The sequence below is a fragment of the Phacochoerus africanus genome, chromosome 14, assembly GCF_016906955.1.
Source record: "Phacochoerus africanus isolate WHEZ1 chromosome 14, ROS_Pafr_v1, whole genome shotgun sequence".
Taxonomy (NCBI): Eukaryota; Metazoa; Chordata; class Mammalia; order Artiodactyla; family Suidae; genus Phacochoerus; species Phacochoerus africanus.
Genome location: NC_062557.1, coordinates 11199668 through 11488025, shown reverse-complemented (window position 1 = coordinate 11488025; position 288358 = coordinate 11199668). Strand labels below are relative to the sequence as shown.

Here is a 288358-nt window from a genome sequence, read left to right as displayed (position 1 = left end):
AAGTCTCCTACTCTGCTTATCAAAATACACTTCTTAGGGTCCAGGGAAGGGCTTTTGAAAAACTAAAACTCGAATCACTGGCTTCCTGTCTGTGATGATTCTATTGGAACCTGATGGGGACCCCAGTAGGACCTACTGGGAAATCAAGTAACTGGGCTCGCTGCCTCACTGGGCTGTGCCGTCTGGAACACAGCTGGCTTTCAAGGCTGAGAAAACGCAGCCTTGGGTCCTTGCCAGCTCAGGTTGGCTGGAGTCAGTGACCCGATCCTTTGGAGCCCTGCAGTTTGAGTGGAAGGGGAGGTGATGTTTCCATCCCAGGTGCCTGGAAGTTCAGCTGGGGAGTCCATTATCCCATCAACAGCCTGCCAAAGGGATGCTCTGCTGTTCCTTTCCCTCTCAGTATTTCCTGGCAGCAGCCTCCCCCTTTATTCCTGCCCCTCTCAGTCTAAACCCGGAACTTGGAAAGCACAGAGAGGAAGGCTGTGGATTCAGGGTCCGTGATATGAGAGAGGGGCTGGGACCAAGGTCTGACACATCTCTCCCTATTCGCCCCCAAGGGGTCGGACCTAGAAATGGAAGGGCTGTGATAAGGAGGTAATTTTTCTCATGATTCCTTTCTGATTGTTGGCAGCTTGGGTCTCAGGACAGCAAAACCAGCGCAGTTTTTCCAATTGCTTTGGGCAGCAGAGAGAGAGTCCCCAGGGTCACATGCTTGAGCGTTCCACTTCTAGAAATGAGGGCCAGCTGTGGGACAGCCAGCAGCTGTGGAAGGAGCGGAAGCCCCTTGGTGTGTGAGAAGTTGCAAACCCCACCAGCCTAGCTGACTTTCGCCTTGTGCTCCTTTGTGAAGGGAGAAAGGGAAGCACAATTTCTTTCTCGTCAAGGGGTTTCTCTCTAGGGAAGCGCTGTAACTGTCAGTGAGGATATGCTCGTTTATTTATTTATTTATTTTAAATTTTCTTTTTGACTTTAAGATTTTAATTTTTTTTCTATTACAGTTGATTTACTCTGTTCTGTCCATTTCTGCTGTACAGCAAAGTGACCCAGTCATTTTGGAATCCTATCTATATACATTCTTTTTCTCCCATCGTCCTCCATCATGTTCCATCACAAGAGACGAGGTATCATCGTTCCCTGTGCTCTACAGCAGGATCTCGTTGCGTCTCCGCTCCAAATGCAATCGTTTGCATCTGCTAACCCCACACTCTCAGTCCATCTCGCTCCCTCCCCTTCCCATTGGCAACCGTAAGTCTGTTCTCCAAGCCCATGAGGAGGAGGATCTTTTAAATATTGAGGATATCAGAAGCTCTAGATCCCAAGGAGGATTAAACATATGCAACTCTATCAGCGTAGTCATCCTGATTACATGCTTTTCTAAATCTTTGCTGGAGCGTGTCTCTTCTGTAGTTGCATCTGTGCCTTCAGAAGCCATGTGTAAGAGCCCAGGCTTTCATCCCGGGGGAAGCAAATGAAGAGTCATCTTATCCAGTGGGACGATAACTGTAAGTGGGCTCAATATCATCATTTCTAAAACAGGACAGGATTACAAAGCAAAACCAACTATAAAGTGGGAAAAGTAACACGCTTAAAGCAAAGTGACATGTAGAGGTTGAATACAGAGAATGAGAAAAGGCATGCCAGGCAAAGATACATTAAAATAAAATAAGGGAGTTCCCGTCGTGGTGCAGCAGAAACGAATCCGACTAGGAACCATGAGATTGCGGGTTCAATCCCTGGCCTCTGCTCAGTGGGTTGAGGGTCCGACATTGCCGTGAGCTGTGGTGTGGGTCGCAGACGCGGCTCAGATCCTGCATTGCTGTGTCTAACCCTATTAGACCCCTGGCCTGGGAACCTCCATGTGCCACGGGTGTGGCCTTAAAAAGCCAAAAGAAAAAAAAAGTCTTCATCTTGGTGTCTGACAAAGTGAAAGCCAAGGCAAAGAGCATTCAGTGAAACCAAGGTACTTTGCTATTTTAAAAAGGAACCACATTTAAATCTAACAAATATGTCCCGTGTCCATGGGGGCTGGAAGATTCTTCTTCTTTTCTTTTTTTTAATCCAATACTTTGGTAAAAAAAATAAATAAATAAAATAAAATTAGGATTTATCTAGAGACTTGAAAAATCAGGCAATTTCAAATTTTAAAAACACTCTACATTTCTAGTTTTTTCTTGTAAAATCAGAAAATCTGGCACTCCTGGGCCCTGCATTTTCAAGTAGTATCAATCGTCTATGTGGGAACTGCCAAGCTGTGTCCTGTGGGCCAAATCCAGTTCACCAGCCAAAGAAATCTACACCAGAGAAAATCTGTGCCAGGACCTATAACAATCGAACAGCAGAAAACTAAAGATGAAGAAAGAAAAGCTTGAAAGCAGCAAGCAAGATGTAACACTGTAACTAGAATTTCTTACTGGAAACCATGGAAGGTGGAAGGAAATGGAGTGATCTTTTTCATGTGCTGAGAGAAAAGAGCTATAAACTCACTATTCTGCATCCAGGGAAAATATCTTTCAGGAAGGAAAGGAAAAACAAGACATTTTCAGATGAAAGCAAATTAAGAGAATCTGTCACCAGACCTCCTATAAAGAGATCAAGAGAGTAGTTTAAAAAATATGATCCAAATCAAGTAAAGAGAAATGAAACAAAAATATGTTTGTTTGGAAAGATCAATACAATTGACAAATCTCTATCAAAATTTACAGAGAAAAAAAAAAGAGTGAATTAAAAAACTGCCAGTTACCAATACCAGAAATTAAATAGCAGATATTGATACAGAGTCTAAAGACATAAAAAAAAAAAAAAAGTAAGAGAATACTGTAAATATCTCCACACACACAAATTTGACAATTTAGGTGAAATGGACTGATTCCTCAAAAGGCACCAACTATCACAAAATATTAAACAGATAACTTGAGTAGCCCTGTAACTCTTAAATAAACTGAATTTGTAATTGGAGAATGCCATACAAAGAAACCCTCAATTCTAGATGATCTTGCTGGAGGTTAGTACCAAAGTTTCTAAATAAGAATTAATACTCATTCTAGGAGTTCCTGTTGTGGCTCAGTATTTAATGAATCTGACTAGCATCTATGAGGACACAGGTGGCTCGGATCTGGCATTGCTCTGACTATGGCGTAGGCGGCTACAGCTCCGATTGAACCCCTAGCCTGGGAACTCCTTATGCTGTGGGTATGGCCCTAAAAGACAAAAAGACCAAAAAAAAAAAATATATATATATATACCCATTCTACATTAATCATCTCTTCCCGAAAAAAATGAGGAAACACTTTTGATTTTTAGAAAATCTGAGATGATTCATCAGCTTTCATTTTATGAAACCATGATGCTGTAACTTGACCAAGTCATTACAAGAAGGGAAAATTAGGGCCATTATTATTATTATTATTATTATTTTGCAAACAGATATAAACAATTTAAAGAAAATATTAGCAAATCAAATCCGGTAAAACACAAGGATAACATGTCGTGCACATTATATCCAGGAATACGAATTTGTTTTAACATTTGGTTATCAAAGAATATAATCCTCCATTGTTAAAGAATAAAAAGCACATGGCCATTGGAATTGATGGAGAATAAACATCTGATAAAATTCAATCCCTATTTTTTGATGAGAACTCCATAAACACTAGGAAACAAAGAAAGTTCTTTAATCTTATGAAGGTTATCAGCGAAGAACTTATGGCAAGCATTCTACTTAATGGTTAATTATTGAAAGTTTTTCCCTGAGATCAGGAATGAGCCAGGGATGCTTTACTCTCACCATTTCCATAAAATACTCTTTTGGAGGTCAGTGCAATAAAGCAATGGGAAAAACCCATGAAAATTGATAACAAGTAAATAAAACTACTATTATTTCTAGAAGCCATACACACAATGCACAGGTATGCAGAAAATTCAAAAGAACCCATAAACAGTTTTAATTAATAAGTAAATTTATCAAGGTTGGATACAAGGTCAGTTTGGAAAATCAACTGCATTTCCATGTCGTACCAATAAACCATTAGCAAATGAAATTTTAAAAATGCTATCTTTTTGTTGGCATCAAAAACATTAAAAAAAAAATCTAGGGATATAGCTAACCAAGATTTTAATAGCTTTACGTGGAAAACTACAAAAACACAACTGTATTAGTTTTCTGGGTCTACTGTAACAAATTTCCCAAACTTGGGTTGCTTAAAATGTTTGCTAAGAAAAAAAAAAATCTAGTCTCCTAGGTGCAGACTTTTTCAGCCTCAGTTCTATGAAAGAATTAAGCCCTACAGAACATGGTTTAAGTAACTCTCTTCTCAGTCCTCCCAAGGGCAGTACAAAATTAGGACCCTCGGAGATGCAAAGGAGAGAAGTGAATTCCTTGCACATAGTGGGTGTTTTAGGGCTTAAGGCCCTGTAGGATCCCAGGTTGAGAAGGGCTGTAAGATCAGTCTCTCCCAGCGCTGTGCTGGGAGGTGGGGAGGGGGAAGATGGACAGCCTACCCAGCCCCCAGGCTGAGTCACTTATTTCCAGGTACTAGAGATTGCATTTCCAACATTAAAAAGTAACTGCGTCCCTAAGAGTTTCTTTTTTCCTTCTTTCTCAGAATAGACTCTTTGAGACACTGGCTGTATCTAGATTTCCCTTGATTGCCTCTCCTCCAGTTTGTAGCACTCACTTCTGTCACTGGATCGTGTTTCCCCCCCGTTTAGAAGTCACAACTGAAGGAGAGTTTGAGAGACTTCAGCTTCCAGGAACCATTGTCTGAGCACTTCAGATGAAGCCCTAAGCACTAAAATAATCCCCAGGGGCTCAAGGGTTTTGCCGAGCAGATCTGTACGGCAGGTCCCGTGTGTCTGGGTGTTTCTGGGCTCCTAGGAAGATCGTCTTACCCCTTCTCTCTTAGCACCCGCTTCCTTTGTTCCACTGCTGGGGTCAGTAGTGGCCAGTGTAACTGAAGAGCCGGCTGGAGACCAGATCTGCCCTTCGCCATCTCCTTGGCCTGGGCCATCAGCGTGGCCCTAGAACCTGAGCGCTTTCCCTCACTGTGTCTAACCTGGTTGTCCAAGCCTCACACCGTGTGGTCTCGGTGCAGCTCGGCTCGTTCGTGAACTTGAGCAGAAGGGACCAAGAAGCAGAGGACAGAGTGCTCTAGGGGGCGACCGCATGCGATGTGAGACTTCTTCGGCAGGAAGGTCTGCAGGCATGTGTCGGAGAGAATGTCCTAAACGTTCATCACCGATGAAAGAAGAAGAGCCTTCATTTCCACGGGGGTCTGGGCTGTGTCGGTGTGAAAACACACGCACCGCCGGTCGGTGACTGCTGTGCTGATCAGAATGTTCATATGTGTTCCTAGGCTAAGGCTCCCCCCCCCCCCCGTTTTTATTTTACTTTTATTTACTTTTATTTATTTATATATATTTTAATCTGAAGATCCTAACTCATCTCTAAGAGGCTTATGTACCCACGACATCCCCAACAGTAAATATACAGCCGTGCGTTACTGGTGATTCATTTCAATCCTTTTAATTTGATGACCAAGATAGATGAGTGGATCAGGGATAATGGTTTTGGAAACAGCCTTAGGCGGGTGTGACCTATGCGTGAAGGAAGACAGGTGCTTGTCTCTTGCAGTGCTTGGAGTCATGCATCACGAAAGGATTTTTATACTATCTTTGGCTCAATAGATATATATTGAGTACTCACTAGGCTCTGGGGAGTATGAAGAGAAATAAAACCTGAGCCTTGCCCTCCCAGAACACTGCATGTAGCTAAGAAGACAGACATGGCAACGAATAGTCAACTGTGATGTGACAGCGTTTAGGAAAGAAATGCAGACAGAAACTCCAAGGTCTGCTTATGGATCAAAGAAAGCGCCATGATTTCTTTGATCCAATGCAGAGATGTTTGAACCGAGTCCTGTAAGATAGTGAAGGGAACAGACTGCACAAAGAAATGATTAGAAAGGCTGAGATGTGTTTTAGAGAAGTCAAGTAATTAGGTAAGGCTGGGCAATATGAATGTTTGAGAGAGGGTACGAGAGAGGGATTATGAGCGCGAGAGGAGAAATAGCACATATGCATGTCTGGCTCAGGATGTTAAGAGTGAAAGAGTGGAGTGGATCTTAAAGCTGGAAAGATACACAGAAGGCGCTTAAAATCCCTACTATAGGATTTGGATGTCATCTGTTAAAGAGGTTTTAAGCATGGATATGATATAATCAGATTTGCTATCTAGAAAGATCCCTTGAGAAGCAACATGGACAGTGGATTTGAAAATCTTGGCTTGTGAACTAAGACCATGAAGATGAGAAGGCAAAACAAACTGACTTAACTTGGAGATGCGCTGAATCCGAGGAACATTCGAGGAAGGAATCTTGGGCCGGCTCCCAAGCTGAAGGCATGGGTGAGGGGGTGTATAATGAGAATATTCACCGAGTTGGAAAGACAGAAGGAGAAGGAGGGCTGGACCAAGCAGAGGAACAAGAGGGGGAATTCCTGGCCTGGACCATAGTGGAAGGTGGACTCTCATCTCCAACAGGTCTTCTCACCTACGTGGCTGCCGCTTCCCTGGTTCCTCTGTCTCACGATCTGGTTCTAGGTGATTCCATTCAGGAGTGACATTGTTTCCTTTCTGGCTTTACTCGCCTCTATTACAAATATACCCTAGTTGTAATTTGTGGTCCTTAACTCCACAAGGAAAGACATGCTTTGTCTTCTCTGCAGATGGACAGTCAGTAAACTCTGTCAGAAGTCTCTGTGCTCAGAAATTGGTGGTACCTCATTTCATTAGCTACCCTAATGTTGTAGAGGGAAGATGCCAGTTTTCCAGAATAGTAAATAAGTGAGCACACACACACACACACACACACAATTAGGCTTTAGAATCATCCATCGATCCATCCATTTGAACAAATATTTACGTTGTGCCTACAAGAAGCCGCTATGACAGACATTTGGGGGAGACAATACAAAAGTCAATGAATGAGGAAGTCCTGTACTTTCAGATCGTGATCAGAGCTTTAAGAATAAACCATGGGGAGTTTCCGATGTGGTGCAGTGGAAACAAATCTGACTGGTAACCATGAGGTCTCAGGTTTGATCCCTGGCTTTGCTCAGTGGGTTAAGGATCCGGCGTTGCTGTGAGCCATGGTGTAGGTTGCAGACATGGCTCAGATCCTGCCTGGCTGTGGCTGTGGTGTAGGCCGGCAGCTCTGATTCGACCCCTAGCCTGGGAACCTCCACATGCTGTGGGGTAGCCCTAAAAAGCGGAAAAAAAAAAAAGAATAAATCATGGCATAACGTAATATTGTAAGTCAAGTATACGGCAATAAAAAAATTTTCAAAGCATTAAGGTGGCCTTAAGTTTTAAAGTATGGTTGACTTTAAAAATAAAACACCTATCCTACCAAAAAAACCCTCAAAAATAAAAAACAACAACAACAACAACAACAAAAAACCATCATGGCAGTAGGACAGAGCAGTGGGGATGTGTTTTGTTTTGGTTTTTGGGTTTTTGTTTTTGTTTTTTGTCTTTTTGCCATTTCTAGGGCGCTTCCCATGGCATATGGAGGTTCCCAGGCTAGGAGTCTAATTGAGCTGTAGCCACCGGCCTACACCAGAGCCACAGCAACGTGGGATCCAAGCCATGTCTGCAACCTACACCACAGCTCGCGGCAACACCGGATCCTTAACCCACTGAGCAAGGCCAGGGATCGAACCCGCAACCTCATGGTTCCTAGTCGGATTCGTTAACCACTGCGCCACGACGGGAACTCCAGTGGGGGATGTGTTTTAGGCAGGTGGTAACTGATGAGAAGTAGCCACCCAAGCAAAGATTTGGGGAAAGAGCAGGCAGGTGTGCCTGGGAAACTGGTGTGTCCAAGGACCAGCCAAAGGTCAGCAGAATTGGAAGATGGTAAGCAGGAGAGAAAGAGAGAGAGAGCACGTGCACGCGAGAGAGCTGGAGGAGAAGGGGGAGATCCTGGGGACCATCAAAGGTCAAGAGAAAGAGCTGGATTTTATGCAAAATGTGAAAGGGAGCCAGCTGTTGGATTCCAGCGGGAAAGAAACGGAAGACCTCTTCTAGGAGTCAGAGAATGGGCCTGAGGTGACAAGGGTAACTTTTTGTTTGTTTGTTTTTGGCTTTTTAGGGCCTCACCCATGGCATGTGGAGGTTCCCAGGCTAGGGATCTAATCAGAGCTACAGCTGCCAGCCTACGCCTCAGCCACAGCAATGCCAGATCCTTAACCCACTGAGCGAGGCTAAGGATGGAACCAGCAACCTTGTGGTTCCTAGTCGTATTTGTTGTCACTGCACCACAACGGGAGCTCCGACCAGGGTAACGTTAGAGAAACCAGGCAGGGGACAAGTGGAAAGATGCAGCAGCTACTGTTTGAGTGTTCTTATTTACAGGCATACGGAGTGAGGTAATCAGCAGAGAGACCTGTGAGGACACCTGATGCGAGGGAAGTCGTGAGCATCCACACCAATCATTCTAGTCGTGAAAGGGACACGCGACGCTCACCCAGCGTGCTCCATGGGGCCTTATCCTTCTCTGCAACCCTGTGATGTAGCGGGTTAGGACTGTTCCGCGACTCCTAATGCTGCTCTCCCAGTTGGTGGCAGATCTAGAACTCGGAACTGAGCTTCCATGCTGTCAAAGCTGAGTTCCTACAGGCTCCATCTTACTAGCCAGTGAATTTAAATGCATTTTAAAGTAGCATTTAGGAGTTTTGTTGTTGTCATTTTGGTTTTTTTTTTTTTTTGGTCGTCAAAGTTCATTAACTGAGAAATCTCTTTCAACAGTGTATTTCTGTTTTCTGAGGACAGAGAAGGCAGGTTCTTTCCTGTGATGCTGGTTCATTCTCCATCATCATCATTCTTTTTTTTTTTTTTTTTTTTTTGGCCCATATGCAGTAATGGACTCAAGGATGCTCAACTCTTAAGGCTGGGAAGTGATCTTCAGCAGATGAATGCAAGTGCAGGGCTTGCAGGGGGGCTCTATGCTTGTGACATGTGATGATAGTACGTCTCTACTTGGGCATCGGCAGGATTTTGAGGGCTCTGATTGCCGGAAAGTAACCGTGTCTATACGTCAAATAAGAAGATGAGGTCACACTGTGAGAGTGGCTGAAGTCAGTTTAGGAGGAACAGAAGGCTGCTGAGCTTTTCTATTCTGCTTTTGTTCAGACCTCCTGTTGCTTCTCTGTTCTAAAGGAAGACTGTACCATCTTGGGAGGTGAGACGAGGAACCACCGTAAAACCACTTAGACCATATGTTGACTTTCAGAATTGGCTGATTACGTCAATCCATGCTTCAGCAAAAGTTAGTTGAAAGGGAAGATGGTTCAACCAGAAACTCCTAAAGGCGCCAAGGTCATACTCATTCAACCAGCCCATCACATGCTTCTGCTGCAAAGCCAATCCAAGAAATGTGTTTTTCTTTCCACTTCAAGGTTGCTAAAACTTGACTTTACCCAGATAACATAACTGTTTTTTGGAAATGAAGGCAGTCCAAAAACGAACTGTGTGCCCTCTGTAAGTTGTTGTTTTGTTTTGTTTTGTTTTGTTTTGTTTTTAGGGCCTCACTCACAGCATGTGGAAGTTCCCAGGCTACGGGTTGAATCAGAGCTGCAGCTGCCGGTCTACACCACAGCCACAGCAATGCAGGATCCAAGCCACATCTGCGACCTACACCACAGCTCATGGCAATGCTGAATCCTAACCTACTGAGGGAGGCCAGTGTTCGAACCCATGTTCTCATAGATCCTAGGTGGATTCAATACCGCTGAGCCACAATGAGAAGCTCCATCTCAGTTTTAATTGGGGATAATGATTGTACCCTCTCAAAGAGTTTTTGAGGGGATTTGAGGAGAAAACCCATTTAAGGCACTTAGTATAGTGCCGAGAACCCAGGAAAACCTTGATCAATGGTGAACTGGTATGGATAGTTCTACTTTCTTTAAAAAAATCTTTATCAATTGGTTGTCATTCTTTGCTCCTGTCCCCCTCTCAGTCTTCGAAATGTTCTATTAGCTTGATTTCATGATCAAACCTTTTTACTTCTCTTTAAGGGCATTTGAGTTGGAGAACGTGGTTAAGAAACTGAACCAGGATTCCTTCTTCACCGGAGCCACGTTCTAATTAACTAACTGTCCAACTGTACCGGTGGTAGAAGGATGATAAGCAATGAACTTGGGAATCCTGGCGCTAGATCTGTCCGAGCTCTGCTCCGCTTGGTGTAAATAGCGCTGGGTCTCCAGGGGAGGTGCTAGGGCACTGCACCCCTAAAGGAGGGAGTTGCAGGGTTTTCTCTGCGAAGGGAAAGTAGCCAAAAGAACATATCTTACTCTCCCTTCACTGTGGGAACAACACCAGGCACATTCCATGGATAACCAGAGCCAGTGAAAACGAAGCCCACTTGTGGCATCCCTGGAATGGCTGAGAATCTATCTGCCTTTGAACTTCATAGATGGTGATTCCCAGAATGACTGTGCAGTATCCTCATGATGTGAGCCACAGGGGAAGTCCATGCAATGTCCTTAAAGAATGGCTGCTGGGTGCTTGATAACATGGGGACAGCACAGCTGTCCAGAACCATCAGCCTCTCCCGGAGAAGCTCAGGTCTCCCTGTGGAGAGTAAACCGCAGTAACACAAAGATACATGAATGGACAACTGGGCTTTTAAGGGTCCCTGGGGGTGTATCGGACCTTTCTCTTATCCTTTCAATACTCCTTTTGTAATCTTTGTCCTTTGGTCAATGTCTACGATTACCATGGAGGTTGGTAGAATGAAAGGGTCTGGTTCTCTTGCATGTGCTGGATAGGAAAGTGGCTTCCAGGAGACTGGAGATGGAGAGTGAGCTCAGAAAGTGGCCTTGATTTTTATCTCCTGGGGGTGGGAGGAGAGGACGATGAAGAGTAAATACCACCTCTTATCGAGAGCTTGCTCTGTGTTAGGTATTGCACAAAGCACTGGGGATGCAGTTAGTTGCTCCTTTAGTCCTACGGCAAGACAGGGGCTAGGATCATGTCCATTTTTGGGGTGAGGAAACCAAAACCGAAAGAGGTTAGATAATTTACTCAGGTCTACACAGCTAGTGGAGAGTAGAACTGGGTCTAGAACAAGACCCTCTGATCCCAGAAGCTGTCCTCTTAAATGACTTTTAATGGGTCTCGGAGAAACCTTGAACCGAGCCTCTTTCTTCAAGAGCAGCCCCTACGTCTTTGATGATATTCTTGATGCTAAGTTCCCAAAGGAAAGGGTCCGTGTCTTCTTAGAATTTAGGATCCCTCCACCTGGATGTTGGCTCTCAAGAGATAACCAAAAAATGTTTATCTGTTGATCCGACTGAACTGCTCAGGTCTATGTGGCAGTTGCTAACAGTTAGACTGAAACTAGGCGCTGTGGCTGCCTTACATTCTTGCAAACAAAAATACCACACTTCTTTCAAGATTGGAATCAAATTCCATTCGATCAAACAGCAATCCTTCCCTCCCTCCCTTCCTTCCTTCTTTCCTTCCTTCCTGGCAAGATGTTGGCATTAGGAACATTGTCTTTCTCTCCATCTATTTGTCATTTACCAACATTCTGTGGTCACGAGCCCCTGACACGGTGCCTGGCACATGTTTGGACGAAGATCTAAAACCACAGCTTAAAAAAACTTGTCGCCACGGGAATGTACCCTTATCCCTTAAATATGTAAAGGGACAGCGTTACCAGCCCCCCATGTAATATGGAGGGAATGAGGCTGGTTAACGTAGGTGGTCACACTCAGGAAGTTATCCTGAATGTCTCTAGATACAGACGTTACTGGTCCTGTAAATGATATGGCTTTTTTGGGTGGGGAGGGGTGTGAGTGTGCGGAATTGATTGGTTCTTAAAAGAATATATCTGATCAACAGCAGAGGGGCTGATTCTATCAGGTCGCCTTGGCCGTTGAGGCTTGGCACTTGTTCTTTAAAGAAGAACGAAGATTATTATCCTGATATGAAGGTCTGCCAGAGGCCCAAAGCGAAGACACGTCTTGCTGACAGTCTCAAAGCCCATGAAGAGGCCTGAGAGACTTGCCCAGCACAGGACAAACACCCCAGCCCCGTAGTGTTATTCCAAGACAACGTATTTTTCTGAGATGGTCCAGGACATTTCTACAGAGTTTGAAAACTGTCACATACAATTGTCTTCAACAACAAATTGCTGCCACACAGGGTCCCTGATATAAGGCCCTTGTCTTCTCAACGACTTCACACTAAGTATGTCTTTTTTTCATGGCTCTTATGACTATGACAGTCTACCAGGGGTGGTGTAGGAACTTGAACTTGGGGGCAAAGCTGCTTGCTCTTTTGGACAAAGAAAAGGGGTGACACGTACATTCCTAGGAGAACGTTGGGGCTTTTATCATTAAAGAAAAAAAGCATTACTGCCCTAGGGTTATGGCTTTGGTTGGGAGGGAGCTGAAGAACGGAGCTTTTCTTTCTTTCTTTCTTTTAAATTTTTTGGTAATCCAGCTGTCTTTCAAAGGACTGAAGGTGGCTGAAGGACACTTTCAAACAATCGGGAATGGGAGGTATCCACTGATGCCAGTGGCGGAATAGCTGACAGGGCTCAAGGTGACCTTGAGTGGAGATGCCTGTGTGAACTGGAAAGGATGGGAAAGGGCCCATCAGAAGTAGGAAAGAGTGGGTGTTCCTACTGTGGTTTAGTAGGTTAAGAACTTGACATATTGTCCACGAGGCTTCAGGTTCAATCCCAGGCTTTGCTCAGTGGGTCAAGGATCTGGGGTTGCCGCAAGGTCACAGAGGCGGCTGGGATCCCGCGTTGCTATGGCTGTGGCATAGGCTAGCAGCTGCAGCTCCGATTTGATCGGCTAGCCTGGGAATTTCCAAATGCTGCAGGCATGGCCAAAAAAAAAAAAAAAAAAAAAAGAAGAAGAGAGCAGCTTTTAATCTACTCTTTGTTTTATAATCTCAGGCTCGGAAAACTGCCATGGGACTTGGCTTTTGTCAACTATCAGGATGCTGTGGGTGACCACAAAAATCCCACTCACTCTAAGACTAATGCTGTGAACTCTGGAATTCCCCAGCATGGCAAGGTGGACCACGAGTGGAGGTCTTCGCCTACACACCCAACCCTAGGCTACACAGAGGGATTATACTATTATTCAGCATTTCCAAAAGGCTCTTCCAAGGACGATGACCCCAATGATGCAAATCGAGAGATACTCCGGGAAAAAGTCATGTATGTTTCAGTAAGTTTGGAAAACATGTGGTTAAAGGAGTTAAACTATTTATTTCCTACAGGATGTCTCAGGGCTTCTCGTCTGCCGTGCCGAATTGTGTATCTCTAAGAAGGAGACGGTGTGTTTATTTCTACATCAGGATCCAATGTGAAAGGTAGGTGATTCTGCATACTCTTGGGTTATACCAGTAACTCTACATTGTCGCCTCTGCTTAAAACTACAGAATCCAACATGGATTTGCGTCCTTGTGGGACTGTGTATGCTCTAAGAATAAACCAAACCAATGCCATATCTACAAGGAAAGGATTGTTGGGGGGGGGGAGGGTTGGGTTGTAGGGAGGAAGAAGGCAGAGATTTGGAAAGTCAGCACCTCTGATTCAAGGTCAAGTGTCCATGATTCTAATTCTGAATCCTGGGATGACCTCTGCAGGGTCGCTCAACGTTTCTGGCCTGGTTTCCCCATACGCAAAGCAAAGCAGAAATCTGAAATGTAAGGGCATCAGAGACTTGGCGAAGATGACAAGGATTAAGCAAGCCCATGCCGTTAGAATGTTTTGAGCTCTGTGGTCAAGTACATGGCCTAATGACAGGGTATGGTCTTGGCCACCAGCAGGATTAACTGAGGGATTTGCCCAGCAGGCACAGACAGACTCTGTTCCCGCAGAGCTGCGGGCAGCTGAAGTCCTGTGCGATCCGTGTGAGTCACGCCCTGTATGCACAAACACGCAGGCTGGCACCAAGGCCCTGCCCTGGGGCTATCATGGCTCACCTCCCCAAAAGACAGCCCTGAAGACTTGAAAAGAAAGGAACCCTAAACCGTGAGAGGTGGCCTTTCTGCTGGAGCAGGCAGAAACAAGACAAAATGGTACCTTCAACCCATATGGTACCCTCTTAGGGCTTTTCCTACACACTGGCAGTTTTAGGGCACTGCTCCAGTGGTTATTTGCCTAGAGTGTGCTAAATTCCACCAAAAAGACGGGACGCCCAAGAAAGGATACATCAAAAAAGTAATTTTCGGTGTCGGTGGTGGTGATGGCAAGCTTGTGTACACTGGGCATTAGGCAGTATCCTTCGTCTATATTTTATGCTTCCTCCTCCCTTGGCTGAGTCACTGGGTTTCTTGGAATTAAAAAACCTGTGAGGCGTGGCCCGCAGCAGGGAAGCCTGGTTCCTTTGAGTAGAGCAGGAGCGCCACCTTAAGTTGCATTCGAGTACTGCAGCCTCTACTTGAAAAGCTGTTCTGAAATGGAGCCCACGGAGAGGCCTGATTCTCGTTTGCAACAAGAAGCAGTGCCATGGGAGTCTCAGGACTCGCTAGAAATCTTAAATTCTAACTCGCCATTTTGATTTCCATCATCATTTTGGGGTTCCTGGTTAATGACGTCCTCCCTCGAGACTTGAATTTAACCCCAAGTCCCAAAACAGATCAGATCCTTGAGCCGTTTCTACACAGCGGAGAAACAGGGTGAAACGATTTGAAGCTTTCTTTCCTGGGGCTTCTTGCCAGGTGGGCTGCGCTGGTGACTTGTCCCTGTCATGCCTCTTGCCTTCTCTCCACATTGTCCCCCAGCCCAGCCTCGGACTCTGCTTGCTTTACCATGGAGCAAACAAACGTTTACCTGTTTCTGTTCTCTGCCTCATACTATCCTAATATGAACCAGATGATACCGTCAAGAAATCAGTTGTGATGTCTAAGCGAAGACAGTCAGTGGATGGAGGATGCTCTTACCGAGGAATGCAGGCTTCGGGATGTTGGTTTCCAGTCTAGCGGTACGTCAGAGGGGCTGTGCGAGTCTCCTCTGTAGAGGGCGCCATAGTGATAGTTGCTAAGACCAGCCCGGATTGGACCTCAGCTCTGATGATTTATTTATTCATTCCGTATTAATTGAGCATCTGCTTCTGTTAAATACTGTTCTTGTGTGGGGGATTTATCAAGGAATAGGAAATATAAAAATCCTTGTCCTCATGGAACTTATGCTACAGCAGAAGGAGGCCAAGAGTAAGCATTATAAGCAAGGAAATCGGAGCTCCCCTTGTGGCTCAGCCAGTTAAGAACTCAACGTAGTCTTCATGAGAATGTGGGTTTGATCCCTGGTCTCGCTCAGGGGGTTAAGGGTCCAGCATGGCCACAAGATGCGGTGTAGGTGCAGATGCAGCTCAGATCTGGGGTTGCTGTGGCTGTGGCGAAGGCCGGCAGCAGCCGCTCCTGTTGGACCCCCAGCCTCCAGACGTCCACATGCCGCAGGCGTGGCCCTAAAAAGAAAATAAATAAATAAAAATTTAAAATGAGCCTAGATAAAGTTACCAAGGGAATGAGTATAAGGAGAAGCAACATAAGGAAGATCCTAAAACAGAGGTTCTCCGGCGGGGGGTCTGACTAGTGTCTTAAAGAGGAGCGTCAGGAGTTTACGCGAGAACTCGTGCATGGCAGGTCAGAGTCGATTGCAGTATTTGCGCCTTTAACTGCGAAGGCACTTCAATGGGTGTCTTAATTGTCTGTGACACTTTTTTGTCTGTGTGCAGCCTACTTCCCCAAGACTCAGTTTTCCTATCTACAAAATGGGTATAATTACAGCACCTCATAGGGTTATTGTGATCATTGAATGAGAAACTATAAGTAGGGTACTTAGCCCAGTTCCTGGCGCAAAGCATGTGCTCAAAAACCTTAGCTCATGGAGTTCCCGTCGTGGCGCAGTGGTTAACGAATCCGACTAGGAACCATGAGGTTGCGGGTTCGGTCCCTGCCCTTGCTCAGTGGGTTAACGATCCGGCGTTGCCGTGAGCTGTGGTGTAGGTCGCAGACGCGGCTCGGATCCCGCGTTGCTGTGGCTCTGGCGTAGGCCGGTGGCTACAGCTCCGATTCAACCCCTAGCCTGGGAACCTCCAAATGCCGCAGGAGCGGCCCAGGAAATAGCAACAACAACAACAAAAAGACAAAAAGAAAAAAAAGAAAAAAAAAAACCTTAGCTCAATACAAGCTTATAGTAGCATTTGAGTCAAGGTTCTGCTGCCCACAGTGGGAGAAACCAACTTTGCAGATTCTGTCTTATCCAGGCTTATTCTGTTTGAATTTCTACAGGATCTATAAAAACAGATACAATATTTTCTATGGGAGATAAAACAGAAACATAAAATATTGAAAAGAAACCCCACACAATGGAATAGACACATTTTCACCAAATACACTAAGGTCCTAAAAGATGCAAAGAAATTCTGAGCAGCAATTGATGATGAAGATGATGAAATTTTTGATAACAGTTAAATGTAGAGAGTGTCAGATACTGTTTTAAGTATCACGTAGTAATTTATTTCATTCTCACAACAACTCTTTGAGGCAGGTACTAATATCCTCATGTTATAGCTGAGGACAGTGAACCCCAGAGAGGTTATGTGATTTGTCCAGTGTCACCCAGCTGGTAGGTGGCAGAGCTGGGGTGAATGGAATCTGACTCCAGGGTTCCAGGGACCACAAGAATGGACCCTTGGTATCTGAAGTCATCCTGAAAAGAAACGGAAGGGAAGAGGACAAAGAAGAGGATACTTGGCATTTGCTCAAAGCCAGAAAGGTGTAACTGCACGCTTAGCCAATGGCAATATTCCCATTTGCCTTAGTGGTGGGGCTGGGAGTTTGGGAAGTGACGCCAGGAGTGTTAGGTTTATGCCAGAATGCAGAGGGTTTCATGATTTGAAGTCAAGCGGCTTGGCCTGAATTCTATGGCTTATGAGAAGCACAGACTTGTGTTGTAGCAAGATTCCTTGGAAAGGGCTTATCTGAATGGCTTGAAGGAGAGTAAGAGCAGAGGTAGAGAGACTTGTTATAGTGCAGTTTTTATCAACTGCCAATTATAGATCCTAATTTAGAAGCAGGGCTGCAAAAACACAGTGCTCCCCCCCCCGCCCCCAGTCACAGTGTGCCTCCTGCATGACTCTTTGTAGTGTCCACTTTGGAAGATGGAGTGAAAAAGCATGGGTTTGGGCCCAAAGAGACCTACTGTTCTTTGGAAATGATGGGCCAGGAGGCCCTGGCCAGTTCCTTAAGTGCCCGCTTCAATTTCCTTACAAGATTGTGATGAGGATTGAATGAAATGGGAGAAACAGTATTGCCCACCAGCAGCATTAACCTCAATATAAAAGAAGAAAAGGATGCCTGCTCCATTAAAAAAAAAAAAAAAAGACATTCTTTGCTTGGAAACAATCCTCTATAAAAGTCTGAGATTCATTTGCCCTGCAGAGGGCACTATTTCTCCTCGCCTAAACTTTTATTTTTATTTTGTAAATATTTCGAACACATCAATAAGGCAAAGAAGCTACATCCAAGGAGGGCAGAAACGAAGAAAACCTTAGGTTCTGTATTGACCATAAATGTCCGCTGGGAAGGAGAAATCATCAATGATACACTTGACTGTTGCTAGAATTTGTTTCCTTAGTTTGCCTGCGCTGGGGTTGGGGGTTGTGCATTAAGGGTCAGAAGTTCCCGCTGTGGCTCAGCAGCTCACAAACCCCCATCCGTAAGGGTGGGGGTTCAATCCCTGACCTCGCTCAGTGGGTTAAGGATCCAGCATTGCCGCAAGCTGCGGCATACGTCTTAGATTTGGCTCAGGTCTGGCATTGCTGTGGCTGTGGTGTAGGCTGGCAGCTGCAGCTCCGATTCCACCCTTAGCCTGAGAACTTTCATATGCTGCAGGTGCGGCCCTAAAAAGCAAAAAAAGGAAAAGATTGGGTCAGGAAATGAAAGCAGGCGGGTGGTGAGAAAAGACTGAAAGCTCTAAGATGAGCAGGAGGATCTTCATAGTGAGAGCTGGGAATTCAGATTCTCATAGGGCCCAGCAACCACCACGATTTTCATTTAGGGAAAGCGCTGCGGTGCCCTGTTCTTGGATGGGACTCCTCTTACCCTCTGTGCGATGCCTGACTCATCCCTGATGCCAGCCAAGTGTTAGAGTCCAAGTCTGAAGGAGAATAACTGGGCGAGAAGGAACTCTGGTGTCCCAGTATCAGGAACCATCTGGAACTCTTGGAGAGTCAGCACTTTAGGGGGAATGAAACGGAAAATTTATTCGTCCCAGAACATCCCCTCGGCTTTCCGATCCTGTGTTTTTGGTTTTTGGTTTGTTTCTTGTTTCTTCCAGAATCCTAAAGAGAAAAGCAGCAGGGCACCCCGAGCACTGCACATGCTTCGGGTCTAACTCCCTGGAGACGCTTCACTTCCCCTTAGGCACGGCCGGATAAAGAAAAAAGCCAGCAAGGCTGGCAAGGCCATCCTGGGTTTAATGAGCATATCTACCCTTTAGGGTGTTTGAAGTTGCCCACATTCCTGGAGACAGATGGGAACTCAGTCAGATTGGCAGGAACTTTTCCAGAAAAGCCTAAAAGTATCTTAAATACACAACATGGCAGGACTTCCTAAGTCACAGACCAGTGAGTCTTCCTCATGGGGAGTCCAAGATAAAGTTTTTGAATATCACCTTGGCCTCTTTACTTGCACCTGTCAAATTTCTGACTTGGTCATGCTGCATGCCAGTAGCAGCTCATGACCCGAAATCACCTGACCCCTTGGTCAGCGTGGGCATAAGCCGCCCTGGACCCCTCCTTGATTGCATATAGATTTTTCTATAGCGGCGTGGAAAAACATTGGGATGATCAGGTCCAGCATTCTTGCATGAAACCGAAAGTGCAATTTCTCTCTGAGTTTTATTGAAATGAGCACTTCCTTCTGGAAGATTAGATTGAGCTTCTTAGGAGAAAGGAGATGGACCCTCTGCTCCCAGTAGCATTTGACAAGTCTCCACCTCCAGGACCATTTTTGACTCAGTACAATTGTAACATGCTTAAAAAATCCAGAAAGAGGAGAATAGGTTTCTGGGGCATGGTGCGTAATCATTTTTTTCTTTGTAAAATTGTTTTTAATTTATTTTTAATTTTTTTAATTAAAGAATAGTTGATTTACAAGGCTGCCAATTTCTGCTGTACAGCAAAGTGACCCAGTCATATATATACATTGCCTTTCTTTTTTTTGGTCTTTTTGTCTATTCAGGGCTGCACCCTCGGCTTATGTAGGTTCCCAGCCTAGGGGTCTAATTGGAGCTGTAGCTGCCGGCCTACGCCAGAGCCACAGTCACGCTGGATCCGAGCCGCAACTGTGACCTACACCAAAGCTCACAGCAACGCCAGATTCTTAACCCACTGAGCGAGGCCAGGGGTCGAACACACAACCTCATGGTTCCTAGTCGGATTTGTTTCCCCTGTGCCATGACGGGAACTCCTACATTCCCTTTCTTATATTAACTGCCATCATGATCTATCCCAGACACTGGATATAGTTCCCTGTGTACACGGTAGGACCTCATTGCTTATCCATTCTAAAATAATAGTTTGCATTTGCCAACCCCAAACTCCTGGTCCATCCCACTCCCTCCCCCTCCTTTTTTTTTTTTTTTTTTTCTTAAAGTACCAAAATAAAAGGAACCAAATCCTTGTAGAAGAATTCTCTGTGAGGAGTTCCCATAGTGGCTCAGTGGTTAACGAACCTGACTAGCATCTATGAGAACTCAGGTTCGATCCCTGGCCTTGCTCAGCGGGTTAAGGATCTGGCATTGCCGTGAGCTGTGGGGTAGGCCACAGACACGGCTTGGATCCCGCGTGGCCATGGCTGTGGCATAGGCCGGCAGCAAAGGCTCTGTTTGGACCCCTAGCCTGGGAACCTCCATATGCTATGGGTGCGGCCCTAAAAATACAAAAAAAAAAAAAAAAAGAACTCTCTGTGAAAGATGACGGTCAAGTGCAAGGGGAAAGTGGCCAGTTTATAACTTCCTACTCTTGAAGGCAAAGCAAACTGCATTTCTTTGAGATTTGCATAACCCTCAACAAGATTCAGCCAAAGAACCCCATTTGCACATCCCCAGAATGGTACACAATATTCCCTTTTGCTCGCCCAAACCAGGAAACACAATATCCCTACAGTAGTGACCGAGAAATAAAAACTAGTTATGTTTTTATAACATAAAGTTCCTTACAAATTACTATTACACGTAGAATGGATAAGCCATGAGGTCCTCCTGTTACAGCACAGGGAACTACATCCAATCTCTTGAGATGGAACATGATGGACGATAATATGAGAATAAGAATGCATATATATATACATATATATGTATGACTAGGTCACAATGCTATATGGCAAAAATTGGCACAACATTGTAAATCAACTCTACCTTAACAAAAAAATATTTTAAAATATATTTTAAAAATTCTAGAAAGGCATCGAACCAGAGAACACAATGAGCGTCTCTTACTGTTTGGGAATGTTCCATAATTTCAAGGCTGGACGAGCCTGTAAAAGCCACTCCAGCCCATGCATTCGCCTTTTACAGAGAAGAAATATAGATCCAGTCCTTTCTGGAAGAGTGAAAGAGACAGCAAGAACTACCAGGGGCAGTGGAGACAGAATATTACAATGTCCATATGAGAATCCAGCTTCCAGATGCCACTTGGTTGATTCACTTCCGGAACGGTTTACGGGAAAGCTGCTTTCGTTATTGCTGTCGTCGTCATTACCACCGGCTGTGCTGTCCTTGCCTGGAACTCGGATGGTTATCATGGGCAAAGCTTAGGAGAAGGATAAAGATGGGTCCCCAGCACCTCCAGGACCAGCTGATGCTCTCAAGTCTCTCCTCTCTGCTCTCAAGTCATAGACTTGCTTCCATTGTCACAGACCAACCATGCACTGGTTCCATGTTGAAGCCCATCTTTCCAGGTTCTGGGACATCATCATCAATAAGAGCAGAAAACCTCGCATAGATGCTCGGGATGAGCAGAGCTTTCTGTGCCGTGTTCCTTAGAAAACTAGTTCCTAAGATCTTGGGAGACGGTCCTCTATGTAAATATTCTTTGGCTGATGAAGTTAGATAATTTTGATGTGAAGCAAAGTTAATCTAAAATTTTTCTCTACTTCCTTCATGAACTCGTATGCCGTGGGGCTCTCCTACAGGGCAAGGAGAACACGGAGTACTTCTCTAACTTGTTGGAGTGCAGATAACTTTTTCTGCCGAGGCTCTTCAGGGACTGGTGTCCCGAGGAACATATTTTGGGAGAGGCTGTGTTACTTTAGTCTGTACTTTAAGACCTAGTTCTCTCTATTCTTGGAAGAAAAAAAAAAAAACACCTTAAAATGAGGTTTTCCTGTAAAATTTTGTTAAATAGTAAATAGACGTAGTCCAAGGATCTACCTTGTGACAAATCAGGTACTTCTTTAAGCTTATGTATGAGTATAACTTGAAAATTTTTTTATTATGGTTGATTTACAATGTTCTGTCAATTCTGCTATATAGCAAAGTGATTTATTTTAAATGTATGACTATATCTTGATATCATTCTCCTTTTAAAAACATCTGTACATTGTTTGTTTCTTTTAAATCTTGTAGTTATTTTTTAAATTATTTTGGGGGGAGTTCCCATTGTGGCTCAGAGGAAACGAACCTGACTATTATCCATGAGGTTGCGGGTTCAATCCCTGGTCTTGCTCAGTGGGCTAAGGATCTGGTATTGCCTCGAGCTGTGGGGCAGGTCGCAGACATGGCTCGGATTTGGTGTTGGCCGGCAGCTATAGCTCCAATCCAGCCCCTAGCCTGGGAACTTCCATATGCCAAACATGTGGCCCTAAAAAGCAAAAAAAAAAAAAATTTTTAAATTTGTTTTGTCGGAGTATAGTTGATTTCCAATGTTGCGTTACTTTCTGTTGCACAGCAAATTGATTCAGTTATACATATATATGTATATATATAATTTTTCATAGTCATTTCCATTATGGTTTATCACAGGATATCGAAGAGAATTCCCTGTGCTGAACAGTAGGAACTTGTTGTTTATCCATCCTATATAAGTTTGCCTCTGCTAATCCCAAACTCCAATCCACCCCTCCTGCACTTCCTCCCCCTTGGCAACCACAAGTCTGTTCTTGATACCTGTGAGTCTGTTTCTGTTTTGTAGATAAGTTGATGTCATATTTTAGCTTCCATATGTAAATGATATCATATATGCTATTTGTCTTTCTCTTTTTGGTTTATTTCACTTAGTATGATAACCTCTTGGTCCATCCATAGTGCTGAGTGGCATTATTTCGTTCCTTTTTATGGCCGAGTAATATTCCACTGCATATATGTACCATATCTTTATCCATTCATCCGTTGATGGACTTTTAGGTTGTTTCCAAGTCTTGGGGATTGTAGATAGTGCTGCTATGAACATTAGGGTGCATGTATCTTTTCAAATTAGAATTTTCTCTGGATAGATCCCCAGGAGTGGGATTGCAGAATCATATGGCGATTCTAGTTTTACTTGAAAACATCTATATGGATGTTTTTCATGGAGAATACATAATTCATACTGTTGTTTTCATGGTATTATTTGAAATATTGGTATTTTTCTCAAAAAAAAAAAAAAAGAATTCTAGCCATGTTTGGAAGTATGTGTTTCCTACCAGCTCTCTGTGCTGAGACTGGAAGGCACCACATTGTGGGGTTTCAGCTATCCCAGCTATCCGCAAGACGTCCCTTTTCACCACAGCTGTTAAGTGTGCATTACAAGCCCAGCCTATTTCAGATTCAAAAGGGGCTGGTGAACTTTGTTCTGTGGAAGGTTGCTGGCCCCAAGAAAGAATGGAGAATGAGACATCCTGTTCTCCTTTGCTCTTTTATCAAGGGGGACACTGAACAGAGGGAGTTTGGGGGGCGTCCTAGCATCCAGAGCTGGGCTGAAATTGATGAAGACCCAAGCCTGGATACTGGAATCCTTTACATGGCATCTTAGGACTCAGGATCTTGGGCTCGCCTCCTTAAGATGCTGGTCTTCCATGAAGCTTAAGTATCTGGTAGACACTGGGGAGATCTTCCTCCTGAGTAAACCTTCCTTCTTCCTGCTCTATTCCACTTTGGGAAGGCTGGAAGGGAAGATCTAATCTAGATTTTTTGGGGACTCTAGGAAGAAACTGTTAGTGACTCTAACCTGGATTCATTTTTTTCTTGCCTCTTCTTTCCACCCAGATATTGGCTTAGATTAAGATGTGAGTCCAAGGAGGTCATTCAGTCTTCTGTCTTTTGGGCTCAGGACAGAGGCACAAATGGAGTCTTTTTTTTTTTTAATTTTAACAATGTATTTTCTTTAACCCAGTGTATGCAAAATATTATCCTTTCAACATACAATCAATGAAAGATATTTTGTATTTTTCTTGATGGCTCGATGGCATGGAACTCCTGTGTTCCACGCAGGGGTTTGGACCCAAATCTTGTGTTGGTGAAGGAGGAGGTTTCTCTCCAATGGTTCCTTCACACGTAACCTTGGTCAACCTTCAGTCAAAAAATAGATCGAGGATTTGAGATCCTGATTCTCCCTCCCCCTCTTTCTCTCAATCTCTGTCAGAGTCACAGAAGTATTTTTGAGAGTGTTTAGACAACTAAAAACCAAGTGGCTTGTACATCTGATGACAATGGCAACTAAGAGCACTTTAGAAAATTACTGATGTGCTTCCCTATTCCAGAGTGTGAGCCTCCATGAGAGCATAATGGGTCGTGGCTCATTCGTGGAAACAGGTGCTTCCAAATAAATAAGCATTGGACTTTCGAAACTGACTCATGGCTTAATTTGAATGTAGTTCAAGCTGCTGATCCCCAAAGGTCCAGATTAACTTCCAGGGAGATGGATGATTTCTCTCTCGCTACCCTGATGGCACAGACTCAGTGCCACAGTAAAGGCAAGAAAGGAGTCTGCCACGTTGGGGTCTTCCTATGGCCAGGAGATGGCGCAATCTGCAAGCCTATTTCTTCGTTTCAGTAGAAACAAGGCTGTTGCTGTTTTTCACAGTGAGGTCAAAGATCCAGAGCAGAACTGGAAAAAGACCAAATATTATAAAAGGCCATAATTCATATCCTGAAGATTCTTGCAGTCCTTGGGTGTGTTTCTTTGGGACAGCTTGGGGAAGAAAAACAGGCAAACGAAATCTCATATGTACATTCTGGGAATTTTAGAGACAATCTCCCATGTTCTTTTGGAGAAATGTACAGAAACAAAGCACTTTTATGTTGTAAATACCAACTTGGAATACAGATGGGGAGAAGGACTTTTCTTTCCTTGTCTTTTTTTTTTTTAACAAGGATGAAAACAATTTGTTTTTACTTCTTTATTTTTTAAAGTCTCATTGATTCACAATGTTGCACCAGTTTCTGCTGTATAGCATAGTGGTCCAGCCATGTGTGTGTATATATATATATATACACACACACACACACACACGTGTGTATGTATGTATATATATATATATATATACACATTCTTTTTCTCATACTATCTTCCATCATGGTCTATCCCAAGAGATTGGATATATCCAATCCCTGTGCTGTGCAGTAGGAACTTACTGCTTATCCATTCTAAATCTAATAGTTTGCATCTACCAACCCCAAACCCCCAGTCCATCTCACTCCCTCCCCCATTCCCCTTGGCAACCACAAGTCTGTTCTCTGTCTGTGAGTCTGTTACTGTTTTGTAAATAAGTTCATTTGTATAATTTTTTTTTTTTTAGAGTCCACATACAAGTGATATCCTATATCTGTCTCTTTCTTTCTGATTTACTTCACTTAGTATGATCATCTCCAGGTCCATCCATGTCACTGCAAATGGCATTATTTCATGCATTTTAATGGCTAAGTGGTATTCCATCGTGTATATACACCGCATCTTCTTTATCCATTCACCTGCTGATGGACATTGAGGTTGCTTCCATGTCTTGGCTACTGTAAACAGTGCTGCTGTGAACATCGAGGTGCATGCATCTTTTCAAATTAGAGTTTTCATCTTTTTTGAATATAGGACCAGGAGTGAGATTGCTGGATAATATGCTAACTCATTTTTTTTTTAAGCAACCTCCATACTCTTCTCCATCATGGCTGCATCAATTTGCATTCCCTCCAACAGTACAGGAAGGTTCCCTTTTCTCCGCATCCTCTCCAGTACTTATTATTTGTAGGCTTTGATGACAGACATTCTGACTGGTATGAGGTGAGAGATACTTCATTGTAGTTTTGATTCGCATTTCCCTAATAATTAGGGATACTGGGCACCCTTTCATGCGCCTGTTGGCCCATCTGTGTATCTTCTTTGAAGCAATGTCTGTTTAGATCTTCTGCCCATTTTAAAAATTGAGTTGTTTGTTTTTTTCATATTGAACCGTATGAGCTGTTTGTGTATTTTGGAAGTTAATCCCTCGTTGGCCACATCATTTGCAAATATTTTCTCCCATTCCGTAAGCTGCCTTTTCATTTTGTTTATGGTTTCTTTGCTGTACAAACACTGGATTCCAGTCTTGACTTTAGAACCCTTTGTTTATAGGACTCCTGTTTATCATCTTGTGAAATGCAAGTATGGAATGATTTCGGACAGATCCAGCTCTAGAAGCCAAGGGGTCCCACCCAAACTCCAGCGGTCTCTTCTTTCCAGACATTCTCCCTCATTCTTAGACATAGGCTATTTGCAAAATTCATTAGCCATTTCCATCCTGTAATTTGACTTTGGGATGCAAAGAGTCAATGAGGTTTCGGCATTCTCTATTACAACAATAATTAAAAAGGTCAGTGTAAGCCTTGACCACTCTCTGAAGATTATTATCAGTGCCTCAGATATCTAAAATATGTTTCGTGGAGTTCTCTCCCAGCCACAGAAGCTCTATCCTTTAAGCGTAGCCAACATAATCAAGAAAGCTGCCTCTTCGGAGAAAGCCAGGTGAACGGCGGGACGTGTTCCTTCCACCCCAGCCATTCTGCTTTGGTCCCTCCGCAGAAGGTGGGGCTCAACGCTCCACCCAAGCTCCAAGCCCTGGGGCTCTCACGCTACCCAACACGCATGACATTTTGAACTAGTGCACGTGGGTGCGCAGGGTCATGGCAAAGGAAACATGGAGTTCCCACGTGAGTCTGCATCACCTCCACTCCGGAGAATTCTGCGGTCTTAACTCTGTTCCTCCCTTGAGAGAGCCCATCAGGCAGGACCATGTGGTCCTGGGATCCATCTTACAGGAAGAAGAGACAGCCGGAGCAGTGCACGTTGGAGAACTTCGTCGAATTAGGGGGATCGCTCTGTTTCCCTGCTCTTTCCATCCCCATCCACTGGGTCAGAGTCCCAGGACCAGACTCCCTCCCTGACCCCTCCAGGACCAGAGCCCAGTTCTACCCATCTGCTGATACAAAAAGTCTTCTTCCCGAGTATTCCCAACGTGCTGCACCCGGGTCTCCCTGCTCCTCAGCCAAGGTTGGGGGTTCTATGCCAGCAACCCCGCTGGGCTGAGTCTAACCTCGAACTTAATGCTGCACTTCATAGAGAGGTGTTTCCAGTGGCCCTTTAGTCCCTCAATAGTGGGCATCCTGGTCCCCGAGTCTTCCCTGATCAATGTCAGTTTCTTGATCATGATCTTGCCTTATCTTTTACCCTAGAAGACAAGGACATACAATTGCACCCACAGAGCACACCCAGGATTTTATGAGATGGTAAAACATAGAGGTTTTATCCTTTTTTTTTTTTTTTAGGGTCTTACCTGTGGCACATGGAAGTTCCCAGGCTAGGGGTCAAATCAGAGCTGCAGCTGCTGGTCTACACCACAGCCACAGCAACAAAGGCTCTGAGCCACATCTGCAAACTGTGCCACAAGTTATGGCAATGCTGGATCCTTAACCTACAGAGCAAGACCAGGGATAGAACCCTCATTGTCATGGATACTAGTTGAGTTCTTCACCCGCTGAGCCACAACAGGAACTCTGGAGATATTTTTTAATTGCTGGACTCACAGTCTATGGAAGTTGCAGCTTCAACCTATGCCACAGCCGTGGCAACAGTGGATCCTTTAACCCACTGCACCCAGCCAGGTATTAAACCCACTGTAGGAACTGAAGCAGCTGCAGCCAGGTTCTTAACCCATTGTTCCACATTGGGAACTCCAAAACATGGAGATTTTTACACAGACTCTGGCATCAGACTGCTTTGGTTCTGATTCAGCCTCTGATGCTCAATACTTAGTGACCCCTGGCATGTTACCTAGGCTCCCCAAGTTTTGATGTCCTCATTAGGAATGTAAAACAGCAAACTTATACAATAGGGTAATCTTTAAAAGAGGCTAATTGTGAAGATTAAGTATTACACTTAAAGGGATTAACACAGTGCCTAGCACAAAATACGTCCTCAATAAAAATTTAAAAGGAGGCATCAAAGAACATCCCCTTCTCTTGCCTAGGGTCTGAGCTCACAGACGCCTGAAAACAGGTTTACTGTCAATAACATCAAATGCCAGCCTTCCTTTAGACCAGGGTTTCTCCAGCCTGGATGTGATGATATTTTGACCAGGCTAATTATTATTATTTTTTAAATTGGACATGGTTGCTTCCATGTCTTGGCTATTGTCATTAGTGCTGCTAAGAACATAGGGTGCTAGTATCTTTTTGAATTATAGTTTTGTCTGAATATATGCCCAGGAGTGGGACTGCTGGATCATATGGTAGCTCTTTATTTATTTGTCTTATTTATTGTCTTTTTAGGGCCACACCTGTGGCATATGGAGATTCCCAGGCTAGGGGCCAAATTGAGGCTGCGGCTGCTGCCCTCCACTACAGCCACGGCAATGCCAAATCTGAGGGGCATCTGTGACCTACGCCACAGCTCACGGCAACGCCAGATCCTTAACCCACTGAGTGAGGCCAGGGATTGAACTCACATCGTCATGGACACTAATCGGGTGCGTTACTGCTGAGCCACGGCAGAAACTCCATGGTTGCTCTATTCGTTGTTTTTGAGGAAGCTGCATACTGTTTTCCATAGAGGCTGCACCAGTTTACACCCTCACCCACAGTGTAGAAGGGCCCTCTTTTCTCCACACCCTTTCCAGCAATTACAGCTTGAAGACTTTTTGATAATAGCCGTTCTGACTGGTGTGAGGTGGCACCTAGTTTTGATTTGCATTTCTCTCATAATTAGTGATGCTGAGCATCTTTTTATGTGCTTTTTGGCCACCTGTACATCTTCTTTGGAGCTATGTCTGTTTAGGTCTTCGAGGTATTCTGCCCATTTTTTGAATTTTTTTTTTTTTTTTTTTTTGGTATAGAGCTGCATGAGCTGTTTGTATATTTTGGAGAGTAATCCCTTGTCACTGACCTGGCTAATTCTTTGATGTGGGTGGCTGTTCTGTTTAACAGTGTCACTGGCTCAGGGGAGTTCCCGTCGTGGCTCAGTGGTTAACGAATCCAACTAGGAACCATGAGGTTGCGGGTTCGATCCCTGGCCTTGCTCCGTGGGTTAAGGATCCGGCATTGCTGTGAGCCGTGATGAAGATTGCAGATTCGGCTCGGATCCCACGTTGCAGTGGCTGTGGTGGAGGCTGGCAGCTACAGCTCCGATTCAACCCCTGGCCTGGGAACCTCCATATGCCTCGGGAGTGGCCCTAGAAATGGCAAAAAGACAAAAAATAAAAAACTAAAAAACAGCGTCACTGGCCTCGGTGTACCAGACGTCAGGAGCACCACCCTTCCGCAAGTTGTGATAATAAAAAATATTTCCAGACATGTCCAAATGTTCCCCAGGGGACAAAACCCCTCCCAGTTGCGAGCTGCTTCGCTAGAGCAGAATCAGATTGCTGAAGCTCAGACAACTGGAACCCACACATTATGATATATCTTTATCATCTGGCCATGTGTTTATAGAACAACCCCGTTTTTTCAATCCGTTTTTTTTTTTGTCCCTTAACTGTCACAGTATTGAAAACACTCATAACATATCAGTATAGGAACCTGTATTTACTAAGAATATTACATGTTTAATAATAACAGTAAAAGTATATATTGAATGAGAATTTTTAAGATACTTGATATTGTGAATGGATCCTAGAATTATAAAATAGTTACAGTGATTTACGGAATACTGAATTTTTAAGAAATTTTGTCATTTGTTGTTTACATTGAAATCTTCAGTGTAACTAATTTTGTATCAAGTATTGGGATGTGGATTAGCCTTATTATTTTTTCAAGACGGATAAACAGATAAATTTTGCCCCAACACTATTTACTGAGTAATCTGTATTTTCTTTCCTGACCTGAAACGGTGTCGTCTCTGGTTTAAAAAAAAAAAAAAATGACCCCTTTTCACTGGTCTGTTTCTGGACTTTCTGGTCCATTCTGCTGCTGTCTCTTTATGGGCCATTTCAATTGGTGACCCCTGATTTGGAGGTTTATTGAGCACTCCTGTTCTATGTTTTAAAATTTTTTTGCAATTCAAGAAATTCAGATAGGTGTTCCCATTGTGGCTTGGCGGGTTAAGAACCCCGCCAAGTATTGCATAGTATTGGTGAGGATGTGGGTTGGATCCCTGGCCTCACTCAGTGGGTTAAGGATCCAGCATTGCTGTGGCTGTGGTGTTGACTAGTAGCTGCAGCTTCCACTGGATCCCTAGCCCCAGAACTTACCTATGCCACAGGTGCGGCTTTAAAATGAAAAAAAAAATTAAGGCATAATTCACGTAACACAACATTTCACCATTTGTAAGGACGCATTTTTAATGGGTTTTAGTAAACGCAGAATGTGCCATCGTCACCGTGTCCTTCCAGAACATTTCCATCACCCAAGAAGGAAACCTGTTGCGGCTCAGTGGTCGTAGACCTGAGCAGTATCCATGAGGACAAGGGTTCGATCCCTGGCCTCGCTCAGTGGGTTAAGGATCTGGCATTGCTGTGGCTGTGGTGTAGGCCAGCAGCTACAGCTCCAATTCGACAACTGGATTGGGAACTTCCATATGCCTTGGGTGCAGCCCTAAAAAAAAAAAAAAAAATTAATTAATTAAATAAAATAAATAAAATGAAAAGCATGGAGCGTTTTTATTCCTACTCAGCAATGGATACACTGGGATATTTTTTCCCCCCATTCCTATGAGAAGTCAGGTTCTGCACAGCTTTCAGGCAGTGACTCATTTTTGGGGCCAGCTTTCCACTTTTTGATTTGATTCACATTGTCTGAAGATTGAATTGGGATCAATATTTGTGACATCTCTCTCAGCAGAAGAATGGCCATTGGAGAGCATTTAAAATGTGAAGCCTCCTGGACCCTGGCGTTCAGGCCCAAAGGTTCCACACAAGACAGAGCTTTCGAATGAGGGGAAGGGGTTATTTGTTGCTCCGAGTTGCTGTGTTGCGTATGAAGCAAGCGAGACTCGTTCCAGGCCGTGTCGAGTCTGCTGTGGTAGCCTGTACCACCTCGGGGGGGAGAGGAGTTGGGCTTCCACGTGGGGAACTCTGCCCATCTGTCACCAAATGCCCGTCCTCAGACAGAACCACCTTAGAGAAGGGACTGCCTGTTCCCTGGGCATGAAGAAAGCCGGGGCTGTGTCTGTGTGGCCTTTTGTGCCCGTTCACGTGGCACTGTGGAGACTGGAGCATGCCACTGCAGGACTGCACCCAGGACACCAGTGGCCAGCCTGGGAGCACAATGGCTTGAAACTCCGGGTGGGGAGGGGGCAGCAGAATGAGGGGCCAGGGATCCCACAGAGCAAAGCAAGCCCTTGTCGCTCTGCGAACTTGCCCCTTTGGCTCAGAGACTTTTTCCCACTCTCTTTAGCTCACTCACTTATTTGTTCCCTCCGAGAAGTGGAAAGACCATGAACACTGGAGTGGAATTTATTCTGATTACATTTTTTATAGAAACGTGTAGAAAACATGGGTACAGCTTCAATAACCTCCTCCTGTGGAGTAAGTACCCATTATCTTTATTCAAGGTGCCGTAAACGCTGTCTTGTCCTGGGCGCCACCATGGAGGCCGGAAGTCACCCCTGCCATTTGAGGCTTAAAGCATCAGGAATAACATTCTTCTCCAGTTGACTATAAACAAAATAGCACTTTGGGGAGTTTCTGTCATGGCGCAGTGGTTAACGAATCCGACTAGGAGCCATGAGGTTGCCGGTTCGATCCCTGGCCTTGCTCAGTGGGTTGAGGATCCAGCATTGCATGAGCTGTGGTGTAGGTCGAAGACGCAGCTTGGATCCCGTGTTGCCATGGCTGTGGTGTAGACCAGCGGCTACAGCTCCGACTGGACCCCTAGCCTGGGAATTTCCGCATGCCTGGGGAGCAGCCCTAGAAAAGGCAAAAAGACAAAAAAAAAAAATAGCACTTTGGGCTAAAATGTTCATTCACCCCCAACCTTCATCCAATAAATGAGGTTACTAAAGTAAAAAACCAGGCTCTGAGCATGAAGCAATTATTGCGAAGTAGGAGGCTCATGATCAAAATTAAAAAAAAAAAAAAAAAGTGGAGACCCAGACTCCAGCAAAGGTGAAGCAAATTTAAATGTTCATCATGCAAATCAGCATTTCCTTCCCTGGGAACACGTGCAATATATCAAAATCTCCTTTCCAACCGTCCAAAAAACAAAGCCCAAGACCTATTCTATGCAGATCACATTAGACCTTTGAGTCCAACTACCATTTATTTATTTTTATTTATTTATTTATTTATTTTTGTCTTTTTTGCCATTTCTTGGGCCGCTCCCGTGGCACATGTAGGTTCCCAGGCTAGGGGTCCAATCCTACACCAGAGCCACAGCAACGCGGTATCCGAGCAGTGCCTGCGACCCACACCACAGCTCACGGCAATGCCGGATCCTTAACCCACTGAGCAAGGGCAGGGATCGAACCCGCAACCTCATGGTTCCTAGTCGGATTCATTAACCACTGCGCCACGACGGGAACTCCCATTTATTTTTAATATATGAACCAAGGGGAGTCAGCTTTTCTTTATGTAAGTTTCTCTTAGGCCTTACAATTTGATATTCTGTGCCGGAATTAACTGCTCTCAAGCCACATGTGGCTAAAGGTAATGTGTATTATTTATCCACTTTATTACATGCAGCTTGAAATGCTTCCCTCCCTTTCCTCCACTTAACTCCCATAGATTCATTAAATTAAATCTCAGCGAATGAAAAGCACCTGGCAGTGAAAAAAATCAACTTGGGACCGTTGGCCCGCAGTAACGTTTTTGTGCTGTGTTGTCATAATGATGTTTCCAGAGGAAAAACTTTAAGTGTCTGAATTGCCATGACTTGTTCAAATGTCAGGTGAAGCTCGTGGTCAGGCTTCTGCAGACATGTACTGAGGGCTTACCGGGAGCCAAGAATATGGTTAATAACAGGCTTTCAGGTTGTTATCCGACTTAATCATTGTGATTAGCAGGTAGGTGCTCTATTAGTCATCTATTACACACAAGGAAACAGGCTGGATGGCCTCAGGAACGTGACCCAAATTGCCCAGGGAGTCAATGATGGGGCCAGGTAGTCTCAAGTCAGGGCCCGACCATTGAACCACTGATTCCTTATGGATTCGACTCTCGAGTTTGTACAATGCTCTCTTCTTTCATTATGCACTTAACGAAGGACAATATTTGGCATTTTGTAAGCAAATAGTGGTGACCAGAAACCACATGAGCATTTACCAATCCAACTACTACAGAAAAGGAATCATTTCAGTAAGCCGTTAACTCTCTACTAGCTGAGCTTGATCTGTGTGGGACCAAGTATGGAGGTCCTGCCAACATCTAGCAGCTGCCTTTGCCAGGATGGCAGGAAACCAAACTGGACTGGAGCTGGAGAATGTCAGCGTGACATTGGCTTGTTAGCCACGTCTTGTAGAACTAGAAGTCATTCAACGGCGGTTGCGTTTGAGGGGAGGAGTGGGCTGACCAGGCTAGGCTAAGCTTTGGTTCCATGTTTAGAAGTATGTCCGGGTATCCGGAGGGAGCACTAGTACCAGGCTCATGGCTCTCATCCAATCCAGGCTTGAATGTGAGTGTGTGAGGAAGACACCTCCACAGCCCCGGAGACTGAGACTTCCAGGGATCGCCTGCAGAGCTCCAATGCTGCCAGCAGGTGGCGCTCCTTCCCAGTCCCCGGGGGTTATGGTCTCCAAAACCGAGCAGGGGCAAAACACACAGGTATATATCTTTTTCTCTTCTCCTCTCCTCTTTTCTTTTCCTCTCCCCTCCTTTCTCCCTCCCTCCCTCTTTCTTCTCTCCTTTCTTTCTTTTCTTTTGCTATTTCTTAGGCCGCTCCCGCGGCATATGGAGGTTCCCAGGCTAGGGGTCGAATTGGAGCCGTAGCTGCCAGCCTACACCAGAGCCACAGCAACGCAGGATCCGAGCCGCGTCTGCAACCTACACCACAGCTCACGGCAACGCCGGATCGTCAACCCACTGAGCAAGGGCAGGGACCGAACCCGCAACCTCATGGTTCCTAGTCGGATTCGTTAACCACTGCGCCACGACAGGAACTCCTCTCCTTTCTTTCTGTTCTCTCTCCCTCCCTCCCCTTATTTTTTCAGTCAAAGGATCCTAGACTTTGGAGCCAGACAGCTCTCCATTCGTCTCAGGCTCAGGCACTCGTGAACTACCTACTTTCCTTCTTTGAGCTTTAGTTTCCTTATTTGCAAAATGCGGAATTACTCCACTACCTCACTAAGCCGTCAAAGAACAGGACAGGACAGCTCTTGGTGCATCAGTTGCGTTTCTTACTTATGCTTTTCCTAAGAAAGACTTTATCCGTGATAAACCCTAAGCCAACAGCACAGGGAACTATCGTATAGGCACAGGGAACTCTATCCAATCTCCTGGCAGAGACCATGATGGAAAAGAATTTTATATTCTTTGTCATAAAGAATGTGTATATGACTGGGTCATTCTGCTCTACAGGAGAATTGGCCAACTATATTTTAATTAAAAAAAGGAGAAACTGGCCAACTATATTTTAACTAAAAAAAGGAGAAACTGGCCAACTATATTTTAATTAAAAAAAGGAAAGAAATCACGTTAATAGCAAACCCCTTTCTTTCCAATGAGGATCATTTGGTTAAACACTTACAGAGGTGTCCAAGAGTATGAGATGCCCTGCTACAGGCAGCAGATCATCCATGGAGAGGGACACGGGGACAGAGAGGATCTCAGATGACCAGCCCGGCGTGTGAGAGGCAGCGGGGCCCAGAGGCCTGAGCTGAAGCCCGTCTGAAGGATCAGGGATGCCTGCTGCGGTGTGAGGCGTGGAGGATGGGCTGGAATAGACGGAGAACGGGAAGAGCATGGGGAGAAGGAGGAGGAGGCAGCCAGGTGGAGGGAAGTGGCGGCAGGTGTGAAGCAGCGTGTTGCCAGCTGGGAATCGTGGTGAAAGTGCTACCCCAGAGCAAAATGCAGCCCAAGGGTGATCATACGGTACAGACAAAGGCGGCTTTCCAGCCGGAAGGGAGCTCATGAGCAATGAAGACAGGCCTCGTCAGAGAGAAATACGCAGAGGGTAGATGAAGCCAGATGCTGGGCTTGGGACAGGCAGCTATGCAGGCAAGGGCAGCTGGCAGCCGGCTGAAGAGCACCCTGCTATGGTAGCTCAATGGTACCGGGAAATTGGGGTTCATCATCCCGTGTTGCCTGTCCATCTAATGAAATGCTCCAACATGGGGTTTAGCTCTTCTTGGACCTAAAGTGTCGGCTGTGGAAGCCCCGGAACTTGGCACAAGAAGACAGATCAAAAGTCAACCCAGGAGTTCCCGTCGTGGCGCAGTGGTTAACGAATCCGACTAGGAACCATGAGGTTGCGGGTTCGGTCCCTGCCCTTGCTCAGTGGGTTAACGATCTGGCGTTGCCGTGAGCTGTGGTGTAGGTTGCAGACGTGGCTCGGATCCCGTGTTGCTGTGGCTCTGGCGTAGGCCAGTGGCTACAGCTCCGATTCAACCCCTAGCCTGGGAACCTCCATATGCCGCGGGAGTGGCCCAAGAAATAGCAACAACAACAACAACAACAAAAAAGACAAAAAAAAATGTTACATAAAAAGTCAACCCATAAATATCCTCAACTTCTGCTCTCAAGAGCCGAAACCCGTCGCAGAACCAGCCCTACCACCAGCCCCCCTCCCTCTAGGGCAGGAGGAGCTCTCCATCCATCCCGGGAGACGTGTCGGGTCTGTGATGAGGGCCTTCGCCTTTGCCCCTTCCCTCGTGAAAGCCGAGAGTGAAAGAGGATCTCGGAGAGACTCCTTAGGACAGACGAACGGGTGGGAGGGCGCGGGCCAGAAGGGAGCACTTGCCTTCCATTTCCCAGTTGGATTCCTGATCAGACACCGCACTTGCCGATCTGTTCAGAGGGGAGGAGAGAACGGGAGAGAGCTGGTGGCGGGGGATCGGGGAGGGGAGGGCAATGGGAGAGGCAGCCGCACTCACATCCATTTAGTGTCAGATAGGCACAGAGTTCCTGGGGTCAAGTGCTGGGCCGCCAAGGAAGGTGCCTGGGCTGGCGCCCTCTGGGATCCCAAAAGTGGCCCTCAGGATGAGGGGTCCCCAGAAGTACGAGGCTGTGGGCTACACCGCCAATGGCAGAAGTTGGATTGGACATTGTATCTTTTATGTCAAGGACCTGGACAATGGGGACGGCTCTATGGAATTTAGAGGTTTCAAAGACAGCCAGCTTTTCTAAACCTGCCTCTCAGACAGCAAGGAGGGACAACCAAAGAAGACGAAAGATGCATCGCCCACCACTGACGGAAGGAGAGCAGCTGGTTCAGTAGAGATGCTCATCCTCCCCCAGCTGCATCCGTCCCTTCCCCAGGAGTGTGGTTCGGAGGGAGAGGGGAGAGGAGGCATTTTAGAGCTGACTCCCGCTTTGAGCAGGCGAAACCCTCCTTCAGTCCTGGGTTTGGGGTGGGGGATCTTCAAGCTTATGGAAGAAACAGCGCAATGACTGGAGGCCTTCCTATTCAGAGCTGGAAATAGTTGGACAAGGACGACTGGTGGACAGGAAAGGGGACAGTTGGACTCCTGGGCACCCTCACAGGGTACAGACTGGGATACTCACTGGGCGTCGAGTTAGGACAGATATGTCCTCCTGCTGTGCTGGTCACGTTTCCATCTTCAAAACATAAAGTCCTGGGTCCTGGGAGTGCCTCCTGTTGGGGGCGATCCCAGCTGGTGGCTCACCCCGTCCGTCAGCCATCCTAGAGTGACCCTTGCCAAAGGGAGCTTTGGCCCTCGGCATGTGACATCTCCGAGGGGTCGAAATGGGCCAGAGACCTCAGCCGGTGGGGCAATCACACGTGGGCCCCTGAACGCCACACCGCGACGTGGCCAGCGAAGAGATGAGAGGAAACGCTGCTTTGGGGCTCTTTGTCGCCAAAGTTACAGATGTATCAACAGCGGCCGGAAATCAGCGAACACCACCAAACATCTACCTAAAAAGTCCAGGCTGGACAAAGTGTACAAAATACTCAATTTGAAGCTCAACAGAGAGATTCTAGCAAGCAGGTATAAAGAAAGTGGACTCATTAGCAATTGCTGGGCCATGTCGTGAACTTGTCTTCACTCGCCGATAAGTAGGAAATTCCATGTTATTCGTGATTGATATTTTGGGGGCTCAACTGAGGCATTGCACAATACAAGACATTTTATGGGGCAGTAGGGGAGCCAACGGCTTCTGCTGTATTTTCCTATCCTTTCTCCCTCATTTCAAGACAAGCATGTTAATATCACTCCAAGGGTCGTAGCAGCTGGTTGAGTAATGTGAGAGTCGAGTAATATTAGGAAAAAGTGGATCAGTAATGGCCAGACAAGGAGGGGCAGAGGGAGAGAGAGAATGAATAATGAAGCCTAGCTATGGGGGTGTTATAGAATTTACAGATATTGTTTCTATTTTTCTCCCACAGAGTTAGAAGGAGAAAGGGTAGAAAGGTGGGGGAAGAAAAGGTAAAAGCAGAGGGGAAGAGTCATCAACAGCCAAGCACCTCATCTACGTAGAATTTAAATATACGGCAGTTGGAACACTCAGAATACACATAAGAATAAGAAGCAAGCAAATACGCTTTCCCCCGTGCGCTACGTTGTTATAAATAAGAGCAAGTGGCAACTTTTGTATTGTAATTTCCATAAACTTGTCCGCAAAGGCTTTCACGTGTAATTAGAAACACACCAGAGGACTGGGTATTTCCCTTTTGTGGTTTACAGACCACTGGACAAATTTATCCTCATGATAAGTCTTGGAGGAAAACCAAAATTTTAACCATAACGTTTTGCCATTTTCTTCCCTCGCATAAATCAGAGTTGACACAAATAATTGACACTATACACGTTGTTAATTTCTCTGCATTCTTGGGTGTGGGGCAATTCTATGATGCAACCCTGGACAGTTCATTCGATTTTATAGTTCCTCCTCCCTCAAATTTTCCAGTAACAGCAAGAAAAGCATAATAAATCGAAGTCACAAAGGGCAGCTATTCTATGGACCTAGTCTCAGTACTGAGTAGATCATGCTCACTGGGAAAAACCATGTCTCAGTATCTTCACCGCTATTCGCCACAACCAAAGGTCAGGTAACGCTCTTCGAGCCCTAGAATCTCTTTTCTGGGTCCCGCTGCAGCTGGTGTTGACCACATGGTGCCCTCCTAGCACTGAGGGCATCGTTCTATGCTACAGCCACTGACTAATGCTAGATTTCAAGATGAAGCAAAAGTCAACCTTCAAATTACATGCTGAAGGAAGAAAGATTTAATTTCGGGCTGGAAATCAAGGCCCCCCCCCTTTTTTTTTTGCTTTTTAGGGCTGCACCCACTGCATATGGAGGTTCCCAGGTCAGGGGTTGAATCTGAGCTACAGCTGCCAGCCTCCACCACAGCTACAGCGATGCCAGACCCGAGCCACGTTTGCGACCTACACCACAGCTCATGGCAACGCCAGATCCTTAATCCACGAGGCCAGGGATCGAACCCACAACCCACAACCTCGTGGTTCCTAGTCAGATTCTGTTTCTGTTGTGCCATGATGGGAACCCTGGAAATCAAGCTTTTTTTTTTTTTTTTTACCCTTGACTTATCGCTGGGTTTTGGACAGTGATGACTGGAGTAAAACAGACAGCTGAATATTATTACTAACTGTAAGAATAAATGATAAAGTGAAAGTTTCTTTTTTTCTAAAATTAAAAGAAAGAAGGTAAATGTGTAACCTCTTGATGCCTTTCCACAGGAAGACACTGAAATATTGAGGGCTGTTTTTAAAACAAAACAAATTTCCCCCCTTGGGGCATGACATTCAAGCACATACAATACTGATGTTTTTTTTTGGTTGCACCCACGGAGTGCAGGAGTTCCTGGGCCAGGGGTCAAACTCAAGCCACAGCAGTGACAAGACTGGACCTTTAACTGCGAGGCCACCAGGGAATTCCCTGATTTATTTTCTAGGAGGTAGCAAAGGTCCATGCACCAGAGCTTCTTTGTCCTGCATGTAGAAATTTTTTTCTCCTGAGTATTTCTCAAGAGCAGTGTGGGTCGTTATGGATTCTGGCTGCAAAGGGTACAGAGCATCCAAGTAAGAACAGGTTTTTTAAAAAATGTACCAACACTGTAATAGTTCCCTGTCCCTCGGTCCCAAATCACTTAGGTTGACCAGAAGGCCAGAACATGGGCTCCACCTAAGTTACTGGATTCATATGTGAGATCTTCAGGTTGAAAGTTGGCCGTGCTGAGCTCAAAAGTGAAGACCCCAACGATGTGCTTGGAAATGTTTAGAAAGTGAAAATGGGGAGTTCCTGTTGTGATGGAGTGGAAACGAATCCGACTAGGAACCATGAGGTTGCAGGTTCTATCCCTGGCCTTGCTCAATGGGTGAAGGATCTGGCTTTGCCATGAGCTGTGGTCGCTGATGCGGCTCAGGTCTGACGTTGCTGTGGCTGTGGTGCAGGCCAGCAGCTACAGCTCCAATTAGACCCCTAGCCTGGGAACCCCCCTATGCCTCAGGGGTGTGGCCCTAAAAAGACCCCCCAAAAAAAAATTCAAAGGGGAATGCAACCGAAAAGCAGAAATATGAATAATACCATTCAAAGCGACTTGTGTTCTGGACAGTTTGGGTCCAGGTCATGGGGCCTGTGGACCTGGGTTGTTTGAGCAGTTTCAGGGCTTTGCACACAAGTCATTGCAGATCTCTGACTCAGAGCACACTGAATTATTTGAAGCCTACAGAACTAGAAACTAACTACCAGGAAACTGGCCACTTTTGTCACATCCCAACAACACTGAGCCCCAGCGGCCACCACCGCTGTGGACATTCCCTCTTAATGCAGGGGGTCACTACCTTTGAAAAGTCCCTGTATCTTTTCCCCAGGATTTCAGTAAATCAAGCTCCTATGAGTGATGAACTTTCTTCTGATTCGTTACTTCATTTAAATCGAGGATTTTTCTTGGATGTGCAGAGTGGCCAAAGAAAGAACACTTGCTTAAAGTTGACAGGAGAGGGAGCCATTGCGCCTTTGGCATAACAAAAACTGTAGTTCTCCCTTTATGTAACAGGGCTTTTTGTCTATTTTTTTGGTTTGGCTTGGTTTTTAAACAGCTCTTAAAAAAATTTTTTTTTATTAAAGTATAGTTGATTTAGAATGTGGTGCTAATTTCTGCTGTACAGCAAAATGACCCCGTCATTCCTACACACACACACACACACACACACACACACACGTATATACATATGTACATTCTTTATCTTCCATCATGGTCTGTCCCAGGAGACTGGCCAGAGTTCCCTGTGCTCTACAGTAGGCCCTCCTTGCTTCTCCATTCTAAATGTATGAGTTCGCCTCTACTGTCCCAAACTCCCAGTCCATCCCCCTGCCTCCCCCCCTCCCTTGGCAACCACAAGTCTGTTCTCTGTGAGTCTGTTTCTGAAAAAAACAGCTCTTTCTACAGCTGCGCGTAGAGTGGCAGATGTTCTCGCTGTGAGGTTTGGGCACAGAAAGCCCTCTGAGGCCCAAGCACGTCTTGTCTCCAAAATGCCCACCTACTCCATTTTTCCATATTAATTACACAGAACAATCCATGATTCTTATCACCAGGCACCCTGGAAGCCTGCATCATCCCTTAAGGGTAGAAAAGAGAAACACAGGCAAACTAGAAAGAACATCATGGAAATAAGGTCAAGAGCTGGTAAATCCAAAAGTTGGAAAGGAAGCAACCTGCGAAGAAGGTGGATACAGGGCGGAGGGAGGAAGATAATTGGCTGAAAAGTAAAAGAACAAACGAACCGATTTCCCCATATCCTAACGGTTCATGTACTCTCTTTCCATATGCAAAACATTAAGTCTGATGGGCTTTATTTTTTCCATCAAAACAACTTATTTACAGCTTACAGATGCAAGGCCAAAGGGAAAAGACCCCGGAAAGCACCTCACAGCTTTTGGGTATTTTCTTTTTCTTTCTTTCTTTTTTTCTTTTTTTTTTAGCACACATAAGTTTGCCTTAGGAGAAAAGCTGGATACACATGGAGCTCGCCTAGCGTGTGTCCTTTCTTTCAAGGGTCATCCTCTACCCAGTTTTTGTACGCTTTGGTTGTTCTTATAAATATTGTTATCAAGAGGGTTCCTCTGGCATAAAACTATGTTGTCATGATTAGATCTGGCCCACACTTGCATGGATTTAAGTTGTACACTGAACTCAGAAGAATAAGACAGGACTTTAAAATTGGCATAAATTATTTAGTGACAAATATAAAAGGACATCGCAATATTTTGTGTTGGAATAAGCCTCAGAGTCCAGGACTGATGCCGTTTTGCATATGCACGAGGAGATGCAAAGTGCATGGCGTGTGGACTTTTGGTTCCTTTGGCAGGAAAGAGCACCACGGGGCAGCAAATTGTCCCTAGTGTAGAGCCTACGTGTATTTGTAAGCCATAATGGTGACACTGTAAAGCGCCTTCAAAGCTGCAGTCATCACACTTTTGCAGTGCTCATGCGGTTGGAATGCACTTCCACCTCTGGCTTGTTGAGGAGCTTGGATCAGATTCTCAGAGAACTTGAGACATTTGCTGCCACCCAGGTGGCTGGAAATAGAAAGCAAATATTTCTGTATGAGTACAGGACCAGTGCATAGTAAGCTTCTAGAAGCATTCTAAATGGGACATCCATAAATATTTAAAAAACCAAACCAAGAGATGGCACCCTTTGAAAATTTAGCTTGGCAGACAAGAGGCAGGAACACAGAAAGTGCTCATTATTCAATTCCAAAATGCAATGCAAGCTGGGAAAAGAACCAGCATTTTACTAATGACCTTAAATGACATCTTAATGATGGTTCATGGGATTTTTCTTGTTAAATTGTTTTCAGTTTTGAAAAATTGGCAACAGAATCTCATGTGCTTTCTGGGAAAGTGGGAGACATTTGACAATGTTCTAAAGAAAGTTTTAAACGGAACTTTTTTGTTGATATAAAGAACATGATGGACTCGGAAGTGCTTTTTTAATTCTGTCTTTACTAGATTAAGAATGGCTACTGGCTAGAGAGGCAGGAAGTAAAATTAAGGCTGTAAGCCCTGAGACTTCCTGCGCCAGTATTACAGGTGGTGTAACTGACTTTCCAATACCTAGCATTAAGGTTAACGCCTTCTTCCCATCAGAACCAAGGGTGCCCGGTATGAGAACTTACTTAAAATCTTGCTATGTTTAGAAGCTGTAGCATGTGGACCTATCTTTTGCTATTACACAGATAATCTTCATATTTTGCATCCATATCTTGAAAACACAACAGGTCCCAAACACAGGCACACAACATTTTAACAGTTACTTGGGTTGTTGTTATAGAAAAGTGGGGAATTTTTTTCTCTTTTCCACATTTCCATATTCCTAGACTTAAGGGTGCTTTTCGTTGATTTGAGATGATTTTTTTTTTTTTTGTCTTTCTAGGGAGGCACATGAAAGTTCCCAGGCTAGGGGTCCAATCGGAGCTGTGGCCACCGACCTACACCACAGCCACAGCAGCACGGGATCTGAGCTGCATCTGCAACCTACACCACAGATCATGGCAATGCCAGATCCTTAACCCACTGAGTAGGGCCAGAGATTGAACCCGAAACCTCATGGTTAGGTTTGTTACCACTGAGCCACGACAGAACTCCAACCTGAGATCATTTCTAATGGAAGGGGTTCATCTTTTAGGGCACTCCGCCTCACTAACCATTCTCCTGGGACCTGTGAGAAAATTTTTAAAAGTAATGTGCTCTTCCCCAATTTTGGGAACCCACCACCTCAGCTTATCATCTTTAGATACCTGTCTTTGCTCCAGAAATCCCTCTGGCTTTACTTGGAATATTATTGGCGTATTGGGAAGGAGAATCTTGGCTTCATTATTATTCCTTCTCCAAATAAATTCATGTCCCTTTCACCCAAATAGCTACATTTGTTGGTTGCCCGGGAGCAAAGAGTTATTTGCTCATGGTCCATAGTATGGGTGTTGAGAAAGAAGGGAATAAATGTGAAGTGCCGCCCCTCCTCCCCATAAAACCCCCAAGTTAGCCAAACATCCTTTGAACATGTAACCAATATAAAAATTGAGATTTTTACATGCTTATTTTCTACTAAGCCTTCAAAATCTAGTATTTCATACTTATAAGCAAATCTTAAATTGTATCTTAAATTGTACTCAGGGTATCGTAAGAAGAAACCAAAATAGGAGTTCCCGTTGTGTCTCAGTGGGTTAAGAACCCAACAGAGTGTGGGTGAGGATGAAGGTTTTCTCTAAAGATAGCATTTGCTGGGAAGAGAGTGGGGAATACTTTTTTCTTTCCCATGCATCATCAGGCAATTTTCCCAGGCTCTGGTTACTGTGTCTTTCAAACTATTCTTGCTCAGATCTCAAAGGAGGAGTTCAGTTTTGCATCCTTGAGACTTTCCGTGTATTGTTCACACCCCAGTGTCAGTGCCAGCTTGCTGCATTAGGGCTTGGACGCTCCGGTGGTGCTGCATTCCATCCCGAGTCCAAGTCCAAGTGCTTACAGCCCGCCTCTCCTCCTGCAGCTTCTCTGACCTCAGCTCCTGCTTCTGTCTCCACTGCTCCCTCCGTTTCTGTCTCCCCTGGTTGTCTTTTTGTTCCTTGCATGAACCAGGCATGCTCCCGTGACAGCATCCTCCCCTGGGGCTCTTGTTTCTTCCGCCTGGGAGATTCCTGCGTGTGATCGACTTCCTCACCTTCATGATGCCTCGGCCAAGATCGCGCTGGATTCTCCACCACTCTGTTTAAAAACCGTGATTCCCTCTCTCTTTGCCCTTCGTTCTCAATCCCCCTTAACTCGGCTTCCTGTTTTCCCCTCACGCATATCACCAGCCAAGGTTCCCTTTCCTGATGACGCTTATTCAATTGACTGTCTGAAATAATTATAAAATGGTGGCAGTAATTATCCTTTTTTTAAAGTTTGATTGTAGTTGATGTATAATGTTGTGCTCATGCCTGCTGTGCAACAAAGTGATTGTTATACATGTACACACATCCTTTTGTGTGTGTGTGTGTGTGTCCTAGGACCCCTATCACTCAGTCAACCTGAATCAAGGCAAAGCCTGCTACAGATGTGCCCAAGGCAGTAAAGGGGGCCTCCTGCAAAGACTGGGACAGTCCAAATGCCAGGGCAGACACAGACACACACAGACGCACACACAGATCACAGCATACTGGTTAAACACCCAGAGCAAGTCCTCTAAACTTTCTATCCATCTTTGAGCCCAGCACTTAGTATCACATAACAAAGCATCCCTTTACACAAAACCAGTGGCACTGGTCCATTCTTCAAGCTGCTTCTCCTTCTCTTCTCCAATTGCCCAGGTTCTGACCTTCATGCTCTTTCTTCTATTTTATACTTTGGATTTAGAGCCCATCTGTCTTTTCCTATAACTTAGAAGTATATATATATATATATATATAAAATGATATATAATACACACTTTTATCATTATATTAAGTATATATATGTATCTGTATTTATATAATATAATATACAAATCATAATTATATAAAATTATAAATATATAACATACAAATATAGTATAAATTATATAAATTATGTTATTTGTAGTTATATGTGTATTATTATATTATATATATATATAATTCTAAATTATATAGGAAATATATACTAGGAAAAAAGAGATGGGTATCTAAGTCCGAAGAATAAAATATAATTTATACATTTTATATATAAGTATGTATATATAGACTCTTAACATAATGAGCATAAAACAAGGATAACCTTTATTTGTGTCTTATAGATTTATTATGATTTACCTCTAAAGGTATCTGGATCTGGGGATTTGGGGAGTGAAAGTTTTAATTATCATTTTAATATCATTAATTATTATTGTTCTATCCATTTGTTTTATTGATTTTTATGTGTGTCGATTTTGGTATTTTAGATAACTTAAAATTTATGTATTTAATCTAGAGTTTCATTCTTTTCTCTTTGCTAAGGAATTAGCAATAACTCAAGATGACTCATACCTATATTTATTTTTCACTAGAGTTAAGTTTAACATTTTTATGTTCTCTCCTAAAAAAAAAAAACCATCTTGACCTACTTGTACCTGGTCTCTCCTGCTCCTCCCCCTTCACTGGCGCCTTGCATTTACTTCTGCAGTCTTATGAATAAACCTGCTGGGGTGAGGGTGTCAGTGTGTATTTAAATTAAAATGTCACAACAATGTGTTTAAATGGGATCTCACTTTTCATCTATCTCCTGTTTAGTGCTTTATGCACTTTAATTTTGAATCTTACATCTTTCCTTAATTCTAGAAAATTTCATCTAGTATTTGCTCAAATATTTTCTCCCTTCTCTTTTCTTTTGTCCCCCCCCCCCCCCCGCCCCCCCGCCGGGCTGCACCTGCAGCATGTGGAAGTTCCCAGGCCAGGGATGGACCTTGCGCCACAGCAGACCTAAAAGCCTGGAAGTCTGAGGTCCCGGGTACCAGCATGGATGGCTCTGGTGAGGCTCTCTTCCTGGCTTGCAGAAAGCCGCCTTCCCTCTGTGGGTCTAGGTGACCTTTCCTTGGTGCCTCCCCCTTTCTCTCCTCATTAGACCACCGGTGCTATCTGATTAGGACCCCCCCCCCACCTTATGACCTCATCCAATCTTAGTTACCTCTTAAAAGCCCTGTCCTCAAATACATGGCATGGGGCGGGGGGAGGTTAGAGCTTTCACATAAGAATTTGGGGCAGGGGGACACAATTCAGCCCACAGCGCTACCTTCTATAACACATGCAACTGGAGCCAGTACGGACAGTAAATATCTTTACAAATCACACTATATTCATGCTGTTAACCGCTCTTAAGTGGTGGTATAGATCTGCCAAGTGTTATTAGTTCGAAAATTGACATATTTTGAATTGAGCTTTTTTTTTTTTTTCCACTTAAGATCACAACTTCATTTGTTCTTGATGTTACTTGGGATTTGGAACAGTAAAACTATGTCATTGGCAGAGAGAATCATGTTTATCTTCGTATTTGCTAGGGCAGGGTTCATGGTGTCCATGTTGCAACATCTGTGCAACATCTGTGAAGCTCAGGAAATGTGAAGGGATTTGAAACTAAACAACACCCAAGTGTGTGCCTCTGTCACTTGGCTTTTGACTACAGGGAAAACTTGAGTGAAAACTGGTTAAGCCGAGCCTTGGTTTACTCACTGATAAAGGAGAACTATTACTCTTGCTTATTAGGTAATGCTGGTGATCAAGTACTGTAAGATGTTCTTAATAAAATATAAGCTCTTTTACATTTCAGTTGATAGGAGTAGGGATCGTACTTCCTGTAACATGAGAAACGAAAGGCTTCTAGTTGTGTTGACTTCCTTCATTCTTAATCAGATGTTTGTCCCTTTCCAAATCCAAACAGAGGCTGTACGACCCCTTGCTAAAGTTTTGCCATGTAGTTTAAGCTGGATTGTAGGAACTGGGCTAATAGCCTAGGACAGCCTATTGCATCATTCTAGGTTTCTTATAAGCTTATTCCATTGTTGTGCAGCCACCACCACCAACCATTCCCTCGACTCTCTTCATCTTGTGAAACTGAAACTCTGCACCCATTAAACACGAATTCCCCATTTCTCTTCCCGAGTCTTGAAGCCCAGGGGATTCGGATCCTGGACCACCGGAGACTGGCTTCTTTTTAGCTTTGTGGTCCTGAGTAAATCCACAACGCTTGCCAAACCTCAGTTACCTCTCCCATTCTCCTCGCCTGCCTTCTGGTTGCTATGGGACCCATAGCGCTGCCTTAGGAGCTCTTGGGATCTCTAGCATTCTTCACACACAGTGCTTGTAGAAGCAGTGATGGAAATGGACTAAACAAAGACTCATAAAATCTAGACTTTACTGTCAATCAATCTATAGCTAAAAGTTTGAATGCCTACTGTGCAGATTTCAGACATGGACTGGTTGATTGATGGGCTGATGGATTGATTGATTCTTCCAGAAGAGTAAATCAATGTTCAAAGAAGATTACTAATGCAACCAAGTTCATACAACTACTAATTAGCCCAGCCAGGATTAAAACTCAGGTTGAGCCACTGCCCCCAAGCTTCCTGAGCACTCACGAAATACTGAATAAGAACACAGTGGACCTGACAACCCCTGTGGAAAGCAATACGAGGGTTCCCCAGAAAACTAAATATAGAACTACCATATGATCCAGCAATCCCACTCCTGGGCATATATCTGGACAAAACTACAATTTAAAAAGGTACCTGGGAGTTCCTGTCATGGCGCAGCAAAAACGAATCTGACTAGGAACCATGAGGTTGCAGGTGGGATCCCTGGCCTCGATCAGTGGGTTAAGGATTCAGCATCGCTGTGAGCTGTGGTGTAGGTTGCAGACGAGGCTCGGATCTGGTGTTGCTGTGACTGGGGTGTAGGCCGGCAGCTACAGCTCCGATTAGACCCCTAGCCTGGGAACCTTCAAATGCCGTGGGTGCAGGCAGCCCTAAAAGGACAAAAGACAAAAATAAAAATAAAGATAAAAGTAAAAAGGTGCCTGCACCCTATATTCACTGCAGCACTATTCACAATAGCCAAGACATGGAAACAACCTAAATGCGTATTAACAGAGGAATGAATGGATTAAGAAGACGTACATACAATGGAATTCTACTTGGCCATAAAAAAGAACGAAAAATGCCATTTGCAGCAACATGAATGCAGCTACAGATTATCATACTACGTGAAGTAAGTCGGAAAGAGAAAGACCAATACCATATGATATCACTTATATGTAGAATCTAAAACATGGCACAAATCAACCTAACTACAAAATAGAAACAGACTCAAAAGCATAGAGAACAGACTGGTGGTTGCCAAGGGGGAGAGGGGCTAGAGAGGGCTAGACTGGGAGTTTGAGGTAAGTAGATGCAGACTATTACATTTAGAATGGAGAGGCAGTGAGGTCCTGTCCTACAGCGCAGGGAATTTTACCCAGTCTCTTGGGATAGACCATGATAGAAGATAATATAAGAAAGGAAATGTGTATATATGCATGATTGGGACACTTTACAGCAGAAACTTGCACACTGTCAATCAACTATACTTTAATAAAAAATAAACAATGAGAGAACACAGGGGACCTAGAAAACCCAGCTCTTCTCCTCACTTTCCTCACGATGTTATCAAGAAGACAAACTCTAGATACTTAGTGTACATGAGGGAAGAGAGCAGGACGACATACCGTGAAATGCTTTACTGCCCACTCTCAACAAGCATGAAGTCAGCGAGAATCTAAGGAAGAAAATGCCATCATGATCCAAGCAGAACCGACAAAGCTCTGTGATAGCTAGTGAGACCTTTGAGCTGACTCTGAGGACGAGGCACAATGGGGTGGGGAAAAGAAAAAGATAATCTAGCTAAAGAGAAGCCCAAGAGCCCAAGAGCGCGTAGGAATTCCGCAGTAAGAGGAAGGAAGATTTTCTCTGAGTCGACAGCAAAGCCAAAACAGAAAACATGATTCTTAGGCTAATGAGGTTGTAATCCAGGTAAGAAAAAAGAAAAATGGTCTTTTCGGAGTAATTCTGGATCCCATTATATCCCTGAGCATATTTCTTAGATGAATGAGGTCCAGTTCCTGGTTGCACCTCTCAAAAAAAAAAAAAAAAAAAAAAAAAAAGAAGAGGCAGCTCCGGTCCTAGAACAACCTTCTAAAGATAATTGATAGAACATCTATGGAGACAATACAGTCTCAAAATCCTCCCTAAGGTAGTTGCCACCGCGCTCCCTCTTTCTTCCACTCTTTGACCACACCCATTCGGGAGAGGCTCCCGCTGCGAGGTCTAAAGAGGCTTGTTGTGCATGAGAAAAGAGCAGTCAGAGCTTGCGTGTGGGTCGGGGTGAGGCCCGGAGGGATGCGATGGGTGACAGAAAGCTGTCCTGGCGGGGGGGGGGGGGGGGGGGGGCGATGATATGATGAGTGAGAATCGGTCTCACATCAGATCCCTGTCAGCATCCCCTTCCCTTTTTTTCTTTTTTTAGGGCCACACCTGTGGCACATGGAAGTTCCCAGGCTAGGGGTCCAATCGGAGGTACAGCTGCAGGCCTACACCACAGCCACAGCCACGTGGGATCCCAGCCGTATCTGCAATCTGAGCTGCAGCTGTGGCAACGCCGGATCCTTAACCCACTGAGTGAGGCCAGGCGTCGAACTCGCAACCTCATGGTTGCTAGTCGGATTCGTTAACCGCTGAGCCATGATGGGAACTCTGCAAAACTTTCTTAATGTTAATTTTGAAGCAAAATGGGGCTGTCGTTTTGTTTCACTACCTTGTTTAATCAGAGTGACACAAATTTGGATCTGCAAACTTTCAAATGGCCAGGTCGGCTGCGAGGTTAAGTTTCCTTATTACTTTCCTGTAGCACCGAGATGCAAAATATCGAGGCCGGCCAGACCTCTGGTTATTTCTTGCCAGTGTCAATGAGAAATTTTTTCAACAGCTGCAGGAAGTCAACAACTTAATAAGAAACATCACAAATATTTAATCTGTCCAGGGTGACTGCAGCACTAAATTCCCACACCAGAAAGCGGACCAACAAAATGTTTTTTGACTCAAGCATCGTGAATCAAAGCAGATGCTGGCCTCTGCCTTTCAATTCATTCAGAGATTTAGGCCTCAGGGCCAAGCTGAGGCGACTCTTGGTTGTATATCCATCTCGTCAAGTGAGAGAGGCCAAGGAGTTCATTTTTTTCTTGCAAGATGGAAGCCAAATTTAACCCTAGCCAATTTCTGAATCTAATGAGCCATAGAATCTTGTGTTCCCTGTACTTCCTCCTCTTTCTCTCTCTCTCTTTTTTTAAGCTCTGCTGCCACGGCATGCGGTTCCCTGGCCAGGGATCGAACCTGAACCACAGCAGCAGCCTGGGCCACAGCAGGACAACACCAGTTCCTTAACCTGCTAGGCCAAGAGAGGAACTAGTCTTCCTTCTCTTAAGCAAATACTTCATCATATCCCAAAGCTCAACTATAACTGGATTCACATTTTATTTTTTCATTTTTATTTTTTTCATTTTTTATTTTTTTGGCTTTTGGGGCCGCACCCAAAGCATTATGGAGGTTCCCAGGCTAGGGGTCTAATCAGAGCTACACTACCAGCCTATGCCACAGCCACAGCAATGCCACATCCGAGCCAAGTCTGCGACCTACACTACAGCTCATGGCAACACCAGATCCTTAACCCCCGAGGCCTGGAAAGGAACCTGCATCCTCATGCTAGTCACATTCGTTTCTGCTGCGCCACGATGGGAACTCCCTGGATTCACATTTTAATAGAGAATATTCATTGTGGTTGGAGTGAGAGGAAGTATTTTCTGTGCAACAAAATATCAGGTAGCGTTAGCTTAGTGCTACAAAAGAGAAAGAATAAGTTAATAAGAAAGAATGAGTTAATAGGTGAATGAAAAATATTAACAAAATAGGAATTATTATAAAAGATAGCTTATAATAATTGAAGTAACTATATTTTATGGGAGCTGGTAGGTAACTTTTTAAGCAAAAGCTACAGGTAAAATTTAAGAATGATCATATCTGGTAGTAAAATTATTTTACCTATTTGCCCCAAATGATGTGGTGATTTAAAAAAAAAAAAAATCCTGAGTTCCTGTTGTGGCACAGCAGAAACGAATCCAACTAGGAACTATAAGGTTGTAGGTTCGATCCCTGGCCTTGCTCAGTGGGTTAAGGATCTGGCATTGCCATGAGCTGTGGTGTAGGTCGCAGATGTGGCCCGGATCTGGTGTTGCTGTGGCTGTGGTGTAGGCTGGCAGCTGTAGCTCCGGTTAGACCCCTAGCCTGGGAAGCTCCATATGCCATGGATGCGGCCCTAAAAGGACAAAAGACAAAACAAACAAACAAAACCTAGGTGAATAGTTCTCAAAAATATTTGCATAAATAAAAAGTAACCTTTGAATTCACCTTTTCTTTTACTTTGGATTATTATAAAATTGTATTTAAGAAGAGAACATGTAATCAGATTGACACTCTCCTTCGATACTGTGGCCACTTAGGGGAAAGAGAGGGTGGAGGGTGGAAGCGGACAGGCTCCCAGCAGGAATTACTGGCTTCTTCTCTGTGTTCACAACACACTAGATGCATGTTAATTATAGCATCTATTCTATTTTTCTGGAATCATCTAATTTGTTTCTGTCTCTCCCATTCCGCTGAGTTTCTTGAGGGAAGGTAGCATATTGTATTCATCTTTATGTCCCCAGAATAGTGACCCAGTAAAAATTAATTGAGCAGATGAAGGAAATGATTGAAACACTGAAGTAGAAATATTGGCAGATGTACTTATAAGCATAAGTAGAGAGAGCCGCAATAGAAAGAGAAGCTTTCATGGACTAAAAAAAGCATAAACATTTCTTGATATATAATACAGCAAGGCTTTTATTTTATTTTTGTCTTTTTAGGGCCACACTTGCAGCACATGGAGGTACCCAGGCTAGGGGTCTAATCAGAGCTACAGCTGCCAGTCTACACCACAGCCACAGCAACACCAGATCCGGGCCACATCTGCGACCTACACCACAGCTCATGGCAATGCCAGATCCTTAACCCACTGAGCAAGGCCAGGGATCGAACCCGCAACCTCATGGTTCCTAGTCAGATTCGTTTCCACTGAGCCACGACGGGAACTCCCCACCAAGGCTTTTAAAACCGTGCTCTGGTTTTGCAAAAGTAGGCATAGCTGATATTTATATACTGCACGAAGACTGAGGCTGCTTTATGTGGTGTGGTTTCCCTCTCCCAGATTTGTTAGGAAGCTTGTGAAAGTTAAGGCATCATGTGGACCCTCGGCACTGTCCCCAGTGCTGTCCAAGGTCCCCCAAGGATTGCTAATTCTCTGTCTTTCTGGGCCTCCATTTTTTATTTGGATACTGAAATAAAATCACTGCATGTACAATTGGACTATTAAAATTGGTAAATATTTTCAAATGACTATAATTATTTGATAAAGTTATTAAAAATTAAATTCTCTTTGCCACTGTCAAGAAAAAAAAATCTTTATTCATAGTCTAAAAGACAAAATGAGGATAATACTCTTTTAGGGAGGGACCCAGAAAACTTTTGGTGTGTTTTAAATACTTAACTAAACTACAGCACTGGATATTATAATATATAATTTATATTTTACTAAAACTAAAGTTCTTCTATAAACCACACACTAAGACAGCCTAAGAACATTTGGCCATGCTAAATGTGGTCACTTAATATTCCACAACCTAAATGGTTTCAAAACAAGTGAAGGGCTCAAATTCTTTTTTTTTTTTTTCAGGGCCACACACAGAACATATGGAAATTTCCAGGCTAGGGGTTGAATTGGAGCTACAGCTGCCAGCCTATGCCAGAGCCACAGCAACACAGGATCTGAGCTGCATCTGTGACCTCCACAGCTCATGGCAACACAGGATCCCTGACCCACTGAGCAAGGCCAGGGATTGAAACTGCATCCTCATGGATACTAATCAGATTCATTTGCACTGTGCCACAATGAGAACTCCCAAAGGGGCTCAAAATTCTTGATGAAGCTAAGATAATGCTTAGATTGTATCTGTGTAGACACAGAACACGAGTTTAATTTTTTTTTTTGTCTTTTTGTCGTTTTAGGGCTGTGCCCTCGGCATGTGGCAGTTCCCAGGCTTAGGGTCTAATCAGAGCTGCAGCTGCCAGCCTACCTCACAGCCACAGCCACACCAGATCTGAGCCGTATCTGCGACCTACACCACAGCTCACAGCAATGCCGGACCCTTAACCCATTGAGTGAGGCCAGGGATCGAACCCGCAACCTTGTGGTTCCTAGTTGGATTCGTTTCCTCTGCGCCACCACGAGAACTCCGAGTTTACTTTTTATAATTAAAAGAAAAACTACTCACCAAGTTCAGTTATGGTGCATGGGATCAGCAGTGTCTCTGAAGCACTGGGACCTAGGTTTGATCTCTGCCCGGTACTGGGGGTCACAGGGTCAGGCGCTGCTGCAGCTGTGTTGTAGGTCACAACCGTGGCTCAGATTTGATCTCTGGCAAGGGAGCTCCATATGCTGCTGGGCAGCCAAGAGGAAACAAAATAAAACAAAACCACCTCACAATTTAAGTCTAACAGCTCTCATCTCAGAAATCAGTTCCTCTTTGATCAGGATACTTTTTTACATCCTCAGGAAAACCAGCTTTTAAATTATTCTTCAACTGCGCAGGGTATGGATTACGTTTATTATGAACTCTAGATTGCCATAATTCTAACCTTTTTTTTTTTCTTTATCTTTTTTAGGGCTGCATCCGTGGCATATGGAAATTCCTAGGCTAGGGGTCCAATTGGAGCTATAGCTGCCGGCCTACACCACAGCCACAGCAACGCAGGATCCGAGCCGCATCTGCCACCTACACCACAGCTCATGGCAACACCGGATCCTTAACTCACTGAGCGAGGCCAGTGGCTTGTCCTCATGGCTGCTAGTTGGGTTTGTTTTTCACTGAGCCATGACGGGAACTCCTCTAATCTCTTTTTAAATGTCACAATTGATATACTAACTGAAGTGAATGCATTTGATTCAAGTACTGATTCTGCTATAAGTGATTTCTTTTTTTAGCATAGCTTTGAAATCACATCCAGTGCCACAGTTGACACTGGGTCTTTGCAGCTCATTCCTCTCCTCTCTGTATATCCCTATAGATACCATGTTTCAATCTGTACCCTTGTATTTCTTGAGTCTGTTAGGTATAAAGAATTCCAATCCCCGGGAATTAACTTCCTGGGAATTTGCACTGTTGAAATAGGAGGCTGAGATGCATGGCAGAGAGTGTGAGCCACTGGGGACAGCAAAGCCCGAGATCCTGGCAGGCAAAATGGTACTCCGTGAGGTCAACAAGTCCAGGGCAGGAAGTGGTGTGTCCTGAGTTGCCTCCTTAGAGAAATCCAAGGCTGGACCATCCCTGCTGAATCAAACATCCTTGATAAATCAGACCTGATCTAGCTAAAAGGAGAGAGAATTTGGCTGGGGAGAGAAGAATTAATGACAAAGCTTAATGACTTGCATGGGGAAGAAGTTATTGCTGACGTAGCATCAACGACCCACTGTTGTGAACAGATGTCGCTTCTTTTAAGCAAGTACCGAAGGAAGTGAGACGCTCTCAGGAAGATGTGTTCAGGACTAGTCTATTAGAAAGCAGTTCGGGTCCCAGTATATCCTTCCATTTCAGTCTTATTTTACTATCCGTTGCCTTTTTTTCTTGACTAGTCCCCAGCCATATTGGACAAACACTGTTGATCCAAACACAGGGTGTTATACAGGGTCACGGTTGCAGAAAATCATCTGTAATTTGGCCTCGGGCCCCTGTTACTCCCAATACTCACCCCCGCTAAGTGTGGCGTCTGTATGACTCCCACCTTTCTCATAGTCCTTTATCTGCACTTTGGGGTGAGTTTCATTTTTCAATGTGCTCTCGAGAGCTTTTGTGCCCCCCAGTCATTCTTCATAGTTTGGGATCCACCACATGCCTTTCTCTCTTTCATACGCCTTATGCATTTGTTTTTCTCATTTTTTCTCACAATCTCTTAAGTTCAGGAGTGAGAAGGATGTATTTATCTTGAAACAGAAACCTTCCATTTAAGGGTGAGATAGAAAATAACACGGAAACAAGCTTCCTTCCTTTCTCCCCTTCTCACTCACACAAGCATATTGGAGAAAGGATGGGTAGGTTGCTCTACCTAATGACGTCACTGACCATTGGGGCAGCCCGGGAGAGGAGAGTGGCACTGCCCCTGCCCTGTTGAAGCAAAGTCTTGAGTATGTGGGAAGAGTTCTTCGAGTCGGCATAGGGTGGGGTGGTGAAAACTGGATGTACTCGCACCAAAGTCTCAAAAACAAGCAAAAAGATACGATGCACTTTATCTTCATTGATCCTTTAAAAAAAGATAATTTATGTGAGAGTCCAAGTTGGTTTGTTTTCCTGCCAGCATGTATCAAAGATAAATAGGTTGAGAGATGAGCCGATTCTTCTGACTTGGAAAAGACACGAAATCAGTCATACTCAGTCCTTCGGGACGTGCCTCCTGACTTTCCCAGTCAGCAAGTTTAAAGCAAACGGTACTGTGAAGATTTCCTTTCATCAGTCTCTGATATGTTCCAAAGTTTGTGCAATTTTGAATTCCTCTCTTGACCTTGAATAGGTTCACTTGACAAACTGCCCAAACTGTAGAACACTCCTCGTTGAAGAAAACACTCATTAGTTGACTAAAAAATGGACAGACACTGCCAGTTTGGATTTGATAAGAGGGAAAAGCCCCGGGGTACATACAGCTTAAACAGAAAGTTGGAATCCAATAAAATTTTTGGTGGGTTCTGGAGAGTCTCAGCTCTGTCATTATTGTTTCAGGAAAGAGTGGCTCAGGAGCAGAACCAAGGGGTCATCAATCTTGTCGACATACAGGGAGTTATTTAAAATCTTTGGGATGCTTCAAAAGCAACTAGCAAAATGGTTTACAACTATTTAAAGCAGGTGTAACTATTGACGTGGGTCTTGTGGTCAGTGTTTCAGGAACTATCAATCAGCCCAAGGAGTCAACCACCGACATGATTTTGTAATTCTCGCCATCATTTTACATGTAGGTACAAACACACACACACACGTATGTATGTATATAGGTATTAAACTAGGAAGGTATCTGAGACTAAGAGACTATGTTTAGTAAGAATTTTGTCCAGGGTTTTTAACATTTATTTATTTTTCTTGCTTTTTAGGGCCACACCCTTGGCATATGGAGGTTCCCAGGCTAGGGATCTAATCGGAGTTCTACCTGCTGGCCTACACCACAGCCACAGAAACACCAGATCTGAGCCATGTCTGTGACCTACACCACAGCTCATGCAATGCTGGATCCTTAACCCACTGAGTGAGGCCAAGGATGGAACCTGCAGTCTCATGGTTACAAGTCAGATTCATCTCTGCTGAGCCATGATGGGAACTCCCAGGATATTTTATTTGGACATGGAAGTAAATCTCATATGGAGTCCAAATAGATATATATTTAGGGCTACACCTGTGGCATCTGGAAGTTCCCCGGCTAGGGAGTGAATCAGAGCTACACTGCTGGCCTCCACAGCTCGTGGTAACGCCAGATCCTTAACCCACTGAGCAGGGCCAGGGATCCAACCTGCATCCTCATGGATACTAGTTGGGTTCATTTCTGCTGAACCACAGCAGGAACTCCTGGAATCCAAATATTTAAAAGATTTAAATTTAAGATAGATAATGATTGATGAATATCAAGAAGCGTGTTCTTCTTGGTGCAGTGACAAAAAAACAACCCCAAAAACCCAACCCAATAAATCATCAACGAAAACACAACAAAGGATAGAATAAGAAAATCCTGTGATACATCTGATTTTGTTGGTGGGTCATTGAGTGATCTCTCTCCTCTTATACGTCCATGGCTCCCCATCTTCCTGATGTTCTCTCTGCGGAAGCTTTGTCTTTTTACGGGTACACGTGCTTTCCATGATGAGTCGGTGCTTTCCATTCCCCGGAGCATTGCTTGCTCAAACCAAGCCATTGTTCTGATCTTCATACAACCTTTCGCAGACTGAGTACAGCTCTTTCAAACACTAAATTGAGCAACTGATAAAGATTAGGCTTCGGTGGAAGGCCAAATTTGGCCGCCCACTATGGAGGCCAAATAGACCCATCTTCCCTCTCAGCCCATCCAGCTTGAGTCTTTGAGCCCAGAGGGAATAAAGATGAAGAGCCAGCAGAGACGTCCTCATGGGGGAAGTGCATGGAGTCCAGCAGGAGCGACAGTGACCTGGGACCACTGCTGCTGGCATCAACAATCTTGCAGTAATGGTGCTGGTAAGGTGACCCCAATCCCCAGATGGTTTCTGAGGTGTGACACCTACATTTTCCTGTTGCCTGGCTTCTTCTTGTTCCTGACCATTTCCTGGGACCAGGTCTTTAGCTTTTCCAGCATTTCTGTGAGTTCCCCAATCTCTTGACAATAGAGCCTTGTACAGTTGCCAGATTTGACCTCTGTTATTTCAAAGGCTGTTAGATTATCTTCAGAACAACTCCTTGAGGCTTTGGCTTGTGAGCGGGACCCTTCTTGAGTTTCTCATGGTGGCACAAAGCTGTGTATGTATTTATCCATGGGTCATCACAAAATAGGAGGTGGAAGAGAATAGAGAAAAGGAGATCAGATGTGTCCGTGTAATTGGTTGTCTCAGTTGAGGTCTTTTTTCTATGAATTTCAGTACTTTGGTTCAAGGGCATTTGGGAAGGCAGGCTTTTGCTGGTACCTGACTCCAACCAGGAACTCTTCAGGCTTAAAGAGTCCTCTGCCTTTTTCTTTCCAAATTCCTCAGCAGACACAGTTACACATTCCTCTCTGTAGGGTGAGAACTTATCTTGCTTTATTCTCTGTGGCGCCTACTGAATGCATTTTTTTCTGATGCATGTCCATCGTTACCCGATCCCCAGCTCCTGCTTAGGCTGTGGAGCTGTGGTTTATAATAAATGACGCTGTTCCTCGTCCCCGAGGGCCCCAAAGATAGCTGAAAACCAGTGGTGACCTAGGACGGAGGGAGCAGTGGGCCCCAGGACAGGGGAAAGCAGACGTGTAGACTATGACGGGCTTCTTAGGGGTCTCCTGGCTTCTTTGCACCGAGAGGTCAGATGATGACTCGGGCAGAGACTGTGCCCTAGACCCTCAGAGCCTGTAAGCTTTCCTCCTTCTGCCTGAGGGACGCAGAGTTGAAGAACTCATCCTGAGACCTAGCAAGTTCTCAAGTCTCCCTTAGCTTTCAAGTTTGGGCCAGGTTTTCATGACATTTGGAGGTCTGCAGACAGTCTTGCCCATCTGTGAGGCATTTGTTTTCTCGATATTTCTGAGACTTGCTAACTTCTAGGATCTCGCCATTAAATTTCTAGCTGCCCTGAACTGAGTTCTCTGCTCTTAACAGAGTTGCAGGTCTTTGCTGGCAACTCTGAACTGAGCTCACCACCTCCTTTCTCAGGAAATGTAGTGGGTTCTGCTGCCGGAGTGTGTGTGGAAGGGACAGAAACACTTCCAGGCAAGGATGCCACCCTGCGCATCACTGTTCTACCAGATACAGGAACACTTTTTTTGGTCTTTTTGTGGCTGATCCTGTGACACATGAAGAGTTCCTGGGTTAGGGGTCGAATCAGCCACAGCCACAGCCACAGCAACTTGGGGTCTGGGCCTCATGTATAACCTTCACTGAATCTGGTGGCAACACCAGAGCCTTAACCCACTGAACGAGACCAGGTATCGGAACCTGCATCCCCGCAGACACTATGCTGGGTTCTTAACCTGCTGAGCCACAAGGGGAACTCCCAGGAACAATTCTTAATGAGGAAAATCTTCACAATTTGTTGTTTTCTCTTGGCCATTTTTCAGCACCTTGAAATGGTTGTTTTTTGCAATTCTGTCCAGTTTTATACTTGTTTTCTATGAAGGTGAGACATCTGATTGCTCCATGATGTTTTTCCTGGAAGTCATCATCCAGTATCTCTTCGGTTCGTGAAACAAGACAGATGAATTCTTATGTGATTTCAGTTTTCGTACATGAGTGTTTATGCATTTTATAGATAAAAGTAAGTTTTTCTTAATAGAATGTCACCATTAAGGAGTTATTGTTTTATTACCTGTGGAGGCTATTTTTTTCTTTCTCCTTTGTTTTGTGAAATATTCCAAACTGATAGATAGCTCACTCTCTTTCCCAGAGGGCTTCTGCAGCTGCAGTATGGTCAAGTGTTCGTTTATTGTGAAATCTGGCTGGCCAGATTGGACTAATTCCTTTGAGATACAGCTGTGGTCATTTTAATCATGAAAAATAATTTCATTCTCTTTTAAAGTCATTCTCATAAATGGTGTATCATTTTACACGTCCCTAAATTTTTATCCATGTTTTTCCTCTTCTCGATCATGTGTCTTTTTGGTATTGTTTTTGTTTTCGTTCTTCTGTTCTTTCATCCATGTCCTAATAGTCTGGTTCTACTTTATTTTTATTGTAAAAAAAACCCCTTTAATCAAGATGAGATGGTATGAATAATAAATGAAAATATAATATGCATTAATTTAGCTATTTTCTTTTAAAATCCCTGTACATTTAAAGAGCACCCATTGTAGCTCAGAGGGTTAAAGACCCAATCTTGCTGCCATGAGGATGTGGGTTCAATCCCTAGCCTAGCACAGTGGGTTAAGGATTCAGTGTTACCACAAGCTGGGTGCAGAAGTGGCTTGGATCCGGTGTTGCCATGGCTGTGGCATAGGCTGCAGCTGCAGCTTGGATTCAGCCCCTAGCCCAGGAACTTCCATATGCTGCAGGTGCAACTGAAAAAAAAAATCCTTGTATGTTTAAGCTAAGAGGCATGTTCATTATATGGGGGAAGTGAAATCTAATGAATAACCCACGTTATGCTTTCTGCATCTGATTCTTACAAAAATCCCAGGAGAAGGAATGCATGGGAAGGAAGCCAGCCAGTAATCCCCTTGAAGGGGTTCAGGACAAAGCTCCCTGAAACATGCCTCCTTGGCACGCGGAATATCTTGAGCGGAAGGCAACCGAGACCCTGTGGTCTCAAGAGACATGTCTGCTCCTCCCTCAACTGCCTAGAAGAATTTAAAAAGAGAGTCTTTCCAGAATGAGAATAATTACCAGATACATTTTTTTCCGAGAAAGACCCTCCTGTGCGGCAGGGCAAACCTAATCATCCAACATCGGCTCTTCCTCAGTCGTCCTGAGCCTTGCCCTGCCCCCCTTCGAAGCCCCGCACCCCCCACGCCTTAGCTCTCCCTCCTTTTACCCTCTGTCTTTGAACCTCTCATGTATATGAAATTCTCATACGAATACAATTAAACTTGTTTTTCTCCTGTTGATCTGTCTCACGTCAATTTATCAGACCAGCTGAAAGACTTTGAAGGGTACAGGAGAATTCTTTCTCCCCAACAGCCCCACCCTTGTCATCACAGAACTCAGGTCCGCGTTCTCTCTGTCCTTTGCCCTGCGGGGATTTCTTAAAGGAGCCGCACTCTTCGACTTTGGGAAACACAGAGCATGTCTTGCTTCATAACGTCTCTCTCTCTCTCTCTCTCTCTCTTTTTTAATATAGTAGATATGCAGCATAGAGTGTCAGAAATCTGTGTTTATCTGGAAGTAGCAATCTCCCTGTATTTGTTTTTAAGGATCTCTGCTATTCAAAATCTGTTGTCAGAGGAAAGAAAGGAAATGGTCATTTATAAAGGAACCCACAGACTGTACAACAAGCAGGAACTGGATGTGACATTGCTTAGACAGCTGCAACTAAATGCTCAGCAGCTGCAGTTTGCATTTTGCAATAAGTTCAATAGCCTCTCACATTGAATGGCCACAAACCACGGCCATACGCATTATATAAAAGTGGTTCGGGTGACAGTTCTGAAAAGTAGGGGCTCTAGGGGCGCTTTTTTGGTGTCCACCTCCCCATCCCCCATCCTCTGATTCTCTAGGCAGTTTAAATAATGATCTTACAGTTTGTCGGTCTTGGACTTCTCCAAATTGGACTGGGAATTGGTTTAGGTGTTCTCATGCCTCCCCACCGCTCCACCTGCTTTTCATACTTTCCCCTTGGTGGCTTTTGCGTATTCCTACCCGTCCTGTGGGACCTACATTCAAGGAAACCGAATGCTGAAGTCTTTGCTTCAAACTTGACACTCACTACCAGAAAGAACCAAGAGTCAGTTACTCGAATCTGCTACCATTGGTGTATTATGTAATTATGCTTGCACTCAGTTTTCCTGGGTATCTCCCATGTACATATGCACTATTACACTTCTGATTGTTTTTCTCCTGTTAAATATGTCCTTTATTACTACAAGGGCAGAGAGAAAATTACTTTTCATCTCCTATACCTCAAGAAATGATAGTCTCAACAGAGAAAAAATATGACACAGTAATAAGTGTTAGAACAAAGAGAAGCAGGGGTTGTATTTAGTTAGTTAATTAATTCAGTAACTGTTAGCTGGTTGCCATTATGAGACAAAGACTGTTCCAGTCCAGGGGAAAACTATGGGTAACAAGATAGACAAGACCTCTGCTCTCAAGAAGACCGCCTTTAATTAGGGGGAGACGAGGCATGCACAAATAAAAGAATAAACTAGAAAACTTGAGAAGAATAGGCAGGGCAAAGAGAGGGATGGGGAGCTCCTTCTGACTGGGTGGTCACGGTGATATTTTTGAAGAGGAGACATTTAAGCCAAGACCTGAAGGATAATCGGGAGCCAAGCAGATGAACGTCCGGGGGAAGGAAGTTGTTGGCAGAGGGAATGCAGTGGAAAGATCCTGTGGTAGAAGCACTCTTAGTGTATTTAAGAAACAGAAAGAAGATCCACGTGGCTGGCGTCTCGAGAGATGGGCAGAGGCCGCATCATGTAAGGATCTGTGAGCCTGCACAGGGAGTTAGAATTTTCTTTTCATGCAATGGTAGGATTTGCAAAGGATGCTGGAGGACGTGATAGGACTGTGGCTGCCACACGGAGCATGAAACACAGGGTGTACGAGTGGTACAGGAGCAACCCAGGGGAGGCTGAGGCAGAAGTCTGGATGAGAGACAGTGGCAGGCTTGGGCTCTGGTGACATCTGTAGATGGAAAGAAGTGGATGGACTGGGGGTGTAATTTAGGAGTAGAGTCAATCAGCTGAGGGGAAGGAGGGAAGAGAGAAAGCAAGGCAGCCCATGGGCTGGCAACTGAGCTGGAGAAGGCTATGGGCAATATTAAGTGCTGATTTGAGACACGTTTTGTTTGAGATGCCAGTTAGGCATTGAACCAGAGAAATTAAGCAAGTGGTTGGATACGTGAGTGGAGCTCAGGGGGAAGCAGGGGCTGAAGATATTTGAAAGACTGGATTCCAACGTTTATTCCACCCTCTTTCCATATGCCCATCAGTATTGGAGAGGCTAGGAGTCTAAAACGCTACCTTCTCCTCTCCTTCATTTCAGAACCATCCCAACTGGACTGGCGAGCCGTATTTCAAATAACCAAGGTCAGAAGAACTCCTCGCACTTTTTAATGTTCTGATCTCATTGATTCGTTTGCAACAGCTCAGCAGCAACCTACTTAAAACCTGGAGACGGGCTCCCTCTCAATTCCAAATCTAAGACACACCCCTCAGGTTCCCAAAGGCTAAGATCTCACCTCTAGAATCTCCATTTAGTTAAGTCTTGTGGGTTTTGTTTGTTTGTTTGTTTTTTAGGGCCACACCTGTGGCATATGGAAGTTCCCAGACTAGAGGCTGAATTGGAGCTGCAGCTGCCAGTCTACACCACAGCCAGAGCAACACCAGATCTGAGCTGCATCTGCAACCTATGCTGCAGCTTGCGGCAAAGGCAATGCTGGATACTTAACCCACTGAGCAAGGCCAGGGATCGAACCCACATCCTCACAGATACTATATTGGGATCTTGACCTGCTGTGTCACAATGGGAACTCCAGGTTCACAGTTTTGTTTTGTTTTGTTTTTCTTGGATGTGAAGAGAAGAAGGAAGACCCAAATTCTAAATGACTACAAAAAAACAAGGAAATTCTGGGAGTTCCTATTGTGGCTCAGTGGTAACCAACCTGACTAGTGTCCATGAGGACACGGGTTTTATCCCTGGCTTCGCGCAGTGGGTGAAGGATCTGGAAGCCAGCTGCGGTGTAAGTCGCAGATGCTGCTGGGATCTGATGTTGCTGTGGCCATGACATAGGCCAACAGCTGCAGCTTGGATTCGACCCCTAGCCTGGGAACTTCCATATACCGCAGGTGTGGCCCTAAAAAGCAAATAAAATAAAATAAAACAAAATAACTTTTTTTAAAAAAGGAAAAAAAAGAAGAAATTCTAGAATTTATAAAAAGACTATTCTAAATATAACAATGTTCATAATGTGAATATTTACCCCCCTTCATAATGTGGCTGTTTGCTCCGTGTTCTGAGATGGGGAGGGTCTGACCTCTCCCTCGATTCTTCCACAGCTACAATGTTCTCCTGGTGTGGTGTAGATGCGGGATGTCTCTTGAGATACTCGGCTCCCGGCATGTTAAAGAGGTTTCATATTGTCCCTGGTCCCTTAGTCTCTTGTTCAATGTAACTTATTACTTAGCCTCTCTGGGGTCTTGGAGGACTGCACATTTTTTTTCTAAATTATGGGGGGAAATGTCCCCCATATATTAGTTCAACAAGGTCTTTGAAAAAGTTTTCAAAATGGCATGGGTCTAAAGAAGAGGAGAGATAACAAGCATGCGAGCAGAAAATGAATCAAAAGCCTAGAAACTGGAATATGAAGGGAACTGGGACGGGGTAAAGAGTCATGTTCCCCTGACACTGTAAATGGGGTTGAAAAATGAAGATGCTGGTCACTAATTAGTAGAGAAATGCAAATCAAAACTACAATGAGGTACCACCTCACACCAGTCAAAATGGCCAAATACAGATACCAAATACTGGAAAGGGTGTGGAGAAAAGGGAACCCCCCTCCTTCACTGTGGGTGGGAATGTAAATTGGTACAACCACTATGGAAAATAGGATGGAGCTTCCTCAGGAAATTAAAAATAGAACTACCATATGATCCAGCAATCCCACTCCTGGGCATATATCTGAACAAAACCGTAATTCAAAAAATACATGCATTTCTATGTTCATTGCAGTACTACTGACAATAGCCAAGACAAGGAAACAACCTAAAGGTCCACTGACAGATGAATGGATAAAGAAGATGTGGTACGTGTATACAATGGAATACTACTCAGCCATAAAAAGAATGAAATATAATGCCGTTTACAGCCACATGGTTGCAACTAGAGATCATCATACTAAGTGAAGTAAGTTCTGATTTAACTTTAGAGAAAGACAAATATCATGTGGTATCACTTACATGTGGAGTCTAAAATATGGCAGAAATGAACCTATCTATGAAATAGAAACAGACTCCAGATGTAGAGAACAGACATGTGACTCTCAAGGGGGAGGGAGAGTGGGGGAGGGATGCACTGGGAATTTGGGGTTCGTAGAAGCAGACCATTACATATAGAATGGACAAACAACAGGTGATACTGTATAAGACAGGGAACTATATTCAGTACCCTGGAATAAACTGTAATGGAAGAGAATATTAAAAGGAATGCATATGTGTGTATAATGGAGTCACTCTGCTGTACAGCAGAAATTAACACAATATTGTAAATCAACTAAACATCAATACAACATAAATCCAAAAAATCAAGATGCTGGTGCAACAGTCAGGAGGATGGTTTCTACTATGCCAACAAGTTTATTTAATGGAATGTCTTCCCTGAATACAATTTTGTCAGATCTCCATACAATGAGAGAAAAGGCAAAACAAAGGGGAGTTAGAAGAATATTATAGAACATAAGAGAGATGAAGAGAAAAGGAAGGATGGCTACAGTGAGATTGATCACAAGGAGCAAACGAATTACCTTTTGCACAGCAATAACATAGCTGACTGTGACATGCTCAGGGTAAAATCTGCAGAGCTGATCTATTCCTTTAGTCCCAGGTTTACTCACTGGCCTCAAAAATGCCACCATTTGCCAGCTGGTCATCAAACACACAGTTCCCTATGCTTTGTGTGTGGCGCAGGGTTTGTGATGTTCCTTTGCAGGTACTTCGGATGAAAGCAACACCAGACTGTGGTCCCACATGAAGCCGCATGAAGAGCTGGCCAAACTTTTCCTTGCAAAAGAGCAGGTGTAATTTTTTTTTCTTCCCATACCTGCAGCGTGCAGAAGTTCTGGGCCAGGGGTTGAACCTGCACCACTGCCGTGACAATGCTGGATCCTGAACCCCCTAGGCCACCAGGTAACTTTGAGAAGGAATAAAACTAAAGCCAGTTTTGACACAGTTGCCAGTTTAATTTTTTCCAAAGACCCAGTTGTCTATGATGTCAGAGCTGGTCTGATCCGTAGGCTGAGTAAAAAGCCACTTGGGTGCAAAAACTCTGCTTGCCCAAGACAGCTATCACACGGATCTGTCCTGTAACTTCAAATAAGAACTGACCTAGTTTGTATCAATCCTTTGGGTTACGATGGACGTCTTCTATTGAAATAAATACGTTCAGTGTATTATTTGCAGGCGCTTCAGCTGGTCCTTGAGAAATCTGGTAAAAACAGGTACCTTTTGATGTATCAGGGAGAAGTAAAAAGACACAAACAAGAAGGGAGCTGGCCAGGGTATGGGAGGTTCTTGGAGTCACTTGGCTCTGATAACAGCCAGGCAGCAGCTTGGTGTCCTTCAGTGCCTTTGTCACTTGCGGTTGCCATGGTAACTCTCTGACATGGGTACCAATATCTCCACTTTACAGACGAGGAAACAGGTTCTTCACTGACAGTAAATGGTAGGTCCAAGATTGAATTTAGGTCAAGCTCTGAATCACTGTGGGGGCACAGAAGTATTTGCTGAAGGTAGGAACAGAATTTCACTCATCTTTTTGTCTCCAGCAGATGAATGAATGGACCTCTGGACATCCTGGGCTGCAGAAGGGGGTCAGGGGAGGGATGCCCTCCAGAGCAGAATTTTCTGGGCCACTAAGAATGATTGGCGGCCGAGAAGGGCAGGGATTTCGAAAGAGAAGAAAGAATATGCAAAGCATTTTCAGGGAAAGCGCCGAGGATTATCTTCACAGCTCAGAAAACTCTAGTTTAACCTACAATATATTTTATTTTATTTTATTTTATTTTTTGTCTTTTCTAGGGCCACACCTGCAGCATATGGAGGTTCCCAGGCTAGGGGTCGAATTGGAGCTGTAGCCACCAGCCTACGCCAGAGCCACAGCAACACCAGATCCAAGCTGTGTCTGCGACCTACACCATAGCTCACAGCAACACTGGATCCTTAACCCACTGAGCAAGGCGAGGGATCAAACCTGCAACCTCATGGTTCCTAATTGGATTCATTAACCACTGAGCCACAATGGGAACTCAACCTACATTTTAGACATGATAAGCACAGCTGGTATTTCTAGAAGATTGTTCTAGGAAATATCTCTGCCAGCCCCCGCGTTTTCTTCCTTGATTATGGCATGGTGTTCTCTTTCTTGACATTTTGACATAAGGTCGATTAAAGCAGCAAACTAGCTCTCATTAGAAATTATTTCCCGGGGTCTGTTTGGCTCAGTAGTAATGAACCCAACTAGTATATATGAGGATGGGGGTTTGATCCCTGGCCTCGCTCAGGGTGTTAAGGATCTGGCATTGCCATCAGCCATGGTGTAGGTCGCAGACACGGCTTGGATCCTGCGTTGCTGCGGCTGTGGTGTGAGCCAGCTGCTGCAGCTCCAATGTGACCCCTAGCCTGGGAACTTCCACATGCTGTGGGTGCGGCCCTAAAAAGCAAAACATCTTTGAAAATTACACTGTAAGATTTATTTTATATTTTCCACCTCCTTGGTCACTGGACCTGTTATTACATTTATCTATTTTGAGACCAAGTGGCAAATATCCACAAAAGATCAGTTATAATACAGTCATCTCTAAAGCCTAAATTTAAAAATACAATGGTTATGGGACTCCATTGGTTTATAAATTTAAATAGTACAGTAAATTTCCTAATAGCAAGTTTTTACTTTTCATTCTCTGGTTATATTATTGAGGGTGTAACTAGTGGCTATATTGTCAAATATATTGATATCGGTATAATGGCCAATGGTATTTTGACTATTTTTAGCCATAAGAAAATACATTAAAATCTATTTCAAAAAGTATAACACTTCTTGATTTGGTCACTTAAATTCTTTTTTTTTTTTTTTATAGCTGCGCCTGCGGCATATGGAAGTTCCTGGGATAGGAGTCAAGCTGGAGCTGCAGCTGAGGCCTATGCCACAGCTTACGGCAACACTAGACTCCTAAGCTACTGAGTGAACCTGCATCCTCAGAGAGACAATGTTGGGTCCTTAACCCTTTGAGCCACAATGGAAACTCCACTGGGTACTTAAATTCTTACTAAAATATCAACTTTATAAATATATCAAACTCCCAGAAGAGTAACTCTATGGACTTTTCAGTCTAGGTTAGAAAAAAAGTGTTTCAAGGTTTTAATAAAAGAAAAAAAATTGAACAAAATTTATCATACTCAGAAACTGAGTTTTTGTTAAAGTACCTTTATTCAGTATTATACAGAAAAATGGAATCAGGATGCCCTGCAGAGACACAGAGGCTGTGCCTGGGACATGGGCTCAGCCACGTGCCTCTATCCACATTGTCACTGCACCTGCCCAACACTCGCACCTCCTCTCCACCAAGCTGAGAGCCACACCAGTGTTAACAATATACTCTTTAACGATATGACATCGATGCTATAAAAACAAACGTCTTGAAAAACAACAAGCGTGCATCGGAATGTAGGTTATTTGGGGCTTCACGGCTCTTCCTGAGGAAGGAGCTTCCACTTCACTGAGGGGTGAAGTTCCTCTTTTAAGTCATCCAGCTCCTGCTCCTTGGAAAGCTCCAGGAAAACCTGAAAGTGGGGCCGGAAATAAAGAGACAGGGCTGTCCCACTGCCTCCTCTGGCTCCAAGTGCATGCAAAGCGTAGGCACACATTGTACCTTTCTAGTCCCAGGATGCTAGAGAATCCCTAACGGACCCACCTGCTCCAGGGTGGACTGTGAGAGGCTGTACTCCTCCAGGTCGAAGCGCTGCTTAACTGCACAAGGACAGATGTATGTCAAGGGCTCATATATTTTTATATTCAGATGGCCTAAGTCAGTATACGATACAAATAAATTTTTTTAAAAAACAACTAAAAAGGTTAAGATAGACAATCATCCTTCATGGTTTAAGCACGGCGCTCAGTTAGAAATACACCAAATGCATTCGCTTAGGTTTGGGGCAAAAGCTAAGTGCTGGTGTTATGCTTGTATGTTGTGCAGTTACTGAGATGTGTGTTTAAGGGAGAAATGATGCTGAGAAGGCTTCCTTCCCTGCATGGGAGCCAGGAAGAAGGAGGTGGAAGCAAGTCACCTTTTGAATAGGGTCATATCAGAAGAATATAGAGAAAGATGTTTGTAGTTTTCTAGGGAATAGACATCCCTGCCCACTTCTTGCCAAAAACCATGGTGGCCCACCCCTGACTGGGTGGAAAACCCTTCTTGTTGGCCAGAGTAGACCTAGAAGGGTAGAGAGAGCTCTGATAGATGCCCAGCAGCCCAGCAGTATCTCACCAGCAACCCCAGGCCAGTACTGGCCACGGTGCCCAGCAGAGGAGAGCTGTGTGTGACCACAGCCCATAACACTGGGGTACACAGCTCAGAGAATGGAAAGCGAAGGCATCCCGGACCATGGATGCTGTGAACAGGAGGAAGAAGAGTCTTCCAGGACCTGGAGGGAGATTCAAATCTCTTCCTCCGGAAGGCTGAGAAGCAAGCGAAGATGATCTCGGAGCAGCGACAGTGAAGAGAGCACGAGAGGGACTCTGGCCAGTGCAGTTCAGAGCAGCAGCGTTAATGGGCTCGGATGAAAGGGAAGCCTGGGCCTGGGGGACCGCAGATGCAGTGTGGTCAGGTTTAAAGTGAGACGGATGAAAAAAGAAAAAAGGAGTTTCCGTCGTGGCTCAGCAGAAATGAATCTGACCAGTACCTGTGAGAACTGTGGGTTCAATGCCTGGCCTTGCTGAGTGGGTTAAGGATCCGGCATTGCCATAAGTTGTGGTGTAGGTCGCACACACAGCTTGGATCTGGCGTCAGCCGGTGGCTACAGCTCTGATTCAACCCCTAGCCTGGGAACCTCCATGTGCCATGGGTACCGCCCTAAAAGATAAAAAAAAAAAGAGTGTGATGGACAGATCGTCTTAGTGACCAGACAGGAGGTCAGTTCCTTAATATACAACCTAAGGCAATAAAATATTATGCAAATCCACCTAAAATTTAATGTGAAATCCATATGCATCCATGTTTCAAAAGGAAGCATTCTCCTTAAATGCATATATAACTCAGTTTTGACCTGGGTTGTATTATCTATCTATCTATCTATCTATCTATCTATCTATCTATCTATCTATCTATCTATCTGATACATGAAAAATCTCCACAAAGCAAAAAGTAAAACTCACTCCCATTGACCCCCAAAGACACACACAGCACCCCCAACCCTTGATTTTGTGCTCCTACAATTCGATTTGAGAGTTTAGCTTTTAAATTGATCGTGTTACCTCACATCGCATTTCTTGTCACGCTGATGGTTTATTTTATGATTTGGAAGACCTACTTTCTAGAATCTTATTTCAAAGCTTCAAGCGTTTACCATTCTCTAATTTGAAGAAAGCCTGGGCTAAAGGTCGCACATCTTCCACTGGCAACTTGTAGACCATCAGAGACGAGAACCTGAGAGGAGAGGAGGAGAGAGTGAAGCTGGTGCCCCTGTGGCAGATGGAAACCAAACTGCGACCATCATGCTGGTGTAGCTGAAATGAAGGAAGGAAGGAAGGAAGGAAGGAAGGTGAATCCACAGCAATAAAAAAGAGGCAGATTACAGGAGAAGCAGGGGACAGGAGAGTAGGACTCAGACCGTTTACTGTCCTTGTCTCCTTGGATGGAGAGCAGCAGGTGCAAAGGAAATGTTGAGATTTGTGCAAATCACCTCCCACCTACTTTTCTAAGCTGAGCACCTGCTCCTCAACTTCAGCTTCCAACCAGGCGCTGCCACCATATAGTTTCTTAAAGTTTCCCAAGTTGGGTGGAAATCTAGGTCTACTCTCCAGGGAATCCATGCCTCTCCCACCTTCCCCCACCCTTCTCAGGCGCCCTCCTAATTCAGGGTAATACAGTGGAGTCTCTGGCTGGGAGACCAGAAATCTCTAGGAACTCAAATAATATTCGGCAAGACTATTTTGAAAACATAATTTGTTTCTCGGGTAGATGTTTGTCTTTCCATCATTTGAAAATCAGGGAGATTTGGATTTCGACTATTTCCGGGGCTCCCACTCCCATCCAGCTTGCTCATTCCCTGTACCTTCATGAAATATCTGAACTGTTTGTAGTCAGCCATGGGCCGCACAGGGAGTCACAGCATTGGTTTGATATTTCCATTCCACTGTGGAAATATATTTTCCCGCCTCGTCATTATGACCCATTTCTCCTTACTATCTGCTTTCTCCCCTAAATCCTAAATCATTTGTCTTTTGCTGTAACTTCTAGGTGTTAAAAACGACCCTAAAGTTAATCTTTGATTTTTACGGCATTGCTTTCAGGAGAACTGTGCCATTTTCAGACTTTATGTAAAACTGGAAAAATTAATAGACTTAAAATAATCAGCTTCACATCCTACGTCTGCTGCTGGTTAGCTCCTCCACGGCATCTAACCTATCTATCAATTTCTTATTATTAAAAATAATCAATTCTATTTGTAGGGCTCTGGTAAAGGCCAGATTCTCACCGTGCTTTTTTTGCTATTTTATTTTTCACTGGCGTGATGGCAACTACTTTGGAAAGTCTTGGTGAGGATTAAATACGATGAGATGAAACAAGACCAGAACAGTCCCCAGCCCTTAGTAGGACCACAACACAGGCTATATCAGCTTTCGCATCAGCTCCCTCTCTTCTAGGTTACTGCCTGCTGCATAGCCGACAAATCCTGTCTTTCTTCGAGGTTTCCTTTGGGGCTAAAGATGGACTCAAATGACTACAAATCAGTGACGCTGTCGGGAAAAGAGACATTTGATTTCAGGTGAGAATCAGCAACCACCTTTACCTTTCCTGCCGAGCGGCCTGGGGGAAAAGCCTGAGAATTTCGCTGTGGAGAGTTTCTTCCTGTGTGGGGGCCTTCATCTTCATCTCCAGCAGGTAGTCCTTGCCAAACTTGTTCTTTAGGTGCTGGATGGCCCCAATACATCTGGGGGAGGTGGGGAGGGGGTGGTAAGAGGAAGGAGAAAAAGACTCCGGATGCGCTGTTGTTGCCTCCAGGGCCTCCCTGTTGGACTCAGATGCTTTCACAGCCATCGCTCTCTGCCCACAAACTCTGCCAGCTGTGCCCTGGGGGAACCAGCGTGGGCCTGGACGGGCACCCACCTCAGCCTTCCGGACACCATGATGGCCACGCGGTCACACACGGCCTCGGCCTCGGCCATGTAGTGCGTGGTCAGGAGGGCGCCCCTCTCCGTGTTTTTAAAGGAGGCCCGGATCGCCTGCCTAAAGTGTCAAGAGAATGTTTGCAATTGAAGGTGAATAAGTAGCAAAAAGAGACCAAGCAAGGGAGGACGCTTGAGAGGGCAGCGGGGTTAAGGAAGGGCAAGCCAGGTGAGAGCTGCGGGACAGGGGCAGGCATGGGAGGAGGGGCGGGTACAGGATGCGGGTGGTGACAAGGCTGTACTGAAGGAGAGGCTGATCGGGAGATAAGCTGTGGAAAGGCTGTGCGAAGGGGAACAGAATGACACAGGTTTCCACAACACAGGGGTCAGAGCCCTAAGAGGAAGATAAATCCATAAAAAACACTCAGGACATCCAGAATCCACCCCCCGCCCCACCTTTACTGCCTAATGAGAATTACCAGTCTCGTGGACACGATGGGGTCCGTCCAGACCCCTAAAAGATCACTCGAGCCATTAAGATCCTCAGTGAGTACATCTGGGCCCTGGCTATCCTTATTTTTTCCTTCCATGAGACATGGTTAGGAAATATTATCAGGGAATAATTTTCCTTTTCTGCAAAGTATTGGTTTTATTAATGATATTAAGAGTTTTTTTCGTTTCTACAGTTAAAAGCAGCTCAAGGGACAATTTTTTACAGAAGTTACACAAGTCACAGATTTCCTGCAAGCTTCTGCAGGGCCCTGACCAAGAGGCACCCCTCACCACATCTGCTGCTGCCCCTCGGGGTCCATCCCCGTGGACGGCTCTTCCAGAAGCACCACCGACGGGTTTCCCAGGAGGCTCAGCGCGAAGCACAACTGGAACGAGAGGAACCGCGTCGGGCACCGAGTTGTGGGGGTGCAGAGGAGCCCCAAGCCCCGCCCCTACCTTCCTCTTTATTCCCTCGGACAAGGCCTTCGTGGGGAGCTTCAGCTGGTCCTGCAGCTTGAGCGCATCCACCAACCTGAGGGATACACAATGGAGCCCTACAGGTTTCTAGAAGCAAGGAAAGCTGATGGGAAGAGCGGCCACGTGGGACAAGCCTGGGAACCGGAGCTCAGAGACGCGGTTCTAAAACAGGTGTCGGGCGGCCTTTAATTGGCCGAAAGATAATTTTTCCTCTTAATAGAACAGAAACACATTTCATGATACCTAAATAGTTGTCCTGTGATAGTTTATATTTAAATTTTAGTATTTTTATGTTTGCTTAATAAATCCTTTTTTTCCCTATATTTAATATGCAAAAAACCAACTCCTTGAAATCTGGGAAACTAGTTTCTAGTTGTAGGTCTACCCGACGTGGCCTGGGTTTGTATTCACAGCACTTCACCCGGAGTTTCCCAGGGGGCCTCACTCCCAGCCTCTCCCTGCCCCCTCAGGTAAGAACAGGTGCGGCTCCTCCACGTACCGCGCGATGGCCGCGGCGGCGGCCGCTTTCCTCAGCCCCTTCACGGCGGCGAACACCTCCAGATGCTCCTTCACCGTCAGGCTGGGCCACAGCGCGTTCTCCTGGGGACAGTACCCCAGGAAGCCCAGGGGGTCCCCTCCGCTGCTCCCTTTCAGGAGCACCTGCAAAAAAAAGTTGCCTCTCAGAGCCTTCGCTCTGGTTTTATTTTTATTCCCTGTGTCTTTCTCTTTACAAACCTACAAAAGCTACACAATCTCTAGTCCCTGATTGAGTGTAATAATCTGCACTCACTTTGCACTTGCAGAAAGGTCGTCAGAGAGTAGAAACATGAAAACTGTATGCACCACCAAAATCTAAGCTGAAAAATCAAATACCTCACAAATGTGGGGTCTTGCCATCGCAGCCAACAGTTTTTCTTTTTCTTTCTTTCTTTCTTTCTTTTTTTTTTAATCTTTTTGCCTATTTCTTGGGCCATTCCCACGGCACATGGAGGTTCCCAGGCTAGGGGTCCAATCAGAGCTGTAGCTGCCGGCCTCCGCCACAGCCACTGCAACGTGGGATCCGAGCCGAGTCTGCAGTCTTCATCACAGCTCACAGCAATGCCGGATCCTTAACCCATGGAGCAAGGCCAGGGATGGAACCCGCAACCTCATGGTTCCTAGTTGGATTCGTTAACCACTGAGCCACGACGGGAACTCCGAGGCCAACAGTTTCTATCCATTTTCCCCCAGTATTGTCAGAAAGAAGTATGTTAATTTAATTACTCTCTACTGAACTCCGCTGGTGGATCCAAAGTGTTTTGAGAGCTGCCTGCATAACAAAGGCGGCTCTGCCTGCTTTGAATACGAGGAGCAATGGATTAGCCAGCAGCCCTGTTAACCGGGAGTTTTCATTCCACTGAGTGGATCAGGTAACCAGCAAGCAGAGGACCGACTCAGGAGCATACAGACAGATCACACCTAAAATGGGGCCCTTGGGGGCTGGGCTGCAGAATACAGAACTCCACGTGGGGTGATTGGAGGAAATCTGTCTGCTGAGGGGCCCTTTCAGCAGAAGAGCAGGAGGGCACCTGCTGTGGCAGAACCCAGAGGAAAGGAATTTGGGGCAGAAAACCTGAGACAAGCCCCAGGGGAGGGACGAAGCCTCGCGGTTCTTGACCCAAGGCCAAGGCAGAGTGAGGAAGGAGAGCCAGTCGGTGATGGCAGAAGGGACTTGGAAATGAGCTCCCACAGCTGCCTGAGGGTGAGATGGGGAGGCCGCCTTCCAGTCACAGTGCAGTGAGAGGTCTTGAAAGGTTTTAAGCAGGAAAAGACATGGTTTATCAAGAGGAGTTCTTAGGCTTCCGATCTTCTGTCAAGCAATTTGGTGAAGAATGCTTTCTATTTCATGTCTCCTCTCTCTTGGTTAAGTCTGAACTCTTTTCTGTCGACCTAGCCACCTTGTACAATTAAATTGCATGTACTCAAGTGGTTCAGTTTTGAGCCATTCCTTGAAAACACTCCCAAGAAAGAGTATATCTGTACAAACAATATATGTCCCAGGAGCTAAGCATTTTGTGAAGGACAATCAATAAAATTGCTTAACAAAGATTTTTTTTTAAGAAACTGTTTTTCATTCAAGATCAAAGCATTATGTACTGAGCAGATAATGCTGATTCAAAGTGCAAATCCATGTGTTTCCAGCACTATAAATAAAATCTGTATGGAAGCTGATACTGATTTCTGATCTGACACCGAACAGTCCCTCTGAATGCTTTTAAAGGCATAAATAATTATCCCCTCTCAGTGACTCATTTTTGTGTGTATTAATGTATTCATTTGTGAAGGTATTACTCTGCCTCATTAATCATTTCAGTCACCTAATGACTGAACGGCATTTTGCTGTTTACAAAGTTTTGATGTCTTATAAACTTATTTTGAGCATCACTAGATAATGCATCTTTCACATAACTCACCTACCTGCCCAGCAGTTGGTTTTGTGTCCCCAGTTATCACTTTAATGGATGTACTTTTACCAGCTCCATTGTGTCCTAATAATCCTAAAACCTCACCTGAAAAAAAAAAGTTACTGTTACTTGATTTTTGTAGTAAAACTGAGAACAAAACCTAATCTGAAGTCTTGCTACATGACAAGCATTGTGCCATGTGCTTTATATATGGTATCTCATTTCATTGTCCCCGCCACACCTGCTCCCAAGGTTAGCATAATCCCTTCTTATGTGTCTGGGGACAGAAGCTTCCAGGGATGAGGTTAGTTGCCTACAGTCACATTGATGGGAAGGGGAAAAGCCACTTTTGGGACCCAGGTGCCTCAGCCTGTCTCCTGTGGTCCTAAGCCCTGCGTGACAATGACACAAAGTGAGGTCACCTTCACCTTGCCAGTCAAGCCTTGAGCTATGTACTGGCGCTTCCCCAGTTAGTTCTCTTGTGAAAAATGATGAACATTAGGCAATCCATCATCTTCATTAAGTAGAAATATCATGGTTTCACTAGTTCATTTTAAGAGAGGGCTTTGGCGTTCCCGTCGTGACACAGCAGAAACGAATCCGACTAGGAACCATGAGGGTGCGGGTTTGATCCTTGGTCTCACTCAGTGGGTTAAGGATCTGGCATTGCCATGAACTGTGGTGTAGGTTGCAAATGCGGCTGGGATCTGGTGTTGCTGTGGCTCTGGCGTAGGCTGACAGCTGTAGCTCCGATGAGACTCCCAGCCTGGGGTCCGTATGTCCACGGACCTCCACATGCCTCAAGTGCAGCCCTAAAAAGAAAATAATAATAATAATAATAATAATAATAATAATAAAATTTAAAAAAAATAAGAGAGGGCTTCTGGTTTCTGTGTAGTTGGGACCATGCGCCCATCCATGGGGCGAGTTGATGAATTTCATTAAGAAGTGAGACATGGAGACCGTCCCGGTCACCCTGCCGATGGGTCTGTGCAAACCCAAGGGCGGTGCCTCCAAGATGCTCCTCAAGAACCATGAGGCTTTGAGGGGGGCCCTGAATCGACAGAGGAAAAGCCACTGGGCCCAACCTTTCCTAACACAGAAAGAGACATGTCTTGTGGCTATTTTCTTCTTCTTCTTGGACAAGCAGCGTTTCCTTTTCCCTGCGTACTCCTTGCGTAGACAGCTGGCGATAATGACAGGTTTCTGTAAATGACAGATACATCATGTCGTCAGACCTTAGCTCACTCCATGAACTCTGCAAAGCTCTGTCCTCCCACTGGGCTGGCCCCTCCCTGCACGCGCCATGCATCGAAGAAGACCTTCGGCCAGGGGACACGTTTACCGTCCACTCTCCACCCCAGCACTTCGTCTTGGAGAGAAGAGACCGTCCTTTTCCTTCCCCTAAAGGCACTTGCTCGGGAGCCCGTTATTTTCTGCAACCAGCCCTTCTCTCAGAACAGGAGCAAAGAGACTTGAAGAAGCACTGAATCATCCTTAACAAGCTGGGGACCAGGCTTGGGCCTGACTCTTGTAGGCACTTTCCCCAAGAACAGGGATTTGCTTCACCACTTTGCTCTGTTTCTAAAATTCACAAGTTCTTTCTTGACGTTTGCAATTTCAAGTACACTCCACTTTTTTTTCCCTCTTCAAATAGACCACGTGAGGGAGTTCCCGTCATGGCTCAGTGGTGAATGAACCCATCTAGTATCCAGGAGGACGCAGGTTCAATTCCTGGCCTCACTCAGTGGGTTAAGGAGCCAGTGTTGCCGTGAGCTGTGGTGTAGGTCGCAGACTTGGCTTGGATCCTGTGTTGCTGTGGCTCTGGTGTAGGCCCACAGCTACAGCTCTGATTTGACCCCTGGCCTGGGAACCTCCATATGCTGCGGGTGAGGCCCTAAAAAGACAAAAGACAGAAATAAAAAAGAAAAATAACAGACACAGCAAATTAACATGACTTTTAATCCGTTCATTTCGATGTAAAAAAGACATTGAAATTTAGATCTAAATGACCTAAATTAGGTCTACCTGCTAAAATAGTGATCCTTATTCGTATGGACTAGAGAAGCGCAGAATCATTTAAGAATCAGACTTACAGCCTAGCCCCTTTCTTATGTGATAAAATTCCTACTTTGCGTGTTTTACCTCATCGAAATTCGTGGAATTCAGGGCATCTGCTGTTCTCCTTCTTTCCATCTGAACGTCTTCGTCTTCCCCTTCTGGCTCTTCTGGATTTGGACACACGTCACTCCTTCCTGGAGAGATTCTAGAGTCAAAGCCATCCATTAATAATTGACCGTGGGTTTTCATCCTTGGGTCAGAATACCGTACTCTGTAACTCTCACCCTTGAGCAGACTGGGTAATGAAGTCATGACAATCTCCCTCAGGGCAGCCAGACTTTCTCCCTTCCCAACCTCCTTGTGATATTTAGTGAGCTTTGCTTTTTATGTATCTTTTATTCTACTTACCTATAGAAACACTTTTTCAAGATCAGTAGGCAACTTAATACCATGTACCTAGAATCTTTATATCACAGCTTAACGAAGTCATTTTCCTGGGAATGCCAGCTTTAACACCAACACAGCATTATTAGATTTTTATATTTTTAAGGGGTGAAAGGGCCAGAATGTTTGGAAGCAGGATGGCCTCAGAAAATACAGGTTAGATGCTTGTTCTCCTATTAAGCCTGGCCATTTCTTTTCCATATGTATCATATTCACTCTTTCTCTTCTATTCTGAGTCTGGCCCTTGATACTTACAATATATCTCATTCTTTTCTTTTCTCTTGACCTTAGCCCCCACTACTGCTCTGAGATGACCTTTTTTTTTTTTGCTTCTTAGGGCTACACCTGCAGCATATGGAGGATCCCAGACTATGGGTCTCATCGGAGCTGCAGCCACCAGCCTACACCAGAGCCACAGCAACGCCAGATCCAAGCCGAGTCTGTGGCCTACACCACAGCTCACGGCAACGCTGGATCCTTAGTCCACTGAGCGAGGCCAGGGATCGAACCCGCAACCTCATGGTTCCTAGTCGGATTGGTTTCTGCTGCGCCACGATGGGAACTCCTTAGAGGATTTCTTAAAGGCCTTCTTTCATCTGAGAAGTCTCTAGCTACCTGTAATCACTAAAGATGGAGCTGGTGCGGAAGGGGAGACGATGCTTATGGTTGCATCCTCGTGTGGTGCAAAAAAAGGTCTCGGCTTTTACATCTCATTAAAAACTGAAACGGTCTGTGATCCCAGTTGGGCTTCTCACTACCACACACACACACACACACACACACACACACACACACCACACACAAAAAAACACAGTTATTACTATCTTTGGCCTCTTGATCATTTTATTCTTCCTCCTGGACCAGGGGCTTCCCTTCCACTGCCAACCTCTTCAAACTGATTGCTATTGAAACAGAACTAGCTGCACCTAACTTTCCCTAGTCCTCCCCTGCACATGGTGTCAGACAGCGCCCTTAATTTTCAATGTTTCAGGTCTGCTTCCCCCACCGTTCACAATCTTCTTTGATGTAGGCGCTTAGATCTCTATTATTTACATTGGCATATGGTTCCTACCCCAGCCTATCCTGGCACATGGTACCTCTCCATTAATAGATTAGTTTATGCATGAAAAACTATCTTACAATATTGATCACTGAAATAAAAAGAGAATCTGATTTCTCCCAACCTAAAGAAGGGATCCTTTCTCATGGACGTCTTCCCAAACTTCCATTCCAGACATCGAAGAATAAAAAGAAAGGTGATAAAATGAAGGAAAGGCTAGGGACAAAGAGAGAGATGTACCATTAGAAATGCCAAAAGAAAACCGTCCAACATCTGAAGTGAATTACAAGTAACTGGACTTTCACAAAGCTGTCTGTGGCAGAATCATCACAAAGTTCCAATAAGCTACTTGTCGCCTTACGAAAATATCAAATTCACTTTCAAATCCTGTTTAGAGAAACCTTGGAAACAAATATAATTATGTGATGCCATTCCTTTATGCCATGTCCCCTACCAGCTGTGCACTGTTCTTAACATTTGGGAAGCATATTATCGGATGAGTTGATCCTGACCAAAAAAAAAAAAAAAAAATCCTTATTTAACACGTAGTACAGCTCCCTGGGCTACAGAGATCCACATATTCACCGTAAGGAAAAGCATCACCAGTGTAAGGGATTAAAATGGTTGATTATACAGCCATAAAAAAAGGATGAAATGATGCCATTTGCAGCAATATGGATGGAGCCAGACATGACCAAAGTAAGTGAAGTCAGTCCGAGAAGGACAAATATCATATATCACTTACCTGTGGGATCTGAAAAAAAAGGTTCAAATGACGTTATTTACAAAACAGAAACAGACTTCGAAAAGAAACTTATGGTCGACAAAGTATGGTGGGGGGGGGGCGCCGAGGGGACTTTGGGATTGGTGTCTGCGCACCGCGGTGTATGGAATGGGTGGTCCTCGGAAACCTGCACAGGGAACATTACTCAGTGTTCTGGGATAACCTACGTGGGAAAGGATACGTATACAGGTCTGGCTGAATCACTATGAATCTGGCTGAATCACTTTGCTGTACAGCAGAAATGAACACAACAGTGTAAATCAACTATTCTTCAAGAAAGTTAAAGTAAAAATCATACAATGGTCGAGCATAGTAAGCGAGACAATTATGATTAAAGAAGAGTGTGTTCTTACGATCAGGGATACCAAAAATGGCTCAATGGTTCTTGATTCTTCATCAAGGTAATAAAACATGGAAAACTGCAAAAAGGAAAGACAATGGTTAAATAGAAAGCGATTTTGTTTCATAAATGTTAACCACATAAATGCGAACTGGCCCACCAAACAGCCCTTCTAACATGTCCCCTGAATTCCCTGTGAGTTGCAAGGGAATGTCCATTCCAAAATGTGTCGCAAGGGGCTGTCTTCCTTCCTTTAAGAGGCTACAAGCCACTGTGCTTTTATTTGAAGCCGCAGATTTTAGCAATTATTCATCTTCTGGTAGGAGATCTTGAGGACTGGTGCTAGCTTCCCCACATGATGAGAGAGAGAGAGAGACTGGGTTTATCCTTATTACACAGGGCTTTATACACCTTCCTGGGCCCATTATTTCTTTCAAAAGGCCCCTTTCTCCCTTTTCCCTTCTCATGGATACCTCTTCACCCATGTACTCTAGTTTCCTTCCTTTCATAGAAGTATAGGTATCAATTAGCTAGGAAAAAAGGGCTGTTCAATCCCACTCCTGGGCATGCATCTGGAGAAAACTCTAATTCAAATACATACACCCCCAATGTTCATTGCAGCACAACATACAATAGCCAAGACATGGAAACAATCTAAATGTCCACTGACAGAGGAATGGATTAAGAAGATGTGGTGCATATATACAATGGAATATTACTCGGCCATAAAAAAGAATGATATAATGCTGTTTGCAGCAACGTGGATGGACCTAGAGATTATCATCTAAATTGAAGTCAGTCAGACAGCGAAAGACAAACATCATATGGTATCACTTATATGTGGAATCTAAAAAAGTTATATAAATGAATTTATTTACAAAATAGAAACAGACTTATGGGCTTCCAAAATAAACTTAAGGTTACCAAAGGGAACAGGCTTGTGGCCGGAGGTGGGGGGGAAGATGCGTTGGGGGTTTGGAATTGGCATACACAAACTATTGCATATGGAATGGATGGTCAACAAGGACCTGCTATATAGCACTGGGAACTCTACCCAAAATTCTGTGATAACCTATAAGGGAAAAGAATTTGAAAAAGAATGGATATGCCTATAACAGAGTCATTGAAATGATCAGCAGGAATGACCATAAACCACCTATAAAACTTTAAAAAGTGAAAAAATGGCTGTTATTCATACCAAGAGCTTGTCTAAAACCCTGAAATCCTAAAGATGAGGGACATTTCACGAGTCTCCTTCCAAAGCTGAGCATGCCTAGGGGTATGTACAGGCTTCTCTAATTCTCCCCATCCATTACCCTTCCTTCCCACACATTAACCAAAACCAGAAAACCAAAGCCGGGTTTTCTCTTACACGTCATCTGTGTGTGTTGTCTTACTGGGGAGAAGTGCAACTGGAACCCACGAAGTAGAAATTTTCACGAGTCACGCACAGTCAACCTGATGCAGAGCCCCAACCCTACGCAAAGCTCTATTTCCAGGACACGGGACAGATGGTGGCACTACTTACATGGAAAACTAAGAACACGTAGCCAATTAATGTGGCCTGCGGTACTAAAAAGGCAACGGTGTACAAGGCACCGTGCTCACTGTCATCAAACAGAAGTCCAAGCACAGCGAGGACGGTGATCTAAAGAAAACACAAACATGCACATTAACCACTCCGCACTTCAGTCTGTGTTCAGTGGACACGGCTTGCCTTGGACAAGGTCCCAATTTCAACTCCAACCTCAGAAGCCAAGTGGAAATCAGCATCTCCGCTGACATTCTCTCTTAGTGATTTAGCCAAATTCCTAAGGCCTGGAGTAGACAGCACTTGATAGAATAATCTAGGATCCAATATATAGAATATTTTAATTTTGGAAAAGGAACAAAATTGGCACATATTGTTTTGGGGGGAGCAGTATTCAGAATAGTAGATAAGCAATAATCATAGGGAAAAATTAAAAATGACGTCTAATAGGAATCAAACAACAACTGCAATGTAAAGAAACTTCTGTTCATCACACCTATGGAGAAACAGAAGCATTTAACAGCCTGGAGTAACTTAAGCAGAAGTATTAAAATACAAAATTCAGGAATAAGACATAGATCTAGGTATACCTGAAACCCTCAGACTTTCTGTTTTAAACAAATGAAATGACTTCCTAAAAGGTGCATTTCTAATCTGCACTTCTAATTTCTCTGTATTACAAACCATCATTTTTGTTGCTTGCAGAACATTCTCCTAGAAATGTATCACTAATTATATTTCTCTTCGGCACTATAACATTCTATGGCTCCTTACATCCTATGGAATAAACTCTTAAGCACATCATTGAAAAGCAGCATGGTTCCAGCCATTTTTTTTTTTTTAACCTTATTAAATGGACATTGTTTTCCATCCATATCCATGCCGGACTGTTATCAGTTCCTAGGAGAAGGCTGGGCTTTCCCCACTCTGCATTTCTGTTTATCCATCATTTCTTATGTGCATCATCATTCTTCTCTAGCTTTTGAAATCTTTTTTTTTTTTTTTCCCTCTTTTGGCCATTTCTTGGGCCGCTCCCGTGGCATATGGAGGTTCCCAGGCTAGGGGTCCAATCGGAGCTGTAGCCACCGGCCTACGCCAGAGCCACAGCAACGTGGGATCCGAGCCACGTATGCAACCCACACCACAGCTCACGGCAACCGGATCCTTAACCCACTGAGCAAGGCCAGGGATCGAACCCGAAACCTAATGGTTCCTAGTCGGATTCGTTAACCACTGGGCCACGATGGGAACTCCTAGCTTTTGAAATCTTACTCTTCTTTATGTTTTCCTTCCTAGAGGAAATCTCTGCTTTCATTTTCATTTATGAATCTCTCCCTTCTCTGGTTTTCATACACGTTTTTATACCCAGTTTTATAATCGACTTTTTTTTAAAGATTTTTATTTTATCTATTATAGTTGATTTACAATGTTCTATCAATTTCTGCTGCACAGAAAAATGACCCAGCCGTGTGTGTGTGTGTGTATATATATATATATATACACACACACATTCTTCTTCTCACATTATCCTCTATCATGTTCCATCACAAGTGACTAGATATAATCGACTTTTAAAGATAGATGATTCCTCAACAATCTTTTCCATATCACTCTGTTTTAATAAGTAGTTGTTTTACTTATCTGTTTACCCTCTGGGCTGCCTTTCGAGGTTGAAACTGTTTCTCTCCACTGTCAATCTTAGTTTGTGACACATGGACGCCACCATGTTTGCTGAATTAATAATCTACCTTTTGGTATTTTGAAATGACAGTAACTTAGAATAGAATCACATAAATTGCACATATTTTCCCCTCTAATTTGTATAAGTATTGCTTTGTGGAAATAATTATCGGTAGAGTCTGGAGAAGTATCTTCTAATTTTAAGTATTAGAAACTATATTTGTCACCTTACATAACTTTGCGGAGGACTTTGAGCTAATTTCCTGCTCAGTAAAAAACAACAAAAAAAGATAAAGATGGTTTCTTTCTAGTAAATATTTTATGATTCTAGAAACAATTTGGCTACTTTTAAAGAAATGTAAAGGTAGGAACAGGAAGAGAAAAAGATGCAGATTTTGAAGTTTCCATATATAAGGCTAACGAAATATTTTAGGCTGTAATACTAATTTATTATTCTACCAAGGGCAAATTTTAAAATAGGAGCTCAGAATTGTATATTCAATATGTAAAACAAAGGTTCACAAGAAACAGACTTACAATATAGAAGCAAAAGGACCAAATGCCACTATTTTTTTTTCCCTTGCGAAAAATGAACGAAATCACGTATGTCAAAAAGATAAGTGAGGTGGCATAACCAAGAGTACACGGGATCTGAAATCAACAAGAAGGCTAAACTTAGTTAAAGACAAAAGCAAGCTGGGAAAACCTTCAGTCCAAAACATTGTCAGAGCACAGAGTTTTACATCATTTAATTTATGACAGTAAATAAGCTAAATCGAGGAAAACAATTCGCATCTTCAAAATTTTTAATTACATCGTACAATGATATTTGTTCTACGGATATCATCACTTACTTGTATAATCCAAATTATAACTCCGAATAAATCATAGATGTTTAAACCGTCTTGGAGGCTTAAACTGTAGCTCATTAAATACATAAAAACGAAGATGAGGCAGTACATCGGGACATCGACGAGCGCCTGCCCAAACCAGTAAGCAGAAGGCGAGAGTCCAGAAATCCGGAGCTGAGACCGAGCTTTGTTCTGAGTAAGAGAGGGCAAAGAGCCAAAGGGATATTTCAATGTGAGCTTTAAGGATGTGCGTGGATCGGGTAAGAAACCCTTCCAACGAAGTTCTTTATTTGTAATAACAAATGCTATCCGGACCAAGGAGGATGGATAGTTCCAACCACAAACAATCAATTTGCTGCCTTAATGAGCAACACGGACCTTCATCACACACCTGGCAGAAAGGAAGACAAAATAATCAAGGAAGCCATCCTGCAGTAAACAAAAGAGGGATTCGTGACTTTTGGGGGGGCTCGGGGGGAGTAGGGTGTGACGCAAAGTACCTACGCAACTACTTTCCCATCAGAATGATTCTGCTTTGACTCAATATGGAGCTCTGTCCCACTTTTCCAGGTTACATATATTACAGATTTTATATATACAAACTTGTGTATGTATTACACAGGTATAATGCATATGTAATTTACTAATCGCTATTTAATTTATATATCAGAATATATCTATATCTTAAAATACAGACTCTATGCATAAAATTACTTTATCCTTTCCCTCCAAGTACATGATGGATTAGAGGAGTTTTACAATGGTACACATTCAAATACCTATTACCCACCCAAATATTTAGGTACATGCACCTAAGTATAAATACATTTTAAAATATAGATGTGTTTTGTATTTCTTGTCATTTTCTAAATAAAAGTACTAAATTACTTTTGGAGGTGGGGTGCCTGTGCCCACGGTACACAGAAGTTCCCAGGTCAGGGATTGAACTCACGCCACAGTAGCAACCAGAACCATAGCAGTGTCAATGCTGGATCCTTAACCCACTGAGCCACTAGAGAATGCCCCATTTTACATAGTTAAAACTCCTTATCAAGTGATGTGGTTTTGGCACAAGCTATACATTAAACCACTCTGATAATTTTAAATATATGTATATTTTAAAATAAATTTAAATTCATTTGTTAAGAGTCTGTCTCTGTTCAACTAAAGATGCTCCTGCCTGAGATGTAATCTGACCTAAGGACTCATATTTAAAAATCTCCCAACACGGGTCCATTCAGGCAGTAGACTGACTAGATTGTAGGTGAAGCCATGAGAGGAAAGAAGGATGGTTTTAGTTCCTGACGGGATAACCAAGGGCCTCGCGCTGTCGCTGGTGCAGTCGGAAAGTATGAAAGGAGGAACGTATTTAAGAAAACCCTAAGTTCAATCTTGGAGGTACGGAGTTTGAGAGCCTGTGATGTCTACAGTAGAAATGCTGCGGAAGGAATCTGGATCAGCCTTGGAGATGAAACCAGAAATTAGACATCTGGGCTAGAGTCAGATCTGTGGGTGACCAGTAGGGGGAGCGGACTTAAAGCCCTAAGGCTAGATACGTTTGCCTGGGAGAGAATGACATCTAACACACAAAAAAGAAGTGGAGGGTTGAGATCCAGAATTTCTGAAATTCAGAGACCGCCTAGAGGAATAAGGAATTCCAAAGGGGACAGAGACACCCTGGCCAAAGTGCTGGGAGAAAGGTGGTGCCACGGGGGCATCACACAGGCCAAAAAAGAAAGTATTTGTGTTTCTCATGGGAGACGTTTTAAGCTCGGGCTATGCTAGCCAGAATGACTGGTGGTTACATCAGGCCCGTCAAGGCATTTCCCAAGATTCCTGGAGAGTCTACCCTCGAAAAGGAACATTCCGTGGATAGTCCTCTCTGCACCCGGGCAACAGAGTTATTTTTGGAGAGAGAGGAAGGAACACAAATGAAGATGGTACTGAGTAAAAAGAGATGCTTTTGTAGGGTTTCATAGATTTTGTGTGATAAAGCTACAAACATGGAGCCCGGAAAGGGTGTTCTATTGCAATTTGCAAGTAAAACTAATGCAGGTTGGCTTGGGTTGATTAGTCATCTAACTTCACCACCCTGCGGTTGCCACTGTCACCACTCCAGGCTCACTGAATCGGAAACTTCACTTTAACAAGATGCTCTGATAATCTGTAGACACATTACAGATTCATTTGGATTAATGGAAGAGCGTCTGTGAATGAAAATTTGTAGTCAGTTAAACGTTGGAATTTTTTTCTTTCTCCACATTCTCACATGCTAAAAATATCACTTCCCCTTATTTCAACAATCTTTTCAATTAACTTTTTTTAAACTGTAATTTTCAAACAATAAAAAGTACCCATATTAAATGCACAGTTGTATAAGAATCGATGAATGTATATATTTCTTACCACGATCATGATCAAAAAATTCCCGTGCTCCTTTGCAGTCAACAGCCTTTACCGTTGGTTCCGTGAAACCACAGGTAGGTGTGCCTTCTGTCACTATAGATTAGTTTTACCTTTCTGAGAATTTCATACAAATGAAATCATTCAGCATTTATTCCGTTGTGTCTGTTTTCAGCCTCTCAGTGTAATGGTTGTGTGTCTTATCCATGCTGATGCATTTATTGGTTATTCCCTCTTTTGTATTGCAGAGTAATATTCCATCTGCGGCTATTCCAGAATTTTTCCATTCACAGCTTGACGGATGCTTGGGGTAGTTTCAAGGTGTTGGCTATTAGGCCAAAGCTGCTTAAGCATAGGAATGTACAGTTCTGTATGTGGAGAGATGTTTTCTTTTCTCCTGGGTTAATACTTAAGAGGAATTTCTAGTTCACACAATAAATGTATTTTTAACTTTATAACAAAGAGCCAAGTAGTTTTGCAAAGTGATTGTGCAATTTATATTCCCACTAACAATGTATGAATGTTTAAGTTTTTCCACATCTTCATAAACTCTTGATATGGTCCGTCATTTTAACATTATTAATTTTAATTGCTATCTAGAGATATCTCACTGAGATTATTTTCCTGATTACTCATGACATTAACCATCTTTTCATAAGAGTATTTTCCTCCTACACAAAAATAAACTCCAAATGGATTAAAGACCTAGATATAAGACCAGACACTATCAAACTCCTAGAGGAAAACACAGGCCAAACACTCTCTGACATAAATGACAGCAACATCTTCTCAGATCCACCTATCAGAGTATTGACAACAAAAACAAAAATAAACAAATGGGACCTAATCAAACTTCAAAGTTTCTGCACAGCAAAGGAAACCCTAAACAAAATGAAAAGACAACCCACAGAATGGGAGAAAATCTTTGCAAGTGATTCAACTGACAAGGGATTCATCTCCAAAATTTATAAACACCTTCTGCAGCTCCATACCAAAAAAACAAACAACCCCATCAAAAAATGGGCAGAAGATCTAAACAGACAGTTCTCCAAAAAAGACAGACAGATGGCCAAGAAACACATGAAAAGATGTTCAACATTACTCATTCTTAGAGAAATGCAAATCAAAACCACTCTGAGGTACCACCTTACACCAGCCAGAGTGGCCATCATCCAAAAGTCTACAAACAATAAGTGCTGGAGGGGGTATGGAGAAAAAGGAACACTAACTAGTACACTGTTGGTGGGATTGTAAATTGGTGCAGCCACTGTGGAAAGCAGTATGGAGATTCCTCAGAAAACTAAACATAGAAGTACCATTTGATCCAGCAATCCCACTCCTGGGCATCTACCCAGAGAAAACCACGACTCGCAAAGACACATGTACTCTGATGTTCACTGCAGCACTATCTGCAAGAGCCAAGACATGGAAACAACCTAAATGTCCATCGACAGAGGAGTGGCTCAAGAAGATGTGGTACATATACACAATGGAATATTACTCAGCCATTAAAAGGAATGAAATACCAGCATTTTTTGCAACATGGATGGACCTAGAAACTATCATGCTAAGTGAAGTCAGCCATACAATGAGACACCAACATCCAGTGCCTTCACTGACATGTGGAATCTGAAAAAAGGACAGACTGAACTTCTTTGCAGAATAGATACTGCTCACAGACATTGAAAAACTTATGGTCTCCAGAGGAGACAGTTTGGGGGGTGGGGGGATGCGCTTGGGCTGTGGGATGGAAATCCTGAGAAATCAGATTGTTATGATCATTACATAACTACAGATGTGATAAATTCATTTGAGTAATAAAAATAAATAAATAAATACATAAATAAAAGAGTATTTTCCTCCTGTACTTCTTCTCTGGGGAAGTATCTGTGCTTCTTCTCTGGGGAAGTATCTCTTGTCCACCTTTAAAACTGGGCTCTTCTATTACTGAGGTATAAGCGTTTTTTTATACTCTTGAAACAAATCTTCTGTTAGATACATGTGTGTTGTGAATATTTTTCTCCCTGCCCATAGCTCTTTATTTTCTTATTGGTGTTTTACAAAGAGCAACAGGTATTAACTTTGGTGAAGTTCAAGTTAGCACTTTATTTTATGGTATACGCTTCTTCTGTTCCACCTAAGAAATGTTTGCTTATCATAAGATCTATGATTCCTTGAAAAATGACTTTGTGTACGGAGTGAGGTGAGTCTTAAAAACATTTTCCCCCCATACCACTATCATATTGTTCCAGGACAATCTGCTAAAAAGGTTCTTCTTACACTATTTGAACTCCCTGGCAGTTTTATTAAAAATCAACTGATGATATGCGTGTGTATTTATATCTCAGTATCTATTCCATTTCCTATATCCATATGATCATCCCTAATTAATACAACACATTTTTTAAAATTTCATGGCATATGGAATATGGAAGTTCCCAGGCTAGGGATTAAATCTGAGCAACATCTACAAGCTATACTGCAGCCACGGCAATGCTGGATTCTTTAACCCACTCTGCAGGGCCAGGGATCAAACCTGCGCCTCTGCAGCAAACCAAGCTGCTACAGTCAGATTCTTAACCCACTGTGCCACGGCGGGAATTGCAACACATTCTTAGTTGCTAAAACTTTGTAGTAAGCCTTGAAATCAGAAGCATATGTCTTCCAGCTTTTTCTTTTTCAAAGTGGCTTCATCTATTTTAGGTTCTTTGCATATCCACATACATTTGAGAATCATTCTCTACCCATATCCTATTTACTTATTTCTATATTTATATTTCCATTTATAAAACTTCCCTTTATTTGTATAACTTAGGATTCATGGCTGAGTGGGTTACAAGGTTAAGCATGTGCACAAAGCCTCATGAAAAATCTTGTAATTACATTCCCTTCAACCTCTAATCATACAAAGTAATGGAAGTTTCAGTTACTCACTCTTACCTTATAATCATCAATGCTGCTCATGGCAATATAAGGGGCACAACAGGATGACAAAGTCAACCAGAACATGGTATATCCCAGGTATTCAAACGAATTACCCTGATCCTCCTGAAAATGCAAAGAATGCAATGAGCCAAATGAACAAATTCGAAATACATTTTCAAAAATATTAAACAGATTATATATAACTTGCCTTTTGAGGTTCCCAAATATATCCATCCTGTTTGTTTGTTTATTTGTTTTAGGGCTACACCTGCAACATTTGGAAGTTCCCAGGCTAGGGGTTGAATTAGAATTGCAGCTGCTGGCCTATGCCATGGCCAAAGGCAACACCAAATCCGAGCTGCATCTACAACCTACACCGCAGCTTGCAGCAATTCCAGTTCCTTAACTCATTGAGAGAGGTCAAGGATCGAACCCACATCCTCCTGGATCCCAGTTGGGTTCTTATTCCACTGAGCCACAACGGGAACTCCCTATCCATCCAATTTTGAAGCTTGGAAAGTGATTCTAAGAAAGTGAATGAATTGCTAATACCACACAGCTGACAAGCCATAAACCAACATTTTTCATTTCCTTACTTGATGACTCTAAAATTTATTGGTGCTAAATCATAAATAATGACAATTCACAGTTGAAACATGCCATTTCCAAACTGGTCTTTAATTCTCTCAAATACGATAGCTTGACTCAAAGAACATATTAGATGTAACAGGCACAGTGACGTTATCTTTTTAGATACACCAGGAGACTAGGTAAATATTGGCTGAGAATTCAAAGGTAGAGATGAAATCCTAGGAGGGGAAATGAAGTCTCCAAGGCAAACCTCTGTCTTTAGTTACACAAAATTTGTAACAATTTTTAAGGACAGAAGATTCACAAACTGTCTTGAAAGCAGTGCTTGTGTTACTCTGATGATTTGCATTGTTGTTTGATGAAGCACTTTTACTGAAAAAAGTCATAAGCCAAGCCTGTTTTTTCCCAGCCTGCCTATCAGAGACACACTCTCTTTCTTTTTCTTTTAATATGAACACTATATTTGGATTTTTTTTTTTTTTTTTTTGTCTTTCTGCCATTTCTTGGGCCGCTTCCCATGGCATACGGAGGTTTCCAGGCTAGGGGTCGAAACCGAGCTGTAGCTGACGGCCTACGCCAGAGCCACAGCAATGCAGGATCTGAGCCGCGTCTGCGACTTATACCACACACAGCTCACGGCAACGCTGGATCGTCAACCCACTGAGCAAGGGCAGGGATCGAACCCGCAACCTCATGGTTCCTAGTCGGATTCGTTAACAACTGTGCCACGATGGGAACTCCAGAGACACACTTTCTACCACAGAAGCTTAGTGTTAGAATCTTTCCAGAACACCTGTATGCTGGGTGGATTACTCAGGGCAAATACATTGACTTTGGGCAAGATGGAAGTGAGGTCTGAAATTACAGAAAACTCTTCTTTGAGCAATGAGTATGTAAATTTAAATAGAATACAAAATGGGAATTCCGGCTGTGGCTCAGTGGTAATGAAACTGACTAGTATCCATGAGGATGTGGGTTTGATCCTGGCCTCACTGAGGGGGTTTGGGATCCAGTGTTGCTGCGAGCTGTGGTGTAGGATCTGGTGTTGCTGTGGCTGTGGCATAGGCTGGGTATAAGATAAGCTCAAGGATGTGTGGTACAAACAAGGAATATATCCAATACTTTATAATAACTGTAAATGGAAAGCAGTCTTTTTAAATTGTATTAAAAATTAAAAAAAAATACATGGTCCCTGTGCTCAAGGAATTCTCTATGAGGGAGCAATATACTTAGCACATAATCAAAAAGGAATAATTGCAAACTCTGATAGGCATTCTGGTTTCCAAGCTTAAAGGGCTGTATACATTCCAATCACCTAGAACTTTTTGTTTGTTTGTTTGTCCTTTTAGGGCTACACCCACAGCATATGGAGGTTCCAAGGCTAGGGGTCTAATAGAAGCTGTTGCTGCCGGCCTACGCCAGAACCACAGCAGCAGAGAATCCAAGCCGCGTCTGTGACCTACACTACAGCTCACAGCAATGCCGGATCCTTAACCTGCTGAGTGAGGCCAGGGATCGAACCCGCAACCTCATGGTTCCTAGTTGGATTTGTTTCCACTGCGCCACGGTGGGAACTCCTAGCACTTTTTTTGAGAGGATGGGGTTTTTTTTTGTTTATTTGTCTTGCTGCACATATGAAAAAGTTGGTTTGGTAGCTGTATGGCAGGCCCAAGGAATTAATATTTTGACAAGGAGCTGGAGCTGGAGTGATTCTAATGTAACTAGTCTGCCGGTCTAGCCTGAACTTTGTGCCCAATTTTTTTCTTTAGTAGCATTTCTACAAGTCACAATAAAGGTTTCTATTTCTTTCTTTCCCCCTTCCATCCTTCCTCCCTTCCTTCCTCTCTTTCTTTCATTCTTTCCTTCCTGCTTTCATTGTTTTTGTTCTGGTCACAGTCCTGCATGATTTCACTTTCACTGCCTCATCTTCTCTTTGGAAAAAATTTTGTGAATTATATTTTGCATTTAAAAAATTGAAGCTCTGGGAGTTCCCATTGTGGTTAAGAACCTGACCAGTATTCATGAGGATATAGGTTCGATCCCTGGCCCCACTCAGTGGATTAAGGATCCAGCATTGCTGCGAGCTGCGACACAGGTCACAGGTGTGGCTTGGACCTGACATCGATGTGGCTGTGGCATAGGCGGGTGGCTGCAGCTCTGATTTGACCCCTTCCATCTGCCACAGGTGCCGCCCTACAAAATTGAAGCTCTGAAAAGTGTATTGATTTCTCAAAGCTAGCATGAATCAAAATGTTAATTTATTATGCAGAGGTTTACTCAATAAGACTTCAGCACTCAAGAGAGTAACCTGGGAGATTCTTGATGGAGGAGAGTCCATAAGATTTTATACTTACCTCCAAAAAAGTACTTCTCTCAGTCTGGATATGTGCTGATGGCTCAGCCAATCCAAGTAGCCCATTACTCACAATATCCATAAGAACTGGGAAACAAGTCAGTCTTTTGGTATTGCATACTAATGAAAAGTTGTAATTCTAAAACATAGAAAGCAAGATCAGAAATTCTCAAAGATCGTATCTTTTCTTGTAAAGAGGCCCAAAGTCAATATTTTCATGAAAAAAAAATCACGTATTTAAAATGATGTCAACTAATTAAAACAAAAACAAAAACAAAAACACAAATACAGTGTAAATACGCCAAAATATGCATAGAGGCTCTATCTGAGTCTCAAGATACCAGCTGTCTGGCTTAAGGCTAGAATTAAGTATTGTTATTGTTTAAGAAGAAATCAAAGTTTCAGAATATATGTAGTATAAAATCCTTGAGCGCAAATATAGATTATTGGACTTAACTATGTACTTGACAGCTGAGTATTGTAGAGTATTATTTTGCTAAGGTACCCAGTGCATGTTGGTAGGCAATGATTTTAAGGATTGCATCATATTTGTGACTACAGTTGACTGAGCAATAAATGAAAGCAGTATTTGTTTTTCATTTTGTCTCCTAAATTGGAGACCTGAGCATATTGATACTGTATTAGCTTTCACACCTCTGGGAAACATTACTAAGTAGAGACCAGCATACCTTTTCACTACCAGACACTATAATGGCTCCATTATAAGATGGGTCATCCAGGCCATTTCTAGTTCCAGGTACATCCACTTCCAAAGCTATGTTCTGATTCTCCACAGAATGTATAAAGTCATCAATGCTGGCCCCTAAGATGCAGTGAAATATATTAGTTATCACAAAACTAAGAAAAGCAAAGGCAAGCTGTGCATGGAAATTATAATCAATGCCATTGTGTGATATTTACTGTAATATGATAATATACTTGCTATTGTGAATTTAAAATCTATTTACTTCTCCTGGTATTTACATGTTTATTTGCTTTTGATGTCTGTTTATGTGAAAAACATTTTGGCACCATATGGCATCTGGAATAGAATTTTGCCCCTCTAGAATTTTGCAATGAGTGACCATAACCAATAAGGTTTTAATGACATAGGTAATCCCTACTAATTAACCAGCAAACATGCTAAATCTCTCTTTACTTTCTAGATTCTTGATTTTCAAAATGTTTCTTGATACAGGAAGACAACCTCGAGAATGGCGATGTGATGAGCTCCAAGGACATTCTCCCCAGAAAACCAACCCACGACTTGTGAAAATTACCAAAAGAAGCAGTGAGTTAAAAAATCTCTTGACTATCTTAAGATTATAGAGAAAAGGAAAATAATTTTATTTAAGAAAATCTACTAAATCTGGATAAGAGAAACTGTGGCTTTTGAGATGGCTGGCCATCTCCAAAAGATTACTGGATATCCGTTGAAGCTGCCTCCCTTCCTCAGGCCATTACACAAAACTTAACTCGAAAACTGGATCACAGAGTTCGCACTGTCGCTCAGCGTGTTAAAAACCCAGCATAGTCTCTGTGAGGATTCAGTTTTGATCCCTGGCCTCACTCAGTGGGTTAAGGATCCAGTGTTGCTGTGAGCTGCAGTGGATCTGTGGTGTTGGCTGGTGGCTATGGCTCCCAGATTAGACCCCTAGCCTGGGAACCTTTTTTTTTTTTTTTTTGTCTTTTCTAGGGCCACACCTGCGGTATATGGAGGTTTCCAGGCTAGGGGTCGAATCAGAGCTGTCGCCACCAGCCTACGCCAGAGCCACGGCAACATGGGAGCTGAGCCTCATCTTCAACCTGCACCACAGCTCACGGCAACGCCAGATCCTTAACCCACTGATCGAGGCCAGGGATCGAACCCGCAACCTCATGGTTCCTAGTCGGATTTGTTAACCACTGAGCCATTACGGGAACTCCTGGAAACTTCTATATATAGCAGGTGCGGCCCTAAAAAGATCAAAAAAAAAAAAAAAGAAAAAAAAAGTCCCTGTCATGGCTCAGCAGGTCAAAATCCAACTAGTGGAGTTTCCGTTGTGGCTCAGTGATAATGAACATGACGAGGATCCATGAGGACAAGGGCAGCTCCAATTCCACCCCTAGCCTGGGAACTTCCGTGTGCTGCTAGTGCAGCCCTAAAAAACAATAAACAAACAAAGAATCCAACTAGTATCCACGAGGATTCAGGTGTGATCCTCGTCTGGCTCAGTGGGTTAAAGGATCTGGAGTTGCCGTGAGCTGTGATGTGACGCATGTCGCAGACACGGCTCGGATCTGGTGTCGCTGTGGCTGTGGCTGTGGCCGACAGCTGTAGCTATGATTCGACCCCTGGCTTGGGAACTTCCACATGCCACGGGTGCAGCCCTTAAAAAAAAAAAAAAAAAAAGCATTAGAAGGAAGTCGAGCAGTAAAACCCTATGATTGGGATTAGTCAGTAGCTCCTGAAACGTGACCCCGAAGCACAAACAAGGAAAAAAAAATTAGTTGCACTTGCTAAAAATGAAAACACTATGGCTTCGAAGGACACCAATGAGAAAGTGAAAAGACAATCCGTAGAATGAGATAAAATGTCTGTAAAACATTTACAGGGGATTCTTATTATGCAAGGTGGTGGGTTCTACAAATCACCACAAACACAGAACGAGTGAGCACTGACCCTCAGATCCGAAACGAAACACAGGGTTAGGTTTCTGTGAGCCGCTGGCCGCAGCATTTTCTTTGGCCATTCAATACTCACCTTGTTTTACACATATTTTTGAATATATGTTTTAATTCATTCGCATTGATCTCACAGTCAACAGCACTATGACTCATTCCTGAACAAAGCTTATCTAATACATATATTTTCTCTTCCAAACCTTCTTGACATAGAAACACTGGGTAGTACTTCAGCTCTACCCTTGGGGGCCATTTTAAACAGCAAAATTACCAACAAAAAGCATGGAAATGTGAAAAATATGGCACTCAGTACTGGTTTAGGAGTTCCCATTTTGTGGCTCTGTGGGTTAAGACTCCGACTAGTATCCATGAGGATACAGGTTTGATCCCTGGCCTTGCTGGGTGGGTTAAAGGATCTGGCGTTGCCAAGAGCTGAGGTGTAGGTTGCAGTCACGGCTCAGATCTGGCATTGCTGTGGCTGTGGTGTAGGCAGGCAGCTGCAGCTCCAATTCGACTCCTAGCCTGTGAACTTTCATATGCCGCAGGTGCGGCAGTAAAAATACAAAAAAAAAAAAATTAGTATACAGTATAAGAGCTGAAACAAGAAGCCAGAGTATTACCTTGTTCTACCCCATGTGAAAATGTGTGCATCAGATGACTCAAAATTTTCACTTCTCTAGGCATGTCTGTGAGTAACCACAAAAGTGCCCTGAGTATTGGTTTTGGGGTTACAAATAAATTTTAGTGAGTAGACAAGTTTGCAAATACAGTGATCTGTGAATTATGATATTATACTAGATATTATATCTAGACTATGTAAAGAACTCTTAGAATGCAATTTTTAAAAGACATAGGATCCATTTTTTAAATGGATGAAAAAAAATGACATTCTCCGAAGTAGACAGATGTACAAGGGGTTAGTAAGCACGTGAAAAGACGCTCTGCATCATTATTAGCCCTTAGCAAAATGCAACTCAAAGCACAGAACCCTACTTGACACACACTAGCATGAGTATGATAAAAAGGACAGAAAATAGTAAGTGTTGGCAAAGAGGTGTAGAAATTTGAACCTTCACAAGTTGCTAGCGTCTGTGTAAATTGGTGCAATCATTTTAAAAAACAGTTTTGGCTGTTCTTCAAAAGGTTAGTCACCATATGACCCAACAATTCTATTACTAGGCTTATACCCTCCAAAAAGAAAAACATTTATACAAAAACTTGTCCGTGGACATTTATAGCATTATTTATAATGGCCATTGGAAGAAACCAAAATATCCACCCTTTCATGAATAATAAATAAAATGTGGTCTATCCATACAATAAAATATTATTCAATAATTTTAAAAATGAAGTAGTGATACATACTACATACAGATGAAATGCAAAAGCATCATGCTAAGTGAAAGAAGCTAGTCATAGAAGATCATACACTGTATGATCATATTTATATTAAATATCCAGAGTAGCAAATCTATAGAATATAAAATGAATTTGTGATTGCTCAAAACTGGGGGTAGTGTGAATGGGAGTGAATACAAATGAGCATGGGATTTCTTTTTGAGATGAAAATATTTTAAAATGAACTGCAGTGAGAGTTACACAATTCTCTGCATACCCTGAAAAACCACTGAATTGTACACTTTAAAGGAATAAATTGTACGGCATGTGAATTACATCTCGAGCTCTTAAAAATGTTTTTTTTTTGGGAGGGGGGGTTGTTCCCGCCGTGGCACAGTGGGTTAAGGATCCAGCCTTGCCTCAACTGTGGCTCGCATTTGATCCCTGGCCCGGGAACTTCCATATGCCACAGGTGTGGCCAAAGAAACCCATGTCTTTTGGTACAAACTCATCTTGCAAACTGCCACCTGATAATTTACTTCTCCTTGACAAATACTTCCCCTAATTCCTGTTCTTTGGGGGGCTTGTATTCATCATCCCCAAGCTTCCTGAATTCTTTTTAACACAGGCTGAGAAAGTCAAAGGCTCATTTCCTCTCTCTCGTGTGTATGTTTTCTGAGCCACACCCTGAACAGCAAAGGCACCTGGAAACGACATATGCACCACATCGTTACCTGTTTTATTGATGATTAACAACTGAGTGAGAGGATCACGTGGTTGTTGTCCAGGAGCAAGGAAGTATAAATCAGGAGAAAGTTCCCAAGTGTAACTGTTTTGGTGTATTTTCATGATGATATACTCCAAAAGAAGAGGGCAAAATCCAACGACTAGAATCAACAGCCTGCAGGGAAGAAAACTGCTGTGGGGAATACAGTCATTTCCAAATCTTGTAGAACTGTCTGAGCCGCTCACAATGTAATGAGATCAAGGAATTAGGAAAGTTAAACATATAGCTCTGTGACTCATTTCTTGACTCTTTTGTCCTTTTCCCACCTCTAAATTAGAGATGATACGTGCAGATTTACCCATTGTTCATTTCTTTTGTTGCTCTCTGGCCATTGACTAGCCCACACAATTTCATGGGACACGGGTCCTTCAATGCTGTGTCCAGATTCTGTCTCCTGGGATGTCACTGTGATGCTCGCATTTTCCTGCTGCTTAATTCACCAACACCTTACACTCAATTTTAAGTCCACCCCTCTTCACGCAGTCCCGATTTCTGTTAGTGAGTGACTGCATGATTTCTTTAGTTCCCAGGCTCAAATTCTCAATGACGTTTTGTTCTTTATTCTTCTGTATTCCCCACTGCAGATAAGGTGACACTTTTAATATCTTCGGAAATTTTCTCCATTCTTAATTTCTAATTTTACGATATTACTTCTTACTGGAATTCTTGTAAATATCTGGCATCTCTCCAACATATATAGACTCTGCTCTATATGCTGTCAGATTACGATTAAAGGTGTTTTCTCAAATCATGCGGATCTTCTTGTCAAAGATTCTCAATGAATTCTCATTACTTATTTACTTAGCAAGTATTTATTGACATGCTATTATGCGCCAAGTTTCCTCTCTCTTAGATGTGTACTCAAAGTGTTCAGAGACAAGGCACTGATTGACGGCCGAAGTACTGTGGACACTAGGGTGCTAGTGAGAGGTGAGGCGTTTGAGATAATGCTCATTATGCACACAGTAGGGATGGCGAGTGAGCTACCATCACTTAAGAGGGCTGGAGGGAAGCTATGACATCTGGGTCAGAGCAAAGAGGATATAATGGGAGAGTCAGAAAGGACTCCAGGGAAGAGTGAGTAGCATCGCTACACAGCATCTAAAATAGGGCACCGGCATGTGGATCCTGGAAAAAAAGATCCAGACCCCAATGTTTCTGTCGCCTACCACCCTGGAACCTTTGAAGGAGAGGAGGTATTGCAGGAAAACTTATGTTGCTTTGACTTTTCCCATAAAATTGGCTTTGAAACATTATAACTTCCACCTGCTAGCTGGCTAATAGATAACTACCAGGCCCACTGACTAGAATGGGTACTCCACTCTGTCCAGTTCTGTACATGCAGACATTTATTTTTGTTTTCTCTTGTTTTTACATCTTAGTTTTTTTCTTAAAGCACCGACTGAAAAAAAAAAAATCTATGGCGCTCTGATACTCACAGTGACAAAAGAGCTTTCCTTTCATGCTTTAACTTTAATAAGCGGACCCTTCCGATTGCACGGATTTGCTGTCCCCAGAGAGCCAGGCCACCTATTGTTTGTCTCGGCTCATTAAGTGAAGAGAGAAATTGTTCCATCTCAACGAGCCTTTCTGTGTCTCCAGATCTTTCTGCTGGTACCTCTCCCAAATTGGCACTATCTGCAAAACACGCAAAAGAAGAAATTCATAATATCCCACTTCAAATGTACTTTATGGAGCTGACCGTAGGCGTTCGTTTTACCAAGAAGGTCAGTGTCTTCTGCGTAACTGAAGGCTTTATGTGGTGTTATTGGCTACTGCCATGAACTAGAAAAACAGATGAAAGATTCATTTCTTGGACAGAAGGAGTAGAAAGGAGATCTTAGATAATTCAGATACAGACAATACATTCAATAGGTTAAGATAAATACGCAAGATCATTATAGTACCTAGGTGTGTCTATGAAACTTGATAAAGGGAATAGTTATTTTAGGGGTTCACTTAGAGAAACAAGCTACAGATTGACATGCTACAAACTGATGGCTAACTGTACATTTTTATATCCCTTTCTAGTAATTTATAGAAAATGTAGGGTAAAAAAAAGTTAATAAAGTATTTAAACAACACTATCTTACTTCACCAAATTGACATCTATATAACTATTCATACAACCAAAGTTCTATAAATATATACTCTGCATGCACATAATTCCGTAAGTACACACAGATATGCATTTATGTGTATGTATACATATACACTTTTTTAAAATGGAAAGGAAATATTCATCAAAATAGACCGAATGTTGATTCGACAAGTCTCAATAAATTTAAAAGAAATAAAACCATAGGTTATGTTTTTATGGCACACTAAAAATGTTAATGTCAAGAATAATAATAATTTTATGAGCATAAATATTTGTACATTGAATAGCCAATGACAATGTCTCATCAAATTTGGCATATCATTAAAGATGCAAAAATTATTTAAAATAACCAAATAGAAATTTTGGAGTTGAGAAGTACAATAATTGAAAGAAAAAAAAAAAGAGTCATTGGAGAACAAAAACTCAACAGATTTTCCCAGGTAGAAGAAAAAATAAGAGAACATGACAAAAAATAAATTGAGATCATTAAATCTAAGGAACAGAAACAAGGAGTTCCTGTCGTTGCTCAGTGGAAACTAATCTGACTAGGATCCACGAGGACGCAGGTTTGATCCCTGGCCTTGCTCAGTGGGTTAAGGATCTGGCTTTTGCTGTGAGCTGTGGTGCAGGTAGCAGACATGGCTCGGATCTGGCGTTGCTGTGGCTGTGGTGTAGGAAGGCAGCTATGGCTCCAACAAAACCCCTGGGAATCCTCCATACCCCACAGGTGCGGCCCTAAAAAGACAAAAGCAAAAGAAATAAATGGAGAGAAAAAAGAACAAAGAAAAAGGAAGCCTCAGAGAAATATGAAATACTACTCAGCATACTAAAGTACACTATCACACATAATAATGGGAATTCCAGGAGCATACAGAAAGAAAGGGTCAGACACTATAGCTGAAAAATTATGGCTAAAAACTTTCCCAAAGTGATGAAAAATACTCATCTACACATGTAAGCAGCTTAACAAACTCCAGCAGGAAAATTCAAGGAGATCAACATCTAAAGACATCGCAGTCAAACTGTCAAAAGCCAAAGACAGAAAGAGAATCATGAAAAAAGCAGAAAGAGAAAAACAATTCATCATGCACAAGACATCCTCAGTAAGATCTTTAGATGACTTCTCATCAGAAACCATGGAAGCCAGCAGGCAGCGAGATGACATATTTGGAGGGGAGAGATTTAAAATAGCAGTTTTGTCTGAAATTACTCTTAGAAAATAGGATGAGTGCAGCCAGCCTTGGATAAAAGAAAATGGGCCATATTTAATAATGAGGCAATACTGGCAAGTAGAGGTAAGAAATGTGACAGAGCTACATTTCTCACACACACACACACACACACACACACACACGTATATATGCTTAGCTAAGAATGGCCCTAATCATGGAACCCCACGTTTTGTAATCACATCTTTGGGACAGTGTCTTATTGAATTACATATTCCACGAAGTACTGTGAATACATTTACATGGTAATTGACACGCATTTTACTTACCTGATTCATCAAGAGATGATTTTCCTTCTAGTTTCAGGAACACCTCATTCAAGGTTGTCATGGAAACACCATAATTCTCAATTCCCAGGCCAGGACATCTATCAAGATCCTCATAAAGTTCTAAAGAACACATACACAATAACAAATCAAAACAACAAAATCACGAGTGAATTTAAGACATCTTTTCAAGCTGAAAAACACAGATATCTGATGTGACACTTGCAATATGTTAGACATTTTAAATATGAAATTACACCTGCAATATGTCAGACATTTTAAATATGAAAAACCAACATTTCATAATAAGTAGGCTTATTCTTCAAATTCTGTATAGTATTTATTTAATTTTATACATTGTGTTACAGCCCCTACATTAACTTTTGTTCAAATATTAGTATATATTCATTTAGGTTTCTACTAAACTTCATTTCAGTTTTTTCTGATTTCCAGAAAAAGATACAAATGAGAGCCATTTGTACTTAACCAACAGAAGTGAAAGAACTAATTTTTTGAGACTCAAAAGTTGGATTGTGCAGAACTTTCTTCAGTTCAGAAAACATCTGTCAAGGGAAGTACATAGGACATAAATAACTTTTTAAAAATTTCTGCTTTTGACTAAGGAAGAAAAAAAAATCACAAGACTTCATAGAGAATGAGGAACTGACTCAGGGAATTTTCTTGGAATAATAGGAAACTGTGACCGTTAATACTTTCTCTAGCAATTCTGTATCCATTCATTCCTTAGTTCATTCATCAAAAATACATTTGTGTCAGACCTTGTTCTTGAAACAACAAATGATATCTTTGCTTGCTTGGATCTGAATTACAATGACTAATTAATTACACAAAACTTAAAAAACCTAATTTTAATTCCTAGTGTGATTATAAAAGCCCTGAGGCTACAACCTCTTTGGGCAAAAGGGTAAGTTGAAAGTTTTGTCTTGATTAGAGTACTATATCCAGAAAAGCAGAAAGAAAGTAACATTAACACTGCTAATAGGAGTTCCAGTCCTGGCTCAGCGGTTATGAACCCGACTAGTATCTGTGAGGTTGCGAGTTTGATCCCTGGCCTTGCTCAGTGGATTAAAGGATCCGGCATTGCCACGAGCTGTGGTGTATGTTGAGGACCTGGCTCAGATCCCGCATTGCCGGGGCTGTGGTGTAGGCCAGCAGAGGCAGCTCTGATTCAACACCTAGCTTGGCAACTTCCATATGCCGTAAGTACGGCCCTAAAAAGACAAAAAAAAAAAAAAGCTGCTAATAAGCATTATGTATTAGTCTTCATTTTACTGAAGATGTTACAAACCACCTCTAAATTATTACTATTAAAATACATTAATTCAGGTTCAGTTAACACTTTGCTGGATGATTCTAAAGAATCCCTGTAACCATAAAATGCATGTGTGAATGACTCTGGGGAGTAATCTAGGTGCCTTTATTAACCACATATCTGGCAAGGTTTAACTGCCTTCAACGTCTACGCAGGCCCTCATCGTGCCCCCATTACTCGAGGGCAAATTCTCGGAACGACAAACATCATTTGTAAGCTTATTTTTCTTTTTCGATTAAACTCTTCATTTGGAGATAATTTTAGATTCACATGCAGTTGTAAAAAGTAATAATAATATAGAGAGATCTCTACACCTTACTCGGTTTTCCCCGATGGCAGCAGTATCTTCAAAAGCCGCAGTTTACGCCATCACAACCGCTGTATTGTCCCTGATTCAATCCGTATATAGAACAGTTTCATCATCACAAAGATCAGGCTACCCATGTGCAGCCACACCCATACCTCTATGGATCTTGTCTTCTCCTAACCCATGACAACTATTAATCTGTTCCCCATTCCTACAATTTTGTTATTGCACGGATGTGATGTGATATAAATTGCGTCATAGAGTATGTAACCTGTGGGGACTGGCTTTTTCCACCTAGCATAGTTCTCCAGGTTTTTGTGTATACCAGTTGGTAGCTTGCTCCTTTTTATCGCTGGGTGGTACTGCATGTCTTAGGCGTGCCCCAGTTTATTTAAGCACTCGTTAAATGGAGTGCTTTCAGTTTTTGTCTATTCCAAATCAAGCTGAAATAAATACAGACAGGTTTTTGTATGACCATGTTTTCATATCTCGAGGATAAATGCCGAGGCGTGTAATTACTTGGTGGCATGGTAGTGGCAAATTTAGTTTTAAAGAAACTGCAAACTCTTTTCCAGAGGAACTGTACCGTGTTGCACTTGCACTAACAACGTGCAAGCGGTCCTTTCCTCCACATCCCATCCAGCCTTTAATGTTATCACTACTTAAGAAAAACCCCTTTTTTTAGTCATTTTGATAAGTACATAGTGACATCGCCTAGCGGTTTTAATTTGCATTTCCTTAACGGAAATTAAACACTGTTGAACATCTTTTCATATGCTTATTGGCCATCAGTAGATCGTCTTCAGGGAAAGGTCTCTCCCTATCTTTTGCCCATTTTCTGACTGGATTATTTGTTTTTCACAGTTGAGCTTTCAGTGGTTGTTATACTTCCTGAATACGAGTCCTTTGTGAGCCGATGTAGTTTGCAAATCCTTTCTGCCAACCTGCAGCTTTTTTTTTTTTTTTAACTTCTTAACAGGATCTTTCACAAAGCGAAATTTTAAAATTTTAATAATGTACAATTTATAATTTTTTTCTTTTAATGGATTGTGATTTTGGTGTCAGCTCTAAAAACTCTTTGCCTAGTCGTAGATCCTGAAGATTTTCTTCTATTTATTTTCAAAATTTTTAACGGTTTTCCATTTTCTATGGAAGTCTCTGACTACACTGAGTTAGTTTCTGTACGTGACATAAGGCTTAGGCAAAGCTTCGTTTTTAGGCCTGGGGATCCACCTGCTCTAAGACCATCTGATGAAAAGACCAGCTTTCATCCACCGAATTGCCTTTCCACCTTTGTCACAGATCCCTTAGGCATTTTGCACGGGTCTATTTCTAGATTCTTTATTTTATATTATGTGTCTGTCACTCTGCCAATAGCACGCAATCTTGACCATTACAGGTTACATAACCCCAGAGCTCAACTCCCTGGCTCACCACAGAGTGACCTGACAAAACCCACAGCCTCCTGCTTCTTCCTGGGGAGCTAAAGAGTTGATAGAGGCGTCTAGAATTGCTGACCCACAGATTGGTGGGTCTCCTGAACAAACCCAGCCTGTGAAGAATGAAAGAGCTTTATCGAATGTGAAGACATCAATGCAGAGAGTCAAGAAAAGTGAAAAATCAGTTGAGATGCCCTAAAGAAGAAACATGCTAAATTCCTGGACACAAACCCTCATGAAATGGAACTGTATATTTCACCTGATAGATAATTCAAAAGAGTTGTGACAGAGTACAATTTTACGTATTGGCCTGAAAAACCCACGGTGTTCACAGAAGTCTCATCAAGAGAAGAAAGAGCCATGCTGTGGGGATGTTTAACATGATGGTTAGGCCAAAGGTTTTCAATAGTTTGCATAGCTACCCAGTTTTGAATACTAGAATTTCTGCTACACCCTACAAAGGGAATGCATGACTGAAAAAGCTCCCTAAAATCCCCAAACATTAAAATGCAACTACTAAACTATTTCTCACTATAGATACAATAATGCAGTGATGGTACTATTCTTTTCATCATGCTTCAAATACCTGAACACATCATAAGCTCTTGATAAACATCAATTATAATAAATATGATTTTTTAAAAAAATCTTTTTAGGGCTGCACCCATGGCATATGGAAGTTTCCCAGGCTAAGGTCGAATTGGAGCTGTAGCTGCCAGCCTATACCACAGCCACAGCAACGTGGGATCCAAGTCACCTCTGCAACCTACACCACAGCTCACGGCAACGCTGGATCCTTAACCTGCTGAGCGAGGCCAGGTTTGTTACTAGTCAGGTTTGTTAATGCTGAGCCATGACGGGAACTTCAATAGTTATCATTATTATTATTAATACTATTATTTCTGCATTTCATTTCATTTCACAGTGTTCATATACTTTACCTGGAAATTGGTGTGTTCTTTCTAAGGGCAACGTATAGACAAGTTTCCCTTCACTTTCTGCTGACAGTTTGGCGTCAGGGATGTGCTGTTTTATAAGGGATGTTATTTTCTCCTGGACACACATTTCATTCAACTGCAAACTGGTGTTCAAAAAAAAAAAAAAAATACAGGTTATTTGCCGTTATATCTGATAGCATGAAAAAAAACTATTAGTCTCTATGGGACAATGAAAAAAATCCAATGCAAGAAACAGACCACCTAAAATGTGAAATAAGAGGACAAAAAAAAAAAATCAGATTGTATAAAAGTGAAAGGAGAAAGCAAAGAATGATCTAGTAAGAACTGCTGGTCCGGTTCCTCAGGGAAATGCCTAGAGAATGGATGTTGACTCAGGTCCTTAAGGAGAGAACAGTTACAGAGTAGAAACACATAGGGACATAGCATAGCAAAGATGAGGATTATTTAAAATGGAAAATGCTGAAGATTTTGCAAAGGGAGCTGAAGTTGGCTAAATAGAATTATTGCATTGGGCAAGAACAAGGCACTTTTTTTTTTTTTTGTCTTTTTGCCATTTCTTGGGCTGCTCCCTCGGCACATGGAGGTTGCCAGGCTAGGGGTTGAATTGGAGCTGTAGCCACCGGCCTATGCCAGAGCCCCAGTAACACGGTATCCAAGCCGCATCTGCAACCTACACCACAGTTCACGGCAACCCCGGATCCTCAACCCACTGAGCAAGGTCAGTGATCGAACCCGCAACCTCATGGCTCCTAGCCGGATTCATTATCCACTGAGCCACGACTGGAACTCCAAGAACAAGGGACTTCTGATAGGCATAGGCAAAAGAAAGTTTCAGCTATTCAATTTAATCATCTAATGCAAACTTATTAAGTTCTTAATATATGACAAAAATTAAACTGAGTGCCCATTGTACAATGATGAATAAAACAGCATAAGTCTGCTCTTATGGAGTTGACTGTCTAGTAGGAAAGGCATAAAACAAGTAAACAGATAAATAAAATAATTCCCAATAGTAGCAAATGCTATGAAGAAAACGGAGTAATGGGAGTTCCCGTTGTGGCTCGGTGGTAAGGAACTAGGATCCATGAGGATGTGGGTTCAATCCCTGGCCTTGATCAGTAGGTTAAGGATCTGGCCTTGGTGTGAGCTGTGGTGTAGGTCGCAGACACGTCTGTCTCAGATCTGGCATCATTGTGGCTGTGGTGTAGGCCAGCAACTACAGCTCTGATTCAACCCCTAGCCTGGGAACTCCCATATGCAGTGGGTGTGGCCATTAGAAAGAAAGAAAGAAAGAAAGAAAGAAAGAAAGAAAGAAAGAAAGAAAGAAAGAAAGAAAGAAAGAAAGAAAGAAAGAAAGAAAGAAAAGGAAAAAGAAAAGAATAAAAAAAGAAAGAAAATGGGGTTATAGATAGAAATTAATTATGGATGAATGTGGGTTTGAATTTCTGGGATCGCTGGTTTTTGCTTTCTTTGTAGTATTAATCCTAGAACTTTGAGAACGAAGGATCATTGAGAAAATCTGTCTATCTATTTAAAAACGGATATTTTCCAAATGCAGAAAAAATAATTTATTAATCCAGGTTATAAAGTACACAGTAGATAAAATATCAATAGTGACTTACCTTTGAAACTTGGTCTTGCCATTTGAAATGTGTTATTTTACCTACATGAATGGTTTCTTCATTAAATACTGTAATGATTCCTAATAGGTAGGGCTGTTCTCAGAACTAAATAATGGTGATGTCTGCACTTAGCTAGTCCTTAAGAAAAGGTAGATATTTTATCTAATCAAATGTTTATGTCGTAACTATTCTATTTACATATAAGATTATGAACAAGCAAGAAAGATGCTATTTTTAGAAGCAGGGAAGGAAGCAAAAAATCATAATTGTTGTTCGTAATGAGGCTTCCCTGGAAATAAAAACAATTCAGGGACTCTTTCTTGGCCACTTAGAAGAACTTGTACTGGATGCTACAGAGGACTGTCTGAGCAGGACATATGTCACCCTTGAGTTTAGGGTTTGGAAGTAAAGGTCAGCAAACTTTTTCTGCAAATGGCTAGACATGGACTATTTTACGCTATTCAGTCCAGCAGTTCTCTGCTGCAACTACTCAACACTACTGTGCTACTTGGTAGCAGCCACAGACAACACCTAAACGAATGGGAACAGCTGTGTTCCAATCAAACAATTTGCAAAAACAGGAAGTAGGTTGGGATTGGCTCAAGGGCCATAGTTTGGTGCATCAGACTGAGAATAAGAAAGACAATTATACACAGTGCTGTCCAGGAGCCCATGAGGAGATTCATGAATGGGGCAGCAATCTTGACCAGCATTTTTTAATTGTAAGACTATGCTTTATGGTCATGCAGTGGGCTAAGTGCCATCTCATTTATTTTTCTATCCTCTTTCCTTGAGATTAGGCATTATTATTCCCACTTTCCAGGTGAGAAAACTGAGTTTCAGAAAGTTGAATTCATTTCCAAGGAGAGATTCAAAGTGCCTTGAGAAATAAAAATATTAGAACAATACACAGAGCTGGAAACTTAATAAAGGCCTCATAAGGTAGCATTCAAATAACTCTTCAGGACTCAAGCAGGTGGAAATGGGCTCAAGAAAACTGCCAGCCTGAGGAAATAATCTCCAAAATGGGAAATGTGATGATGGTTGTACAACTATAAATATAATAAAGTTCACTGAAATTTTTTTTAAAAAAATGGGAAATGGGAGTTCGCTTTGTGGCTCAGTCGTTAATGAAACCAATTAGGATCCATGAGGATGTGGGTTCGATCCCAGGCCTTGCTCAGTGGGTTGAGGATCTGGTGTTGCCATGAGCTGTGGTGTAGGTCGAGGATGCAGCTTGGATCTGGCATTGCTGTGGCTATGCTGTAGGCTGGCAGCTGTAGCTCCTATTCAACCCCTGGCCTGGGAACTTCCATGTGCCATGGGTACAGCCCTGAAAAGCAAAAAAATAAAAAATAAAAAAGGGAAATGTAGGCCAAGATATGGCATGTGCAAGGAACAATGAATAATTCATTTTAACTAGAGGGTACTAAAGGCAGGTCATGTGGTATTCACGACTGGATGGGCTATACCAGCCTTACCTGGCTACACTATTTGGACTCTTTTGGTAAAATGGAATCGAGTTTTTATTTGTTTGTTTGCTTGCTTGCTTGTTTTGTCTTGTTATTGTCACATTTTTTTTTCTTTTTAAAGTTAGTACAAATCAGAACTGCACCTTAGACAAAATGAGTGATTCGTGCATAAATTAAAAAGTAATTTAAAATATGGATTGGGATACTAGACTTTGAAGTTAAAAATGTCCAGGTTCAATTTCTGGCTTTACTACTTATTAACTTAGGGAGCTTATAATTTCATTTTATGTAAAGTAAAAGTAACAACGGTTCCTACCAAAAAAAAAAAAAAGATTTAAATGAAATAATGCTAAATATCCTACCTCTTAATCACTCAGGAAATAACATCTAGAAAAATAAAATGAAGAGGATGGAAAGGAGAGGAAGACCAAGAAAGAAGAGGAGTAAGAGGTAGGCAAGGAGCCTACCTAAGACATTATGTTAACACCTGGGTGAGAGAGAGGAGGAGATGTGAAATATAACAGGTCAGTTGAGAAAGTTCCCTTAATACACCTTGTCCTTAACAAACAATATGTTGTGAGTTAGAGGCTCAGTTGCTAAAATCTACCAAATCAATATCTCTTATATATACATTTTCTTTCTCCATATAACATACATATATGGATATATACACACAAACATCTCAGTAAGAATATGTGGATGTGTACATACAAACATCTGTGTGCAATAGTAAAATATTTTCTCCCGTGTTGTAATGTTTTGCTTCAAGGATCATGCCTTACTGTAGCCAGTTTCTCCTTTCTCCCCAGCCTCCTCTGGTGTCTATACCTTAAGTGATATCCAATCCCCCATTTCTTCTTTAGAAACAGGGAAGAGCCTGCACACTTCAGCTTCCCTTTGGAGAGAAACACTTTCCTATCTGAAAAACAAGAAGCAAAGAAGAAGGTTACAATCTGCCCATTCTTTCCAGAGAAAAGACAGATAATCATCTACATTATCCAACTCTTTTTTTTTTTTTTGTCTTTTTAGGGCCGCACCTGTAGCATATGGAGGTTCCCAGGCTAGGGGTCTAATCAGAGCCACAGCTGCCGGCCACAGCCACAGCCATACCAGATCTGAGCCACAGCTCACGGCAACACCGGATCCTTAACCCACTGAGTGAGGACAGGCATTTAACTCGCAACCTCATGGTTCCTGGTTGGATTCCTTTTCGCTGCACCACAACGGGAACTCCCCACTACCCAACTCTAATTCAGAGCTCCTACATTTTCAAAGACAGGGCTTCCTTAAGACTCATTAGATCAGACACATTTTAATCTTATGTATATACTTTAGGCTACGGTGTTGCCATTCAACCAGGGCAGGAGATTAAACTAAGTGGTGTGGATATATCTTCTAATATAGAGAATCATTACATTATAAATCGTAAGGGATCAAACATCGAAATTACACGTCTACTTCAGATATACCTCAATTTTGAGTAGATTCATGTCTTAGAACACTGGCTCTCAACTTGCAATAACTGATTTTCACAGCAGATCATTGCTCCTGTGTAATTAAAGGATGCAAATTCTAGGCGATACATGGAAATGGTTGGGAGTAAGACTCTTTCAGCCCAGTTTTATCATGACCGGGGTTCAGATTACCAGATGCAGCTAGATGGCCAGATTACAAAATACGGCTGTTCGCAATGCCAATCCATATTTCTCAAACCTCATACAGCCCTCATCATGGTACTTAAAAGAAGCCAGCAATTACCAGCCAGGATGTCAGCCTCATCCATGAACTGGGTACTGAAGAGGATCACGCGGTCTGTTTTCCGCTCTTTCAGGATGTTCCACACTTGGTGCCTTGAAAAGGGATCCAATCCAGCAGTTGGTTCATCCAACAGGAAAATCTACAGGGCAGGGACGTGTATAAAGGGGTTTTCCAGTAAGGGTCAGTTCTTCCAGAAAACATGTAGAAACTATTTATTTATACTTCAAAGGATATGGTGATTCTGGTTCTTCCTTTATATTTAATGCTCTATCATAAATATTTTATCACAGATGTCCTTTGTGAAGAAATGTTTTAAACGACCACCAAAAGTTTCATTTTTAAAATTTTGAAATCATCTCTAAATTTAGTCTGACTCACCTGAGGATCTCCTAAAATGGCAATCCCAAAGGTTAGTTTTCTCTTCTGTCCACCACTTAAGTTTTGAGCAAGGATGTCCTGAATATTTTTCATTTCCAATTCCAGCAAAACTCTCTGAACCTAGCCAAATGACAACATTTATGTCACAAACCAATATGTCTTTCTTTTTTATTTTTAAATGTATAAATATGAGGCTGAAAAATGTAATGATTCAAAGCATGGATACTAAACCAGACTGCCTGGATTTGAATACCACTCCATATTAACTAGCTGCATAATCTTGATCAAGTTACTCGTTCTCTTGAACCTCAGTTTCCACATGTGTAAAATGGGTATAGTAGGGAGTTCCCGTCGTGGCGCAGTGGTTAACGAATCCGACTAGGAACCATGAGGTTGCGGGTTCGGTCCCTGCCCTTGCTCAGTGGGTTAACGATCCGGCGTTGCCGTGAGCTGTGGTGTAGGTTGCAGACGTGGCTCGGATCCCGCGTTGCTGTGGCTCTGGCGTAGGCCGGTGGCTACAGCTCCAATTCGACCCCTAGCCTGGGAACCTCCATATGCCGCGGGAGCGGCCCAAGAAATAGCAACAACAACAACAACGATAACAACAACAAAAGACAAAAAAAAATGGGTATAGTACCATCATCTTAGGGCTGTTTTGAGTAATAAATGAATTATTATTTTAGAGCTAAGAATGATGCTTCGCATGTTGTACGTTACACATAAATTATCTAAATTAGATTTTTTTGGGTCCAATGTATGTACAACGATTTGTACAGAGATAATTTAATGAAGTCATAAAAGCTCAGTGCAAATAGTTAATCTCATTTTGACGAACACATTATATCCAGCATATTTAGATACCTCTTTATCAATTTCATGTGGCTGAATTCCTTTTATTTTTGCAAAGAGCCTGAGATTTTCTCTCACAGTAAGGAAGTCAAACTGCACATTGATTTGTGGACAAACTCCAGTGAGCTTGCTGATGTTTTCTAGGTATGCCATTTGTGAGAGTTTATTATTATAGATGGTGACTGAACCTATAACAAAGATCTCAAGTTAATATCAGGATAATGCTTAAATTAAGATATTTCTAAATGAAAAACCACCATTTGTTAATAGGATATTAGATGATTTTTTATCTTCAAGTTGTATACAATTCAGGCATTATGAACTTCCATTTTAGTTGTGCGGGTATACGAAAAAGAAAAAAAGAGGTCCTATCTGCAACTCTTCCCATTAAGATGTAGTCTATTTTGTCCACTCCTCACATTTAGGCTTGGCTGTCTCACATATGGAATCTTAGCAAATGTGATACAAGAAGAGACCGTGAAATGCCTCTGCCCTGGGATTTACCCTGCCCTTGCTTCTGGGGTCATGAAGACCTCTGGGTGAAAAATCCAAGACCAGCCTCCTGGAATAGGGATGTCCACGTAGAAAGAGAAGTACAGCAGTCCAAGCTGAAGTCTACATATGTGAGTCAACCTGTGTTAAAATATCCAGCCCCAAACAGTTTTGTCCAGACAGAAAAACTGCCAGTTGACCCATAAAATCATGAGAAAAAATAATATATTTTTATTCTAAGCCATTGATATGGGGGATGCTTGTTGTGCAGCAAAAGTTAACAGATACACATTGGAATGTCAAATGACGATTAATGACTGAAAATAATTATGAAATACTCAAATTCCTTAAATATCAATTAAATACGACATACTTGAGAATAATGCCACAATTTAACTCGTTTTCTGCTACTTGCCTGTGTTTATGATTAATGATCAGAAGGAGTTTATATTAATAGCTAATTTATTTATCAATCTGACTTTGGGAAAAACCCTTTTACCTTTGGTGGGAACAGATAGCCCACTAAGAATGTTTAACAGTGTGGATTTTCCAGCTCCACTGTGACCAAGTATTGCAGTGATTTGGCCTTCATATATGTCAAATGCCAGATCTAGGAAGAAAAAGCAAAGAAAAGGATGGGCGAGAATAAGGAAGGAAAGGATGTAAAAAGGAAAACTATTAAAAGCATAAATAACATTATGGAGCTAATTAATTGTTTGGGGTTTTTTCCCCCCTTGAATGTCCATGCATTTTAAACATGAACATACTGGGTCGTTAAATTCAAAATAAAAATAATAAGATACTTTTCATAAATTTACTTTTTAATCCTACTTTTTTTTCTTTCTAGGGCCGTACCAGTGGTGTACAGAAGTTCCCAGGCTAGAGGTCAAGTTAGAGCTGCAGCTACAGGCCTACACCACAGCCACAGCAACTCGGGATCCAAGCCACATCTGCGACCTACACCACATCTGGTGGCCACACCGGATCCTTAACCCGCTGAGTGAGGCCAGAGATCAAACCCACATTCTCATGGACACTATGTTGGGTTCTTAACTTGCTGAGCCACAATGAGAACTCCTTTAATCCTATTTTGAAACATGAAAATTACTCAGTTTAAAGGAAACATGTGTTACACTCTTAGGCTCAGTGAAACTGCCTGGCATTTGGTAGATGGATGCCAATATTTATTGACTGGAAGAATAGATCAATAGTTTAGTAAATTACTATGTGGCTGGAACTCCTTTGAGGTAAATGACTTTTATGCACAGAAGAGAAACATATACTTATTTACAACAGCTTTGGAATTACAGAAGAGAAATTTAAGTTCACTGAAAAAAAACCCCAGGATATGTTTAGACTACATTGTAAATCTTTAAAATACATGTAATTCTAAAATATGCTCAATTTCTTCCAACTTTTATGCAACAGAAGTAATGCGTTGGAAGGAAATTTATCATGTGGTTCAAACAATTCATTTTAAATCCGAAATACAACCACTAATTGCTCACCAAGAACAAAACAAATTGAATTAAAATTGGGAAATCAATATCAATATAATAAGCAACTTTTTACCTTTCAAAGCTTCTATTTTATCAGGTTTTCCTTTATACTCTTTTGTAACATTTCGGATTCTGAAAAAAAAATTAAAAGTACTTGAAGTGGTGACAATTTTCTTTAGTTTGTAATCCTAGGTTTGGTTGACAATATTGGATGAATCTTATCTTCAGGGAACAGGAAGTTTGGGATTCCATTTGCATGCAGTTGTGTTTGATTTTTTATGTTTTTTTGTTGCTTTTTAGGGCTGTACCTGTGGCATATGGAAGTTCCCAGGTGAGTCATCGAACTGGAGCTGCACCTGCTGGCCTACGCCACAGCCACAGCAACACGGGATCCAAGCCATCTCTGTGACCTACACCACAGCTCACAGCAACAACAGATCCTTAACCCACTGATTAAGGCCAGGGATCAAACACACACCCCCATGGATATTAGTTGGGTTTGTTACTGTTGAGCCACAATGGGAGCTCTCAGTCGTGTTTGTTGAGAGAATCAACTGGAGTACTGCTTGCCAACCCTAGCTGCACCCTGGCATTACCTAAGGCGTGTTCAAAATGTACCTATGCTTGAAACCCATCACCTTCTGATTCTGGAAGCTTAGCATTAACACTAGGAACCAGAATCATCTCTGAATTGCAAAGTCAAGCAAATTAGACCAAGATGTAACAAAGGCATCTGATGCTAAAAGACTCATTGTGAACGACTAGAGTGGACTGGAGATATCTTTGAATATTTTGCATCAATATAAGAGGTTGCTTAAGATAGACGAGGTTGGGGTTAGGAAGAGAGGCAAAGAAAATAGCGAAGGCATTGGTTCCCCAGCCCTACCTGCCTGAGTTCATCCCATCTATACCACTTAGCAGCTCTGTGACCTAACTAACGTACTTGTTTTAGGTTTAAGCTTTCCAACCTGGAAACTCGGAGTGCTTTCGGGTTGTCTTGAAGGGCAAGTGAAATATTCCATCTTGCATTGTGCTTGGTTCATGATAAATATTCAATAAACATAAGATGATATTGGTTAGATGAGGATGATTATACAACTAGAAAGGAATAGAATTAACATATGCTGGTTGCTGTTATAGATCTAGAATCCTAGGCAGTTTATCTGTTTTATTCTACCAGGTAAATACATAATTCATCAACCGAATTGACTTCATGTTTCTTATTTTGTCATCTCCTAGTCAACAAATGATTCAGGCTCCATTCATAATGAACTCATATGATTTAATTAGATTTTTCCATCTGTATTTTAATCCCATTTTACCATCATTCCAGAGCACTTATAATTGGGTGAGGTGCTAAAGAGACAGAAGAAAAACAAAAGGAAGACGCAAACAGAGCAAATCGTGCCATTGCTCTGCCCCAGGCTGCCCTGATGGAGGCTAAACCTAGATTACATCACAAGACAAATACAAGTATGAAAGAGAAATGGAACAGGCTAAAATGAAAACATGAAATGGGCTCCAGAAGCTCCAGAGACTAGACTCGTCTGAGGCCATTCATGGAGGACTGACATGTGCTGTCACTGATGGACAAGTAAGACTTAAACAGGGCTCGAGGACTTCCTTCCTATTTTTTAATTTGGTAATAAAAGTTACCAGCACCAAACACGATGCCCACAGAATGAGGATATGTATGACTTTAAAGGGCACACCTTCCTCGAGTCCTTCTGAGTCTATCTTTAGGTCTTTCCTCCCTTGCCTTTCCGTGCTCTTTCATCCTCTTTGGAAAGGCAATAAATAGACGATGAATGAGAAGGCTAAAAAATTGAGAAGAAAAACATGGGATATGTAATGAATGAGATGTGGGCAAAGTGTGAAGAAATGAGACCCAACAAAGAAATGAGTGAGGGTAAGAATGGAGAAGAGAAACAATAGGTAAAAGATGGAGAATCCAGACAAGGTTTCCTTGAATGATCTTTGTTGGTGAAATCTAAATTTGTACTTATTGCGAAAGTCAACAATACAGGGCAGCAAAGGTTGAGGGCAGTTTTCTTTAAACTTGAAGTGGGAAGTGATGGATGCAGTGGGTGAGGTTGGGTGGGAGCCATCTGTGGAGCATAAAAGAGAACTCTGCTCCCTTCAGGTGCTCACTCCTAGCTTCTCAATTTTTGGCCTCTTCTCCATGTGCATCCTTGTTACCTGATGGCTTCTTTCCCATGGAACTCTGGAGACATTGGTTCAAAAGAGTCATTAGATGAAGGATTAGAATCCATTTCGTCTTCAAGGGCTATATGATCAGCCCTCTGTTGTTTTGACCAAAAGGAAGACTTCAGGAAAAACAAGGGTGAATATCGATGTCCATATTCATCTACAAGACAAATACCGGGTCAATCACCACCGGAAGGGAGAGAGCCACCCTCTTTCAGCACAGCAACGCGCACTCTTTGCCAGTAAACCGGAATGCAAATCAACACAAGGAAATGCACATGCTGTTTTTGATACGTGTACCTTCATAAGGGAAAACAATCACTAGCATACCTCTATTTCAGTAACTGCTCCTGCAGGAAGAAATAAACTTGTGATCAAAAAAAATCCAGCAGGGAACGTGGACATGCAGATGACCAAGAGGCATATGAAAAGATGTTCAATATCGCTTATCATCAGGGAGATGCGAATCAAAACCACAATGAGACATCACCTCACACTGGTCAAAATGGCTCTCATAAAAAGAACACAAACATCAAATGCTGGCAAGGATGGGGAGAAAAGGGAACCCTCAAACGCTGCTGGTAGAAATGTAAATTGCTGCAGCCACTGTGGAAAGCAGTATGGAGGTGTCTCAAGAAACTAAAAATAGAACAATCATATGACGCAGAAATTCCATTCTTGCATATATATGAGAAAAAAAAATCCACTAATGCAAAAACTACAGGCACCCCAGTGTTCATCACAGGATTATTTATAATTGCCAAAGCATGGAAGTAACCCAAATGTTCATCAACAGATGAATGGGTAAAGACTACTACTCAGCCATAAAAAAGAATGAAATTTTGCCATTTGCAGAAACATGGATGGACCTGGAGGGCCTTATGCCAAGTGAAATAAATCAGAAAGAAAAGAGAAATAATCTATGATATCACTTATAGGTAGAGTCTCAAAATATACAACAAACCATGAATATAACAAAAAACAATCAGATTCACAGATAGAGAGAACAGACTAGTGGTTACTTGTGGCAGGGGGCAATGTAGGAATGGGAATTATAAACTATTGGGTGTAAGACAGGCTCAGGGATGTATTGTACAAAAGGGGAATATAGAAAATATCTTGTAATAACTCTAAGTGGAAAGTATCCTTTAATAATTACATTATTATTTTTTTAATCTAGGAGGATCTTAAATGTTAAGACCTCTTAACTTCAAAAAAGACAGATATTGGAATACACTGAGCATGCTGCAGTCTACCTAGGAGTCCAGGTGTCATTACACTGGCAAAGGAAGAAGAAATTGAGAAGTTATTATTGTATATATAAAACAAATAGTCCAAGAAAAACAGAATAGGATTCAATAAAAATAAGTGTAGGAAAGGGAGAGAGTAGGGCAAAATAATTGAGTGCAACTTAACACAGAGTAGAATTTTAAAATGCTACTTTGTACTTATGCTTTATCTCATCCCCAAATGGTAACTTTCCCCTCAAGCAAATGTATTACTTGCTCTAAGAATATATTATTCATGAAGCTCCTTCCGGAAACTAATCCACAGTGTATCTGCATGCAGTAGTCACTTCTGTTTTCATGCGGGTTAGGAGATATGATGAACAGAATAATTCTATTATTCTAATATTTTGAAATTGACCCCTACTGTACAATTGATGGGTTTTCAAACTTATGTGTACTTTTCACATGTTAAGTCATTCACCCATAAAAAAATATTTGCTGAGTTCTCTTTATATACGTGGTATTGGTATATTATTAATTGGTACCCATTTCTTCCCTTTGATTAGGAAGTCTAACAAATAAAAGGGTGTAGCTATAATTGAAAACATTCCACCACTAAATTTAGTAAACATGATTTTGTCATTCTGTCTAGTTAACTTTCCTGTTATTTATATTTTTAATATTTTTAGAAGAATTTTGAACAGGTTGCCTCTGATCTTAAATTTAGGCTTCATGAATAGGTCCTACATTAGGAAGAAAATTAAGCAAATCAGTTTAGATTAAAGAAACTTTATAGTTATATTAATAAAACGAAATGGTTTTAAAACTAGAAAAATTATACATGCGAAAAATACCTTTGTGATTAGAATAAAATGTTGAATGAAAGAATAAAGTTAGAAAGGGGGTTCCCTGGTGGCTTAGCAGTTAAGGACTTGGCATTGTCACTGCTGTGGCTTGGGTTACTGCTGTCATGAGGGTTTGATCCTTGGCCTGGGAACTTCTGCATAATATGGGCATGGACAAAAATAAAATAAAATAAAGCAGAGGCATGAAAATGTAACAATATCTGATATAGGAAGAGACTGATGGGGTTCAGAGCAAGCCACCCCAAAATCCTTTACTATGGTGTATTGATTATTTTGAATTAAAGTTACTTAAGAAACAGGAGTTCCCATTGTGACTCCATGGTAATGAACCCAACTAATATCCACCAGCACTGGGCCTTGTCCAGTGGATTAAGGATCCAGCATTGCCCTGAGATGCGGTGTAGTTCTCTGACACAGCTTGGATCCTGAGCTGCTATGACTGTGGTGCAGGCCTGTAGCTGCAGCTCCGATTCAACCCCTGGCCTGGGAACTTCCATGGGCCAGGAGTGGGGCCCTAAAAAAATAAAAGCAAAAAAAAAAAAAAAAGTTACTTAAGAAACAGCCAGTGCAAGAACACTCTGACCCTGCTTTGTAACTGCTGAAAGCAGGAAATAAGCTCTCAATGTGAGGGGTCCCCTCACTGCAGAGTGAAAGGCATTCTCATCTCCAGATACAGGGATTCAGGGCCGAGAGGGCTTTGTAAATAAACTTCATTACTTCTGCACGGGTTTGCTAGGCCAAGCCCAAACCCCCAGGTCAGTATTTCACAAACAACTGTTTCTTTGTTCAAAAGGTCTAACACGGCCTACTTTGGACACTTCTTAGAATCTTACATATTTCTATGTGCTCCCATGCATATGACGTTTAATTTGTTCTTCTTCTGTTCATTTGTCCTTATGTCAATTTACTTCAGCCAACCAAAGATTCCAGAAGGGAAGAAGGGAGAAGTTTTCTTCCCCTACAAGATTAAAACATCATAAAACTAAAGTATTTAAAGTCTTAGTATCTGAATGTGTTTGAAACAAAGCCTGAAAAAAGGAGAAATACATCACATAACGCACATCAACAGGAAATTTAAATTGACGAAACACGTGCCTAAGAGGATCCTATGAAGCAATTGGAATATAGTGACCTCTGCTTGTGGATACACTGGGGATAAATACATTGGAAAAACAAACAAATACGGAAGAAAATATTAGAATCTTTTAAGAAGTAGGGGAGAAAAGAGAAGAATTAATGCTTATAGGGGTCACAGAAGTGGCCCGAACTAAAGTTCTCCAGGAGTAAAGACTCTATGATGTAAACACGAACAAAGATTGTTGGGATTTTGCCATGAATGCAAAACCACCAACGCAGAACAGAGGAGAAACTGATAAAATATAATTCATACAGAAACAGTATTAACATAGGGCGAAGAGCTTAGAATATTAATGGGTGAAACAAATTTTTCAATATAGCTGCATAATTTTTACATCTAATGGCAAAAATAAAATGAAAATGTAGTATATGTATTCAAATAATTATAATTGTATAATCAATATATTAGCCCAAAACAGTAGATCCTAACACCAGGCTTCTCTAAAAGGCAGAGACAGTTACGGTTCTAAGGCATTATCTAAAAAGAACATGGGAGTTCCCATCTTGGCGTAGTGGAAACAAATCCAACTAGGAACCATGAGGTCGCGGGTTCCATCCCTGGCCTTGCTCAGTAGGTTAAGGATCCGGCGTTGTTGCCATGAGCTGTGGTGTAGGTCACAGACGCAGCTTGGATCTGGCGTTGCTGTGGCTCTTGCAGCAACAGCTTCGATTAGACCCTGAGCCTGGGAACCTCCATATGCCATGGTTTTGGCCCTAAAAAGACAAAAGACAAAAAAATAAATGAAAAAATATAAAAAATAAAAAGAACATGATCAATTCACTGCTTCCAGACCTTGTCACTCTTTCTCTTTCCCCTTCTCCACTTTCTGCAAGTGCTGAGTCATTTTATTTAACCTACTCGGTGTGTGTATTTCATCAGTGATTTCCATAGCTTTTCCCAGTTTTACTGAATCACTGTTAACAAATAAAAATTATATACATTTAAGATACACAACGTCATGTTTTGATATGTGTTTACATTGTGAAATAATTACCACCATCAAGCTAACTGATGTATCTGTCACCTCACATAGTTACCATCAGCGTGTGTGTGTGTGTGTGTGTGTGTGTGTGTGTGTGTGTGCATGGTGAGAACACTTGAGACCTACTGTCTTAAATTACAAACATATGAGACATTATTATTAACTACAGGCACCATGCTATAATTAGGTCTCCAGAACTTATTCATCTTATAAATGAAAGTTTATACCCCTTTGCATTTCCTATTTTTTGTTTGTTTGTTTGTTTGTTTGGCATTTCCTGGACCGCTCCCGTGGCATATGGAGATTCCCAGGCTAGGGGTCCAATTGGAGCTGTGGCCTCTGGCCTACGCCAGAGCCACAGCAACGCAGGATCCAAGCCGTGTCTGCAACCTACACCACAGCTCATGGCAACACCGGATCCTCAACCCACTGAGCAAGGCCAGGGAACCCGAAACCTCATGGTTCCTAGTCGGATTCATTAACCACTAAGCCACGACGGGAACTCCTGCATTTCCTATTCTGTCCTCACCCCGGCCCCCAGTAACTACCATTCTATTCTCTGTTCATGTAAGTTCGACAGTTCCACATATAAGTCAGATCATGCAGTATTTGTTTTTCTGTGTCTGGCTTATTTCAGTTAGCATAGTATTCTCTGGGTTCTTTCACCCATGCTGTTGCAAATGGCAAGATTTCCTTCTTTCTTAAGGCTAAATAATATTTCATTGTGTACATACATACAATGGAATATATATATGTGTGTCTACACATACACAAACACACACACCCTCCCCCCACATATTCTTTCTTCCACCATCCCTTGATAGACTCTTGGGTTGTTTCCACATCTTGGCTGCTGTGAATAATGCTGCGATGAACAGATATCTCTTTGAGATAGTGACGTTATTTCCTCTGGGTATACACTCAAAAATGAGATTGCTGGATTATAGCATGTAATGAAGGGCACTTAGCATTCTGTGGGGTTGTTTTTTTTTTTTTTTTGTCTCTTTTGCTATTTCTTGGGCCGCTCCGCGGCATATGGAGGTTCCCAGGCTAGGGGTCGAATCGGAGCTGTAGCCACCGGCCTACGCCAGAGCCACAGCAACGCGGGATCCGAGCCGCGTCTGCAACCTACACCACAGCTCATGGCAACGCCGGATTGTTAACCCACTGAGCAAGGGTAGGGACCGAACCCGCAACCTCATGGTTCCTAGTCGGATTCATTAACCACTGCGCCACGATGGGAACTCCAGCATTCTGTTTTGAATGGGAAATGCAGACGTGGAGGACACAGACCCTGCCTTTGATTAAAAGAAGGAAGGGAAGAAAATGCACCAGCATTTTGGCCACAAGTATTCCCAGAGCCGCTAGTGTTCATTAGACACTGAGGTGTTAGTTGGGGTCCATTTATGAACAAAGCAGATCCTTGCCTTTATGGAACACAAATGCTTTTAAGTCGAAGAGTGTTAAAAATATAACCTATTGCCTCTGGGAGACTTTTAAAAATATAGATACCCTGGCCCCACTGCTGATTAACTGAATCAGAATCTCTCAGAGCTGAGCTGGGTTTGGTATCTCTTTTTTTTTTTTGGTCTTTTTTGTCCTTTTTAGGGCCGCACCCAAGGCACATGGAGGTTCCCAGGCCAGGGGTCCAATCTGAGCTGTTGCTGCCAGCCTACACCACGGCCACAGCAACACCAGATCCAAGCCGTGTCTGCAACCTACCCCACAGCTCATGGCAACGCCAGATCGTTAACCCAGTGAGCAAGGCCAGGGATGGAACCTACAACCTCATGGTTACTAGTCGGATTCATTTCTGCTGTGCCACGACGGGAACTCCAGGTTTGGTATCTCTTTAACGTTCCCTAAGTGGTTCTGGTGTACATCCAAGGCTTAGAACCACTGAGTAAAAACAGACAGGCAAAAGCAGCTGTACATTTCCATGATTAAGTACCAGGCCAGACCCATTCGGGAACTAGCTTTCTAAGCATCTCTCTCTTTTTTTTTTTTTTTTTTTTTGGCCACACCTGTGGCATGGAGAAGTTCCTGGGCCAGGGACTGAACTGCACCAGAGGAGTGACCTGAACCACTGCAGTGACAATTCCATATCCTTAACCCCCTGAGCTACATGGGAACTCCTGAGTATCTCTTTAAAAAGAAAGAAGCCAGACACTTGAAGTTAGTGATTCTATAAACCAAATTCAGCTTTAAATTCTGACCAATCCAGAGAAACGGAGAGAGCAAACTTGACCAGTGACAGTGACCTCCTCTATTTCCTTCCCAAGTGGGTTCTTAGAATATAAATAACGTGTGTTAGGAGATTTGCTTTCGGAAATAAAGGTATTAAAATGATATTCAATTTCAATCGCATCACTACTCACTCGATAAAATTCTGTCAAAATAAATCGCCAGGGCCAGATAGGAGAAAATATCAAAAGATAACACAAAGTTTGTTGCTATTATTAGATTCGAGCTGTCCGATGCGTCAAGAAGTGCATTTGAGTTCAAATCATAGTCCGAGTGTAAAAGCTGAAAACGAAAAAGCAGTTAAGTAAAGGCGTTCAGGTTTATGATGAATTTTGAACAGTTAGGTTTAGCATCAAAATAAAAAAGCTACCTTTTGTCTCATATTGGGAACACACATTTGAATGAGACTGCCTGCTTTACAATTCTTAAATCTAAAGAAAGGCATGAGCATGTGAACAACTATAATGCCATTTAGTAACTGCTCTGATAAAAATATGTTCCCCGCGAAACTGAAGCATTAGGAAGAGGAAAGGGAGTATAGGGGAAAATGCATTTTAGCTCAAACTTAGATACGTTTTTACCAAATATGATACAGGAAATGGTGTGATGTTCCTTAAAAGTGTCTGCATGAAAGAGCATTTATGCTCTTGGAAAAAAAAAACCACTGGTGTGCTTAAGGAGAGAACAGTGGAAAAAGTGGGCTTGTCTATCATGTTTAAGTTAATGAGTACTTTATAATTAATAATCCTTTTGTTAAGCACTAAATAATGGATACGTAATGATTGACATTACCTTTAGTTGGAGGGATGGCAAAGTAAATTCAATGGGAGACTCAGATAATAAGAAAAGACATTTTAGGAACAGAAACGTACTAATCAATTAACGTGTTTTTAAGGTGTTTTCAACCTTGAATTTTCTCTCCTTTGTGCTTTTTACAGTCGTGTGTGCTATTCAATTATTAAGTCAATATGTGCACTCGAATAGTAATTTATTTTTTTATTTTAATTTTTTGTCTTTTCTAGGGCCGCACCTGACGCATATGGAGGTTCCCAGGGTAGGGGTCTAATCGGAGCTGTACCTGCTGGCCTACACCACAGCCACAGCAAGGCCAGATCTGAGCCGCGTCTGCAACCTACACCACGGCTCATGGCAACGCCGGATCCTTAACCCACTGAGCAAGGCCAGGGACCGAATCCGAAACCTCGTGGTTCCTAGTTGGGTTCGTTAACCACTGCACCACAACAGGAACTCTTCAAATAGTTACTTAGAATTAGATTTTGACCTTAAGTCCATTATTTAATAGCCAAAGGAAAAACTTTCTGTCTCTAAAGATTTCTGTAATACTGATCCTCCATTTCCTCACATACCAAACGGCTTATTTTGCAGGGCTAAATACTTCTGAAGCTTTTAAAAGTGCATCTTTGCAATCTCCCAATAGTCTTCCCTAGGGCTTTAAGCCTTACAACCATGAGCTACAGATGACTGAACTCCAGAGGGGAAAGATGTTTCAGAAATGTCATTATAAACAATCTGATTGCTTCTCACCTGGGTCATTCCAAGCGTGAAGGCAAAGGGACTCAGAAAACTTAAAATCCACTCCAAGGACGCAGGGAGGTATCTGTACAAAGCCATGAATCCCAGACTCCCGCAAAAGACAGTGAGAAGGAACACTGTCAGGCCAGTGAGGAAAGACTTCTTTACCAAGACACTCATCAGAAAAGTCAAAGCAATCTAAAGCGAGAGAAGATTCAGTTGGCTTACAGTCCTCTGAGAGTTATTATTACCATAATAAAATAAAGGAGATAGTATACAAAAGCAATTACACTTTTTTTTTTTTTGCTTTTTTAGAACCACACCTGCAGGATATGAAAGTTCCCAGGCAAGGGATCGAATCAGAGCTGCAGCTGCCAACCTACACCACAGCCACAGCAACTAGGGATCCAAGCCATGTCTGTGACCTATGCGCCACAGCTTGTGGCAACACCAGATCCTTAACCCACGGAGTGAGGGGCCAGGGATTGAATCTGCATGCTCATGGATAATAGTCAGATTCTTAACCCGCTGAGCCACAACGAGAACTCCCCCCCCCCCCCCCCCGTTACACTATTATTTTGTTTTGCAAAATACAAAACTATGTTTTGCAAATTGCACTGCAAATTGGCATCACAAAACACTACAAATCAAATGCTACCAGCCTACAGATTTTTCTCATGCAAACAGAGCAGACAGAAGAGAAAAGGGCTATATGTAAAATTATAATCTAAATGGAAAAAAACACATGATCCTTAGGGTAGGAGCTGGATGGGAAGAAATTAAATTCATCCACTCACTAAAGACAATCCATAGAGGAGAAAGAGGGCGAAGATCACCACGAAGCCAGACAGGATGATAAACTGGGCAGATTTTACCATGAGCGTCAAGAAAAGGGCCATGATGAAGATGAAACCAGCATAGAGCAAACCCCAGGAGAGCCTAATGTGGAAACAGAGTGTTATTTTAATTTTTCATGTTCAACTGAACCTGACATCATTTGTTCATTCGTTTATTCATGCAGCAGCTATTTATGGTTTTAAGCATATGTGAATACAGGGAAGAATTCTTTAGGAATTAGGAACATTCTTTTTCCGGAAATTAATTCCAGAAACACACATATACACACACCATTGTGACAAAAAGGAAAAAAATAGGCTTCCAGTCTAATAGATTTTGTTACACACATTTTCTGCTGCATTCTTTTTTTTTTTTTTCTTTTCTTTTTAGGCCTGCACCTGTGACGCGTGGAGGTTCCCAGGCTAGGGGTCAAAATCGAGCTACAGCTGCCAGCCTACGCCACAGCCACAGCAACACTGGATCCAAGCTGCATCTGCGACCTGCACCACAGCTCACGACAACGTGAGATCCTTAACCCACTGAGGGGGGCCAGGGATTGAACCCACCTCCTCGTGGATACTAGTCGGGTTCATTACCTCTGAGCCACAACGGATAACTCCTCTGCTGCATTCTTAATCTGTGATCTTGGGCAAACTCTGTAACCCCTCCAAGTTCCTCCTGCTCTGGATGATAAGAATAATACTGCAGTGTGGACTGGATGAGGCCACGTCCACGGAGGATCTGTTCCTAGTACAAGGCAGCCCCTCGGTGACTCTCAGACCCTTTTCTATCTCTGAGGGCTCCGGGGTGGGGAGCTTCATGAACTTCCTTGGAGATAAGAAATTCCGTCATGTCTCCCTTTTTCCGGAAGCGGTTTTCGTGGTTCTCTGGATGCGTGTACCAAAGAGGTCACACGCTTGCCTTCCTCTGTTAAGAGAGAACAGCTCACTCGCTTCCACAATTCCCTTATTTTGTTCATTAATATTCTCTGAAGGGCATAAGGAAGTAATAATAAAAACAAACCCAAAACAGCTGCAGGAACCAACAAAGTAATAGGCACATAAAACAATTAGTATGTGCTACAGAATGTTTTAAGAATTTAGGAAATACGAAATCATTTTATTTTCACAATACGCTATACAAAAATGCCATTATTCTCCTCATTTTAGAGACAAAGGGCCTACTAAAGAGGACCTTGAGTGCTACTGTTCAAGTCCAGGCATTTTGGCTCTGGAGCCTTTAGCTTTCACTCTTTGGCTAGCTTCTCTCCACTATTAATTCAATAGAGATTTACGGGATTTGCTTCTGGACTCCTCAGCTGCTGTCCTATGTGGATTCCACCTGGCTCCTTCGCTTCTCTGTTGTTTTACTTCCTTCTCCCTATAAACATCACCTCCACACTTTTTCAGTTATTTACAAGTTTTCCCACAGGACTCTGTCCATACTTGGAGTCACTCAACCTCTGATATTTTAAATTCAAACTACCCAGCACCTATAGCCAATCTTGTTCTGCCAGCTTATTCCCTCAAATATATCCATCATACGTGCTCTTCAATCTCAAAAGCGTTCCTGATCCTTGACCTCTTTCTTTTTCCCTTTCAGTCCCATCTTGGCTTGAATTCCACTTCCATCTGCCTTAGACACCAAAGTCTATCATTTTTTCCACCCTCTTACCTGTGGACTCTATGGTCAGCCCCCAAAATCCATGCTTCACAATCACCCAGCAAATCACCCACTTCAGACGGAGAAGCACAGTAACACCTAGCCTGAGCCTGGCCAGAATGACACCAAGGATAATTTATTCCATTCATAGGGACAGAGGAAAAAGGTAGAAAATCAGCTGATCTTAATCACGATGTTTGGAATAAGCCCACTCTTCCTGGAGTCCTCCATTTCTTTACCAAGACTACACTTTACTCACCAGAATGCGGAGTCTCGAAGACCCATCATTGTCATCAGGCCCTTCATCTTCTTCCTCTCTCTTGTGACATTAATAGAAGCATAGTACGTGAATGGGGAAAAGGAAATAATACAGAAGAAAATGAAGACATCCGTGGTGATTCCCCCTTGGCTGATGAAGGGATGTATCTTCATATTTTTTCCGGTAACTGACATCAGCTGCTCCATCACTGACTGATTTGTTGTGAACTGAAGAGAAACATCAATAAACAAAATGTGTATCTTAATGAACCTCATGCTCTGTTTTCTTTCAGTTCCTCTCTCTTTTCCTGGGAACCCGGAGCAGCCTGACTGGGTCGGATGCTAGCCTACCTTTGCACTTCCGTGTCGGGCCGCTGGCCCACCTGGAGCCTCAACTCAAGACATTCCGAGCTACTCACGGTGTCTCAGCACCGCCTCACCTCCCTGGCCACCACTGCCTCGTGATGTGCTTGCGATGCCTTTACGACCTAACGTACGTAGCAAGCCCCTTACCTCAGGCTTCAGTTTCAAATGGGATCTCAGTTAGGAATTCTTCCACGGCATTCTCAGTCGAGAGCCGTTTTCTTATTTCCGTGTAAGGACTTTAGGGTGTGTCCTCTGATCCGTGTTTGGCTGCGTCTGTGGCTGTGGAACCTGCACATATGGAACCACAGGACCCGCAGGTATGGAGAGCCGAGTGTGAGGAACTTGGCATCGGCAGAGATTTCAGTGATCAATATCCCACAAACAACGAGGAACGTTATTTATTCCTCCATGGTGGCCTACTTCTACTTGAATCATTTTCTTATCATGGGTCTGGCTTCCTGGCAAGGTCGAGTCCTTGAAAGGGAAAATTTCTCTTCTGTCTGTGTCGATGTCTAGGGTGGCAGAGCGCAATTCAGTAAACTTTGTTTTAAGGAAACTAGTGAGTACCTGAGCAAACAAGGTTGTCAGTTCTTTTTTGGGGAAGGGGGGTGGACAGCAGGGCCTGCGGTTGGAAAAATGATTTTGTAGATTTTAATTATTTTGGTTTCTCGACTATAAAATGCCAGCACTAACGTAGCAAAAAATATATATATATATATATATATATATATATATTATTATGCATACCCAAATGTTTCCTAATAGAAAATAGAGACTGAACATTAAAGGCTGTCAGTTCTTTCAGGAAACTTTTGATGCCCCTAATATTGTGAATGTGCCTGGAACACGGGTTTGCCTTGGATGTTTTGTACTCACTTCTATAATAGCAGCGTTAATGGCAGCTTGAACAGCCACAAAACCTCTCTTCCAGAATTCTGACACTTCGCAATCAACAGCTTCGTTCATTTCATAACAGTGAGCTTGATGATAGGAAGCAAACCAGAATTATTTCGGTCCCAATTATAAGAAACAGTGGACTTCACAAGGGCCCCAAATTCCAAATGTTCTTACTTTGACACCCAGGCTATGAAAATACAAGTTCTAGTCACAAGTCTCAAAGTTGGGCAGGCAGAGCATGCCTAAGAGATGTTCTGCATAAAATTATAATACACGCTCTCAGCTTTCTCACCCTGTCTTCCGTGCTTCTTTTGCCAATTAAGAATTTGGTTGAGCTCTTCTCTTTTCTGATTTTTCTACTGTGAAAACAGTATCTTCTGTTTTTTAAGAGTTAGCAGGGCCTAGCATTGCTTGATTCACATGGAACTAAAGTTTTATCTAACATCAGATATAACACAGGCATAACAGGTGAACAAAGGTTAGGATGGCCTAACTCACTAGGTTAAATGATGTCAATTGAAACATATCTTTTGAAGAAAAAAAAATAATTTAAAAAAAGCCTAGCAATCTACTGAATATTAAACTACATTAAAGAGTTTTGTTTTTGTTTTTGTTTTGCTTTTGTGTTGCACTGTCTCTATGATGTCTTTTGATACAGAGAATTCCTTAATTTTGATCTAGTCAAATTTATCAATATTTTACAGTTTACATATTTTTGTTTTGTTTAGGAAATTATTTTCTATCCCTCAGTTATAAAGGTATTTTCCTACACTGACTTCTGAAAGGTGTATAGGCTTGTTTTCATCACTTAATTCTTTACCTGGAATTGGATGTTTCATATGAGATCATTTCATTTTATTCTTAGGGAAAGGAAATTTTCCCAGAACTGGTGTGTAATGTCTTCTCGGTCACTTGCTAGTTTTCACGTTTATATGAGAGCTTTCCAGGGCTTGTTCTTCTGCTTCATTTGTCAATCTGTGCATTTCTGTGTATTACTATGGCAACAGCATCTGTCTTAGGGACTTATAACACCATTCTTTTTAAAGAACACTTGGCTATCAAAGCTGTCAATTTGTCTGAAGATTTATTATGATTTTGATTGGAATTACATCAGGTCCCTGAGAAATTTGGGCAGAATTCACATCTGCAGCATGCAGATTTCTAAAAATAACCCCCACTGGCTACGTGTGTGGGTGGAATTTGTGAATATTATGATATGTCACTCCTGTGATTATATTTTAAAGCAGAGTTAACCTTACGTAGGGAGAATGTCCAAGTGGGCTAATCTAATCACCAAGCTTTTTAAAAGTAGAGTGCTCAGGAGTTCCTGTTGTGGCTCAGCAGGTAAGAACCCGACATAGTGTCTTTGAAGATGCAGGTTCGATCCCTGGCCTTGCTCAGTGGGTTAAAGAGCCATAGTTTGAAGACGCAGCTTGGATCCCATGTTGCCGGGGCTGTGGTGTAGGCAGGCAGCTGCATCTTCAATTTGACCCCTAGTCCGGAAACTTCCATATGTTGCAGATGCAGCCAAAAGAAAAGAAAAGAAAAGAAAAAAAAGGAGAGGTCTCTCCAGATGACAGCAGAAGGGGGAAGTCAGAGAGATCTGAAGGAAGAAATTCATTGCACTACCGCTGGCTTCGAAGATGGAGCAGTTTGCATGCAAAAACCAGAGAACTGCCTCCAAGTACTGAGAGTGAACGCCACCTGCTCGTCAAGAAAGACAGGAGGACCTCAGCTGTACGGCTGCAAGGACTGGATTCTGACAGCAACGTGAGTGAACTTGGAAACAGATTCTTCCCAAGAGGCTCAAGATAGGAACTCAGTGGTCAATCCCTTCATTTCAGTCTCGAGAGACCCTATGCAGAGACCCAGTCAAGCCTGCCCTCACTTTTCACTTGCAGAACTGAGAGCTGACCCCTGAGTCTTGTTTTAAGGCACTGCTTGTGATAACTTGTCCTGCAGCCATGGGGACTAGAGACAGAAGTTCCTAGGAATGTGGTATAGCCTTGCATTTATTTGGGTCTTTTATAGTTAAGTTTTACACTTTTTCCATAATAGTGATCTTTATCTTTCTTAGGATTTTTTTCCCTACAAAGTAGATCATTAGCTGCTCTTACCTATTTCTTATTTAGTCAGTTAGCTGACTGTATCTTGTAAAAATGATACTTTCCAAATTATTTCTTAAGGCATCTTTTTTCCTTTCTTGTGTTTTTGTTGTTGTTGTTTGTTTTTTGCCTTTTTGCCTTTTCTAGGGCTGTTCCTGTGGCATATGGAGGCTCCCAGATTAGCTGTCTAATCGGAGCTACAGCTGCCGGCCTACACCTCAGCCACAGTAATGCAGGATCTGAGCCATGTCTGCGACCTACACCACAGCTCATGGCAACACCAGATCCTTAACCCACTGAGCAAGGCCAGGGATGGAACCCACAACCTCATGGTTCCTAGTAGGATTCGTTAACCACTGAGCCATGATGGGAACTCCTTTTCTTGTGTTTTTGATTCTTTTATTCTTTAACCTTTTAGACAGGCTCATTTAATCTTCTCAGTTTTATAATTCCACTAGGAAAGATATATTCTGCTTTGTTCCTTCTCCTGATTCTTGCTAATGACCCCTTGGGTCTTCTCATGCTGGACTGTACATTTATATTCAGAGATATTTTATCTTTGTGGCCTGAGCTGAGGTTGCACTTTCCTATAGAGGATGTATAATTTCTTCTGCTAAGCACCTCAGTGCCTGACCGATCCAGGATCACTTTATTTATATTTATAGTTGGGGTTTCCATGAATATGAATAAGATTCGACATGAATAAGAATCCCAGGCCCCAGGGAAGGTGAGCTACAAATTCTCCAAGGGGAATTTTCTTGTTGTCATCCAGAGCCCACGGTGAGACACACAAGCCTCCTTCGGTTCTTCCTTTGCCGACAGGTGTTTTTTTCCTTGTCTGCTCTTTCACTGAGTACGCAGCCTCTCCAGGTTCCAAATTAATACAGGAAACGTCACCTTATGTAAACCTAAGATCTTCTCACCTGTCTTCATGCAGCTACTAAAACCCAAATCTCTTAGTTACTGAGACTGGTAAAATCATACAGTGCTGATAACAATTGAGCCCTTTGGATTCAGAGCCCTCTTCATTTTTGGGTCCTTGGGAATTTTTCTTTTCTTTTTTCTTTTCTCTTTTCTTTTCCTTTCCTTTCTTTCTCTCTCTCTTTCTCTCTTTCTCCCTTCTTCCCTTCCTTCCTTCCTTCCTTTCCTGCTACATCCTCGGCATATGGAAGTTCCCAGACTAGGGACTGAATCCAGGCTGTAGCTGTGACCCACGCCACTGACCAACACTGGATCCTTTAACCCACCATGCCAGGCCAGGGATAGAACCCACACCTCTGCAGCAAGAGGAGCCACCAGAATCAGATTCTTAACCCAGGAACTCCCCAGTTGCCCTTATTTTCATGTAAACTTAAACATTTAAAGGGAAGTTTGTTGTATTTTATCCATGAACAATTTTATTTTTAACAATAATGTCTCATAACCATGTATTGCATATAGTATGTATGTATATGTATACATGCATGTGTATAATACACATATGTATTTATATATATATATAAAACCATATAATGTATATATGTATATATTCCAATCATGTGTAACAACCACATGATAAATATGTTAATATACCCAAAAATCAATGTACGTTCTTAAAATGTATTGATTGGAGTGCCTGTTGTGGCTCAGAGGTAACGAACCTGACTAGTATCCATGAGGTTGCGGGTTTGATCCCTGGCCTTGCTCAGTGGGTTAAGGATCCAGTGTTGCCGGGAGCTGTCGGGTAGGTCGCAGACGAGGCTCAGATCCTGCATTGCTGTGGCTGTGGTGTAGCAGGGCAGCTGTAGCTCAGATTTGACCCTTAGCCTGGGAACGTCCATATGAGGGAGGTATGGTCTTGGAAAGCAAAAATAAATAAATAAATAAATAAATAAATAAAAATAAAATGTGTTGCTTGGCCTGTTGACACTGTAATGGAGCAGGACCCTGTGGGGCTCCTGGTCACAAAAGCCTTGCTGTGTCCCTCATTTCCTGTTTTTAGGAAATAGGCCTCATTCAGCCTCCACAGCCTTCCCTGAGTTCCAAGGGGCAGGTTCAGACAGTCGCTGGTCAGGGAAGAAAGGAGATGCAGAGACAAGGGAGCAACAGTCAAGCACCAATAGTACGTCCTTGGGGCAGGATCCCGGTTGCTCCTCAAGGGATACACATAATGACACAGGCACCGTATACAGCTAAGTGAAAAGTTATGCTTTAAACATAGTTTCCTTTATGCTGCTCTTAAAAATGAATACTTTAAAACGGAACCGCTTGGAGCCCTTCCTTGTAATTCTCTCTCATTTGATTGCATCCTAAACACGATCACCCATAAGCTAAAAATTATGCACCCTGAGCACAATTGCCTGTGGGTTAAAGATTATTAGCACATGATGTTTTTCCTTCCTAGTTTGTTCTAATCTCTGATCAATATGCCCCTTTTTTTCAAGTACTGGTATTCTAGGCAATAACCCAGAAAACCCCCACCAGGATCATGGCGCAATCTCCTGACGCCGCCTGCTTCGACAACCGAGATTCTCCCAAAGAAAGAAGAATGCAAGTTTGCCCCAATCCTGATGTTTTCCTCCTTTAGGCTATAGAACTCCCTGCAATCCCTCCCCAGAGGAGGGCGCAGACTTTACGGCATTAGAAAGCTGTGGCCTCCTTCGCCTGGCAAAGCAATAAAAACTACTTTTTTTTCTCCTTCACCCAAAACTGTCACCACATTTCTATGTGGCGCAGGTGGACAGAGGCTGAGTTTTGGCAACAACATCACCATTGCAAACAGGGATTTTAATAATTGCTGTACTAACATCTGTGCTCATACATGGCTTATGATACAATTGAAATAGAGCGGAAGTGTACATCTGGGGCCTTACCTGTGTGGTCCATGTGTTCCTTCCTTACTGGGATTCTGTGTCCCGGAGAGAATTTCAAATGATATGAGAATGTATCAGTAAAGATGACTCCTATGATTTCCTCAGGGTGATCTGCTGTTAGTTTTTTAATACTTTCTTCACTGGACAGTCCCAAGACTTCTGTATCTGTCATCATAAGAAGGGTATCTCATAGTCAGTAAACTACCAGGAGACCAGCATCAGGATGTCATGTTCCACTGCCTTTACTAGAGTTCTTTATGGAAAGACAATGAAATAAAGTATTAACTTCCAATATGTTAGGCTAGAGTATAGGTTAGGAAAGACATTTCTAAAGCGCCATCTGGATACAATCAGAAGTAATATCTGAAAATTATTTTGTTTTCATATGTTGTAAGTATTGAACCAATTTTAGTCACATATAATACTGCACAATATACCATTGAAACTATTTACAGAAGAAGTAGCATTGCAGTAAGTCTCCAAAGATAGTAAGAAAAAAATCATTAATAAGTAATAAAAATAAATATATTTAAATCACAGTCACTTGTTTCTTTCTATCAGGTGGAAATAACCATGTAACTTCATTTTCTTTCTTTTTTTTTTTCTTTTTGCCTTTTTCTAGCACCACGCCCGTGGCATATGGAGGTTCCCAGGCTAGGGGTCTAATCGGAGCTGCAGCTGCCAGCCTACGCCAGAGCCACAGCAACGCGGGATCCGAGCCACGTCTGTGACCTACACCACAGCTCACAGCAATGCCGGATCCTTAACCCACTGAGTGAGGCCAGGGATTGAACCCGAAACGTCACGGTTCCTAGTCGGATTCATTAACCACCGAGCCATGATGGGAACTCCATAACTTCATTTTCATTGAACAGTCATGACGGTGTGGTTAATATGTGAAAAAAGTGAAAAGTTTTAAAACATGTTGAGTGACTATATTGTCATCACTATAATAATCCCTCTTTTCTGGAGATATTGTGTAGATGTTTTATTAAGGCTGAAAAAAATGAGAAGGAATATGAGAAAAGTTCTGCACTTTGGTGGGAGCATTGGAGATGCAAGTGGAGGCAGCAGGCAGCACGTATTTTGATAGAATTAATTTTTTTTCTCGAATCTATTCTTTGAATCTTTGTGATCATGAGCAAGTCACATAACTTTTGCTACTCAACTTCCATATTTATAAAACAAACTTAGTAATATCTATTATTAGTAGTGTAGAATACTAATACAGAGTACAGAAAATTTTAATGCAGAATAATATTATTACAAAAATATTCTATTACCTCAGAGCATAGCTCCATAGAAATCTATCACATGGTAGCATTTAATAAATATTTATTATCACAATTGCAATAATTCGTAAAGATAATAACATGTTCATTGTGGGGAAAAAAGCTTGAGGTAAGACCTTGTACATGGTAGTCATTCAATGACTATTTATTATCACAATTGCATGCGATTTTGGATGAGGGTGTTGTTGAGAAGCACAAGTTCGTAACACTGTGGCACCCAGGAGGACGGCTGTGAAACAGACGGTGAGAGCAAACACATCTCAGCACAGATTGGGAGACGGGGCCTTAAGTGAACAGCTCAGATGCCGTTATGAGTATGAACCAGAAGTGGATTAAGGAGTTCCCACTGTGGCTCAGTGGTAACGCACCCGACTAATATCCCTTAGGACGTGGATTTGATCCCTGGCCTCGCTCAGTGGGCTAAGGATCTGGCATTGCCATGAGCTCTGGTGTAGGTTGCAGATGCAGCTCAGATCTGGTCTTGCTGTGGCTGTGTGTCATCAGCTGGCAGCTGCAGCTCCGATGTGACCCCTAGCCTAGGAAATTCCATATGTTGCAGGTGCAGCCCTAAAGAGACAGAAAAAAAGAAGAAGAAGAAAGAAGAGGCCGGAGTGGAGAAGGGGGAGGAGGGGCAGGTGGAGGAGAAGTGGATTTAGCCTCTGTAGGCGAGACGCACGGTGCAGACTTTCCGAGTCAGGTGGAAGCCGTGGTGTGGGGTGGGGGTGGAGGAGAGAGGTCCCACGGTAAAGTGAGTTTGGGTGGCTTACACCCACCTGGCTTGGCAGTGTGCTGTGAAGCACGGACAGGAAGGTAAAGTCCAACATAACCCGGGCACTGCGGCCACAAAGACTCCAAGTAGCAAGTGCCCACATACAGACTACGGAGAAGGTGGACCTCTGGATACTGGATTCAGTTAAGGGGTCAGAATCCAAGCACAAAATTAATAATTACCTAGGCTGGGTGGAATTATGGACAGAGGCTGACAAAGAGAAGGAAAAATTTCCAGTGACCGAGTGGAATAAGATCCATAGGGTTCCCTTACAATAAAACTCCTGGGAGGGAATTACGGTGCTTAAAATTAATGCTGAGTATCTTCAAAATCACATTTATATATCTTTTTAAAAAATGAGATATAACAATTTATTATAAAATTCATCCTTTTAAAAACTTTTTCCATGCCATTAAATATTCTTATAAAAAAAAATGTTATGTTTGTGCAGTTTTTGGTGATACCGACGTATTAAAACCTCCGATTGATGGACATTTTTCCAGTTTCATTGAGATATAATTGACATACAGCACTGTATAAGTTAAAAGTGCATGACACAATGATTTGACTTACATATTCATGAAATGATTTCCACAATAAGTTTAATTAGCATCCATCACCTCATATACACAGTGAGAAAAAAAAGAAAAGAATATTTTTCTCCTTATGACAGACTTGTTGAAAGCCTGTGTGCTCCAAGCGGCAATCTCTTGCAGGCAAGAAACAGATGCACAGGAGTTCCCATCGTGGCGCAGTGGTTACCGAATCCGACTAGGAACCATGAGGTTGCGGGTTCGATCCCTGGCCTTGCTCAGTGGCTTAAGGATCCGTCGTGAGCTGTGGTGTAGGTCACAGATGCGGCTTGGATCCTGCGTTGCTATGGCTCTGGCGTAGGCCGGCAGCTACAGCTCTGATTAGACCCCTAGCCTGGGAACCTCCACATACCTCGGGAGTGGCCCCAGAAAGGCAAAAAGACAAAAAAATAATAAATAAAATAAATAAAATTAAAAAAAAAAGAAACAGATGCACAGTGTTGGATTGGATAGCGAGTGACAACCTCTTACTTCCGAGGGAAAGTAGATTTACATTTCATGTAATCTAGACATATTGACAACTGACACAGTTTATCAACTGAAAAGCAAACATCTGCAGTCAAATGAACCAAATATTGACATCCAAAATTCTTAGGTTGCTAGAAAACTCACCTTTCATGAAGGAGGCTGAGGCTACTATATTCATTATCTGTAGGGTTGTATTGGTGACGGGTGTGTATGCAATTTCAGATTGAGATGCATTAAATGAATCTACCTGTCCCAGGTCCATGGGAGGCAGTGAAGAAAAATCATTAACTTCATGAACATGAGGATATAGATACAAAGCAAGTAGCAGGAACAATGCAATCAACCATTCCTATACAATCCAAGAGAAAGGATAAAGAAAATTAGGATTTCAAATTGGTCATCTGTAGTCATTTGGTCATACGGTTTGTCTCGTTGGGCACTTTTTATTTCAATGTATCTTGGAATGTATCATTATAACTTTAAAATATGTGAAGTACAAAATTCATCAGGTCTGAGTAATTCCAATGAACTTTTCGTTTTTGGCCACACAGTGGCACATGGAGTTCCCCGGCCAAGGATCAGATCCAAGCCGCAGTTGTGACTTATGCCGTAGCTGCAGCAATGCCAGATCCTATTAATCCACTGTGCCAGGCCGGGGATTGAACCTGCGTTCTTGGTGCTGCAGAGACGCCAAAATCCTGTTGCACTGCAGTGGGAACTCCTCCAATGAACTATTGATAAGAATTCAAATTTACTGGTCCACAGCACCAGCCTGAAGCACGCACTGATCATAAAACTATGAGAGGCAATAGTGGCAAGCTATAATAATTTATTATCAGCTGCTATTACCTGGTATTTGATTCTGCTGAAAGCCTATGTGTTACATGACATGATTCCAAGGCACTGTTCACTTAACAATATACTGGTTACATGCCAAGATTCTGGTATTGGAAATGAAATATAATGCAGGCCACCTGAGAAATGCGGTCTCGGTTATTTATCAATACTGGTCACTTGCAAACTTCTAAGAAGAAACCACTTTATTTCCTAAATGCATGATTGCAGGAAAAATTCACAATAGATATACAGCAAAAGTCCAATTTAGTTAAAAATGCTATTTTGCTATATCTCTGATTTTAAAATGGCATCAAAGTTCAGGACCAAGATTTTTGTTATATGCTAAAATCATAGGAACAAATGCTAATGTTTTTTCTTGGCACTGATTACATTTCTATTTTATATTTATTTTTACTATTTTGGAAGAAAATGGTTTTATTTTTAAAAAGAGGAAGAGATTTAAAAGAGAAAATGCCAGTTACCTATTTCTGCAGGTTGGTTTGTTGACTATACCTTCAGAAAACCAGCATCTTAACCTGAGTGGCCATGCGTGGGCACATTAGTAAAAGGCATGACCATTGGCTTTGAAAACATTCATTAGATACTCTCCTGCTGACCAGCCTCAGTGCTTTGAGACCTCAAGTTACGGGCCTGTGTCAGCGGAAACATCTTCAGATAGATTAATGATGCGAGGAATAGTTTCTTCTGTTGTATGAAGGTATTTTATTTGTCTGGAGGGGAGAGAAAGCATAGATGCCTCCCAAGGAATATGCATTTGTTATCACACACACGAAGCAACACAGATATTGAATCATACCATTAAGGGCTCTCTCTTCATTCTCCATTTTTTAAGAAAGTTCTTGCATAATAAGGCCCAAGTTTGCTGACACACACTCATCTCTCTCTTACTCATTTTGCCCTGTTTAATAAGGAAGAAAGGGAGAAGATAAAATAAAGACAAAGGTCTTAATGAGAAAAAATACTCTGCAAACCCCAAATACCTGAGTTCATAATAATAATAATAATAATAATAATAATAATAACACACTTTTCCATAGCCCTAAACAACCTGTACGACACAAATACGATTTGCTGAACCTCTCCTAAAAACCTTGAGACTTGAGAGTTCGCCAAAGGTCTTCACTGCAAGAAGAAACAGTGTGTCTCAGCTGAATTAGAGAAAGCAAAGAGATTCTGGAATAGTCATCAGTTTTCTGGGAAACACACTAAGGATGTAACTTGGAAGACTGGGTCAAGACTTTGGAGCACAAAGCCAGCAGCTCCATCCTGAATGTGGCCCTTAGGTTGAATTTGGACCAAGGGGTCTGCTACCTCTAGGCGTCTGTCACATTGGCCAGGCATAGAAACCGGATGGTTGCCACAAACTCATCCACAGCCCCTGCCTGAAGCTCTTACTCCATTCGTGGAGCAGGATGACACTTGGGGCTGTGCTATTTCCTCGAGACAAAGCTCAGGTAAGAAGTGCAGGAGCCAGTTGCATCAGGAGGCGTATTAATCACGACAGCCTCAGAGGAAGTACCTCCTGTGGCTGCTTCACGAGGCTGAGAGGCAAGTCTAGACAGAAGCAGACTGAGTAAAGAGCCTGGAAAGCCCATGCGGTGACAGCTGGAGGGAGGAAGCAAGTTCCCGGAAAAGAAGAAATAAGTCAAGAGTACAGTGAGAGGGAAGTGAGGAGCCTCAAGCTGGTCCTAATGCAGAGAATTCTGTGTAGACACGTCTGTGTGCAGGAGGCTGAGTTGGCTGAGAGGGGGATCTCCTCCCTGTGGAATCAGCCACAGCGCCCAACAAAGCACCGAAACTTCTATTTGGCTCCAAGCCCTTCGATTCTTCCCACTGTAAATTAATACTGCCTCCTTTATTTTTCCCCAATTCATGTATGCGCTGGAGTTTCTCCAAAGGCTAGCAACCACTGGATTTCCATGTTATATCATTCTTTCATTATATTGCAAAAGAGACGGTTTCAAATGGCAACGACTTATTTTTCATCTCTCACGTAGTTGTTAAATCAGAACAACATGTTTACGCTACAGGTGCCTGGAAGTTCTGTTTGTTGCAGATAATGTGCATTTGAAATAAGACTGTGATAAGGAAAAGCTACATAGTCCATGTTGTGATTCAACACATGGTGTGCACAGGATGAAAACATCCTGGAAAGCACCTTACATTTCTAAAACTATTAAAGCCTGAAAGTGAGAGATAGGGACAATAAAAATATTTCTGTAAATGCTTTTGGTAAACAGTCTCGAAGTCAGAAAAACGGTTTAACCAGAATGCCACTAAGTTATTGTGCAATAAAAGAAAATAACTCTAACTTCAAAAACAATCCACATTCTCAGTTCTCAAAATTCTTTGTTCTCCATTATCAATTTGTTAGCAAATTTCCACTCTCAGTTTCTGGCTTCAAACCAGCTTCATAACTTAAAAACAAACAAACAAACAAAACCCTTATGTTTTAACTCATTGGTTTCACCTTTATAACATCAAACACCAGATATCCAAACCCATCAAAAACAGCCCTTTAATTTTCAAATTAATTTCTCCATAGACATTGGCATTCATTTCTTAAAAAGTCTTACTTATCCTTTTGTGATAGGGAAAAAAAAAGAAAAAGAAAAACCTCAAAACAAAACATATAAAACAAAAACAGAAAAACTACGATGAACTTACTTCTGAGAAGTCTGAAGCAAGAAGGCTGCTAGAAGCCCAATGGATCCCCTGGTCTCCTTATTTAGAAGCAAAGGGTTCACACTCTTTTTCCTGGCTTCTACATCTCTAGAACTTGCTTTAACTGTGTGACTTCTGTGAAAAGTTCCTGTGAAGACCGCTGTCAGAAGAGAGTTAATGCTCTCGATTCTGTTGGCCCTGCTAAAACATCAGATGCACGTGATCTCTCTGAAACTGTTTGTCCTCTCTTTGATATCCAGCCAGTTCCTGCTGAGCAGTGGCATTTATACTCGGTTGCCAGGCTGTATTGTAACCTAAAGAGCAATCGCACAGGGGCAATCCAATATTCATGAGCTTTTCTCTGTTATGACCAAGATGATGTGGCTGATACCAACATTTAAAGCAGTGTCTTTAAACCACAAGAAAGTCAATGGGTTTAATCGGGGAAAAGCACTTTTCTCCACCTAGACCACTAGCCTGCCTGACTTCATCACTTGGATAAAAAGCATTTTCATTCCTTTCTCCTTTTCATTCAGCTCAGAATATTCTCTCATCTCCCTTGAGACTTACTCGATGACCCATGAACGCTTGAGCAGTGTGTTGTCTAATTTACAAGTGTTTGGAGATGTTCCTGTTATCTTTTGGTTATTGATTTCTAGTTTAATTCTGTTATGGGCAGAAATTTTATTTCGAATATCAAACGTGTAAAGACTTGTTTTATGACCTAGGATATGAACTATTTGGGTGAATATTCCACATGCACTTGAGAAGAGGTAAATTCTGCCACGGACTGAGTGGAGTGTTATATAAATATCTACTAGATCTAGTTGGTCGATGCTGTTATTTACTTTTCCTCCTTGCTAGTTCAGTTTAGTAGTCTGGAATTTTTTGTCTACTTGTACTCTTGATTATTGAGAGAGGAGTATTAAAGATTTTAATGAAAATTCTGGATTTTTCTCATTTTCCTTTCAGATAAAACAGATTTTGCCTCATGTAATTCGAAGTTGTGGTGTTCAGTCCTCTTGGTGAATTGGACTTTTTATTATTCTATAATGTCCATCTTTTTTTTTGGTTGTGCCCTTAGCATATGGAAGTTCCTGGGCCAGGGATAGAACCCATATCACAGCAGTGACCCAAGCTGCCTCAGCGACAACGCAGGATCTTCAACCTGCTGTGCCACAAGAGAACTCCTACAGTGTCCATCTTTGTCTTTGGTAAATTTCCATACCCTGATGACTACTTGTCTGATATTAATATAGTCATTCCTACTTTCCTTTGATTAGTATTTGCATGGTGCCCTTCTTCCACCCTTTCATTTTCAACTATACCAATGTACCTATACCATTCTATTTGAAATGCGTTTATTTTGCACAGCACGTAGTGGAACCGCGGGTTTTGCTGTTGTTACTGTTGTTATTTTACGTCTCGTCTGACAATACATGTCTTAGTATCACCACCCCAATGAAAAGGTATCCCTTGCTTAGTGCCCAGTCCTGAGCTAAATTTCAGATCCCAGTTTACTGTCTGAAGGAGTAGCCTGAAAGATGAAAGATCCTGCAGCATCTTGACAAGTACATACTCTGATTGTTTCCCCAAGTCCCTATGCAAAGGGACCGACAGCCTTTTATTTGGATGACCCTGCACTGGAGACATTTCAAGGGCTGTTAAGTGTAGGATCTAAATGTGCATTGACCCCTGGAAAACCAAGGTGTTCCTACGGCCCCCCTGTTAGAAAGGTAGCAGAGCCACGGTACTAAATGGAGCTCTGGTTAAGTTCAGCTGTACGTGGTCCTCCCGGTTCTCTAAGCACACCCAGTGGTCATTTCTCTATCTCCAAGCATAGTACTGGAATAGACAGACTCGGCAGTTGGGATAACCCCCATACTGGGTCCTTGCTGTGGGCTAAGAACTCTCATTACGGGGAAGGAAAAATGAACGCCTCTGACAAGTCCCTCTATCCCACCCCTAGCCAAGACACGCCATCAAGAGCAATACTGCGTCTCGAAGAGGGAAAAAGCAGAGACCATACACGACACCGAGAATACAAAGAGAGAGGTGTTGCATCTTCACTTAATTCGACGGCCCCATCCCTCCAGAAGCCAGATGGATCCTGGAGAATGACCAGGAGATGACAAGTGACAACAAGGAGCGGTTCCAGTCACAGCTGCTTTTCCGACATGACACCTATTCCCAGAGCACATTCATGCAGTGACAACGTTGAGTCCTTAGCCCGCTGCACCACAGGAGAACTCCTTGGGTTTGGTTCTGTTTTTATCACAAACCTATGAGGAGTCCAGGAAATAACTAGAATTAGCATTTAATTTTTGTCAGATAGTATACAACATCTAACATTGGCCTAAATGAGAGCTGTGACACTTTCAAAGTGCAGGACCTGTATATCTACCAGTTTGATGTGTTAGTGAAGAGAATTATCTCTCAGCCATCTAATGTCTATGTACCATCTATCTGTCTGTCTAACTATCTATCATCCATCTATCATTATTTACTATTATCTATTTAGCCAGCTCTTACCTACCTGGCTTTCTATCATGCCCATCCGTCCATCCATCCATACCTGTATCTCTCTCCATCACCTGTCTACCTCGGCTACGACTGGGTGATGGTCTCAGCCCACGCCATCGCTGACTTGACTTCAGCACATGCCCTCCATCTGGCACGAAGACTCACATCAGCACTTCCGGGTGATGTCGTCACATGAGGGCCGTGACAGTTTATGCCAAATGATTGATACCACCATTACACACTGCCAAAATAATTCTCTTACAAAACAGCAGAGGTTTAAACAGGATCATAGGGTCTCTGAGCGTTAAGGCGCTTCCTGCGGGAGCTTCCACTTCACTGAAGGATCAAGAGCCGCATCAAAACCATCCACGTCCTGCCCCTTGGAGAGCTCCAGGAAGACCTGAAAGGGGAAAGGAATAAAGAGAGAGGGTCGTCATGCAGCTCCAAGTGGATAAGATGTGTCATTAACCTATGATGTTCACTTGCTGATATCTAATTCTTAAAATACGACCTTCCTGTTCCAGGGTGGACTGCAAGAGGCTGCCCTCCTCCAGGTCAAAGGATGACATTATTTTAAGGGTTCATACATTTTTACATCCAGAGGTCTAAAAAACTGACATAAAGTGCAAGTACAAATATGAAAGTATCTTAAATGAATAAGATAATATACAGTTATGGACTGAGCTTGTCATAGGGTTAAAACACACCCCTGCGTTTGCTTATGTTTGAGAAAATAAAAAGTGCTTCCGTATGCATAGTTCATGACATCTGAACCCAAGAGGAAGGGAAACATGCTTAAAAGGGTCCTTCCCTGCATGGGAGCCAGCGTTTGGGCACCCTCAGTACGGCAGCAGAAAGCTGGAGGAGGAAGAGACGTGTGAAAAAGGAAGCATCAGATTTTAGAGCAAGGTGTTTGTAGTTTCCCAGGGAGCAGATACCTCCTGGGTCTCTTTCCAGAAACCACAGCAGCTGCACACCCTTCTTCTTGGCCAAAGCAGATTGAGGAGGGCAGTTAGAGTCTAAAGAGGGGTCCAGCAGACTGAAAATACACCAGCAGCAGCACCGAGTCAGCACAGCGCCAAGTTGGGGAGGGTGACAAATGACCATATGACCCCCACAGTCCGGGGGCTCCGTTTAATCAAAAAATGGAAAGAAGACGTGTCCCTGTGACCGGGAATGCTGTCTGTGGGACTGAGAAGAGCCGTCTGGAAGCAGGAGACCTGAGTCTTCCTTGGGGCAGGTGAGAAGCAAGCCAAGATGCCACGGAGCAGTGAGAAGGAAAATCCTGCAGGGAGGGAGTTCTGACCCGCGGGCTTCAAGGGCTAGAGGAGGAAGGAAAACAGACAGACGGAAAACATAAGGCTGCCCCGGAGCGCATCCTGGAGGAAGCTAGTTGTAAAGTGCAACCAACTAGTGGAGGATGTGCCACTCCTGCGGGTGAGTGGCCTGGGAAAAGGGTAAACTTTATGGTATAAACAATGCAATAATATCAAGTACAAAGAGATACATCTTATACTTAATGCATGTAACATGCATGGCTCTACATTCTAAAAGAAAGTCATTTCCCTTGAATACAGATACATATATATTCATATTTATCATATATATATGAGTATATAACTGAGTTTTGTCTTACTTTGTACTAACATGTATGTGAAACAAATGAAAAAAAAAAAAAGACTCTCAAAGCAAGAGAAAAAACCCACCCCAGTCTCCATGTATGCACATACGAACACAGGGCCTCACCTCCGTGGTTTCACGCTCTTGGACTGCAGCTGCAGGTCCTAACACTGACCACGTGATGTCCCAATTCAGGGGATTACAGTCATGGATTATTTACATATCTGCAATTATCTGCCTCCCAGAGTCTCATTTCAAAAATATATTTCCTCTACATCTTTAATCCGAAGAGAGTTTGGGCTGAATGTTGCCTTGTGTAGACCATGAGAGAAGAAGACCTGAGAGATACAAGTGAGGCTGGTCTCTGGGGCTGTCAGATTACACGTCCAGGAGTCCCACAGGGTCCTTGCTCAGTTTCATCAGCTTCCCAGACACCATGTGCCCTGCAGTCACACAGAGCTTCCGTCTCCACCATGTAATGAGGGGTCCACAGGCACCCCTCTCAGAGCTCCCATCGTGGCGCAGCGGAAACGAATCCAAGTAGGAACCATGAGGCTTCAGGGTTCGATCCCTGGCCTCGCTCAGTGGGTTAAGGATCCAGCGTTGCTGTGAGCTGCAGTGTAGGTGGCAGATGCAGCTCGGATCTGGCGTTGCTGTAGCTGTGGCATAGGCCAGCAGCTGTAGCTCCAATTGGACTCCTAGGCTCGGAACCTCCACGTGCTGCAGGTGCAGCCCTAAAAAGCAAAGAAAAGCAAAAAAAAAAAGAATTTTTTACGAGAGGACAGAAGGGAGGCAAACACAGAAACCACGATTGTTGGGACTAGCCCAGAAGAAAAGGAGTGCATAGCAAATGTACAGTTGACAGCATCCAGAAACCTTGAGCTTTACAGGCATGGTGAAATAGGTCTGCAAGCTAAGCATTGGAGCCGTGTGGGTCTGGCATTGACAGCAGACATTTGCACACCTACCAGGTCAACAAGCAGCTGAAATACTAAATGGATGTGGAGCTCTGAATGCTCCCCCCACCAGTGAAAACTGGATATAAAAATATGAGATAAAGTGTTATTTTATGAAATATTAGTTTCTAATGATAGGGACAGTGTTTGCTACATTTAAAAACTGTTTTAAGGGACAGTTCTGGTTTAACAGGAAAAAAAAAAAATTTACGGATTTCCCAAAAGGTTTCCATCTGCAAGGGCTGTGACCAAGCGGTGCCCCCCGGGGTCCATCCCTGGGTGGACGGCTCATCCAGAAGCACCACCGACGGGTTTCCCAGGACGCTCAGTACAAAGCACAGCTGGAACCACATCTATGACCCACCTGTGGGTGCACAGAGGAGTCCCGAGCCCCACCCCTTCCTTCTTTTTTCCCCTCAGATAAGGCGTTCCCGGGAAGCTTCAGCTGGTCCTGCAGCTTGAGTGCATCCACCAACCTGAAGGAGATAAAGGAATGTTACAGGCTTCTGGACAGGAGGAAAGTTGATGGGAGAAGCAGCCTCAGGGGACAAGCCTGGGGACCAGAACTCAGAAATGAGATGCTAAAAAACAAACAAAACAAAACAAAACAAAGCAAAACAAATGCTGGACCATCTTAAATTGGTCTGATCTTCCCCCAAAGATAACTTTTCCTTTTAAAACAATGTAAGCACATTATTAGGATATACACATAGTTGTCCTAGGATAAATGGTTTGTAGTTAAATTTTAGCCTTTTTGATTAATTTTATCAATGATTTTTTTTCCTTCTATGTTTAACATGCAGAGAGCAACAATAACTCTTTGAAATCCAAGAAACCAGTTTCTAGTTGCAAATCTATCCAGTGTGGTCTGGGTCTTCATTGAGATCCCCTGCCCTGAGCTTCCCAGAGGCCCCCTCTGCGCCCTGCCCACCCCCCTTAGGTAGAGAACAGGTGTGGCTTCTCTGCGGGTCAGAGGCCGCTTTCCTCGGCCCTTTCAGGTGCTCCTCCACCATCACTTTGGGCCACAGCATTACAGGAAGGCCAGGGGGGCCCCTCTGCTGCTCCCTTTCAGTAGCACCTGCAGAGAAATGTTCATTCTCAGAGCCTGCAGCCTCTGAATATTTCCACACCATCCTTCTCTTTATAGTAGGTTCGGTAATAACCTAGCAAAGGGGAAAGCATTCATTCTGAGCAGGAATACCCCAAATCAGGTTTATACAAAGGTAGGACATCTACTGTGTTGAAAAATGACATATCCCAGACTTGTTAGATCTTGCCTTTGTGGTTGAGATCTTATGATCAATTCCTTCATCTTTGTCAGAATAAAGCACCTTAATTGTTCAGCACGTGGCTTCATTCACACCGCGTTATTATTTTTTTATTCCTCCTATGTCACAGACATTGCATAAAGAGATTTTCCAGAGGGAGCAACAAGGTAACTAGAGTCCCTAGCCACATGGGACTTAACCTACATTTGCTGTTTAAATTTCTTAATCTTATCGTTATCTTTTCCTTTGTTGTATCGAAGTTTTAATGCTGTTATAATGAAACACCATAATTTTTGCTCTATGATTGTGTGTGTGTGTGTGTGTCCTGGTTTTGGGGGGCCTTGCCCTGTAGCACGCCGAAGTTCCCGGGCCAGGGATTGAACCCAGGCCACAGCAGTGACAACACCAAATCCTTAACCGATGGCCCACCAGGGAACTCCGCGGGTGTATCCTGTTTTAGAATCATTTTCCTTTCGGGACATCAAAATACATTCTCCTGTATTTTCCTCTATGACTCCTAAAGTATGTGTCACATTATTTCTTCAGCTCACCTACAGTTCCTTTTTGTGTAAGGCACAAAGCAGTGATCTAAATTTTTCCTTAACATTTGTCAAGCTAATTGTCACAACACCATTTACGTAATAGCTCTTTTCTCATGGATTCTTTCTCGGGGGCTTCATTCTCATTTTCTGGCTTTCTGTTCTTACTACTGGTTTCTTTGCATATCCCTTCCATACTGTCTTAATTACAGAACTTCATAAGACTTGGTAAATGATTCCTTTATCCTTTCCTTTAAGAATTATCCTGGCTCCTCTGCAACTTTACCCTCTGTGGTTGACATTATGAGCTCATCACTTAAAGGTATTTCTTCAGTGTTTATAGGTTTCTTTCCCCCCCATTTACTTTCCTAAGCACTTACCTACAGTCCATTTCCCAGTGTCTCTGCAGTCAGGTATGGCCATGAAACCAGGTATGGCCAGGGAATGTCGGCAGGAGTTTGTCCCTCTTCATCTCCCTCACCTCTTCCTTTCCTTCTCCCGCTCCTCCTTCCCACTGCCACCAAATGTTTGTTCTCTGCATCTGTGACTGTTTCTGTTTGTTCATTTGTCTTGTTTTTGAGATTCCAGATATAAGTGAAATTATACAGTATTTGTCTTTCTCTGACATTTCACTGAGCATAAGAGTCTCCAGACCCATTCATATTGTTACCAATGGCAAGATTTCATTGCTTTTTTAAGGCTGGGTAAGATTCCATTGGATATATGTACCACATCTCCTTTATCCACTCAGCTCATCTACGGATGGATACTTAGGTTGCTTCCACGTCTTGACTCTTGCAAATAATTCTTCAGTGAACATAGGGGTGCACATGTCTTTTCCAATTAATGTTTTTGTTTTCTTCAGACAAACACCCATCCGGGAAAGATGGATCAAAACCACAATGAGATATCATCTCGCTGCTGTCAGAATGGCTGGTATCCAAAAGACAACGAACAGCAAGTGTTTGCGAGAATGTGGAGAAAAGGGAATCCTTATGCCTGGTGGGAGGGAAAGTAAACTGGTGCAGCCATTGTGGAAAACAGTACAGAGATGCCGCCTCTTCCAAATCTTTGCATTTTAGAAACACTTTGATAAGAAACATCTAGAAACATTTCAGCCGTGAAATGTCAAATCCTTACATTTTGGACATTGCTTCATAGCTATAATTTATTCTATCAAAGCCTGACATGTTTTTTACTCTCGTCTCGGCTGATAAGAAAGAAACGTCAGCATACCTTAACTCTCCGTGGAATTCCCAATCCCTGTCATCCTGGTTATTACTGTATAAAATTTCAGTTCCACCTTCTCTGTTTGTAACACACACGAGCAGATGTTTTACTACAGTCATAAGCTGCCTGGATGCATGAGCGGACGGCACTGGTTACCGTGGGAAGGCCGCATATACGGATGGGATGGGAAGAACTTCCCTCTGAAACTGAGATGCGGATGGGCTTTAGCTGGTAAAAACTCAGGTTCTGCTGACCTGTCTTCTTTAGCTTCCTGTCATTGATGATCGAGGAGAATAAAGATGGTGTGAATTAGAAAATGAGTGATTAGGAGTTAGCAGAAACAAATCTGACTAGTATACATGAGGACTCGAGTTTGATCCCCAGCCTCATTCAGTGGTTAAGGATCCGGCGTTGCCAAGAGCTATGGTATAGGCCACAGATGCGGCTTGGATCCCACGTTGCTGTGTCTGTGGTGTAGGCCGGTGGCTACAGCTCTGATTCGACCCTTAGCTTGGGAACTTCCATATGCTGAGGGTGTGGCCCTAAAAAGACAAAAAAAAAAAAAAAGAAGAAGAAGAAAAAGAAGAAAGAAAAAAAATAATAATGTGAGTGATTATTTTAGAGGTATCCTGAAAAGTGGATGTGCTCGGGTGGGAGAAACTGGAGATGGGGAGAAACAGCATTTAATATTTTGGAAGCTTGTTTACTAGCAAGACCGGGGGTGGTGATGTAGGAGAGTATGAGCCAGACCAGGGTAAAGAGCCTCCTGCATAATCTTCCCTGGTGAGGAGTGTCTGTTGCCATAGACACCAACCTCAGCCACTGTGTGTCAGGCACTTAGGCAGAACTGCCCAAGGCATGGCTGGTTTCTGGCCAGTGAATACAGTTAAAAAAAAAAAAAAGTGAGCGCATGCTTTTATAACTATTCAACATTTCTGTGACCCTACAGTACACGTTTTTTTATTTTTTAAAAAATATTGGTCTGCAGATTAGAAACGAAATAGCCCCTTACCATGAACAGTTTGAGAGATATTACTGGATAATGTACTGGCAGAGTAAGATTTTTTTCCAGATGTTGACAGCCTGCTGGGCTGTGGTGGAGCTTGTTGACGCAGGGACTTAGATGTTATTGTGACAGGGGTGCAGGTGGAGCTGTGTGGATGCCCTTGGCATTTGGCAGGACTGTCACTCTGTCCCTAAGAGAGCAACAGCAGTAATTTCCAAGAATATGATACAAGTGCTACTTCTGCCTTTTACTGTTTGCTGCTATGCATGTGCGGATGCCTGTATGGTTTGTGTGTAGGTAAAGGGATGGGAGGCAGGTGGGATTGGGAGGGAGATAACAGCAGCAGTGAACCCCCGGGGAATTTAAGCCCTCAGTAATCAGAAGCAGACCAGATATACAGCAGCAGACCAGCTCCCTCCTCTGGCAGCAGCAGCAAATCACAGCCTTAGCACGTCCTACCTGTGGCAAAAGGAGTGTTTGCTGAGCTTGGCGAGGGTGGAGGTTCTTATACCTTTTTGGGTGTATTGGTCAGGGTTCTCCACGGAAACAGACCCAATGTTGGGGGGGGGGAGAGAGGAGAGTGAAAGAGAATTTGAGGAATTGGCTTACATGATTGTGAGGCTGACAATTTCTGAATCTGTAGAGCAGGTTGGCCAACTGGAAATTCAGGATGATGCAGACTTGAGTGAATTCTCAGGGCAACGGCTGGAAATGCAGGCAGTAGTTCTATGTACATTCTTAAAGAGAATTCCTTATTCTTTGGGAAACCTCAGTCTATATTTTCAAGGTCTTGACTGAATGAAGCCCGTCCTTGTAGAAAGCGTGTCTGTTTTACTTAAAGTCCAATGATTTATTTCAACGTTAATCACATCTAAAAATTACCTTCTCAACATCGAGATGGGTGTTTGATCAAACAACTGGGCACCAAAGCCTAGCCAAGTTGACTCATAAGATGAGCCATCGCAACAAGATGATCTACACGCACTTTCGTTGCAGCAGTAAATGTTTGTTCTGGTCACCAATTCCAAAGTGTAGGTGGGGAAGGGTTTCCCTCACCCCAAACCAAACAAGCAACACTCTGGACGCCAGCTGGATGTCCCACAATTTAACTCATTTCTGACACTGTCTACCCAGAGATGGAGCTAGATACCACAGGTTAAGGGTTCAGTCCCACAAGATCGCCAACCAGACCCTTCAGAGGCCAGTCTCAAGCCCAGAAACCCTGTGCTTCTGACCAACTGGCTATTAATTAGAGGTTCCCACAACCCCTTCTTCCTTGAGTTTGATCAGTTTGCTAGAGCAGCTCACAGAACTCAGAGAAACATTTTACTTACTAGATCACCAGTTTATTATAAGAGGATATAATCCAGGAACAGCCAGATGGAAAAGATCCATAGCACAAGGTATGTGAGAAAGGGCTCAGAGCTTTTATGTCCCCACCAGGAACACCATGCTTCCCAAATATCCCTGTGTTCATCAACCTGGAAGCTCTCTGAACCCCATCTTTGGGGTTTTATGGACACTTCCTAACAGGATCATGGCTGATGAAATCATTGACCACTGGCAACTGGTTAAGCCTCCAGCCCCCTCTCCCATCCCTGGAGGTCAAGGAGTGGTTCTAACAATTCCACCCCTTTAATCACTTGATTGGTTTCCTGATAACAAACCCCACAATCCGGCAGTTCTGTCCAAAGTTCATTAACATAACAAAGACACCAATACAGCTTTTCATCACTCAGGGAACTCCAAGGATTTTAAAAGCTCCATGCCAGAAAGGGGGTAAAAGCCAAGGACATATTTCTGATTATAAGTCACAGTATCACAGAAACCCAAAATATCTCTCAGGGGACACTTCATTGCATAGTCGAGTATCATATCTTCCCATAGCTTCAATCAAAAACCCCATACCAATATGATTTTCTGGGTCTTCTCCAAAAACCGTGGGAACTTAGTTGTTCACAAAAGATCTTCATTGCATAAGAAAATAATTTCTCAGTCTGAATTAGCAAAGAAAAAGTTATTTTAGAGGGAACATTAGTTTTGAGGAAAGAATGCCAAGGGCATAGAAGCGGATCAGGACTTTTAAGCACAAACAGCAGCTCAGCATATGGGAACTCTCAGGCTAGGGGTTGAATCAGAGCTGTAGCTGCCAGCCTACACCACAGACCCAGCAACCCAGACTCAAGCTGTGCCTGCAACCTACACCACAGCTCATAGCAATGCCAGATCCCTGAGCCACTGAGCAAGGCCACGGATTGAACCCGCATTCTCACGGATACTAGTCAAGATTCATTTCTGATGCACGACAATGGGAACTCCCTGTTTGGCAGTTGAAGGGATCTTCCCTTCCCAACTCCACTGGCCAAGAATGGTCCACACAGTGTCATGGAATATTGCAGGGAGCTAAGAAGAGCTAAGAAGCCTGTCGGAAGGCTTCTTCTTATTCATGGAGCAGGATGACACTCGGGTCTGTGCTGTTTCCTGGAGACAAAGCTCAGGTAAGAGGTGCAGGAGCCAGTTGCAACAGGAGGCACATTAACCAAGACAGCCTCAGAGGAAGAATTTCCACGTGGCTGCTTAATGACGCTGAGAGGCAAGTCTAGACAGAAGCAGACTGAATAAAGAGGTTGGAAAGGAAGTTGGAGGGAAGAAGCTAGGTCCAAGAAAAGAAGCGACAGGTCAGGGTGTCCAGGATCCCCCAGATTGCTCCCAGGTGTGTGGATGCTTTTAAAAGGATTGTGCAGGGCTGGGGCGGAGGGTCAGCTGGCCCAAAGATTCCTGCCATGTAATCAACCACAGTCCAGCATAGCTTAGAGAACTGAGTCTGACTCCAAACCCTTAGATTTTCCATTGTAAATCAGTCTTGCTTATAAACAAGTTCAGTATAGTCATTTTGACAATACTGATTCTTCCAATCCAAGAGCACAGTATATCTTTCCATCTCTTTGTGTCCTCTTTGATTTTTTTCGTCAGCATCTTATAGTTTTCAGAGCATAGGTCTTTTGTCTCTCTAGGTAGGTTTATTACGAGGTATTTTATTCTTTCTGATGTGATGGTAAATGGGATGGTGTCTCTGATTTCTCTTTCTGATCTTTCATTGTTAGTATATAAAAATGTATCTGATCTCTGTATTAATTTTGTAGCCTACAACTTTGCCAAATTCACTGATGAGTTCTAACAGTTTTCAGGTGTTGTCTGTAGAGTTTTCTAAACAATGAAGTACCACCTCACACCAGTCAGAATAGCCATTATTAACAAGTCAACAAATGCTGGAGAGGGTATGCAGAAAAGGGGACCCTTCTTCAGTGTTGGTGGGAATGTAAATTGGTACAACCACTATGGAGAACAGTATATTTACGTTCCTCAGAAAACTCAATATAGAACTACCATATGATCCAGCAATCCCACTCCTGGGCATATATCTGGACAAAACTTTCATTGAAAAAAATACATGTACCCCTCTGTTCATCACAGCCCACTGCTACTCACAATAGTCAAGACATGGAAATAACCAAAATGTCCATTGACAGATGAATGGATTAAGAAGATGTGGTACACATATACAATGGAATACTACTCAGCCATAAAAAAGATAAACTAATGCCATTTGCAGCAACATGGATGGAATTAGAGATTCTCAGACTAAGTGAAATAAGCCAGAAAGAAAAAGACAAACACCACATGATATCACTTATTTGTGGAATCTAAAATATGGCACAGATGATCTTATCTATAAAACAGAAACAGATCACGGCCAAGGAGAGCAGACTTGCAGTTCCCAGGGGGGAGGAGGGCAGGAGTGGGATAGACAGGCAGTTTTTGGATACAAATTGTTATATTTAGAACGGATGGGCAATGGGAACTGTATGTGATTGGGTCACTTTGCTGTACAACAGAAGTTGAAGAAACGCTGTAAATCAACTATACTTAAATTTAAAAAATAAAAATATAAGTCTGAGTGTGAGGCAGAGACAATGAAAACATTTTTCTAAATGTTACTGATGAAAAATTCTTGAGGTTAGAGTAATTATATCCAAAATGCCTATAAACCATCAGGCAATAAAATCATTTATAAGGAGTTCTGTCATAGTTCACTGGTAATGAACCCAGTTAGTATCCAATGAGATGCGGGTTCCATTCCTGACCTTGCTCAGCAGGTTAAGGATCCGGCATTGCCGTGAGCTATAGAGCAGGTCGCAGATGCAGCTCGGATCCAGTGTTGCTGTGGCTGTGGTGTAGGCCAGCAGGTGAAGCTCCTATTCAACCTGTAGCCTAGGAAACTCCATGTGCCACAAGTGTGGCCCTGAAAAGGAAAAAAAAAAAAAAAAAAAAAGCTGGAAGAAAGTGAAAAGCTTAGTCAGAGAAAATTCTGCTCAGAAGTTCTGGACCTTCTGAGTGACATGTTGACTTGGGTCATCTAGTCAGGTTCTGAACATTCTGAAAAGCAAATTCCTGAATCTTCTCTGCTCCCAAACCACCTCTTCCATTCCTATTTCCTTTATCTTAGGAAATAGCACCATCTTCTAGTTGCTCAAGAAAAAATACAGGAAGTCTCCTGAACTATTCTTTCCTCCGTCTCTCAACACTCGCTTCACACCCCATCCATCAGCAAGTCTTATCTGTCACCTTTAGTTCCCAAGCATATTCCACTCCATTCACCATCTCCATATCCCACTGGCACCACCGCCCTACTCCAACCATCCACCACTTCTCATCATTGCAACCGCCTCTAAATGAACCCTCCCCCCACACTGACCCCTGCACCAAACCCACTGTTGATATCACAGTCTCTTCTCCAGTCTGAGGTCAGCGTTATCCTTTTAAAAGTGTGTATCTGAGATGTAACACGGCCTCTTCACACCCTCCAGACTTCCCGTTGCACTTGGTTTAAATCCACATCCACGTCCTCATCTCACCAGGTCCCTCCCTGTGGCTCCCACATCATCTCTAAAGACTCAAACCCGTTCCTGACTTGAGGCCCCCGTAGGTGCTCTTCTCTTGGCCTGTCCCTCTCTCCCCTGTTTTCAATACCACTGCCTTCTTCTTGTCATTGAATCCTCAGTTTAATTGTCATCCACCAAAGAGTCTTTTCGAATGAACCTCCCCAGAGTTTCCCCTCCACCTCTTCTGTTATCCGATCACATTATTTTATTTTTTGCATAGCATTTACCTCTGTGTCAAGGTTTCTCTACCTCAACACTATTGACACTTGGGGCTAAATAATTCTTTGGTGAAGGAAGGAGCAGTGATGGAAGTGAAATAAAGGAAGGGCTCACTGGAAATGAGAAAGTTTAAATTATAGAAATGTATTTTCTCATGGTTCTGGAGGCTAAACGCCCGTGATCAGGGTGCCAGAAAATCTGGTTGCTGGAGAGGCCTCTCCTGGTTAACAGACAGCCACCTGCTCACTGAGCCCTCCCGTGATCTTTTCCCTGTGAGTGTGCAGGTAGGTGAGGTGTCTTTTCCTCTCATTAAAAACACAAGCGCTATCAGATTAAGGCCCCACCCTTATGACATCATTTAGCCTTAATTATCTCCTTAAAGGCCCCAACTCCAAACACAGCCACACTGGAGACTGGAGACGAGGGCTTCAGTATATGAATTGGTGAGCAACATAATTCACTGTATACCAGCTAACAAGAACAGCAGCAACAACAGCAATAAAAACTCACCCAAATAAGAATGTACAAGAATAGTGCATTGATTTTAAACTGTTTATAGGATCACCAGATGGATAGGTCATAGCATATACAGATATGGGAAAGTAATATCTATGACATTTTAGTGCTTTGCGTAAGAGTAGACCCTTACATTGTAAGAAAACATAAAATAAAACTATGCTTCAAAATTGTAAGATATATATTTTTAAACTTTTGTCCACTGATGAAATTCTTACTAGAGTTATTTTGACAGGTTTCAAAGTTTCCATATGGTCATGATAGACAAAATATGAGCTCTGCAACTCAAATCTGAAAAAATGACAGAAAAGGAAAATCAGTAAACTAAGAACAGGTGAAAAAGAAGTGAATTACAAAAAAGCAATACTGTGTTGCTGTGCAATCATTTGACTGCCCTTCCCTACAACCAACAGTCAGCACTGTCTCTCTACATACTTACCTACTCAAAAAGAACAAATATTATCATCATTCTTATTACTATTATTGGCCATGCCTGTGACTTGCATAAGATCCAAGGCCAAGGACTGAACACCTGCCACAGCAGGGGCCTGAGCTGCTGCAGTGACAGCGCCAGATCCTTAACCCATTGCGCCACAAGGAAACTCTGCCAAGAAAATATTTCACATTTTAAAGTTCAGAGCAAGAAAATTAATCTCTGTATCATCCTCAGAAATAGAAACAATTCTGTAATAAATGCATTTAGTTTGCTGCTGTATGAAACATGGGGTTTGGTTGCTGTTACGAAGGCTGCATTGTATCATCGCTCTCACTGACCTTAGTCCCATCACGCATAATAGTACAGGACAAAAACAAAGACGAGAATTTCAAAGGCATTGGGAAACTATATCTGAGATAAGGTATATTAAGATTGCAAAATATTCTCTTAAAAATAGGGTACTTGGGCTCTAAGGGTCTCCAGGCAGGAGTTTCCACTTCACGGAGAGATCAGCTTCCCCATCAAAATCATCCAGCTCCTGCTCCTTGGAGAGCTCCAAAAAAACCTGCAACAGGGGGAAAAAATAAAGAGGGTACTGTCATGCTGCCTCCTGAGTGCAACGCGGTATGCACACGTTGTACATTTGTAGCCCAAGGATGCTACAAAATCCCTGAAATGGACCCACCTGCTCCAGGGTGGACTGCGAGAGGCTGTACTCCTCCAGGTCGAAGCTCTGCTTAACTGCATGAGGACAGCCGTGTATTAGGAGTGCATACGGTTTTTCTTTCATTCATAGAGTTTTACCAAGTCATGTACAAAAAGCATGTACAAAAAGATCTTCAATATAAAAGATAAGGTAGTCAACATTCTTGGATTAAATATGGGAATGCAAATTCATCATATGGTTCTGTAACGGGATGGAAATACGCTCCCATTGTCATAGAGCTTGGCCGGAGGCTCCACAAGCTGGAAAATGTTGCAAGAGGTTCCAGACCCCCAGGCAGGTTAAGCTATGGGATGGACAACTCCCGTGTGCCCCTCTCCAGCCGCCCTCCCTCTCCTCTACCCTGCTCTCTGCTCCAGACTTCGGAGGCTCCTTCTGGTGAGTCCCATCCGTGGAGAGCTGAGCAGGAGGGACAGAGGACGGAAGAGATGATGACTTTTATTCCTTCTCTTCTTCCCTGACACCAAATGCGTCCCTTGATTCAAGGTCACGACTCCCCTCAAGGTGACAAATGCGACATGACTCTACTCCCGGGTTCTAGTCACTCCCTCCTCTCTTAGTCCCCTTGGACCTGGGAATGGGCGACACTTCTGCCATTTCCAGCCTTGGGTAACTGCACTGTTCCATGCACCTTGCCAAAGAATCCCTTTATAAACAAAACTTACTGGAATTATCCTGCTTTTGAGTTTACAATCTGTTACCCACGTGGACTGTGACTGAGCCCCCAAATGTGCAAATGCATAAGAGGGAAGGGCAATGCATGGGAAGGTGAGACTGGAAAGCAAAGATTTCCTCTGGACACATATCAGATGGCTGCGACATCTCCTTTCTCCTCTCCAGGGACGGAGGATGTGGTCGGATTGGCCTATAATTTGGGGACATGGGCACTTGTGTCTGGAAACATGCGAAGCAGAAGTATGGTAGCTGGCTGACTGCCCTGCACTTCCAGAACTTGGTGAAGTGAAGTGAAGGTGTGTATTTCTCCTGGACTTCAAAGGGGCGGTTCCCCAGAGTACCTCCTGGAAGGATAAAAAGATCCTAAGAAGGGGGCCTGGGGCTGCCAGGTGTTCACAAGAGGCCAAAAAAAGGAGGCAGCACCTGCTCCAGGAAGCCGTGGACAGAGATTACAGATGGGAGGGGAGAGGAGTCTTCAAGGGGCCCACGAAAGCATCCCACGAAAGCATCCCACGAAAGAAGGGCCAGCGATTGTTCAGATTGTTCATCTCTACGCGGGAGGCCCGGACGCCCTACTGCAGCTCAGATGGTCAAGTCAAGCTTTGCTGCTATGTTCGCGCTTCTCTCCTTAGGCTCCACCAGCACATCAGCTTATGAGTAGAGGGGGGAAGAGGGTAAGAAGAGAAAGAAAACTGAACATCCTACCCTCTTAGTTTCAGGTCTTCAAATCTGAGGCAAGTCTGACCTGGAGGGGGCAGGCGAGGCCCGCGCTTGGCTGGAGTGTGCGTTACCCAACAGTGCTCCGATGGTGCAGAGGGACAGGTCTAAGTATCGAGACCACGAAAGCGTGCCAGGCATGTGCGTTTTGTCTGCATGACCCCGGGCCCAGCTTACCCTGGGTTCTAGCTCATTCGATAAGTGTATTGAAGCTGAGAATATACTTGTGTGTAAACTAACATTTGGAGAAAAAATTGCCAGCCTACGTTTCCATAATGTGCACTCTGTGTAATCGTCACACAACGGGGCAGAAAACTGTCAGAAAAAGTTGTTTCTTCTCCCTAAATGAGAACATCAGTTTTAGTAAGTTAAGCACAGCAGGAGGAGTGAGAGGTGGGAGGGAACACTCTGAAAGCAGGAACATTGGAAGGCTCTTAAGAACAAGGCTCCATTGTATTCTAGGGAGGCAGCCTTCCTGGACCGGCTCCCTCTCTGCTCTGAGCACAGCATAAAACCCTTCTGTTGAGCGCAGTCGGCTGTGGGAACCCTCCCCAGTGGAAGGATGCAAAATCAGTCATTCGGCCACTTGGGCAGTGTGGAGAGCGGCCCCATGATGGGTGGCGTGAAGGTGGCCAGCAGAATGAGAAAGTGGCTAGAAACCCTCCCTGGGATGGCCACAACCTTGTCTCCAGGAGAAGAATCTCTTTAAGAACTCGGGTGCTGGGACTTCTCATGACAGGTCACAAGCAGGAAAGTCAAGATCACGAAGAGGGGAGGGTGTTCGGCTTGTTATCAGGTTTCATACACGGGTGTGACGGGCAAACCCGAGTCCACATAGACCCACGCAGTGAGTAAAGATCGAAAGCCCAGAGTCTAGAGCAGAGTTGTGCCCTAGCCCAGCTCCACAGAGAGGAACCACTGTCTCACCAACATCTAAAAGAGCATAAAAAAGGGAGTTCCCCCGTGAATCAGCAGGTTAAGGACCCAGTGTTGTCGATTCCTGGCCAAGGAACTTCTGCATGCCATGGGCACAGTCAAAAAATAAAATCAAGTAAAATCAAATAAAAAATAAATAAAATAAAATAAAAAGTAGAAAAGGCAGAGTTCTGGACACCTTAGCCCCAAATGCCCATGGTCTCTGCCGTCTAGAGTCTCATTCAATTAGGGTGGGGTTTTCAACCTTGGCACCACTGACATTTTGGTCGGATCTTCCTTTGCTATGGAGTGGAGGCTGACCTCAGCACCCCCAGCCTCTAGAAGACCTGCTAAATACCAATTGTACCTCCAACCCCACCCCGAGTCATGACAGCCAAAAGTGCATACCTCATTTTATTGCGCTCTGCTCTACTCTGCCGCATTTTTTTTTCATTAACAAATTGAAGGTTTGTGGCAAGCCTGCATCCATCAAGAGTACTGGTGCCACTTTCCCCACAACACTTGCTTACTTTGTGTTTGTGCCATATTTTGTTAATTCTCAAGCTATTTAAAAATTTTTGTTATTATAATATTTGTGGTGATAACCTGTGATCTAAGCTTTCCGATGTTCCTGTTGCAAAAAGATTATGACTTGCTGAAGGCTTAGATGAAAGCCTATCATTTTCAGCAAAAAAATATTTTACATTACGGTATGTACATTTTTTATACATGCTATTGCACGCTTAATAGATGACGGTGTAGAGTAAACATCACTTTTTTATGTACTAGGAAGCCAAAAAAATCCCTGTGACTCACTTTATTGTGATACTTGCTACACACTGTGTTGGTCTAGAACTGAACCCCCAATATCTCTGAAGTCTGCCTCTACTGTATCCCCAACATTGCCAAATCACCTCTGTCTGCGAACTACCGGATTAAACATCTTAATATTTATTTATGGTATAATATCATCATTGTATGTTCATTACTTATCATGCTGGTTTTATGCAAGATTTGGAAGTATGTTTCCCAGGGTCCCTCCTCCCAAGGCGCACTCTTACCTGTCTCTAATTTGAAGAAAGCCTGTGATAAAGGTCGCACATCCTCAACTGGCAGCTTGTAGACCATCAGGGAGGAGAACCTGCGAGGAGAAGACAGAGAGGCTGAACTCGAGTTGCAAAAGCACAGTCACCATGGATGCAGATCTAAAAAGGTCCATGTGCACGCAACTCGGCAGCCATGGTGTGAAGGTTCTCTGATCAACGCAAGAGGTCAACTGACGGGAGCAGAACCACTGCAAGGCTCTTGGGAAAAAGGCTCCGTTTCACTCCAGGCAGGAACGGGAGAAGAAAGGGAAGAAACTGACAGCATCGACTCCTCAAGGAGGGAAGAAGCAGGACTGCATCTCATCTCCCTTTCCTAGTGAGAACAGCACTCAAGGAAAAAGAGCCAGGTTCACCTTCTGGCTCCAGCACTAGTCACTGGGCATCCTCTCACCTCCCTAGCATCAAGTGCCATTACTGATACTGATAAAAATGTGAAGAGACGCCGTTCACTGAGCTTTGACTGATGCCTGGTCCTGGGCACAGGCTTTATGCAGGTGATCTCACTTAATTGGGATGGGTTTAGCCTCTAGAAAGAACTGCCGAGATGGCTTAGGTACCTGCCTGTGTTAGGATCTGGCACATTAAAGAGCCGCCAGAGATGCTCATTTCCTTCAAGAGCAGTTTCCGAATCAGACTTTGTTCTCTTATCTCCCTCCAGTGGTACCCCTTGGAGATGGGCCTTTCTGTAGTCATTAGAATACTCAAAAATACCATAAAGATTTTCTTAAAAAGAATGAGAAGATGCAGCTTTTCTCTTTTTATGATTTTTATTTTTTCCATTATAGCTGATTTACCGTGTTTCGTCAATGTCTACCGTACAGCGAAGTGACCCAGTCATAGATATATGTACATATTCTGTTCTTTCTCATTTGCCGTAACAGAGAAAAACAAAACAAAGACCAAGAGGAAACAAAACAATTCTTGTGTTTACCTTTCCTGCCGAGCCGCCTGGGGGAACATCCTCAGAATTTCGCGGTGGAGAGCCTCCACTTGGGCCAGGGTCTTCACCTTCATCTCCAGCAGGTAATCTTTGCCAAATTTGCTCTTCAGATGTTGGATGGAACCGATACACCTGGAGGCAAGAGGACGGTGAAGCCAAGCAAGAAAAGGGAGAGAGAAACCCCTTGCTGCTGATCTGGGGGCTTCTGGAGCCAGGGCAGGGCGGCGGGGAGCCAGGGCAGCCAACCGCACCAGGTCCTCACAGAGATACATGTGGGCGGGGAGATGGCCTTTGCTCTGAGCACACCTGGGGACCAGGTGTGGGCCTGGACGGGCACCCACCTCAGCCTTCCGGACACCATGATGGCCACGCGGTCACACACCGCCTCGGCCTCGGCCATGTAGTGCGTGGTCAGGAGGGCGCCCCTCTCCGTGTTTTTAAAGGAGGCCCGGATCGCCTGCCTAAAGTGAGGTTGAGGGAAAGTGTGAATTTGTGGAAATGCTCCAGGCAATGAGAAAATCAATGTTTAAATGTTCCTCCGGCACATACCAAACAAATAGTGAATTCAGATTAGATAAAGAAAGGGGCTTTGGAGAGACCAGAGGCGCAGGAATAACCAAACTATTTGAGTGTTTCATTCAGACCACGGCTTGAGCTGAACATAGAGAATGATATCGGGTACAAGGTTGTTTAGAAAGACGCTGCTGGGGAATTCCTGTCGTGGCGCAGTGGTTAACAAATACGACTAGGAACCATGAGGTTGCGGGTTTGATCCCTGCCCTTGCTCAGTGGGTTAACGATCCGGCGTTGCCGTGAGCTGTGGTGTAGGTTGCAGACGCGGCTCGGATCCCGCGTTGCTGTGGCTCTGGCGTAGGCTGGTGGCTGCAGCTCTGATTCGACCCCTAGCCTGGGAACCTCCTATATGCCACGGGAGCGGCCCTAGAAAAGGCAAAAAGACAAAAAAAAAGAAAGATGCTGGATTTTCAGAATACTTATGAGAAGGCAGTGGGAAGAAAGAGAATGAGAAGAACTTATTTAAAAGTATGACAATAATGATATTTTCCCTAAAGTACAAAATGACAGATTTCAGAATGTTCTTAGAGTAGTTAAAGAATAAATTAAAGAATACACTGAGTATAACCTATAAAAATTTTTGAATCACAATGTTGTATACCTGCAACTAGTACAATATTGTAAATCGACTATACTTCCATAAAAATTTTTTTAAAAATAAAATGAACATTTTTTATGGCAAAAAAACACAATATACTGGAATTTATTTTTCCCTCCATAAGAATTTGTGTATCAGGTGACACTGCAAAAATTTTAAACTTAATAATAGATTGATTTGATTGAACATAAAAATGAGCCTTGCATACTTGGGAGATCTAAGATGAAACTGAAATTCTTTTTTTTTTGTCTTTTTGCCTTTTCTAGGGCCGCTCCTGTGGCATATGGAGGTTCCCAGGCTAGGGGTCCCATCAGAACTGTAGCTGCTGGCCTAAACCAGAGCCACAGCAACGCCGGATCCAAGCCACATCTGCGACCTACACCACAGCTCATGGCAACGCCAGATCCTTAACCCACTGAGCAAGGCCAGGGATGGAACCCACAACCTCATGGTTCCTAGTCGTATTTGTTAACCACTGCGCCAGTACAGCAACTCTGAAACTGAAATTCTTAGAGTGAGTCTTGAACTGTTAGAATTATCTTTTGCTTTTTCTCCCCCATAGTGCTTTTTCTTTCACTAATCAGATATAAATGTGAATATCTTTCACTATATAAAAAATAATTTAAAAAGTTTTTGTTGTTGCATTAAGGACATTCCTAGTATTAAATTTCAGACTTTCCAATGATGACTGTGAAGCAGCTGCTTAGGTGTATTTATAAATTGAGTCAAAGGAGGGAAAACACCTTTCAGCACAAAAAAATTCACTGAATCTCACCATGGGATCTGTTACAAACAACAATTTTGAAGGTCAGTTGTTACAGGACTAATCGATTCCCTCAGGGGTACTCCTGACATTCCCCTCACCACATCTGCTGCTGCCCCTCGGGGTCCATCCCCGTGGACGGCTCGTCCAGAAGCACCACCGACGGGTTTCCCAGGATGCTCAGCGCGAAGCACAGCTGGAAGGAGAGGAACCGCGTCGGGCACCGAGTTGTGGGGGCGCAGAGGAGCCCCAAGCCCCGCCCCTACCTTCCTCTTTATTCCCTCGGACAAGGCCTTTGTGGGGAGCTTCAGCTGGTCCTGCAGCTTGAGCGCATCCACCAACCTGCAGGAAACAGAGTGAATTAACCCACATTATCTCGGCTCCGGGGAAATGGGTATGGGATAATGGGCAAACCAGAAAAACACTACAGCAGAGACATTTTTAAGAGCTTGCCCAGTGACCATAACATTGAAACTACCTAGGATACTTTAGGAACTTTTCATGGCAGCCAAACACATATTTTCAATGACTTCTTTCCGTATTGACATTAATCCTTAACCAAACAGTGTAGTTTCCTTTAAAAACTAAAAGCAGAGGGAGTTTCTGGCGCAGCACAGCAGAAACCAATCTGACTAGGAACTATGAGGTTGCAGGTTCAATCCCTCACCTCGCTTAGTGGGTTCAGGATCTTGCATTGCCGTGAGCTGTGGTGTAGGTCGCAGATGCAGCTTGGATCTGGTGTTGCTGTGGCTCTGGAGTAGGGTGGCAGCTGTAGCTCCAATTGGATCCCTAGCCTGGGAACCTCCATATGCCGAGGGTGCAGCCCTAAAAAGACAGAATAAAAATAAAATAAAATTAAATAAAAATAGAGCTGCCATATGACCTAGCAATCCCACTCCTGGGCATGTACCCAGAACAGAGGAAAACTCCAGTTTGAAAAGATACATGCATGCCTCTGTTCATAGCAGGATTATTTACAATAGCCAAGGCATGGAAACAACCCAAGTACCCATCAAGAGACAACTGGCTTAAGAAGAAGTGATACACTGGTACATGGAATATTACTCAACCATAATAAGAATGACATATTGCCATTTGCAACGACATGGATGGTCCTAGAGAATATTACACTTAGGGAAGTAAGCCAGATAAAGACAAATATTTTATGCTGTCACATACTTGGAATCTGAAAAAAATAATACAAATGAATCTACCCACAAAACAGAAACAGACTCGGACGTAAAAACAAACATATGGTTTCCAAAGGGGAAAGTGTTGGTGGGGGAAAAAATTAGGAGTATGGGATTAACAGATATAAACTACCATACCTAAAACAGATAAGCAACGAGGATTTACTGTGTAACACAGGGAACGACATTCAATATCTGGTAATAACCTAGAATGGAAAATAGTCTGAAAATACACATGTGTACATACACTGAATTTATGTGCAGTACATAAACGGAATCATTTTGCTGTACACCTGAAACGAACACTGTATGACAAGCCAACTATAGGTCAGAAAAAAAAAAAAATTCCGTAGCCTTTTCCTCTCCAGGCTTAAATGAGAGAAAACACTGCGTCGGGGTCTAGAGGATGAAATCTTCTCCCCCAAGAGTAGAGTTACCAGCTAGACTCTCCCGTCCTTATTATGTATGACAGGATCGCGTCCCCCTCAGGTAAGAACAGGTGCGGCTCCTCCACGTACCGCGCGATGGCCACGGCGGCGTCCGCTGTCCTCAGCCCCTTCACGGCGGCGAACACCTCCAGATGCTCCTTCACCGTCAGGCTGGGCCACAGTGCGTCCTCCTGGGGACAGTACCCCAGGAAGCCCAGGGGGTCCCCTCCGCTGCTCCCTTTCAGGAGCACCTGCAGAGAAAACGTTCATTCTCACATTCTGCCCAAAACTGGGTGGAAAACTCAAAATTCCAAGCCAGAGCCCCCAGGTGGTTTCATCCTCCATTAGAGTTTAGACTTTACTCCCAAGTCCATCACCACCAGGGAGTTCAAGGTTGCTCATTTGGATGTCCAGTGCTGGACTTCATTTACTGATCCAGACATTCAGAGGAACAGACAATGTGGTGAAGGTTCTGCTGTTCCCCATATTAAAACAGTACAGGATCTATTTTGACAAGTTTATTAGGAGGATTAAAAAAGGCAGTTCTTCACCATCAGGGGCTATCCTGGGGCATGTCTGGCCATGTCAGGGGACATTTTTGGTTGTCACCATTGGGATGCTACTGGGATCTCGTGGGTTGAGGCCACGAGTGCTTCGAAACAGCCTGCAATGCCCAGGACAGCCCCTCACAATAAATGGTCCAAAATGTCATCGGTGTGAAGCCTGAGAAATCCGGAACTCCAGTCTGACGCATAGGAAGCAGTCCAGACATGAGGGCATTTATTATTTGTATGAGCCAGATACTGTGCGATATAATCATACTAACAGGTAGCATGTGTGCCCGTGCTTACATTTTATATGTTTTGAATTGCTTTAGCCTTAGAAAAACCCTAGATGGCTGAGGTGTTCATTTGATCATCCCTGTTTCATAGATGAATGGACATGTGCACAGACGTAGGAAACTGCAGGAGGTCACACATGGTAACTCTGGAGGCTGAAACTGGGATCGCCCTTCCGCATCCGAGCCCTTGACCTTGCTGCTACATCATCTCTCTCCAGGACAAAGGAGGAGAGACCTTGCTAACCTTGCCTCACAGAGCTTTCAATCTAGAGAAAGAAAAGAAACAATAAACACAGACAGCTCCAGCTTAATGCTTTCAAGGCAATCAGGATGCTGAAAAGGAGGAGACAACTTAGCACCTAGTGTAACGAGGGAAAGGCCTTTTGGGGACATAAATTTTAAGGTGATGAGAAGGAGATAACCAAACACCTAAAGAACCAAAGGAAGAGCTCTCCAGCCACCAGAAAAACAAACCTGAAGATCTTACAATGGGAAAACAACCAGAGGCCAGTGGGAGCTGATGTGAGCAGGGCGGGTGAGCAGGGGCCATGGTGTGAAAAACGCTCCCAGCTCTTACAGGGCCTTTTGAAGCCACAGTAAAGATGCTGGATCACTTCTAACTGAAGGGTTATAAGCAGGATAATGACATGACCTCATTTGCCTTTTTTAAGGACCACTCTGGCTGCATGTGAGGCGAGAGCAGAAATGGGAAGCTAATGCAGGAAACCTCTGTGCAGCCTCTCCTCTTTGCAAACACTCTCTCTGGCCTTGACCTTCTGTCAAATGTCAGTAGCATCTCCCCTTCAAAGCTGAAGCACTTCCGTCCTCTGTCCATTATTTTACACAACTTGGCCTAGACACACCACCACGTGGTCTTCATATACGATTCTAGCTTTTGCTTTGGAATTTAGGTAATGTTTCTTTAACCTATGATCTCTATTTTCTGAACAAGTCCTGGATCTTGAATCATTCGATTCAACTAGTTCTCAAGACACATAAGTCAAAAAACAAAACAAACAAAAAACAAAAACAAAACCCAAAGATCTTTGACCGTGAATAAAGCTCATGTTTGGCTTTATTTACCAAAATATGTCTTGTTGATGCCTCTATTTTTCATTCAATAAAAGACATAGTACACTTAACATGTAGCCCCTTTTAGCACTTAACTATTTGTGGAATTAAGGGGAGAAATTTTTAATTAATCCTCTCATTCAATGCATACATTATATTGATAAATAAGAAGGGACCACCTCGCGTTCCTTGTGGCACAGCCAGTTAAGGATCCGGTGTTGTCACTACAGCGGCTCTGGTTGCTGCTGTGGCACGACCCTGGAAACTTCCAGGATTGTGTTTAATTCCTGGCCTGGGAACTTCCACATGCTGCAGGTGTGGCCAAAAGAAAGAAAGAAAGAAAGGACCATCTATGTAATTTTAAGGCTGTCCTTGTAAGATGTTTGTTCCAGGCAGCATTAATAACCACAGTTCTGTGTTTTACTGACCTGCCCCGCAGTTGGCTTTGTGTCTCCAGTTATCATCTTAATAGTTGTACTTTTCCCTGCTCCATTGTGTCCTAAGAGCCCTATGACTTCACCTGAAAGAAACAGGTATGGTCACAGAATTATAACCACAAATTATTACAAGATAGAATAAATACTATTTCAGGGTTTGCCATGTGTCAAACTCGTCAAATTCACTCTAGACTTCATTTATTCTTCACACATACAACACTGGAGGGTCATCACTAACTTCATTTTGCAGGCAAGGCAACTAAGTCACAAAGAGGATAAATGACTTGCCCAAGGTCATCCAACCAATAAGAGGATGAGCTGCAGTTTGAAACTAATGTTGCTTTGTTGCAGGGAACCAACACTCCCCAACACCTGCTCTTTGTTAGAATGCAGAGTGTGCACTGCTGCTGTTGTGTACCCCCAGCAAGTTCCCGTCTGGGGGTGGGGGGGTACCCCCTGTTGTGAAATTGATTATATTGCTTTAAAATCCATCTTTCCTAACAGAAAGACTGCCTCCTTTTTTTGGTCATTGTTCTTATTATTACCCTTTTCTGTTTGTTTGAACAGAACAGACATAACTGCCTTCCTATGCAAAGAAAGACATTAGAATTAACGGAAACTTTTCAATAGGGTGGATCAGCCGTAGCCTGCTCATGAGGGGGCTGCCATTCCTGTTGATCAGTAGATGGCCCCAGATTCAGATGGTATTAGCGCCTTCAAAAGACCTCATCTTCAGGGGGCAGGATGGCTCTGCTAACAGAACTACTGCTTCTAACCTTTTTTAACACAGAAAGAGATATTTCTTGTGGCTACTTTCTTCTTCCTCCTGACAAAGCAGTTTCTCTTTTTGCCTGCATATTCCTTCCGTAGACAGCTGGCGATAATAACTGGTTTCTGTAACGACAAGGAAATACCCATGGGGCTTCATTCTCACCTTGAAATGAGCAAGTGCCCCAGACTCCCTAGGACCAGATTTTTCTCTGTTCAGCACCATGAATCAAACCAACCATTCCCCTAGAAACCCGTTTTCAAGCAAACCCGCCCAACCGCTGTTCCTGTATGGAAAGCACATCTGTGCTGTTTCATGTCATCTGTGCTTGTTCTTCCTGAGAGAGCTGGAAGAGAGACATCCACCCACCAAGAGATCCGTGGAGACACACACACTTGCACAACACACTCACACACATACAACACTCAAGGATCATCACTAACTTCATTTTGCAGGCAAGGCAACTAAGTCACAAAGAGGATAAATGACTTGCCCAAGGTCATCCAACCAATAAGAGGATGAGCTGCACACAAACGCACTCATACACAGACACACACGATACACAGACACACGCATGCACACAAACGTGCACACCTCTCCGATGAACCCTCTCCTCTGAACTACTTGCAGCAAGCTCTACTCAGTTTATAAAACTCACAAAGTCTTACCTAGATCTTGTAATAATTAGTTTTACTTGCAAAACCTATGACTCTGAAAAATAAATGAACAACTCTCGGATATGTGTGTGTGTGTGGGGGGGGTGTATGTGTGGTGTTTTTCCTTAGTTCTCTTCCCTTTGTGGGCATATTTACAGAAGTCAAATAATGAGCTATAGGGGTAACGACGACGGAAGAAACTTAAGTGTTTTTGAAAAAGTGGTTCACTTTCTCTGACAGCTACAATTACGTGAGGCACATTTTGAGCAGTTCTACCTCATCAGAATCTGGGACTGTCACAGCATTTGCTGTTTTTATTCTTTCCATCTGGACATCTTCATCCTCTCCGTCGGGTTTTTCTGGGTTTGGAAAAACACTGCTGCCTCTTGGTGAAATTCTAAAATCAAAACATTACCATCAGGTTTCCAGTTGTAAAACCTGGAGCAAAAATAATAAATTTTGTATATACAGCTCTCAGTTTTTTGAGTGGATTGAGGGACTGTGAGCAGAAGCTATTCTCCACCTTTCTCCTCTACAGCGTTTGCCTTTCAAACAGGCTAGTTTCCATCCGTGATTCAAATGATGCTGCTTTTATATCATCCTGGATTTTTGCATAAGCTTAATTCTGCTTATCCGTCATGACGTCTTTAAATAATAAAACAAGGATTTTTGAGGCAGAGTTCCACGTGAAAGGAAACTAAGAACTGTAATTTTGATACAGCTACTTTGGAATTCTGAAGGCTCCATGACAACAATGGATCGAAACATTTAGAATCAGAGACACGTCCTAGAAAACCCAGGACATATGATCACCAGTACCTGGGCACTGCTACTGCTTGGGATTAAGCGTCAGAATCCCTCTTCCCCGACTGCTACCCAGCCAGTTCTTTCCTTATCCTCCCAGTCTACTGATTACTGCTGACTGCGTCTCTCTCCCTCATGCTGTCCCAAATTACTGCTCTCAGCTGATCTCCTAAAACAGGGCTGTCATCTTGTCACTTTCCTGCTCCACTGCCCACACTGGACTGAGCTGGACTCGTGTCCTGTGAGGTAGGCAAGGTTTGCAAAACACACCTGTCTTCGTTTCCCATTATGTAACTTGCGAACCTTCCCTATGCTTCCCTATTGAAAGACCCTCCAATAGCTATAGTTCAATTGAATTTTCCATTAACCTTCAACACAAGCTTCAAGAGCGTTCCCGTTGCCTTCTCAAATCGACAGGAAGGTGTTATTTATTTCAACTTTTGTCCTTTTGCAGAGTCTATTCCTCCTTCCTGGATTGGCTATCTTTACCCAGTTGCTTACCTATACTTACTCATTATTTTAAAGATTCTACCTCTTGGATATAACTTTCTTCTTGTCTGTCAATGAAATGATGGCGTGCCTTCATTTTTCAGTTGTCATATGTGTGCTAATGTGGCTTCTCTCTCTAGACTGTAAACTCCTTAAAGAATCATGAATTATGTATGCTACACAGTCCCTTAAAAACGATCCTACACAGTACTTTTTACTCAATTAATTGGGCATATTAAAATGTCTTTAAACAATGAATATTAAAACAAAACATGAAATTCTATTTGAATTGTCTTAACCTGAACACGGGATCCTTTCTCATTGACTTCTTCCTAAAGTTCATTTCCAGACATCGTAGAACAAAGAGGAAAATGAAAAAATGAAGGTAAGGCTGAGGGGAAAAAAATAAAAGATTAGCATCACCGGAAAAACAACAATTTCCATACTGGAATTGATTTAAGGAGTTTGATCATGTGCAAAATTTTTAAGTACCTGACAACATTTTCACAAGATGGAAAGATAATGGATTTGATATTCTATGAAACTCTCATGGTTAGCTTGACTGCTCATAAGAGAAACCCTGACAGAAATAGCAGTAGTAAGTAGACATTCGTATTAGCCATGCCATTGAGAGTCTGGGCTTCCCACTCAGTGATCTGTATTATTAAGATAGTGGTCCAGATTTTAATGCCTCTGTTGTGTGTGTGTGTGTGTGTGTGTGTGTGTGTGTTGCTTCAGATGCCTAAAGTGAGGAAATTTTAAGAGACAAAATTAAAATTTTAACCTAATGCAGAGCATACAAATGCATCCCCTCATGCAAAAACATTTAAATGGAAATGTCCTCTTACTATTAGCAATGCCAGAAATACAATTTGCTGTTCTGAAGCTCCCAAATAATCCATCGAGTCAGGAGAAATCTGCAAAATGAGAGGCACAGTATGTTTAGGTGAACTTTCCAGATTGCTTCTCACAGAAAATAGTGTCCATTCAATAACCTTGCCAGCATTCTCTGTGGTTCTCTCTCTCATTTTAATTAAATTTTTTTTTTTTTTTTTGCTTTTTAGAGCCACACCTATGGCATATGGAAGTTCCCAGGCCAGGGGGTCGAATCAGTGTTGTAGCTACTGGCCTGTGCCACAGCCACAGCAACACAGGATCTGAGCCATGTCTGCAACCTACACCCACATCTCACGGATCGAACCCGCATCCTCATGGATATAAGTCGGATTCGTTTCCGCTGCGCCACAATGGGAACTCCCCAAATTTTGTTTATTGAGCTACACATTTCTCAAGACTTTTTTTTTTTTTCTGAGCAACTTTAAGCCTGTGTAATAAATCTCTAGCCATCACAGCTATCCACCATCTAAAAAAGATTTTTTTTTTTTAATATCAGATGATTTGCCAGGACCCTGATGTCATTTCAGATGATCTTGTTCCCTAAATGCTTCACTCCCACGCTTCTAAGAACTAGGTCACATCCAAAGTCAACTTCAGGCCCCCGTCTGTGCCCAGTGTGCCCTCGTATTTTATTTCGTCAGCTTCCTTCCTCGGGCATCCTTTCTGTATGATTTGGCATGGATGAACCTCCAAACCACCAAACCCACCACATCTTCAGTGCCCTTAACCCCCCTCATGTACCACCCTTCTTCATTCTGAGCTTAGACTCCGCAGTCCTTGGAGTTCCTGTGGCTCCAAGTGGCTCAGCAGTAACGAGCCAGATACATTCGAATGTGTCTCCCCTCTTCAACCAAAATCTATTTTTATCCATCCACTTTTCCATTTCTTTGGTACCCTTTTAGAAAAACTCCCAGAATCTGTGTCCACATCCATAGCGCTACCCCGCCGCCTCAGGTTCTCTACTAAGCTCACTTTTCTTAGGCTTTTGTATCCACCCTTTCACTAAATGTCTTGTTAATATCACCAATGACTCCCATTGGTCAAATCCAATAGTCTCTTCTCAGTTGTCTCCTTTTAGGACCTCTCGTTTGATGAATCACTCTCTCCTTTTGCAAACATTTTTTTATTGCCATCTGGCACACATCCTTAGATACTGGTATTTTGGGTGTTTATGAGGGGCTTCGAAATTCCCATTGTGGTGCAGCAGAAATGAATTCGACTAGGAACCATGACGTTGTGGGTTCGATCCCTGGCCTCGCTCAGTGGGTTAAGGATCTGGCATTGCCATGAGTTGTGGTGTAGGTCACAGATGCAGCTCGGATCTGGCGTTGCTGTGGCTGTGGGGTAGGCTGGCAGCTGTAGCTCTGATTCAACCCCTAGCCTGGGAACCTCTGTATGCCACGGGTGCAGCCCTAAAAAGACAAAAAGACAAAAAGACAAAAAAAAAAAAGAGGGGCTTCTGAGAAGAGTTTCTAGCACATTAATTTCCCCCATTTTTTTCTTGCACCTCATAGGCTCCTCAAATTGATCTGCAAACTCCTCCTCTTCCTGATCTTTAAATTTTGGAGTTCACACCCAAGTCATTCTACTAAAACTTGCTCTGTAGATTGTCTTATCTAATGTCAGGGCTTAAAATAAATATCATCTATAAGGATATGAATCTCGAGTATTTAGCTTTAGTTCCAAACTCCACAGAACCATAACCGCACACACTCTATTTCAGACTCATATACCCAACCGGCCACTTGCCATTTCCTAGTGCATGTCTATCAGGAAACTTAAACCCAACAGGTCCAAAATTAACCCAAAAAAGGCATCTCTTCAGGCTTCCAGTAGGGTCAGGAATAAGAGTTATGAGGCATGTAAAATTCTTTTACTGTGGAGTTGCTTTAGACCCTCATAAACCACAACAGGGCTCCTTATTGAATGAGAACGTGACCCTTGCCTATGGTACATGAATTTGCTTTCTTTCTTTTCTTCTTCGTTTTTTTTTTGTGTGTGTGTCTTTTTAGGGCCACACATGTGGCATATGGTGGTTCCCAGGCTAAGGGTGGAATCAGAGCTACAGCCGCTGGCCTACGCCACAGCCACAGCAACGTGGGATTCAAGCCACATCTGCGACCTACACCACAGCTCACGGCAATGCCAGATCCTTAACCCACTGTGCAAGGCCATGGATTGAACCTACATCCTTGTGGATCCTAGCCGGGTTCGTTAACCACCGAGCCATCACGGGAACTCCTGAATTAGCTTTCTGAAGCCAGAGATGTCGAACATTGCACAGCTAAAGACTCCACTTACATTTTACAATATCCAAGGCTTTCTCCAGTGGCAACCCATTTCCTAACCCTAGAGCAGAGTGTACTTACTTACCTCGGAGAAAATGAATAGAGAGCCAATCAGGGTGAAGGGCGGTATTAATATGGTGCAGAGAAATAGCCCTAGAAATCCGTACTCGCTGAGATCGATGGCAACTATGGAGAAGATGGTGATCTAAAAATAAAACGAGAGCAGAGTTTCACGGAAGTATTAACAGCTGACGGCAATATCAATTTACCACTATTCCTAGGAAAACGATGAAAATGGATGTTCTTAGAATTATTAAAACTGACTTAAAAATACAAGAATATACACTGTGTGCATACTTACAATTAAGAAGAAAAATGACCAAATGCCACTGTTTTTTCTCCCGTTGCGGAAAATGAATGAAATCACGTATGTCAAGAAAACAAGAGAGGAGACATATCCAATACTACACAGGATCTGAAAACAGCAATATCAAAGCTGCCTTAGGTAAATGCCATCGAAGAAGCTATTCATACTTACACCTCAATTTTCCAAAACTTGGCTATAACGAAGGCGGTCTGAAGTTTTTTGGTTTAATATTTGGTTTAATATTAAGAATGCTACCGCATTCATGACAAGTCGTCTAATGAAGCCCTTCAATAACTTTTGCCACTTACCTGAACTGACAAGTTTTGAATTATAAATATAATCTCATCTGGGCTAAAAATGTAATCCATTATTTGCATTAGAAGCAGGATCAGGAAGTACAGTGGGATGTCCACCAGCGCCTGTCCAAACCAGTAAGCGGAAGGATAGAGGCCTGAAATCCGCAGCTGGGAGTAAGCTTTTTTCTGATAAAGAAACAGAACAATCATTAAAAGGTCCTGAATAGCTGAGGCTTGAAATATTGCGAATAGGTAATCACAAGAGCATTAATTTTCTTTACATCTCTTTTGTGTATTACGTGAGTTAGCAAATGACGCCATCACTGGCCACGCTCCTATTCCAGGGACATTCATAATGCTGCAAGCCACATGACGACCTCATTGTCTATAGGGAAAAGCACCAAGTGAGCTAGCTCACCTTCCATCACAGAAGGACTGAGCATGGCCTCAATGAGAAGATACCTGTTCTTTCCTTTACAAAGCTACTGTTCCCTCTGAGTCTATGACAACTTGCCAACTGCACAACATTTTGACAGGTGTATGTTTACAGTTTCTTGTGAGAATCTTAAGTTTTATGCTGCATATAAATCGTGCACTTATAACTGGCATTTTATTTCGTTGCTCATGGGAGAAACTGCTAGAGAGAGGGATAGTTTAAGAGCAGAATAAATTGAAATTAATTCAAGTCCACCAACTATATCTCCTGAACTTTCACAAGGCTCAGCAGCACAAAGGGGGTTCTCTGATGGTGCTAAGAATGTGGAGACCCAAGAAAGGAACTTCCCATGGCACAGAGGTAACATGAAGAGGCAGAAATGAACTATCATGGACTCCTTACATTTTTAGAACATCCCCACAACAAAGAAGCTTTAAAGGGACAGTCTTTTCCAACCATAAACCAGACTACTCTGGTGAGCTGGTCAGGGCTGTTTAGCAGAAAGTGGAAACCATCCCTGAGGGGGTGTGATTATGTCAGTGGGTAAGTGGCTATAAACAAAGGGCTCAGGGATATGCCAGGCGGTGGTTGCTGTTCCTGGTTCCCTGACGACACCTCCTAAGCTATGCTTTCTGAGGTCTCACATTTGTTTAGGAAAAAGATCCTTTTTTCCATATGTGCCAATCTTTTGTTAAACTGTTTCACGCATAAAAATTAGGTGCGCTGCCAACATAGAAATCTATGGTCGTAAGATGGGGACGGGGTCTCGGGTATGAAGAACACTCAGGACTTTATCAACTCTTCTTACTTTGTAGTCTCCGATGCTGCTCAGGGCAATGTAAGGAGTAAAACAGGCTGCCACCGGGATCCAGAAGAAGGCGTTGCTCAGGTACCCGTACTCGTAAGACATGTGCTCCTGAAATCATGCAGACAAGTGAGCTGATGGCAACGGGGCAGATGCTTCATTTGTACTTTCTAAGCTGAATCATTCAAATGAGTGACTCTTTCAGACCGCCCAAAGCCCTTGCCAAGGTCCTAGCTCCAACTGTGTACCCACATTCAATTTCGATCCTGTGTGACAGCAACTTGGACATGTGAACCTGTATCCTGATTTATTCATGAAGAAGCCAGCTCCACCAAGGAGTATGAATGGGCTAAGATGCCACAGTTAACAGTGTTGCGTGGTTAAGTACAAAACTTCTGCTCCCCAACTTTACGAGGACAACACTTAGGCGGATGTTTTGATAGACAACAGAGTTTGTGGACTGTCAGTGGAGTTGTTTTGCTACCCTCAGAAACTGAGGCCGAATCTGTTCAGTTCAACATTTTCGAAGGGTCCTTTCTCTTGCTTGACATAACGCATACGTGGAAAATTCAAATGCCTTCAAAGTCCTGGCAGATATAAGTGAATGAACACGTGGATGTTAGGAAATAGCTGTGATGGGGATTGGAGAAAAACGGTCAGCACGCACACCACATAAAACACTGAATTTAAACAAAACCAAAACCGAAATCCTGTACAGGTTAAAGAGGACCTTGGGTTCTGCAAGAAGCCTGATGTGACCTGCGATCCGTTGCCTCCCTACAGTGCAGGCCACCTGAGGTCAAATCTGAATGGAAATCTCCTACAAATCTCCTCTCTTCTCATGGTCCCTCTAAGACTTAGGGTCCTCGAGCTCTTACAATGTGTAAAAACTGCCTGAATAAAGATGCACATGTGGAAATGAGACCCCAGAAGGGAAGACGGTGCACCCAGGACCACCTCACTCATTTGGCCTGTGGTCACCCTTGTCTATTTCCCAAATTTGGAAGATCTTTGGGAATGGAAAATTCACAATTAATCTCAACAGCCAGCCCCCTTACTCACAGCTTGGATCATCAACAATTGTGTCCATGTTAAGTAACATTCACCCGCAGTCAGAGTTTTGGAGAACTCAGCCCGGAGGGACCCACAGAGACACTTGATATCAACCACGTAGTGTGGTCAGGTGTGAACACACAGGGTGGTTGCCAGGATGCTCGGATAGATGGCTGAAGTCATTGAGGGGGTCAGAAGCAAGCCCTGTGAGTTGGAATCAAGGAGAATGGGCTTGCAGGATTGTACAAGCATGCCAGGAGCTGACTCGGGGAATCAACAGGGCTAACTCAGACAGCATTTATCTCCACAGGAACTTGAGGTCAGCCCGGCTGCAGACAGCGAGCACTTTGCAGCAAAGACGTCTCTGTAAAGTCAGGAACTCAGCTCAGGTTGTTTTCTCCACTCCTGGGAGCATTCTATTCTTGGTTATGCATATAACAGTATCTTCAAAGACAATGGCTGACGAAACATATCAACGCGTCTCTGTGCTGCAGTTTCCTCAGCTGCGTAAAAAATGATGACGACGACGGTGATCACAACCGCATCACCCAGCTCAAACTGGTGTTAGGACATTTAAAAACGAAGAGTTCCCACTGTGGCTCGGTGGGTTAGGGACCTGTCATCACCTCTGTGAGGATGCAGGTTCGAGCCCTCCCCTCGATCAGTGGATGAAGGATCCAGCATTGCTGCCAGCTAAGGTGTAGGTTGCAGACGCGGCTCAGATCTGTCAATGCTGTGGCTGCGGTGTAGGCTGGCAGCTGTAGCTCTGATTCGACCCCTAGCCTGGGAACTTCCATATGCCGCAGGCGTGGCCCTAAAAAGAAAAGAAAGATGATATATAAAATAATACATGTAAATCACATAGTAAATGATCTAAATATTGAAGGTCAATTGGGGCCTCATGTGAACAGGGAGACAGTTGTTTCTGCCTTAGAAATCTCACAAGGAAGAAGGCTTGCTGACACGTGGCTTGTGAGGACAGTGGTGTAAGATGCTTGGGAAAAAGACAGGCAACTTTCATCTTACCCCAAGCCTCTGTAGCTTTGGAGCAGTCAGAGTGTGCAAGAAGCGCTCATCAGTTCTCACAACTCTTTCTGAAGATGCACGGAGGCTAATGCAGGGGCAGAAGCTGTTAAACTACCCGGTGATGGCAGGTCCAACAGTGAGCAGGGGAAACTGGAGAAAGCCGGACAGTGTGGACGTCTCTGCGGAGCCCAAGGGGAATTGTACTCTGCAGCATTGAGTGTGTCTTCATCTACAGAAGGGACTGGGGTTGAAGCTAAACCCCGAGCAACCACATAGGTCACCTAGACAGTGGTGCCCACATAAGGAGAAGCTACCAGGAGCAGAGACAACTAGAGGAAGCAGGGATGGGCCCTCAGCACCATTTCTTTCTATCTTGATCTCTCTATCCTTCTCCACTCCCAGAACCCACAGCATTTTACTCAGAAGGGAGAATAAAGGGGTTTCTGGAGAAAGATTCACTATCCTTTCTACTCCAAGATGTTAGACTGTTAAAGGGAAGGAAAGAACAAATTGTATCACCAACAACCCACCCTGGTCCATGTCCGAGGCCATAGCTGACCCTGCAGTGTTTAAATTGGATAGGAAGCTTTGGACAGTACTGGAATTTTTTTTTTTTTTTCTGGCTGCACCCACACCTTGTAGAAGTTCCCAGGCCAGGGCTTGAACTCAAGCCACAACAGTGACAATGCTGAATCCTTAACTGGTAGGTCAACAGGGGACTCCAGCACTGGAATAATTCTTCATAACAAAAAGTGACCTGGAGTTCCTGTTGTGGCTCCATGGCAATGAACTTAACTAGTATTCATGAGGATAAGGGTTCAATTCCTGGCCTCTCTTGGTGGGTTAAGGATCTGGCATTGCTGTGAGCTGTGGTGTAGGTTGCAGCTGTGGTATAGGTTGCAGGTGTGGCCTGGATCTGGCATTGCTGTGGCTGTGGTATAGGCTGGCAGCTGCAGCTCCTACTCAATCCCTAGCCTGGGAACTTCAATATGCTGGATGTGGCCCTAAATAGCAAAAAAAAAAAAAAAAAAAAAAAAAAAGAGTGACCAGGAAGCTATAGGATAGGGCCTCATTTAAAGAAGGCAAAGAGAGACTGAACACAGCAGGATGAAAGAGGTGACCTGAAGATACAGATTTGCACACCTTGCTCCCCACTGTGGAGATTTTGACTCAGAGGGTCTGAGCAGAGCTGGCAAATCATGTTTTAACCCAGACCATCTTCTAGTTCTAATTTAGCCAGTCCCCTGATCTAGTCAAAGCTGAATAGGCTTTAGTGGAAACTTGATAAATTGCCAAGAAAAACAGTATTCATCTCCATAATGATAATTAGCGCAACTGACTGAGTGCCTATGGTCGCCTATGTGTGTTATCACTTGTCTTTACAGTAAACTTGGCCAAATCAACTGTGCTCATATTGCCTTGCTTCCTTCCTTTGTGATAAAGCTTTTTAAATTTTTTTTATTTCACCAGAGTATAGTTAGTTGACTTACAATGTTGTATTAGTTTTAAGTGTACAGCTAGGTGAATCATTATACCCATATATATATCCATTATTTTTTTCCCATATAGGTTATTAGAAACTTTTGAGTAGATTTCCCTATGCTATACAGTAGGTTCTTGTTAACTATCTATTTTGAACATTTACACACTACTTTTTTTTCTGGCTGTGCCCACAGTATGGAGACATTCCCCAGGCCAGGGATGGAACTCCGAGCCACAGCAGTGACAATACCAAATCCTTAACCGCTAGGCCACCAGGGAACTCCCATACCTATATCTTTTGTGGAATGGTGACCCATGGTTTAGGAAAGTCAAGTTCTTTGAAGGCCACATAGCCTGGTATTTAAGATGCTGGTCCAATACTGAAGGCCACAGACAGTAACAGATCTAAGACCAAAATTTATCACTTCTTTTCCCCAATTAATTGTATTTTCTAATGTTCCATTGGCCCTAAGTCTTCCAATTAAGGTTATAGTGTTATGTAGTCATTGCTAAGTATTGTATGTGTAAGTATACATATATGTGTGTATATATAAACATATATATGGTAATTCCAATGTATATAAAACAAACATTCAAGAACGAGTTCTAAAAATTAACACGTTATTTCAACATTTCAAGCACTCTCTTGAGATCTTCTTATGGCTCAAGTTAAGTGAGATGATATTATACTTACTTCAAAATACGTGCTTCTGTCGGTCTGAATGTGTTCTGAAGAATTAAAAATTCTAAGTAGCCCATTGCTAATGATATCCATGAGGACAGGAAAGCAATTCAGTCTTTTGGTATTACAGGCAACTGAAAATCTGTAATCCTAAAATGTAACAAATATGGATTATACGTCCTCAGAAAGCAAACATAAAATTTAATGAATGAGTTTGGTAGGAAATCTTTCAAATTATGGACATCGCAGTAAAAAAAAGGCTAAAGCACCAAAGGCCATTAATGTCACCGTCATTCATACTATTTGATTAATTTCCAATATACTGCAAGGAATCCAGTATTTTGGTCTCTACCAACCATGGCATCAGCCGTATGGCCATTTATGCCTAAACTCTCACAAAGCAAAATACCTCACATGATTTTTAGTGGCAACACTATAAAATCCCATGATGCAACCTCACTTTAACATGGGTGTAGGCTTTGCTTCAAAATGTGGTGCATTCATTTTATAAAGACTATGTAGACACTCAGGAAGAAAGAGGCAGGTAGCTGTTGTAATGAAAGCATACGTTTTCATGAAGAGTAAGCTTCCAATGATAATGTTGCATTAACATATATGTCTTTAACTGACATTTTAAAATCATTTCACAATGTATGCAAGTCAAGTCTTTATACTGTACACCTTAAACTTACACAGTGCTGTATGTCAATTATATCTCAATAAAACTGGGAAAAAAAACACATAGTATAAAGGTGACTACACATATTTTATAAAAAGTATATATAAAAACATGATTATTTCTCCCCAGATATAAAAAAATGTACATATGTTATTATCTATATCGCCCAAAATGTGGGTAAGCTTTGAGTGTACATTTCTGCAACCATAAATAAATCAAGTGAATTTTTTCTAACCTAATTATTTAAATGTTTACTGATATTAAGAGTGATATTTTTGGAACTATTTTTCTGAATATACTGGAAATGAACCTATTTGAGACATATCAAGGAATAGTTAGATCAGAGGTAATTAAATTTTTAACTTTATTTTTGGTGTGGAAATTATTTTTGAAAATTAACTCTGACAAGCCACAAATGGTTCAGCTTCGTGACGCTTAACTGCTGTGGTTTATGTTTTTAACACCATCTTCCTGTCTTTTTCCATTTGTCAGATAAAGCTAGAAATTTATTTATTTCAAAGAAACTTTTTATTGAAATATGGTTGATGTACCTACCACATTATGTTCCTTTCAGGTGTACTGCACAGAGATATGACATTTGCAAACATTATGAAAAGACTATGATAAATTTAATAACCAGTTGTATAGAAGCCAGTAATTTAAATTTTATTTTATTTTTCAGGGCCACACCCATGGTATAGGGAAGTTCCCAGGCTAGGGGTCGAATCAGAGCTACAGCTGCCGGCCTACACCACAGCCACAGCAACGCCAGATCCGAGCTACGTCTGGGACCTACACCACAGCTCACGGCATCACCAGATCCTTAACCCACTGAGCGAGGCCAGGGATCGAACCCACAACCTCATGGTTCCTAGTCGGATTCATTTCTATTGAGCCACTATGGGAACTCCTCAAATTTTATATGAAATATACAAATCTTAAATATTGCCCAGTAAGGCAACCCCTCTCAAACTTTAATGCCCATACTAGTCCTCTGCATGTTTTATTTAAGTGCAGACTCTAACTCAGTAGCTGGAGTGGGCCCCGAGATTCTGCATGTCTCACAAACTCCCAGGTGACCGAGCGATGTTGGTACAGGAACCACACTTAGAGATGCAGGAAACCAAGGCACTTTTTTTTTAAAGCAACGGATAGCTGAGCATACACATTTATCCGAGGATTTGACCCAAGTGTGTAGGTAGGAATTGAGCTTTTTTTTCCTGCAAAAATCCACTGGAAAAATAAGTAAGAAAATGTTTCAGTAACTGAAGCTGACATCAGCTCAAGGTATTCATTAGGTTTATGTTTGGAGGATTCATCAAATCCAATTGAAATCCAATTGAGAGTAAGATTTAAGTTAGTTATTGGAATAGGTACAATCCATAATGAGATTTAAATTTATTGTTAATTTATAGCAGTGCCTACAACTTAATAAGGAATAAAATCGAACAGCCTTTCATTGCATGTTGTTACAGTGGAGGCTGTGGAGAAATAATCACAGGCTAGCTTCGCCTCTAAAAATAATAATTGTCCCCTCTGTTGGTGTCAAACTGGCCTTTTATGCCAGTTGATATGTATTATTCAAATCGCACATTTAGACTGTACCTTTGGTGACAGGCAGCCGTCAGAGTGCCACATACCTTGTCATCACCGGACACAGTGATAGCACCATTGTACAAAGACTCGTTTGGGCCATTTCTAGTTCCAAAGGCATCCACTTCCAAAGCTATGTCCTGTTGCCTCAGTGAGTGGATGAAGTCATCAATGCTTGACCCTACCATTCAGGGAAAGATCAAAAGAAGCAAGAATGAAGTGAAACTATGGTTAAGTAAGATTATTTATTTGTTTGTTTGTTTATTTGTTTATTTATTTTTAGGGCCGTACCTGCAGTACATGGAAGTTCCCAGGCCAGGGGTCAAATCGGAGCTGCAGCTGCTGACCTACATATGCCATGGTCACAGCATCGCCAGATCTGAGCCGTGTCTGAGACCTACACCATAGCTCAAGGTACCGACAGATCCTTAACCCACTGAAAAGGGCCAGGGATAGAACCAGCATCCTCATGGATACTAGGTGGGTTTGTAACCTGCTGAGCCACAATGGGACCTCCAAGTAATATTTTTTTAAAACACTAAATGATGTCACTCAAAGCATACCATGATAAGAATTTCCTTTAAAAGACAGACTTGAAGCTGTAAGACTAAAATTCTTTTTTTTTTTTTCCTTTTTAGGGCCACACCTGCAGCATATACAAGTTCCTAGGCTAGGGCTCAAACGGGAGCTGCAGCAGCCACAGCAGCGCTGGATCCCAGCCATATCTGTGACCTATACCGCAGCTCATGGCAACACTGGAACCGGATCCTTAACCCACTGAGGGAGGCCAGGGATCAACCCCAAATCTTCACGGACACTATGTCAGGTTCTTAATCTGCTGAGCCACAACAGGAATTCCCTAAAACCCATCCTGATATCAAGGATATGACAAACTTACTTAACCTAGAGCCAAGGCATTTTCTTATCATTTCTGTTCATGTGCAAACACTTCTTAAAATTAACATTCTAATCCTTAGCATTCTCTTGTGGCACAGCAGGTTAAGGATCCAGCCTGGGTAGCTGCTGTGACATGGGTTTAGTCCACATGCTGTGGGGAAAGCCAAAAAGATTAATATTCTAATCCTTGACTATATTACTCTTCCATCTTAGAAATTTCGAACAGATTTTTTTTTTTCACCCAAAGCCCAAGACTGCGTAGTCCTTAAAATCTTTTATGGAAAGATCTCAAAGATTAGTCAATAATTGCCTTTCTAAATCCCCTTTTGTTGCAGTGTGCGAGAAGCTTTAGGGTTAAGGTGAACTTGCAAAATACGTTTCTAGAGCAAACTCCCCACCTTGGAATTCCTGTCATGGCTCAGTGGTTGATGAACCTGACTAATATCCATGAGGACATGGGTTCAATCCTGGCCTTGCTCAGTGGGTTAAGGATCCAGTGTTGCTGTGAGGTGTGGTGTAGGTCTCAGATGTGGCTCAGATCCCATGCTGCTGTGGCTGTGGCGTAGGCCAGCAGCTGCGGCTCCAATCTGACCCCTAGCCTGGGAACTTCCATATGCTGCAGGTACGGTCCTAAAAAGACAAAAGACAAAACAAAACAAAACAAATAACAACTCCCACCTTGTATTTTCCATTATGGATTTAATTTCCTATTTGGCCTCATATACACTTTCTAAAACATACAGGATTTACTTTTCCCTTGTTGCCTGGGGAAAATCTCAACACAAACCAGCAGTTAAATGTCGCCCTTCGCCCCACGTTCACCTGTCTTATTGATGACCAGTAGGTGGGTCAGAGGTGCTCGAGGTGGCTCTTCCGGTGAGAGGAAGTACATATTAGGAGACAGTCCCCAAGAATAACTTTTCTGATATAACTCATAGAATAGATGTTCCAAAAGCTGAGGGCAAAAGCTAACCCCAAAAAGCAATAATCTGCACGGAGGAAAAGATAAGAGAAAAAAAATTCATAGAGCAACTTTTGGAGGTTTTTACATTTGAGCAGTAGAACAGGTGTGATCACAAAAGTAAATGAGAAACACTAGCCTAACATATGAACATGCTTCCCCCTGCCCCTTTTCTTCTTTCTAAACTGGGAGACTGCCAATGCATTCACCCTTGGTCTCTCTCTAAACGCCTCCCCTCTCCCCACTTTTGAACCCGTCTTTCAATCTTAAGAAGGGGGCTGGCTGAGAGATTAAATCTCTCTCTCCAATGCTCACTTTGTTCTGTTTCAGTCTTGCATGTCTTCCTTTTTGGACCCCTGCAAGCTGGCGTGTCACCAACACCCAGATTTACTACAGTCTGAACCCTTTCCCCTTCCTGTTCCCAATTTCTGTAAATTTCATTTTCTCATTTGCTCAAGATCTGAACCTCACTCATTTTCCACTCATTTCCCACTCATTTCTCTCCCTTATGTCCCTTTTCCAAATGGTTGGAAAATTCTGCTTATTGTATCATCATTATTGCTTGCCTCCAAAATCTCTTTCGCCTTTCCAGTTTGGACCTTAATGATCCCTTCCTGACCTCTTTCAATGTGTCCTAAATGTCTGCTTTCCTTTTTTCCTAGTGCCTACTCTTTCCAAACCATTTTGCATTGTTGCCCAATTAGGTTTCCCGGCATTCTACTCTAATTATGGCAATGGCCTATTCAAAATAAAAAATAAAACCTCACTAGTTCCTTATTTTTTAATAAGTTCAAACCCTTTAGCTCTATTTAATATAGGATCAGAACTATTTGCACTCTTTTGTACATCCTATGTTGCAATTAACTCAAATTAATAACAATTCTTCAGACTCCCCAAGTATCTCCATGCCCCAAACTGTTCCTATACACCAAATTCAAATTCTCCCTCATGTAAAATGCTTTTTTGGTGATGCCCCTATTTGGACATAATTTCTCTTGTACTAAATGCTACAGTTGACAGTATTGTCTCATTTTGTGCCATGCCGAATCTATGTCAGGTTCATTTTGATACATGCTACAGACATTTCACACAGAGCGTTGTGCAGGCGTCCTCACAAATGTCCTGGGCAGAGAGAGGGCTTTTGTAAGGAGGTATTACTCAGCAAAGAGCTCAAAGCTTCAGAGGAATCTGTGAACCATATAATAAGTTTCAGACAGTGACTTGAATTCTTGGCTAACACATGGCCTGGCACAGAGCTACTTTGGGAAAAGAGGCACGTCTTTAAGATGGGACCTAGGATCTAACTTCCATGCTTCTGAAAAACAACGTCAACCTAAGATCAGATTCTGTGCAAAATTAAAAGAAAACCCCAAGCGTCAGCTGGTTTAATTCCATATCTACCAAAGCAATGAAAAATTGATTTCTGCGCGAAAAACCATATGCAGCAGCTGGATTTTATCTCAGGGTTTTTTTTTTTTTTTTTGCTTTTTGTTTTGTTTGTTTTTTTCTCTTGAATGTATTGGTGAGGGCACCGATCAAACACACCTGAAAATACCTGGTTACTCACATGGTCAACAGAGTTCTTTTTTCAGTCTTTAACTTCAGGAAGCGAACTCTTGCTATTGCACGGAGCTGCTGCCTCCAGAGAGCCATGCCACCGATTACTTTCGGTGGCTCATTAAAAGAAGACAAGACTCGCTCCAGCTCGACAAGACTTCCTGTGTCTTTTGTCCTGTCACTTTGTAATTGTCCCCAAGTGCCAATATCTATAAAGCATAAAATCAGTAACTTATAAGGTGTCCCTTTAGCTGTGCGTTATTTATACTGTCCTATGATCACTGTTTCACCAAATGGATCAGAGTGGAGAATCTTGGCCAGAGATACAAGTGATCTAATTTATGGCAGTACTAGAGCAACTACTAAAGAAATGGGAACAAGGTGGGGGGGGGAGATACAATATAGGAAGAAAAAATAATGACATAATAAAAGAAAACCTTGTTTTGAAAAAATAGATCTGTGTCTAGAGCTTTAAAGGATTTAATTCCTTCTAGGAATTCAATGAACAGAAACCCATATTTAGGCTTGAAAAATCTGTTCATTGCAATACTATCTTAGTATTTTTAACCAAGGTAGAAGAGTCAGTGTGTGTAGAATTTGAAATTGGTAGCGGAAATATTTTTAATATAGCTCTTGTTGAAAACTAGTTAAAAATTACCTCTTGGAGTTCCCATTGTGGCTCAGTGGAAATGAATCTGACTAGTATTCATGAGGATGCAGGTTCGATCCCTGGCCGGGGTTAAGGATCCAGCATTGCCGTGAGCTGTGGTGCAAGTCACAGATGTGGCTTGGATCTGGCATTGCTGTGGCTGTGGTGTAGGCTGGCAGCTGTACTGACTTGACCCCTAGCCTGGGATCCTCCATATGCCACAGGTGCAGCCCTAAAAAGGAAAACCAAATTACCTCTTTTGGAAGAGATGCCTAGAAAAACTGATGGACTCTAGACTTTTAGAAAGTTCTAATATATGTACCCTAAAGGTTAATTATAACCACTAAAAAAAGACATCAAGTATGTAACTTCAAAAGTGGATAAGACAAAAAAAAAAAAAAAGAGTTCCCTTTGTGGCTCAGTGGTTAATGAATCTGACTAGGAACCATGAAGTTGCGGGTTTGATCCCTGGTCTTGCTCAATGGGTTGAGGATCTGGCGGTGCCGTGAGCTGTGGTGTAGGTTGCAGACGTGGCTCGGATCCCACGTTTCTGTGGCTCTGGCGTAGGCCAGTTGCTACAGCTCTGATTCGACCCCTAGCCTGAGAACCTCCACATGCCACGGGAACAGCCCAAGAAATGGCAAAAAGCCCCAAAAAAAAAAAAAAGTGGATAAAAGAGGGAATGTGGGATCAAAAGCCCCTCCCACTTAATCAGTCAAAAAAGGAAAAGAAAAAAGAGCTAGTAAAGAGTAAACACCATAGGATGATAGAAACTAGAAATAAAGACATATCTTAGAGCAACTAGAGAAGAAATGCAGAGTACTTTCGAAGGAATGGTAATTACACCGACAGCAAATCTCTCCACAGCAATAGTGGAATAATATCCTCAAAACATTCAAGAAAGTAACTGTCACCCTATAATTCTACCTTTCTTTTCTCTATAGCACTTATATTCAAGGACTATTATACTGCATACTTATATCTGCTGCATAAGGACCTAGTCTTGTACTCCACATGCTTAGAAAAATGCATGGTGCGAAATAAGGAATTCAGTATGGGAGACCAGTATTGAGAGAAGAGGGAAGAAAACAAGAAATGCATTTTCTCTCTGCTCTTAGTTTTCTCAAGACCATTTTGAATCGTAGCATCCCTAAAATCATATAACTTCATCATTTTCAAGATAAAATACAGCACAGAAAGATCAAATTCGAGTTAGAATGTACATACATGTCTGACTTGGTCACTCTGACACACAACAGAAACTGAAGGAACACTGTAAATTGAATCTACTTCAATACAAAATTTTAGGGAGTTCCCATTGTGGCTCAGTGGGAACAAACCTGACTAATACCAGTAAGGATGAGGTTTGACCCCTGGCCTCACTCAGTGAGTTAAGGATCCGGTGTTGCTGCAAGCTGAGATGTAGGTTGCAGATGTGGCCTAGATCTAGCATGGCTGTGGGTGTGGCGTAAGGCAAGCAGCTGCAGCTCTGATTTGAACCCTAGCCTGGGAACTTTCATACGCTGTAGGTACATCCCTAAAAAGAAAAAAAAAATTTTAATCATTAAAAATCTATTTATTACCTGATTCATCAATAGCTGATTTTCCTTCTAATTTCAAGAACACCTCATTCAATGTTGTCATGGAAACACCATAATTCTCAATGCCCTGATTAGAACATCTATCAAGATCCCTGTAGAGGTCTAAAAGTAAGCATAAAAATGCAACAAAATAGTATAATTTGTAACAAGAGTCATAATAACTATATTTTTCAAAAACAGAACATTTGTGATAAGCCAAATGCATTCATCAGAAACAAAACTATGACACAGACATTCCCCTATTTCTAAAAAAAACTAAACAGTGTGTTAGTGTCTATAGCTTCTTGAGTATAAATGTCTGGACTTTTCTCTTCCTATGCCTAGAGAACTACATATGTGGGGGGAGGGGTTGAAAAAATGTATTATATTTTATGCGTTTTTTCAAAAATTGTTAAATTATGGGAAGTGAATGTCTGTCCCCCCCAAATTCCTATGGCGGAAACCTGACCCCACAATGTGGCGGTATCAGGAGATGACTAGGATTAGACGAGGTCACGAGGGTGGCGCCTTTGTGAACGAGAGCCACACCTTTCTAAGAATCGCACAAGAAAGCTCGCTTCCCTTCTCTGCTCTCCGCCATGTGAGGACTCCAGAAGTCAGCAGTCTGCCACCCAGAGGGATAACTCACCAGAACCCAACCATGCTGGTACCATGACCTGGAGACGGTCCAGCCTCCAGAACTGTGAGAGAGAAGTGTCTGATGTTTCTGAACCACCCAGTCTACAGAATCTGTTAGAGCAGCCTGAACTAAGATGGGAAATATTTAACTCAAAACCTTCCTTAACTTAGGAATGTTTCCCAGAAAATTGAGATTTGTGCTTTCACATGACAGATAATTGGTAGGCAACATAGCAACAAATACAAAAAAAACCCCTAAGGTTTAGAGAAGTAACTAGGTGCTGGAGATCTTTCCCTCACTTAAACATAAACCAATTAGAGGAAATAACTTTGAATTCTCACTCTCTTACTCTTTTCCCTCTTCCCATTGCTGACTATGGTGTGAAAATTACACAAGAGCCTTGAAAGAGGGAAAGTATTTATAACGGATTACTAGGTCATTTGGAGAGGGTTTTTTTTTGTTTGCACAAGGGTTTTGTTTTTGTTTTTGTCTTTTTGAGACATTGGGAATGATCCTTGGGCAGTTCAGGAAAATTGTAAGTAGAATAAAGAATAAACTAATTCAAATAATGGGAGAAATTAAAGGTTTCTATCTTAACTGTGTGTAAGATAAAGAAAAACAGAGATGTATTCATGATTTCTAACAAGTTCTTTTTTTTTTTGTCTTTTTGTCTTTTGTCTGTTGTTGTTGTTGCAATTTCTTGGGCTGCTCCCTCGGCATATGGAGGTTCCCAGGCTAGGGGTCGAATCGGAGCTGTAGCCACCGGCCTACGCCAGAGCCACAGCAACGCGGGATCCGAGCCGCGTCTGCAACCTACACCACAGCTCACGGCAACGCCGGATCGTTAACCCACTGAGCAAGGGCAGGGACCGAACCCGCAACCTCATGGTTCCTAGTCGGATTCGTTAACCACTGCGCCACGACGGGAACTCCCTAACAAGTTCTTAAATCCACTTAGGTGTTGGGTTTTTAGTCCTTCTCTAAATTGTGTTCCTGCTTTTGAAATGCATTTAATAATCGGGTAGTACTTTGTTCTGTGGGCTTCATAAAGATTTCTGTTTTTTGTAAACAACACATATATCAAAGGCATTGTGCATGCATCTGAAACGATCATTATTTCACTGATTCTCAGATGAACATATTTCATTATCTTTTAACATATCTGAAGTGGGCCTGCATCATAAATGCTAGTAGGTCATGTTTTAAGTGCCAGCATTATTTCTTTCTGTTTCTTTGTTGGTAGCACATTCCGAAGTTGAGGAGGGTCTTCGACTTGGTGAAATTCCATAGATACTACATATCGTGTATTTTTCCAGGTGCTTATTTATATTTAACATTTTTAAATAAATTTAAATATTTTATATAACTTAATCTTCATTTAAAAAAATCTATAGAGTTAGTACTACTGTGATCCCTTTTTATAAATGAGCAAACTGAGGTCCAGAAAAGTAATACAGCCTGTTTGAGATGACAGAGCTGATAACAGCACAGCTGGGATTTGCATCTGCCCTGTCTGGCTCTAGCAAAGCTTTCGGCCACCTCAATCCATTGCCTGGTGCTGTACTTCCTTATTACCCATGATTATGATAGGCTTAGTAATTCAAGCATGCAGCAAGGGCTCCAGTACCCTCCATCAAGAAGCAGGCAAATTCCCAGAACTCAATAAAGTAAACACACTTATACTTGTTAAGTGTACTTGAGCTCAGACCTCTTGGGAAATGAAACAGCATGTTGGGAAACCAGATAGAAAAGTAGCAAAGGCAATGGTTCTCCAGGATTTTGTATTTGCAGCAAAGTCGTGGCCCTTACAATGCTCAGCAACAATGGGTCAATCATAATTACTACTGAATTTTTAGATGGTCACATGTCATGGTGTTTATAACACAATCTACATGTTGGGTATCACTCCCTTAGCTCCCATCCAACATGCTGCCACTGTTCTCACAGCCTCTTCCCGCCCAGACCACCCTCTCATTCATTCCTGAAACGTATTTCCCCAATATTCCTAATTTTAGCTTGATTCTGCCCCGGATCTCTTCATTGCACAGCTGCAACTTGAAACATATGTAGTATCTTCCATCTTCAGTTTACTCATAAGTGTTGTGGGGACAAGGTCCAGGGCAAGAAAATATTAGAAGTGACATTGGGGCTAGGGATAGTAAATAAATTAATGCATAGGGCCACGCACTTAGCACACATTACAATGTGAGTCTTCATTCTTTTCTTAGTAACATCATTACAAATCATTCTGTGATCTCTGCATTCTGATACCTGGAAATCTGTTTGTCCTTTCCAAAGGCAAAATATACACCAGCTTTTCTTCACTTTGTGCTGCTAATTTGGCCTCAGGGATGTGCTGTTTGACAAGCGATGTTATACTGTCTGGATCACATGTTTCCTTCAGATGCAAACTGACATTTAAAGAGTAAGTTAAAGCTATTGTTATCCAACATGTTCTCTATGAATAATCATAGCATATGTTTGTCACTTCATTAATACTTATAAGACAAAACAGTATAATCTAATAGAAGAAGCAAGACTTAAATGTATTGATATCATCCAAAATGTATAATCTACACAACATGCAGAGAGACTTTTGTAAGGGATAATTGGTGACAGATAAGGTGACTCAAATTTTGTTATTTGGAGAAAAGAGATGTTGGGTTCCTTCTTGGCTGGGATCAGGTGGAGGGGAAAGCCCAGCTTTGTCTCCATCCAGTCAACAACTTAACTTTGATTTCTCCCTTTGCAGTAAAGTTGAGTTCTGCAAAAGCTAGGATTTGAACATGGTAAAAAACAAAGACGGTAGCAATGTGGTGCAGTCACTGAGAACATGGTCCCTTTGCTGTGTAGAAGAAGTTGGCTCAATGTTGTAAATCAGCTCTACTTGAATAAAAAACAAAACCAAAAACTAATTTTAAGAAAAGAACACGGTCCTCATGCCCTGCTGATCCATGTTCCAGAACTCAGGCTTAATGTCTCTGAGCATCGGTCTTCTAATTTGTGATATGAAATAACGCTCAGCTCTCAAAGAGTTTCAAAAGAGAATACAATGAAGCATGTATGAAATCACACAGGGCATCACAGTAAGTAAACCCTCAAGATATAGTCAATAACTTCATCATAATTTTCGGTCCAAAATTTGGTGAAGTCAAAGCTGGTCTGTCTTCTAGATGAAAACATATAAAGTCCTTCATGAAATCACCAGGTTTTAGAATCTCCATTGTTAGTCACCTCAGAAATTTACAGAGGCTCTATAATGATGAGACTATCACAATGGATCTGGATGAGATAAACCTAAAAAATCACCTGCAGATAAAACCATTCTGTGTTTACAAGACCCTATGCCCATCACTATCCAGGACCACCAACTAGTACCTTTCCTGGAGCTGGGAACTTAAGAGTAATACAGAGCAGTCTGTTTACAGATGTGAGCGCTGAGCTAAACCAGTTAAGCATGCGGCACCTTGTCCGGTATTCATTCATTCAATATTTTTAGCTTTAAAGGCAAGTAGGTATCATTTGCATTTCCTTTACCAATATAAGTTACTGAGGATCAAAGAAAGTAATTCAGGATCTCAAGGCAACAATTCAACATTGTGCTTGCAGGGTTTCCAGAAAAGAAGATGCTTCTTATTAAAGAGAAAAGACTCCGACAAGAACTTCATGAATGGATAAGATGTAAATGTGGTTAATATGGGTTGGAGGAAGATGGGCCAAGCAGAGGTCCTATCTCCAGCAGAGACAGGACTCTAAACTGTGGGACACACCTGGAGAACAGTGAGTGGTTCTTTTAGCTGAGTGTACTGATTCAGTTAGATCACGTTAAACATGGGGTACATAATGGGGGGTCCATTTAACCACTGGGCATGAAGTGACTTGAATTATTTTTAAAGAAGTATTAATACTTTAGTGGGAAATATAGCGGGCAATTTATATCACACCTGTAATCTTGGTCCAAATATTCTACCCCTTATCAATGACGTGGGATTGAGTGGATTATTGCAACTCTTTGTCATATCAAAGGAGCCTAATAATATCATCTTCTTAAAGTTATTTGGAGGATGAAGTATGACCATATGGGTACATTATTCATAAACATCTTAGCAAGAACCTAAACTATAGCCCACACTTAGTAGGTGATGGACATTACTTAATAGTGAAAATAAGTCTCATCAGAAGACAGAGGAGACAGAAAAAAGCAAAGGAGAAAATGAAGTCAGGGAGAACAGAGAGGAGGCTATTGAGATTGCCAAGATGAATAGAAATAGACATTAGAAGTAGGGTGAGAGAGAGGGCTGGAATGGCCAGAAATTTCTCCTAGCAAACAATGTGTTATGAAAATATTTTCCACTGTATTGAAACATAGGTTAATCACCCTTCTAGTCTCACTGTCTACTATCCTATCAACCCCTCATTCTAGCGGAGGAAGAGAGCACTTGTGGTGTCGTTCTAACACAGCTCTCTTGAGATGGACATACTAACTGCATAGCCTGCGTGAACATACTGAGATAGCCTCAAGCCCCCACATTTCCAGCACATTTGAACATACAGTCAGGGCTATACCTTAAGTGGTAGCCAATGCCCCATTTCTTCTTGAGGAACAGCGAAGAGCCCACACACCTCAGCCTTCCGTTGGATATAAACACCTTCCTATCTGTGTAGAAAGAACAAAATAAATTGCACTAAGAGGTGATTTTTTTCACTACTGATGAGAGAACAAATTCACTAATAAAGAATGTATCTTAGGAACATGGCTTATTAACATGCACGCTAATTCCGGCCATATATAAGCCACTTTCTTTGCCAACCAATAAATAAAAGGATATATTACGTTAGTTTATTCTCTGGTCCATTTAGAAAAGGTTGGCATACCTCAAAAGGACCTGTTTCAAGCCCCCTGGCCTTCATACCGAATAAAGCATACTATATCTTTGGGAGCAGGCTATGCGTTTTATAACCAGTGAGGTGCTTTGCAATAGGGTCAGGATGCTAACACAGGAGGCTGCCCTCAGGGACAGAAGGCTCAAATGGGTGAGAGGACGATTCTCCTGTCCTGGCTCATGGCAGGCACCTGCATGGCAGCTGCGTTGGAACGTAGCTCTACATATTCCACGTGTGTCCCTAATTGGTCACTCAAGATCCATGAAAGAAAACCACGACTTACCAGCCAGGAGGTCAGCCTCATCCATGAACTGAGTACTGAAGAGAATTACTCTGTCTGATTTCCTCTCTTTCAGGAGGTTCCACACGCGGTGCCTTGAAAGAGGATCTGACCCAGCGGTGGGCTCGTCCAGTAACAAAACCTGCCCAGTAGGAAAAGCACGTAAAAGCGTTTTCCCCTTCACGCATGATTCTTAAAGACAGCAGCACATAATGGTCCCTTGAACAACATGGGTTCGAACTGCACAGATCCACTTGGAAGTGGGTTTTTCTCACGACACACTACAGGACTACACACCCCTCGGTAGGCTGAATTTGCAGAGGCAGAACCGCAGATATGGAGGGTTGTAACGTTAGAGTTGGATTTTCAACCGGGCCTTGTTCCAGAGTCAACTGCACTTGTGAAATGGGAGGGAGAAATATTGCAGTACTTACTTTTTCGTGGTAAGAATCCTTCTACATTGATCATTTGCAAATGAAATGTTAGATTGAATACAGTGGTTTCACAGTCCTTAATCTGTTGTCACCTGTAATTTCAGTTTAACTTACCTGAGGATCTCCTAAAATGGCAATCCCCAAAGTTAGTTTCCTTTTTTGTCCGCCACTTAAATTTTGAGCAAGAATGTCTTGAATATTTTCCATCTCTAAGTCCCGTAAGACTCGTTGGACCTAACCAAATAAAGGATTTTTAGTCCAAAACCTAGAAAGGTTCTCTTAAAAACACTTATCACTCACTGTGCTGTTCACTGCAAAAGGACTTTTTGATCTTTCAGTGATGAATTGTGCAGCAATCACACAAATTCATTTAGAATTTTCTAGGTAAACAATTTCGTTTTCACGGTTGCATGACCTCTAACATGCTCATCTACCTCTTGCTCGGCTCCCTGTGGCTGAATCCCTTTTATTTGAGCGAAGAGCCTGAGGTTTTCTCTCACGGTGAGGAAGCCAAACTGCACATTGACCTGCGGACAAACTCCAGTGAGCTGGCTGAGGTTTTCTAGGTCCGCCACCGCTGAGAGTTTGTTATTGTAGATGGTGACTGAACCTAGAAGGCACAGAGTTAGTGTCAGGATAACGTTGCATGCTTCGTTTAAGATTTTGGTTTTTTCTTTTTAGGGCTGCAGTTGTGGCATGTGGAGGTTCCCAGGCTAGGGGCTGAATCGGAGCTACAACTGCTGGCCTACACCACAGCCACAGCAACGCCAGATCTGAGCCACATCTGAGACCTATGCTGCAGCTCACGGCAATGCCGGATCCTTAACTCACTGAGCAAGGCCAGGGATCAAACCCAAATCCTCACAGATGCCAGCCTGGATTCTTAACTGGCTGAGCCACAACAGGAACTCCTAAGATATTTTTTAAATGGAAAACAATGTGTGTCAACCACCAGAGTCCTTTCAGCATATTTTACCCATAAGAATACTGTACACTCCTTTTTTTTTTTTTTTTGCTTTTTAGGGCCACACCCGCAGCATATGGAGGTTCCCAGGCTAAGGGTGGAATCAAGAGCTATAGCCACTGGCCTACGCCAGAGCCACAGCAAGTTGAGATCCAAGCCGCGTCTGCAACCTACACCACAGCTCATGATAACGCCAGATCCTTAACCCACTGAGCGAGGCCAGGGATTGAACCCGCAACCTCATGGTTCCTAGTCGGATTCGTTTCTGCTTCGCCACAATGGGAACTCCAGGAATACCATACACTCTTGACTAGTTAAAAACGTAATGTTCGCAATACATGTGATCCAGTGGGAACACCACTTAGGAAGGATAAAGCTACTTAATCATGAGATATTTACGCCACAAAGATTTTCCTAAATAAATAAAATGTAAATCTATACGATAATAACTGGAGGAGATGTCTAAAGTTTTAAATACCTGGGTGACACCAGAAGTTAATGAAGCTAATTATTGAAATTAACTAATGAAACTAATTAACTAATGCAAAGCACAGCAAATTCATTTGCCCTCGTTCTTGTCATTCAATGCTTGTCTTCTCACCTGATGTTGGGACCGACAGTCCACTGAGTATATTTAACAGGGTTGTTTTTCCAGCTCCACTGTGACCAAGGAGGGCAGTGATGTGGCCTTCATATACGTCTAGTACCAGACCTGGCATTATTTCAAAAAAAAGGACACCGAGAGCCAAGATAGTAACTTTACATTCTCTGAAACTGTTATAAGTTCTTATAAAAATTATGTGTATATTTGGCTAGCAATATTCAGAATAAAACCCATTTCCAAAATTTTTCCCTTTAAAATTTCATCTTCAATGATACACATTTTATAGATGTAGGATAGCCACAATCTATCATGACATGATTAAAAAGGATTTTTTACATTGAGAGTTATTTATTTACTAGTAAACGGAAACTCGAGGCTATAATATTGCTTTAAACTGTGAAAAATAATAGTTTTACATGGGTTTCAACGTGCAAAAAGCCAATTCTACATAACGGTTTCCATTGACCATTAGTCGCCTTAACTGGTCCAGTTCAGAAGAATCACTGTTTAACCTCGTAGACCTTAGAGAATGATAGATGTAATAAAGATACTTAGCTTCCTGTTAAATTATCCTTAACCTTAGAGCTTTCAAGCTCAAACAATTTTTTTTTTTTGATAAAAGCAGTTCTGTCATTCAAGATAGGCTGACTACAATAAAGATAGCTTTAGGGTCAGAGCATATGATGAGTTGAATACGAACAATATCATGCTGTAACTTTCAAACCTATGACATCAATGGAGCATCTGATTTCCTAAAACTGTAATAAGATTTTTAAATTTACTTGGAAGAAAACATAATGTGTTCAAATAAAAGAGAGCCACGATATCTGGAAAACGGGCTCTTAATCGCTACAACAGTGAGGCAGTGTCACTAGATCAAATTGCTATGTTAAATACGATGTCACTTTATTACCTTTCAAAGCTTCTACTTTTTCATGCTTTCCTTTTACATAGTCTTTTTTAAGATTTCTTATTCTGAAAAAAAAGAGGAGAATGTTTTGAGCCAATTGCAGAGGTGGACAGAGAAATGCTAAGTCAAGTCATTGAGGCTGTTGGGAGGTCTGGGGGTTCTTTTCCATCACACAGGACCAGGGGACTGGCAGAGGGTGTAGGGCATCTCACAGAGGCAGCATTCCTGGTTGTTATCAAGGGAACAGGTCACACGACGAGGAGGTGGCGAGGGGATGGGGACAGAATGCTGCAAGGACTGTGAGAAACGGCTCGAGAAGACGAAGGCAGGAGACAGAATCAACGCCTGGAAGAGACGATGGTGGGGAGAAGAAGAAAGCAGTGCACCCTAACAGCAAGAGCGGAACTTTGGAGTCAGACCATTCTGCGTCAAGTCCCAGCAGGGCCACTCACAAAATCCATGGTCTCAAAACTCACTGAATTCAGTTCTTCCACAGTAAAACAGATGGCATGAACTATGTCATGGGGTTGACTGGCAGAGTGAGTAAGATCCTACGTGCAGAACACAGAACACCGGCGACATCATACACTTCCAAAGGAGAGGCGGGGAGAGGAAGAAGATAAGAAAACGGACTACAGAGGAAGAGCACTGGAGGTCTCCGGTAAGCCAGGTCCTGTGAATTCTATCTGCATTATTCTCTTACATCCTCACAAGAAACCAGCAGGTGGGGACTCCGATCCTAGCTTGCAGACGGCTGCCTTCTCACTGCGTCCTCACGTGGCAGAGAGAGAGCTCCAGTCTCTCTTCCTCTTCTTATAAGGACACGGATAGCATCATTAGCGCCCCACTCACATGACCTCATCCATCCCTGATTACCTCTCAAGGCCTCGCCTCCACATCCCATGACATAGAAGGTGAAGACCTCAAGACGTGTGCTTGCTTTGGCAGCACACGTACTAAAATTGGAACGATACAGAGAAGATGAGCGTGGCCCCTGTGCAAGGAAGCCATGCAAATTAGTGAAGCATTCCATATTTTTGAACCTACCTAAAAAACAGTATCAGACTCGGGAGTTCGCATTGCGGCACAGCAAAAAAGAATTTGACTAGTGTCTATGAGGATGCGGGTTCAATCCCTGGCCTCGCTCAGTGGATCGGGGATCTGGCACTTCGGTGACCATTGTGTAGGTTGCAGACGTGGCTTGGATCCCACGTTGCTATGGCTGTGGTGTATGTAGGCTGGCAGCGGCAGCTCTAATTCAACCACTAGTCTGGGAACGTCTGTATGCCACAGGTGCGGCCCTGAAAAAGAAAAAGAGAAAGAAAGGAAACAGACTCACAGACATAGATAAAAGACATATGGTTGCCAAGGGGGAGGGGAGGGAGGGGGTTCATGGATGCCAACTATTACATTTAGAATGGCAAGCAAGGAGGTCCTACTGTATAGCACAGGGAACTCTATCCAATCTCCTGTGACAGAACATGATGGAAGATAAGAAAAGAAATGGAATGTATTTATATGCATGATCTGGTCACTTTGCTATAGAGCAGAAATGGGCACAACCTTGTAAATAAACTATTCTTTAATAAAAAAATTCAATTGAACTTTCTTTTTTTTTAAAAAAAGACTTAAAAAAAAAAGAAAAAAGAAAAAAAAAGAAAGAAAAGGAGTTCCCGTCGTGGCGCAGTGGTTAGCGAATCCGACTAGGAACCATGAGGTTGCGGGTTCGGTCCCTGCCCTTGCTCAGTGCGTTAAAGATCCGGCGTTGCCGTGAGCTGTGGTGTAGGTTGCAGACGCGGCTCGGATCCCTCGTTGCTGTGGCTCTGGCATAGGCCGGTGGCTACAGCTCCGATTCGACCCCTAGCCTGGGAACCTCCATATGCCGTGGGAGCGGCCCCAAAGAAATAGCAAAAAGACAAAAAAAATAAAAAATAAAAAAATAAATAATAAATAAAAAATAAAAAAAGACTTCAACACAGGAGTTTGGAGGGAACAATTAGTCCATTTCACTCCATTTAATTTAATTTAATTCCAGTTAAGTACGGAAATAACCGAAGAGGATGGGCTGTGAAGTGTGATGTCTTGGGAGCTGAGCACACGTGAATTCAAGTACCGCCTCTTTCCGTCTGGTGAGACTCTGGGCAAGCTGCTTGGCTTTTCTCAGCCTCTGTTCCCCTGCCATTTCTTTCTCAGGGAGTAACAGGTATTGGTTTGTTTTGCTCCTTAGTTCCAAATAAACAATTGGAGTGATGGCTTTTTTCCGTATGTTTTAACAGAATTTTATCTTAATGTTTTGGTAATAGAATCTAGATGAAGTGGACCTACTCTGTGGTTGGCACAAGAATGCATTTTAATTGACATTCCATTCTTCCGCCTTCTCTCCTAAGAGGTAATGTGAGCCCAACTAGTTTGGTCTCTGGGGTAGAACTACCTGGAGTCTGCTGGTTGCAGTACAGGCCATAGCAATGAAACAAGAGAGGTAGTAGCCTCAGGTGGCCAATCCATAGATCAAACTTCTAAGCTATCTGACAATCAGTCAAATATGTGTGATTCTCTGCTCCCCATACCTCCATCCATTGCTAGCGATACTTTTCCTAGAGCATGGAGCTAATTCACAAACCTTCATACCCTGCTCTTTGCAATGGCTAAGTCAAAATGCTTTCTCTTAGCATTCAAGGTTTTCCATGACTACTCTGACTGCACCTGATTCTGGCCTATACACTGCAAGAGACATAAAAATGAGAGTTCCAATTTGAAGGGAGATCACAATTCTTGATAAAAACAGCACTAAAACATCAGGAATGAAAGAATACTACCCTTTGGTGTCTGTTCCTATTGGACCCATGCTTTCAGATGGTAACTATTTAGACCGTAAGTATCATAAGTGGTCAGAGTTCAAATAGATTAGTGGAAGAGGTGGATTGGGAAGGTTTTATTGGTGAGTGAGACAAAGGCAACACTGAATGACAGGCAAATTCTTTTTTGTCCTTTTCTCTTTAGGGCTGCACCCGCAGCACATGGAAGTTCACAGGCTAGGGGTCGAATCAGAGCTGTAGCTGCCAGCCTACACCACAGCCATAGAAACGTGGGACCCAAGCCGTGTCTGTGACCTGCGCCACAGCTCACAAGAATGCCAGATCCTTAACCCACCGAGTAGTGCCAGGGATCAAACCTCCATCCTCATGGATACTAGTTGGGCTGGTTAACCACTGAGCCACAACAGGAACTCCAATGATGGGCAAATTTGGAGCCATGAGCTAGGGATTTTAGGTTCTTCTAGTTGTTTGGAAATAAAGCAATCAGCACTGAATAAAACACACACACATCATCTCAGAGGGAAGATATACATGGCATGAATACTTATAATTTGCATTTCCTTCCCATTTTTCCGGAATCTCTCTTCCCCTTCTCTGTGCCTCCCGTGTCTTCCTTCTCATCTCATTGATCAGGAAGCAAAAGGAAGGGGACAAAGTGAATCACACAGAAAAAGAGGTCAGAATAATGAAGATAACGGCCGTATCTGTCATAAGGGAATGGGCAGGGAAAAAACAGAAAAGGACGGGGAAGAGAAAAAAGAAATAATCGGGAAAATGGAAATATGAAGATTTTTCTCTTCATTGATGGTTACTGCTAACTCCTGCGATCTCAGTAGATGTAATGTTGATAATGTGAAAAAACAAAGTGCTATGAAGAAGGAGTGAAGCCCTTTAGGAGTGTAGCAGCCTGGGGTACAGGTGGATACAAAGCGACACTAAAAGAAGTCTTCGTCACATTTGGGTTTTGCCTGATACATCTCTGACCTGTTCTCCACTTGCACTTCCACATAATACATTTATTACCTGATGGCTTCTTTTCCTTGGAATTCTGGAGACACCGGTTCAAAAGAGTCGTTAGACGAACAATTTGAGTCTATTTCATTCTCAAGGGCCACATGACCAGAGCTTTGGTGTTGAAACCAAAACGATTTCAGGAAAAACCAGGGAGAATGTTGACGTCCATATTCAGCTATGCGAACAGGAGGCAATTAAATACTGGGTCAGTCACCACTTTAAGGATTACTGTCACCATAAGACAGAACATCAGTGCAACTCATTTGGGAAGCATTTAGAAATTCCTAAGGTCCAGTATCAAATACTAGCATTCTTTTTTTTTTTTTCTTTTTACACTGCACCTGTGGCATATGGGGTGGGAGTGCAATCGGAGCTGCAGCTGGGGGCTACCACAACCACAGCAGCACCAGATCTGAGCTGAATCTGCGACCTACACCCAGCTTAGAGGAACACCAGATCCTTAACCCACTGAGCCAGGGTAGGGATTGAACCTGCATCAACAACTAGGTCCTTAACCCACTGAATGGGAACTCCAAGCACCACATTTCTTTAACTTTCATTCTGACACAAGCACCAACAGTAATGATTATCCTTAATCTCTTGCAAGTGCTTTTTTTTTTTTCATCTTTTTTTTTGTCTTTTTTTTTTTTTTGGCCATTTCTTGGGCCGATCCCGCAGCATATGGAGGTTCCTAGGCCAGGGGTCGAATCGGAGCTGCAGCTGCCAGCCTACATACACCACAGCCACAGCAACGCGGGATCCAAGCCGCGTCTGCAACCTACACCACAGCTCACAGCAACACCGGATCTTTAACCCACTGAGCAAGGGCAGGGATCGAACCCGAAACCTCAGGGTTCCTAGTCGGATTCGTTAACCACTGCGCCACGATGGGAACTCCTCTTGCAAGTGTTTTTAAAAGAAAGTAAGAATGAATGAAAGAAACTATCTAAAGTGTTATGGTAGAGCAAAATCTTAGAAAGAGATTCTACAAACAAAGTGCAGAATACCACTAGGCTTATTTTATAAATTTGGGGAGAAAATGCTTGAAAATTTACATTCAATATGTTGTAGGAGTTCCCATTGTAGTGCAGTGGGAATCCCATTGTAGTGAAAGGAATCTGATTAGTATCCATGAGGATGCAGGTTCGATCCCTGGCCTCACTCAGTGGATTAAGGATCCAGCTTTGCCATGAGCTGTGGTGTAGGTCACAGACACAGCTTGGATCCCGTGTTACTGTGGCTGTGGCATAGCTGTAGCTCTGATTCGACCTCCAGCCTGGGAACTTCCAAATGCTGCAGGTGTGGCCCTAAAAAAGCTAAATTAATAAATAAATAAATGTTGTAGACAGTTCTTTTAAAGAAACACAATAAATGAAATTATGTTGGATCACAATCACATTACTACTTACTGGGCAAAATTTTGTCCAAATATAATGTCAATACCAAATACAGAAGAATATCAAAAACCAGTATGAAAAGAGTAGCTATTATTAGGTACTGGTTGTTTGAAGAATCCAAATGGCTGTTAGCATTCACGTCATAGTCCAAATGTATAAGCTGAAAAAAAAAAAAAAAGGTACGTTTGGAATTTAAAAAGGATAAACAAAGCATTAAGAATTATTATTGTCGGAGTTCCCGTCGTGGCGCAGTGGTTAACGAATCCGACTAGGAACCATGGGGTTGCGGGTTCGGTCCCTGCCCTTGCTCAGTGGGTTAAAGATCCGGTGTTGCCGTGAGCTGTGGTGTAGGTTGCAGACGCGGCTCGGATCCCGCGTTGCTGTGACTCTGGCGTAGGTCGGTGGCTACAGCTCCGATTCAACCCCTAGCCTGGGAACCTCCATATGCCGCGGGAGCGGCCCAAGAAATAGCAATAGCAACAACAACAACAAAAAAGACAAAAAGACAAAAAAAAGAATTATTATTGTCTTATTCCTGCTGGACACTGGGATTGAAAAGATAAATGAAACAGCCTCTATCTTTACAGTGCTCTCGTCTGTTGGAAGATACAGCAATGAAACCATCTAACAGCAAAGGAACTTGGGAAGTAAGTGAAGGTAGGTACCAAGTGTTTAGAAACCCACAGGCATCAACAGCCAAGTCCTCCAGGCAGAGGTAAAAGCAAGGAAGGTGATACCTGAGCTGACTGCAGGACTTCACCAGGTTTATGACGGGGAAAAGGAGGGCATTCTGGATGCAAGACACCGTTTGAAAGTGAAAACAGGAAAGGGGCAGATACTTCCATGGTTGAACAGAAGACAGAGTAATTTCTTAGTAATAGTAAAATACAAGTTTATATGTAATATAACCTTTTGTTTAGCATTTTGTAGTTATGATGTCATAACTAGAATTAAAGTTTCTGAGAGGAGATTCAATTTCACATAGAACTGGCCCATCAAAAAAATAAAAATTTGTTTCTAGGGAATTCCTGGTTTTCAAATAATTTTGATAAGGTGAAGGGGCTTGTTTCCTGAGCATTAAGTTGGATAAATGTTCCTTGGGACAGTTCAATGAAACCAAAACCTGACCCATATCAATAATGGAGTATCAGTCAACATCAGACTTTAAAGGAACGTTATTTATGCTGAGAACGTAGAAGAAAAAGTCTCATATCTTCCCAGTGTGTCTTTACAAAAGTAGATGGGGATTTTAATAATTAGCACATGTTGCATGCATTATGCAGAGGGAATCTGTTTTAGATGCTTTGTAAAAAAATGAAATGGTTACATTAACTCTTACCTGGGCCATTCCAGCAGTGAAAGCAAAGGGGCTAAGAAGACACAAGGTCCACTCTAAAAATGCAGGCAGATGTCTGTACAAAGCTGTGAATCCCAGACTTCCCCACAAGACAGTGAGGAGAAAGACGACCAGTCCAGTAAGGAAAGGTTTCTTCACCAACACGCTCACCAGGAAAGCCAAAGTTATCTGAGAGGAGAGAAAAACTTTAGGTAGTGTATTGTCCTCTGAGAATCATGAGTACTGAAAAAAGAATTTCATAATTCAAGAGTATATTTCATTATTCCCCCCAACCTCTAAATACTGTCTCATGCAAAGAATCAAAAACAGAAGAGGGTGAGCAGAATCAATGAGAAGTTACTTGTCAGTGTTTCAGAGAAAGAATCCAGAGAGAGAGAGAGAGATTGATATTAAATTCACCAACTCACCAAAGACAGGCCATAGAGGAAAAAAAGGGTGAAAACGACCATGAAGCCAGTCAGGATGACAACGGGGGCCGATTTTATGATGACAGCCATCAAAACGGCCATAATAAAGATGAAGCTGGTGTACATCAAACCCCAGGAGAGCCTAGCCCAGAAATAAAGCATCAGTTCAAAGGACTGTTACATCATCACTTTATTCATTCATTTTTTTCAGCAGATGACTTGTTGAGATTACCATAAACCAAGAGTTAAAGGAATGCAGCCGCTAATAAATCAGAAAATTTCTCTGCCCCTCAAGTTCATATTTTATAAGGGAAGGTAGGCAATAAACAAGTCAAGTAAAATAAGTAGCTAATTTCAAAATAAGACAGAAATAAACTGGATAATATCATGAGAGTAATTTGGACAGGTTTCCAGGGAAGACATTTATGACGACTGATTTGTCAGTTCTGGACCTTTCCTTTCGGTAAGTATATAACATCATGGGGTAAAAAAGGAGATGATGAAGCAGGGATCAGTAAACTTTTTCTCTGAAGATACAGAAAATATATATTTTAGGCTTTTCAGACTAGTCTCGTTGCAACTATTCAACGCTGCCTTTGTGACACAAAGGCAGATACAACACGCACGTGAGTGTAGTTGTGTCCCAGTAAAAATGTATTTGTAGACACTGACATCTGAATTTCACCTAAATTTTTGTGTGCCATAAAGTATTATCATTCTTCTGATTTTTTCAGACCTTTATAAAAGCCATTCCTAGCTGGCAATTTGTAAAAGAAGAGGGGGGGAGGGGCACAGAGTTTGCCAACCCCTGACATAAATGATCAGATATAGGTTAGATATAGAGACAGATAAACCCATAGACATAGGCTATGGATAGATACAGATATACAGATGGATATGAAAATACGATTTCCCTGCCATCAACTGCAGAGAATCAGGAAGAAAGTTATTTCTGGAGCAGAGAGAATGAACTCTCCGATCACGGCGATCTGGGTTCAAGCTTTCTCTGCTACTTGGTAACTATATGATCCTGAGAAGTAGCTACTGAACCACCTCGAACCATCCTTATCCTCTACTGAAAAATAATAACAGAATTAAATGAAATGTTGTATTTCATGAGTTTAATATGGCAACTAGTTTATAATGGGTCCAGAATGAATAGTGAGTTTTATCTGAAGGAGAAAATGCCACCATGTTTTGGGAAGTCTCCCCTTGTTGTAATGATTCCTTTTGCACAATACCCTTCTGTTCTTCTGAAATTGTTCACCTCTCTTCATTTTTTCAACTGCCATAATTTCACTCATAGGATCTACAGAGTGTCGCTTCTTTTTCTTGTGGGGAAAAAGCCCTGACTTTTAAAAATCTTCCTTTGATGCATTTGTTTTCTTTTTTAAAAAAATCATACTGGGGAGTTCCCTTGTGGCTTAGTGGTAATTAATCCGACTAATATCCATGAGGACATGGGTTCAATCCCTGGCCCTGCTTAGTGGGTTAAGGATCCAGCATTGCCATGAGCTGTGGTGTAGGTCACCAACGTGGCTCAAAGCTGGTGTTGCGGTTGCTGTTGCTGTTGCCGTGGCTGTGGTACACGCCGGCAGCTGCAGCTCCAATTCACTCCCAGCCTGGGAACTTCCATATGTTGCGGGTGCAGCCCTAAGAAAAAAAATTAAATTAAATTGGTTACTTTTCTCTGTCTCTGTACATTTCCATTATTTAAAATATATATATAATGACCAAAATTTCCTTCAGAATTGAGTTACACAATTTCCATACAAAAAGAGACACCAAAAAAACTCCCATTCTAGATCAAACCAGTAATCCATTTTCTCCACTTTTATACTCAGTTTATTCAACACTTCCGAAGGAAAAATAAATATATTTGGTATAAATTGGCATTATGAAAAATGTGGGCTCTTCCTACTCAACAGTGTTGAACATTTTTTAAATGACTACACGGCATATATCTAGAGCTATTCTATATATTTTATAAATCTTGTTTATCATTGAGCATATCATCACAGTGTGTAAAGGCAAATTCAAACCACTGCTCTCTGACTACATCTCAAAAACACCCCTTGGCCAAACTCATTCAAAAAATTTTTATGGCTAATTGGGGATTCGCTCCTTGGTTTCTTAACTAGCATTTACTGTCTTCTTGGGCCATGATACTTCCCAGAGTTCAATGAACTGCTATTTAATGTCAAGTATTTAATTTTTGTTAAGCTCAATAAAACCTACCTTAAAGACGTTCCTTTTTAGAATGCTCATGACCAACGAGAGACAGATACTATTACCAGTGCTTCACAGAAAAGGAAACTAAGGCTTAGAGAGATTAGGTAACTTGGTCAAGGTAGTAGGTACCAAATGCTTAGATGGAGATGATCCATGGCTTCCCACTTCCCTGGTCTGCCTTATTACCACCCTGCTACTCCTCCACTAAGGAAATCTCTATGCTTAAAATGCATAACAGGCTCTTTTCCTTGGGTCTCATAAAAGTGGTGACCCATTCATTGTGGGGGCAAAATCGCTCGCCCTTCCTAACAAAATATCTGAAACATATTCACTGAACATAAGAAACCTCAAGTTCTTACATATTTAGGTTCACCCAAATATGGTGCCCAGAGGACAAACTGTCATCATTTGTATTGGTTATTGGCCTGTGTTTCAACCATCTGTAGGATCAGGCTTTCCTTAATTCAAAGAAGTAAGAAAAATTTCATTTACCAAGCCCATGGGTCCACCCAGTCCATTTACACTGCACTACTTTATGAAAGCATCAGGTTTAAATACAATACTTTATAGGTCTAGGGAGTGCAACCAGCTAACTTGTTCTGTTTACTTATGTTGCATGATGGATTGTGGCCCTGTGATTTACCAGAATGCTGATTCTCGAAGTCCCATCATTGTCATCAGTGCCTTAATGTGCTGTCTTTCTTGTGTGACATTGATTGATACGTAGTATATAAATGCAGAAAAAGAAATAACGCAGAAGAAAATGAAAAAATCAGTTGTAACTCCTGCTTGGGCCACAAAAGGTAATATCTTCATATTTGTACCAGTAACTGACATCAGTTTTTCCATCACTGAATGATTTGTTGTGATCTGAAGAAAGACATCAGTGAACACACTGTTACCATTAACCTCGTTATAAGCTCATGCATTTTTTCTCAGTTATAAGAAGCTATGTGCATTCCACATGTAACTGCATGTGCCCATCATGATCTGTCCCCTTGTGGTTCCCTGATTCCTGGCACCATCTCTACTTACCACCTTCACCGGACAAAATTCTACGTCTGCTTGAAGTCACAATGGAAATGTCACTTCTGTTAGTAAGTCTTGTCTGACATTTCTCCCCAGAGAACCTCCTGCCTCAGTGTTTGCATAGCACATCGTTTACAATTCCAGGACAGAACCAAACTATTTATTCATATTTATAACTATTTATTCATTGCTTTATCCCCCCCCCACACACACACCCAGTATCCCAGGAGAAAAGTGCCTGTGTTCTACTCATTTCTGGATCCTTAGGGCTTAGCATAAGATTTAAATAGAGTAGTTGTTCAGTATCCTGTGCCAAATTAATTCAGTGAATAAGTTAATTCAATGATAGATCCATTTTCTCACCATCCATGAAAACTGAATTTACAATGCGATGAGTTTCCTTTAACTCAATACTCACTTCTATGATAGCAGCATTAATAGCAGCTTGAAAAGCTACGAAGCCTTTCTCCCAGAACACTGAACTTTCACATGTGGCTTTTTCATCCATTATTTGACAATGAGCTTTAGGGAAAGAAAAACACACCCATTATGATAGGATGGGACACTCTTTGTTGCGGGAAATATCGAAATTTCAAATGTTCCAAATACACTCTAGGGCTACAATAATATAATGGGTGGGAAGAGTTTTCAGGGGAGACTTAGAGAGTTCACCGGAGGAGAATACACCAGAATTACTTTATTGTTCTTAAGAACGGCTCTCAATAGTTTTTCATTAAATCTTACAATCATCTCCATGAGTCAAGAATGTTCCCTTAAGCCTTGCTCTTATGCTGCTTGTGCCCAGAAAACACTTTTTTAAAAAATGATTGGGAATCACTGAGCAAGAGCCTCTTTGTGAGGTTTTATTTAGACGTAACACAGGAATAATAGCAAATATAATTTCTTAGTAAAACAATACACCTAAGAACATAGGCTTTATTTAATAAGAAAGAATCTCATTTCTGTTCAGAAATTAAGTTTACGTTGCCTGTGTCTGTGTAGACTTCTGCTATTACATATGCCTCCTTGTGGCTAATGATATAACAGCAAAATTTTAAAAAAAAAAAATTTTTTTTTTCTGATAGAAAAGTTACCTGAGTGATCTCTGTGTTCCTTCATCCTGGGGATTCTGCCTCCCCAGAAGAATTTCAAATGATAGGAGAAAGTATCCGTAAAGATGACTCTCACTGCATCTGTAGAATAGTTTAAATCCAACTCATCCATGCTCTCTTCATCAGGCCACCCCAGGATAGGTCTTCCTGACATGTAAAAGAAAGGGACAGCTAAGAAAGAAGATTTCTGTGTGGTCCAGCACAGCAGATCATCTTCAATGATATTAAAGCTATTTTATGCTAGTTACTTCTTCACCGTAAGCAGTGCTGATCCTAAATAAAAGACTCCCACTTGGAGAGAATAGATAAAATTAGAAGCATTATGGAGCAAACGCTTTTTTTAAAAAAATAGATTATACCATTCTGAATAAATTATTTAATCCATAATTTAAAACACAAGGCATCTGGAATCACAGCAATGCCAATGTGTCCATTTAAACTCACTGCAACACAGATCTACCTAAAGTTGACACAGATGCCATAATTCTAAGTATATACCGTAAGTAGAGTATATATTTCCATTTGACAACAGTGTCAATGTAGCCAAACTTCCAAAGGCAGCATAAGATTGTTTAATTCAGACAGCATCTAAAGAGACGTTGCTTATTCTAAAATATACAAACGGATGACCATTCCCAATCATACCCCGACCATTTAACCTGTATAACTTCCCACAGTCTGGATTCTGCTGCAAGTGTGTGCCTAGGGCCATTCAGCATCTTCCTTTATCCTCTGTATTTCCCGCAATCTGGTGTCTGGATCCAGAGGCCGAATCAAACATGGGTCTAATTCTTTTGGCAAGATCATACAGTGGTGGTACCTGCCTTCATCAGAGTGTCATAATTTTGGATGGTCTCTCTTTTTGAGATAGTAACATCCATGGATGCTCAGTACCTAGATCCATTACCTTAGTGGGAATTTCAAAATCATGATGCTCTCTTGCCATCATATGTCTTTCCTTTATCAGTAGAAAATGTTTATAAAACAGTACTTCCATCACCTTCTTGGTTACACGATTGTACATACAGTTCATATGAGATAAATGCTAGTATTTCCCCTGATTTACAAATGTTCACAAGAACTGATTTCCTACCCTCCTTCAAAGGCAAACAGTTTTTTTTTCTTTTAATATTCTTAGGAGAGCATGGATCTACATCTACTTTGGATGAGTTTCAACTCACTGCACTTACTCTTACTGAAGCTCAACGTAAGACAGCTCTGACCAGTGGCACTCTCTTCAGCTGAGTCCTTCGGACATCACCTGTTCATTCACAAGGGCTCCCTAGCTCTCTGGAATGACAGGATTCTTCATCCTGTCAATTTCCCTTCTTCTCACACTGAGTCTCCCCATGTTTCATGGACACAGGGGTGAGAGAGTAGAGGAGTCCATAATTACTTATTAGGTATTTTCCATGTTACAAATCTAATATCCTCGGAAAAACATTCTAATACTGCACCACCAATACAGCTGCTGAAAGTGGCTTCTGTTGCCCTCATGTTGGGCTTCCCTGCTTTGCAGTGGCCGCTGGTTTCCTCTTAAAGGGTTCGTGCTCCTGTCTTGGGTCCATCAGATACCCTACTGCTTCCCCTTGCTGTCTCCCCACCCCCTTACATTTTGAGGTTCAAAGAAACATTTTTGTCACCAAGTTTTGTTGTAAGTATTGCCCATGGTTTCTTGGTTCTGCTATCTGATTTCTCTCTCAATTTTTACATGAGTATTTGAAGAGATTAAAAAAATCGTGCTGTCACCTCTGTCCCATCTTCCCATAATCTTCTCACAAACATACATTTGAATGATCCTGCACTGTCTCATTTTGATGTGGATTCATAAAAGGATAACCTTTTTAATGTAAAATTTCTTAAATAAGAGACAAGTAAATAGAGTAAAAAAGCTCCTTGATAGTTAACAGGGATATGTATTAAAGGTGTTAATTAAATCTAGAGACTTGAACATTTAACACAATTTATCAAGGAAATTCCAAAATGAATCTGTGTATTTCACAAATAAGGAAACTACCATGAAGTGCCAGGGAACATACCTTTCATGAAGGGGGCAGAAGCCACTTTGTTCATTATCTCCTGGATTGTGTTGGATTCAGGTGCAAAGGCAATAATGTAATTAGAGTCATTAAAATTATCTACGCGTCCCAGATCCATCGCAGGCAGTTGAAGGAAGTCATTAACTTGGTGTAAATTGGAGGAAAAGAGGAATGCAAACAGTGCTAGAAGAAATGAGAAAAACCATTCCTACCCAACAAAGAGAGAAAAATGAAGCAAGTCAGTAGTCGTTCCACCACAGATTCATCATCCACGAACAATTTAAAACACTTAATTCTGTTATGTTGCTTGGACACCGTTTTTTTCTCTCTCCCACTTTCAACTTCTCAATTTTCTTTTGTCCTTTAATCTGCAGATTTTGAAATATGTACATCACTCACTAAGACAGCACTGTGGTATCAATTTCAATTAGAATTAAGAATCTAAGTTTATCATAGTTCAATTCAAATGTTAAGGGTTGGATTGCTTCATGAATGGCCTTGTGATATGCAGTCGTGTTGAAACTTGAATGATAATGATAAAGAAATGTTAGGTGGTATGAAAGAGATAAGCAGCTTCTATAAACAAGAGTGAGGCCATATACTTATCTTCCACTGCCTGCGTATCAAAGATCGTTCCAAAATACTGCTTCACAAAAAGAATTTTGAAAGCTTTTATCATGATAACATTCTGGAATTGGAAATGCAACAGAGTACATTTGAAATTTCATGGTAAGAATGCATTTGATTGTTTAGTTATAATTTTAAACACATGGCCTTTAAAGGAGGTATTGATTTTATTCACTAGACGATCTTATTTTAGCTATATATATTGGTCTATTTTTGTACCTATATCTATCTAGGTAAATACAATGACAGATATAGTACTTATACTGAAAAGAGATGAAAGGTTAGAAATAAAACATCTTTATAGTGTAGAATCCAACATTTATATTTATATAATCTTTGCTCCACACAGGGATTTCTGTATGCTTTATTCACTGCCAATCTAAGCACTCAGTGCGTATTTGTTGAAAGAACACACAAACACACACACACATACATGCACACAATGCTCAGAAATTGAAATGTTCAGAAACAGAGGCAAAGATTTTGAAACCAAATTTATGGTTACCAAAGGGGAAACGTGCCTGAGGGGAGCTAAATTAGAGGGTTGGGGTTGACATACACACACTACTATATATAGAATAGATAGGTACCAAGGACCTACTGCATAGCACAGGGTAACGTACTTAATACTGTGTGATAACCTCTGTGGAAAAAGAATCTGAAAAGAAATGGATATATGTATAACTGATTTACTTTGCCGTATACCTGAAATCAACACAACTTTATAAGTCAACTAAACTCCAATAAAATCTATTTTAAAAAAGGAAATGAAATGTTAATGTATCAACCCCTGAACTGGGGTATTTTACAAGTGATTTTAACTTATTACATTTTTCTGAATTTACTAAATTTTCTACACAAATAACATGTAATCATTCTTATGATCCGAAGAAGCTTAGTAGAAGCAAAAGTTCAAAATGCCATTTTCTTTTCCTGTTTGTTTATAGGCTCATTAATTCTTTCAAACTGACGTCATCTCTCTCCAGTGTGGAAGTGCTACAATTTGTCTTTTGAGTGTTTTTCAAAAAAGTGTTTACTCGCTGGATTAAATCTTGCCTTTTTCTTTGTATTCACTCCTAAACTTCTGTACTTATTCCTTTATGAGACTCAAGTGAGTTCAGATGTTAATTGTTATGCCTGCAGTATAAAAATGTGGTTTTATTTCTCCAGGAGTTTCTGAATATGAATTCTTTACCAAATGTCTGCAGTAACACATGTCTCAATGATATATTTCAAAGGAATCTTTTTTTTTTTTTTTCTTTTTTCGGCCTGATCTGTGCATTTAAAAGTTCCCAGGCTAGAAGTCAAATCAGAGCTACAGTTGCTGGCCTATGCCACAGCCACAGCAGCAAGGATCTGAGCCACATCTGCGACCTATGGCGCAGCTTGTGGCAATGCCAGATCCTTAACCTACGCAAGGTCAGGGATGGAATGCACATCCTCATGGAGATAATGTCAAGTTCTTAGCCCACTGAGCCTCAACAGGAACTCCTAAAGGGATCTTATTTGAAGTAACAGCAGAGTCTAGAATTCGAAAAAAATCCAGCCTGCTAGCCAGCTGTAGAATATATATGACACATTAAATAATGACTGTGCTGCCCAAGAAAATCCTTTTTCCTCTTCTAAACATGAGAAGACATCAACTCTGAACCATACCAACAAGGTCTCTCTTTTCATCCTCCATTTCTTAAGAAAATTCTTGCAGAGAAGGGCCCACGTTTGCCGACCCACACTGATGTGCCTCTTGCTCATTCTGACCTGTTTATTTTAAAAAGAGAAAGTAAAGGAAGTAAATGCGAAGGTCCGAAATAGAAAACATTATGCAATCCAACCCAAAAGAAACATCATAGCAGCTGTTTCCAATTGCGTGCAAAGGAAGGAGCCAAAAAGCTGAAAGACACACGAAGGGATATTCGAGCACAGGACTGAAGGAAACAAAAATTAAAACAATTAGGAGATACAGACAATTCATACTGACCCCTCACTGGATTGAAAAGATTATGGAGAATTTAAGAGAGGCAAGGGTTGTTGTTCCATCACTTAGCATTGGTCAATTTTCTCCTGGGGAAAAAGGAATTTTATGTACTGCTGGTGGGATAGACTCACCCATTTTGGTAATTTGTCACCAGTTCATTACTATTTAGCAATATCCTGCTGTCAATCAGTTCTGCTTCTGGGTACATCTGGGTATGTATGCCAAGGAAATTCCCACACCTGTCCACGAAGGGACCCGTACAAGGATGCTCTTCATGATGTAAGAGATTGTGGTGCAGTGTCATGGAAGGAATTTTATTTTATTTATTTTTTGTCTTTTTGGGCCACACCCATGGCATATGGAGGTTCCCAGGCTAGGGGTCCAATCAGAGCTGTAGCTGCTGGGCTAAACCACAGCCACAGCGATGCCAGATCCGAGCCGCATCTGTGACCTACCGCATAGCTCACGGCAAGGCCAGATCCCTGACCCACTGAGCAAAGCCAGGGATGGAACTTGCATCATTGAACCACGACAGGAATGCCACAGAACAAATGTTAATGGATACAGTCCAGAGAGTACAGTGTAGGATTCTGAAGCAATGGATCCACACCCACCCATCAACAAGAAGAGATCTTAAGGGAGTTCTCGTCGTGGCACAGTGGTTAACAAATCCGACTAGGAACCATGAGGTTGGGGGTTCAATCCCTGGCCTCACTCAGTGGGTTAAGGATCTGGAGTTGCCGTGAGCTGTGGTGTAGGTCACAGATGCAGATGCGGCTTGGATCCCGTGTTGCTGTAGCAGTGGTATAGGCCGGTGGCTACAGCTCCAATTAGACCCCTAGCCCGGGAACCTCCATGTGCCGCAGGAAGCGGCCCTAGAAAAGGCAAAAAGACAAAAAAAAAAAAAAAGAAGAGATCTTAAAAACATACTGGCAATTTTTTAAAAATTGAAAAGGTTGAGAGTAATACCACAATATCATTTATATTAATTAATACTGCATACAATACAGAGTTTTCGAGAACATCCAGGAAATAAAGGATTTCCATCAAGTATAATGCAAAGGTGACCAGTTGAACATACATCAAACATACATAACAGCTCCTACAACTCCATATCAAAAACACCCAACCTAATGACAAAGGAGGCAGAGGACCTCAACAGACATTTTTCCAAAGAGGAAATGCAGATGGTCCACAAGGCACACAAAAAGATGCTCAACACCCCTAATCATCACGGAAATACAAAGTAAACCTACTATGCGATACCACCTTACACAGGTCAGAATGGCCATCATCAAAAAGAACACAAATACAGATGTGGGTGAGGATGTGAAAACAGGGAAACCTAGTACACTGTCGGTGGGAATGTAAATCGGTGCAGCCACCAGGGAAAAGAGTACGGAGGTCTCTCAAAAAACTAAAAACAGAGCTATCATGTGACCTAAAAGTTCCACGCTTGGGTATACACACAAAAAACAAAACAAAACAAAACAAAACAAAAAACCCCAAACCACTAATTTGAAAAGATAAGGCCCCTCAATGTTCATAGCAGTATTATTCACAATTTCTAAGGTATGAAAGCAGCCTCAGTGACTGTCAACAGATGAATGGTTTTTAAAAAATGAAGATCCCATGTGGCTCAGAGGGTTAAGGATCTGGCATTGTCCCTCAGTAGCCTGGGTTGCAGCTGTGGCTTGGGTTTGATCCCTGGCCCAGGAACTTCCACATACTGCAGGGCTGCAGGTACGGCCAAAAAAAAAAAAAAAAAAGAGAGAGAGAGAGAGGAGAGAGAGAGAGGAACGGATAAAGATATAGTATATATGCACAATGGGATATTAGCCATAAAAAAGAAAGAAATTTTTCCATTTGCAGCAACATAGATGTTAAGTGAAATAAGTCAGAGAAAGACAAATACTATATGATATCACCTGTATGTGGAATCTAAAAAATACAACAAACTGGCGAATAAAACAACAACAACAAAAGGAGCCTCACAGATATGGAGAACAAATCAGTGGTTACCAGTAAGGAAAGGGCTGAGGGGAGGGCAACACAGGGGTAGGGTAGCGGGAAAAGTGTCATTGTAGGATTATATGAAATCATGTCTGTAAAACTTTGGAAAATTGTAAAGCACTCTAGAATTTAAAGAATCTTTTACTCAATTTTTAAAAAATGATGACTAGTGGCAATGGGAATTGGAATCAAGGTGGAGTATGACATGGGTGTTGTAAATTCAAGAAAGTAAATAACCAAAACAAGAGAGATGCTTTCTTTGACCCAATCATTCTGTGTGCCAAGAACCCAAAAAGATGAACTCAATCTTTATCAATTTTTTATATGTAATAAGTCCAAAAAAGTCCCAAGCCAACCATAAAAACAACAAACCCAATAGCAAACCACCCAACCACTAAAACAACCACCACCACAAACCCAATAGCAACAAACCCGAAGGCAAGTAGACAGAAAATCTCATGAAATTTTAGAGAATTTTACATTGTTCATTAATAAGGCTGAAACAGAGCTAGGAAGTGGTCTGAACATAGGACATCAGAAAGAAAACAACATTAACTATATTCAGTGATGATTTTCTATGTTCTAGGTAGTTCTGAGTGTTTTATAAAACTTAATTAGTTTAATCCTCCCATAAACCTTTGGGATATTATCCTCCCTGTTTTACAGAGGAAGAAACTGAGGTACAGAAAGGCAAAGTGGCTCATCGAACACAGCTAAGGGTGGTACAACCCAGGTACCCAAGTTTTGGGGACCTCCCTCTCAACCAGTGGGTCAAGGGATCAATTCTCCCTTCAGAGCAAGATCAGAGATGCTACCAGCATCGAGCAGTGCGGGGAGGACCCTAAGGAGGGTTTCCCTCTAGCGATTTATTCACAGACTTCATTGTGTGCAGTTGTTATCAGGGACCCCCAAGTGCTAGAACATAAGGAAAGCTAGATTACCCTCAAGAGCCAAAGAAAATACAAAATTTTTAAAGAGAAAACATCATTACAACATACAGAAGAAAAGCTTTAAAACCTTCCGCATAATGACTACAATAAAATTCAAGAAGACAAAAAATGGAATGGAAATGAAAAGCAAATAGTGTCCTTAAAATTCCCATTGAAGTCAGTATAGAACAAAACATCTTCCACGATACAGAGAAAAATGTTGTAATCATCCCAAATTTTCAAAGAAAATTAAAATGCACTTGAAAACAACGTGGGACAGACATAGAGAACAACAGACTTGTGGTGGTCAAGTGGGAGGGGAGAGCGAGTGGGGTGGATAAGGAATTTGGGGTTAGTGGATACAAACTATTACATTTAGAATGGATAAGCAATGAGGTCCTGCTGTACAGCACAGGGAACTCTATCCAGTCTCTTGGGATAGACCATGATGGAAAATGATATAAGAAAAGGAATGCATATACATATGTATGACTTGGGTCACTTTGCTGTATAGCAGAAATTGGCACAACATTGTAAATCAACTGTACTTTAATTGGGAATTCCCATCATGGCTCAGGGGTAATGAACCCGACTAGTATCCATGAGGACACGTGCTAGATCCCTGGCTTCACTCAGTGGGTTAAGGATCTGGCATGGCCGTGAGCTGCGGTGTAGGTCGCAGGCATGGCTCAGATCCCACATTGCTGTGGCTGTAGCATAGGCTGGCAGCTGCAGCTCAGATTCATCCCCTAGCCTGAAAACGTCTATATGCCATGGGCGTGGCCCTTAAAAAAAAAAGAAAGGTAACTATACTTTAATTAAAAAAACAATGTGAGATAAAAATACATGAGGTAGAGAAAAAACGATCGAAAGTATTTGGTAAAGAGATACTCAAAAAAGAAGAAAACATAGTTGCAAGAAAATATATTGGAAATTCTCTCAAAAAAGTACTATGGAAATTAATTTTTCAGGGTAGCGGGAAGACATGCATATTTACAGGAAAGGCTCTCCGAAGACCAAATATAATGACAAAAAGTATTTCTTTTTAAATTAAAGGATCAAGGGAAAAGTCTATACGAATCAAGTTGATGGGTAGGGTGGGGTAGTTCAGAAGGGAGGGAATAAATAGTTTATAATGGAAAAAACGAATCTGATATCCTAAAAGGGGAAGTGAAAAGTTGATTTCTTCAATTCCCTTGGAATAATTTACCAAAACAGGCAAAAATAAAGAGCACTGAAGAAATACCCATTTGTGATAAAACTAGACTTTGATTTAACCTCAAGCCTTATACACCTTCTCCCACCTCCCAAAAAAGTCACTCAAGTTATTAAAATTCACCTCCAATTAAGGAAAACACACAAATGGGTTTTTGAACTCTGCTGACCAATATGTACATATTAATCTAAAATAGACTGAGCAAATTAATTCAATTTACAACTATGGAGAAAGCACTGAAACCCACACAATATTCCTTCACTTGAAATGCCCTGTAGTGCCAAAGGTCAAGACAGACCCACAGGGTCTGATTTCATCTCATGGAAGGTCAGGGTGGTTTGGGGGGAAAGAGATGAGCATAGATACGATATCTGTGTTTTCTTCAAGTCCAAGGCTGAGATACAAAAGAATGTTAAACACCTTTACACCAATGGCAGAAACAACAATAACCTAAACATAGTTAAAATCATATTCCCCATGGTGCTTGCAAAAACAAAAAGACACTGTGTGCAAGGAGCATACAAGCCCGTGAGGGGTAGAAAAAGAACCATTCTGGCAGCTTTCAAGCATCCTCAGCTAAATGTGGGCAGAGAAGGTGAGTCTACTAGAAAGAGTATTTGCAAGGATGAGGGGGAAAAAAAAAATCAACCCATAAATGATAGTATTATAGGCAGGATGGAATCTGAAAGAACACAAAATGCAAAAGAAAAAAAAAACAGTAGCCGAAATAATGTTTCCTTCCCTCTGCAGCCGCGTTGGAGTCCTTGCCCCCTGGGCCCCCATAAAAAAGCGAACGTGTAAAAGGACCTGAAAAACAGAACAGACTTGAAGCTCTGAGTCTTCCTGTGATGCCTAGATTCTGAAGCCTTGCCTGAAGGATCCCTATTGAAGAGGAATGGAAACCACATCTCTGCCTCTTCCATTATTTGACCAGTCCAGCTACCAGGTTCATGGCCTAAAATCCAAATCTTACCCACGGGGCAGGAACCAAGCCACGGACGTGCTGGCCCATGCTGGTGCTCAGCAGGTGGGGCACTGCCAGGGGTTTATTTCAGGGAACACTGAGATCCTACCAACAAGGCAAGAATAATTGAAAGGCAAGGAATAACCGAAGAGGAACATGGCAGGCAGAAAAAAAAAAAAAAAAGGTCCTGTTCTAACCCTGAAATTGGCAAATCTATTACATTACAGGGCAAAGGAGAATTAAGGTAGCAGCTGACTGTCAGATTGCTAAACGAATGACTTAATTTTTTAAAAAAATTTATTGCATTAAAGTATAGTTGGCTTAGAATGTTGTGCCAATTCCCGCTATACAGTAAGGTGACCCAGTCATACATATACATATATATGCATTCTTTTTCTCATATTATCTTCCATCACATTCTGTCAGAAGCAATTGGATACAGTTCCCTGTGCTCTCAGGGTTAGGGTTAGGGTTAGGGTCCCTCAACAGCAGGACCTCATTGTCTATCCATTCTAAATGTAAGAGTTCACATCTACTAACCCCAAACTCCTTGTCTATCCCACTCTCTCCCCTTCCCCCTTAGCAACCACAAGTCTGTTCTCCAGGTCTGTGAGTGTATACTAAACAACTGACTTTATGTATTTATTTATTTTGCTTTTTAGGGCCACACCCCCGGCACATGGAGGTTCCCAGGCTAGGGGTCCAATCGGAGCTACAACTGCTGGCCTACACCACAGCCACAGCAATGTGGTATCGGAGCCGTGTCTGTGACCTATGCCACAGCTCATGTCAAGGCCAGATCCTTAATCCACTGAGTGAGGCCAGGGATCGAACCTGCATCCTCATGGATGCTAGTCAGATTCGTTTTCGCTGTGCCACAATGGGAACTCCCTAAACAACTGATTTTAAATCAGGGAGATAACCTCAGATTTTCTGGGCAAATTCAGTGTCATCACAAGGGTCCTTAAACATAGAAAAAGGAGGCAGAAGCGGAAGTCAAAAAGTAAAGCAATGTTATGAGAATGTTCTAAGTCCGCTGCTGGCTTTGAAGATGGAGAAAGAGGGCATGAGCCAAGGAATGCAGATACTTCTAGAAGTCTTGAAAGACAAGAGAACAGAATTCTCCCTCCTTCCTCCAGAAAGGCATTGACCCTTGCCAGCATCTTGATCTTAGTCCAGTAAGACTCAGGTCCCATGTCTTACCTCCCACGCTGTTCGGTGCTCAATCTCATTTGGCCTTAAGCCCTTCAGTGTGTGGCCATTTGTTACAGCAGCAAAACAAACAAGCAAACAAACAAAACCTACACCCGAGGGGCAAAAGGAGAGTCTGAGAGCATAAGGACTGAGAATGAGACAGGAGGAAAACCTAAAGTCAGGCCAGGACAAGGGCTTTGGGACAAAAACAGCGGCTGGAGCTTCCCTACATGATGCGCCTCATTCACAGAATAGAAGAGGGCAAGGATTCGTGTTTTCAGAAGTGTCCGGGAATGAAGGATGGGATTCAGAAGCCATGGGGATGAGTTCCTGATACGGATGTCATCAGAGCAGACAGGGACAGTTCGAGACCCACCCCAACCAAAGCCAAAATGGAGCATTTCCAATTAGGCAATCAACGCCACAGTGAACCAAGGTATCTGAAAGGGTTAAACATCTTTCTTGCACGGCATCTACTTTTCTTTCTTTCTGTGGATGAGTGTGCGGCTGGAAAATATTTATAAATAAAGAATAATTAATGTGATCTAACTGTTACGACTGTCAAACTCTTACGACTGTCAGACTGTTAAGATCAGTTTTTTCCACTGCGCATCCTCATCAGGAAAAAAAAGATCAGAAAAATAAGTACTATTCACTACAGTGGCACAAAACATCTAGTTAGCTTAGATTGCTCTGAATAGGAAGTCGTGTGATCTAGAAATAATAATGTGGCTATAAAAAGCCAGTCACTTTCTAGTCAGAATTCCCAGTACTCAGAGAATAAATATTTCACACAAATCAGATCAAACGTCTTACATACGTAGGATGATGGAAAATGCCCATAAAAATATTGCCTTCGGATTTCTTGATGAAAATATTCTCAAGCCAGTTAAGTCAGTTAAAAATTTAGAAAATCATGCACCCTCCAAAGCTTTTAAATCCTCTGACAGCAAAACTGAAAATGAACATAAAAGAATAAGTCATTCCACTAACTCGGGAAATGGCCCATATTTGTAAAGAGTCAGCATAAAGTCACATTCCTTTCAATTTATTCGATAGTCTATTAGATAATATATGCTATGTGTCCAAATACGTTTTTAGTCATAGGGTAAAAATGAAAACAAAAATCTTAGTTCTCCAACGGGTTATTTAGCCAGAGAGCACAAAACACTCAGACGATCTGAAAAATCAAAATGACTCACTAACAACTTACTACACTTAATCCTTTCCATCCAAATGTTTGGCATTCCCTATCTGAAGTCAGCACCTTATATTTTCATACGCAAAACAACCACAATCTTAGAGGTTAACTTACTCTCAGGAAAGCTGGAGCAAGAATCTAGAAACAGTTCATCCACAGGTCTCTGCATGTCCTGGAGAAGAATTCACATTCCTTTTGGGTCACTACTACATCATGCTTTTAATTTCATGTTTATTGTGAATAGTTCCGTTTAGAATGATTTCCGAAAAGGATTATGGTCTTCATTCAGCCAGGCTGCCAAAAACTCTCTGCTCACATCACATGGCGACTTCTTTACAGTTTTCCATTTCTTTGTCTCCCTGCCAGTTCCTCAGCAGGGAGTTTGCAGTCGCAGATGGCTGGCTGGACATAAGCAAAACACGAGGAATTATCAAATCAAAGAGAACCTAGTCTTTCTCCATTAGATTTTTCACACAAGGTCCTCAGGAGAGAGGTGACCCCCAACACAGCCTTTTAAAGAAGCATGGGCAAATAAACAGTTCGGAGCAGAGTAGAGAAAAGTAGGAACGAAAAAAAAAAATTTAGTGACAGTTACAAATATACAAACAGGCCAGAAAGGAGCTCAAAAGCTTCCACTAAGAAATTTAGTTCTTAAAACCTGGATATAGAAAAATAGCAAGGAAGCCATGCAATTTTTATTCAGGGGAGCAAAATGAACTCTGAATTTTCATCTGCATCTCAGCTGCACTGCATGCCAGCTACCTGCAGCATCTTTCCTGGACTGGAAAATAGGAGACTCTCTAGAGCAATGCCACATGAAAATATCTGCATTCCTGAGAGGTACAGGCTTGTTACTTCTGCAACAAGTCTCAGACAATATACTTACTTTCTCTGTAAGGAACCACTGGTTTTTAGCATGTCCTGCTTTCCATGTTGTTCAAGAAATATTTTTAACAGATAAGAGCTGCTGTTCTCTCTTTTTTGAGCATTTCAGGTAAGTCAAAGACGAGGCAATTCCAAAACTTCCTGTAATTAATGGAGTTGGTCTTTGGATGAACCAGAGTGGTAAAAAGACACCACCATCTTCTTGCTGGCAGTCAGTCTGTTAAGTTCCTTTGCACTATAATTACTTCCTGAATACATGACTGGGGGGGGGGGGGAAATGATGTGCAATGGAAATAGTCCTCAAAGCTAACAGACTCTGTGTTGCTCTGGCCACGACAATCACACAAAGTCTTCCTCACCTACGTCCCGTTCCCTCAATATTTACCCGTTTGCTCATTATACATTGAGTCCAGAAATTGCTCAGCCAGCAAAATGCAGGCAGATTGAACTCATTAATGCACCAGACTGTCAAACTTAAAAAAGGAAAAAAAAAATCTCTGATTGTTTCTGTATGTCTGCTGTCTTCTGCAGAAGATACGAAGTTATCACATTTAATAGCACTATTGGCGCTCGGCCCACCGAGGATATAATTTAGCAAATTTTTTCAGTAACTGTTTCCTAGAAGAATTTCTTACCTACTAGACAGCTTCTGTCTTCTTGCCCTGCTTGGCATCTGGGCTGTATTCTTTTCTTTCAATATGTTGGCCTCTTCCTTTACCACGTGGTAATTTCTGGAGCCCTGTCACAGAGCAAGCTCACCCTGGTTAATCTTTTTTTTCAATATGTTCTTCATCAAGTCATATGTCTGCACGCTTCTAAATAAGCTTTAGTATCAGCTTGGCAATTTAAAAAAAAAATGGTCCTGGAGTTCCCGTCGTGGCGCAGTGGTTAACGAATCCGACTAGGAACCATGAGGTTGCGGGTTCGGTCCTGCCCTTGCTCAGTGGGTTGACGATCCAGCGTTGCCGTGAGCTATGGTGTAGGTTGCAGACGCAGCTCGGATCCCGCGTTGCTATGGCTCTGGCGTAGGCCGGTGGCTACAGCTGCGATTGGACCCCTAGCCTGGGAACCTCCATATGCCGTGGGAGCAGCCCAAGAAATAGAAAAAGACAAAAAAAAAAAATGGTCCTGATGGGATTTCAAAAGTGAAAAGCACTGATTTTATAGCATAATGTCTTACTAAGCAACCACCGTGATACTACAAGCGTGGCACCCTTAAATATCAACACATTTAATCCACATAATCATCTCATGAGGTAGGCATTACTCCAATCACTCCCACTTTACAGAGGAGAAAAGTGAAGCCCTGAGTTATTGCCCAAATTGAGCAGCCAGTGAGTAACAGAACCTGGGTTAAAATGCACCTTCAGTCTGTGAGCTCAGATAACGAGTGCCGTGTCCTCTGATTCGTGTATGATCTGTTCCCTCGGTGATTCTCATCCGAGGCGCACTCCTTGGACCATTCTCCTTGGCTTTTGCTTCACGTATTTTGCAGTAACATCTCTAGGGCTGGAAGCCTTCTGGATGTCAAAGGCTGGACTTTGCACGTAGCTAAAATCTCCCCCTTGGATTCTTTCCTGGCTACTTTCCTGGCACCATGGGGCTCGAACGCTGTGTCGTGTCACATAAAGCATGAAAAGCTGATCGGCAAAGAGAGAAGGTGGCAGCCCAGCTGCCTGATAGAGAGAAAGGGAATGGCTGCTGGCTTCTAGGCCTTTTCTGCTCTTGGCCTTCATCTTCCTCAGACCCAGCTGCACTGCCTGTATTGGGTTTCAGTGGATACTGTCCAAAAATGTCTCTGGTTCTTAAACATATAATAAAGGAGTTTTATGTGGTCTTGCTTTTTTTTTTCCCCCCTTGCAATATCCTTTGTATGACATATTCCTGCACTTTATGTGCAGTTTGATTTCTTGGGTATATTTTAGCCTCCCCTTATGATCTGTCTATAGGATGTCTCTTGAAACAGTATGATTTTGTGTTTCTTTCATCTCTTCTGCAAATCAGTTACTTTGCACAAGGGCTGTAGCTCCCTAGGATAACCAACCATTGCATCCAGTCTCTAAATTAAGCTTTCCAGTGGTTTTCCGTTTCTCCATTCCTACATCCATCATGTTTTTTCTCTGTTTCTTTTTTTTTTTTTTTTCCAGGTTCCTCTGGCTCTATTTCCCTCCTCTGATCTGGGAAGTTCTAAGCGAGAACTTTCTGGTGTTTCATTCTACTGGTGCTCAGCTTCAAATGCTGGCAGGCAAATGTACTAAAGGCTGCCAGGCAAACATACTCGAACCTACCTTATTCTGGCGATGATAGTATCTGTAACCTCACTTTCCTCTGACAGATGACAGTTAATGAATCCACTGCATTTTCATTTGCCTCTGTTGGTCTCCTAGAATGAACCCCAGCTCTCAGGAGGCCATCCCATAATGACTACATGCATCCGCCTATTTCTTGTCCTGTGTGTCTCAGGTCTGACCTCTTCTCCCCAAGGAGGCTTCCCAGCCCTCCTCCCTTGTCATTAGATGCCCCTCCCAGGTGCTCTGTCACACTGTGGTCACTGCCATTGTTGTATGTATGCACCAAATTTTAAAGAAAGTCTCTCTCTCCCACCACAGATGATAAACTTCTGAAAGGAACCACAGAATTCTCACTGCTGTACACACCACAGAACCTGGAACATGAGAGATGCTCAATACTCTTACTTTGAGTTGTAAATATATATTGTTGAACATGATATAAGGAAACAAAACAAATAAACAAAAATAGCGTTTATTCTTTCAAGAAACCTAGTTACGAAAGGAAAGTTTCTGTTGAGTGGTAGCCAAAATGAGTTGTTTTGGTCAAGGGTAGGGTTTTTTTTTTTTTTTTTTGTCGTTGTTTTAAAGAATTTCAAGAGAAAGGGAAAAGGGAAATACTGAAAATACAGAAGTACACAAGTAACAAATTGAATGGTGCCCTTTTGGGGGGTGGAGGGTTGGGGGTAATGAGGGATTACTCCAGAATTAAGATGAGAGGATGGACTTGAAAAAGGGGAAGGGAGAGTTTTTTGTCATTAGAAAAAAAAAAAGGAAGTGAAAGTGAGAGCTGGGAGAATTTTTAAATATGACAACATCCAGTACAGATGTACTTCTGAGAGTTAAGATATTTTTCTGTGAAGCTGGAAGCAAATTCTAAGAACAGGTACCAGATGTGTCTGACAACTGAGAATAGTGTTAGTAGTCTTGCAATAGCTCTCAGGAGAGCTGGAGACCTTTACCTTAGATGTGCGGGGAGTTGTCCAATCACGATGAGAGCCCTCGAGAAGTAGGTAGAGCTTCTTAAAGCAAAAGAGAAAACTAAAGTCTGCCTTGAACCAATGGCTCAAAATAACCTATTTTCAAAAATCTTCTATTGTTAACTAAAATCAATGGTGGATCAAGAAAGGCATCAATAGTGACAAAAACTGACAAATGAATTACTTAAAGATGACAAGAAAATGACTAAAATGAGCAAGAAAGAAAAAAATACAGTTATTGGACAAACTGAGTTATTCACATTCAGGGCAGTCGCTTCAGCACTAGTAGCTCAGTAACTACAACAACAATGCAAAAACAAAACAAAACAAAAAATGCATGAACTGACAAGCTATGGTTGAATTGTGCAATGTTTTTGTTATTTCATTTTTGAAAAGTGTGATTTGCCAAATGCATAACTAAATATGATTTAATAGTGTTACTTATACTCACTAATTTTGAATTTAGAAAATAAAGTCATTGGCTCTACAAGGGCTGCTCTCTCTCTTTTTATTTCATATAAGCCTAACTGGTAAACTTTGGGCTCCTTGGCCATCACCATCAATTACAAGCGGTAGGTAGATTTAACAAAAGCTGCACACAGCTCTTGGGTTTGAAGGAACTAAGCATTACTGCCACTGAATTCCTCCTCAACCTTTGTTGACAGTGGGCTAACATCACAGGGCCTTGTGCAAAATCCCAGGGCAGGATGCCTGACTAGAGCCTGGGAAATTTCAGCTCCTTCTCCATCAGAGACTACGAAGTCCAAGCCTCACCCTGCAACATCTTTGGCTATTAATCTCTCCTAGATTTGTCTTTCGGATTATTTGATGAAATCCACATACCTTAAATTCTGCGTGAGCTTTTTTGTTCCTTCGTAGAAATTATTACTCTTACCTGAGAAGCTCAGATGCTCAGCCCTTTTGCCTATTCAAATGATAACTTCAGACAAACATGTTTTCAGTCCTCTGAAAGTATTTGTTCACAGTGTACAATCATTACTCTTCTAAATCACCCCCCAGGAGTCTCTTCTGCAAGTTTTCTGGTTTACTTTAATGGACAACTTTAAAAAGCTGAAGAAAATATTGGGCCAGTTAGTTACCTTTCAACTGGTTATTTGCACTAAAGTAATACACAGTATGATTTTAAAGACAATAGCAGGATTTCTATCAGTGGTTGAACTACTGATGGGTTTTCCTCACTCCCATTTTAAAATGGATGACTAAAATACAACAAAAACGGATTAAATTCAAAGAAAAATAAATACCCAGAAGCCAGAAATAAGACAAGAAAACAAAGCTAAAAAAAGAGTGCTAACTTCAGCAAGTAAGTTTTGGAATGGTCTGGCAAAAGCTGATTGATAAACTAAAGCATAATTCATGTGTAAGGATACAATAGCCACACTGTTTTGTCTCCAAGGGCTGCGAGCCTTTGTCATGGGCTACACCGGGCTACTCTCCAGAGAATACGTTGGGACCAGCAGGCAGCTTCAAGCATGTCATTGATTAAAATGGTCATCTCTTTTTGGCCACCAGCTAGTCTATATTGTTTTAAATTACCTACCTGTGTGGGTTCTGGCAGCTCCCTTGGTTCCCATTTTAGTGCATCCAGTTCAGACAGGTCTGAGGGCGGACTTTCAAGCTTCCTGTTGATAATATTAGGTAGAGAACGCAACCTCCAGTCAGATAGAATATCTATCTTAATAATATCCATCCCAATAATACAGTCAGGTGAAGAAGACCCACTCACCTCCCATAAATTTTGCTCAAAAATCTCAGTTTTCACCTTAATCCCATCAACTTTGCATCTCCATATCCTTCCTCTAATTTAGCTGCCATTAAGATTTCACCAACCCGTTACAAATGACGGTGTATTGGGCTCCTGTGTCAAGGAGTCCCAGACGAGTCTCGTCCCCTCCTCCTCCCTGACCCCAGCCGGTAGGACCAGAACACTCAAGCCTCTCCCTCAATCTTTACCTTGATTAATCTGCTTAACCAAGGCCATTCTGGGTGGGATATTTCATAATAATGTTTTCCCTCTGGTTTTTTAAATTCCTCCAAACTAAGGTAAATGGAGTGGACTTGTCTGGGGTCTTCTGGTGTCGGGGACCAGCAGTGGGTCCCACGGGTCCACCCAACCTTCGACAGTGCTGCATCAACACCTCTGTTTCAACTCCACCAATGTCCACCACGTTCATGCACTTTCTCAATAACCATCTAAAGACCTTCCCCTGCTAGGTCAAGTTCTTTGACTCTCCTTTCTGTCTCTCATTTTTTCCCCAATTACATTAGTGACCTTGATGTATCAGGAAGATCCATATGAGGAAAATAAGGCAGCCAATCTTTTTTTCTTAATGGCCACACACATGGCACGTGGAAGTTCCCAGGCCAGGGTTTGAATTCACATCTCCACAGTCACCTGAGCCACTGCAGTCGGATTCTTAATCCACCGCAGCACAGTGGGAATTCCAAGGCAGCAGATCTGATAAAGCTTCTCAGACTGTTGGATTTTGCAAGAGTAATACCAATGGGGTGTCCATGGAATAGGGACCCCTCCCCACACCCCCGCTTAATCACTGCATTTACCATAACCTGGTAACAGGCATATTCAGGGGGTGAATGTCCCAGTCATATAAAACCAATCCTACTTGCATTCCGAGCATATCGACTGCTTCATCTGAGACGTCCCACTTGGCATTTGTCAAGGGAGTTGGGCACTCATGCTTTTCAGGATAAATGCACTTTACGGCTGCTTTTATCCAGTCCACTAGTTTGGCCATTCCCTCAAGAATAACCTTCTGTGTGTCCAGATCACAACGAGCCATCTGAGATGGTTCAATAGGGAGCTGCAGGTCCTGTAAGACCCAACTGCAGCATTCAAACCAGATGCGTTGCTTTTACGATGCACTTTCGTAAAGCTCTGTGGAAGCTCATGACACCAGTCCATGCAATGAGACAACTCCTTCACACTGTACCTGCAGCTTCAGTCATTTCTCGTTTTTTGTTTTGTTTTGTTTTTCCTTCACCACGCTGCCTTTCTTTTTGGAGATGAGAAGCCTCAGAGACACTTTCTTGGCATAGGTTTTCCCTTTGCAGGCAGCTTTGAAATTGGTGGCCAGAGCTAAGGCTGACTCAAATCTGAGCTTGGTCCAGCATCAAGGTCCAACTCAACCTTTCTCTCATCTTAGCTATTACAGATGATGATGACTTGGGGAGATAATATGATTAGCCTGCTTATTGTTCCTTATATATCCGGTGAGCCAGCTCCCCAGGATTTGCGCCTCCTCTCATCTCCAACTCCATGGGTCACTTTCATCTTCAGTAACTGATGGAAGTGCAGCTGCTGTTTTATCCCACGAGTGACTAGGGAACAATCAGGGCTCCAAAGTTCTCTATCCCCTACCCTTTTATATTTTCTCTTCCCAACCCACAAGTTTCCATGAGCCAGTTGTTCTACTTCCAAATTCTACTTTGCTGACACCAAATGTCTAGGAAAATGACTGTTTTCTTCGGTTCCCACACCGCGCATTTGACCACCAAACATCAGTTTGCCATAGTGACCAATTCTCCAGCATTAGCTGGGTGATGGAGCATTCAATTCAATTTAGTTCTAACACTAGCGCTCTGGAGTCAGCGTCCCATTCCACAAGTTAAGGGCTCAGTCTCACAAAATTACTCCCACTAGAGATGTTAATTGCAAGTCCTCAGGTGGTCCCCCTGTGCCTCTGACCAGCCGGCTATAAACTGGGCTTCCCATGACTCCCTTCATTGGCTTCAATAATTTGCTAGAACAGCTCAACGAGCTCAAGGAAACTCATACTTACATTTACCAGTTTATTATATAAAACAGACAAGAAAAGGGATTCAGATAAATAGCCAGAGGAGGATACACAGGGTGAGGTCTGGAAGGGTGCTGGGCACAGGAGCTTGGGTCCCTGTGGAGTGTGGGCGCCTCGCTCTCCTGGCACATGGATGTGTTCACCACCCCAGAGGCTCTCTGAACTCAGTACCTTTGGCATTTTTATGGAGGTTTCATAAGGTAGGCATGCTCAATTATTAACTCAATTCCTAGGCCCTCTCCCCTCTCCAAAGAATGGGAGTTGAGGCTGAAAGTACCAAGTTTTAAATCATAGCTTGGTCTTTCTTGTGACCAGCCTCCATCCAGGAACCCACCAAGAACTGCCTCTTTAGAATAAAAGATGCTTCTATCACCCAGGAAATTCCAAGGAATTTAGGAATTTTGTGTTAAATACTCCCATTGTTCAGGAAATTACAAGCGTTTAGAAGCTCAAAGACCAAATATGAGCAGAAGCCAGGGGCAAAGGCCAAGGTACATATTTCTTACTCTTTTACACAAGTGAATGTAGAGAATCATAGCCAAGATCAGCTTACCTATAGCAGAAGTCACTAGTCATAAACCGGTAGGAGCAAACACTTACATGGTAATTTTGATGAACTGCTGGAGACTGAGTGTGGACTAAATGAGAAAGAGACACTCCTAGGGTGAATAGTCTTAAGAGGGGCAGTCAGAAGCAGGTGGACGTAACTGGAGGGGAACAAAGACTATAGGCCTGGAAAGATACAGCTGCTCCTAGAGATCTGAAACTAAAACAGGAGGAGGAGGTGAGAGATCCTCTGACCTTTCGCTTCCACTTTCTCATCTCTTGTTGCTACCTTCTATTGGATTGTTCAAACCCAACTGGAAGCCACCCATCAAAGATGAGAATTGGGATGCAGTCCGTGGCGGTCAGCCTCCCCTGGGAGGGGATGCTAGGAACAGAGAGAACAAAACCAGCACAAGATCCATCCAGAATAGAATTAGAGATGATGCAAACTCTATCCTTTTTAAAAATCCCTTCCTTTGTTTTATTCTGATGGCCTTCTCTTCTGGTACCCATTTCCCTGCTCGTGAACACAATTTCAATAAAATACAAATTAATAGTTTCCAAAACAACTGTTTTATGATGGTTTTGGCAAGCTATGTCCAGATTAATCTTTTAAAACATTCATAGCAAAAGTTCCCTGGTGGCCTATTGGTTAAGGATCCAGCATTGTTATTGCTGTGGCTCACTGTCACTAATTTGGCTTGGGTTTGATCCCTGACCAAGAACTTCTACATGTCATGGGCACAGCCAAAAAATTTATATATTCATAGTACTCTATGTGATACTGGTTATCCAGTGTTTTGTAAATGTATTTCTATTACAGTTTTAAAAATGTATAATTTATAGAGTACAAAGATTTCTTCATATTGTTATGTAACATGTTTATATATTTGGTGATGTTACACAGTTGAGCAAGATAGAATTATTTATAATTTGAGGTTTAGAAGTTATTTATTTATTCATTTATTTATTTATTTTGCTTTTTAGGGCTGCACTGTGGCATATGGAAGTTCCCAGGCTAGGGGTCGAATCAGAGCTATAGCTGTCACCCTATGCCACAGCCAGAGCAACTTGGGATCAGAACTGTGTCTGCGACCTACACAGCAATGCTGGGCCCTTAACCCACTGAGCGAGGCCTGGGATCAAACCCGCGTCCTCATGGATCCTAGTTGGGATTGTTAACCACTGAGCCATGAAGGGAACTCCCAGAGGTTTAGAAATAACTTGAATTCAACTCTCATTACGACACGGATTTTTTTGGCAGGCACTAAGGGCTCCTGAATAAATAGTAAACTACAGATCATTTATCATAGATTTAGAAACATAAAGCTCCAGATATAATTATGATATACGTAAAATATTTACATAAAATATTTAACTCTACCAAAAGTTTATAAAATGAATAAGAAAAAGATGAAAGTACAAAGATAAACGAACAAAGAATACAAATAGTTAATACAAAATAAAATGCAACATGTAAAGCTGCAACCTCACCATACATTTACAAGTAAACTAAAGCTATTTCAATGTTATATCAGCAAATATGCATATATACTTAATCAGGAAATTATATGTACTATCATGATTGTAGGTAAAAATTCACTAGAGAAAAAAATAGTTGATTTGGGGGGTATGAAGAGATGGTGATGACTCTTTTATTCAATTTTATTAAATTTCTGTATTTTCTCTATTCTATAAATTTTCTTCTATGAGCATAACAATTTCTTTTAAAGTTATGTAACAGATCACCCCCCCAAAAGCAACAAGAATACTGCTTGGTCTTCAAAATTTTTCTGGTGGTATTCAAAATGAAATAGCTCTTAAGAAAAAAATAAAATAATATGCAAAGCTGGCAAGGATTTTTTTTAATTTGAGTAATAGAAAATGTGTGTGTATATGTGTGTGTGTAAGATTTATAAGACAGAAATGATCTTAAAACAGTATTAAATATACAGAAAACTATGGATCAAGTGATGAGAGAAATCAATGCCTGCCACAATCATAAGAACTTAATATATCCTATTCAAATATTTTAAAATGTGAACATATACTGCTGTTCAACAGGTATGTCTGAACTGCTTTTCCAATGCACATACTACTTCATGTGTGAGTCCAAGGGGCTCCTAATCCTATGAATTTTAAAACAATTTCTGAAAAGGTTTCAGAGGAGGACCCTGGGTTGTACTTGTGAATTAAAGCACACTCATGACACACACCCATGTCACAGACCAAGGGCAACGATCCTGCAGCTTCTGGTTGTGGAAGTTGTCCCTCACCCCTGTCCGCAAGGACATTTCGGTACACTGTCCTATTTCCCAAAAAGTTGTATTTCAAAACATCCCCAATCCGTGATTTGAGTTTCACAACACCCTATGCCTGGCTCTTCAGGTATCTGTACTAATATTTTGTATGCCTTTATCGCAGGCTTTTCTATCCCTCCTAAATTTGAGAAGAAGAAGAAATTTCTCATTTTATTTGTTTATTGATTAAGTACACAGAATATGCCTAATACCGAGACCCATAATTTTTTAATTATACATACTTCCAAATAAGCTTATATGACCTTAACAAAGAATTATTAGGCTTGAAGTTTCAAGGGTCCTCTGAATAAGGGAGGAGTTTCCATCTCATGGTTGTATCCACCTCTTCATCCACACTGCCCAGCTCCTGCTCCTTGGAAAGCTCTACAAATACCTAAACAGGAGGCAAGGAGGAGAAAGAATTAGTAAGCTGCTGGTCCTCTTCTGAACATCCAGGAAGAATGCATGTCATTTTCACGTGAAATTACAGGGATGTTACAAAACTGCAAGGGTTAACTCACCTTTTCCAGGGTGCACTGAGAGAGGCTGTATTCTTCCAGGTTAAAGTCACGTTTCACTGAAAAAAAAGACTCATCGTAGATGCTTACAATTTACTTGGAGAAATCTTTTCAAAGTCATTAAAAAAAATGCAAACAATTACTCCAAATGGAACGTAGAGTTGAAGAAACACACGCTGGGTGAAAGAATGAAGCGGTGAAAAGTCACACCATCACTACAGATACATGTTAAAGTCATCTTGATGTTGGAATCGTCTCCTATTACCTTTGAAAACATGTGTTTTCAAGGTGTGTGTTTTGAAGAGACATATAAGTTCCTAGAGGAACTGCATAATTGATTGATAAACTCTCACAATATCAAGATTTCAGTTCCATCCCGTTCCCTTTTGAAAGACCCAACAGTTCCGTGTAACTTGCATCGGCCCGTTCATCTGCTGTACCAGATTTACTGGGCTTCCCCACCAGGAAATCTGCAGGCGACTGGTCCTTAGATTTATAATTCATGTGTCCATCGTTCACTTTTACACATTAAGAATCTAGGCCTGAGCCATCTTCAGGTGCCAGGGGTAGAGCAGTAGAGAAATCAGGCAAAAACAAAAGCTCCTGCCTTTATGCAGTTTGCATTCTAGCGGGAAGAATATGGGCATTGTCTAAATAAGCACTTAAACAGATAATAAAGTAAATAATGAAAAAATAAAACCAGTAAAGGAAATAAGAGACACTGGGCATAGGACAGCTGGGGAAGGCCACAGTAATAAGGTAATAACTGAGCAGAAACCTGAAAGAAAGTGAGGAAGCAGCCTGGACATTTAAAAAGCAGAGTTCCAGGAGTTCCTATCACGGCGCAGCGGAAACGAATCCGACTAGGAACCATGAGGTTGCAGGTTCCATCCCTGGCCTCGCTCAGTGGGTTAAGGATCCGGTGTTGCCATGAGCTGTGGTGTAGGTCACAGACCCGGCTGGAATCTGGCGTGTCTGTGGCTGTGGCTGTAGGCTAGCAGCTGTAGCTCTAGTTAGACCCCTAGCCTGGGAAACTCCACATGCTGTGGGTGTGACCCCAAAAAGACAAAAAGGCCAAAAAAAAAAAAGGAGAATTCCAGGAAGAAGGATTAGCAAGTGCAAAGAATATCTAAAGGAAACAAAAACATCGATTCAAAAAGATACATGCACCCCTGTGTTCATAACAGCATTATTTACAATAGTCAAGACAGAGAAGCTCTCTAAGTGTCCATCAACAGATGAATGGATAAGGAAGGTGCGGTCTACATATACAACGGAATATTACCCAGTCATAAAAATAAAGAAATTCTGCCACTTGCAACAGCACAGGTAGACACAGAGGGTATTATTCTTAGTAAAATAAATCAAAGACAAATACTGCCTGTTATCACTTGTATGTGGAATCTAAAAAATAAAACAAATGAATATAACAAAATAGAAATAAACTCACAAATATGAGAACAAACTAGTGGCTACCAGTGGGGAAAGGGAAGGGGAAGGACAAGATAAAGGTAGAGAATTAAGAGGTAAAAACTACTGTGCATAAAATAAACTACAAGGATACATTGCGTAGCGTAGGGCATCCAGCCGATATTTTATAACTTTAAATGGGGAATATTCTCTAAAAATTTTGAATCATTATGTTGTACACCTGAAACTAATATGATATTGTAAATCAACTTACATCAACTGAAAAAATAAAGTTAAATACCGAAAAATATTACCTACTTCTGGATTCGTTCTTTGGAAGTTTTATTTTAAAATGGTCATCCTTACCTGCCTCTAATTTATGAAAGGCCTGAGATAGAGGGTGAACATCCTCCACGGGCAGTTTATAGGCCAAGAAGGAGGAATATCTGGAAATAGAAACACGTCACACTTGACCTTGCGTATCAATGGGAAAAAAAAATAATGACCAAAATGTTGATATTAATGGCAATTTCCTTTTTAAGATAAAATTAATGCAAGTAAATGTATGGCTTAAACATGCAATAGACAAAACAATTAATCAACAGACGATTCCTGCAGTGGCTTTGGTGCATAATTCTGGCTGCTGGAGATAATTCTCTTAGAAAAGATCCATATGATTACATGTATGCTCAGTTTGTGCAAACCCTTTTCTTGTGGAACACAGATACTCTAAAGGAATCCCTTTGATTAGGTCGAATTAGGTTGGAACTCATCCCAACTTGTTACCAGAGAGCTAAGGAAAGCGAGAGACCTGGTGGAGAGTGAGGGACATAAGAGTGGAGGGATTCAGCGGGTTCTCAGGAAACCTTTCCTGACCTCCAAGGAGAGGAAGAGCCAGTACTGATCTCTGGCATCATCTCCATGTGCTACTTCTGCCTGGACGACCTCCTGCCCCAGGCTGAGTTCATTCCCAAACAGAGTCCTGGTGCTCCCAAGCAGCCCTAACGCTGGGTAGACCTCCGGACCGGCCCCCTTCAGCCCAGTCCTTGCTCTTCCAGCCTCACCATTCAGGACCGTGCCAGCTGTACCAAAACTGCTTCTTAGATTTGTGCCACCACGAGTCTGGGAATAAGACAGAGCTACATGCCTTTGTATATCCGTTAGGTAAGTCTATTCAACTTGCACTGTGCTAAAAGGAAAGCTTTCTTGGATGAGCTTATTCTTCCAAGGAATTTCAGATTTCCTTCTTGCTCCACACCCCCCCCGCCCCCGCCCCTTAATAACACACAGACCCATACGTTCTCACATAGACACCTTTCTTTGTTGTGAAGCATGAAAATGCCATTGAAGAGACACTGATTATCTCAATGTGACTGATCCATCTCTGATGAGGGGGCTTCACCCTAAGTGGTTGCATCTTTAAAACTGTAAATATTTTAGATCTTTATAGGAAGGCCTAGGGAAGGTGCAGTCCTGTGAAGATCTGAGTCACCCAAAGCTCCTTCCCCCATTTTTCCCAGGACCCCCGCCAGAGCTAGGGACCAGCCTTGGATGGACGAGGAGGGCCATGAAGGATGTCCCCAGGGCTCCCTAGGCGGGGACACTGGTTTTTGCGAAGCTCCCAAGTCTCCTATGATGTGGAAGACTCAACACATCAGTTTCCAAGTCCCTAACTTGATTGTGACGTCCAGTCGCCCTGCAGTCCTCACAGACGAGAAAAGGACCCTCCTGCGTGGGTAAACCCGACATAGTCCTCCGTAATCAAGAGCTCCTTTCACCTTTCCTGCTGGGCTGCCTGCGGGAAAAGCTTCAGAATCTCGGAGTGGACCGACGTCACTTGAGACGTTTCCTTCACTCTTAGTTCGAGAACGTAATCCTTGCCCAGTTTGTTTTTCAGGTGTTGGACGGAGCCGATGCATCTGTGAGCAGGAAGGAACACATGCTGGGGAACGCCCTGCCCCTGACAATTTTTCACATTATTCTTACATTTCTTCTTTTGTTGCTTATGGTTTAATTTTTTTTTAACGATTTTTATTTTCCCATGATAGCTGGTTTATCTGTCCATTTTCTGCGGCACAGCAAAGTGACCCCATCACGCATCCATCCATCCACGCATGCTTTTTCTCACGTCATCCTCCATCCCGCGCCATCACAAGTGACTAGATAGAGTTCCCAGTGCTCTCTCTACTCAGCCATAAAAAAGAACAAAATAATGCCATTTGCAGCGTTTGGATGGAACGGGAGACTCTCATTCTTAAACTTCAAATGTAGGGGAAAGGGCACCCCTGGAGGAGGCGAAAGGAAGCGCCCCACTTTCCACAGGACGTCACATTTTGCAAGTCAAGACACCCACCTCAGCCTTCCGGACACCATGATGGCAATGCGGTCACAGACGGCCTCGGCCTCGGCCAGGTAGTGGGTGGTCAGGAGGGCGCCCCTCTCTGCAGTTTTAACAGCCGTCTGGATCGTCTGCCTGAAGTGAGCCCCAATATTAACACCATGTTTTTTAAAGACAGGAAAAAGGAGAGATGCAAAGGAAACCTTATCGATAAAATACAATCCATCAATCATATTGAAATCCTAATTTAAAAAAAAAAAAAAAACAGGGAATGTGAATACTGAGTAGGATTTTTATAACATTAAGAAAAGTTTAGGAGTCCTCTTGTGGTGCAGTGGGTTAAGAATCCAGCGTTGTCACCGCAGTATCTCTGGCTGCATCTGTGGTGCAGGTTTGATCCCTGGCCTGGGAACTTCCACATGCCACAGGTGAGGCCAAAAAAAAAAAAAAAGAAAGAAAGAAAAATTTATTATTTTAGGTGTGTTAATGGTATTCTGGTTACTTTTTTTTTTTTTTTAAAGAGGAAACTCCATACCTTGGAGAAACTAACTGAAATGTTTGTAAGTAAAAGATATGCTGCCTAGTATTTGTTTGGAAATAACTGCAGAGCAGGGAAAGAAAAACTGGCCTTACATGGATAATTCTGGGTATTGTGGGTTCAAAAGTGATTCCTTTCCATTTGTATAAAATTTCCATTTGTACAAAGTTCTTTTTAAAAGTTGGGAAAGTATTGGAGAGTCCCAAATATGAAACTGGATTGAAGAATTTTATAATTCCAAGTGGAGCATCCTAGACTGGAAAGTAAAAAGAATTTAAAAACTAAGAAAAACTGGATCAACACATCTGACAGATTAGGTAAAAGTAGGGGGAACAAAAGGAAAAATCCATCAACAAGTTAATAGTTTCTAGGGAAACAGCTACAGACATCTCTGTTATCAAAAGGCAAAATGAAAACACGTTCCAAACTGCAAAACCTAAAACTCCAACTAAATGTACTCAGAGGGGTTTTTTCTTCAATGTGAACACCATATGAATACGATGCAGTATTAGAGAATATAATTGTTCAATATTTGTTGTCCTAAGAATCTGGATTCTCTCCACTAAGTTAGGAGCCAGTGGACTCGATTTTCCAAGATCCGTTACTTTTCCATAAGGTTTGTCCTCCTGGCCCTGAGGGTGATGCTACGTCTCACCACACTTGCTGCTGCTCTGCTGGATCCATGCCTGTAGATGGTTCATCCAGAAGCAGGACAGGTGGGTTTCCCAGGATGCTCAGCACAAAGCACAGCTGGAAAGCAGAGGAACACGACTATGTGCTGCCACCACCACTTCAGCCCTCAGAACAGCCCCACCGGCCGCATGTACCTTTCTAGCAGCTCCGGCGGTTAAGTACTGCACTGGAACATTCAGCTGTTCGTGCAGTTTGAAAGAGTCCACCAATCTGATGGAAAACAGGATGAGACGGTGAGGTCAAGAGTGGATTTGGGGAAAAGGGACTCAGATGCGAGAGTGACAGCGTTGGAGTTCCCTTCCTGGCACTACCTGTCTCAAAACTAATGATCAAGGTAAAAAGTTTACTTTGGAAACATGAAAGATTTTTCATCATTAAAAGTTTTTTTAAAATAACTGAATTCTGGAGTTCCCATCATGGCGCAGTGGAAACGAATCCATCTAGGAACCATGAAGTTGCGAGTTCGATCTCTGACCTCACTCAGTGGGTCAAGGATCAGCTCCGATTGGACCCCTAGCCTGGGAACCTCCATATGCCATGCAGGTGCAGCCCTAAAAAGACAAAAACAAACAAACAAAACACACAACAAAGAATTCTAACTGAAATGGATGATTATTCATTCATTCATTCAACTTTGTCAATTATTCTATGCAATTTTTTTGAAAGACCCCGAGATCAGGGAGTTCCTGTGTGGCTCAGCAGGTTAAGGATCCGACACTGTCACTGCAGTGGCTCAGGTGGCTGCTGTGGTGGGGGTTGGATCCCTGGTCCGGGAACTTCCGCATCCCTCCGTCTTCCGTCCCTGGAAGGTGACGTCATTCCTACTCGCCACCCTTTAGGCGTGAACCGTCACTGAACCTCCTGGCACAAAGCGATCACATGACCACACAGTACCGTGAAATGGCAACGCTGGCATCTGCTTTCCTCAGCCCTTTCACAGCGGCGAAGACCTCCAGGTGCTCCCTCGCTGTCAGGACAGGCCACAGCACGTTCTCCTGAGGGCAGTATCCCAGGAACTGGACCATGCCGTCCCCGCGATGACCCAGGCCGGAACCGTATCCCGTCAGTTCTACCTAAGAAGGGACACCGGTTTTAGAAATGCAGTCACTCCAATCACATGATTGCTCAGGAAACTGACAAGGAGCAAATGCCTACATTTTTTGAGCATCAAAGAAATATTACTTCATCTATTAATTATAGGAAACCATGTAAACTGCTAAACGTACAGTCTTAGGAAGATACAATCTACATATATTACGACATTTCTCTTTGGGGAATGGAAACCATTTTTTCAGTTTCTCTACCTCTCCAGCCGTGGGCTTGGTGACCCCAGATATCATTCTAATAGACGAACTTTTACCAGCACCGTTAGGTCCTAGCAATCCCAAAATTTCACCTGAAAGAGAATCATCGACTATCAATGTTGGAAGTAAAACAATAAGACAAACCTGTTCCTTTAATAAGCTTCCGAGGTCTACGTGCACCACAAAGCAGCATTCAGAAATTTCCAACATATGCGTAATCCACGTCACCCAAACATGTTAACGCCTACAATGCTATAAAGTGTTTTTGAAAAAGTTTAGGGATGGATATTCACTCTCAATACATGGGTCTTTTTTTTTTTTTCAGTTTACTTTTTCAGTGAAAAACGGGCCCATATTTTTATATGTACATAGCAAGTGGCTGATGGCTGAGTACGTAAATGATTCCTAAACTTAGAAAGTCAAGGCCGTTTTATCCATCCCCAATTCTATCACCTGTGTCTGAGCTACCAGCATCTTTCATCTGAACTGATATAAAAGCCTCTTAACTTGTCTACCACCCCAATTCATGCACAAAGAGTAGCCAGGGTGTAGTTCCTTTCAAAATATAAATTAAATTGTGACAAAAAGCCTCTAAGAACTCCCTGGTGGGATTCCACTAACTTGGTATAAGATCTCAAGGGCTCTAACCTGGCCCTGCTCCCCTCTTTGACTTCACCCCAGAGGCGTCCAGTCACCTCTTTGTGCCTCCACCACTCCAGAGTCGTCCCTGTGTCTGAGGCCCTGCCCTCAATGTTTCCTCTGCCTCGAGTTCTCGTATCTCTCCATCCCCACATAGCTGGCACCTTGGTATCACCTAGGTCTTGGCTTAAATGTCACTGCCCTAACCTGAAGTGAATGCGGCCCTAAGGCACTCATGTCACTTCGCATATTTGAACCTGCCAGTGTGACATCTGAAACTTCTCTTTTTAGGTTGTTTTTGTTTGTCGACCCCCTTAGGATGGAAAACCCATGAGGTCAGGAATGTGCCTATCTGTTTCATAACATTTCCAGATCCTAAAACAGTTCCAAGAACACTCAGAAAAATACAGGTTGAATGAATGAACGAACGTTTCAGCAAGCACAAGGTGACAGTAACAGACGTTCGGCGGGTATTTCTTAAAATAATGGTGAATTTAAAAAGTGATCCTTCCAAACCTTTTTTAACACAGAAGGAGATATTTCTTGCTGCTATTTTCTTCTTCCTCTTTGAAAAGCAACTTTTCTTCTGGCCTGCATATTCTTTGTGTAGACAGCTAGCAATTACGACTGGTTTCTGGAATAGATGACAGCGTGATTTTCCTCTTAAACTTGACTTTTCTACATTTCTTGCCCTATGTCATGAACCAAACCACATTTTGAGTTGAGGGTGGATCCATATTGCTCATTTCACATGCATCATGCATGCATGATGTTGACATTTCTTGCTTCCAAATGGACTGCGTTAACAGCATAGTTTCATGGAAGCCAGTTCCTTGCCTTCCCAGAACAGAAGTATCTACGTTCATGGGTCAAAATCAAATCAAAGAATAATCCTTAAGATCTGAATCTCTACTTGGCATTTTATAACAACTCTCACGTAAACTCTTCCACCTACGAAATTTCTGGTTTGGAAAGGATAATTCTACCTATCCAAGCCCATTTCTCTCAAAAGAATAAAACCATTGTGATCTGTGTTCTTCTCCGAGCTTTCAGGACCCCCTCCAAAGAAGTGCCTGCATATGTACTTATATAAATGCGCCCAAATCCAAGCTTTCAAACCCAAACTCAGTGTATCGGCCTCTGTTTGGACAGTTCTGGAATAGCTCCACTAACATCCATCTGGTCACTTGCTTTTCTACCTCCTCTATCGATGTGGTCAGGGCGGTGGCTGTTCTTATTCTTTCTGCTTGAACATCTTCATCTTCATCTACAGGCTCTTCTGGATTGGGACGAGCATCTCTACTTCTAGGGGCAATTCTGTGGAGAAAGTGCAATGAGCGACACATGAGTTTTCTGGGTGTCAAAGATGTATCAAAAGTCATGTGACTTTTACCATGGTCTTTTTTTTCCATAAGCTGGTGATGAAGATGGCTTTATGAATACTGCGTCTGCTTTTGCCAAGAGATTCCGTCTCGGCGGCCAAATTCCTTTCTCAGGGTTGTCATTCTCCTAATGAGCATCTCTGACCCTCTCAAATTTGTCAGCAAGCACTGCTGCTTCTGTGAAAATCAGGTCATCTACATTTTCTCTGTTGACTGAGCCCATGTTAATCACACCCAATATGTGCCTCAGCATCTTTTACTGTTTACTCTTTCTAGAACCTGTAAAACACTTTGAACAATTTTGCTAAATCAATTCCATCCCATCTCTTCTGTTTAAACATGTATAATGCTCTCGAATAAGAGAATGGCACATCTGAGCATTCGTTAAGGTTTTGAGAGACGGAAAGCTTCCCTCGGCTGATTTGTGGCAGAACTTGGCCCTGGGGGTCCTATTTCCTGGCAGGGAAGCCAGAAATCCACAGACTATCATGAAAATCATTATGCTGTTTACATTGTCAATATAAATCAGTATTAACAGGCGGATAGTATAGCCACTGTATAGGAATATTAAAATACAATATTAAGCATGAAATCAAGTTTTTTTCCCAACCTGAAAACAGGGTCCTTGTGCATTATTTTCTTTCCACACTTTGTTTCCAAGCATCTTAGAACAAAAACGAATAGCAAAGCCTGAAAGTAAGGCTACAAGCAAAGAAAAACATGTAGGCATAAGTTGATAAATACTATTTAAACGTTCGAATCAAATATATGGTCTTTTGTCTTCAGATAAAAGAGACATGAATCATTCTTACAAATCAGGGGAGGAACGGAGCCCTACAATGACAATCCAGTTTGGAGGAACCTGTTTCCTTTCTTCTCCTACAGCCTACATCTAGCCTGACAGCAAATTCTATCTGCTCCGACTTTCTTCTCTCTGAGAAGAGCCCAACCGCTTCTCAGCCCTGCTTGTGCTGCTCCCATCCCGACCAGGTCACTGTAATTGCTCATTATAACACGACGGCCCCCTGCTACCTGGGCTCCCTCTTCTTCCCTTGCCCCAAACATCTATGCTCAACACACGAACTAGAGCTTTTATTTTATTTTATTTTATTTTATTTGTATTTTTAGGGCCGCACCTGCAGCATATGGAATCTCCCAAGCTAGGGGTTGAATTGGAGCTGCCGCTGCAGGCCTACACCATAGCCACAGTAACACCAGAGCTGAGCCTCATCTGTGACCAAGGCCAGGGACTGAACCTGCATCCTCATGGAATCTACCTTGATTCTTAACCCGATGAGCCACGACGGGAACTCCTAGAACTTTTCTTTTAGAATGTAAGTCCAGTCGTATCACCGAGTGACTCCTTGATTATTCAAAGTAAAATCAAAGTCCTTAAAGTGACCCGGACTGCTCTGTGGACCCCTCTATCCACTCGTTTTGCTCTTTTCCTTCTGTGCCCTTCTTCATACCACTCTCCCCTGTGGTTACTCTGCACAACCACGCTGGCCTCCTGGCTGACCCTGGCACATCCAGGGTCACTCTTTCCTCTCCTCCTGGAATGTTCCTGCCCACGTTACCCCTACAGCTTGCCTCCTTGCCTCTTTCAGGTCTTTATTTTCACAGTCAGTCCTTCCCTGACCACCCATCTGACACAGCATGTGTTATTTCTTAGTTTATTAGGTGTCCTCTTCCACCAGAATATAAGCCCCAGGAGGGCAAAGACTTCTATTTTTGCTCTATGCCTAGAAAAGTACTGACACAGAGTCAAAGACAGTAGTTTTCTTCAGCTTAAATAAATATACTAATATAATCAGCTTTTTCTTTCATTTTTTTTGTCTTTTGCTTTTTTATCTCTAATGCGAAGGACTGAAGTTATAGTGTGTGTGTGTGTGTGTGTGTGTGGTTTTACAAGCTCTGACAAATTTGGAGGGGGCAATAGACAGGACAAACATGAAAAACTAATTTTGTTCTGAATTCTGGACATATGCAGTCCATTCATGTATATAAAAAGTAACTAGGATTTAGAATCTTGTCCGAATGTAATTGCTTTATCTAAGCCTGTATTAAAAGCACTTTCAAAGTCGGCACACTTTAGACAAGATCAAATAGTTATTACAGCAGATGGTAACTATTCAAAAAAGTGGATGATGAGGTAGAAAGGTCTTCTTACTATCAGGCAGAAAAGGAGGTCAGCTGCATTCAGGTCGTAATTTAGGTCTCCATAGTTCATTTGGTATTCGTGGATTCTCTGCAAAGACAAAAAAATGACTAAATGGAGATTTATCAGTCTTCTAATTTGCATTTAAATAGTATGGAATTTCACATATTGAATATTCCCCTCATTAAACTTGAGTCCCCTTTGAGCACTGGTGGCAAGCAATGCCCCGCAGAGAAAGAAGAGGGGGACTCCCCACCTCCGTCTGCTCAACCCTGAGGGTCTCTCAGTGAGGAGGTAACCTACGGCTGTTCCTCTCTTCCTTGTTTTGTTTTTCTTGAATATCTTGGTTTAATGTTTCCAAAAAGCCCGCTGAAAGCATAACAGAGAGAGGCAGGCACCTGCATGGTGAGAATTGCTAGGGGTGGACTACATTTGCCCGAAACGCCCCCCATGAAGCTTTCTGGGCCCTTCCTACCCCAGTGGGGACTGTGTCCCACCACGATAATTAGTCCCATCCAGTGGTTCTTTCTTCATCAACAATGCATTTAGAAAGCAACAATGCGTGACAGACTTCGGTTACTGTATTTTACCTTACAGGTCTAATTATATTTTAGGAGAGAGACGCTATAAGCAGAAGAAGGAATTTCCAGTTGGGAACTGCAGGCATGGCTTCAGGAGGGGAAAAGAGTTTTCTGCAGACTTTCCAGGTCTCTGAGAGCACAAACCATGAGGGCAGCCCTCTCTTTCTTTACAGCCACTTCACCCTGGATGCTGCAGTGCCCTCACACGTCTGTTCCTGACTGAGCCCCTCTGCTCATCTATCGTCCACTTCCTTCCATTTGAAGCCTCTGCGTTTCTTTCGTGCCTTCCAGACTTCCCCGCATGAACACTGTGCTTTCCTCCGCAAGACTCCCTGCATTGACTTGCTTGAGGCTGGTCTATCTTTGCACCACTAAGTTCTGCGAAAGGAAGTTTGGTGCCACTTTGTTCACTGTGTCCCCAATTACTGGCACAGCACCTTTAACACAGAATAGTGTTTAATATATATTTGGGAATGACTGCTATTGTCTGAATATATCCTGACAATGGATAGTGGATATCCATTAAATTAGGCAACGTTTTAGAGTCTGGCATTAGTTTTGAATAGCATTTGACAGTGCCTATGTTTTGCAAAGTGCATATGGCAAAGCTTTTTAAATAGTTTTCTTGAGGTTAAATTTTCATGCCATAAAATTCACTCATTTTAAGTATATGATTCAAGAATTTTTAGGGACTCTACAGAGTTGTAAGAGCATCACCACGACTCAATTTTAGAACATTTCCATCACCCCAAAGAAGTTCCTCCCAGGCACGTGCTGTCACTCCCCCTTCCCGGTTCAGCCCCAGGAAGACACTAGTGTACCTCCGGTCTTTATAGATTTAGGAAAAGCACTTTAACAGGCTGCACGGTCAACGTTACTGGCACAGTTGGTTACATTTCTTACCGTTTCCAATAAAGCTACAAATCCACCCAAAGTCATCGAGGGAAACAATACCATGCAAACAATCAGGTCGAGGTGATCTATTACAATGATGCCAAACGTGAAGACTGGGACCTACAAGGTAAGTTGACATGTGTTACATGTCACACACACTCAGTCCATTGATACCTGAGAAAATAGTACAATGTACGTGTTCTTATCAAATACAGGAGAATTTTCCCATAGGCGGATATACCCCTTTCAAAAGGAGAAGGGAAGGAAGAAGCTTTTGTTAATGAGAATATATATGACCTTCAGCTCCCCAACAGAATATTCTTAGATGAAAAATCCGGAGGCGAAAATGAAAGCTAAAATGGCCAAAGAGACTTTCTGAGACTTTGATCTTATATCTGAGTCTGTCACTAATTTTTGTGTGACTTTAAACATGTTACTTAGCTTTTCCCTCCATAAAATGAGGTGAATCATAGGAGATACTCTTGACTTCTTTCAAAATCTGAAACTGCAATATTCCATAACTATGTAGTCTCTTTCCAATGGTATAAACATGAAATAGACAAGGATACTGAAATTGATAAAGATGAGAAAGGAAAGGGGAAAATAATCAGAAATTATAAACAAATATTATACTGTAACAATACGGTTTTTTTTTTTTTAACATTTTGAACAAAGAAAAAAATTGTTTTAATGGCTGCACTCACAGCATGTGGAAGTTCTAGAGCCAGGGATTGGATCTGAGCCATGGCTGCGACCTATTCCACAACTACTAGATCCTTTAACCCACTGAGCCGGGCCAGGAATTGAACCCATGCCTCCAGAGCAACTGGAGCCACTGCAGTCAGATTCTTAACCCATTGTGCCATAGCGGGAACTCAAAAAATTTTTTATTTTACAAAATCTACTTTGCTTTTGCAATAGTGTTTTGTCTTATTTTACTCCATAATAACTAAAAAATAATTGGCAACAAAGAAAAAACTGTATCCAATCATCCGAAGTACATTTTGATTCAAGAAACAATGTTTCACAGTCAAATGTTCAGTTCTCGACTGTGGTCCTTGATAAATAGTTTGTTGACATCATAATGAGGAGATCTTAATCATCACATTAATCCACAAACCTAATAGGAAAAAAAACCCCTGTATTATCACGACTTTCCTTAGACACAGCAAAGTCAAATGTCTTCATTTTTTCATGCATTCACTTGCAGCTGAGGAATTACGCAAGAGGAATTCACAATAAGATAATGCAGATTCTGTTCTGCCCTCTACCACGTACTGAAGAGACTTTGCCCGCATTAGACTTTCATTCCTTATTATGTAAAGAACTAGGGAAAATGCTCTCTGCTCTCTAAGCCAGGAGAGGAAAGCTATTGCTCTGGAAGAGTATGGTGTATTAAGTTCCAGAAAACCTGTCATATTCTGCTGGAACTGATGCATTGTGAAATCCTAGAACGTGGCTGAGAAAATTCTGTCCACATTTTTTCCAACCCCACACATCACTCCAAAGCCTGCATCCACGAGAAAAGCTCCATCCCTGAAAGGTGAAGGGTAAGGGGCTGAGGCACAGTTCGCTGCTGGTTCTGAGGACGCCCTCGTCTGAGATGGTCAAATCTGTACAAGCCAGGGCCAAGTGGGAGTATGCGGTAAACCAGGGGCTGAAGTTTCGCTTGGACACGTAGCAAAAGGGCATTCATCAAGATGCCCGTTCCTCAGTTTGGAATGGTTTCTGTTTAAGGGAAGCCAACACGAAGAGTGGAAAAAGACATAAAGGTAAAGGAACCATGACTCCAGGCTGCTGGTTTCTTAGGACAATGGCCAATAAGCGTAACGAGTGTCTCTGAGGTCACTCTTAGAACACCTCATGGACACTTCATCCCCCTCTCAGGCTGACAGTAACAGACCTGTCAACAGCCAGACGGGCCAGTGCCTCTGACACTGCTTAGCATCAGCTCCAAAAAGGGCTTTGTTCAGAGTTGAAACAACTAAAAAACACAAAGTGTGGGTGTGAATTCTTCATTCACCTCTGCTGGATGTGTACAGGAGGGCAGACTGAAAAGAAATCAACTATTAGTCAGACTGATAGCTGTTCTTCTTATTCAATATCTGGGTTTACATTGGGAAAAAGAATTACGTCTGCTGACTGAACAAAAAAGAGTTTCCTAATGTACAGCATGAATGGAAAGCTTGTGATGCACCCAATGCCTGCCTCAAGGCCAGTCTTCCAAGTCAGACAGCTCTATAGCTTTTTCTGGGACATCTGTACTTGGACTGGGTTGTGCTGATAGTGATAAGAGGGATTGTAAGAGACACTACCTGCTGAATACAGAGACCAAATCAGAATACTGTCCGCTGAGAAAAGGTTAAGTCCACAGCTACCTGCTGACTAGAAGAGCCCCAGACTAATTTCTTATAGAAGTCAGTGGATGGGAGTTCCCATCGTGGTGCAGTGGTTAACGAATCCGACTAGGAACCATGAGGTTGTGGGTTCGATCCCTGCCCTTGCTCAGTGGGTTAACGATCCGGCATTGCCGTGAGCTGTGGTGTAGATCGCAGATACAGCTCGGATCCTGCGTTGCTGTGGCTCTGGTGTAGGCTGGCAGCTACAGCTCCAATTCGACCCCTAGCCTGGGAACCTCCATATGCCACGGGAGCAGCCCAAGAAATGGAAAAAAGACCAAAAAAAGAAGTCAGTGGATGATGTCGTATGCATTTTCTTAGCAGATGGACTTGGACTGGGTTCCTCTCATGATCTCAGGACTCCTATTTCAAGAGGGGGCAGCTGTGTTTGAAAGACAGACATTCAACATCCAGCTGGGAATATCAGCTAAAAGGCACCTGGTAAGTCCACAAATAACAAACGCTGGAGCGGGTGTGGAGAAAAGGGAACCCTCCTACACTGTTGGTGGGACCGTAAATTGGTACAACTACCATGGAAAACAATATGGAGGTTCCTCAGAAAACTAAATATAGAACTACCATGTGATCCGGCAATCCCACTCCTGGGCATACATCTGGGTAAAACTGTAATTCAAAAAGATACATGCACCTGTATGTTCATAGCAGCATTACTCACAATAGCCAGAAAGAGAAAGACAAATACCATATGATATCACTTATCACTTATATGTGGAATCTAAAATATGGCATAAATGAATGAATCTGTCTACAGAACAGAAACAGACTCACAGACATGGAGAACAGACTTGTGGTTGCCAAAGGAGAGGCAGTGGAATGGATGGAGAGTTTGGGATTAGTAAATGCAAACTCTTACATATAGAATGGATAAGCAATGAGGTCCTACTGTGTAGCACAGGGAACTATATCCAATCACTTGTGATAGAACGTGATGGAAGATAATATGAGAAAAGAACACATACACATGACCGAGTCACTTTGCTGTACAGCAGAAATTGATAAGACATTGTAAATCAACTATACTTTAATAATACAATTATTTTAAAAAGTCACCAGAAATGCTGCGATTAGGTACGCTGGGTCTCTAGAGCCTTGATAAACTTTTCCATTCAAGTTTTCAGTGATCTTGGACTTTCAGTAATCTTTCACTTAGATTTACAAATAAATCCTCTGGCATAGGTATAAAAGCATCTTAAATCTCTGAACTTATCAGTATCTGAGGTAAAGAGAGACTTTCTTGAAGACTGTAGAAATGGGTTGTACTGTTAAACATTATAAAGTCAGTTTTTCTGTTCCAGTGTTGCCAGGAAGCCCTATATTCTGAGAGATCCCGTAACTCAATCATAGCATCTTGAACGTCAGGACTTCTGTAAGGTTCCCCATAAATTCAAGTCAAAGTGTGTACATGAACTAATTCTCTAGGAGCACCACTGACTCCGTAACATGTTACATTCCCTCACCTTTCTAGGGCATAATTTTAAGGTGTTAATTTCCCCCATTGTTCAAGGTAAATGTGGCTATATTTAATATTACATTAAAATTTTTTTTAAAAAAAAAACACCTCTATTTACGTGCTTGTATAAGTACTTACGATATAGAAGCAAAATGACCAAAGGCCACTATTTGTTCTCCTCTTACGAAAAATAAATGATATCACATATGTCAGGAAGACAAGAGAAGCTGCATAACCAAATGTAATTACACCCTGAAGAGAAGACAAATAATTAACAGAGTCAAAAAAAATGAAATATTAACTGAGGGTAAGATTACAATGTTTTTATGATTCTTATTACACGTGCACTGTGATGGTATTTGTTTAGGTTTCTGACAAAATAAAAATGAAAAATTCATGTTTATATAAAAATACCCATATTAAAATGTATTAAGAACTGCTTAATACATTTAAGAAATACAAGTATATGACCCTACTTAGATGAGGTATCAAAAGTAGTCAATATCTTAGAGAAGATATTGTCCATGTCACATGTTACTTACCAAAGCAAACACAATTCGACTTGTGAGATAAACGTGCACCAGGTTTGCTAGGTAGAAAATTAAGTACATTGAAAGGAGAATGAAATCGTAGAGGCTGACATCCACCAGGGCCTGCCCACACCAGTAAGCAGAAGGGAAGAGTCCCGAAATCCACAGCTGCGACTTAGTTCTCTTCTGATGGAAAAACACAGATGGTGTGCATAGGTTAGGGTGAAATCCAAATCCAAAATAAACACATCGGAAGATTTTAAAAGATAAATATGAGCTAATATTCTAATGTTTTAAATCTTCTAATAGTTTTAGTTAAGTGCATACTATTTAGGAACCTGAGGTCTACGAAAGAGCCAGTTCCAGAGTTCCTGTCATGGCTCAGCGGTAATGAACCTGACTAGTATCCATGAGGACTCGGTTCGCTCCCTGGCCTCACTCAGTGGGCACTGCCGTGAGCTGTGGTGTGGGTCGCAGACGTGGCTCTGGCGAAGGCCGGCAGCTGCAGCCTGGAAATGTCCATGTGCCAAGGGACATTAGACAACTAACTAACTAACTAACTAACTAGAGCCAGTTCCATAAAGGTGGATATTTTGAAAATGACAATTGTTTTATTTGATAGGCTTGAGTCACAACACAACTTTAATTTGTGAAGAATTAACAGAAAAGTCACGCTCATAATGCTCCAGGCTTTACCCTCCTTCAAAGCACACGTCACTTTGTGATCTCAAGGACTACAGATTCTCCATCACCCACCAGGGAAGTTACTGACTCAGAATGTGCTGGGAGACGACCTGTGTAAATCTGCTGCAACTGTTTGCCTCGGTAATGGGCAAACCCAACACAAATACAACCCCCAAATTGTACTGTCCACACTAGGAAGTGGGTTCAAGTTTTCAAGGTGGCCCCCACTTTCAACATCGATTATCTCTTCCTGACAGCTAGGAGACAAGGCAGCTGACAGTTTTAGAATACTCCCCTTTGAAGGTTTAGCTTAACTGGAGTCCCTGCAAGATTACTGCGCTTTTCCTGCACCTTTGCAGTAGAAAGAATCTTGCGTTTTTTAGAAGTAAATTTTCTGACTTGATAGAAACAGGCTTAACTACATTATTTAATTTAAACATATGCTAAAATGTTTTCCTGTGAGGAAACACACAGCATTTAGACTACAATGACTGAAGTCCTTCTCCTCCTTTCCTTACTTTGTAATCACTGACACTGCTCATGGCGATGTAAGGAGAAATGCTGCACATGACGAAAAATAGGAAAAAGGAGCCTTTTGGCAGTCCAGTCCAGAAGAGTGCATAACTCTGCAAAGAGAAAAAGTACTGTACTTGGCAGGGTATACAGAAGAAATATAGTGTCATGCACATGATAACTTACGGGATAAATCAAAGTTACCTCAAAACAAATTAATTACTTAAAGTTATCGAATTAATTAAAGTAGTGAATATTTTTGCAAAATGACACAACTACTAATCATCATAAAAGAATGCACTTCTTCGAACACTGAAAAATCAGAAGAAAAGTGTATGTTTAGTTCATCAACATCTACACAAGGAAGTGGGAGGAAAAATAGTTTCTGATCATCCAACATGAGGCTTTAACTTCTAAGGAGAAAGAGAAGTGAAAAACAACGCAGGACCAGTTTCAGGGTACACATCAGAAAGAACCAAAAGTAAGCTCTCAAAGAGATGTCTGCACACACGCATGTTCACCGCAGCACTGTTCTCCGGGGTAGCCAAGAGAGGGAGGCAACCAAAGGTCCATGGACAGATAAGTGGATAAACAAAATGTGGTATGCACATGCAACGGAATATTACTCACCCTTAAAAAGGACAGAAATCCTACCACTTGCTACTGTGTGGATGACCTGTGAGGACATTATTCTGAGGGGAATAAGCCAGTCACCAAAAGGCAAATACAAGTATATGACCCTACTTAGATGAGGTATCAAAAGTAGTCAAATTCATAAACTGCAAGGAAAATGGTGATCACCAGGGATGAGGAGGAGAGGTAAAGGGGTGTTTGTTTCCTGGGCACAGAGTTTTAATTACATAAGACAAAAAAGTTCTGGACATCTTAATCACAACAATGTGAATATATTTAACACTTTACGTACACTTGAAAATGAACAGATGGTAAGTTTTCTTTTTTAATGGCCACACCTACAGCATATGGAAGTTCCCAGGCCATGGACTGAATCCCAGTTGCAGCTCTGGCAACACTGGATCCTTTTTAATCCATTGTGCTGGGCCAGGGATCAAACACCTATCTTCACAGCAACCCAAGACACTGCAGTCGGATTCTTAACCCATTGTGCCACAGTGGGAATTCCAATGCTAAGTTTTATGTTGTGTGTGTGGTTTTTTTGTTTGTTTGTTTGTTTGTTTATACAAAAAGTAGAGATTCAGGAGTTAAGACTCTAGAGAAACTGATTATTCAGGCCAGAGCATCATGTCTTTCTCTGCAAACCTAGTGAAGAAGATGTGAAGATACTGGCAACTGACTGGATGCTTCTGAAGCATATACTTAAAACGAAAACTCGTTGCACAAAGCCCATCCTCAAAGAGATCAACTTTAAATCGCTACCCCCCACCCCTCCACCCGCCACCCCCGCAAATCAGTGACGAAGGCTGGGCTTATGCTCAGGTACGGTACAGGGCATCCTCCTGGCTTTATCTGCGGGAAACCAGTACAGTAGACTCTCAAAATAATCCTACAATTCTCAAACGTTACTTAAAGCTTTGGAGGCTATATCTACAAACTCGAATTTTCACCAGATGGGAAAATGCATCCTATCGTCACAAGAATGGCTGATGATCCCTGGTGATGCCTAAGAGAATAACCATGGAGCCTCAGTCCATTTTCATCCTGAACACACAAGCAATGAAATGAAGAAACTAAAGGACCAAGAGGGGGTAACATCTACCTCTTTCTATTACCAGAAGATTCCACTTTCTGGAGAGGTCCTTTCGGACACCATGACCCTGGGACCATGCCCACTTTCATGGTCAGTGGTGGCTTCAGCTCACAGATGCATGTGTCCACCACTGATGGTATATCTCATCCATCTGCTTCTGCATGTACTCCCAGCACCACTAATGCAAGGAAGCCCCAAACTGAATCCAACCCCTCTGTCACAAAATGTCCCTTTTGGAGGGCTCCATTTCAAATCCTGTTTCCTGCTCTTCCAATTTCCTTGTTCGGAAGAGCTGGAGTCAGCTTTGAGAGATCCATCTTAGGTATCAAAGAAGGTCTAACCAGAAAGTCCTAACCACCTTCAGGACTTAAAATAGAGAGAAGCTAATCATGCAATGGTTACATGGGCGGGAAGAGTATAGGAACCAACAAGGTTGATGAAACCAGAAGCCCCGGTCACTTCTGGGTTAAAAAGCAAAAGGAAAGGGGTCATGCGATTGAAACCCAAGGTGTGGGGATCTTCTACTTCCCTGGCTCCTCTAACAGCTTCCTGCCATCTAAATCCAGTCTGCAGCCAGCTGACAAAGATCCTGAAAATGTAGCCTGTGGGTATCAGATACCCTTGTGACGTAGAGCAATGATGCGTAAGTAAATGAATCAATCAGAAGGCATATAAGTCCAAGAACTGACAAATTTTCCATCAGCTCACTACCCATTTAGTCACTGAAGGGTCCATCCACAAATTACATTGGATTTATAAGGTTCGAAAGCTGGGTTACGAGGGCTCTTGATTTCCAAATCAGCACCCCCCCACACACACATTCACACACACACTCACACTCACACACACTCATTCTCTCTCTCCCTCTTCAAACACTTCTGCAATCAAGTATTTAATATTTCAGAAGATTCCCTATGAGACTCTGCCAAAATATTGAAAAGTATTCTCCCATACAAATTCTCTAATAATAACAAGAGAAAACTCATATTTTGTTAGGTATAGTCTGTTTAAAATATTAGGACAAAATCATTTTTAGGATTAGCAGTCAACTACAAATATTTAAAAGCCGAAGCGGGAAAATGAGTAAATCCAATACTTACAAAAGGAAATGAGCCGCTCTCAGTTCGAATATATTGTGTATAATTAAACATTCGAAGTAGCCCATTGCTGATAATATTCATAAGAATAGGAAAACAGTGCAGTCTCTTGGTATTGCACACAACTGAAAATCTATAATCCTTCAAATAAAACAAAGACAAATAAAAATAGTGTTAATTCTAAGTCATTAAAGAACAAAAAAGGTTTTCTATAGCAGAACTTAACAATACCACGTTCTAGCTATGTGGCTATCTCTGAGTTCACTGGCTTTCCTGAGCTTCAGCTTCGTCTGTGAAAGCGGATGATAAATGGGTTGTTACATAGTTTAAATGAAATCATGTATATTAGGCCCTAGCACAGTGAATAGCAGTCAGCAATATGAATTTTTATTATAATACTAATTTTAGATCATTTTTTCTTCATTTTGCTGATGAGGAAATTTCAACCAACAGAACTTAAAAATGGTCCTGACAAGTCAGGAGACACTAAGTTTAGGAACTCTGATTTCCTGGGTGGAAATAAAGAACAACAAAGGATCTCCATTTTTTCTGGGTGAGAGATAAGCACAGGATTCAGAAAATATTCATGGTTACACTGCCAATGAAGCATTTTCACACTTTCTAAGGCAATACTCATGTTTATGACAATGTTCCTGCTTGCATCAAGAGGCTCAATGTTGTTTAAACATTACCGATAGTTCTTGTAATAAATATATTAGATAAGTAGCAAGTAAAGCAACTGCCAAGTAACATAGTTTCCCAGAACTGGCACAAAAAGATTACATTTTTAGATGTACTTAAGCTAGACTGAACTGCATTCAGTGATACATCTTCAAAGGCTTTGTTCTTTGTTTTTAATGTCCCTCGTAGCAAGAAATAAACAGGTAGCTTCATTTAATTTAGCCTCTAGCTTTTCAATGGAATGTAAGACGCAGAGTTTTACTTAAGATTGGACTATATTTTCAATAGTCTTGTTCCTGAAAGGATCTTCATTGCCAGTCCTCTTTTACCCAAATTGAAACATATTAAATGATAAACTGAGAACACTTTTAATTCAGAGATTTCATGCAGCTATTATAGTATTTAGTATATTTTCTCAATATAAGAAAAGTATCATGTGAATAGTCATTAAACAGGATTTCTTAAATTCATAATTATATTGGTAAGTAATTATAAGGTCTAATATTTTGATTCTGAATAATGCAATGACATTCAGCTACTTTCAATGTAAAAAATCATCTAGTTCAAAAGCTAAGGTAGAAAATGGTTTACAACAACTTACTTATTTTTATTTTTATTTTTTGTCTTTTTATCTTTTTAGGGCCACACCCGTGGCAACATGGAAGTTCCCAGGCTAGGGGTCCAATTGGAGCTATAGCTGCCAGCCTACACCACAGCCACAGCAACACGGGATCCAAGCCTCATCTTTGACCTACACCACAGCTCACGGCAATGCCAGATCCTTAACCCACTGAGCAAGGCCAGGGATGGAACCCGTGTCTTCACAGAAGCCAGTCAGGTTCGTTAACCACTGAGCCACGACAGGAACTCCTACAACAACTTATTTAAATGTCACAGTTTACTCAATAATAACCTCAAATGTCTTTGAGTCAAGGTGCTGTATACTACTGGGGTTGACTTTCTGGAGTTTTTCAAAATAGTTAAAATGTAGTATTAAAGCAAAAACAAAATACAGGTAGCAAACACACCTCTCGTTTACCAGAAACTATGATAGCTCCATTGTAAGATGGGTCATCAGTGCCATTCCTATTTTCAAAGTCATCTACTTCCAAAAGTATATTTTGATGCTTCAGCGACTGTATAAAGTCTTCAATGTTTGATCCTAACATGAAATCAATAACAGAAGGCCATATTAAGAACATATATGTCATTAAGAAAAAACATGCACACAATTTAAAATCAATATTTATAGAATATTATGTAAAGGTGTGTCTCTTTGAGCATCAAAATAATAATACTGGCCCCCAAACAGAACCCATTCTCCTATCTTCTAAGAGACACTGCCTGAGGAAAACAGTAGGGCAAGATCTAAAGTTACCCCGGACAATAAAAAGTCCAGGATGGAGTGAAAAAGGAAGAAAGAGGATGCTTTCTTTTTACTCATTTGAACCTTTTTTCTTTTTTTTTTTTTTTGTCTTTTTGCCATTTCTTGGGCCGCTCCCGCGGCATATGGAGGTTCCCAGGCTAGGGGTCTAATCGGAGCTGTAGCCACCGGCCTACGCCAGAGCCACAGCAACGTGGGATCCGAGCCGCGTCTGCAACCTACACCACAGCTCACGGCAACGCCGGATCGTTAACCCACTGAGCAAGGGCAGGGACCGAACCCGCAACCTCATGGTTCCTAGTCGGATTCGTTAACCACTGCGCCACGACGGGACCTCCTACTCATTTGAACTTTGAAATGAGAGTTTATACTGGGATCAGAAAAAGAGGGCCAGGCCACAGATGATAGGATTCCCACCAGGTGGGAAAAAGGATGAACACATTGAAAATAAGCTTTGCATGTACATCCTGGGGCAGTCACGCCCCCACTCCGCCTCCAGGGTCACTTGAAGCAGGACACCTTCCTGGTGACCCACATTCATCTAAGCCAGCAGGGACGCTCCGACTTAAAGAGGAACATCTAACCTATAATCATCAGGCTTTGAGAAAAGAGGAGGAAGATGGCATAGACTCGCCAAACAAATCACAAGACAGCTAACAGCTGAGAAAAAATAAGTACGTTAACACAAGGATACTGATCTTGGAGTGACTGGGGAGGCGAACACACACGTGAAACTGAAAGGTAAAGGAACAATTCTAGATCTCGGAAACCCAATACACAATTAGCAAGATTTGCAGTTTTAAGGTAGCAGAGTGAATAAAACTTACTTTCTAAAACCCAAATGGAAAATAAGAAGAGGAGAAACAGAAACGCAAAGAGCACTTGATTTAAGGTGGAGGCATCTAGAATTCTGAGGCAGAAATTGTTATGAAAACTGGAACGGGTGGGGGACATCGTCGAGAGAGGGCTTGTACTCTGAATACTTTTTTTTTGGGGGGGGGCACACCTGCAGCATGTGGAAGTTCCCGGGCCAGGGAACTTGAACCCGTGCCACAGCAGATCCTGAATACGCTGACCCACAAGAGAACTCCTAAATACATTTCTTAACATCTTAAGGAAAAAAGTATTCACAGCTTATTCCTCAAAGTTAAATAAGCAGTTAGGCAAAGCCAAGTACCCATCATTCAGGATGACAAGATCACAGGTTCCAAAAGGACTAAAAAGGAATCTTCCTAGATTTTGCTGGAGTGGCATAGGGTATTAAATGCCATCTTAACGCATCAATCTGTATGTATAGTATTTATGGTATAGGTTAGGCTGCTGTAACAGAGATCTAAAAGTAGAATGGAGAATTGTGGCTCAGTGGCAAGGAACCTGACTCATATCCATGAGGACATGGGTTTGATCCCCAGCCTCACTCAGTGGATTAAGGACCTGGCGTTCCATGAGCTGTGGTGTAGGTCACAGATGCTGCTCGGATCTGGCGTTGCTGTGGCTGTGGCTCAAGCGAGCAGTTACAGCTATGATTCGACCCCTAGTCTGGGAACTTCCACGTGCCATGGGTATGGCCCTAAAAAGACCAAAAAAAGTAAAAATAAAAACTTTTAAAAATAAAATAGATCGGGTCAGTAAATATAAAAATCTATTTCCCCCTCACATAAGAGCTTAGACTAGCTAGGTAAATAGGCTGATAGGTTAGCTAGGTTAGATAGTGACTCGGGCTCCTTGTCTTAGCCACCATCTCCAAAGTCACAGCAAACATGCATGAGTCCTCATGAGTTGTTTCCTATAAACACAGTTTAAGTACATGTTTCCTTCTCTTATAATTCGCTTTCCCCCACCTACATGTGCTCTTTGGCAATAACCGTAACTTACTTCCGGATTTAAATTTTGTTTTGCTGTTTACCTGTGTTATTGATGATCAGTAAGCTGGTACGAGGGTCTTGGGGAGGTTGTCCAGGAGAGAGGAAATACAATTCAGGTTTAAACTCCCAATCAGTCTTTTGATTTACTACAGCATAAAGTATCCCTTCCACAATCAAAGGGAACATTGCAATTCCAAATACCAAGAGCCTAGCAACAACAACAAAAAATTACCCTATGAGTCTATAACAATGTTCTCTGTTCTGCCAGACATTTCACAAACATGTGTTGAGTCCCATCAGTACTAAGAGGCATTGCTATATAAACACGGGGCTATCAAACTATGCCTATTAAACAGACCCGTGAGTAAGGCTCATTGAGTACCAACACACAGGTAGGTATTCCCACCACTGGTATCCCAGTGCTACATTTCTCCATCCACTCCGCCGGCAGGAGTATTGGGTGAGTGTTGTGTTCTTGCTTTAAATTCACTCCTGGTTTAACCCTCTCTGGACACTCACTAACAAACAAACCCCAGTGCTCTGATACTCACAGCGTAGAAAGCGCTTTCTTTCCACGTTTTAACTTTAAGAAACGGAGCCGGGCCACTGCGCAGAGCTGCATTCTCCAAAGGCCCATATCGCTCACAGTCTTCTGCATTTCAGGAAGAGAAGAGCAGGCCGGCTCCACTTCATGCAGGCTTCCTGAGTCTCTTATCTCTGCTTGTTCCAAATCTGTACACAGACGCAGACATATACACACACACAAAATATTAATGCCATCTTTGGGCGTCATGGTTTTCTTTTTTCAGTAATATTAAAAATTGTTTTAGAATGTCTGTGGAATCAAAGCAAAGAAAATAAGAATTATGTTTATCATGTCCACATGCAATAAACTCAGTGGTAAAATACACTGAATTCACACCAAAGGAAGATTCAGTAAGGATAAACTCATTATGCCCAGTCTTTGAAAAGGTAGAGAAGGTCCCTTATGTAAAAATATTCTCAGGGATTTTGAGAAACCTTCTTCATAGGAATAGTCAATCACTGATGCCTAAATGCCTCCTATTAAACTATCAATAATTTAGAAATACAGGGGAAAGACTGCCAGCTCTGAAACCACCAGGCCTGTATCTGATCCCCAAATATAGCAGCATGATTTTGCACAAATCACTTAACTGCTCTTAGGCGTGAATGTCTCATATGGAAAATGATGTCAATAACATTTATTGGAAAGGTTATTGTAAAAAGATAATGCAATATAGCTACACAGTACTCAGAGACTCCCTAATCGATAGCTCTTATTATTAGAGCTCATTAAAATACATTTTAGGAGATAATCTAATCCTTTTCCCCATGAGGACTATAGTGGAATTTTGTATTTCAAAAAGCTAAGGGTCGGAGTTCCTGTTATGGCGCAGTGGAAATGAATTCAACTAGGAACCATGAGGTTGCAGGTTTAATCCCTGGCCTTGCTCAGTAGGTTAAAGATCTGGCATTGCCGTGAGCTGTGGTGTAGGCCGGCAGCAACAGCTCCGATTAGACCCCTCGCCTGGGAATCTCACATGCCGCGGGCATGGCCCTAAAAGGATAAAAGACAAAAAAAAAAAAAAAAAAAGAAAGAAAGAAAAGAAAAGAAAAAAACTAAGGGCATTTTTTATTAGAAGTATCTGATCAGACTTTATGACCCTAATTGAAAGCCTTTCACATCCAAGTTAGCAGTGACCATCTGGGGACAGGAGAAAACCACTGAAATAGGAAGCAAATAGGTTCCAAAGGGAAATTTGGGATATTCCAAGAAGGGATCTGCATTCAGGTCTAGTAGGAACGTTAAGAAACTATGACAGCCCTTCCCACACAGCAGAGTCGAATTGAGTATCCGTCACATTCTTTGGCATGAATCATGCACAAGATGTTGATCTTCCATGAATTACACACATGGATCTACCTTGTTCGACAGCTGACTTTCCTTCTAGTTGCAGGAAGACGTCATTCAGAGTTGATGTGGAAACGTCATAACTCGTCACACCCAGGCCGGAGCCCTTATCAAGGTCACTGAAGAGGTCTGGGTCAACAGAACGAAACAGGCACACGTGAAACAGCACACTGAGAAACCTTGTCAATTGACCCTTATTTAAAAACGATGCAGAACACTATTCAGAAAATTTAGGTCTTTGGAAAGTCACAGGAAGCAAAACCGCACTACTGGATACAGATGTCAGACCTCTCCGCCAGCCTCAAACCACCTTCACTCCATCTTCTATCCCCAGCTCATCAACGGCCTGCAAACTTCTTTGAGGAAAGACAGGCAATCAGAAAGCATCGTCTTCTCACCCTGACACCACAAATCAATGCATACGTCTACCTGTATTCCTCACTTTCCTTTTGTATGATCCGTAGCTGCCTCCACCAGAGGCACCTCTTCGACTTGTGCCCTGAATTCCTTCCCCTTTGGGCATCTCGAGGATATCTCAAAAATAATCTTATCTCTTTCTCTCCTGAATCATCAATTGTTTCTACATGCACTGGGTCATCCCAAATGAGAGGCAAAAAAATGCTCTAAGGTCACACATTGAGCAAAGACAAGCAACAGCAAAAACAAAAACACCAAAAATCTACTCCTGTCCCCCCCTCCCACATGTATGCATTGCTCCAAAGACTCGTCTATGTTGCTGTCTTTTCATTAGTCTCATCCTATTCATGCTTTACCTACACAAATCCTACCCTTATCTCTTCTTGAAGCTACTCTTTTCAAGGTCATCAGTCTTTCCAGATTTTTTAATTCAATGGACCGGTTCTGGAGGGAGGGATTGTTTGTTTTTATTCTTTTAACTTGGTCTGTCTCCCTCTTTGATTTTTTTCTGTTATAGTCTATTACAAGGCACTGAATATAGTTCCCTGAGCTATAGAGTAAATCCTTGTGGTTCACCTATTTTATACAGTATGTATCTATCAACCCCATCCCCCAATTTATCCCTCTCCCCCTTCCCCTTTGGTAATCTTAAATTTGTTTTCTATGTCTGTGTCTCTGTTTCTGTTTTATAAATAAGTTCATTTGTACTTTTTTTTTTTTTAGATTCCACATGTAAGTGGAATATCATACAATATTTGTCTTTTTCTCTCTGATGTACGTCACTTAGCATGATCACCTCTAGGTCCACCCATATTGCTGCAAATGGCATTATTTCATTCTTTTTTATGGCTGAGCAATATTCCAGTGTATATACCACATCTTCTTTATCCATTCATCTGTTGATGGACATTTTCCATGTCTTGGTAGGGTAAATAGTGCTGCTATGAATACTGGCGTGCCTTATCTTTTTGAACTAGACCTTTCATATTTTTTTGGATATATGCCCAGGAGTGGGATTGCTGGATCATGTTCTATTTTTTTTTTCTTTTTTGACTCAGTGGCATTCAAAGCTGTTGACTGTTGACTTCTAGAAACATTTCCTCCCTTGAGAACATAGTCTCTTGTTTTTCCTTCAACTTCATACAGGCTCCTGAATTCTACCACCTCTGGCTCTTCCTCTACCTTCTCCTGAGGGTTCAGTCCTAGATCACCTTCTCTTCCCATACATTTCAACCCAATCCTTTTGCATTAAATCCATCTATGTGCAAATGATTCCCAAATTCAATTCTCACTTTGTTCTCTGATTTCCAAAATCCTATAACCAACTACATCCTTGGCGATTAGTCATCTCTGCTTGGAAGTCTAAAAGCGTATCAAGGCAAATATTTCCAAAACGGAACAGTAATTCTTCCTACCCAACTGTTCCTTCCATCATTTTACAATAAATGACATCCCCTCCACCCAGTGATTTAAGCCCAAAATGCTACTACAAGTCCCCCTTGATTTTTCACTTTTGTGCTCCACAACCTGCCATCCGCCAGATTCTTTGGCTTTATCTCCGAACATGTTTCCAATCCACCCACTTCCATCCATTTCTCAGTTGGCAGCACTACGGTAACTCCATCACCATCGTCTTCCACCTCTACCTCTAAAACGGCCACACGGCTGGTTTCCTGGTGTCTACTCGTGTTCCTCTATCTCTAGTGGGATCTTTTATATCCAGAGAGTGAAAATATAAGTCACATCACATAATTCCCCCATTTAATGACGGGGTTTCCATGGTTTCTCCACACATTTGAAACAAAAATTCAAAGGCCACCCGAGAGCCTCCAAAGCTCCAAAGGAAGAAGTCTCCATTCCTACAACCTTACCCTCCGCTGCTGCCGCTCCCCTCCTCCCCCACTGCAGCCAGGACACCTCAGCTCCCCCTCGGCTTAGAATGCTTTGACAATTTTCTTCTTGCGGTTTTTGGTGACCATGCTATATAAACCCAAGCCCGACACCAGTCAACCCTATACGTGGATTATATTACTATACAATGGAATACAATTTGGTTTCTTGTGTACGTCCACTTCTCCCCCCGCCCCCCCAATGGACTGTCGGCTCCTTGAGGGTAGGGACGCATATCTTACTTAATCCTTAGCACACCAAGCAGGTTCCCAGTAAACACTGATGGTGGGGACTTGGAGGAGGATGCAAGCTTTTTGAGAGGCTTCTCAGCTGCCACTTTCTACAGTGGGAGGGATGGTGACAGGCCAGCAACATTACTGAGGAACCAGAGAAGACCTGAGGAGAAGCACTGCATTTCCCCGTGGCCTGCACATGACATACGGGGATCTGGGAGTCCCCTCATGTCCCAGCAAGGACAGAAGTACATCATCGGACTGGCAGAGGCCTGGGCTCTGCAGACGAGGCTGCCACGGGCTGACCCTGGCTAAGTGACATACGCTAGTAGTGGTATCAGCTTACAGCTCACTATCCCCTTATGACCGAGAAAGACGGTAAGCTGGTCGCACCTCACTGGACATTAGTCCAAGAAGGGAAGAACCTCATACAACCTGAGGACCTAAGGACGGCATCTTCCATGCCACCACAAGGACAGGGACAGCTGCTCTATCTATACATGGGGACGAAATCTGAATTCCTGAGTATTTGCCTAGCGAGATGGAATCATCCAAAGACACCCGTTTGTATCAGGCCTGTGGGGAGTTAAACTTTTAACAAACTATATATTTAAATAAAAAGAAAGCCGTTCACATGAGAAAAAAACTGAGATACACTTTGTAGCACCAACCCCACAGAGCAGTTGTGAAGGATAAATGGGTTATTAATATGCAGGAAACAACAGAAGAGCGTCTGACTGGTGGCAAGCACTGTGTAGTCAGTGATGGTGAGAATCACGTATTAAACGAACCCTGGGTGGGCAGCGCTGCCCGGCAGAATGGAGACCCATGATGAATATGTTTGCAGAATAAATAAACCATGTTTCTCTCTGCAACGTAATTACCTACACTATCACATTACAATTCAAAAGGCAGACACCTTGGCACTCTGCCCCCACCTCTTCTGCACTCACCCCCACACAGCAAATCTCTTTATTAAGGACACCTGCCTGAAGGCATTTTTCTCTGGGTTCTGCAGGATGCTAAGTTCATGGTGAGCACAAGCCAGAAGGGTCAGAAAATTAATGCTCCTGGAAGCATCTCCTGACCGATGATGGATGAGCGGTGAATAAATACCACCCCCCACCCCCCCCGCCCCCCACCCCCCAATTTCTCACCCTCCAGTGACAACTCTGAGCCCCTTACTTATACATTCTTGTATTTCTCGCAGTGGTTTCACATCTCAGTTGCTGACTGCAGTTACCTGCCTGATAATGATAAGGCACACTTTGCTGGCCTCCTCCCCTTCCTCTCTCAGGTCCACGTTCCCTACTGGTTCTTCTAGGCATCCTTTGCTAAACAAATTAGTTGCACTAAAATCCACCTCTCAGGTTCAGCTTCCTAAGAAACCCAATCCCCCAAACAAAATCCACACCCATTAAACAATGAAAACGGTAATAGCAATGAGAACGTTTATTCCCCCATTTCATTCCATTATATCCATATTTAAATTACCTGGAAATTTAGTTGTCCTTTCTACAGGCAAAGTATACACAAGCTTTTCTTTGCTTTCTGTTTTCAATTTAGCATCAGGGATGTGATGATTAATGAAAGATGTTATTTTGTCTGGATCACAGATTTCATTTCTGTACAAACTAATACATAAAAGGAAAGACAATTCATTTGTATTTTCTCTCTTGCTCCCACAAAAAAAGAACTTTTACTGGAGTGCTATCTTTGTGTATTACTTTACCATAGCTTTAGGGAACGAAGAAAATGAGTAAATGAGAATAAAAATCATGACAATGCCATTGGTTTGAAAAAATCTTATGATCCATACATAAACTCAAAACAACTACAAAAATACAAACAAATACATAATGTAATTAAAACTATATATCTAGTATGCAGATAAACAGAGGGAGGTGAAAACATTAGATTTCTTAAGGAAAATAATGATCACACCAGACTGCGTAGATATCAGAAGATTAGTGTCTAAAAGAAAGATTTTGTCCCCTCCATGCATGTTGTGTTTGGCCATCAGGGTTTTGTTTTAAATTCTTTTCACCTGGACACACTTTCTTCTTAGACACAGCCCTCTTCACTCTCTGCCAGGAGATGTACTCCTGTTGATACCAGCTCCTAAAGTATTTGACTTTGTGCCTTGCTGAAACAGAGCAAGACCCTATGCTCCTTCCCCCATCATGTCCTCTGCCTGCCTTTTTGTTTGTTTGTTTGTTTTGTTTTTTGCCTTTACTAGGGCTGCACCCGAGGCATATAGAGGTTCCCAGGCTAGGTCTAATTGGAGCTGTAGCCGCCGGCCTACACCACAGCCACAGTAATGCCAGATCCGAGCCGCGTCTGCAACCTACACCACAGCTCACGGCAACGCCGGATCATTAACCCACTGAGCAGGGCCAGGGATCAAACCGAAACCTCATGGTTTCTAGTTGGAGTCGTTAACCACTGAGCCACGACGGGAACTCCCTGCCTGCCTTTTTTTAATTACAGATTTTTTTTATCTTTAAAAATTTTTTTTACAATTTCTGCTGTACAGAATAGTGACCCAGTCATACATTCATATGCATACACATTTTTCCCCTCATACTATCATCTTCCACCATATTCCGTCCCATGAGACTGGATACAGTTCCCTGTTCTATACAGCAGGACCTCATCACCTATCCATTCTAAATGTAATGGTTCACCTACCTTATCTGTAGAAAAACTTTTGTCAAAGAATAATCAGAGAAGTAAGGAAATGCAGAGCAAAGGAAAACAATCAAACAAGACCAAATAACAACAGCTTAGTCATCAAGCAAAGTCAGGGATCTTCAATTCCTTCTCAAGGGTTATAGATAATATTCTGAGCCATATCCTGTTAGCTGCCTTGTAGATACCAAAACACTCACCTGGTGGAAGAAGTTAACTACATGACGACCAGACTGTAACCATGACATTAGTGCCATAATTCCAAGAACTGGCCCCAAAGAAACAGGAAGAAACAGACCTTGAAACTGAAGAGTAACTATACTTAAAGCAATCAAGATGACGCTGGTCAGACTCCTGCACGACCAATTTCAAGATGACAGTCAGAGCTAACTGTGTTGTTTCGGCGTGTAGCCCCTCTCTCTGCCTATAAAAGGTCTTGCCCACCCATGGACTGTCAGTGGGGGTGGGGGTAGTGGTGGTTGCCCCTTTGGACAGAAGACCCCTGGTTGCCGGCATCTGAAATAAAGCAAATTTCCTTTTCACCAACCCTGCCTCTTTACTGGCTTTAGAGCAGTGAGCAGCCAGATCCCACTTTCGGTAACGCTACGAATGAATGAAAATCCACTGCAGAGATGTGAGGATCAGCCGAAGAAAGCGGAGGGTGGAAAGACAGTGAGGTTTAGGCTGCACAGGGCAGCATCCTGGGAAGCGGTCCATGACGTAGGTCTGCTGTGATCATCAGCCTGGGCGGATCCTTTTGAAATCTGGCCTCTCCGTAGAGTCAGTGAAGATACGGGAGGTAGGCACACAGAAACAGCATCTGGGACACACCGCACATCCTCCAGCTTAGCAGAGCGGAGGCAGAAGGCCAAGTCTCTCTCAGAACGGTCTACTTTTTTGATATTCCAGTGCTGAAAATACAGCTACCGAGCTTTTCTACCCTCAAGCCTTTACCTTAAGTGATATCCAAGACCCCACCTTCTCTTCAAAAAGATGGAGGAGCCTGCACATTTCAGCCTCCCGCTGGACACGATCACTTTTCTATCTGAGTAAAAGGAAGGAAGAGAGAAAAGATGAGGAAGAGTCATTTCTTCTTTCTCTAGAAAATATGAGGGAGGCACCAAAGCTTAGATTTCCAAAGGAGAAGGGTCCTATGGGGCATAGCTATATTTAATGTACACTTAAATATTCGAAACATGAATTTAAAGGGGTGCATTTAAAATGAGCTTATGCAGAGTTCTCTTGTAGCCATGGGTTAAGGATTTGGTGTTGTCACTGCAGCGGCTTGGGTCGCTACTGTGGCATGTGTTTGCTCCCTGACCGGGGAACTTCCACATGCTATAGGTATAGTCAAAAAAAGAAAAGAAAAGAAAAAAATAAATAAAAAACGAAATGAGCCTGTGCATTCCCGTCTACTTCCGTGCTCTCCAACACTTCTTGAAAAAAAAAATAAACATTTGACATATTTTCTACTCTGGGCGCTAAAAAAGGAATGGGTGTTTTTCAACCAAATATACACAAATGAAGATTTGGATGTTGAAATCAAGCAGAAGGTGATCTGAGAAAATATCACGGTATTTTATTAGCGCTCACAGTCCAGCATATATACAGTTAGTGAGTAGCTCTACAGTAGGACTAGATGCCTGTCGTCCCCAGATGTCTATGGAACACAGACACACCAAGAGAACGAGAGCAAGGATCTTCCCCTGGGAACAAATATTTCCCGAAGTCTTTACTGCCACATGAGAGAAAACCAAGAATTACCAGCCAGGACGTCAGCTTCATCCATGAAATTGGTACTGAAGAGGATCACACGACCTGCTCTGTGCTTCTTCAGGAAACTCCACACTCGATGTCTTGAGAAGGGATCCAATCCTATAGTTGGTTCATCTAATAGCAAAACCTACAGAGGATGAAGATACATAAGAGGTATCCTCTCCCTGCTGTTTCCACAGTATAGCATGAGAAACAATAAAAACCAAGAAAAATAATAATAATTATCCAACCAGTTATATTCAATACACTTATATTCATAGTTAAACATAGTAGGTTCTTGCGGGATAATATTACAGTGAAAACCCTACTACTTTTAGTGGAAAAGGAAGAGCTTGACTTCTTGGACATCAGTCCTGGCAATATTTTTTGGGTACATCTCCTCTAGTAAGAGAAACAAAAGCAAAGATAAACTAAGGGGACTATATCAAACTAAAAAGCTTTTGCAGAGAGGAGGAAACTATCAACAACATGAAAAGTCTGAGTACCGAATGGGAGAAGATATTTGCAAATGATATGACTGATAAACGGTTAATCACCAAAATATTCAAAGAACTCACATAACTCAACATCAAAAAAAAAAATCCAATTACAAAATGGTCAGGGTCCAAGAAAGACAAAACAAACAAACAAAAAGGAGTTCCTGTCGTGGCTCAGCAGAAATAAATCTGACTATCATCCATGAGGATGCAGGTTCGAACCCTGGCCTCACTCAGTGGGTTAGGGATCCGGCGTTGCCGTGAGCTGTGGTGTAGGTCGCAGACGTGGCTCGGATCTCATGTTGCTGTAGCTGTGGTGTAGGCTGGCAGCTGCAGCTCCTATTCAACACCTAGCCTGGGAGACTCCATATGCTGAGGGTGCAGCCCTAGTAAAGGCAAAAAGACAAAAAAAAAAAAAAAAAAGTGGTCAGGGGACCTGAATAGACATTTTTCTTTCTTTTTTTTTGTCTTTTTTTCTTGTTGTTGTTGTTGTTATTGTTGCTATTTCTTGGGCCGCTCCCCCGGCATATGGAGGTTCCCAGGCTAGGGGTTGAATCGGAGCTGTAGCCACCGGCCTACGCCAGAGCCACAGCAACACAGGATCCGAGCCGCGTCTGCAACCTACACCACAGCTCACGGCAACGCCGGATCGTTAACCCACTGAGCAAGGGCAGGGACCGAACCCGCAACCTCATGGTTCCTAGTCGGATTCGTTAACCACTGCGCCACGACGGGAACTCCCTGAATAGACATTTTTCAAAGACGACATACTTATGGTCAACAGACACATGAAAAGACACTTGACATCACCAATCATTAGGAAAATAAACATCAAAACCACAATGAAATATCACCCCCACCTGTCAGAATGGCTATTATCCAAAACACAACAAATAACGAGTGTTGGTGAGGATGTGGAAAAAGCACACTCGTGCACTGCTGGTGAAAATATAAATTGGTACAGCCACTATGGAAAACAGCATGGAGTTCCCCCCAAAACTTAGAAACAGAACTACCATACAATCCAGCAATTTCACTTTTGGCTCTTAAAAAAACAAAACAAAACAAAAAAACCGAAATGCTAATTCAAAAATATGTAACAGCCCCTATATTCACTGTACCCTTATTTACAACTACCAAGATATGGAAGCCACCTAAGTGTCTATCAGCAGATGCACAGATAAAGAAGATGTCAGATATATACATACAAAGGAATACTGTTCAGCCATAAAGACGAATGAATCTTTGCCACTGTGACAACACAGATGGCCCTGGAGGGTATCATGCTAAGTGAAGTAAGTCAGAGGGAGAAAGGTAAATTCTGTATGATCTCACTTGCATTCGGAATCTAAAAGACACAAAATGAACACACAGAACAAAACAGAAACACACTCAGAGATACAGAAAACAAATACGTTGCCAGAAGGGGAGAGGGTGGGAGGATGCGTGAAATAGGTAATGGAGATTAAGAGGCTCAAACCCCCCGTTATAAAATAAATACGTCTCAGAGATGAAATGTATAGCATTGAGGATACAGTCAACAGCATTGCAGTTACTCTGTATGACGACAGATGGTAACAGCTAGATTCACCATGATCATTCTGTAATGCATAAAAACACCGAATGCCTATGTCGTACACCTGGAACTAACATAAGAGTGTTAGAGGTCAACTATACTTTAATAATAATAATAACAAATTGAAATGAAGTTTCATCATCTGTGTATGCAATGTTTTCACCACACACGAATAAAAAGAAGAGCGTGACTTCTTCCTGACACGCCATCTGCATTCCTTCACGTGCATAGTCTCACTTACTTGAGGGTCTCCCAAAATGGCAGTCCCAATGGTCAGCTTTCTTTTCTGACCTTCACTTAAATGTGTGGCAAGATTATCCTGAACGTTCTGTATGTCCAATTCCAGTAAAATTCTCTGCACCTAGACAAGAAACAGACAAAGCTTGAATCCAAGATGATTCACATTATGTAATTTTACTCATCCATTAAAGCAGTAGATATAGACATTTTAAAACACCCCGCTGCCTAAAAATTTCATGCATAACGAGGCAGTACATCACTGAGGGGAGTTCTGTGGTCAGGATTTAACTTGGCAAGTGGTCGGCAGTTCAGTAAATCCGAGCGCACCATCTACCTCTTGTTCCACTTCCCGCGGCTGAATCCCTTTAATGTGAGCAAACAGCCTGAGGTTTTCCTTCACAGTGAGTGTGTCAAATTGAACATTGAACTGAGGACAAACACCAGTTATCTTTCGGACTTCCTCCAAGTCTTGCATTTCAGAGAGATTTTTATTATAGATGGTAACTGATCCTGAGAATAGAAGTTAAAAATAATTTAACATTGGCAAGATAATATACTTCATTAATCTTTGGAGATCTTATTCAGGAAAATATTGACATATATTCAGAAATACCTAAAATGATGCCTTCATAATTTATGGACGATGGCATAACATTAACGTAACTGAATGTTGACATTAACATATTACTTAACAATAATAATGTTAATAATAATGTTGACATTAACATATTACTTAATAATAATATTAATAATAATGTTGATATTGCTTAACAGTAACATAAAACTCAGAATAGTGTATATTTCCTCTGGAGTATCACACAGCAATGGAGTAAAGATAATGATTTTCCTGGAAATTTGGAAAATACAAATTTTGTATATCAAAATCATATCTAACAACTTTAGATAAAGAAACGTTATTTCTTCTTAAAGCAGTTAAATTTAAACCTTAAAATGAGAAAGGCATACTTATGACCTCATTCTACTATCAGACCTCTTGCCTTTGGGAAATTTCTTTTTGTCTACCTTCTGTCGGAACAGACGATCCGTTAAGGATGTTTAACAACGAAGATTTGCCAGCTCCACTGTGACCCAGAATTGCTGTGATTTGACCTTCATATATGTCAAAGAACAAGCCTGTTTGTAGAATAAGATAGTCATTATAAATAAGAGGGCAGTAGACAGGGCTGGTTCTAAAAACAGGATAAGACAATTGATTTTAATTGTGTATTCTCAAGCATTTCAATAGTTTAAAATGCATAATATTAAAAAAAAAAATCAAATACATAAGAGTCAGTATTTCCCTGGTATAAGCACAGTGGACAAAGAACTCTCAACCTTTGGAAGGGTCAATGATGCTTCCTTTTTTAACTTTTAAGGCTTCTGTCTCTTCCACTAATAATTTACTTAACTTCTAAAAATCATACTTCATAAAAGCGAGGGAGTTCCCGATGTGGCTCAGCAGTAATGAACCCACCCAACTAGTAACCGTGAGGACGCGGTGCGGTTCGATGCCTGACCTCACTCAGGGGATTAAGGATCCGGCGTTGCCTTGAGCTGTGGTGTAGGTCACAGATGTGGCTTGGATCCCACGTTGCTGTGGCTGTGGTGCAGCCCAGCAGCTACAGCTCCGACTGGATCCCCAGCCTGGGAACTTTCATATGCCCAAGTGCAGCCCTAAAAAGACAGTAAATAAAAAAATAAATAAATACTGCCCTCTATGAAATGTAGCCACTAGCTTTGATGCTTGCCTAAATGTTTGCCATAGAAAACTACATTTGTGAGAACACTCAGTATCAAATATGTTGGTTCACTAAAAATTATAAACTATGTTTGTCATAGGATATTAACCTGTGAAATTTAACTCACGGTTAGCAGTGTCACTCATCTCGTTTTAGTTAATCTCACCAGGACATACAAGCTCTGTAAATTCCCTAATACCAAAATTTTATCAATTTTAGGCCTAGACATTCTTGCCTCATAGTGCAAATAAAGTATTATTTATAGCAAATTTATCTTTAAACATGAAGCGGCAGTTTTCATTGCGTGATTCCATTTTTGTAGATTCACAGATCCATGAAACATCTGGAAGGACTTTACATTCAGTTCTTAATCAGGGTTATTTTCCAGGTGGCGGAGTTAGGTTCCTTGCTTTTTTTGGCTTGTTTGTTTGTTTGTTTGTTTTGCTCATCTATATTCTCTAATTTTTCACCCTGAATTTTCTCCATTTTTTTTATAATAAAGAGGTAAATGAAACAATGCAGTGTTTTTCCTCACCTTTCAAAACTTCCACTTTTCCAGTCTTTTCTTTATATTCCTTTTTAACGTTTCTGATTCTGAAATGACAAAAGAGGTGCTTACGTAGCCAACCGAAACATGAAAATGATACAGATCATGAGCAATCCTAGAGTGACGGAAGCAGTCAACTTTATGTGGGATAAGGGATAATATAAGAGTCTACTCGAAAGATGGAGACTTATTTCCCATTAAATGCTTTCTCCAGGAGTTCCTGTCGTGGCGCAGTGGTTAACGAATCCGACTAGGAACCATGAGGTTGCGGGTTCGGTCCCTGCCCTTGCTCAGTGGGTTCACGATCCGGCGTTGCCGTGAGCTGCGGTGTAGGTCGCAGACGCGGCTCGGATCCCTCGTTGCTGTGGCTCTGGCGTAGGCTGGTGGCTGCAGCTCCGATTCGACCCCTAGCCTGGGAACCTCCATATGCCGGGGGAGCGGCCCAAGAAATAGCAACAACAGCAACAACAACAACAACAAAAAGACAAAAAAAAAAAAAATGCTTTCTCCAGGGGGAGAAACTAAACGTTTCTTTAGAACGTTAAACTAAATTACTAGCATTTTGCTTAGCAAAGTAGAATGCTCTATAAATTCCTCGCTTTCCTCCACACTTTCAGTAGCTTAAAGGCTAATCGGGAAAGAGGAAGAGACCACTCGTAGGTAAAGCAGAGACAGACTGGGAAGAGGGAATCAAGACTAGGACTGCCTATATCCGCGCAAAATCAAGTTCACCTGCTGGGACTGACTGCACTAGATCTGACACTCATCGAGGGGTGGAGAGAGGCAATGATTTTCCTAAGGAAAAAACCTCCAGAAGAGACAGGACTTGTGGCTTGGGAACCGCATCTAACACTGGGTGGTACAAGGTCTTCGGCCTGTCATGCGGCTGAGAACCTGCTTCGGTGGGACTGAGTGTGCAGCAGCACGTCACGGAAGAACTGCCGTGCTGGGTACCTAAGCCCACCTCGCTGCTTCTGTGTGGATCTGGGGTGAGACACCCCACAACGGAGCCAAAAGCTTGAGTCAGCAGGCCTTGGATCAGACGACTTTCCTTTCCTAGTGTGTCAGTGGCCCCAAGCCTCCACATTAGCAAAGAATCCAGACGAGGGGCTGGGTTGGTCCAGAATCAGTGCTATACAGGTTCGTCAGGGTTACAGGTCAGGGGGACAGGAGTGGCGGGGAAGGTTATTTCACTTTTCTCTCCTTCACTGAAGTCGAAGAACAAGCATTTTTTTTAACCTAAATAACTAACCTTGAGACTTTCTTAGGAGATTAAGCCTGAAATTACTATACTCTGAACAATGATATATATAATTTTATTATTTTGTGCTCTCAACTGGTAAAGAGGGGTTGATGGCAATGAGCTTGGGGGGATTATTCCTGACTTGGCTTTTCTCTCTGAATTGATGCTTTATATGGAGCCGGGGTTGGGAAGAGTTGCTTAACAGACAGAAAGCTTAATAGACAGGAGGGTCAGAAGGAGAAGGATGAAGCTTAGGTATGTAGGTTCATGCTATGCTCTCTTAGAAATATTTTACTTCATAGCTATAGTTCCATTTCATTCATCTTCCTTGGCCTCCTGATACCTTTACAGTTGCTAGAGGTTAAAGGTATACACTTTGGAGCCAGACTGGGTTCCAATGTCAGCTCCTCGTTCATGAGTGTGTGACACTGGGCAAGAGACAACCTCTCAGGACTTCACTTTCCTCATTTGTAAAATGGGCAACATAAAAGTGCCTGCCTTCTAAGCCTCTGTGAGAATTAAATGCACGTCCAGGACACAGTAAGCACTGTATGAGTATCTGCTCAATGAATGCTTAATGTTGAAAACTCCCTCATTTTTTACCGTTAGTGCACGTTAGGACAATCTACAGGGCTCTTTAAGATCCACAGATACGTGGGTTTAAGACCACAGTCCCTGAGTTAGAATCACTGGAGGCAGGGGATGAGAGCAGAGGTTTCCTTTCCTTTTTCTTTTTGTTAAAGCCGCACCTGAGGTATATGAAGTTCCCAGGCTAGGGGGTGAATTGGAGCTGTAGCTGCTGGCCACAGCCACAGCCACAGCAATGCAGGATCCGAGCCGCATCTGTGACCAACACCACAGCTCATGGCAACGCCGGATCCTTAACACACTGAGTGAGGCCAGGGATCCAACCTGCGTCCTCATGAATACTAGGCAGGTTTGCTTCTGCTGAGCCACAATGAGAACTCCGAGAGCAGAGGTTTTTTAAAAGCTCCTCACATGAGTCTGTTACAAATAACCCTACAAAGCAGACATTACTCTCATTTCATAGAGGATACTAAGATTCAGGGTCTTAAAGTATTGATTTCTCCAAGATGATGTATCAGGGAGTTCCCGTTGTGGCTCAGTGGTTAATGAACCTGACTAGTATCCATGAGGACAGGGGTTCAATCCCTGACCTCGCTCAGTAGGTTAAGGACCCAGTATTGCCATTAGCCGTGGTGTAGGTCGCAGACGCAGCTCAGATCCTGCATTGCTGTGGCTGTGGCTGTGCCCAGAAGCTGCAGCTCCAATTCGACCCCTAGCCTGGGAACTTCCATATGCTGCAGGTGCAGCCCTAAAACAAACAAACAAACAAAAAAGAAAAGATGGTGCATCAAATGAGAGGGAAGGGTGGTATTAAGATGTATAAATTGTGAATGCAGATTTCTTACTTCTTCCATTATACCATATAATCCAGACCAAACTATCGAGAAAGGAATTCAGGGTGAAATAAGAGCAGCAATAAAAGAAGGGGGACAAGATACAGAAAACAGAGGGAGACAAGATGGAAGGTGATGTGGTAAGACACAGCACTAAGCAACAGGAAGTTTCCTTTCACGCATCCGTAGGCGATATGCTTAGTGATGACAGTGGAAAAGTTCAAGCTGACATTCACAAGAACAAACCTATTCCGCCATATTCTGCTTCAGGTTCAGGTTTGTTAAGGATCCATTCATCCTTTTATATATAGCTGTCTAATTTTCTCAGCATCACTTATTGAAGAGACTGTTTCTTCCCCAGTGTATGTTCTTGCCTCCTCTGCCACAGATTAATGGGTTTATTTCTGGGCTTTCTACCCTGTTCCACTGATCTCTACTTCTGTTTTTGTGTCAGTACTATACTGTTTTGATGAATGTAGCTTTGTAGTATATATAGTCTGAAGTCGAGTCCCATTTTTCTTTTTCAAAACTGCTGTGGCTACTCAGGGTTTTTGTGTTTCCATGCAAATTTTAAAATTTTTTGTTCTTGTTCTTATGGTTACCAAAGGAGAAACATGGAGCCAGAGTGATAAATTAGGAGTTTGAGATTAATATATACACACTACTATATATAAAATAGATAACTAACAAGGACATAGTGCATAGCACAGGGAAATCTACTCAATATTCTTGAAAAACCTATATGGGAAAAAAATCTGAGAATGAATGGATATCCCTATCTACAGAACTGATTCTCTTTGCTATACACCTGAAACTAACACGACATTGTAAGTCAACTCTGCTCCAATAAAAAAAAAAAATTCATTCACCTTGCACCCATATATTAGTATGCATATGACTACCTGATGGCTTCTTTTCCTTGGAATTCTGGAGCTATTGGTTCAAAATAGTCGTCAGAAGGGTGATCCGGATCTAATTCTTTCTCAATGACCTTATCATCAATCCTTTGGTGTTGGAAACAAGATGATGATTTCAGGAAAAATAATGGAGAATAATGGCGCTCATTTCCATCTATTTAATCAAGGGGCAATAAAATATTTGTTCAGTAACATTAGAACAATGAGCAAAGAAGCTTGTTCAGAACAGTGCAGAATATCTTAGACTTCTAAGCATCAGAAAGAAAGTCTTGGCTTTCTAACCTCCTATTACTGAGAAGAAAACTTGAAGAGTGAAGAAAACAATGAAACTTAAATGACATATTATTAGAAGAGTTACACAATATGACAGAAATTTTGATGAGCTATAAATCAAAAGTTAGAATAAAAAGTGTTCTAAAAGGTATTTAGAACAATGAGTGACATCAAATACTCTGGGGTAAGCCTTAATATGGCACATAAAAATAATTTTAAATACATTTCTGAACATAAGAAATCACCTGACAACAATATGATTGAACATAATACGGAACTCTATATGGTACATGAATAAAAAGCACATGGAGAAATTAATTTGTTCAGGATGAATATATGATCATTTTCCAGATTTTAAAAAATGAAATACTATTTGTTATTAAGAGTCTTCATATATTAGTCAGAAGTGATAAAAAGACAGAAATACATACAAATAATACATGGGAACACATAAGACAAACTTAAAACAAAGCGGAAGGAACATAAAAAATAAGATAAACAAGATTGTGCAAGAAAAGAACGTTCTGATTCTAGCCTGTGCGCAGGAATTTTAGGCTTATATAAAAATTGGTTGGTTTCAAGATAAAGAAAATCTAATACGGTAATACCCTTCTGTAAATATGAACAATACGTGAGAAGTTTTCAGAATAATGCTGAAATCACTCTAATTTTCATGGGTTAGCTCCTTAGATGATGGACGTCTCAAACGATGCTCCAATAAACAGGGGGAGTGAGGAAACACCGGTTATTTCCCACCTTAGGTCCTGCCTAGCTGTGTTTAGCTTACAATCCATCCCTCATCTTGTAAGAATGACAAATATTTATTAGGAAACAGTTCCACGGAACAACAGCCCTACACCAACCAGAACCATCTTAAGAGCAAATTTATTTCCACTTGTTCTGATACAAATCCTAAATATCATTCTTCGAAAACCCTTTCAGGGATCTTTGAAAGGAGTAACATTATTTAATACCATATAGTTATATAACAGGCATTAAAAATGACTGTATAGTTATCACTATATATTTATACTCAGAAGCATAATTATTTTTACATCACAGCTCCTTCAGACCATGAGAACTACAAATAGAGATAAAGAACCAATTAGGCCTGTGATGGGAAGCATCTGTCCTTCTTCATTTCTTAAAATATATGTATATAACCTTAAGAAAGACTCTTCAACGTGATCAAGATCTATAGAGGTCAGAGAAAAACCCACTGTTACTTACAGGGTAAGATTTTGTCAAAGTATAATGCCAACACCAAGTAGAGAAGAGCATCAAAAACCAATATGGAAAACGTTGCTATCATTATGTATGACTCTCCTGAAGCATCAGGTAACACTACACCATTCATATTATAATCCAAGCGGATAATCTAAGATTCAAACAGAAAGAATAATAAATGTTTAATTAAAATAAAATAATTCAGTGTGGCAGCAGGGCGAATAATTGTATTCTGTAGCTTTTTCAAGAAGCCCTCATAGTGAAACTGTTAGTGAAGCAATTAAAGGAACATTACAAGGAAATAACTGATTTTTAAAAATACAGTGTTTTGGAGTTCCCGTTACGGCTCAGTGGTAATGAACTTAATTAGTATCTATGAGGACGGGGGTTTGATCCCTGGCCTCACTCAGTGGGCTAAGGATCTGGTGTTGCCATGAGCTGTGGCTTAGGCTGCAGACTGGCTTGGATCTGGCATTGCTGTGGCTGTGGTGTAGGCTGGCAGCTGTAGCTCCAACTGAACCCCTAGCCTGGGAACTTCCACATGCTACAGGTATGGCCCTAAAAAACAAAAACAAAAAACAAACAAAAAAAAACTGTTTTAATAACAGGAATTTAAACTATGATTTTTTTTCATAAAGTCATTGCAATATTGCAAAATAAATATTCCAAGCAACAAGGAAATAGACATTTTAGAAAGAATATGACGAATTCTTTGAAGTTTCTCATTAGGAAAATAAGAGAACTTATTTCTTTTTTTAGTTATTACTGTAAATAAAAATTTGTACTTATAATTTTGCCATGTAACAATAGCTACCATGTTTAGGAAGTGTTCTATATACTTTTTATATCACCTCATTTAATCTTCATCCTAACCTTATGAGGTAGGACTCATTATTTTTAATCTGCACTTTACATATGATGAAACAGGCCCAGAGAAGTTGAGGAGCATAACCAGATAAAGTAAAAAAATCATACAGTGAGGTGGCAAAGCCCAAAGCTGGGATCAGAATACAGGAAGTCCAGTTCCCAAGCCCAGTTTCTTATCCTAGACACTCTACAACTTCTCAATTTATGTTAAAAATGTTAACATTTCTTGACAAATTTGAGTTTATTCTAGGTATGTAGAACTGGGTCAACATTTGAAAATCAAAGTAATTCAACATAAAACAGACAAAAGCAGAAATAATAGAGTTAATATAACAGATACAGAAAAAGCATTTGATAAAATTCAGTGCCCCTTATAATAAAGAAAGTCTCTTTACAAACTAAGAGGGTAAAAGGTCTTCCTTAATCTGGTGAATTCAATATAGGAAGATAATATCAAAATTCTTGCTTAATTGTGAAATGCTGAAATCTTTTTTTTTTTTTTTTTTGCCTGCATTTCCATTCAACATTGTACTCAAAGTTCCAATCTGTGCACTAGGCAAGAAAAATAAGTAAGTGGCATAAGGACTATAGAAGGAAAAAATAAACCATCATTATTTGTAGATGACATGATTATACATAAGGAAACCTCAAGATAAAACCTAGAAAAATACTAGATTTAACCAAAGAATATAGCAAGAATACTGGATATAACACCAATGTACAGAAATCATTTGTATCTCTCTACATTAGCAACAAACGTTGAATAGGAATTTAAACACAGATGCTATTCTATAATGGCATCAAAAGTATCAAAAACTTTGGAATAAATTAAAAAAAAGTTCAAGGCTCTCTACAGAAAACTAAAACAGTTACTAAGGAAAAATGAAGCTCAAGATAAATTATGCGTATGCCAGAAAAAAGTGTTCATTTCCCCAAATTGATTGAAAACTTCAACTTTGTCAAAATCTTAACAGTTTTGAGCACATATACTGTGTTTTATGTATACACATCTTTTTTTTTTTTAATTTTCTTTTTATGGCCACACCTGCAGCATATGGAAGTTCCTAGGCTAGGGAATGAGTCAGAGCTGCAGCTGCCAGGATCTGAGCCACATCTGTGACCTATACCACAGATTGTGGCCACGCCAGATCCTTAACCCACTGAGTGAGGCCAGGGAGTATTCTTATGAATACCCGTCAGGTTCTTAACCCCGTGAGCTACAATGGGAACGCCATATATGTATCAATTACAACTTATATTGTGAACTGAAGTTTGGCACTAGCCATCAGCCTCTGCACGGAGTAAAACATGAACCACTGCAGCTACACACCCACAGCACCCCCCAAGTGGAGCTCAGGGTGGAGACCAGGAGTGAGGCGCTCTGTGCTCTGGGAAAACTGGAAGAACAGGCCTTCAGACAGTCAGAGGTTCCTAGGAGAAGATTTTATGTGCCCAACTCTTACATCTCTTCATATCTAGAAAAACACGAACCATCCTTAAGGATGATGTCTGCTCCTTGTGACTGGTAGTAACCTTCGGGAGATCAGCAACAAACGTTTGTAAAACCTGTGTGTGCTGCATGCACCTCCCCTCACCTTTATCAGATCCTGATATTCCCCCTTCTCCACCTCGGGTGGTATTTCAGCCTGTAGTTAGGGATACAGAATGTCACCGTCATCTGCAAAGGCATCACCTCCCAGGGTGAGAGCCAGTGAGTCCTGGACGCTGTGAAAACTCAGGATACTGGCCCTGATGGCGGAGGTGCATATCAAAGGATTTATTTCAGTGAGCCCAGGCCTCTTTTGTTCCTGCTCCCTGTCCTCTGTTGCAGAAACCCTCATATATCCTAGTTCCTCCTTCACTGCCTTGGAGCGGTTTCCCAGGGCTACCTGAGATGCTGTCTCCTGGGCTTAAGTCCTAATTCCACCCCAAATAAAACTTAACTGTAAACTTTCAGGTTGTGTATTTTTTTAGTCGACAATATATATAATTTGGTAAGGTAATTCTAAAATTAACGTCATTTCAAAGACCTTAGAAAAGACTCTTTTGAAAAAGAAAATAAAGTGATAAAATTGTTACTGCCAGATATCAAGACATATTATAAAGCAAAACAATGATGACAATGCGGCAACAGTGCAAGGATAAACAGATGGGTGAGTACCAAGGCAATTAGTTCAGTCATGACAAAGGAAACACGTCGGTCTCTGCAATAAATGGAGCAGAAGCAACTGGATACTTATGCACACAACTTAATATTGCCTCTACCTTTGCATACTCGAAAGGTATTTTAAAAAGGATTTTATATCTAAATATAAAAGCTGAATCAATCTAGCTTCCAAAATAGAGCACAGGACACTGTAATCTTGGAGTATGCAATGATTCTTAAAGTTACAAAGCTTTTGGAGTTCCCCTGTGGCTCAGGGAGGTGGGGATCCTGTTGTCACTGCCGTAGCTCTGGTTACGGCTGTTACGGCTGCGGCGCAGGTTCCATCCCTGGCATAGGAACTCTGCATGCCATGGATGTGGCCAAAACAAACAAACAAACGAACACCTAAGGAGACAAAGCTTTCTACATAAAAGAAAAGCTAAGCAAAATGGACTTTATCACAATTAAGAACCTCTGGTCATGAAAAGCACCATTAAAGCATTAGGAGTAAAAATGTCAGCAACAAATAACTGAAAAAAACGTCTCATATCTGTCATGCATAAGGAATGCCTACAACATCAAAAGGAAAAGACAGAAACCTCAGTTACAAAGGGGGCTGGGGTGGAGAAGCCATTAAGCATATGAAAAGGTATTCAACTTCACCAATAATCAGGAAAATGCACATCAATGCCACAATGATTTAGCATTACATATCTGCCAGAATAGCTAAAATTTGAAAGACTAACAGCACAAACTGTTGGTGAAGACTTGGAGAAAATGAAACTCTAAACAGTGTTGATGCAAAAGTAAACACAATCAATCTTTCCACAAATATTGGAAAGATATTTGGCAATAACTATGAAGATTACGATATTCATATGCTCTAGGGTTAGATATACATACGCTGTTCAGCTTCTTGATATATCCTAGAAAATAGGTGTAAGAATATTGGCAGTTATTAATAAGAGTAAGAAGCTGGGATATTTTTGTCCATCAAAAGAAAACATTGTATTCACATGATAGAATACTACACAAAACTATGCTACAGCTATAGGCAAACTATTTATGACATGTAAAAACAATGTTGAGTGAAAAACCCCAGATTTTCAAAAATACACTTTGGGAGTTCCCTTGTGGTGCAGCAGGTTAAGGATCTGGCACTGTCACTGCTCTGGCGTGGGTTCAATCCCTGGGCCAGGAATTTCTGCATGCTGTGGGCATGGCCAAAAAAATAAATACACTTTATACAATATCACTTACATAAAGTTGAAAATAGGAACAACCCAAAATTATATTTAGAAATGCATACTTAGGTTATAATTAAAAGGAAGAAGGTGACTATCACAAAACTTTCACCACTTAGGAGGAAGGAGTATTTAGAAATGCTTCTGGGGATGTGCTTGGGCTGTGGGATGGAAATCTTGTGAAATCAGATTGTTATGATCATTATACAACTACAGATGTGATAAATTCATTTGAGTAATAAAAAAATTAAAATTTTGTTAAAAATAAATTAATTAAAAATAAAAATAAAAAATTTTAAAAAGCACAGAAGTATAAAAAAATTTTTTTAAATAAAAAAATAAATTGATTATAAGGTTAAAAAAATAGAAATGCTTCTGGGATTGCATCCACATTTTACTTCTTGATTTGGTTCATGGGTACTTTGATTCATTTTAAATTATTTCTTGAGCTGTAAACTGTCTTGAAAGTTTTTCATATTTGAAGTTTCAAAAAGATGTTCATACAGCAATTTTTAATAAACCAGCAGAATGTTTTCATTATGTGATGAAAAAAGAAAGGTAAATGTTTGCCTACAGGAAAAAAAACTAGAATAAAGTACTTCAAAATGAAAATACATCTGAAACAGGAAAATCTGAAAGATTTTCTTCAAGTTTCCTTGTGAGATAAATATCACAAGGTAATATCAAACATTTTCAAATCTAGGTTTAGAGTGGAATTTAAACAAAAGCTCTTAACTTCAAAATATTATGAAGATTCTAAAATGTCTAATTCTTTTGAAAGTTCAATAGTAAACCCATAGGCTATGATCCTACCTGAGTCATTCCAGCAGTGAAGGCAAAGGGGCTACAGATACTGAAAATCCACTCCAAAGGTGAAGGCAGCTGTCTATAAAATGCAGTGAATCCCACACACCCCCAAAAGAGAACGAGGAGAAACACCACCATACTGGTGAGGATGGATTTCTTTAACAACACACTCATCAGGAAGGCCAAAGTTATCTGCAAGAGAGACAAGACATCTAGCTGTTAGATTCTATTCACACAGAGTCATCGGCAGTGCAATAAAATAAGGATCTTTATATCATAACATAAATATCTGTCAGAGACAAGCAATGTACACTGTTAAGGTGTAATTATGCTCAGTCCTTCTCTCAACCTCTCTGTGAAGAGAATCCTTATATTCCATACTCAGATTCTCAGGAAAGGGTGAGGGAAAGCTGCAGGAAGAGCTGAGGAAAGGACAGAAATGCAGACTTGGAAAGATGGACAGAAATTAAATTGTATATTAACAAGGAATGTCTACATACCCTGGAAGGCAGGAGAAATTAGAGGCTCTTGTTCAGAGAAGGAGGGCATGGCACGGGAAGTCAGAGCAAGGTAAGATATTCGAAGCAGAAGAGATGTGAAAAGTTGTCATGAGATGGGGAACCTCAAGGGGAAAAAGGTGGGTCCAGCCCTTAAGAGCATCTTCATTAATCACATAAAAAAGTCTTAGACATTTTTTGATGGAAAATAATTCTTTTCTTTTGATGCATCATTTCATTAATTCAGACCTTAACGCAAAAAAAGAGGTCCAATTTTACTTAGGCTGCATCATTTTCTCCTACTCATAAAGACTTTCTCAAGCAAACACACACACACACACACACACACACACACACACACACACACACACAGCATGAAAGAATTGCTATAGCAGCCTGCTGACACATTAATCGTCACCACATATAACTAAGACCTAAAGCAAAGAAAATGGTAATAAATGTAGGAACTTACCAAAGATAAGCCATATAAGAAAAAGAGAGTAAATATAACCATGAAACCCGTCATGACTATAATTTGGGTAGATGTTATGATGACTGTAATGATTATGGAAGCAATGAAGATGAAGCCGGCATAGATTAAACCCCAGGAGAGCCTAAATAAAGACAAGAATTATTTCAGCTGTTTTCGCTTCATTATGAAATATTCAAAACATACAAAAGTATCTAAAGAATAATATAATGATGACTTTGTACCTGCCACCTGGATTGATAACTAAAATGTTACTGATACTGCATTGGCACAGCTGTGTGCTGCTATGGCTGGGAATCAGCTCTGTATTCGGGTGTGGTATAAGTAATATAAACGTGGATAAACAGTATCATCTTCTATGTCGTCTTCTGCAACTTTGCTTTATCAACACATGCAATATTATACACGGCTATATACAGTTCATTATATGAATATATCTCAGTGATATTTAGGTTGTTTGACAATTTTTCTTCCTAATACACCATTGCTAAGAACACTCTCATACTTGTCTTTTTTGGGGGGAAAGTGCACAGACATTTCTCTAAGGTGAAATTGCTGAATTAAAGGAGATGAGCATTTTGTGTCTTCAGCTTTATTATATATTACCAAAATGTTCTAATGATAAAATTGGAAGGAAACGTAACAGCAGCTGATGAATCATGCCAGTGCAGAAGCACCAGGGGCAGACAATAACTTGACCATTCTTGAGTACCTCAGCCAGCAGCACCTCCGCTCTCCCCAGGAGGGGAAAATGGAAATTTCAACTACACTAACTAAACCCATTCTGCACTTGCTATTCCTACTCATGATTTCTTTATATAAACTGATATAAATTATGGTGCATCCTTAAGTGTTTGCACTGTCCTGCTTTACATGTGCTAGTGTTCTCATTTTTATGAGTTGGTTATTAGGAATAAAAGTCAACCTTAGCTTATCAGACACAACTTAGAATAGATTTACAAGGAGATCCTGCTGAATAGCATTGAGAACTTTGTCTAGATACTCATGTTGCAACAGAAGAAAGGGTGGGGGGAAAATGTAATTGTAATGTATACATGTAAGGATAACCTGACCCCCTTGCTGTACAGTGGGAAAATTAAAAAAAATTATATATATAAAAAAAAGTCAACCTTAGATCTGACAAGCCTAAAGGGTGTTTTAGTCCATGTTTCTTTCACAGATGAGTAAACTGCAGTTTCTATTACTAGTTAATGGGCCTGCTCAAGGTCAACAACGTGAATCAATAACCAAGCTAAGACAGCAGTTGCAGGCTTTTCCTCAGTCCCGAGCTCTTCCCACTACATAAAATTGACTCATAAGAATTTAATAACTGGAAAAAATAGCAAAAGTATTAAAACCAGGAACTTGCATTAATATGTCCCAATAAAACATGTTTAATTATTGCTTATGTGATTTCTTTTTAAAATTTCACACCATTATAATGGTTCCGTGTGTTAGAACATCAGCATTTTTGGAAAAGCATACCACATTCTGCAGAATTCACTTCCTGAGTAGTGAAGGGAACTTTACAGATAGGAATTGAAAAACCACAGGGTAAGGAAACTACAAATAAAGGAAATTCAAACATCACCTAGAAAAAGGAACTCAGTGCAGGAGGTTGTGAGCGGAGTCTGGGGGTGTTAATAAGGCTATGAAAATCTTCATGAGAAAACAAAGCAATTTCAGACATCACACTTAACAATAAATGTTGATTACATTTCACACTTATTGCATTAGCTAAAGTAAAAAGAGAGGGAAGGTGCCATAAAAGTTATTTCCAGCAGATACTTCATATTTAATCAAATATGTTTCAGAATGTTTTTCCTTTTTAGTTTTAACAACGCATATTCATTTTGCTCAATTTTAGGTTATACTAAAAGCACTTACCATTAAGAGTGAATCCACATCTAAATAGCCAGTCCCTTTCTGATTTTAAGGTAGCGGTGCCACGTCTACCGATTCTAAGGTGACTACAGGGATGCTAGTCCTGGGCTGAAAGATGGTCATTGTCACAGCCGCTCTCTTCCCTAACAAACTCCATCCATCCCTTTATATTTCCAAGGTTCCACTGCATAACTTTACCTTCCTTTTTGTATTTCAAGACACAGTCTTTTTCTTTCTTTCTTTTTTTTTTTTTTAAGGGCCACACCCGTGGCACATGAGGTGCCCAGGCTAGGGGTCTAACCAGAGCTGTAGCCACCAGCCTGCACCACAGCCACAGCAACACCAGATCTGAGCCATGTCTGCGACCCACACCACGGCTCATGGCAACGCCAGATCCTTAACCCATGGAGCAAGGCCAGGGATCGAACCTGCAACCTCATGGTTGGATTCGTTTCTGCCAAGCACGACAGGAATTCCACTCTCTTCTTTTTCTATTTCACAATTCAGTTGTATTAGAATTAAAACTTTATTAATAAAACATACTTTATAGAATTTTTTAAATTTCCTAGACCATAATTTTACTTCAGGGAACATGTGTCTTCCAAAGGACTGTTCCATAAGTGGTTCCTCATCCATTCCAGATAGTACCACATCCATAAAGAATATTTTCTTGATATGAGGAGTGTACAGAGAAATATCTCGCAGGATTCAACACTGGAAAAAAAATGCTAGGTTTCTTTTGAACAAATTGAAGAACGAATTGATTGTTCTTCTTTTTTTTTTTCTAGACTTTTTTTTTTTTTCCAGAATTTTACCAATTGTATTGCAGAATTCTCTGCTTTGGCCTCTTAGAAGCTTAGAGCTTGTATGATTATCTGTTAATCTTACCTATTTATTATTTTGCTAAGTCTTTGTTTTTACTTTTCGATTATTTGTTTTTTATCACAAATATACACACAGATACATACATAATAAACATGTTGAAACATATATTTCAAAATCACTTTAAGTCACTGGTGGAATGGGACAAATGCTCTCATTAAGTCCTCCCTATATGTCAGCCTATGCACTGGGCACATTTACAGGCTATCTCAACTCTAACATATGGTATTTAGTTGCTCCCCAAAATATACCTCTGATGACCCAATCTCTAAACACGAGCTAGCCATCATAGGATTACACTTTCTTCAACATGAGAAAGTGTGGAGAAATCAAGAGAGAACGATGAACAGACCCGGGAGGAGAGTTGGAATCGGGGAACCTGGGTTGGAGTCCCTGCTCTGGCACACATCACCCATTTGATACTAGGTGACTCTTTTATTCTCTGTGATTTGAACGGTGCCTCGGTCATAGTGTTAGCCTAAGACACATATGGCACAGAAAAAGTGCCCTGTAAATTATAATCACTATCTTGCAGAGCAAAATTTAACAAAGACTAAATCAAAAAGTTAGAAAAACAACAACAAAGTAGCCAACATTGCAAGCTTAAATCATGGTGTCTTGAAACAGTAACACTTTTTTCACTGCTTACAAATTTCTCCATGTATTCATTTGCACTACTTGAATCAGTCGGTCACTCACCAGAACGCTGAATCTTGTAGACCCATCATTTTCATCAAATCCTTATACTTTTTTCTCTCTTTTGTAACATTTAGTGACAAGAAATATATAAACGGGGAGAAGTAAAGCAAGCAATAGAAAATAAACATCTCATTTTGGAGGTTCTCTTTAAAAATAAAGGGTAATGTCTTCATATTTATAGCAGTAACTGACATCAACTCCTCCATCACATAGCGATCTGTTGTGATCTAAAGAAAAGGTTTATACAAATGAAATCATTTTTTAAGGTATAGAAACGGGGGAAATCTGAGTAAGCTATGGGGAGTGGGTCATTTATTTCCTGACTTCAGTACTATGCAGTGGTTGGGCAAGATCTATGAGCATGAGGAGAAACGAGGTGAAGAGGACATGGACCTTCCTGTACACGGTTTTTGCAACTTCGCACCATTTTATAACTACTTGAACATTTACATTTTAAGAAAAGTAATGTGCTCCTTTGCCTACAATTCAATTTCAGCATTTTGATGCCTGCTTCATTACATAAACATATGAAAACCTGAGGGGACACCATCTTTTATTAAGGCCTTGATGCCTCTGCAATTATTCATGTTAATTTTTAGAACTTCTCTTACTTGGATAATAGCAGCATTAATTGCAGTTTGTAACGTCACGAATCCTTCACTCCAGTATTTGGTCAGTGAACATGAAAATTCATCATCTGTACCCCAGCAATGAGCTATAAGCACAAAGAAAAAAGCATAACCAGTATTAAGGGATGAAGGAAATTGCAGAGTGAAAAACAAGAACCCAAGAGAAAACAATCTAGATGAGATTCCACCAGGAAGAATTTCTAACCATACAGAAAAAAAGCACATGAAAGTTCTTTTTTTTTTTTTTTTTTGGCCTCACTCATGGTATGTGGAAGTTCCCAGGTCAGGGATCGAACCTGCACCACAGCAGCAACCTGAGCTACAGCTGTGATAATGCTGGGTTCCTTAACTTGTTGAGTTACCAGGGAACTCCTGAAAGTTGTTAATAAGGGAGTTTTATTCATGGAAAACATGGCATGCATAGAAAGTCTTAGAAAATAAAAAGAGGATGAAAGCAAACACTGCTTGAACCGTACTGGACTTCCTGGTGTGCCTCAAAATGCCAAACACACTGCAGTAGTGATTTTTCTTTTAGCTCAATGCTCTCCCCCCAGATGGGTCCATGGCTCACTCCTTCCTTCATATCCTTATCTCTTTTCAAAAGTAAACTCATCACAGAGGTCCTTCCTGGCCACCATAATGAAAAACATCTCCACTCTGGATCTAAGCCACCATCAGCTCACTGGTATGTTTTACCGCATTCTTCCCAATTCCTTTGTATTCCATTCTCTGGGTTATATCCAGAGCACTCCCTCAGGCTTGGAAATCTAATCAAGTCTCTGCCCTGATTTAAAGAACCACAATGGCTCTCCACTGCTGTAGGTTTTCAAGACATCACAAGATCTAGCCCTTGAGTAACTTCAGCCTCACTCTCCCATCACATTCCTTCTTGTGCACTCTGTTCAGCTAGACGGTGCTGCTCCTATTCCATATCCACTAAGAGATGCCCTGTTTCATCTGGGGCCCCCACACTGGCCTTTCTTCCATCTGGAATACCATGCCCTCCGCACCTCACACATGCTATTACTTCAGGTGTTTGTTTAAACACCACTTCTCCGGGCAGAATTTCTCTAATCCCACAGGTTTTTTTTAGCAACTCCTGGTCTAAGTCCAGCCAGCGCCTTTCCTAGCACCGGTCATTAACTCCTCACTGGCTGCCTTTCCGGTTAAACTCAAATCTTGCCTAAGGCTGCCACCCATCAGTCCTGATTATCCCGTCATCCTCTGCAGCATCCACTTGTGAATTCACTAGGTATTGGTTGGACCACTCGATGGTTTTTTGAGAGCCGTCCCCTCGTGGGAAGATATGACTGGGCTCGGAATCTGTTCAGCAATAAAATGTATTCTGTTTATTTTCTCCTGCCCCAACAAAAGCGTCTTTGTTGCTCATGTCATCCCATTCTTTATGTTAAAAAGATGAAAAATGCCATAATGGTACTTTATATTGAAAGTCACCTGCGAAAAGATCTTCCTTCGAAATTGGAATGTCATATCCCTGAAAAAATTTTAACTTATAAGAGAAAGTGTCACTAAAGATGACTCCCACGGTGAATGGGAAATTGTCTAGAAGTACTTTATCCATATGTTTTTGATCTGGTACGGCAATGATTTTTCTTCCTGTGAATTGCAAGGTTAAAGAAAAAAGACATAAAGGATTGTTAGAGTTTCATGAAAATAAAATGTGATACCCAATTTTGTCATCCCATATTTTCCACTGAAATTAACCCAAATCATTCTCCCTTTAAATAAAAATTATCTCCAAAAGCCAAAAAGGAATTCTCAGGAGACATTCGATGAGAATTGTTTATTTTTAACAAAACAAGTGGTAGGGTGAGTTTTAGGTATATAAAAGTATGATGCCAAGATAAGTTTGCAAATAGAATTGGGGTACAAAAATAGAAATAATGGCGGCAGTTATTATGTAGTCTGAGGACTCCAGATTTTAGGTTTACTAAAACAAAGGCATTTCATATGGTCTTTGTCTTACTCAGGAACTAACATCACAAAGTGACTCTAATTCTAATGGTCAGCAATGTCACCTATTAGAAATCAGGCACTAAGAGTAGACAGACTGTATGTACCCAGTTGCCCATAAGTGCAGTAAATGTTTTGGTTTCATCAGTTACATAGAGACCTCATTTAGAATGAAGACTTTTAGAGATGTGTACAAATTAAACTATGTGCAGGCAATCTTTAGATATCCATCCTTATTTCTCATAGTTCTGAAATTATTGTTTAATAACCATGACCTCATTTGTTTTATTTATATAGTTTTTCTTATATTTATAGTTTTTTACATTTATGAGCTACAAATCTTAATCATTATATTTCCATGTTAAAAACACCCACACTCACCAATAGCATATTCCTCCTAGATATTATTCTGCAAATCTGAAATTATAAATCTACCATTTTAGTTAAATTCCAATAGAAATGGAGGCCCATCTACACTGGACCCTCATCAAGGTGAAAGGGTTTAAAAGGCTGTTATGAGAAGAAAAAAACAAAACAAAACAAAAAACAATTTGTATGCTATCTTTAAACCAAGATAATTAGCACAACGGATAATCTCTAACTTCAAATTAAACATGTATACATCTTGTCAAAAAGATATAAAATAATATCAGTAATTATTTTTGCCATTAGTTCACCTACCTTTTAAAAAGGGAGCAAATGCTGTCTTATTCATTATCTGCTGGGTTATGTCAGAGATCGGTGTATATACAACATCCATAGAAGAGCTATTAAATTTATCTACCCTTCCCAGATCTTGAGGAGGCATTTCAGGAAAACGTACATTTTCTTTTATATATGAAAATACACCCATATAAAGTCCTAAAAGTATTGGGAACCCCCATTCCTATAAAAAAGGAGAGCAAATTTAGATTATATTCCCTTAAGGAACTCAGTCAACATCAAAGAACTATTGGAAAGACAAATTTCAATTTTCCCATAAAGTTGGCTTCTCTTTACTCTCCACTCTTCAAAGCAAAGGGAAGCCAGGTCAAGATACATATGGAGATAGTTGTCCCATCTACTACTTTCTGATATGAGAACTGAACCACTGCGTTTAAATCATGAACTCCTACAGAAGCCGTCATAGAAACTAAGAGGAAGGCTAACAGGATGACGATGCCCAAATGCATGGACCTCTGGCTCTAGGGTCTATAAGGCACAGAATATCCCAGATGGAGTTCATGGTGGCAAACAGCAACACTTTTGTCGGCTGTCACATCCTTGTATTGAAGTCAAAACAAATGAGAAGGAGCTGAGTGTGGAGACCGTCCAGGGGTTCAACAACATTAGGGATCTCTTCTGGCTTCACGCAATGCTGGGCTACACTCCCAGTCTCTGGATGAATGAAGTGGGACCAAATGATTGATCCTGGCCAATGAAATGTGGGCAGAAATGACAGGCATCACTGTGAAGCCTGCTCATGGAACCCTGCACACCCTTCCACTGTTCTCTCTGTCTTGGTCCTTCTACTTCTGGATCTGACTGGATGCAAAGGATCCAGCGAATGTCTCCAAGGTCTCGTGAGATGGCAGAGTCCCTAGATGAAGAAGCCCGGGTCTCTGAATGACTGTGAGGAGAAGTTTCCTCCACCTACCAAAACCACCCGACATCCACTGGCAACCTTATGCAGACTGTTTTGAAATTTGGGGCTTTAATGTAAACTGTCCATCAGTGGTGTTACTCGGTCATAATCCTTGGAAATACTCTGCGCAGAAAATTCATGGCCTTGAAAGGAAGCCCCTCAAGTTAAAATTCCTCTATTTCTGCTGGACACTAGTTTTATTATTTCTTGACTCTAAATGTATTACCCATGATAAGAGCTTTAAGAGGGGCTATAACTTACTATACAATTACATTTTCAGTTACTCTCCTTTTTAAAAAGTATGAGTAATACTTCCACTCTTTGCCATTCTACACTATTTTTCAGAGACGGCTGTGAATCTCTCAATTCAACAGGTACACCTAGCGACAAGCTCACAATCAATAAACCCAATCTGCTACTTCAAATGTAAAACACGAGAATCACGAGGCAATGAAATACAAGCATAGTGATAACTGTGTAAAGAGGCAAGCTGGCAAACGTACCAATAAGCTTTCTCTTTTCATTCTCCATTTCTTAAGAAAGTTCTTGCACAGAAGTGCTTGGGTTTGCTGGTACACACTTTTCTGTTTAATACGCATCTAGCCTGTTCATTAAACAAAGAGAAAGTACACGCAATGGAGCATAAACTAGAAAAATACCTGTAAGAAGAAATACCTTGATCATATTTTGGGGAGGGATATTTTCTACCTTTAAGAACTGCAAAAAATGGATTTAAAATATGATTGCCATAACCAGGATTGTAAAATTTTACGTCAGATATACTCACTGTAAGTGTTTCGGGAGATGAGTAATGGTGAGGAAGAGGAGAGATCCGTTCCCACGATTTTACAACAACATGGAGTAGTACCAGGGAAAAGCTGTCATTAGATTTCAGAACCTGTAAGATACTTCCAACGTTGACACTTTCTAACAGAAGTTCAACTACATGAACGGAGTAACTACACTGAATATTTCATCGGCATAATAATTATTTTTGTTCCTTACATTTAAATAGAAACCCCAGAGCTCATCAGATTAACACAGACATTCTGATTACTTAACTTCATCGAAGTAATTGTTCATTAGAAGCAGTCCCAATAGAGTCCTTTCTTTTGGTATTTACCTTCCAGAGTGAAATGAACAACTTTTATCGAAAGAGGTAGGCCATGGGATAACAACTCCGACTCAAAGGACTTGAAACTTGATTGTGATACACAAGAATAATAAAACAATTTATCTCAATGTTCTGAATTCAGAAGTCCCTGAAAAACTGAGGAAACAAACTACAAAGTAGAAAGAGAGAAAGAAAGAAAGAAAGAAAGAAAGAAAGAAAGAAAGAAAGAAAGAAAGAAAGAAAGAAAGAAAGAAAGAAAGAAAGAAAGAAAGAAAGAAAGAAAGAAAGAAAGAAAGGAAAGAAAGAAAAGAAAAGAAAAGAAAAGAAAAGAAAAGAAAAGAAGGAAGGAAATCACATGGAAAAGTAATTTTGCTCAAATGTTTGCAAATAAAGTGGCCATTTTTTTCAGTTCCTACAGTCTCAAAATTAAACTCTTAGATTTGCATATCAAAATATTCAGACAATTTCCCCTCAGCTAGTACACAAGCAAATTTTACTGTTTTCCTATTGTGTGTACACAATAAAAGTTGTCTGGGGAAAAATAGAAACATTCTGTCATTAGGCGTCAATAAAAAAAACATACATCTTTGGAAACATCTGAAACATACATTAATTTTAGCAAGGTCCACCCACATGTTTGGCATAGCACACGAACAGAGAGCTTTACTTACTGTCGGGAAAATGAGAAATAAAGACAAAAGCACTTGAAACACTGTCAAAGCACAGTTGTTTTCTTCGCCTAAGGCAACAAATTAAAATTTCTTTATTGCCACTTCCTCATTTATTCCTTAAATGAACGCTTACTCACTCGCAACAGTTCTTACCCAGGCTGGTTTCTGAGAGGGGATGTAGCCAGACCAAGCTGCACATGATGAACTTGTTTTGTTTTCTCTCTGTTCTTCCCTAAGCCAATTATTCTGCAGGGAAATGACTGTTCCGTGGTTGGTTGGGAATAAAACAAACCCTGTGTTTGTTCACTGGGCCTTTCAACTCCAGGGATAAGGGGGAGACAGTAAACAAGGAAAATGGAACCAGCCCTTCAGACAAGATGAGACCAAGATGGGAGAAAGGGTAATAAATGAGTAACTAACCAAACAAAGTAGTTAAATTTGTATGAGAAATCGTTAGCCGTGCTTTTTTTCCTCCCACTACTAATGCCTAAACACAACCACCATTGATATACTGGACTGACTGAGACACACTTCAGAATTTGCTGAAGCTGAACTTTTTTTTTTTTGCCTAAAAAAAGCTAAGCCACCCATTGTCTGTCTTGGAGAAACACCTAAGTTGGACAAGTGAAGAATTAGGAACAAATTTCTTTCTCCTGCCCACTTGATTGTGGATGCAGGGCTTCATAAGGCATATGAACAAGATAAAAAGTAAGCAGATTACTAAGGCCAAAAAAAAACCAGAATAAGATTCAGGTCAATTTTTATACATGAACTCTAGAAAAAAACTGAAATGTATTCGATTCCCACTGCATCGTCTATCCCTGTAAAGAGTTACAAACTTTTCTTGACCTGCCAAAGTAAATCACAAAACAAGACACCAAAGTCCATGAATTGGGAAATCGCAAATATTTGACATGGCTCCCAATCCCCAGATGTTAATCATCACAAAGCTGAGAGATGTTCCAGAGAAAAGAAGGATAATTTAAAAAAACTTTAAAGCCATGGGATCTTGTCTACACATCACTCTCCTCAGTAATTCTGTCTTCAAAAAGAGTCAACAGTGAGGTAGTACATGCCTTGCATTTTAAAAATTGGCAAAAACAAATTAATCAAGATGTTCTAATGTCTCATGGAAGGCAGGGTAGACTGGACAGTTGTAAACACTGTTAAAATTTTGTACCAATAAAAGGTCAATGGGCCAAACAAAAATCCTTACTTTCTTTTAAATCACTGGAAATACAGATCCTGTTTTTATTAATTTTGCTACAGTTGTTTTAGACCCTCTATATTCTATTTTCAGAATCCTTTTCACTTTGCCTTTCTTACAATTGCATTAAGACTTACAACTAGAATATCAAGAATTCAATGTATTTTACTAGTTTCCCTTCTCATCGTGGTTTCATGTATTCTTCGTATTCCTCTTTCTCGACTTTTTATACTGATTTATTTTTATGGGGGAGGATTTCCTTATTTAAAGCTGAGGATTTCCCCACAAAATGAACTAATGTGATGAGGAAGTGAACCTTCAGCTAGAAGCACATTGAAATAGTAAAATATATCTAATGCAGAAGTTAAGATGTATAACCAAATCTTTAAAAGGAAGAAGGAAAAAAAAAAAAAAGGAAAAAGAGTAAGAATCAACGGAAGAAACAAGGAAAAATGAAGGCGCAGTGCCAGAAGTTAAAAGTGAAAAGGGAAATTAAAGCCAGAACTATGAGTGATAGATCAGAAATACAATAGTCCAAAGAGGTGTTTCAATACCTCTGTGACCTGGGCTTGGTCCTTGATAGGTTATAAAGCTGGATTTGATATATCTGCATGAATCGAGAAACTTCACAAGATGGCTCAGTGCTAGACACAGAGAATGGAAAAAACTTCACCTGTTACCCCAAGGAAAAGAAAGGATACATATTCTTTGCCCAATCTCTGGTTAAAAAATATGTATTCTCCATAGAAATGAAAATCCCAAGTATGTATAGCATATGTCAGGAGTAAGACATGGGAGAGAAATCTGAATTTATTCTTCCTGCATAGCAACATGCCTAAGAATAATATAGCAGCTAGTGCTATTATTATTTGGCTTTGAACCTGAAGCCAAATTCAGGTTCAAATTCTGATTCCACCAAAGCTGTGTGACTTTGCATAATCTATTTAATCTTTTTCTCCCCTTAAGTTTTTTTCATCCATAAAAATGGAGGTAACAATTGTGTGTGTATATACATTTAATACATACAGTAATTTGGGAATTAAATTCATTAATATAAGTAAAGTGTGTAGAAGAATGCCTGATCCAGCAATTCCACTTATGGGTATATATTGAAAAAAATGAAAACACCAGATCAAAAAGATGTATGAACCCCAATTGCATTATTATTTGCCAAGATATGGAAGGTACATAATTGCCTATCAACAAATGAATGGATAAAAAAGACATGTGTGTATATATACACACATATACACACATTTATACAATGGAATATTACTCCGCCATAAAAAAGAATTAAATTTTGTTACTTTCAAGAACATGGGTGGAACCGACAGATATTACACTTAGTGAAATATGTCAGACAGAGAAGGACAAATATTATGTTATCACTCATATACGGAATCTAAAAAATAAAACGAATGTAAAAAAAATGCCTGGAAAATCATAAAAACTCAAAAAATGTTACTTCTTGTTGCTGATACTCCTTCTCTTCCTTCTCCTCTTCCCTCGCCTTCCCTCTGCCTCCTCCTTCTATTCCAAGAAAGCAAAAACAACTCTACAGAAATATGTC

The 288358-nt window shown here is 41.9% G+C and overlaps 2 protein-coding genes and 1 non-coding gene across 12 annotated transcripts; 1 reads left to right on the top strand and 2 right to left on the bottom strand.

The window, feature by feature from the left end:
* Positions 1 to 66706: 66706 nt before the first annotated feature.
* On the bottom strand, positions 66707 to 141738 carry LOC125113760 (ABC-type organic anion transporter ABCA8-like). Of its 4 annotated transcripts, XM_047756653.1 has the most exons (39): positions 137380 to 138407; positions 135509 to 135610; positions 133999 to 134203; positions 130733 to 130897; positions 125755 to 125858; positions 124514 to 124740; positions 122553 to 122694; positions 121768 to 121953; positions 120357 to 120504; positions 113755 to 113923; positions 111629 to 111687; positions 110556 to 110666; positions 109577 to 109752; positions 108716 to 108835; positions 108338 to 108476; positions 107408 to 107498; positions 103468 to 103607; positions 99451 to 99570; positions 97291 to 97489; positions 95799 to 95965; positions 91752 to 91885; positions 91064 to 91201; positions 88134 to 88241; positions 82794 to 82982; positions 82477 to 82590; positions 80257 to 80376; positions 78742 to 78807; positions 77729 to 77820; positions 76185 to 76305; positions 75128 to 75245; positions 74053 to 74144; positions 72095 to 72255; positions 71575 to 71650; positions 71410 to 71504; positions 70628 to 70747; positions 70311 to 70451; positions 68865 to 68944; positions 67214 to 67269; positions 66707 to 67082 (listed from the first exon to the last, which is right to left on the bottom strand). In XM_047756653.1, exons 2-39 carry the CDS (start codon positions 135602 to 135604, stop codon positions 66984 to 66986), a joined length of 4884 nt encoding a protein of 1627 aa, XP_047612609.1. In that variant the 5' UTR covers positions 135605 to 135610; positions 137380 to 138407; the 3' UTR covers positions 66707 to 66983. The 4 variants fall into 4 exon arrangements, 3 of the variants coding, with proteins under 3 accessions (XP_047612609.1, XP_047612610.1, XP_047612611.1); XR_007131582.1 differs by lacking the exon at positions 66707 to 67082 and having other exon boundaries at positions 68773 to 68944; positions 137380 to 138416; XM_047756654.1 differs by lacking the exons at positions 125755 to 125858; positions 133999 to 134203; positions 135509 to 135610; positions 137380 to 138407 and having other exon boundaries at positions 130733 to 130871.
* Positions 141739 to 152218: 10480 nt separating this feature from the next.
* LOC125113758 (ATP-binding cassette sub-family A member 9-like) lies at positions 152219 to 285849 on the bottom strand. 7 transcript variants are annotated; one of them, XM_047756645.1, is made up of 41 exons: positions 216701 to 216883; positions 215929 to 216216; positions 207979 to 208080; positions 205696 to 205903; positions 203639 to 203803; positions 202963 to 203066; positions 202159 to 202385; positions 199284 to 199425; positions 198859 to 199044; positions 197532 to 197679; positions 196132 to 196297; positions 192296 to 192357; positions 191380 to 191490; positions 190249 to 190424; positions 189929 to 190048; positions 189384 to 189522; positions 188783 to 188873; positions 186488 to 186627; positions 183580 to 183699; positions 181358 to 181556; positions 179652 to 179818; positions 177980 to 178113; positions 175673 to 175810; positions 171421 to 171528; positions 170189 to 170362; positions 169875 to 169988; positions 169599 to 169718; positions 167177 to 167245; positions 166628 to 166719; positions 165312 to 165432; positions 164387 to 164504; positions 163602 to 163693; positions 161352 to 161512; positions 159910 to 159985; positions 159745 to 159839; positions 158051 to 158170; positions 157701 to 157841; positions 156725 to 156804; positions 153318 to 153373; positions 153095 to 153197; positions 152219 to 152487 (listed from the first exon to the last, which is right to left on the bottom strand). In XM_047756645.1, exons 3-40 carry the CDS (start codon positions 208072 to 208074, stop codon positions 153102 to 153104), a joined length of 4872 nt encoding a protein of 1623 aa, XP_047612601.1. In that variant the 5' UTR covers positions 208075 to 208080; positions 215929 to 216216; positions 216701 to 216883; the 3' UTR covers positions 152219 to 152487; positions 153095 to 153101. The 7 variants fall into 7 exon arrangements, with proteins under 7 accessions (XP_047612601.1, XP_047612604.1, XP_047612602.1 ...); XM_047756648.1 differs by lacking the exons at positions 152219 to 152487; positions 196132 to 196297; positions 197532 to 197679; ... (7 more) ...; positions 215929 to 216216; positions 216701 to 216883 and adding exons at positions 268539 to 268707; positions 270057 to 270204; positions 275124 to 275309; ... (6 more) ...; positions 284584 to 284674; positions 285582 to 285835 and having other exon boundaries at positions 152758 to 153197; XM_047756646.1 differs by lacking the exons at positions 152219 to 152487; positions 196132 to 196297; positions 197532 to 197679; ... (7 more) ...; positions 215929 to 216216; positions 216701 to 216883 and adding exons at positions 268539 to 268707; positions 270057 to 270204; positions 275124 to 275309; ... (6 more) ...; positions 284584 to 284704; positions 285735 to 285835 and having other exon boundaries at positions 152758 to 153197.
* LOC125115381 (U6 spliceosomal RNA) lies at positions 193225 to 193331 on the top strand. Its single transcript, XR_007132089.1, has one exon. It is a non-coding gene; the product is annotated as a U6 spliceosomal RNA (small nuclear RNA).
* Positions 285850 to 288358: the final 2509 nt, after the last annotated feature.

Coding starts and splice junctions, on each gene's coding strand:
- LOC125113760 (XM_047756653.1), bottom strand. CDS start 135,604: ATGAGTAAGAGAGAGATGAGTGTGTGTCAGCAAACTTGGGCCTTATTA. Junction 125,859..130,732: donor GGAACACATGGACCACACAG/GTAAGGCCCCAG, acceptor CCTATCATCAAG/CTCACTGTTATGAAATGAAC. Junction 77,821..78,741: donor CATTTTTGGTATCCCTGATC/GTAAGAACACAC, acceptor CTTTGTCCCTAG/CCTTTCCTTCATTTTATCAC.
- LOC125113758 (XM_047756645.1), bottom strand. CDS start 208,074: ATGAGCAAGAGGCACATCAGTGTGGGTCGGCAAACGTGGGCCCTTCTC. Junction 175,811..177,979: donor CTGTGTCCGGTGATGACAAG/GTATGTGGCACT, acceptor GTTACATTTTAG/GATTACAGATTTTCAGTTGC. Junction 153,374..156,724: donor TTTCTTCAAATTAGAGACAG/GTAAGAGTGCGC, acceptor GTCCTCATGCAG/TTAAGCAGAGCTTCGACCTG.